We start from the raw sequence: 288,358 nt of genomic DNA on the forward strand, positions 1-288,358 counted from the left end.
ATATATATATATATATATGTAACATATATAATTTTTAAAACAAAACATATAAAAAATAATAATAATAATAACGCTGGTAATCGTTATGAAAAAGCTCAAAGCACAAAACAAAATGAAACACAACCCTAAGTTAAAAGGCCACACATAAAATGAGGTTCGAATAAAAGAATGAAACAAGGGCTAAGTGCGTAATGTAAAAAACCTGCAATTCAAGTGGCTGGTTCAATCAAGTCTCGGGCTTCGATCTCACATCTCAACCTGCAAATAAAACTTGACTGCACAACCATCCTAGCTTTGACTTAATTGTAATGATAATTGGGCAGTCGAATTGTTCGGTAGATCTGGTTTTCTTGACATAAATTTTTTTTTGATAGGTGTGATAGAATGATTAAAAACGAGTGTTTGAAAACGATGAATGTAAACAAAGTTCAGATCTAGTGTTTCTTCTCTGCTTCGAGCTTCAATAAACATGCAAATAAAACTTGAATTCTATCAAGCTTGTGCGTTTATGGTTTGACACCAATTTGTTGAATAATAGCTCGGCAAAGAGATCTGATATTTTTGGAGCAGGCATTCATTCAACACATGCTCCAGCTCCACAACATATGATGGGTGCGGTATCTTAACCTCCACGGCTCGGGGTGTCTCGGCTTGCACATCCCGCACAACATACTAGATCACCATTGCCATAAATGAATTTTATTGTCCGATCACCATTGCCAGAAACCGCACCAGTTTAGACACGTGTTTTTAAAACACTTTTTTTTAGAAAACTAGGGAAAATATGGAAAACTTGGGACATGGGTTTTTTTCTGGAATGGGATTAATTTAATAACCCCACAACCATTTCCTTGGATTCCTAACTATTTGAGAGAAAATTGCATTTCTTCAAGACCTTGTTTGGTGACTGTGTGAGGAAAATGGATTCTTTTTTTTATGCATGAGGTTTTTCTGAAAATAACACATTTAATTCACTAAGACTTCTAATCAAACAATGACTCTTTCTCGTCCACAAAATTTCAACAGATTTACCCTCCTTACATCCTTGAACACTTGGAAGAAATTTCTAACTTAATGACGCACCCATGTGTATACTTGTTTCGTCACGTGCCAATGCAGTCAGTGAATGATTCTGTTTTGAATGCTATGAACCATGAATACACAATCAATGAATTCGAAATTGTGGTTGATACATTAATGCGACTTGTGCCAAACCTACAAATAAAAAATCCAACCTCCAGAAATTGATTTTGGTTGCCGAAACATTTCTAGAAAACGTAATTGTTTTGACACACGATTTTAAAACGCGTTTTCTGAATAAAATAGGACGAATTAGCAAAATCCAAGATGTGGGTTTTTTTTCCAGAACAGAGGCAATTAGGCAACCTAGACACCATTTTCTATATTTTGCAACCAATTGAGATAACTTTGTGGTTCTTCAGAGCACTATTTTGTTGTCTGCGTGAAAAGAAAAAAAATGATTTTTATATATACACAGTGAACGGTTTTCAGCAAGGTGGAAGAATGCAACTTAAAATGAAATTCTGTTGTGGCATTTAATCCATATGATACGTGATCAACGAAGCCAAATTGATTTAAACTTCCGTCTTCTGAACATTTGGCATTAATATTGTTGCTATGTATTTTTTTTATGAAGTTTTAACTTGCAGGACACAACGAATCTTTGTGATGCCAATCGTTTTACTAAGCACAATGAACGAAGTCATCCGACAACAGGGAGTTAATTGATTTTTCATGGTTATTTCTTAAAAATGGATTGTTATCGATATCATGAATTGGATTGAATATAACACTTTTTATTTTCCTTAGTTTGTTTCATTTGACATTTTGTTTAAGAATCAGAGAGGAACTGATCATTTCTTTTTTAACACACTTATGTTCTTTATATCAAGTTTTTTACAAGTTTGGGTTGATCGAATGATCATTGAAGAAAACTAATTGTGCACACAATTGGTCTTCAAAGGACCGATTCCATGAGAAACATAAGAACAAGTTCACGTCCATATCCATCAAAACCATTACCTTTCCTCCCTTTTGAATTATAAATCCAACCAAGTAATTCAAAGCAAGCCACAGCCATTTTTCCCAGCAAGAATCAGTTGTTCATTTTCCTTTATTCACATACATTTTTCACCTGAACCACAAATAAAAGCAAGAAGCTCACTGACATGCTTATTGCCCATTGTCATTATTATTTTCCATTGTCATCTTCCATTTTCATTTTTCCTTTCCTATCCTTTTTCATTTTGCAAATAAACCCTGCTTCAATGCAAATTATTGAGTCCATAGTTCTTGGAGTCTAAAATGCTTGCAAAAACACCTTGAGGCTTACATGCCTTAATGGAAAATCCTCATGTCGACGAACAATGGGAATGCATTAATGTCCCTCGTTCATCGGATCTTCTTGGTACTCGACAACAACAAAATTATTCATACTTAGTAAGATGTGTTTAGGCATCTTGACTCTCATTGTCATCAATGGTGAGAGTTCTTGTGTTGACTAGTGGCATCCATTAATGGCCACTAAGTCAACAATTTCCTACTATGTTCGACATCAGAACATTTATTCACATAGCAGGAATTGTGCCAATAAGTTTTGAAGACATTAAAACTATCATTTTCAGCATTTTGGAGCAAATGTAGAAGATATGTAGCTACATAACCAAATGATAGCTGCAGAATCAGACAACAGTTGCAGAATCAGATGGCAGCTGCATAATCAAATAACAACTGTGGAATCAGATGGCAGCAATAGAATCAGCGTTACTCTGTTGCAGATTCAACAAGTTTTAATAAAAACAAATAAAAGGTCATCTTCACTCTTTTCTCCATGACTTGTCTAGCCATAGGAAGAAGATTACTATCAGAATTTTGCAGCCACCACACATGCAGCTCATCTATTTCTAAAGGGTAAGTTAAGGTATGTAATTTTCTAACTTTTGACCATAAAATTCCTTGAAAATCTAGAATGATAATTTAAAAAAAAAACATTTATCTTCCTCATCTCATAAAATTTCCAATATCATCAGTTGGGGGGGACACATTCATATTCATATTTTGTCATATCCATATCACATTCAAATGCCCACATACTTTCAAAAGATATTAACTATTACATTATTGTTATGAGCATACAAAGGCTTTTCAAAAGTACTTCAAAAGATAATTGGATACAAACCCAATCATGGTTGTCACACAAGAACCAACCATGATGCAATCCAATAAAGATATACTTTGCAACAATAATCAAATTATCATTATGCAAAGTTGAAAGATCAAAATAGAATGCAACAACAAAATATGGTTGTAACACAAGAACCAACCATGCTGCAATTCAACTAAAGGACTTTGCAGAAGCATGAAGTTATCAAATCATATCATGTGAAGTTAAGCCAAAGCTCAAGGATCGAAAAAAATTAATGTAATAGATTGCATGAGGACATGCAATAGCTTCAGTTGGGGGGTATGTTGGGCCTTGAAATTGTGATTCACTTCCATTACATTTTCACTTATATTTTTATATTGTCACCTTCACTCCACCTCTATTTCATTACATTTAACTCCATTTCATTACATTTACCTTATCATTATCACTATTTGGTCACATTTATGCTTTCCAAACTTTATTAATTCTTATCATTTTTAAGTGAATTTATAGTTAAAAATTAGAAAATGATGTGCATATGGTTATACCTAACAAGTGGGATTAGATTGTTGACATGTGTAGGTCAAAAGGAAGCTTCTAAAACATGAGATTGTTGACATGTGTAGGTCAAAAGAAAGCTTCTAAAAGACCCTTATGTGGCCTCCCACGGCCAAATTCGAATTTGAATGGAGAAGATCATGGGATCATGAGGATATGTGTCTTATCATTTCCTATTTGTATTAAAACTCTAAGAAGATGTGTCTTATCATTTCCTATTTTGATTGTAACTCTATAGATATAGGGAGAGATTCATGGACTCTGATTAATGAGATAGTTTCTCATCTTTTTGTATAAATAGGGGAAGTTTTCTCCTATCATTTTAGATGTGAAAAGTTGGGGAAATGCATTTGTTTTGAATATAGAATTTTGATTTAGCACCATACTCATGAGTGATGTTCACTTTGATTTGGTTATGCTTGTATTTGGAGCCTTTCAACTTTCCATCCCTTATGCTTTTGGATTGGCCATCTATAATGTGTGATATTTATTGTTTTTCATAGATTGAGATTTATTGTTTTTCATAGATTAAGATTTATTTATTTATATCTTTTCCTATGTGATAGGTTAAGAGTGATTGTTTTTATTTGCTTTCATATCTAGAGGTTAAGAATTATTGTTTTTTCTTTCATTTCATATCATGTGGTTTTGATTATTCATTTCATAGGATCCTGATTTGATTATGCACACATGATCCTTTAGAGTAGATTTCATTTCATGCAATTTCATTTTTGAAAGAGTGGTGTGCTTTTCAATTCTCGCAAGTGTGGTAGATTAAGACTTCAATTCCTGCAAGTGTGGTAGAATAAGATTTCAATTCCTACAAGTGTGATAGATTAAGATTTCAATTCCAAAGACAATACTATAATTTCCTTTGAATTGATTGTTGAATTAGAATATGTAAATTTGGTTTGTCGTTATTTGGTTTAGTAGTTAGATTGATCTAAATCGAAAGTTAATTGCTAGCATATATATTGCACGCATGCTTCACAAGTTTTACGAAACCCCCGAGTTGACAATTAAATGATAGGTAATTAATTTGCCTCAACATTTCAGCATCGTTGTCGGGAAAGTTTGCATAGGAACTAGCATTCAGTTTAGAGTGTATTTTATTTTTTTTGTTTTTATTAAGCATTTATGGACAAAGGGTCTAGAATGCAGCCCAAAGACTACATTGAGGAATGGTATCAAAAAGCAGTCATGCCACAATATTCATAAATTCTTCAAGACATCCTTGTGGCAAATCAAAAGGTCAAGTCGATTTCACATATCCTTACAAACAATCAACTACATTTTTCAAGTTTGGATATGAGCATTTCAAAAATTCTAATCCGTAAATGGCTTCAATGGAAGCATGAATATACTTAAAAAGAAATTAGATAGATAGGAAATTTTTTTTTTTTTTTTTTAGTTTTTAGGATAAATTTGATGTTTTTTGGTGCAGTAAGAACCACCCATCTACTAACCCTTGGCAAGAAAGATTTGCAATAAAATAAATGATTGAGAACAAGGAGCACAAGCGAAAATCATGAGTGATAATTTAAGGTATGAGATCAATCTTTTTCATTTTATTTTTGCAAAATTTACAGAGGAATCAATTGATAAAATCTTGACTATGCTAACAAAATAAATAAAAAACTAAAAAAATCTCTCAAGTATGCTCTCTTTCTGCACTTCGTGTGACCTAGAGGATCAGAAAAAGAAATTGTTTTGTTAGTATATCATAAAAATTATTTAGCTACAGAATGCAATTCTGCAGCTAATTTCCGTTTTCATGATTTGATTTAATTCAATTTGATTTTTCAATAAACTTAAAAAAAATAAAAAATCCAAATGCATTTTCTTTATTAATAAATTGTTTTGTTTAAATGAAATATATATGTATATATTTTCTAAAAATTCAAAAAAAAAATGTAACATATGTAATTTTTAAAATAGAAAATTTAAAAATAATAATAATAATAATAATGCTGGTCAATGTTACGAAAAAGCTCAAAGCATAAAACAAAATGAGACACGACCCAGAGTTAAAAGGCCATGCACAAAATGAGGTTCAAATAAAACAATGAAACGAGGTTAAGTGCGTAATGTAAAACCCTACAATTCGAGTGGCTGGTTCAATCAAGTCTCGGGCTTTGATCTCACATCTCAACCTGCAAATAAAACATGAATGCACAAACATCCTAGCTTTGACTTAATTGTAATGATAATTGGGTGGTCGAATTGTTCTGTAGATCTAGTTTTCTTGACATAAAAAAATGTTTGACAGGTGTGACAGAATGATTAAAAACGAGCGTTTGAAAACGATCAATGCAAACAAAGTTCAGATCCGGTGTTTCTTTCTATGCTTCAAGCTTCAATAAACTTCAAAATATAACTTGAATTCTGTCAAGCTTATGCGTTTGTGGTTTGACACCAATTTGTTGAATAATAGGTCGATAGAGAGATCTGATATTTTTGGAGCAGGCATTCATTCAACACATGCTCCAGCTCCACAACATATGATGGGTGCGGTATATTAACCTCCATGGCTCGGGGTGTCTCGGCCTTCACATCCCGCACATCATATTGGATCACCATTTCCAGAAATCGCACCAGTTTAGACATGCGTTTTTAAAACACATTTTTTGAGAAAACTAGGGAAAATCTGAAAAACGGGGGACATGGGTTTTTTCTGGAACGAGGTTAATTTAATAACCCAACAATTGTTTCCTCGGATTCCTAATTGTTTGGGAGAAAATCGCATTTCTTCGGGGCCCTGTTTGGTGACTACGTGAGGAAAACAATTTCTTTTCTTTTTTTATGCACGAGGTTTTGCTGGTAATAACACATTTAATTCACTAAGACTTCTAATCAAACAATGACTCTTGCTTCTCCGCAAAATTTCAACAGATTTAGCCTCCTTACATCCTTGAACACTTGGAAGAAATTGCTAACTTAATGACACACCCATGTGTATGCTCGTTTCGTCATGTGCCACTGCAGTCAGGGATTGATTATGTTTTGAATGCTATGAAGCATGAATACACAATCAGTGAATTCATATTGTGGTTGATACATTAATGCGACTTGTGCCAAACCTGTAGTTCAAAAATCCAACCACCAGAAATTGATTTTGGTTGTTGAAACATTTCTAGAAAACATAATTGTTTTGACAGGGGATTTTAAAATGTGTTTTTTGAATAAAACATGGAAAATTAGCAAAATCCAAGATGTGGGTTTTTTCCGGAACAGGGGCAGTTAGGTAACCTAGAAACCATTTTCTAGATTTTACAAACAATTGAGAGAATTTTGTGGTTCTTCAAAGAACTATTTTGCTATCTACATGAGAAGAAAAAAACGATTTTTATATATACACAGTGAATGGTTTTCAGCAAGGTGGAAGAATGCAACTCAAAATGAAATTTGGTTGTGGAATTTAATCCATACGATACATGATCAAAGAAGCCAAATTGATTTAAACTTCCGTCTTTTGAACATTTGGCATTACTATTGTTGCTATGCATTTTTTTTTATGAAGTTTTAACTTGCAGGACACAGCAAATCTTTGTGATGCCAATCGTTTTACTAAGCATAGTGCATGAAGTCATCTGACAACAGGGAGTTAATTTAATTTTCATGGTTATTTCATAAAAATGGATTCTTATCAATATCATGAATTGGACTAAATATAACACTTTTGATTTTCCTTAGTTTGTTTCATTTGACATTTTGTGTAAGAACCAGAGAGGAACTAATCATTTCTTTTTGAACACACTTATGTTCTTTATGTCAAGTTTTTTGCAAGTTTTGGTTGATCGAATGATCATTGAAGAAAACTAATTGTGCACACAATTGGTCTTCAAAGGACCAATTCCATGAGAAACATAAGAACAAGTCCATGTCCATATCCATCAAAACCATTACCTTTCCTCCCTTTTGAATTATAAATCCAACCAAGCAATTCAAAGCAAGCCACAATCATTTTTCCCATCAAGAGTCAGTTGTTCATTTTCCTCTATTCACATACACTTTCCGCCTGACCCACAAATAAAAGCATGCTTATTGCCTATTGTCATTATTATTTTCCATTCTCATCTTCCATTTTCATTTTTCCTTTCGTATCATTTTTCATTTCCCAAATAAACCCTGCTTCAATGCAAATTATTGAATCCATAGTCCTTTGAGTCTAAAATCCTTGCAAAAACACTTTGAGACTTGCATGCCTTAATAGCAAGTCCTCATGTCGACGAACAATGGGAATAGATCAATGTACCTTGTTCATAGGATCTTCTAGGTATGCGACAACAACAAAATTATTTGTACTTAGCAAGATGTGTTTGGGCATCTTGACTCTTATTGTCATCAATGTTGAGAGTTCTCGTGTTGGCTAGTGGCATCCATTAATGGTCACTAAGTCAATAATTTCCTGCTATGCTCGACACCAGAACATTTATTCACATAGCAGGAATTGTGCTAATAAGTTTTGAAGACATTAAGATTATCATTTTCAGCATTTTGGAGAAAATGTAGAAGATATGCAGCTACAAAACCAGATGACAGCTGCGAAATCAGATAGCAGTTGCAGAATTAGATGACAGTTGTGGAATCAAATAACAGCTGCGGAATCAGATGGTAGTAGCAGAATTAGCACTATTCTACAACAGATTCAACAAGTTTTAATAAAAACAAATAAAAAGTCACTTTGACTCTTTTCTCCATGACTTATCAAGCCACTTGAAGAAGATTATGATCAGAATTTTGCAGCCACCACACATACAACTCATCCATTTCTAAAGCGTAAGTTAAGGTGTGTCATTTTTTAACTTTTTACCATAAAATTCCTTAAAAATCTAGAATAATAATTTTTGGAAAAAACATTTCTCTTCCTCACCTTATAAAATTGCCAATATCATCAGTTGGGGGGGATACATTCGTATTCATATTTTTCCATATTCATAGCACATTCAAAAGCCCACATACTTTCAAAAGATATTAACTATTACATTATTGTTATGAGCATAGAAAGGCTTTTCAAAAGTACTTCAAAAGATAATTGAATACAAACACAATCATGGTTGTCACACAAGAATCAATCATGATGCAATCCAATAAAGATATACTTTGCAACAATAATCAAATTATCATTATGCAAAGTTCAAAGATCAAAATAGAATGCAACAACAAAATATGGTTGTAACACAAGAACCAATGTTATAGACATATTTGGGCACTGCAACCCCAATCTTATATGTCAATAAACTAAGGGCTCTTTAACCCCTAAAAGTGTTGTTTCATACCCTAAAGGAGCAGGGTTACCTGATTACATCATTCCCCAAAAGTTCCACCTGAAAAACCATTCAAAACTAGCCAAAACAGGACCATACTAACTGCTTCAATATTAGGGTGCAATGCATACTGACTCCTACACTAGCTAGGTGTAATGCATACTGATAAGGCCTTCTGAAGGGTGCAATGAGCGAGGATGGACAAATGTCCGAGACAATTTGCTAAGTGGATGCTCATGGAATCTTCTAGAAACTTCTCCTATGACACTTGCCTCTCTGAATTCGCCCAAGGATGAGTAAGAGATCCAAGAAATCTCCAAGTGGAACCAAAAACAACAAGTGGAATGACACTAATCAAAACCCCAGAGATGACTCACACCCTTTCACACATCTATAAATGGATCCCTCATCTGAGAGATCTGGAGGCTGGAATTTTGTAATTTGCAAGGAAGTGCTGATAGTTTGTGGTTGAGAAAGAGCATTGTATTGTTGGTGTGATCTTGCTTTTCATGAGGTGAAGAGGGCTTTGATGCTAGGAGGATGATGTTGGATCAGACAGTTGGGTTGTAATTATCCCTTCTATTTAATAAAGTTCTTTAAGTTTTCTTCCATACAACTGTGCAATTATGAATGTTATTATTTGTGAATGCCATTGTATGTTCATTGTATTTCTAATTCTGCAATGCTTACGATATAATAGATCAAGATGCTTTGACGGTGTTTTGCTACTGTGTTTCTATAGGTATTCTCTAAGCAGGATAAATAGGAGAGGAGTAGCAAGCTCTGTCAAGGAGGAGAGAGATCAAGCAAGGAGTTAAGCAAAAGATCCAGGTTGTTTCCTTTGCCTCTCCCTTATCTATCATACATAGAAGAAATCCCAAATTGCTTTGATTGTTTGTTTCTAGGTTAGCTGCCAATCCTAGAGGGCTAGTCGATCAAAAAGACACTAGTTTTCCTGGAAATAAAATGGCAACTCCACTGGGGATCGAATAGATGTTTATTTGTTATTTGTTTGCTTTATAAACTATAGATGGAGCCTGAAGTTAGCTAGATACCCTTTGAACTGCTCTTGCTCTGTAAGTGCATAGTAGATGAATGCTACTTCAGTCAATCTCCGGTTTAGTTTATGAATTGAACATTTGACTTACAAGCATTCTAGATGCCCTTTTGGTAGCTCAGTAACCTCCCAAGATCATTCATCTGTACTTTACTCTTTACTGTCCATCATAGCTCAGCTTAAATCACTGAAATCAACTGCAAATTTGAGCCAAAACCCACCTCAGTTGCGCTCCTTCGCCCATCACACTGTCTATCACTCTCAACCAGTATGCATTGCACCTCTCGAGCCTAACAAGTGTGATTCATCCCTATTTCTGTGAAGCCTAGGTGCGACGACTAACTGGACCTCTTTCCCTTCTTGAAATTTGGGGATTTTGTGCTTGTTTTCAGTTCTGTTTAGTTGATTTGCTGCTTATGAAGAGTGCCTCATTACTGAAGCCTGCTTGCATTACATAGATCAGCCTCCATTAGTTAGGATTAATAAATGTTTTAATGTATTTTTCCATCATTTACAATCCTTTGTCGAAAAGTTTCTTAAATCGATCTATTGTTTTGGTACAAAGAGTGTCGTAATTGTCGTTTTGTGTCAAAAAGAGAAGTGTCGTCAAGTCTTCCTTCTCTAAATAGTCGATTGAACTTTTTGTCATGCATCTGATTTGATTTGTTGTTATTCAAAGTGTCGAAAGCATTTTCTATTCGAAATTGAAAAGTGTCATTTAGTCTCCCTTTCTATTTTGAAAAAGAAATTGTCAAAATGTCGCTTTGAATGAAATATTTCAGATCTTTGCTATACATTTGTTTCTCCTTTTTGGCATTTCTCACATTAAGGGAATGAAAAAAAAATACATGCATTTTCATTTGCATTTAGCTTGTGTGTGAAAAACGATTTAGGAAAGTGCATTTAGAGTGTTCTCTTTGCTCTTTGTTTGAAAGAATCGTAATTTTCTTTCCCTAGTAGCTAGGATTTTCATTGATCAAAATAAACAACGATTTTTTATCATTGTAGATTGCATTTTTAGGAGTTTCAAATCAAAATCACACAGTGAACCATTGAAAGGAAAACTTTTAAATAATATCAACTCTAAAATAAATCTCAATGAACCTAACAACGCTTTGGAACCTAATGCAACACATATAGAGGTCTAAGCTAGAGATGTGTTCTGGCGTTGTAAAATCTAGTAACTATCATTTTCATCGAAGGCTGGGTGATTCCTCCTCTTTGATACGACAAGTGCTAGCACGTACTTGTGCTCCCTGTATCATTGAGTACATATTGGGAGACCATAATAGGCTTACATCCTTTATCCATAGGAAGCCGTGTCTGCCACCATATCGATCGCAATGCACTGAACACAGCATTCGGGAAGATTGGCTGCCATACATAAGTCCTTGGTAATTTCTCTTTAATTTATCACCAAGGTGTATATTGCAGTTTTGAGATTGGTTTGGTAATCGCTCTGTCTAGATTTCCAAAGTAGTCACTTTTGTTCCTTTTTGACTCTTTAAAAGAAAAAGTCCATCTAAGCACTTGTCACTTCAGGCTCATTAAAAATCGAAGGGGACTAGAGTTATCTTTAGCTTTTTCTTGACTCTTAAAAATTGAAAAAGCAAAGTTGTGTCAAAGCATCATTAAAATTTATTTAATTCAGATCTAATAATGTTCTTTGAGTTTTCTTCCATACAACTGTGCAATTGTAATAATTTCCTTTCCTTCTAGACATTCTAGAGAAATCAAATGCCAAGTACAATCAACAATATGATCAACATCGGGTGCCACACAAGTTTCAGGTGGGCGACAATGTCCGGTTGCATTTGCAAAAGGAACACCTTACTGGAGCCTTTCGGAAACTCAAACCACTCTGATATGGTCCTTACGCCACTGCCAAGGCTATGGGAGACAATGCATTTGAGCTCAGCATTCCCCCATTCCTGAGCCTGCACCCAGTGCTCAATGTGGGCCGCCTTCGACCATACTTTCCACCATTACTAGACACATCCGACATTGCAGAATAGCTCACACCCACAAAGTTAAATCTAGATGCATGGAATAAGCTGCAACTGATCAAATTATGGACACATAGATCAAGCACACTCACCAGCAAAATATCCAACTATATCTAGTTGTCAAGGCAGGCCAACTCCTTCACCAGGGAAAGTGGCTCACCAAGGACCAAGTTCAACAGAAGTTTCCTCATCTCACGGAGGAACTCAATGCAATGGGGACCATTGCTTCCTAAGGGGGGGAGGAATGATCCAGGTGGATATTGGTGGCCACCCACCAAGTCCACTTGGAACCCCACCATTATTTCTTTCAACTTTTTAGTTTCCTTAATTGTAGCACAATTTACTATTTTTAGCATTTTTTCGGGTCCTGAACTTCCGAAGGCCCTGAATGATGTTTTTTGGGAAACCTGGGAGCAGCATGGGTCTATGGACCTATGCTGCTCTTCATAAATTTGTATTTCTTGGATAGATCTTTCTAATGAGATATTGTGCGTGTCCAACGGAGATCATATGCCAAATTTACGACCCCGAGAATTTGATGTACCAATTTACCCAAACAGGGCCCACAGTTTGGCATTTCATCTTCTAGGGTTAGGTTTTTGGATGTTTAGGGTTTTCCCATGTTTCTCAACCATAAATAGGCCTTCGAGACTCATTCTAACACAGTTCAGAGGCATGTAGCCGCCACATCTCTTCTCAGAGATAAGATACCATCGCCCTAGCTAGTTTATTTCCATTGCTATTTGTAAGCATATTTCAGTATTTTACATTAATGAAATGAATTATTATTTCCGCTACATCTCTGTGTTTATGGTTATCTCTATAGTTTATTGCATTCCTGTTTAAATCTGGATCATCAACACATGAATCCTGTAATGCAATCTCTTTATTACTTGGTCCAGTCTTCTGACTTGAAAAATTGGTACAATAACCATTAGGTTTATGATCAAAATAACTCTACAAATTTATAGCAATCCACACATAATACTTCGAAGTATGAAGTATTTATACAAAAATAATTTACAAAATATCCCAAACTGTCTTGGGAATTATTCTAGGAGAAAGAAATATCTTCATGCAAGAAGATAGAGACAAATGTTCAACTGTTGTATGTTGTCCCTATTTATTAGGTGGTGTTGTCTTTAAGCTCTGATATTTTTCCTTTTATTCTCTGCCTTGTTGTTGATTTTCACGCTGGATGTTCTTTTCACTCTTATCTTTTAACTGATACACTTTTAACTAATACTCTTTTACCTTGTTGATCTATCATTATCCTTTTACTGTGTTGTTTTCACCCTTACTAGACATTTTTACATTTTGACTATGTATTTCTACAGTAAGTCATTCAATTTCACCTATGTTTTTGCATATGGGAACTGGATATTTACCATTTTCCTACATATTTCATCTGCCTCAGTGTATTTGGCAAAACTGAATTTATTCACAAAAAGGTGTTTTACCTCATGCTGGAGGTAAAAAAAGTTTTCAAAGGTCTGATACAAGACCTTGCCAGTAGGCATCCCCTTCATAGATGAAGTGTTTATCTAATCCCTTGCCATTTCTCTTATCCTTCTATTGTAGTCCTCCTGTGGCATTAATTTATCATTTATTACTAAGGCATTTGGCAGTCCTTTCTGCCTCAAAACATCAAACTTAACCATGAATATGTCTGTAGCCAGCTGCATGGTTTGGCACTTATCTTCCAAGTTCATCATCAAAATCCTCTTGGTGAGGACCCTTTTTACTTCTAGTGTTGTTCCTGTTCTGTTCGGTATCTCCAATTCCTGCAATTCGTATTTTTTTTTGGAGTTAAGGAAGTGAATGATCCTAGTGGATTCCTCTAGCATGTCTCCCAGTACTGTTTTAACTCTTTTATGACTTCTGTAGCCTCTTTTAATAAGTCAATTCGTTCAAAAATGACTTGAATGGATGACCAAATATCATTGACAGAGTCAGTGATATTGTCTCATAATTGTTCCTTGGCTTGGCCAAGTGGCTCCTTTAAAGTCAATTCCTTCTCCATGCCTTTTATTCTTTCATTCATTACAGTTTCCTTTTGTACTTCTTCCTTGTGCATAATTTGGGCAATCTTATAGTAAGTCTCTAGACTAGTTATCTTTTCCTTTAGCTTGTTCATCTGTATGGACTGAATGGACATGTCCTCCATTGATTTAACCAACTTACTTGCCTCATCACCTAGCTGAGTTGCTGTTGTTGACCCTGTTGCTGATGTAGACGCTCTGGTAGCTGGCAGTGATGTAGCCATTGGAGATATAGGAGCTAATGATGCTGCCATGGTGGATGGTACTGCAGTAGTAACTGTTGGGATAACAGTGGCAAGGGCAGTCTCAAGACTAGCTTGTTTTAATTGTATCAATTTGTCTAACTCTTTTCCATTTCCTTTAGTTGATCATTCAATTGTAAAACGAGGTCCATCATTTCCTCCTGATGTGCTTGGCTCTCAAGGACATCTTTTATCTGTGGGTGCTCTGAATGAGGAAGTTTTAGTTGTTTTTTGAGAGCTGCAATGTCCTCATTCTTCTTCTTGATCAATTTCTCAACAGCTTTGATGTCATTGGGATCATGTCCTAGCACAATTACCAAGTCCTCCAATGACTTGATCCTATTGTCTTTAGCCTATGAGGAGGCCTTTTCCAATTTGTATTGTGTTGTAATGTTGTCCAATGAACTTTGCAGCTTATGTGTAGCCATGGATTTTCCTGTTAAGGTGGAGTAGATCATCTCACCTACCTGCTTGTGGAATTCAATCTGGTCAATGGGATGAACATCCGTGGCCAAAATCTCAAAGTCTCTTTTCTTGTAGTTAGCTGATGTTTTTGGCTGCTGGACAGTAGGCTGCATGAAGGACACTTGTATTTTTCCTATTTTGATGTCAAAAGCTGACATCAACCTACCTTGATTTGTTGGTGTGTGCTTGAAGTATTGATCATAGGTTTGAGCCTTCAACTTCTCATTTCTCAATTTGATTTCCTTGTATTTGTCCTTGATATCCTTTTCTTTATCGGCTAGCTTGGTGAATAAAGAAACCTCAACGCTGAGTTGTCTCTCAATAAGATGAGTGTTTGATGTTGAGGGCTATTGTGTTTCTCCTAAAGTTATTGTGCCTTTGCTTCTTTCCACCATTGTATCAGTGTCAGTGATTCCATTGATTCAATGGTGTCTTCCTATTCAGTTACAGGATTAAGCTTGGGCGTTTTCCTATAACTAACTTCAAACTGCTCATTTTTGGTTTCCATAGCTGAACTGGAACCCTCCTTCCTGTTTATCTTTGGATTTCTCTCCTCATTTGTAGGAGTTTGTAAAACAGGAGGAATATTCATTGGTTCTCCTAGTTCTGGAACATGCAGGAAAGAACTTTCATCAATTTTACTTTCTACATTAATCAATGTATTTTCTACATCCACTACAGTACTGTCCATGTCAATTAGAGTGTTTTCCAACCATTCTGATTGGTTGGAAAACCACTCAATGTCTGGTCTGGGATGATGGATGAAAGGTCCCAATTTAACCTTGATCCTCAGTTTATTTATGACTCTATGAGGGTCATAGTGCCACATAAAACTGTTTTTGAACTTCATTTACTACAAAATCTTATCAGCCTCTTCTCCAGCTTCTTTGGTATTACAAATGAAGGGGACCAATTGATTTTTCATTTTGAATGGGGTTTTCTTCCTAGCTACTAGGAAGTTGACTTCATCAGAATTGATAATCTACCTAAAGTATTCTAGTGAAAATATTCTCATTGGGAGGTATTTGGACAGTTTGTAAGGGGCAACTTGGCATCCATAAATTATTATTTCTGTGTGATTTTGGTATAGATACTAGTCTTCCACCTTACTATCCTTGGCCAACTATAACACCCTCTTGATCTCTTGGTTGATTCTAAGCTGAGGGCTACTAGTTAGCATATTCATGACTGGATGGACAAATGAATCAATGAAATCATTATAAGTGAATGTGGTGGAGTATTTTTGGATCAGGGGTGTCCAATATATAACTGATCTTGGATTTCCTTTGGTATCCAACTTCTGGATGCAGACAGAGAATTTATCTGACTGGTAGTATAAAAACATGTGAAATAATACAGATGAGTACTTGAAGACTCTTTCAGTAGGTAATCTGGTGAATTTCTCATGCATCCTATCTGCTATGAACTAAGCATAATTGTAAATTACAATAGGAGGCTTGCCTCGTCTAAAGATTTAAAGGAAGGCCAGGACAACCTCATCCACATGCTCATCTGTGGTGTAACCTAAAATGCAATAGAGCATGGTAATAATTTGTCTGGTTCTCTCAGAAAAAATGGTGGCAACATAAGGAGGGCTATCTGTGGGAGTATGACATTCCTCTAAGATGAAAGTTTGGAAAATCTGGGCTATTCTAGGAAGGTCTAACTTGGTATAAAGGTCTAGAAATTCTCCAATAAACAGTGGGGTCTCATTAGGGCTTGGATGGACTTGTAGTATTTGGTTAATGGGTTCTGCAATGATGGTAAACAAAACTTGCTAGTCAAGGGTGACAATGGCTTTTTGGCTAGGAATGCAACAAGCATGACATAAGTGGATGTATCTCGGAATGGATGTACTTCTAGAAACAAATATTTGGGCAAATTAGACTCCAAAAGGTGAATGTCATTGTTCTGATTTAAGAATCTATCCTTACTCTAGCAGTGGAGCTTCAGAAGGTAGGCAAGGGAAGCTATGTCCTTTATTTGGAATTTTTTGTCTACTAATGCAATATTGTCGATGTGTGGGTGAGGGGTTTGCAAACGTTTCACGTCTAGAGAGGTTTGGTAAGTCATGATTGGGTTTAGATATTTGAATTAGGCTTTGAAGAGTTTCAGAAGTGAGGTGTGGAAGATTCTAGTACAGTGAGACATTAGTTATAGTCTGTAAACAGGGTTTGGGGTGTGTAATAGGCTTCTTTTCAATTTGGGAAATCTTATTTAATTAATTCAATTAATTAATTGTTTTAATAAAACTATGTGTTTTCAAATTGAAGGGTTATTCTGGTTTTTCCCAAGAATACCTGGAAATCGATGGTTTGGCCTGCAAACTGGGTTCAGTGGTGAATGTAGAGGGGATGGTGGCTTCAACTGTCAACTGGTTGCTTCAATTGGGTATCCAGAGCTTCTTCAGGCGGCAGATAGTGGTCAATTTGGTCACAGAGGTTTCAGGGTGTCGCAATGGCTAAGCAATAGTTGCAGTGAAAAATGAGCGAAAAAGAGTGAATTGGGGCTTTTTCGGCCTTTTAAAGGGTAACGATCACATTTTGGCATGGAAACTATAAATGAATAGTGGACAGTTTTCGGCTTGGATGGGGAGGTGGCTTTCTGGGACATCGCGCCACTTTTGGAGGGTAGGCAATATTTTTCGTGAGCACATGATCTAACCTAGGGCCACCACGTAGTAGAAAAGCACCCAAGCAAAACCGTGAATCTCGTGTGCTCTCGGGCTGTTATCGGTCGGATAATAAACCCGCGTGATATGGATGTGCACCATAGGATCTAGGGGTAAGAAATCAGAGGGTGATTGAGCGGTTAAGATGCATAGAGGGAACCAGGAGAGGGATTTGCGGGGCCGAGGGTTTAATTACAAAGAAATGTAATTAATTAACCAATAAAGTCAAGTGTTCAATATAAACATATGATTAATTAATGTGGGACCATGGTTTATGTGGCAGTGGGATTTTTAACTACACCAAGTGTTGGTGGGTTAAAAAGGTTTGTCGGGGAAATATGAAATGGGGAGTTAATTACACAATGCAAGGACATAAAAACTTAGGATAAGGGGGTTTTATGGGCTTTTAGGGGGAATAGGGAAATTAATAGGTTGGGAGGTAATATTTGAAATGGGGAATGGGTTTCACACTAGGGAAAAGGAGTTTTGGGTAGGGGGATGATTTTTGAAGGGTAATTAGTATGGAAATGTGTGAAACCAAGGGGTAAAGGTCAAAAAGAGGGTACGAAGGGTATTTATAAGTGATGGAGGGACAATGGGGAATTTAGCAAATAAGCATGTGGGGGTATAGTGAAATGAGGGGAAATTACTTAAACAAGCTTTTGAATATCTTTTCTTTCTCAGATTTCCTCCTGCACATGAAACATAGGATTAAGCATGATAAATGTGCTTTTGACTCAGTAACCTTTTGCAGTTGCAACCTTTCTTCTACCAACCCTTTATTTATCCAAACATTTTCTCTTCATTTATTGGGTGCATTTGAGCTTGCTGACCCTTTATTTCCTTTTCTTTTGACAATCAAACTATCTAATGCTAACCTTATAACTTCAAATGGCTCAGAATAAAATGATGAGCTCATTTTTTATTCTCTACCTAACTACTGATCTGCCAAGGTTAGATAGTTTGGCTAGATGCTTATTCTTTATCTATCAACATAAAATTTGAAGAATGAATGAGTCAAGATTGAGCTATTTGACCATCATGGATTATGGCATTTCTGACAAGCTTCACACAACCTTATTTTGCATAATAAAGTAAAAAGCAGTGGCACCTAAATTTGCACACTTTCATGATCTGTTTTATTTCTTTTTGGGGTTCACATTTTCACATTTTTTATCTTTTTTCTTTCTTTTTTTCATTTGATTATTCTTTTAGGACATACCCTCTTTACATTTTTTTATTTTTAATATGCAAAACATTTTACAAAAAGAAAAAGTATGTACAATATTACAAGACTAACCATAGCCAATTCAAAATTATGAATCCTCTTATTATATGACCCTAACACCCTCCTAGTTCCTCTTGAGTGCACAAGTGCACTGCGAAGGCTCGAAGCCAAACACCTTCGTCCCTTCAATGTGCACCCTTGTGCCCTCTTTTCTTCTTTGAGCACATGAGAACACCCTGAAACAATTAATGTTTCTCCTTCATGGTTCGATTGTGCACCCTATGCCCTCATTTTTCCTCTTAAGTGTATGAGCACACTTGTAAGTCTTGAATCCTGACCCCTTTGTCACTTCGATGTGTACCCTTGTGCCCTACTTAGATTCCTTGAGCACATGAGTGCATCTTGAACCAACAATTGATTCTCCTTAATGCTTCATACCTACGCTTTTCACCCTTGATTTCTTTCTCTCTTTCTTTAACACATGAACCCACCTTGAGGGATTGAAGGCCTGAAGCCTCACTCCTTCATCTCTTTGGAGTGTTCCCTTACGCCCTTGATTTTCTCTCTCTCCTTCTTGAGTGCATAAGCAGACCCTGAAGGCCTCTTGTAATCCTTGACCTTCACTTCCTTCAATGTAGTATAATTGAATAGTGAAGCCTTCCTAAGCATCCAATGAGTTTGATTGCGCCCTCCTAATAAATCTCTTTCAACTCTCTCACAACTCTATCATGAGCTAACAATTCCATGAGTTAGGTAGTGATAGAATAGATGTTGTAAGATTGATTTTTATTTTCCATGAATGATTTTCATTTGTATGGATACCTTCCTAACATGATAAGGTGATACTTGAAGTAGATGGAAAGGATAAAGAATAAAATAAATCTTGTGGAGAATAAGAACAAAATAAATCCATCATGGAGACATGAAACAAATCATGGACCGAGATAGAAAGAATACATTGCATGATGACTTAGAGGATTCTGATATTGATTAAAGACCCTTTCGAGGGTGAAGACAACAAAGTGGATCCTTCATGAGAATGAAGCATAGATTAGATCTATCATCAAGAACCCAAGATGAAGCAGCAAGGAAGACAACTCAAAATTGCCACCTCATCATGAATTCCATGTCATCATTTTCAAGTGGTAACTTGCATAAGTTTCATCATAATGGTCAATGTGTATCCACGTGTCATGCCATAATGATGTGGAATGCAATGTTATAATCTCAAGAAAAGGAAAAAATGTAATGTGTAGAATTCCAAGAGTCATATGTGGAATACGAAAGTCACTTAGTCATATATGGACAAAATTTCTTTATTAGAAGTCCCAAAATTATTTAGAAGTTCAAGATTTTTTTTTGAAGTCCAAAGGACACATTAGAAGTCCAATAGTCATGAGTGTAATTCAAGAATCGTGGGGATATGAAAGGTCATTCCCCTTGTTATAAAAGATTCCTCATAACTCAAGGAAAGGGATTTTGGAGGCTTAAGCTTTGGAGAGTTAGTCTCGAGTTCTCTACTTCACATAGGAGAGAAAACTATTCTTTGGAGAAGAAAGAAGTGAATTAATGTTCCACTGTTGGAACTAGTGTCTCACTATTGTAACTATGTACTTGGATATTTCATCTTATAATCAAAGCTCGATGAACCAGAAAATTTCCATGCATGTGATGTGAATGTCTCAGGACTATTCTTGGGATGTTCGATATATATGTTTCGTTCATATGTACTAAGGAAATTGAATTATTTCAGTGGCCTTGGTACTTATCTTGTTTAAGGTGTGTTGTATGTGGTTTAATGATTGTTGTGTCTATGTGAACTATTTTGCTAGATAACTTCTCATGTGTCTCTCTTAGGTTAGTACTATTACTTCCTTCTATATGCCCACTTTTGTCTCACCCCTCATGAAGGTCTCTTTTACACATTGCAATTAGTGTTTTACAATGTCAACTTACTTTATTTTTCAATGTTTATGTATATAATCTCTTATGTTATTCATTGAAACCAGGACAAACCTTTGTGGTTAGGTCGATACTCCTGATGGGGCTCCTACTGAAAACAGTGTCAGTTCTAATTGGGACTTCACATTGGGGAGATTTCTTCTATGATTGCAATATCCAAGACCATCAACATATTCTTATAGATAGGTTGAGAAAACACTTTTCCAAAAAAAATATAATATAAATGGGCATATACATAGGAGCTATTTTCACCTCCTTGTCAAGTAACACAAAAAGGATCTAGATGTGTGGGTGGTACTAGGCCCCACTATAGTTATCCATATCCTATATGTCCTTGTAATATGGGGAAGGTTATATGTGACAAACCCCATCACACTATTAGCAACATGAGATTCCCCAGTGTAGAAGATTCACCAAGGCAAGAGAAAGGGGCATCTTAGATAACATTGTATAAATAGTTCGAATGGGCATAGATTAATTCATATTGCATAGCCTTTTGAAATGCCTCTTACTTACTTGGAAATGTCAATGTGACATGCTTAGAGATGGGAGGAAGGAGGGACTTCAAAAACCAATCCATAAAGAAACAATCATCAAGTTCATGAGCTTTGTACAAGCTCCAAAATCTTTACTATTCCTAAATATGATATGTAATGTGGGTGGCAGTGGATGGGTAACAAGTGGTAAAAATATCAATTTCAATATCATGGAATATTGGTAATTGAATGCATCAAATAAAAGAATTCATTATAGTAGCAAACACTTAATGGGAGCCACAAGGATGATCAACATACCATTTCACAGTAGTACCTATGAGTGTGCATTAAAACAAATGAAAATGGAAAAAATCTTCCATAATAGAGTTAGATGAACACTACATGCGGAAAGAACATATATTCATAGGGAGATCTTCTATAGAATTCCCCTCAAACATTGGGATGTCTAAGGGAATCTTGGTTGGCATAGGAGGCTAATTCATATAATGAAGGAGAGGATCATTGATGAGATGGATCAAATCAAGTGTGAGCTAGCTATAAAGGGGAGAAATGACTAAGTAATGATGTTTCCAAGAGGCACTCCAGTATAGGATCTTCTATATAATTCCCCTCAAACTTTGGGATGTCTAAGGGAATCTTGGTTGGCATAGGAGGCTAATTCATATAATGAAGGAGAGGATCATTGATGAGATGGATCAAATCAAGTGTGAGCTAGCTATAAAGGGGAGAAATGACTAAGTAACGATGTTTCCAAGAGGCACTCCAGTATAGGATCTAGAGTTATTCCCCATGGTATTATTAATATTAGCAACAAAATTAATTGTACTGTCATCTCCTAAAGTGGGACTAATGTTACCACCAAATTTTACACCAACCATGTTACTGGGTTAGAATTCTAGGTTTTTAAAAAGTAAGGAGATACTGGAATAATCAAATGTGTTATAGTTTGAAGCTTAATTAGAGGGAGGAATCCTCACTCGTTGAGAAGTTGTAAGAGGATGTCCTCAAGGAAACTAAGGGAAAAGGTGTTCGAAGCTTTGTTAATGATTATTAATGAGAATAATGGTGTTGGGACTAGAATGGATGTAATATGATAAAAAATAAAGAAAAATGAATCAAAGTATTAGTAATGTTTTCTCTAAATAAGACCTAAACCTATTATAATTCAACTAGTGTAGTCCTACAAAATAAAAATTCCTCTAACCTAAATGATGGATGACACCTCAAACAAGTCATAAGCTATGTTTCTGAAAGGCTTCTCAAACAACCAATGCTCCTTGACGGTCAAGTCTGCAAGAAAATCTAAGTGAAGGTATGAAGAGGTGTGGCTACTTCCCACAAACACCACCTATCAGGTGTTTTCATGTACAAGGCTTGGCCACTAAGTCTGGATTTGTCCAGTGGGGGAAAGAAAATATTAACTTCTAGGTGCCAACTTTGGAACTAGATCCTTGAACAAGATTTCGAGGCCTCAAGGGGAACCACTAGTATCATCAGTCTAAGCCTTACCCTCTTCACAAGTTTCTCTAAAAATTCAATGAACTTCCAAATAACCAATTTGATCCCAAGGAAAAGAATAACTAGTTACACTGAAAGATATAGTCAAAAAAAACAAAATTACACTCACGACCTAAGTTAATTTGCAGGGTGGACTTGAGGATTTATTGAGTTGGTTTCTTTTCTACCCAATATCTCGTAAGAGAGAATTTCATTTATTGGTTTGGTTACTGTGTCTCAATGGGAGTTTTCTAGATACCTATCCCACCGACCGTAACCTAACTACAAAAATTTCTTTTGGTGTCCAACTGGATCTAATCAATGTTGGTTAACTTAATGGTTGATTTTTTGGTCTTTGCTTGGGGCCTTCAACCAATCACTATTTTCTTAATGAGATGTAGATGTGTGAAAACGAGTATTATGATATTGCTTCTAAGTAAATAAATGATTTTGAATTAAAGTAAACATGAAATAAATAGTAAAAAATATGGTTGTAAATGAATAGAAAGTACTGATTTACTAACAACAATCTATTGTTGACCTAGTTGGAGGATTTCATGAAAACAATGAGAAGCTATAAAGAAGGGTTGAGGAGGCTTATGATGGTGACAAGTGGATCAAGAATAAAGTTGAACCATACCTAATATCTAATATCCAACCTACTATAGAAATAATAATAGAGAAATAATTGTTTTAGTGTTGTAAAAACTCATAAACAAATCTACCACAAGGAGGGTTTAAAATATTTTTATGGTGAAAGAACAAAATACGGCAACAATGGGGGATCTATATTGATCTCAAACCCTATTAGGAAATAAAAATTTCATATTTGTATCAAATTGTGGTGAAACAAAAGTTTTTTAGTCAAATACAACAGAGTCTAAATTCATAATTTGAACCATTTTTTACTCAATACTTGCTCAAAACCATAGAAGAGCTTGCTTCTTCCCTCAAAAGTTAATAAAAATGAAAAGATATAAATATGTTGATAGACTGCATATATGGGTGTACCCCAAATCCTACAACTATAAAAAAAACTGTAAAAATATGAAAAACTGCATAACTGGAAAAAAAATTTGTCTATTATGAAAACTGTACCTAGATGTGTGTTCCTATTACAACTTTTGGGGTAGTTCTTAGGTTTCCTAAAATTGGTACATGGGAACAAAGTGTATTTCCCAACTCACTTTGGCCCAAAAATCTGTGATGCACTCCTATGGATTTTGGTTTGAGGGTCAGCTCAAATTCTTCCATTTGTTAGACCTGTAAGACATGAAAAGGAACAAAAACAAGAAAATTATCCAAGATAATTACCATAAAATAAAAATTTATTAAAAAAAAAATAGCTCATGAAAAAACCACCAGGGATTGAAGTGTTCATATCCTCAATTTGGTCACCATTTATTAGCTGGTAATCTACACAAAGGTTAGTAGAAACCTTTTTCTATGAGTCACTCAAATTGAACTAATAAAAAAAAATTGGATATAAACCATGAACTGTAATACTAATGTTTAATAAACAAATATGTAAAATTGTTAGGAACATAAAATAAAATAGTGTTTGATAAATAGTATTACAAAAGAAAACAAAGTTATAATGCTAATATTCCCATTGAATAAAGATTTATATATCAAATAGATATCACATGTGGAGGAAAAATGTATGAACAAGCGTTGTTCTCCTCCTCCCTAGGACACTACCTGATATCCATTTCTTGCAGAATGCAATTGTTTTCCTTCCTTTTGTAGTGTGTATAAAAAAAAGGATCTAATGAGACTCTAGTTTAGAGCTTGAATGGAAAAGAAACAATAGTTTAATGATGAAGTTGTAAAGGTAAAAATAATTGAAGAAAACCTCTCTATTTATAATAAAGTATTGGGTTAGAATTGGGATGATCAAATAATAAAACGTTTGTTGGACCAAAATGAGATCTAACCACTCATGGTGTTTATTACTAATTATATAAGGGAAAGGTCAAATAAATGGTCAATAATATTCATTTAGATAACTAACCTGAAAAATAATGAATTTTTGAGTTAGTTAATAAAAATGGGTAAATAATTAAGAAATAATTCAAAAACATATGGATTTATTAAATTACTTCTAGGTGAAATGGTCAGATAAGTTAGAAATAATTATTAAATAATGATCTAATATATTATTCTTATAAGAATGTTGTAACAGAGTCGCATCCTATTGACATTCATGCAATAACTTCAAACCATAGACTTGCAACCCATGTTCGCCAAGAAATCACAGCGACCTTATTGGTTGATCTCCTGGAGTGCATAATTGTTACACACTCCAATTGATGATTGTAGTGAACATTGGCAGACAATACTTTCTCGAGGAGCCACAATTGAAATAAAACGAAGATAGGAATACTGCAGTGAAGAGTGGTAGATAATAAATACTATAGGAGCCAGGAGAGCTGGCAGCGACCATGGCTTAAGCTCTACCTATTGGTACAAGAATGACAGTCGCATTTAGGGACCAAGAGGGGAGACTCAAGATGAAGATTGGCAGATAATACAAACTCTTAAAATAACGGATCCCTCATTATGGTGTAATGTTGTTGCTATAGATAGAACTCTGTTTTGATTTTTACAACAGTGAATATTTGTGGACAATATATTCTCAAGGAGTCGGGAGAGATGGCAACGGTAATTAATTAAGCTCTGACTATTGGTATAGGAATGGGGGGAAATTAATAAATAATAAATAATTTTACTATTTTCACTTTAATGGTTACAAATATGATAATAGCTTAAAATTCAATGAATTTATTGGTTATTCTCATGTGGGTAAAATAATTAGAAAGAAATAACTTAGGAAAAGTGGTTCTTTAAATAATTTCCAAAGGTGCAACTGGGTTTTAATGTGCGAAATCCATACTACATGGTGTATTTCAATTAACCTAGTAAATTATGGCTACGTGATTTCTTGTTAGGTCATAATATTAATATTTATTATCCCTGTAGAGACATATCCAAGTGGAACTGCAATTCAAGTTGCCTTAAGAAAGAAAGGAATACCAATATTTCAGTGAAAAACTGAATGAAAAAAGTAAAATTCCCCCTCTTATAATAAGGAGTTATATGCCATTGTTCAAGCATACAAAAAATGGGGACATTATCTCATGCCCAAGGAATTTATTTTGTATAATGAAAATCGTGCTTCGAATTTTATTATGAGTCAACATACATTAAATCAAAGACATGCTAAATGGGTGGAGTTTTTACAAAATTTCACAGTTGTTATTAAACATAAAAATGGTATCCCAAACAAATAAGTTGTTCCATTTAGTATAGTTAATTTAATTTTCCATGAATTCAAAGTCAATATTTTGGGATTTAATGAGATGAAGAAAAAGTATAAAGATGGTGTAGGTTTTAAAGATGCATTACGTCCTATAAAAATCTGGTTAACATAAAAAAACTCAATGGTTGAATCATATGATCCAAGAGGGACTTCTTTTCAGGTATTGTAAAATATTCATATCAAAATGGTTAATGAGAAAAATACTATAAAGGAAAAGCACGGTGTAGGGTTAAAAATCCATTTTAAATAAGATAAAACATTTTCTTAGCTGAATGATTTCTACTTTCATATAGGTATACAGAGTGATGGTTTATTATGGTTGATACAGGTTTATATCATCCATTTCAAATTACACGCAGACCATGTGATTCTATAAGTATAGATTTTGTGTTGGGGTTTCCTCGAACACAAATTGTTAATGATTCAATCTATTTTGTTGTGGATATATTTTCTAAAATGACACATTTCATAGTTGGTACACATTTCGTAGTGAGGAGATGTCCAGGAACTCCATCTCATCCTAGATGTACATATGTAGCCAGCCACGGTACTTGGATACCAAATTTTTCTCAGAATCCTTGATACTCAACTTCGTGCGAAGGGCATGAAAAACATTGGTAAAATCTAACACATCTTGATTCCTTCCCTTCCGCATTGTTATCCACTTTATGTATTTATCCTCATAGCTCTTGATAGGGTAGTACTTCTCCTTGATGGCATCCCAAAACAAATTCCAAGTAGGTGTGGATAAAAACAATGAGGTCGTACTTTCATCCTTCTGGTCACAGTACGTTTCCTACCAGTCCTTGACGTGGGGGGCAGCTTTGAGAAGAGAAAAGTGTTGTTTTCTCGATTGGAAAAATCATGAATAGAAAAATATCCTCCTAGTAGATTTAACCATTTATCTACGATGTCTACATCTATTTGGTCCTCAAATATGGGAATGTCAAAGTTTACTTGTACCTTAAAAGGAGTGGAGCCTCCAGAGCGGCTACTGGATGTGGATGCAATGTTGATGGGCAACTATTGAAGGATCTAGGAAAAGTTATCCATCATCGCATTCCTTTATTTCTCGAGGGCCTCCTCGAGCAATATTTTGATAGGATCTTCTACCCCCTCATCTTTCTTTTCTTCCCCCATGGGCGGTCGTCAGGGTTTGCAAGGCTGATCTTGCAAAGGTTCAACCAAATTGAGCCCTAACTCCTTATATCACAACCTCGTTGGGGACATGAAAAGAAAAACAAAGAAAGAGCAGGCCACTCTGATACCACTGATCCATATTTAACTAGGAATGCAACAAATTACAGATATAACCATAAATACAAAGATGCATTAGAAATAGCTCTTCATTTCATTAATATCAAATACTGAAATATGCTTACATACAGAATGAAAATAAGACTAGCTCGGGCAATGGTAGCTTATCTCTAAGAAGAGATGTGGAAGCTACATGCCTCTGAAATGTGTCACAATGAGGCTCAAAGGCCTATTTATTATTGAGAAATAATGGAAAACCCTAAATGTCGAAAAACCTAACCCTAGGAGATGAGGCACCAAACTATGGGTTGCGTTTGGGTAAATTTGTACATTAACTTCCCAGTGTCGTAAATTTGGCATATGATCTTTGTTTGATGTGCACAATACCTCAAAACGGCTATGGAAGTTCAGGACCTAAAAATCTCCCAAAAATAGTAAATTGTGCTACAAATAAGGAAACTTAAAAACTGAAAGAAAAAATGGTGGGGGTCCAAGTGCAATAGGTAGATAGACACCAATATCCACCTAGATCATTCCTCCCCCCTTAGGAAGAAATGGTCCCCATTGCATTGAGTTCCTCCATGAGATGAGGAAACTTCTACTGAACTTGGTCCCTGGTGAGCCACTTGCCCTGGTGAAGGAGTTGGCCTGCTTTAACAACTCGAAATAGTTGGATCCTTTGTAGTCATGTTTTCTTGTTTTGCATGTCCATGATCCAATCAGTTGTGGCTTGTTCCATGAAATCTGGATTTAACTCTATAGGTGTGAGCCATTTTGCAATGTCTGATGTGTCTAGCAATGGTGGGAAGTATGGTCAAAGGAGGTCCACATTGAACACTGGGTACAAGTCAAGGAACGGGGGAATGTTGAGTTCAAATCCATTGTCTCCCATAGCCTTGGTAATGGTGTAAGAACCATATCATAGTGGTATAAGTTTCTAATAGGCTCTGGTAAGGGATTCCTTCTACAAATGCAACTAGACTTTATCACCCACCTGAAGCTTGTGTGGCACCCGATGTTGATCATGTCGTTGCTTGTACTTTCCATTTGATTTCCCCAAAATGTTGTGTACCTGTTGGTAGATATGTTGGATGTGGTCAATGAAGTTGTTTGTCTTATCGGCTTCACACTGGACATTAGCCAAATCTACCTAAGTAGTTGCAAATGGTATGGCCACATCAATGGGACATAGTGGCTAGAATCCCAAGCCCATCTAAAAAGGGTTGTTGCTAGTTGAGTTGTGGAGAGCCCGGTTATGGCTTTTTTGGACATAGGGGAGGCTCTCATCCCATGTGCATGGATTCTTTGAGTTTTACATGCATAGGATGTGTACGATCATCCTGTTGACAACCTATGCCTGGCCATTAGTTTGGGGATGGAAAGTTGTGGACTTAGTGAGCTTGGTGTCCAGCATCGACCAAAGACTAGACCAAAATGTACTGAGGAATCTATTGTCTCGATCTAAGATGATAGACTGTGGGATCCCAAAGTGTACCCACACTAGTTCAAAGAAGAGTTTAGCAGTGGCTTCTGTTGTGATATTCTTCTTGCAAGCTATCATAATGGCCATCTTGGAGAATCTATTGATGACCACAAAAACACAGTTGTTTCCATGCTTAGTAGAAGGAAGGCCCAACATGTAATCAACTGAGATGAATTCTCAAGGTTGACTAGGGGTAGGCAGCAGAGTATATAAGCCTTGATTCTTGATGGTCAATTTGGCAATGGCGCAGGTAGTGAAGGATCTGATGTACTTCCCAACATCCTATCAAATATTCGGCCAATAGAAATGTTGCTACAGTACTACCACCATTTTCTTGACCCTAAAAATGCCTAGTGGCTCAACTGTAGTGTGCTTCCCAAATCATCTTGTCACACTCACTTGAAGGAACATAAAGGTTTCCTAGGTGGCATAACAGGGCATCCTGGAGGTGAAAATATGGAATTTATAGACCCTCCAAGAGCGTTTGGTATATGTGGCCGAATTCTTGGTTGCTTTTGTAGAGAAGTGGCCATTCAAAATTCTCATGCCCACTAGAGTTGAGCATGGTGGTTAACTCCATGATCGGTGGTCAGCTGAGGTAGTCTGCAACATTATTGGTGTTTCCCTTCTTATACTTGATATTCAAAGGGAACTGTTGCAAGTATGTGGACCCCTTTTGATGGTGATCATTCTGCAACTTCCCTTTTGTATGTATGAACTACAGGGTCAGTGGTCTATGTGGATGAACGTTTCCTTCCCCAAAATGTAATCCTTCCACTGTTGGTAGGCCTGCACAATGGAATACATCTCTTTGTCATAAGTGGGACACTTCTGGACTGTGTCTAAAAGTGTCTCACTATGATATGCCACTAGATGCCCCTGTTGAGTAAGGACTGCCCCAATAGCATAATCAGAGGCATCTGTCTCGATCTCAAATGGTTTTTGCAAGTTTGGTAAGCACTGGTGTAGGGTAGAGGTGATGTTTCAACTCTACGAATGCCTTCTATTGAGGTTCAGACTAAAATATTTTTTCTTTCGCTCCTCCTTTGGTGACTTGACTCAAGTGCCAAGTAATATGAGAGAATCCCAATATGAACCTACGGTAGAAATTGGCAAGACCCAAAAAGTTGTGGAGCTTTGTTAGAGTGGTTGGGGCTGGACAATCCCGAATGACTTGGATCTTCGCTAGATCCACATGCACCCAACGTTCATCAATAATGTATCCCAGGTACTGAACCTGGGTCATGCCAAATGTCCATTTCTCCAAATTGACACACAGTTTGTGTTGCCACAATGTTTGGAGATCCTGTCGGATGTGGTGGAGGTGCTCTTCCCGACTCTAGCTAAAGATCATGATGTCATCCAAGTATACCACTACAAATGAGTTGGTGAATGGATGAAAGATGTCATCCATCAGCCTCATGAAGGCTGTTGGAGCATTCTTCAACCCGAAAGTCATAACCAACCATTCAAAAAGGCCCTCCTTGGCTTTGAAGGCAGTCTTCCACATATCAAAGGGTTCAATTGGTACTTGGTGATATTTGGACTTCAAGTCAATCTTGCTGAAGTATTTTCCCCCTTGAGTTGGTCCAGGAGGTCATCAATCCATGGGATTGGGTACCTATTCTCGATAGTGATCTTGTTTAGAACCCGATAGTCAATATAGAGTCTCCAAGTCCCATCCTTCTTTTGTACCAACACGATCGGGCTCCCACAGGGAGATGAACTCGGCCGGATGTGATCTTTCTACAACAACTCCTGAATTTGCCTCTTGATTTTGTTTTTCTCTAGAATGGAGCATCGATATATTGGTACATTAGGCAACGACGCACTGGGTTCATATCGATGGAGTACTTGACCTGACAGTGCAGAGACACCCCTGCGTGGGAGGTGAAGATGTCCTCGCACTCCTCTACAACCTTTTCCATCTGTTGTTTTCATGTAGAGGGACCCTATCTAGAGGTCGTAGCTATCATCTTCGTCTTTCTCTTAGGGCGTATCATCAGGAAAACAAATCTCCCAATTTTGGAAATGAGGTTACTACATTGTTTTGCAGTAACCAAAGAGATGGTGGTAGGCGGTGCTACCTCCGATATCCTGTACAAGTTATTTCCCAAAGTAACACAACATGTTGCTTCCACAAGTCTGGTTGGCATAATAATGCATCACAAACATCAAGGGGAGAAACATCACATAATACCTCATCCGTGAAGGGCTTGATATTGTATGGAAGGTGACACTGTTGGCTCATGCGAAGATCCCATCCTTGGTGAAGCCACTTGATGGTGTAGGGTTGTGGGTGTGTTTTGGTCGGTAAGCCCATCCGCTTCATGACCTCTATTGAAATGATGTTCTTTTGGCTCCCGCTATCGACAATGAACTGTAGCGGGGAACCCTTTACCCACATCTTGGAGTGGAAGAGGCGGTCCTCCTCCTTTGGATCTTTGGGTTCCTCCTTATGGATCTTCGTGGTGGCAATGATGGCATTGGGATCCACATCAATAATTTTCTTCCCTTTGTCATTCCCCTTGTCGGTTTCTAACTCAGAGTTGGAACATGCACCCAATTCCGAGGCCTTCAACTCGGCCACTAGCAACCGCTTGGCCCGACACTCATTTGTGTTGTGAGTGGGGCTCTAATGGAACTCACACCACTTTCTCATGTCCTTCTTTGGCTTTGAGTTGTTGTTCTTTGCTTGCATATTTTACGGGTTGTCTTGGGCCACCCCGCCTTAGCTTTGTCCTTTCTTTTGCGGTTTGGGGGCACCTTTCCCTTGCTTCAAATTTGCAGATCCAAAGTCCTGATTCTTTTGTTTAAACTTCTGCTTGATCTTGATGGCATATCGGTACATTGTGCCAAGAAAGGAGATGTCTAGGAACTCCATATCGTCCTAGATGTACCTATGTAAGCAGTCGCAATACTTGAGTACCAAATGTTTCTCAGAATCCTTGATACCCAACTTCATGCAAAGGGTATGAAAAACATTGGTAAACTATGGCACATCTTGGTCCCTTCCCTGCTTTAGTGTTGTCCACTTTATTCATTTATCCTCATAGCTCTTGACAGGGTAGTATTTCTCATTGATGGCATCCCAGAACGAATTCGATGTGGGTGCAGTTGAAAATAGTGAGGTCATACTTTCATCCTTTTTCTCACAATAGGTTTCCCACCAGTCCTTGACATGGGGGACGGCTTTGAGAAGAGAAAAAGTAATATTTCCTCGACTGGAAAAATCATGAACACAAAAATATCCTTCTAGTAGATTTAACCATTTATCTATGAAGTCTACATCTTTTTGGCCCTCAAATATGGGAATGTCAAATTTTACTTTTACCTTCAAAGGAGCGGAGCCTCCAAAATGGCTGCTAGATGTGGATGCGCTGTCGGTGGGCAACTGTTGAAGGATCTAGGCAAAGCTATCCATCATCACGTTCCTTTCTTTCCTAAGGGCCTCCTTCAGAAATATTTTAATAGGATCTCCTTCCCCCTCGTATTTCTTTTCTTTCCCCATGGGTGGTCATCGAGGTTTGCGAGGCTAATCTTGCAAATATTCAACCAGATCAAGCCCTAACTCCTTATATCATGACCTCATTGGAGACATGCAAAGAAAAAAAGAGAAAGCGCAGACCACTCTGATATGACTGATCTAGATTTAAATACGAATGCAACAAATTACATATCTAACCATAAATACAGAGATGCAATAGAATAGCTCTTCATTTTATTAATATAAAATACTGAAATATGCATACAAACATAATGGAAATAAGACTAGCTTGGGTGATGTTAGCTTATCTCTAAGAAGAGATGTGGCAGCTAAATGTCTATGAACTATGTTACAATGAGGCCCAAAGCCCTCTTTATAATTACGAAACAATGGAAAACCCTAAACATTGAAAAAGCTAACCCTAGGAGATGAAGTGCCAAACTATGGGGCCTGTTTGGGTAAATTGGTACATCAACTTCCCGGGTCGTAACTTTGGCATATGATCTCTATTTTACGCGCACAATACATCGTTAGAAATATCTATCCGAGCACTACAACTTTTGAATGACCAACAACGGTCATAGGCACATGTTGGTCCTATTTTCCCCAAAAAAAAACATCGTTGAGGGTCTCGAAACAACTTCGAATGTTCTAGACCCGAAAAACTACCAAAAATAGTAATTTGTGCAAAAAATATGGGAAATAAAAAACTGAAATAAACAATGGTGGGCTTCCAAGTGTAATAGGTGGGTGGCCACCAATATCCACCTAGATCAGTCAACCATCCATTGAATTCTCCTAGGGCTTGTAAAGTCATTGTCAAATGTAAAAAGATTTTTACTTTTGTCAAAATGTCAAATACAAGACTAATTCTAGCCTTTGAGATTGATAAGTTGGTATACCCAAGGGACATGACCCTTCATATGGTTAAAGTATAAGTTGACATTTATTACCTACTGAAAAGATAGCAATAAATTCATCTTTTGTAGAAATTTCTGTGAGTTTCTCTAAGGATATATGTGTGAGTTTCTTGAGATGAAAAAGGTGAGAAGGATACAAGACTTCCAAAAAGAGGATACCCGAGTTCTATTCTAAATAAGGCATCAAACATTATTTTTAAATAAGGAATCCAAGTCTTGTTATAAATAAAGAACCATAGTTTATTTCTAAGGATGGTCAACCAAGTTTTTGTGAATATTATTCTACAAGTAATATAAAATTCTGATGTAAAGCATCTGAAGGTTTGACACTTAAAGCTTTGTCCTGAGAAATTCATCTTAAGTTTTGTTGCCCAATTGAGGTTCCTTTGTGAAGAAGGGAAGATGAATCATGAATCAAGGGTTGTCTTGGTTCTTGTGGTGGCATTAGAGTCTTGGATGTCTCACGGTGATCTAATTTTATAAGAAGATGAATTTCTAGCTTTTTCGCCTTTGTAAGTTTTATCCCTAGATTGGAGCCTATATATGTGTCTCTTATTTCGAGTGATTTTCACATTTTTGCATTTTGATAATTTCTTCATGACAAGAAGAACACATACATAATGATTATAATAGGCCAAGAAAATGATCACAAGTAATTATCAAATAAGATAAATCATTGTTATTGCCCTCCTATTGATTTCTCAACATGATATCAGAGCAATGTTATGGAAAGACACTCTTGCTGGAAATTTTGATGTTGTTCTATGATGGACTCTGAGGCATACATATGAATTTATCAAGCTACACTTCATGTGAACGAGTGCAAGTTTTGATGGAAGTTATACTACTTGTTTATTTTTTATAAAGTCTAAGATCTCTTTGAAAGTCTATAAAGTAATCCTAACTCCTACCCTTCTATTGTAGTTGATGTGAAAACTTCTTTGTGGATAATGTGATTTTATAGTCTTGTGATACGATGATGTGCAACTGAGCTAATGTGACATATTACTATTGAAAAATGAAGTTATATTATGATGTAATTATCTTGATAATTGAACAAATTTTTGGACTATAACAATAGATTTTCTACATAAATATACCCTATTGATACGAACAACAAAAATAACTACTATTGAAATGATTGATTTTTGCACTGGAATCCAAAATAATTACTTCTATGACTAATGCAAGATACGAGTCTCCTTTGGTCTTTAATATGAGGTTGTTTCTCCATGATACGATGAGCATTGGACTTCTATAAGAGACATTTCTTCTTGACATAATTATAATACAAAATTCCTCTTTGACAAGTCAATAAGGCGAGGTAACATTTACAGTGATGTGAGTGACCTCCAAAACATGACAGTAATTCTAAGGAATTTTCAATCAAAACATAACATTGAAGAATAAAGAAAGTTATGACAGTTATAACACTAATGTGAATTCTCCTCCTAGCAATGAATACAATGCAAACTTTTTCTACATTGATACAAGAAGTCTCTCTATTACTTTAACAGTGATGTGAGTTAATGATCCAATGACTAGTACAATCATACGTAATCTCATCCACCTGAATATGATATAAAATGATCTAAGTGATGGAATAAATATGAATTCCCTTCCAATGCATCACATTTATCTTTCTAAGTTTCCAAGTAACGTGAATATGATAGTAACACTGATGATACCTTTAACTAAATCAAGTCACTTCCTTGGCTGGTCATGATATGAATAAAATAATACATGATTCTGAGTGCTATAAGAGTAGCTCTTATATGCAATAACATTGAAGTATGGTTGATTACAGTAAGGTAGATATGTACCCTTCAAAAATGAAAGTTAGTTCTAAGTTATTTCTTATAAGGACAAGGCATCTATAAGTTCATATTTAAAGACTTTGTAAAGTAAAGCATTTATCATCTAGAAGATTACTTCATTGAATTTTCTCAACTAAGGGGGTCTCCCCGATGTGAAGTCCTAACTAGACCTCACACCTTTTGGAGTAGGATCCCCAATCAAAAATACATTTGGTTGCCATTATCTTGAGGGATTTTTCTTGTCTACAATTATTAACATAAGAGGTTATAGAAAAATTCTTTGAAAAAAACAAGAAAGTTGATAGTGTGAGGCATATAACTACAGTGTATACAATGTACTTTCATGGCAAGGAAAGAGAGAGCGGGCCTCTAGAAGAAAAGTAAGAGAACTATCCCAAAAGAGAAACACAAGAGTATAAGAGGATCATTAATTGACCTAAAAGATAGTTCAAAAGATAATAAGGATCATAACATCATAAAATACATGCATTCAACAAGATACATACTAAGGCAAACAAATTAGTTCATTAGTATTAGTGTAAATGAAAAAACATACATCACAAACATATAAAGAATACTCTCACAACATTCATGATATATGCATGAAAGTGTGTCGACTCTGATATATTCATATATTAAGTGGAAGTGCTAAGATATACAACTACAATGCTGCCACACTAGCCCCAATAGTGTAACATTATGTCACCACTTTCTCCTCCAAAGAAATATATTCTCTCCTATGCCAAGATAGAGAAGCCAAGGTGAAAGTTCAAGTCCTAAAATTCCACTTGCTTGAGTTATGAGGGTGTATTTATAACAAATAAAGTGACTGTCTACCTCCCATGTGACTCTTGACCTCCCTTGTGACTCTTGATGGGCCTCTAAATTAGACATAAATTAAGGCCCATGCCTCTAAATTAAACATAAATTAAGGCCTATGACCATCCTTCAGCACATTAAACCTCTCTTTTTACATTAGATAACGTATTTTTAACTTTAATATATTCATTAGGAAGGTTTATGAATAATTGCATATTTGTGTATAATATTATTTATTTTTGTGGAATATTATGAGAATATTGGGCAGATTATGAAGATTTGGAGGAGGAGATAATTTAGAGAATTTCTCCCTACTACATGAGGATCACTATTAAATAATAAATCAACAAGATATTATGGAATTATGGAACAGATTGTGGGACTCCAGTGATTGAGAAAATCTAGGAATGTGTTCCCTGCCATTTAATGCAGATTCTAAGTATTGGGAACCAAATCCACTAATCAAGGGGTAAAGCTTCCTCCATTCATGGGGAATGATTCCTAATCATTTTGTATAAGTACCAAGTCGAATTTTCGTCTAGGGAGAATTTTTTTTTAGTGTTCTTGTGGAGAGAACTTGTATTTCTACAACTCCATTGTATTTTCTTGCAATTATGTAATTGTACTAATGAAAATAATGAAGATTGGTGTCATGTTCAAATTCTAAATCTTGTTCTCCTCCATAGGTATTTGAGTTTCCTTAGGCTTGGCCATCCTAAGAGCCTCAGAGCCCTTTTGTATCATTTTCTTTCCTTCTTTTCACTTCTTATTCACATGCATCTCTTGTTTTTATTTCTTTCTACTTCTGCATTTAGTATTAATGATTTCTTATTGTAGGATTGGGTTAAATGGTTGACGTAAGTTCTTTTGCAAGATCAAAAGCATAATTTCATCCTTGGAAAATATTTGGAAGGTCACAGTAATCATTGAGCTACTTGGATTAGTTTTCTTATCTCCAAATCTAGATTTCTGGAACTCCATTGTGGCAAAGAACATTAAATTTATACTATTTTTCAGAGCATGATAATGAGCTTCAATTGAGTTTCTTCCACTTGCATTATATCACAAAAAAATTCTACTTCATAGCAAAAATTAGCCCATTTCATTTGCACTTGATTAGGTTAGGCATTTTATATATTTACTAACTCATTAGTTTAGAGAATAGTCTTCCTAATTAATCACATTGTAAGGATTGGATCGACGTTTCGAACCACATTAGTTGGTTTGAAACGTTGGCCCAATCCTTATTATGTGATTAATCCAGAATACTATTCTCTAAATTGATGGATCACAAAAGTCTTAGATCTAGCTCACTAGTTCTCGAATTTCTAGATTTTCAACTAGTAATTTTCTGCTATTTTTTAACATGGGGTAACATAGGTCTTTTTGAGTGATTCCACTTGGAATGGGAACCTAAGACATCCTAGTCAATAACAAAATTTGTCCCATCCAATTTGGATTTGATTTTCTTGATCATTCGATGAATTATAATTTCGTATAATAAATCTGTAACATCCTATAGTAAATTAGGGGATCCTATAGGAGAACTAGGAGATCTTGTAGGAGAACTAGTACATCCTGTAGGAAATCCTGTAGTAGCCTGTTTTGAGCCCGAATTAAGAAAAATCATCATTGAAGCTGGGATTAGGCCCCTACTTGACCTCCAAGCCATCAAAATCATTGTACCCCTCTTGCTCCACACCTATCTCCCCTCCCAAATATCAAGGAAAGATTAGCATTTGTATTTATAAAGCGCAAATATTTAAAAAATGAGTTATTTTATATTTATACATGTGCACAACAATTAGTACTCTCTAGATCATATTTCATGCTCAGTTAGTTTAAATCATCGCATGTGATAAATAAGGTTAAGCTAGGTTTCTTTTACATTTATTTCATGATCTTTATGCAATTAGAATATGTTTCTTTCCTTGTACTTTCTTTCTTGCAATAGGTTAAGGTTCCATTTTGAACATTTCATTTTCTGCAATTAGTTTAGGATTTGACTTCAGTACATGCACTCCATTACATCATGAAAGCAAAGGAAGGACACATTATATGGTGAACATATAGTGCCAATACCTCTTAAGTTTGTACGAACCCTGGGTTGATAATTAAATTTGATAGCCTTGAGAGTTGCAACATTCTTGTTGCAATACCAAGGCCCATCACTTTTTGGTACCGTTTCCAAGGAGGTGTCAAAGTATGCATTGTTTTCTTCCCTAGCTGATTCATTTCTTTTTACTTTTCGCAAAAATGAAAAAATATTTGCATTAGGCATATTTCATTTCAAAAATAGAAAAGTGCATTGCATTAGTCTTTTCATTCAATCATAAAAACAAAAAATATTCTCCAACATTAACCCATTGCCCCATTTGATCACGTGGTGCAGTAAGAGCCACATCACCATTCACTTTTGCAGGTAGAAGAATAAGATGGCAAAGAATATAGAAGATATGGATGGAGAAGATAACAATGAGGAATATCCTCTCAGAATTCCCATTCAAGATATTGATGGTAGTGTGCACATGAAGAACATCCCTCCATCTTCTCTTCCAAAATTTCATGGTTTAAGGTCAGAGGATATGGAAACTTTTCTCTTTGAATTTGAAATTGTTTGTAGATCTTATGGTTACTTATTAAAAACTCAAAAATTGAGATTGTTTCTAGCAACATTGAAGAATAGAGCTCTTAAATGGTTCATCAGTTTAGGGACTAATTCAATAAGATAATGGAATGATACGAAAAAAATATTTCTAGAAAAAAATAAAGATCATGATCTTAAAGAAGAAATCTTTAGAATGAATCAAAGAGAAGATGAGAGTCTAGAGGATCTAATAGAGAGGTTCATGTATAATGTTAAGAGGGGAAAACTACATCATTTAGGATCCGACACACTAAAAACCTTCTTACTTAGAACAATTAGGGATAATTGGATTGATCTCCTTGATCTCATGAGTAGAGGTGATGTATACCAATTATCATTTGAATAAATTTGTGAAACATGCAAACACATGTCAAGAGGAAGGGAAAGAGTAGGTAAATCAACATCAAGATTGATAAGTCAAGCTAAATGTGGAAATTTTCTTGATACCTTTAAATCAAAAATTCTTAGCAATCTAAGTGAACAAGTAGAAATGTTAAGAATACAAAATAAGCAAAAAGAAGATGTTGATATTCATGTTTTCCATGTAGAATCACATGATGTGAAATGTTGTTCCTCATTACCAAGGTTGAAGGAAGTTCACCAAGAGGACAATGGAGCACATCAATTGCCAATGAAGCTATGCCATGTAGCTCCAAGAGGACCATGGCAGCCTAGTCAACCTAGTATGATGTAAGAGCCTACTTCACAATTTCAAGGTTATGCATATACACCTCAAAGTAATTGGAACACACCCTTTCCTTGGCAACATTAGCCATCTCAACCCCAAAACCAATCTTGGCAACAAGGTTGGCAAGGAACTTATGGGAGCCATACACAACATCCTCAGTATTTTCCTTAATATCCTCCATACCCAACTCCATGTTATCCCTACCATTCATCTCCACCACAATCACAACCCCAACCACATCCATCTCAAATATCCACTCCCACTCAACTACCTATACCACCATTTCCAAATCCACACATTGAAGTAGCTCAGCCCACTTACAATGTTGAGGTACAACACTTCCAAACATCTCCTCTTGAGATCAACGGTATTCACCATATCTCAAGAAGAGTATTGCACAAAGGGGATTATCTCGATATCATTGAAGGACCACATGCAGAAGAAGAAGATTCAAATGAGAAGACCACAGAATCATGGGTTGCACTTGATGAAGAGCAGACATCAAAATCAACGATTGAGAAAGCTCCCTCATGGTTACCATCAAATCATCCATGTATTCAAGAGAACAATCAGCAAAATGAGGAAGATTTGAAGGTCATGGTAGAAGAAGACATGAAAAATGATCCAAATAAGAAATCAAACCAAGGGCATAAAAGTTATATTGAGTTTTGGTTCCAAATAGTCACTAAGTTTCAGCAACACTCTCTTCTTCAATTGTGCTTGATATCATCAAATTCAAAACATTTGATCACTCAAATCTAGGTACATGTCAAAGCATACATTTCAAGCCTCCATATCATTTTGTGAGTCATCTTGATGTGCACATGGCTCCATTGGAAGTATTCTTATACTTGAAAGTGATTTTGTTTTTCAAGTAGGGTAGGGTAGAAAAAAAAATAAATAATAATAATATATATATATATATATGAAAAATAAGAGAAAAAATAAAAATCTTAGGTGAAAACCTTTTTGGAGGTGCCTCAGACTGATTGATTGATTAAAAACCTCCATGAGGCAGTCAATGGGTTGGAAAAAGGAAAAAAAGATAAAAAAAGAAAAGATCCTAGGTGAAAACCTCATTTGAGGTGTCTAGGCAGACCTACTAGTTAAAAACCTAATTGAGGCAGCTAGTAGGCCTAGAAGAAAAAAAGAGAAAAAAAATTAACAAAATACTTGCTCCATGTATCTCTTTGATGAATGTAGGTGCTCTCCAACATCTACAAGGAATAAAAAGAAGTTGCCACCAAAGAAAAAAATAGGTCAAACCTAGTCAAAAGAAGTCAAATTTGAACTTTCTCCTCCTTCGCTCAAATGCTCCAACAAGGCCAAGTCCATGCTAATCCATCACCCTCATCTATTCCCACCATCCACCCATCATTCTCAAGCTTTTCCCTTTTAGTTTGCTCGCTGTCCTAAAAAACTATAGGAAGGCTTTGTTTTACCACAGGAAACAAAAATACATAGAGCAGAAATTTGCTTTTGCCATAACTTGAAAACCATGCATCCATTTTCCAAGATGTTTCAGGAGGAGATGAATATGGAAGATGGTAACATTCTCAAGAAATTTCAACAAATTCCAGTGCACATATTTCAAGAAATCATCCTCCATCACCTACAACCATTTTTGCATTTTCTCGATATCCATGCATCCATTGAAAACATTGTTTCATGGGGAGAAGCATATCAGTGATGGTAACACATCCAAGAAATTTCAGAAAATTCTAGTGCACAGTTTCCAAGAAATCAGCCTTCATCACATTCAACCATTGTTAGTTTTTCTCGAGATTTGTGCATCCATTGACAAGATTTCTTTTATGGGGAGGTGCATAATGATTATGGTAACATGCTCAGAAAGCTTCAAGTCAATCCATTCTACCATTTGGGGGATAAAACAAGTCTGATACAAGAGGCTATCCTAAATTACTATAGGAGTTTCCTTTAGTAGTATAGGAAGTTCTGAAAATCTACAAGAAAGGCAATCCGATGGAAAAATTATGATGCATGCCTATTTTGGAATAGGAAAAATGGACATTGACTTCACCACATATAAACCAACACCCATCATGACCATGTCACTCTATGGCCACACCTTCCACTCATTTTAATACTTATTTACCCTCCAACAGAGAGAGGACACAAACATTCAAAAAAAATGGCAGCTACAGTAGCCTATCTAGAAGTAACAGCAAGCTTCAGGCCTAACCTTCAGCACCATGATTGAAAGAGGAGAAGCATAACTACAGGCACAATGAAACTCCTCCAGAGCTCAAAAACAATAGAGGAATCCATCACTTGCAATCAAGAAGATATACCTGAGTCATGAGAAGCACAAGAACATCAACTCAGCAGTAGCATGCATGTCTCTCCAACAACCATTACGTAGGTATAGGTATGCAATATTCTTGAACTCTTCTCTTAAGCATATTATAGTTATAAATTTCTTGTCAATGCATAAGAGATGAGGTTTTATAAGCTGAGGATGGGTCAGTAGTCTCAACCGCCTTCAACTAGTTAATTGCCACTCACTCCTTCACTCATGCAATGATGCAAAGTCAAATTATGAAGAGTAATGATTTCAAGGAATGAGGAAAAAATTTAAAAGAAGAAATTTTTGCAAAGGCCAAGTCACCATAACACTCCAAGCCCTCCATCCACTTCATATTCACCATCTATCCATCATTCATCCATCCCATTTCATAATTTCAAGAGCAAACCCTATCTCACCCTGAAAATTTCTTAAAAAGCAAACAAAGCATCCTCTCCATTTTCACAAACCTACATCATTTCTCATCACTCTCATACAATTAGAAGACTTTGAAGGAAGAAGGAATGGCTACTACAGGAAGGGAGAATGCTACTACAAGAAGGAAGAAAGGAACAAATTGTGCTAAAATCCAAAATGATAGTGCCTAAGAGAGACCTAATCAAAACAAATAAATCCAAGGCCATCAGGAAATCACGTAGGCCACAAAAGAGAAGAAGGCAACAAAAAGAAATAAGACATTAACCATCAAAATAGAATTCAAACTGCAGTGATGAAAAGAAGTTTTCCAAGAGGTCTCCAAATCTCTTTTTAGCTTTTGTCCAAGGCCTAAAAATGGGAGAAAGGCATGGGAGTCAAGTTGAGGGCCTGTCCTAGGCTTAGACTATTGTTTATGCTCAAAAAGGATTTCATGTAGTTTTAATAGGGTTTCGTGTAGGCTTCCTGTAGTTCTGACGGGAACTACTACAAAATGTCCTACTTCTCATATAAAGGCATTTTGAAGGTGTTATAGGTGTCCAAATGGTGGAACAAGGTAGCAGAAAGTTGATAAGGATGTGGAAGAGATTACCAAACTGAAAAATATTCAAGAAACCATCTTGAATAAGGGGAAGAAAGAAAGCTAATGGTCTCAAGAAATAGTGATTTTTCTATGCACAAATAGAATTTTGGGCTTGTCCTTGTAGAACTTACAACCAAGATTCTTAGGAGAAAGGACTGAGGGGCGCACAAGAGAGAGGCCACGAGAGTCATGAATGAGGTCACTAAGTTTCTTAGAGGATGAGCAACACTTTCAGCGAGGGGGTATGATGGGCCTCTAAATTAGACATAAATTAAGGCCCATGCCTCTAAATTAAACATAAATTAAGGTCTATGACCATCCTTCAGCACATTAAACCTCTCTTTTTGCATTAGATAATGTATTTTTAACTTTAATATATTCATTAGGAAGGTTTATGAATAATTGCATATTTGTGCCTATTATTATTTATTTTTGTGGAATATTATGAGAATATTGGGAAGATTATGAAGATTTGGAGGAGATAATCTAGGGACTTGCTCTCTACCACAGGAGGATCACTACTAAATAATAAATCAACAATATATTATGGAATTATGGCACAAATTGTGGAACTCCAATGGTTTAGAAAATCTAGGAATGTGTTCCTTACCATTTAATGCAGATTCCTACTATTGGGAACTAGATTCCCTAATCAAGGGATTTTGGTGGTGAAAGCTTCCTCCATTCATGGGGAATGACTCCTAATCATTTTGTATAAGTACCAATTCGAATTTTCCTATAGGGAGATATTTTTTTTAGTGTTCTTGTGGAGAGAACTCGTATTTCTGCAGCTCCATTGTATTTTCTTGTAGTGACGTAATTGTATTAATGAAAATAATGAAGATTGGTGTCATGTTTAGCTTCTAAATATTGTTCTCCTCCATAGTTCTCTTAATTTCTTTGGGCTTGGCCATCCCAGGAGCCTCATATCTCCTTTGTATCATTTTCTTTTCTTCTTTTCACTACTTATTCACATGCATCTCTTGTTTTTATTTCTTTCTACTTCTACATTTAGTATTAATGATTTCTTGTTGTAGGATTGGGTTAAATGGCTGATGTAATTTCTTTTTCAGGATCACAAGCATAATTTCATCTTGGAAAAGATTTGGAAGGTCACATTAATCATTGATCTACTTGGATTAATTTTCTTATCTCCAAATCTAGATTTCTGGAACTCCTTTGTGGCAAAGAACAGTAAATTTCTGCTATTTTTTAGAGCATGATAATGAGCTTCAATCCAATTGGTTCTAGTTGCATTAGATCACAAAATAATTCTAGTTCATAAAAAAAATTATCCCATTTCATTTTCACTTGATCAGGTTAGGCATTTTATAGATTTACTAGCTCACTAGTTCTTGAATTTCTAGATTTTCGACTAGTAATTTTCTGCTATTTTTTAGCATGGGGTTACAGAGGTATTTTTGAGTGATTCCACTTTGAATGGGGACCTAAGACATCCTAATCAATAACAAAATTTTTACCATCTAATTTGGATTTGATTTTCTTGGCCATTCGATGAATTATAATTTTGTATAGTAAATGTGTAACATCCTATAGTAAATCAGGGGATAGTGTAGGAGAACTAGGAGATCCTATAGGAGAACTAGTACATCCTGTAGGAAATCCTGTAGCGGCCTGTTTTGAGCCCGAATTGAGAAAAATCATTATTTAAGTTGGGATTAAGCCCCTACTTGACTGCCAATCCATCAAAATTATTGTACCCCTCTTGCTCCACACCTGTCTCCCCTGCCAAAGGTCAAGGAAAGATTAGCATTTGCATTTATAAAGCAAAAATATTTTAAAAATGAGTACTTTTATATTTACACATGCACACAGGAGTTAGTACTATCTAGATCAGATTTCATGCTTAGTTAGTTTAGACCATCACATGTGATAAAAAGGGTTAAGCTAGGTTTCTTTTACATTTAGTTCATGATCTTTATGCAATTAGAATACGTTTCTTTCCTTATACTTTCTTTCTTGCAATAGGTTAAGGTTCCATTTCAAACATTTCATTTTCTACAATTAGTTTAGGATTTAAATTCAGTACATGCACTCCATTACATCATTAAATCAAAGGAAGGACACATTGTATGTTGCACATATAGTGTCGATACCTCTTAAGTTTGTACGAACCCCAGGTTGATAATTAAAGTCAGTAGCCTTGTGAGTTGCAGCATTCTTGTTGCAATACCAAGGCTCATCAACTCTTGAGGTTATACTATGACTTTTAAAATTCTTACATGACCTTTGAGCTTCTATATGACATTAGGAATATCTATTGACTCTTCGTATTCCATGCGGGACCCTTGATCTTCCGCATATTTACATTTTCTCATTTTTGGAAATTACACAATTACATTCCACAAATGATGTGGCAAGACACCATGACACATGTTACTCTTGAGATGACTCTTGTACAAGCCATGACTTGGCATTAGATGACTTGGATCTTCATGATGATGTGTCAATGCCAAGCTTCTCTTCTTATTGCTTCCTTGATATCTTCATGACAGAACTTGCATGTTCTGTGTCTTCATCCTCCAAGGGGATAATTGATATGGAGTCTTCATATGATCCTAATATTTGATCTATTTTCACAATCTAATTTCCCTTCATCTTCTCACTTGATGAATTCTTCATGGTTTCGTCTTCATAGGTGTCTTCACACAAGATCTCCTAAGAATCTTCCTTGAGCATCATCCTCTCATGTCGAGATATAGTACATGCAGACGAAATTCTCTCATGACAAGACCACATCGGTTGGGAAATATCCTAGTCTAACTTGCTTCATGAAAAAGACTGGTTGAGCTGGAACTAGGTATTAGATAGGGAGTAAGGCTCAGGGATTGCACAGTGCACAGTTCTAGAGGCCAAGAGTGAGGTACTAATGCTTATGACTATGTAATGCATATTAATGGTGGCTTAGGAGACAAGGCTATGTAGTTGAGTATCACAGTGAGGTAGGCTTGCCCACTATAACTGCACAATATGAAGTTCAGGAGAGAGAGAGAGGGGTAAAGAATTGCACAGTTTCACATTTCATGAAGGGAAGGAGATACACTACTGCTTGCAACTGCACAATGCACGAAAGGAGACTAGATGGGAGGTAGGATTATGTAGTACTATAAGTCACGAAGTAGTTCTTAGGCACTATTACTGCATAATGCAAAATCCTTAGAGGCAGTAATTATGCATTGTGTAGTTCCAGGAAGGAGGGATGCATGTTTGAGGCTTGCAACTACACAATGCACAGTTCAAGGGGGTAGAGTGAGCTCACGTTGGTCGGGCATTAAACTTTTGGTAATTTGACTTAGTGTGGGATTAGTGGGGCAAAGATGAAACCAAGGTTGGGCTTGAACATAAAGACACACTCAGCAAAATTGACGACACAACATTAAACACTCAATGCTCAGAATCAGCATGGTCCCCTTAAAGCAACGACAAAATAAAATTCTCCTCCAAGTGTGACACTTAACATATACTTTGCAATGATAATGATGAGACTAATACAACAGTGCATAAAACTTTGGGAATGAGTCTAATACATGTCTATATGATAGAAAGGACCCATTGGTACCAAATTTTCCTCTTGAAATGAACGATATCTTTGTGTTTACAATGTGTGACACTTCCCATGCTAAAACATGACACTTGCAACAGTAATAAGAACATGAAAATGGAATTTGCAAAAACTAAAGAAAGTGAAAGTGACACATGTTGTAGTGAAGAGGACACAAAAGTGCCGCTTGTAAAAGTGAAAGCAAGAAAAAATGGCAATCACAAAAGTGAAAGAAAAACTATTGAAAAACAAAGTGCACAAAAGCAGTAGTTGAGAAAACTCAATGGGGAGATAATACAACAAATACTATCATTGAGATATCTATCAGCTTGGGATTGTGCACTGACTATTTATAGCAACTACATAGTCTCTTTCTCTAGGGACTACGCAATCATTATCCTTAGAGAATGCGTAAGCACTATATTCAAGAATTGTGTTATGCTCGACTTTCCATAGTGCATATTGACTGTTAGGCTTGCTTGAAAGAGATGGGCTCATGAATGCATCAAAACATAAGAATGTGTAATAAAGTTACTTTGACACTTACAATCTCATAAAACATCAACTAAATATGAACCATCTATGAACAATCAAGGGAAGGAAGATCAAAGAATCACAAGTGGGCTCCAAAATTCAAGTGTAAGTAAAATTTTGGAGGGTGTTTGTCATATTGACAGTACTTGGTGACACACTAGTAGAACTCCAACTTCTTTGTTTACATTTTATCTTTAAGTGAAATGTCTCATAATTTTAGGAAGTATTTATTTTCCATGTAGACTGTCGCATATTTTCCACTTTTCCTGGTTAAATATATAGCGCCTTTTATTCCTTGCTCAGCATCAAACACATCAAAATAGGACTAGTCATACCTCAACCTTTTTGATAAGGGAGAATGATAATAAGTATGCCAAGATTTTTAAGCATTTTCCTTAGTATTTATCTGCTACCAACTAACCTATACAATACACAGAGTCACCTCAAGGAGACATAAGAATTGCTTCGCTACCAACAGGCCTATTTAGTACCCTAGTGAAGTTGCTTACTTCACCTCTCTACAAAGTAAGCCTTTCTCTTCGTCACCCTTTTATTTTATTTTCTTAAATATATGATAAAAGAATATATTGAATATTTATAGTAGAGGTGGAAGAGGGATCCCGACTTATTGAGAGTAGGAGAGGTTGTTCCTTGTTTAAGGGATTTGAAAGACAACTAAAGTTAGCATGCTCGTTTTAAAGTTTTTCTTCTTTCCTTTCTCCACTTGGTTGAGTCGGCATGTCAAACACCATTCAATAAAAGGCTGAGTCAGAATGAAGATCCTAATAAATATACAGGCTTTGTGTTTTGAACAAAGGATTTTTTCTAGAACGAATCATATTTTCCTTTCAAACATCATCAACTTTAAATAAAAGTAAACCAAGACAAAGAATAGGATTAGAGATTAGCCAAGAATTATTCATCATCGCAATTTTCCTTTTCAAGTTTTTCCATGTTGTGTTTTGATCCAAGCGAGATAATTTTCATGTAGATTCTTATTAAATAAAATAAATAAAGGCAACGCATAACAAGAAGACAAAATAAAAATCATAGCGGAAGTAAATCTTAACTTAAACGGAGAATGGGAAACAAACACAACAAACAAACTGAATGCAAGGATGAGTGCAAGGTAAAATGGAGGGTCATACAATGCACCTAGACCTACTCCAAACCTAACGAGCTAGAAGGTTAGGGATAAGTGTAATGGAATTTCCAATGTAACCACTATAACCACGCATGACTTGCAAACGCAAAGATGCAAACAATTAAAAGTAACCTAAAGCGTTGTGCAAGAGTAAATATAACAATTCATAAATCTTGCTTCATGAATTGAAGGTTTTTCTTATTAGTAGAAAGATGTGTCATAATAACGAGTTTTAACTAGTCATGAGCTTTATGTTGTTGATTGAAATGATGATCATACAAAACTTTAAGGCTAGTCATGAATGTATATTCATCCATGTTTTCAATTTTGTCATACATACATGGAATGTTAAAATAATATGAATGATAAATTAATGAATTTCATATCTTATTCACAATGATACATATTTATGATACATAGGAGTGACCCTTGGTTTCATATTCCAAGTGGTACCTTGGACTCCCTTTGGCTATTTAGCTTCACTAACCCTTAAAGGGTTAGGTGTCCAACATTCCCCCCTTAATCCGAAGGGGTATGTATGAGTCCAAGAAGAAATCTGTAATACAAAATGTGTAAAAATGCATGGCAGCACTAGGCTGAATGTGCTCTCTAAAATGTTGGTATAAAGGGAGGTGGTTTAAGGATGACCACCAACATTGGAATGTTTAGTTTAGTTCCTAGAACTCTTCCAAATCTAGCAAGAAGCTGAAGTCGTCTGTTAGAGGAAGTGATCCTAATGTTTTGAAGAGGAAAAACTTCAACCTTGAAAGGGAGGTCTCACCCTACATAAAAGGGAGAACCTCAACCTGAAAAGGGAGGTCTCAACCTGTGATGGTTTAAGGATTACCACCCACTCTGGAATGCTTAATGCAATTCTTGGAACTCTTCCAAAACTTGCAAGAAGCTTAAGTCTTCTACTAGAGGGATTGTCCCCAATTCTTTGAAGAGGAATCACCAACTGAAGGCATGCTCAAGAGCATCTTTTTCTCTGGCTACAACTCTGAATCTGGTATGGAAGGTTGTGGCTCAGGCTTAGTTGATGTGGATTTAAAGATTATAGATGACCATCACTTCCCCCGTTGTTAGATACAAGGTGATATGATGGAGAAAACTCATCTGCAAGACTGTTCAATACTCTAGAACAAGTTTTGACATATGACTGAAATATCTTCTTGGTTGTTGAAGCCCATTGCCAAGAAGCAATCCATCCAAGATGAATCTTTTTTCTTGCAGGAGGCTTGTTTTTGAAACATCTATTTGAAGAATGTCTGGTTTTATGAAAATGCTTAAATGGATGAAGATCAAAAAAGTGATCTTTCATATGGCCAACTCGGTCACAATGTTGGCATTTAACAACTTTTGACTGCGAATGTGGAGGAGAAGAATCTGGAACTGAAGGTGCAGAAGATGAATTGCCATGAAGAAACCTAACACTCTGAAATTTTATGGGCTTTGAGTAATCTGGAATATGAAAGGACACATCCTTGTCATATTGTAGACCAGTTCCATGCTCGTTATGGAAAAGCTCTTTCCAAGGTTTGATGATGGGCTTGGGAAGTGCAGACTAAATTTCGGCTTCTGCATGCAATTTTGCTACTTCATTGGGCACTGGATATGAGTCAAATTTCTTCTTATGGGAGTCTATTTCAATGTTCTAAACAGAAACAAGTTCAGATTGATGACTCCACTGTTGTAATTCTTCTTGCTGGAATTGTGATTCTAGTTGCAAAAACTCAATATTTTCTTGTGCATTATGCAGGCAAGTCTGAATGTCACAAAGATTGCCTTTGTTGATGTTTACCTTCCCATCAACAGTGGAATGTATCAAGGTATTTAATAAATCTAATACATCACTAGTTAAATCCATTTTCATTTACAACAAAAGATTACTGAAGCAGCTCTGGTTTCGTTTATGCTAGAGAAAAATGGAAATTAATAGAGTGGCTTGTTTTCTTTACAAAATTAATCACTATGAGCAAACTTGTGGCACATAAAGAAATTTGTTGGTTGTTTTCAATAATTTAAATCAGCCTACATGAAAAAATACAGATGTGCAAAATATCAAGCTACTCTTGATTAATAGTATGCTCTTGGAAATAACTAGTAAAGAAAAAGAAAACTTATGCAGCAAGCACCACTAATAGTTAGAAACTTATCAATATTCATCTTCAAGATCACGGAAACCAGCGATCAATTCTTCATATAATTTACTAAAATTTTATACGAAGGCAGGCTCTCCTTCTACAGGATCTTCAAACTTTTGAGACACTAATTTGTAAATAAGGTCTCCTAAGCATTGTTTTATTATATTGTAAGTAATCTTCTACCCATCAGGACCAACTCCTCTTTCTACAACTTGATTAGCTAATGTATTGAAATGGATAATGTTTCACATCATCCACATAGAATTGTAAAATGGGCAGAATCTATCATACGGAGTAAATGCATTTTAAGCCAGATAGTCTTCCCTTAGAAGTTTTGCAGTCTCCAAAACAATTTTATCAGTTTCTGCTAAAGCATCTTTGCCAACAAGTTGGACACTTTCATTCAGATCATCCTCCCACTATAAGACTTCATGAGCTTTGGTCCTAATAGAAATAAAATATGGGTCTAATTGCTCAGATTTTGAATCAACTTCCTTTAAAGAAGCTACTTCTCATGATGAATGGAAAGAAGTGATGCAAGAGGAGTATGATGCCTTGATAAAGAATGACACTTGGAAGCTGGTTGATCCTCCATTGGGAATCGAACCATTTGGATAAAATTGGGTATACAGGAACAAGTATAAAGCTAATTGATCACTTGACAAGCACAAGGAAAGGCTTGTGACAAAAGGTTTTGCACATAAGGAAGGGGTCGATTATGAGGATAATTTTTCCCCCACAATAAAATGGACTACCATCCGGACACTCTTTTCCTAGGCAGCTTAGAACAGTTTGAAAGTCCATCAAATGGATGTTAAAAGTGCTTTCTTGAAAGGGAGTTCTCGCCCCACATAAAAGGGAGAACCTCAACCTATGATGGCTTAAGGAGACCTTAGTGGTATGGAGGCTGAGCACTGTGCATGGAGTTGGAAAAGTCGGCTTTCTACGACCCTGTGGAAGTGGTGTCAGAGGTGGTAATAGGTATAATGTATGATGGTATCAAGTATTACACTAGACCAGACTTGTAGAGCATGATAGTCAAGGGGTTGAGTGGTATTAAACAGTCGAGGGACCTAGTGGTGGTATTAAATAACCTCGAGCCAATGGTAGTATGGGAAATCACACCATCAGAGCAGAGCCGAAAACGCTTGTAATAAAACTGGTAGGCATATTATTACATGGCAGAGAGAAGTAACGATTCGGTGAACTGATACCACTGAGCCAATGGAGGGTCGGAGGGTTGACTGTTCGGAGGGCCAACTCACCAATTTATCACCAAAATCACATTCCTCTAGGTCATTTTCACCTGCTCACTTGATTATTTCAAAACTAGGGATTGAGGACAGAGAATAATGGCAGCATTTTTTCATGGGAGAATATAAAAAGTGCATGGCTCACAAATGCTCAAGGAAACCTAAATGGTATGTCAATATTCATAGGAAATTAATGGCTCAAAACGGAGCAAGACAGCAATTGCCCACTCTAATACCATGTCAGACATACATGGAATGTGAGCAGAATATGAAAGATAAATCAATGAATTTCATATCGTATTCACAATGATACATATTTATAATACATATGAGTGACCCTTGGTTTCATATTCCAAGTGGTCCCTTGGACTCCCTTTGGCTATTAAGCTTCTGCACCAACCCTTAAAGGATTAGGTGTCCAACAAAATTTTTCAAATACCAAGAAAGATCAAAACTTATTATTTGCAACAGATCTTGCTAGATAATATTTCTCTAACCATTCAGCGATTGGATCTTGATATTCAAAACAACCAATTCCAAAACCCTGAGACTCATGCGAAAATGAATCTTCAATTAGCACATTTTAATCACCAAGAGAATATTTGAGGGGAATTTGATATTATATTATCCAAGAATATTTTCAAGATGATGAGGGCCTGACATAATGATAAGAAAAACGTGAAGTGCCTCAGTTATCTAAAAATCACTCGAACCGTGAAATGATAAACCATGAATATCACTACATTCAACAAAATCAATCAATGTAAAACAACTATCATTTTCGATGTTAATGGGAAAATGGTTAATTGAGTGATAGTTGTTAGAATGAGTATTATGATTAGATTAGTTGGTTAGCACATGTCGACTCTCTATTGGTTCCCTTCATATCTGACACATAGCACAATGGTTTTGATTCACTGAATGATGTAATAATTTTCTAGCATTCAAGAAGAGAGATTATTCCAGAAAGAATATTAACTTCATAGCATACATAAAGGGAATCAGAAGGTGATCAATCTCATAATAGTTTGATAGGGAGAAAACATCTAGCCAAAGATGGCCTATGTCTTGATAATCAGAATGATGAGATTTGAATTTGTGTACATCCATGTAAGATATGCTCTCCAACTCTAAGTGTGATGTTTGGGATTCACATGATGAAGAATTTACCAAACATGAATATTACATCTTATCAAAATCTATATTTGAGGGTTTAGAGAAATAACTTGAAAATGTTGAAAGGCCTTCAACAATGAGCTCACATCTAGTGGATGAATGTCAGGGAAATAATTTTAAGTGAAAATATGAATCCAAATTAATTCGAAGATCTCAACAAGATTGCAATAACCTAACATAAACATCAGTAGGGGATGAAGTGCCTTGACTTCCTGACAAGTCTCTGAACTTTGTGATGGTGGATCATTGAATTTGGGTAGTTTAGGACTTAAGATTAAACATATTAGATTCTTGATGGATAGAGAATTGAGATAAATCAATCAGAAAACTCCCTTAATCATTTGTTATTGCAACATCTTCCTCATGACATATGAAATATTTACAATTAAATAGATCGTGAATAGTAGATTCTAGCTTTTCATCCTCTGATTGTCAGAACACACCATCTTATACATAGTTATAATCACGACCAATCGAATAAGGATCTAAAGAATTAATAAAAGTTGTTGGTCTAACAAACTTATCCAACATATTTGGGTACAATGAATAGTGTGTTAGAGGTGACGAATGATGAAAATACTTGGGAGAAGAGATGTCAATCGTAAATGAATCAAGCTAGAGACTAATTGAATCCTCATAATATTCATCAACATAATGATCAAATAAAGTCATATCACTATGATATTTAGATTGACCTTGATTTACTTCAACATGATATATTGAAGATTCATAATCCTAACAACTTATTTCTTCAAAACTGATATATCAAGATGCGTGAGTCAAAGAAATTTCATAAGCATCCCAAATTGAAAGAGTATCCCATCCCATAAATGAATATTGCAAGATATGAGAATCAGATTCTAAATAAATACCTCACAAATGTAAGCCTTCAAAAGAAGAAAATATATCATCCAATGTACCTAGATATACATCACCACATGTGTTAATGGAAACATGGATGTCATGGTGATAATTGTCCAAGGTATCAACTTCAATGAAATATTTGGAATCATTTGACAGGTGATCAAGATTGCAAGATTGTTGATCAAACATAAATGTAAGATCATCATCTTGAAAGGGAAGAAAGATGGAACATATATTCATTGCCTTTCTCCTCTACATGTGACATGCACATACCTTGTATATGATCACTTCTTGGTACAATAGGTCAAACATTATTGAGAGTTAAAGTAGTTCAATAAATAAGACCATGAAGTAAGGAATCATCAGACATGGATGGTAGAGTTTGAATGGTGTCCCTTCAGGAAATCATACTTTCAATTAAATCAAATTTAAGACTTGAATTATGCATATTGACGTGAACATGAAAAACAACAAGATCAACCTTCACCTTAAACTCTTTATAGCTACTAAACCATTCCAAGTTCTCCCCAATAGGATCTAAATCATGAGAATGGGATGAAGGTGGAAATGCAAATCAATAAATTGTTTTTCAAATTTTGCAATCTCAGCATCATCACAAGGAGGCACCCAAATTGGTACTGAAAAAGGAGGAGGAGAAGGAACAAAAGTAATAGTAGGTTCCTCTTCACAATTTTGAGGTGTCTCATGGTTGACAGAAATTGGGAGAGCATAATCATCCAAGGGTTTAGATTCAAAATATTTCAAGCTGAGTATAATCAAACCTGTAGTTTTTTCCATATTGAAATCTGAATAAATTTCTCGCTAGGGGAATTCATAACAAAGGACGAAACTAATTAAGAAAATCCTCCACAAATACACCAAGTTTCATTCTAATTTGATCAATTTTATCAAAAAAATCATGATAATTATACATGTAAAAGGCTTGATGAAGCTCCATAATGAGTCGTTCGAATGAATGAATGGAAGAAACTGGTAAATTCTGACACCATTTCTTAACTCAGCCTTCAAAATTCAAATTTGACATCTCACCAATTAATTCCACGAGAATTAAAATATTTAATCTATTAGAAAGAAACTTCGAGATTATGATTTGGGAAAGAGCCATTTAAGATGGGATATTCAAAATAGACTCAATGGGCACAACTTGTCACCTTAGCCTCCTTCTAATGCCAATTGTTGATGATGTTGGAAATCCATCAACTAAGAAGGTCTCCATGATGTGAAGTCCCAATTATACCTCACACCATTCAGAGTAGGAGCCCCAACCTGAAATACAGTTGGTTTCCATTATCCTTAGGGATTTTCCTTGGCTACAATTATTAACATACGAGGTTTTACAAACATTATTTGAAACAAGAAAACAAGTTGACACTATGAGGAATACCATTGCAATGTATGTAAGGTACTTTCATGACAAGGAATGAGAGAGTGAGCCTCTAAAAGAAAAGTAATAGTACTATCCTAGAAGAGACACACAAGATCATAAGAGGATCATTAGTTAACCTGAAACATAGTTCACAATAGAACAACAATCATAATATCATAAAAAATGTGTATTCAACAATATACATACTAAGGAAAATGAATTATTTCATTAGCATTAGCAGAAATGAAACAACATACATCGCAAACATATAAGGATTTGTCTTACAACATTCACGATATATGCATGAAAGTGTGTTAGCTCTAATAGCTTCATATATTAATTGGAAGTGCCAAGATATAGAATTACAACAATTCCACACTAGCCCCAATAGTGGAATATTAAATCATCACTTGCTCCTCCAAATAAGATCTTCTCTCCTATGCCAAGCTAGAGAAGCCAAGGTGGAAGTTCAAGTCCCAAAAGTCCAACCCTTGAGTTATGATGGTGTATTTATAACAAATGAGGTGAATCTCCACCTCCCATGTGAATCTTGACCTCCCTCATGACTCTTGAGCTTCTACTATGACTTTTTGAATTCTTACATGACCTTTGAGCTTCTATATGACTTTAGAACTCTCTAGTGACTCTTCATATTCCATGTGGGACCCTTGGTCTTCAACATATTTACATTTTCTCATTTTGGGAAATTACACAATTACATTCCATAAATGATGTGGCAAGACACTATGACACATGTGACTCTTGAAATGACTCTTGTACAAGCCATGCATTGGCAACAAATGAATTAGATGTTCATGATGATGTGTCAATGCAAAGATTATCTTCTTTTTTCTTCCTTCATATATTCATGACAGAACTTGCATGTTCTTTGTCTTCATCCTCCAAGGTGTTGATTGATATGGATTTTTCATACGATCCTGATCTTTGATCTTCTATCGTAAGTTAGTGTCCCTTCATCTTCTCGCTTGATGACTTCTTCATGGTTCCATCTTCACAGGTGTCTTCTCATATGATCTCCTAAGCATCCTCCTTGAGAATCATCCTATCATGTCAAGATATAATACCTGTAGATGGAATTCACTCATGAAAATACTACATCAGTCTATAAATCTACTAGTCTAGCTCACTTCATGAAAACCACTAGTTGAGCTAGAACTAGGTAGAAGTCAGTGAAGAAGACTTAGGGATTGTTCAGTGCATAGTTCTAGATGCCAACTGTGAGGTACTAATGCTTACGACTATGCATTGCGTAGTACTAGAGGCTTAGGAGGCAATTTTACACAGTTGAGGATCACGGTGAGGTAGGATTTCCCACTGTAACTGCACAATCCGTAGCTCAGGAGAGAGAAAGGGGAGCAGAGGATTGAACAATTGCACAATTCAAGAATGTAGGGAGATAGACTACTTCTTGAAACTGTGCAATGTGCAGAAGGAGAATGGATGGGAGGTAGGACTACACAGTTTTGGAGGTCGAGACACAGTTCTTGGACATTGTGATCGCACAATGTGTAGTCCTTGGAGGAAATAATTGCACATTACATAGTTCCAAGAAGAAGGGATGCATGATTGAGGCTTGTAGCTACGCAATGCGCAATTCAAGGGGGCAGAGTGGGCTCAAGGCAATCATGCATGAAACTTTCTAGAATTTGAATAAGTGTGGGATCAATGAGGCAAATATGAAACCAAGGTTGGGCTTGAACATGATCACACATTCAACATAATTGATGACACAACATTAAACACTCGACACTCATAATCAACATGATCCCCTCAATGTAACAACAAAACAACATTCTCCTCCAATTGTGACACTTAAGATATACTTTGTGACGATAGTGATGACACTAGTACAATAGTGAATAAAGCTTTGGGAATGAGTCTAATACATGTCTATATGATAGATAGGACCCACTGGTACCAAGTTAGCCTCTTGAAATAAACAATAACTCCACTTTTCCAACATGTGACACTTCCCATGCCAAAATACAACACTTGCGATAGTAAGAAAAACATGAAAATGACACTTACAAAAGCTAAATAAACTGAAAGGGAAACATGCCATAACGAAGAAGACACAAAAGTGCCACTTGTAAAAGTGAAAGTAAGCAATAAATGAGAGTCGCAAAAGTAAAAGTGACACTAATGAAAACCAATGTGCACAAAAGCAGCAGTTGAGAAAACTCACTAGGGTGATATTACAACTGCAACTATCCATGAGAGATTTGTTAGCTTGGTATTGTACATTGACTATCTATATGGACTACACATTATTTGTCTCCAGGGACTGTGCAATTATTATCCTCTAAGATTTCGCAATCATTATCAGTAAGAAATGCATAGTTCTTGACTTTTTAGGGTGCATATTGACAGCCAAGCTTGCTTGAAAGAGATATGATCATGAATGCATCAAAATATAAGCATGTGTAATAAAATGACTTTGTCACTTAGAATATCAAAAAACATCAATCGGCCATGAAGCAACCATGAAAAATCAAGGGATGACAAATCATAGGATCGCAAGTAGACTCCAACATTCAAGTGTAAGCAAAATTTTGGAGGTTGTTTATCACAGTGGCAACAGAAGCACAACCATGAGAAGCATGTATACACTAAGAATCAACTATATCGATGAATCCAACCTATAAACATTAATCAAATCCAACATCTCAAGGAATCTCTATGGAAGAAGAATTGAAGCACCCTTGGTATTTGGATAACTGAAGAATCAGATCTCTACTAGAAGAAAGAAGGTAAAGCCTAAAATCATGTATGTATATTTTATTTTGTAATGTATCATGAGTAGGTCTAATATAGAGATGTTTAACATCCTCTTGCATACATTTTAAAATTTCATAGAGGTTATGTTTCTAGGTTATGCAACTAGTGCTTTGATATATATAATTTGAAAAAGTATGCATGATAGAGTTTGTAGATAGAATCTAGGGTATATGGTAAAACCTTTTGCAAGGGCTAAATAAAAATTGAAATCTAGGGCTTAAAATTCTAAACCATGTGTGTAGAAGTTTCCACTCATTGCTAAAAACCCTAATGAAGGTTATGTCATGAGATATCTAGGGTTTGAAAAAAAAACCCTAGATACACACCTTTTGTAGTAATAACCCTAGATTGATAAAATCAACTTCATGTTATTTTATTTATATATTTTTCTTGGTTGTACTTGTCAAAAAATATTACAGGACACAAGATGAGAAGGATGAAAGATCAAATCAAAGCACACTCATGCTTGTTGATTTATTGAAAAATGATGAGCTGAATCATGAAGGAAAAATTGAAAATGATTATGCTTAATTACATGAATATAACAATGTCGATCAACATCAAATATAGTCTCTCGAAGAAAAGAAGTTAACCATGACAACTCCTAGAAATATTACAGCTTGGCAATTAGGTTCGGTCCTTGAGAATTCATATATATGAAGAAAAAATTTTGTGGAGATGGATCATATGGATCTTAATGCTTTAATGAAAAGGTCATCATGACAAGGAATATATAGGAAATATCAAACTATGAAGTCAAGGTGTATTCATCGTGGGACTAAGAGATAACAATGCAAGAAGATAACATGAAGTTCAAGATCATACAACAACAAGGAGATCAATTTTTCAAGGAAGCTATGATCAACTCAAAGTTTGAAAAGAATAGATAGAATGCCTTCATTGATGATGACAAGAAAAAAGTAATGTGCAAGATTGATGACTTGAACCCTATCACAAGTAGTAAAGCATGGCTCAATGATATTCATGAAGGTTGAAGTTTTTCAATGACATGATGATGTTAAAGGAATTGACTTTGTAGCTACTACTACTATGATTTGCACTGGAAGAACAAAGTAGATGATGTTGGACACAACTCCTTATTTGAGAGGCAAATTAGATATATCCCCTTATATGTGAAGGAATATGTATATCCTCCCTCAATAAAGAGGGAAAGATGATGGAAAATATTATCTACTTCATGTTCCATGCTCTAGGCTACGACTAATAGACATACATCTAGTGAAGGACATGAGGAGAGAATGGGGACCGAAGAATTAAGTAATCATCTATGACCAGTACACCTTGAATATAAACATTCCTTGAATTTCAACCTTAATGATGACAAATATGTACTAATCCCTATACCATAAGGTTGAGGTTCCATCCAGACCATCATTATGAGTTGTTAAGGTTGGTACCTTAGCAGGTTGCCTAGATGGTATCTAGATCCTTATTCGTTTCTTAGAAGGTAGCCTAGATGACACCTGGAACCTAGTTGAGTTGGTATTTTGGCAGGTAGCTTAGATGATACCTAGAACCCTATTAGAGTTAGGGTCTTGGTAGGTAGCCTAGATGACACGGTGTATTGGCAGGTAGGCTAGATGACACCTCGATCCTATTGGGATGGTATCTTCGCAGGTAGCCCATATGTTACCCAGATGGGTTGATACCTTGGTAGTTATCCTAGATTGTATCTATATCCCTAACATTGTACATTTTGTTTATAATATTCTTATAATAACTTTTCAAAGTGAGTATTGTCTGTGTACTAGTTAAACACTTACGAATACCTCCCTAGTTAAGATGGAGTGGTGGAAAAGTAACTAGGTTTCGTCTTCATAATTATTTATGCACTTATATCAATCGTATTTTATGTAAAAGAAGAAAAAAAAAAATTGTGAAAGCATGGGTTTCATGCTCAAGGTCATTTTTCATTAGGTCAAGCATCCATTAAATCTTCTTATGGCTTGTAAAGTCTTTTTTTTTTATCAAGTAAGAGTAGGACCTTCTATTAATCTAGCCAATAATACATAATTTACAAGAAGCCGCACCAGCTCTGTGAGAGTTCAACAGGCAGCTGGGTAAGCAAAGTTCTGAACCACACACCCAAAACCATGAGAAGCCCAAACAAGAAAACTGGGGAGTTACCTCCAAACACTCTAGACAAAAGCAAGCAGTAGACCCTCTGGTCATACTGTCGAGCACCAAAAGAAACCCTGAACGCCTTGGAAGATAGGTCCACAGAACTGGGGCCCACAAAAATGCCACAAGTGACCCACTGAGGGTCCACAAGACTACCACCAAAGACCAGCTAGAAACAACAATAAGCTTCTAGAGCCACATACATTACGATTTGACCTGCCAGGATCAACGTACATGCTCTGAATACTGGTCCACAACAAACCCACACATAAACCTGTCTTATGGACCCGACGAAAACCTTAGGCCAACTCTCTAAACTTTTTTGGGTCCGAAATGCCAAACCAACATGCACGATCAAGCCTCCACCGTTGATCACCCGACGAGGATTCAATGGTCTACGCAGATATCGGGTGTACAAGTAGCTCGAGGGAAAACCACCCGATGAAAGCGGTATTCTCTCACCTCTTGCTACTATGTGTCACACGAAGAGTGGAATTGGGGCCTTCCTCAGAAAAACCAGATACCACTTGGACCCCACCCAAAAAACAACTTGTGGTTTTAGAATTGATCGCCTCGTGGAATAGCTTGCATGCTCTTTCACCAAGCTATAGTCGTTAATCAGGAACATTAGACGGTTCTTGTGCCTTCCTTCTAGATTCTTTGCCAAACCCCAAACACCATCAAAATTTCCACATAATGTTTTGGTCAATGGATGACCAAACCTGTGGTACTTCCAGAGTCGATCCTCTCACCACACATCCGATGGAATACTGCGCTTTGGATTGCGGCCAATACCCAAAAAATGCAAATCATTTAGGGTTCCCTGTCCTCCCGCCTGTCTCCTGAACCACTTCGATCCTTCCCGTGAAACCATAGCTCCATACCTTTGTCCACCTGATAGAGACAATCCCCCAACAGTTTGCCTGGAGGTAGCAAATCCCAAGCATACCGAGAATCCCTATTGATATTGGTGACTCCTTCATTTGCCAAACGGTCTACTAACATGATGGCTTTCCTTTTCACATGGACAAAGCTAACAGTTTTTAAGGTTTGCAGGTGGGAGTGGATACGGTGAAAGACCTGCAAAAGCCTCCAATGCTTCGATACTTTATCTGGAGAAGTGCCATTACAAATTTTCTTGGCCGCTCTAATAATCAGTTCCAAGTCTACTTCAATGATAGCATTATGTGAATTTGAATCCAACAGGATTTCCAAGCATTGTTCTAGTGCCATGAGCTCCGCCATGTTATTAGTGGCTTTACCCAAGTGGCCATGGAAGATCTTCTTTATTTGACCTTGTTCATCTCTTATAGCACCCCCAAAGCCAACTAACCCTGGATTGCCCTTAGATGCTCTGTCTATATTAACCTTTAGGAAACCATAAGAAGGAGGCTGCCAAATGTCACTATTTGCATTTATTTGGCTTACTCCCTTGATTATGCCCTGTGGGCTTATGGACTGGAGACCCAAATGAAGTATTATACTCACCTCTTGGGGCAGAGAAGTATCCTTAGGATGAGTCCTCAACATGTTTCTTATTGTGTCTTTGTGCTGCCTTAAAATTTGGTCAATTATGTGTTGGGGCTTGCTTTCTTTGTTTTGGAAGATCCAACTGTTGCGCTCTTTCCAAACATTCCAGATAATAAAGCCTGGAACTAGAATCCAGGCTTTATTAATAATTTCATTCCCCGAGAATTTTTTCCTCCAATTCTTCAAAGTATTGGATATGCTGAGACTATCCCTATCTGATTGTCGAAAGATTGAGGCTACCCAGTCCCACACATTGGATGTGAAAGGACAGAGGTTGAGAAGGTGATCCATCGTCTCCTATTGTGAGCCACAGAGGTAACATTTGGAATGGCCAATAAAGCCTTTTTTTAGGAGATTCTACCAAGTTAATATTTTCCTTTGATGCACTAGCCAGATGAATAGCTTTATTTTCATCTAGTGGAGGCTCTGCCATAGTTTCTTCCAAACTTGATCGGATTCAGATAGTTAAATCATGTTACTTCCTGTTTAGCTTCTTTGACGTTAAAGTTACCTTCGGTGTTCTTCCCCCATCTTAATTGGTCAGGTAAGGAGGATAATAGAATCCTTTTGTGCTCTAGATCCTGGTTGAGAGTTTTGGCTTGGGCCTTCATAGCACTCTCATCACTGTGGCCTAGATCCTTCCAATTCCTCCATTTTGCATTATTCCTTTCCTGGTCCCAGAAGTCTTTGACCATAAGAATACCTTTGTTATCTATGTCACTCTTGAGAGCTGTTAATTCATCCTTATATAGGTTGGGTTCCTGTTGCCAGTTATCCTCCCAAAATCATGCTAGGTTCCCTGCTCGAATTTCCCAAAAGCTATGTTGGTGCACAATACTTTTATTTTCCCAGGCAAGGTTTCAAATATGGGAGCCCCAGATTTGCCCTAACATTCTAATGTCATCCTTCTCCTACCAATGCTTGGCATATTTTTGTTTCCAAAGCTTAGCCCAAGGAGCTCTCGACTCCTTAATCCATCTCCACCAAAATTTGGCTCCCAAAACTCTACTGAGGTTTTCAAGGTCATACAGTCCCAAGCCACCATGGCTTTTGGGCTTGCATATCTTATCCCAGGCAACTAAAGCCCACTTATTTTTCTCTTCTCCTCTGCCCCACAGAAAATCCCTTTGTATGCTCCTGATCTTCTGTTTAATACCTTTGGCAGCAGGAAAAGCTGAGAACATGAAAATGGGAATTTCCTGCAAGACTGCCTGTGTGAGCATAAGGCACCCTGCCAAATTTAGTGACCTGCATGTCCAGTTTCTGACCTTGTCCTGTAGTTTATTTATTATTGGCTCCCACACTTTCTTGCTTAGAGGATTATCGGTAAGGGGTATGCCTAGATACTTGGAAGGTAGTTGTTCCCTCTGAAACCCAAGAATTCTAGTAATATTTCTCTGAATAGCAATGTTAGTGTTAAAGAAAAAAACTTTGGATTTGTTGAGGCTTACCTTTGTGCCTGCTGCCATAGAAAAGTCATTTAAGATGTGTTTGATCTCTTTGGCTTCCCTGACTGTGGGTATGCCCTGCAGCATAGTGTCATCCACAAATTGTTGATGAGTGTTTGTCACTCCATCTAAGGTGAGTTTGATACCTTGGATTCGTTCTTCTACATTTGCCATTTTGATCGCTCTGCCTAGCCCTTCCATCATGAGAACGAAGAGGAAAGGTGAGAGTGGATCTCCTTGTCTGAGACCTCTGGAGGGTGTGAAGGTTCTTGATGGAGCTCCATTAAGCAGTATGGAAAAACTGGTCGTGGTGATGAGTGCCATAACCCATCTTATCCAATTTTGGTTAAAGCCATAAGCTCTTAGAACTGCTCTTATATAAGACCAACTTAGCTTGTCATAGGCTTTCGCTAGGTCCAACTGGATAATCATACCAGCTTGTTTGTTGCTTTTGAGAGAGTGTACCACCTCATGAGCTTGGATGATGTTGTTTAGGATTTTTCTTCGTTCCACATAGCTCGTTTTCTCCTCCAAGATGAGAGATGGTAGAAGGGGCTTGAGTATATTGGCTATCACTTTGGAAATAATTTTGTACACCACATTACATAAAGCTATCGGTCTGAAAGCATCCGGAGTCATGGCATTTTCCTGTTTTGGGATCAAAGCTATGAAGGAATCATTGGGAGCCTTTAGAACCTTTTTGGATTTTCTTGAGTCTTCCAAAACCTCAAGGATATCCTGTTTGATTGTTTCCTAGCAGGCTTTGAAGAAGTCTACATTGAACCCATCTGGGCCTGGGGCTTTTCCATTTTGCATTTCATTAATCACTCCACTGACCTCCTCTTCCGACACTGGCCTATTAAGATTTTGGTTGTCCTCTCTAGTGACCAACTGAGGGATATACTAAGTGAATTGGTCAATGAACCTGGATCTATCTTCCAGATGTTTCTCTGCTATACTGAGGAAGTGTTGTACAAGGACCGATTCCATATCGTTGTGAGAGACAAGCTCTATCCCTTGAGAATCTTTGAGCTTTGTGATTCTGTTGTGTGCCCTTTGAGCCATGATGGATTTATGAAAGAATTTTGTATTCCTTTCTCCCTCTCTAATCCACTATATCCTTGATTTCCGTCTCCAGAAAATTTCCTCTTGCAAGCATCACTCTTCTCGTTCTTCCTGCAAAGAGTCAGTTAGCTTTTGTCGCTCCTCAGTAAAGCCATCTTTGATACTGATCTGATTGATCTCCTAGAGCTTCTACTCAACTTCTCTTTTGGCTTTGAAGATATCACCAAATTCCTTTTTGTTCCAATATTTAAGTTTGGATTTGATGTGTTTGAGTTTCTGTTGGAGCATGAACATTCTAGTGCCTTGAATGTTCAAATCCTCTCTCTACCATTTGTCAATATTACTGGTGAATTTAGGGTGAGAGAGCTAGGCATTTTCAAACCTGAAAGGTTTGTTTCTTGTTGTTCCCATAAAGGTGGCTTCTAGCTATACAGGTCAGTGATCCGATCCTCAAAAGGGTAGAATAGAAGCTGTCATGGCAGGGCCTGTGAGAAGGAGGTCCTTTGAAATAATAAATCTATCAAGTTTGGAGGCAACTTGAGAAGCCCCTCCCCTCTTGTTGTTCCAGGTGAAGGTTCCATTTATTATTTTGGTGTCCACTAGCCCCATGTTCATTATGAAGTTCTGGAAGGCGATGGAGTCTCTTCCTAGCTGTCTAATACCACATTTTTTCTCTGAGAGAGATCTTATCATATTGAAATCTCCTGCAACAATCCAGGGCATATTGGGTTGTCTTGCCCTTAGATCGTCAAGGGAGATGAGAAGCTTGAGTTTGTCTGCTAGCTTTTGAGGTCCATAAACATTTGTGATCATGTATATTTCCTTATCACCTACAGGTTGACATATCAAAGAAAGATAGTTCTTGGATGCTTCAGCATCCAGGATTCCAAATTTTTGTGGATCCCACAGTGTGAGAATCCCCCTCGCCGAGTTGCTTGCTTTAACCTCTAGATACTCATACTTGATTAGCCACTTATTAGGAATTTCTCTAATATTATCCATTGAACATTTTGTCTCCTGAATAAAAACCATATCTGGTTTTTCTTCTTTAATTCTATTACTTAGATTCCTTTGTTTCCTTCTATTTCCTATGCCTCTAATATTCCAGGTTGTGAGCTTCATTAAGAAAGGTTAGTAAAGGAATAACTGGTAAGATCTTTCATCTTACCTAAGTTAATCAGTAGTTTTCCACATTCGTTCAGCAACTCATTCTGTCTTTTTCTTCCTCTTTTCCTACCTGAGTTCTTTGGAAATTGCGCCTGTACATTCTCCATAATTTTGACCCCACTATGCTCTTGGCTTTCATGATTTATTTTGACTCCAGTTCCCTTCGATTGTGATCTCCATAGAAAGAGTTGTTGCACCTTATCATAATCTTATTTTGGCAAGGAGTCCACTCCTATGATCGTCCCTTGTTCCAGAAATTTTTCTAGATCTAGATTTTCCCTATCTAGAATTTCCTGTAGTTCATGGTCCTCCATTCCCCCTTCACTTGGAGTCATCTCATGGTCCCTACTTATCTCCATACAGCTTGGTAGGTCGTCCTTTTGCTAGTTTTTTACTGTGATATCTTCCATATCAACTTCCTTTTCCTTCTCATTGATTATGTTCTCCATACCCTGGATTGTTTCCTTGTTCCCCACTTCCTCCTCTAGGATCTTGAAACGATTGTGTCTTGAATGTCTATCCTCATTCATCTTCTTTTGTGGAAATTTACCACCTTTCCCTTTGCTCCCAACTTTGGTGAAACCCTCGTGATTTTTATCCTCAGTAGTTTTCGCATTTCCTTCCATATTGTTTGCTGGGCAGTCTCTAAATAAATTCCCATGTTCATGGCATTTGCGGCACCTAAATGGGATGTGCTCGTAGTCCAAAGTCTGCACCCATTCTTCATCATACACTTCTAAAATTATTGCTTCTAGAAGGGTTCCAGATAAGTCCATTTCCACACATATTCAGGCAAAGGAGGTATATTTTCCTTTCAGAATCACCTCTGATATCTTTAGAAAATGCCCCAGCTTGTTGCCTATTGTTTTCAGAGAAACTGGTAGCCAATAATCCATAGGAAGGGAGTATAGTCTAATCCATACCAATACCAATGTGAATGTTTCACGTTCCAGGACAAAGTTCATCATCCATGGCCGCATATAGAGTCCTGCAGCAGCGTAGAAATATGGTCCTCCCTCGAACACTCTATCTTTATCCTCTAAGCTTGTGAATACCACTGTGAAGAAGCCCTTAGAACCTAGATGTAGGTGTATTTCCCCCTTCGGTTTCCAATGGCTCCTTATCCAGGTGTGTAACACCCTCTTCGTTAGCCATAACCCCATAAATTTGCATATGATCGCATGTTCCATCATATGATCCCTATGTGCTTGAAGTGTTGGATCGCTCAATATGACTCGAGGAATACTACTCGACTTGGGTTTGCAAACCCCAGTTGTCCTTATGGAAGTAGCTTTCCCACTGCTGCCTCCATTCTCATTCTCCTTATTTGTTTCTGGTTGATCCCCTTCGTGTTCCTGAAGTCTATTTCTTCCCAATGTTCCTTTGTTTCTTGCCTCTGATACCTTCTCCACGGGTTTTTTAAAATGCTGATTTCCCATGTCCTTACTTCTATTTGTAACTACCTGACTATAGGAGGGAGTAGCACCCCCCCCCTGTGCGTCCCACCATGGTAACCAAAGTCAAAACCCTAGCGCCAACTTCAACCCTAGCTCAAGTTGCAGAGCTCCCCATCAATATTATGGAATTGTTTTACAACCTCATGCAAGTAACTCTTATGGCTTGTAAAGTCATTTTCAAATGTAAAAAGGTTTTTATTTATTAGATGATCCAAAATACATAAACTATAATTTAATTATTTAGAGTCTAATATTCAATCATCTAGAATATTTAATTAAATATTGGAGACATTTTCGAATAGTTCATTATTGTAAAAAACATGACATCTAGAAAGGTGTCTTTTCTTAGGAACTAATTTAGGAAAATAGTTAGGAGTGTTGTTATGAAAGCATTAAATGTAAATGGACACTTGTAAATGAAATAAGTGATCCATAAAAAAATTAGTTTAGGACACTAACTTATTTAAAGCTTGTTTCTCTTCTCTTGCAAGAGTGTTGAGTGATTGTGTGTAAGCTCTTGCAGATTTTATGTAATTTTATTTTCCTTATTAATAAAATTTGTGTGTCTGAGGACACTTCTACTATTATTGTGGTATTAGAGCTTTAATGATGAAAATGGTGTCAAGAGGAGATTCCATCTCTGCAGGCTCTTAGAAAGCTCCATCTAATTGTTCAGTGGTTGAATGGTATGAAAATTTCCCATTTTTATTAAGGAAAAGAAAATTGTTTTTTTTTTTAAAGATCTATTGCTTAATATAAGTTATGGATCCATAGATTATTTGACTTATAATTCTATTTGATCATCATAATCTCGCTAAAATAATGTTGGGTCACCCTATATTTATCTTGACTTCCTTTTGACCCCTACCACAAGTCGCTTAACAGTGCTAGATTGGGCTTCTTAGAGTAGAATCATGGAAAAATAACAAGCTTGTGATTGGGAGAGGAATTTCCTCTAGTCACATTACTCTCTTCTTTCCATGTGCTCAAAGGATATATAAACAAGCTAAACTATTCATTTCTCACATCTCATCTCGAATTTTCCTCTAATGCATTTCTCGAATGCAAAAACCTTCTAATCCATGAGATGTCACACTGACCCATATCTTCTTTCAGCCCAACTGGTGAGCCCTATGTTCCCATAGTGATGATAGTTTCTTCTTAGATAGTAACGTTATCTGGAAAGCTTTGTATCTCCTCTCACAGATGCATCTCTGCTAAGGCTAATATATGAATCAAAATTCTAGGTCAAGATCTCGGTCAGTAACTCTATAATTCCCAGCTCCATACCCTATGCACGAAGATTGCTATCAGAAAAGATTCATGAGTACGTCAAAATGGTGCTCATCCAATAGCCCCTCCAACGTATAGCCCTTGTTTGCCAGGAGAAGCTGTTGCGTTAATTCAATTCTCATTTTTTCAAAAGGTGATTTCATGACTTTGTTTTCTTAATGGGATTTTAAAAATATTGAAAGGAAAAGCTTATTATTGAAGAGAGAAGCTATGTTTTTTTATTTTGAAATTTGTATTTTTTGGAGAGATAGGGAGTGTTAGTAATTTATTTTTATAGTGGAGTAATAAGGTAAATTTCAATAGAGGTGTAATCTTTTTGTGTAAATTTTGAGCAATAAGGTGTAATTATATTTTAAATTTTTTTATTTTAGTGGAGAGTTAAGGTGTGAATTTTTGTATATTTGGAGTAATAAGGAAAATTTGGAGTGATAACATGTGATTTTGTAATTTTGGAGCAATAAGGTGCAATCCTTTTTTTTTTTTTTTGAGGGAAACGCAATTGAAATTTAAAGAAACTTTTACTTTAAAGGGGCGGATTTAGAGTCAAAGAAGTCAAATTGCAAGAGAATTGTAAAAAGTCAAATTTTGAAAGTTTCATTGTAAATTTCAAAGAAGTTGGCTAGAGCCAAGTGAAAAGCTCAATCACTTTTCTCTTCAAATGACTATACTAGGGTCAAGGCCAAGCCCCAATAGATTTTTTTTTTAGTGTAGTGTTTCTTATGGTGTGTTTTCCATATTCTTTCTTGTGGTGCATGATCCATATTAGTGCATACATTTACTTTTACAATGTCCAAGCTGGTAAATTTATTTTCTGAATCTAACAAGCTTGAAGGCTCAAAGAATTACAAGACATGGAAAAGGAATATAGAAAGAACTTTGATTTACAATGAAATTTGGAATGATGTATGTGATGGTGATGTTAAACCAAAACAACCTACAAATGCAGACTTACTAGCTAAATGAGATATCAAAACTGTCAAGGCATTAACGTTAATTAAATCTTCAGTTAATGATGAAATGTATGTTCACATTGAAAACGTTTTTGATGCATGGTCTTCTTGATGAAGATCTAAAGATTTACTTGATACACAACCATAATCTAAGAGATTTTATCATCAATTAAAGTTGCTTCAATAGAAATTGATAGAAGGGGGAGTTGTACTTGAATACAATTCTAGACTTATGAACATTAAGAAGGAAATAGTAAAGGATGGATTTCAAGAAGTGTATGATAGTTTCATGACTACTATTTTGATTGTTAGTTCTCCTTCTTCATATACACATTTCTCAGAAACTTTACATGTAACTAGAAAGCTAGAGAAGTTAAAACTTGATGAATTAAGTTAAATTCTAGCTCAACATGACAAAACTTTTGGAAAGAAGAAACAGGTTGGAGAAGATGCATTCTTTACAGAAGTTAGCACTATTAAATCTTCAACCAGAAGTTATGGAGGTATAGGAAAAGGACCCAAAAATAAAAATGAAGGATAATATAGAGGACAAGGTCATGGTAGAAGTCAAGGTAGAGGGAACAACTTCAGCAAAAGCAATAGTTTTGACATTTTCAACATTCAAGGCAGAGGCAACAATCAAGGTAGAGGTAAAAATCAAGGAATAGGAAAAACTCAAGGAAAATAAAAAAATCAAGGTAGAGGACAATGAAAAGGCAGAGGAAAGATTCAAGGTAGAGGAAAATATTTCAATCAAGTTGTTTGTAGAAGATGCAATAGAGTTGGTCATTATGTTGAATATTATCAAACTTCTATTGAAAAAAATTCCATAGTTTCAACAACACATGGCATAGTTTACTAATGATCAATAATATGATCTCTCAAAATATGTCTTAACTACATTTCAAAGTTCATAATCAACAACATTACAGATCTCCACATATCTTAAAAGTGATTATGAAGATGCTTGGATTTTAGATACAGGGGCAACACAACACATGAGTTTTTTTCGTGACTTCTTTTGGAATTTTCAGTAATGCCCAATCAATTCAACCTTTCTTTCACATGATACAAGACACAATCCTTGTGGAAAAGGTGTGGTGATGGGTTATCTTCCTGGCATTGGAGATAAACTAATTTCAAATGTTTTTGGTATGTACCAACTTTGAAGAAGAATTTGTTGTCATTAGTCATGATTCGACAAGTGGAACATCAGGTTGTTATGGAGGATGGCTTAGTAAAAATCAACTCAATCAAAAAGAATATAAAGACAGTCATGATGGGATATGAAGATGGAAAATTTCTAAGGATGAAAGGAACCGTCATTCCATGAGATTCTGATTTTGCACGAGAAACAAGTATAGATATTTCACCAATAAGGTTGTGGCATGTGAGATATGGGAATTTAAAATTTGAAATTCTCTCTCAAATTCAAAAGCAGGGAATGGTTAAAGGACTTCGAACTCTTAAGAAAGAAAATGCAAAATGTGAAGCTTTCATTTACAAGAAACAAAGTTGAGAGACTTTTCCAACAAGTTCATGGCGTGAAAACAAGCATTTACAATTGGTTCACATTAACATTTGTGGACCTCTGCAAACTTATTTAGGAGGTTGTAGATACTTTTTACTCTTCAATGATGATTTTAATATAATGACTTGGGTTTATTTTTTGAAACAAAAGTCAGAAACATTCAAAAAGTTTGTGGTTTTCTCCAACTTATTGAGAATGAACTTAAAGAGAAAATTGGCACTCTAAGGATAGAAAATGGATGGGAATTCACTTCCAATGAATTCCAAACTTATTGCAGGGACAATGGTATCAAAAGATAACTTACAAATTTCTACACTCCACAACAGAATGGAGTAGCAGAGAGAATGAACTGCACCTTGTTAGAGATGGCAAGATCCATGCTAACTTTCAAAAATTTAAGTCCTTTATATTGGGAAGAAGTAATACATAGAATAGTCTACTTAAGGAGTATATCTCCTACTGCTTGTTTGAATGGCATTACACCATATGAAGCATGGTTTTGTTTCAAACCTTGAGTTAAACATCTTAGAGTTTTTGGTTTAGTGTTCTATGCCTTAGTTCTAAAAGAAAAGTGAACTAAGCTTGACTCACGAAGTTTGAAGTGTACATTGATGGGGTATTTCGATGAAAAGAAGAGATATCATCTACTATCCAATGGAAAGTTTATTGTCAGTGAGGGTTTTTATAATTGATGAAACAGAAAGCAAGAGTTCCACAGAGATAGTAATTCCTCTACATAAATTGGAAACTAAGGGAGATAAAAATAAAATCATAATGAAAAATCAACCAAGTACAAAACATTGGTATGATATTGAATTTCCTTCACTAGAAAATGGTTCATCTAGCTCACCTACTTCATTTATACCATTTGGCTCTTCTGGAAGTTAATTTGAATCTCCTAGTAGCAGTTTATATGACAGTGACTCTCCACCCCCTGAACCTTCTGATGATCGAAGCACATCTATTTATATCAATCCACTTTATAATGATGTTGATTATTCAGATCCACAAATAAGGGCACATCAACTTCCAAAATAGGTCATTCAAATTTTGAAGGATGTCCAGCCAGATGAACGAAACAAAATGGAAAAAGGTCACAAAGACATGAAGAAAAATTTTCCCTAATAACAAATGATTTTACTGAGCCCTCCATATACAAAGAAGCAGTAAAACATATAGAATGGAAAAAGGAAATGGTTGAAGAATGCTAGGAAATGATGAAAAATAACACTTTGGAACTCGTTGACTGTCCTAACAATGTGAAACCTATCAGATGAAAATGGGTTTACAAAATTAAGTATAATCTAAATGGAGACATTGACAAGTACAAGGCAAGGCTTGTTGCTAAGGGTTTTGAACACCAAGAAGGAATCAACTATTACGAAACATTTGCACCTATAGAAAAATGGAACACCATCAAATTAGCACTTGCATTAGCATCTCATAAAGGATGGAAAGTACATTAGATGGGTGTTAAAAGCACCTTCCTCAACGGGGACTTGCAGGAAGAAGTATATATGGCTCAACCTCCAGGTTTTGAGATTGAAGGGCAAGAACACAAAGTATGAAAATTGATCAAGGACTTATACAGACTAAAACAAGATCCACATGCTTGGTATGCAAAAACAGATGAGTACCTTTGCAAAGTTGGTTTTAAGAGATGTGAATCTGATGATACTTTATATGTTCGCCAGCAAGGTAAAAAGTCAGTGATTCTAGTTATGTATGTGGATGACTTAATCATTACTGTGAACAATAATGATCATATTTTGTAGGTAAAGAAGGACTTGTAGGTTGGATTTAAAATTATTAATTTGGGATTACTTCACTACTGTCTTGGAGTTAAAGTATTCCAACATCCAAGTAGTATTTTCATTTTCCAAAGAAAGTATGCATATAAAATTTTTCAAAGATTTGGAATGTATCAACTCTTCGCTACTCTAATCATTTATGGAACAAAACACACTTGAATATAATGGAACCCCTTTCTCTCCAAGTGGCCCACCCTGATAGCCTACTAGTGGTTAGGTCTGACTGCTTTGAATCTTAACTAGAGTTACAATATGGACTCTTCTTCAATCTTTGTTATCATGATCATGTGACTAGCCCATTTTCCATGAATAATGAGGGTTGATATGGCATCCTCTTGAATTATGGTAGTCAATTTCAATAGGTCAACTTTCGGGTGGCATAACTTTCTCATACAAGCTTTGACTCAGGTTATTTTTCTATCATTGGAAATATATCAGCATGTAGATTATATAATATAGGTCTATAATAAGGTTTTTATGGAAAAAGTTATCCATCTAAAACCCCAAAATGGCTCTTAAAGTTTTTGAACCGAAAATTTCCAAATTAAAACTATCAATAAAAATGGTCCTATGCATTAATTCACCCACTTTTTTCACTTTTAAGACATCACGATGGATGAAAAATAAAACACTGATCTAATCAAAATTAGAAAACCAACTACTCATTATAAATAAAATAATTGAGGTGATTTTGTTTTCCACGAGTTCAAAACCTCTCGTTGTCAAAGTGTACTTCAATATACAAACTTGTTAAAGTGTGGCCATCCTTGGAAATGAGGTTATAGGGATCCACGACCTTGACCACAAGTTTCCTCTTTCTCACTCTCTATTCATTTACTCTACCCACAAACGGAATTTGAGAAGAAAAAATTATAGGGCTATCATTATCGAAAACAATATTTCCTCTCGATTTAAAGATTGGCTAGTGCACTAAAAATCCTACAGTGATCTATTGTACATTTATTTAAAGTAAAACATGAAGACCCCAATAATTTTGCCACTTTCTTCCTTGGGGTTCTTAGTGCATGTCATGCTAATTATTGTTGGAAAACCCACAAATTTGGGTTGCTTCAAACGTATGCCCGGTGAATTCCATCGTCCAATCCATGTTAAAAAACAAGTTGTGAGTAGCCTTTATCATTATTCAGCAATGGTCTCATCTTATTTGGTAGGTTTGTCTTTACACGCATTTGTTTGGAAAAGCAAAAGAATTTCATCGTGCCTACGTGTGCAATAGCCTTTCCCCCTTCCTATATTTTTGGCATAACCCATATTTACACATTAAACCAAATTAATATGTAAAAAGTTGGCTAGTAGGAACATGCCCACGCTACAGTGGCACTTATTTAAATTAAGGATTTTTTCTTTTAATTTATTTGCATATGTGATTGTAAATGATGGTGATTGTTTTTATTATTAGCAATAATTACAGTAATAATATTAATGTGTTTGAGTATTCGTATAAACATAAATTTTGCACGTTTCCTATAACATGTGCTAATTATATGTTTATGTATGCACGCATATTAATATTAATTTGGCATATTAATTCCATAATATGAATATCACTTAACGAATTAAACATGGTTAACCAAAACCAACTAAATTCAATGCATAATTACTTTTAATAAACATTAAAATACAATATAACATGATCATTAAGTTATGAAAAATGGATGTCAAAATGTGACATAACCATGTTCGAATGTCATAATCCAACTTGGTTCTTAGTTGATAGGTTATTATGGATTAAGTAGTAAATAAGTTGTTTTGGTTGTAAAGAGTGATGTTGATCATGGCAATATAACATAACCATTTGGGATCATGAATATAACAATTTGAGACAATTATTACATTTAGCATAAAATTTAGCCAATTTGAAGGTTACAATGTGACATAAGCATTGAGGAATGTCACAATACATCGTAACTCTTGATGAATGTAGAAATGAAACAAAACCCTTAATGAGTGTGGCAATATGACATGAAATTTGATGAATGCCATAATCAAACAAAACCATTAATGAATTTCATAGTGTGACACTACATTTCATGAATGCTCTAGTGTGACATAGCTATTAGTTCCATAATATGGTTAATGGTGGCTGACCATTTTATACGATGGTTTAATATAAGTTTGACATTGTTGATTATGATTGAGCATGGCTAACCATGTTTGAGGATGATTTTTTATGGTTTTGTTAATTATGTTCGATGATGATTTATTATGGTTAATGTTTAAACATGATTAACCATGTCAATGATAGTTGATTATGGTTAACCATGCTTAACCATGGTTCACTATGTTTGAATATGTATTAGCATGGTTGAGCATGTTTAAAAAAAGTTAACTATAGTTCACTATATTTGAGCATAGTTAATAACGTTTTTCTCATGGATTTTTGTGTACGAACATCATAAACCATGGTTGAATATCACTATCCATATTTGAGCATTATTGAATTCAATCGAGGAAAGGTTATTATGGTTGATTTTTCTTAACCATGTTTGATAATGGTTGACTATGTTTCATTATGATTGATTTTGTTATAGAATTGTTTGATAGAGTTGAATTTAATTGATCATTGTTGACATTAGTTGATCATGTTTCAAGTTCATCCTTAACTCAATTCACTTTCATTGGCTACTAACTTTCATTAACTAGGCTTGATTCTAGATGAATTTGGATGAGAATGTTTGACTTTGATTAATTATAATTGACATATTTTACTATGGTTGAATGTTTTTTTTCCATGTTTGAATATGGTTTACTATTGTGGATCTTGGTTGCTCATGGTTAATTATGATTGAATTTTCTTAACTGTTTATGAATGTTGCAATGCAACACAACCTGCAATGAATTTCATTAATGTCACATTACATCTCATGAACATTGCAATTCAAAAAAATCATTAATGCCACAAGTTGAATGTCAAAATTTGAAAATACATTAAGATATGTAAATCATGACTAATTAAAACAAATGAAATTGAATGCACCATTACCTTGATGAAATATAATGCAACCATGATGGTAACCAAGATGAATGCCTGAATGTTGATGAGGGTCAATTATAATTAACCATATTTAAGAATTATCTATCAAATTCATCTATATTTTAATATATTTGGCTTTGGTTGAAGTACCAAAGGAAATATAATGAACCATTGTCAACCATAATGAAATTATCTACCAAATCCATAGCAAATCAAAGTCAACCACAACCATAATCAATCATAACCATCCTTCTTCAATTGTAAGTAGACATGCTCAAACATGGCTGACCATATTCCTCAATGTCTATATGAAATTAAGATGTTCATTAAGGGTTATGTCACAACAATTTTGGTTGACTTTAATGTGTTGAGAAATCTGTCGGTGTGAAATAATAGTGTTTTCTCTTATTTGATAATTACTTGTGATCCTTTTGTTGGATTTTTAAAATTATTATATATGTGATCTTCTTGTCATCAAGAAATTATCAAAATGCAAGATATGAAAATCACAGGAAATAAGAGATAGATATAGGCTCCAAGCTAGGTCTAAAACCCCACAAAGGGGGGAAACCCAAAAAATCATCCTCTTATAAAATAATATCAATGTGAGACATCCAAGACTCTGATGCCACTACAAGAACCAAGCTAGCCCTCCATTCAAGATTCATTTTCCCTACATCGTAGAGGAAATTCAACTGGCCAACAGAACTTCAAATGACTTTCTGAGTACAAAGCTTTAAGTGTTAAACCTTCAAAAGCCTTACATCATAATTTCAAATTTCTTGTAGAATGATATTCACAAAAACTTTGCCAACCATCCTCAAAAAAAAACTATGGTTCCTTGTTCATAATATAACTTGGATGCCTTCTTTAAACAAAACTTTCAGTGCCTTCTTTAGAAAAAAACGCGGTTATCCTCATCTTGGAACTCGGCTATATTTCTCACCTTTTTCATCTCAAGAAACTTGCACATATATCCTTTGAGAAACTTGCAAAAATTGCTATAGAAAACAAATTGCTTGCTATATTTTTGGTAGATCGTAAATGCTCATTTATAATTGTTTGTCCATATGAAAGGTCACGTCCCTTGGGCAGTCTGACTTGTCAATATTAGAGGGCCGACTTGATATTGTATTTGAAATTTTGACAAAAAGAATAATAGAAGAATTTTCCTCAGAAACACAAATTTTATTAATAAGGAAAAGAAAATTATATAAAATCTGCAAGACCTTACACACGATCACTCAATACTCTTGCAAGAGAAGAGAAACAAGCTTTAAATAAGCTAGTGTCCTAAACTAATTTTGTTATGGATCACTTATTTCATTTACAAGTGTCCATTTATATTTAATGCTCTCATAACAACACTCCTAACTATTTTCCTAAATTAGTTCCTAAGAAACGAAACCTTTCTAGATGTCATATCTTTTACAACAATTAGTTATTCTAAAATATCTCCAACATTTAATTAAATATTCTAGATAATTGAATATTAGACTCTAAATAATTAAACTATAGTTTATATATTTTGGATCACCTAACATTCCCCCCTTTGATCCAAATGTACATTACAACAAATACGAAGCTCCTCCCAGAACTTAGTAAATTTGATATTGCCAAGTGGTTTTGTGAAAATATATGAGATCTAATCTTCTGAAGGTCAATATACTTGTTTGATGAGTGTCCAGATGTAATGAGTGTCCAGATGTAATGATATTTTGTGTCCACGTGATTTTTTTTTTGTAATGGAAGACTGAACTTTTGGAAAGCTTTATGGTTGACTGACTTTCGATGAATAAATTTGTGGCTTCTGCTTGAGGAATGCCTATATCTTGCAAAACTATGTGCAACCAAATAATTTCACAAGTTGCTTCCCATGCAGATATATATTATGTTTCTACCGAAGAAGTGGCCAATGTAGCTTGCTTCTTGCAACTCCAAGAAACTGCAGGTCATCCCATGTTCATCAAATAACTTGATGTTGATGCCCAATCATCAATACTTCTAGCCAAATCTGCATCTGAATATCCACCAAGTACAAATTTCTTACTCTTTTTGTAAAGAAAACCAAAATATTTCGACCCTTGCATATATCTAAGGACCCTTTTTTCTACATTACAGTGCCTTTCCCTTGGTTTACGCATAAAGCGCAATAAAATACTGACTGCATAAGTTAAGTCTAGAAAAGTGGTTGTCAGATAGATCAAGCTGTCAATCAATTGTTTATAAGTAGTACAGTTCGCCAATCCCCCTCCTCAACTTTTGAAAGTTTTAAGTTTTTTTCCATTGGGGTGAGAATGGGCTCTCAATAGGATAGAGCTAATAGAGAGGGTTTGTGTATAGTAGTAGCCCACAGGCCTTAGGTCCCACTTCATTGCACTTACATCTATTTTCCATTCACATAAAGAGAGCATAGTAGTCTCACCTTCTATGTTTTCAGCTAGAAGGATTTTCGAAGTTATATCTTGTGTTAATCATGGTTAGTAAGTTGTATTTCATTGTTCTCTATTTCCAACATATTTTATCTATTGCATGCATAACCATAACAAAGTGATTAGAGAATACAAATTTCTAAGGGGAAAATATCCCTCATAGTGTAAATTTTAGATTTTAAGTAAAATATCATCAAGCATCTTGTGATAAATTGTCCAATGGAATATCAACAACAGTTGGTAGATCATTTTCAATATAGCAAGCCCTACAACCCTCTATTATATCATTCTCTCATTATAAAAACTTCTTGGGCAAGGTGAAAATACTAGGCATTGAAATTGTTATGCAGGGTGATGGGGCTTTACAAAGGTTTTCATTAGATAAGATAACTAAAGTATTTTTTCATGCATTAAGAGTAAACTTAATTTGAATTTTTTTATATTGGAGAGAAGGGTGGCCATGATTTTAATGAGGTAGAAGGAGAGAAGGGAAGAAAAAACAACTTCTATAAGAAGAAAAAGGGATAGCAAAAGTAACAACAAAAAATCAATTATTACTGTTATTTATGCATATATATACCTTTATCATGATTCTCAAACGTAGAGTCCAAGGAATGCAAAAATTAGCTTTTCATCAACATATGTAGATTAACATCTATAGCTAGTTCATCAACATACAAAGACACGACTAGAATTGACTTTTTTAGTTATTTTGAAATTCTATATCCATTATTTAGTTCTAAATTTAATGAAATATATGTTACATCATCGTTAGTGGATGTACGAACATGCATTCATGCCTCTCACACATAGAGTCAAAAGGATGTAGTATTAATAGTTATGGCCTCTTCATCAACAGATGCAAAATTAACAGCTCGGCCCTCTTCATCGAAAAGCGAAGAATCACCATTTGATGTGGCTTCTTCATCATCACCATCATTAGCCGACGAAAGAACTTGGTTTGTTTCTTTGACAACAAGGGTAGGATACATTGTGGAGCATTGTAATGGAGAAATCATTAAGAGTGAGTTTGATAGCTTTTATAATTATGATTAAGTTGTGGCTCATACAACCTGCCATCTGTATATCAACACTAAAATCGGTCAATCACATTACCAAATCCATTAAATTTTACTTCACCATTCGTGAAAGCAACATTTAGGTATAAATAAATGCATTTATTGTAAATTTATCAGATTCTATTTGGGAAACATGGGCAGAGACACAATACATTGGTTATCCACCCGTAGCCTGTCGGCTCATCGGTTCATCCCCACACAAATCGAAAGTATGAATATAGTGCATTGATAATGAAAGCATAGGCATCTAGAATGTAATCCACCTAAGCATCTTTATTATATATATATATATAAAAGAATATTTAAGAAAGTTCACATGAGATGGAATAAGAATTTAAATCAAAAATATAAATAGAATAAAAATCTCATTGCTACGAGGAAGGAAACATCCAGACGGTGCTTCCGTCATGACGTTACGTCACTTGAATGCGAGTGATGAAGACAATTCTTGAAGTGCTGTGTATTTGGTAGTTCTGTAGAATGGGATACAAATGACCAGAATTTCAAAGGCCTTGGGCCAAAAAAGGTGGATCCAAAAATCGCACACAACGCAATATTTATTTTGTCCACATCTTGATGTAAACTTTTGACCTAAAATGTTCCTGCATAGTAATTCATGATTGTCCGATGATTGCTGGGCCCACCATAACAGCTAGATGGTAATCTCCTCATATGTCTACGTTTCATTCACTATGACTCTTGCTTTTTGTATTCATATATGGCATCGATACTAACTCGTGATGACCTTTTCACATCAGAAACTTCTGTTATATCTCATTCCAATTTCTTCAATTTACTTTAATATATCTTGCTTTTTCAATTTACGTTAAAAATTAATTAAATAAAAATGGTAGTAAATTTTTAAATTGAAAAATGGTAGTAAATTTTTAGATTAAAAATGTTAGTGTCATATTTAAAGTTTGAAATCATAAATATTAAAAACTTATATGAATATGCTTAACAAAAAAAGTCATAACTTTTATCCAAAATTAAGTAATTAAATTTATTTTTAAAAAATCAAATTATTAGCTAAATTACTTTTATTCTTTATGCACTTCAACTTTGTGAACGGGGTTTATTTGAGTGCAGTTATAGTTGAATTTAAATTAATTATAAATTTAGAGAATATTTTGAAATTAAAAAGATAGAAAGATTAGAATTAGACGAATTATTTGATATCATTTTTATTCGCCACTTTTCACAAAATATTTTTGAAATTTATAATTCAATTAATTTTGTATAAATATATTATATTTATTAGTATAACCATATTAAAAATATTAATATGATTTATATAGTGGAAAGTTTCATAAATATAACCAAATAAATTATTGCAATACAAAGAATGTCTTATTAATGCACACATTCCCCTGATTAAGCATGTATAAAAAGGTTATGGGTCAATTTTAACTTGAGGAAAAAAAGGAATTACACATTTTATTGTAAAATGAACTATATATTATATTTACTAGTATAACCACATTAAAAATATTAATGTGTATTCAAGCTTTTGTGATCCATAGAGAATTTTTTGGCCAGCACGTTTCGATCAACAAGTGTGGTTCATCATCAGGACCAAATGATGAACCACACTTTGGTTCTAAAAGTGTGAGCCAAAAAAATTCTCTCATGTGATTTCTATCGAAAGACTTTGTTTAATATTAATGTGTTTATATAGTGGAAAGCTTCATAAATATAACCAAATAAATTATTGCAACACAAAGAATGTCTTACTAATGCACACATTCCCCTGATTAAGCATGTATAAAAAGGTTATGGATCAACTTCAACTTAAGAAAAAACGTCTTATTGTAAAATGAACTACTTCACTAACTAAAATCTGCTTATATATAAATGAATGTCATAAATAATAATAAGGAACTTATCCACTAACTTATTTGAATAATCTCAAATCTCTAGAAAATTGGTGGGTAGGGAGTGAGACGAATCTAATTTTTAAATTTATTAAAAGTAGTGGATTATTTGCTAAATAAAATTTGATTGTATATAAATGAATGTTATAAGTAATAATAGGAACTTATAATGACGATGGAACTTACTAGAATTGGAATAATGTCAAATCCGTAGGAAATTGGTGGGCTCCCCCCGGGTGGGGAGCCAGGTGGCACGAATTTAATTTTTTAAATTTATTGTTGAAGGCTTCTTATTTCAAGTTAACCTAAATTTATTGTCGAAGGTTTCTCATTTCAACTTAACGTGGATGAGGATCTCTTGACTTCAACTTAAGATGAATGAGGATCTCTTCACTCTTTTTTTATGTGAGGGCCTAGATTGATTCTCAAGGGAATATGCTCAGCATATGCTTAATGTAATACATAGTTTGTTAAGTTACATTGACCAATGCAATCTAACAAACTCTGTAATACACTACAACTTTGAACATTAAGACTAAGTATATGCTGAGCATATTCCTTTAAGAACCATTCTAGATCCTCAATTAAAAAAACATCAACATGTCTCATCCACCTTAAATTAAAATAAAAAAAAACAATTGCTTCCTTATAAAATATTTTTAAATAGGTTATAAAATATATCGTAAATATTAGAGAAACACAGTTGGTTCGTTATAAATATATTGTGGTATCTATTACAAAAATCACATAAAACTTCCTTTCGGAGTGAAGGCTTGTAAATCGACTTGTCGACTCGGACAGCAAGAGGAAAGTTCTTACATGGCTTCCGGACAGCAAGAGGAAAGTTCTTACATGGCTTCAGAACCCGGAGGTGGTCGTGATACATCGGTTTCTCCGTCCACACAGCGACTGGAGATCATATCCGAATCACGAGAGTCCGGGAGTCGCAGTGACAATGCGACACTTCCAGACACAAAAATAACTTTGTTTGCCGTTAAGCTTGCCATTCTAGAGAAGGTAGCAAGCGGGCTCGGATATTTGGCCTTCGTCTGGGCCACCGTCGTCCTCCTCGGAGGCTTCGCATCATCTTTAGAAACGGCAGACTTCTGGGTCGTCACCACAATATTGTCGATAGAAGGTGCTCGCATCTTCAGCCGAAGCCAAGAGGTGAAGTGGCACCATGAGATCATGCTGAAAGCCATGGCAACTCTCATCGGCGAAGCTAAACGGCTAAGCGATGTGTTATTCAAATGCTCAAGCTCAAACAGGGGTAATGAAAATTCTGGGGCCGATGATGATGATTCACAAAACAAAGCTTGGATGTCAAAGGTCAGCGGGTTGCTTCTCTTGCTGCAATTGTTGTCCGCTTTCACATACATTGGCTTGTCTATCTATCGGTTAGTATGGCTGGACGAAAGTGGAGATTCAGGTAGCGATACCAAGAATCTGAAAGCAGCTCTCAAAATTTTCTACGGCCTGTCCTTGACCGAATCGTTTCTAATTCTTCTGGAGAAGGCCTACTGGCTGTGGAACATCTATGTAAGGAAATTGCTCAAGGAGGTGAACGATCAATATGGCTTCGGCGAATCTGAGCTGGACACCGTCGAACGTTTTCTCTATGCTACATATTCGCGGTGCGTCGATGGTAGTGTTTTCGACGGTTTGAAGATGGAATTTGTGACACACAGCATAGAATTGCTGCAGTCCGGCAGTGTCAAAGGACAGCTCGCGGGTGCGCAAGTACTGTCCGCGCTTGCAAGCAATAAGAAGTTTGCAGAAAAAACTTTGAGGGCAATCGGCACCAAGAGAGATGTGGTGGAGAGACTGATCGACATGCTAAATTTCAAGAACCAGCACGAGCAGGAGATTCGAAAAGCGGCGGCCCAGATCATCTCCAAATTGGTCGAGAATAATGTGGATAGGAGTAATTGGGATAAGATTAATCGGGATTGCATTCGGGTGACGGCCATCGATGGATTCATGGAATCCATAGCCTCTCTACTTTACCCCAAACACTCTAGTACGGGAGACTTTGTTTCGCTGGGGCTGACCATACTGCAAAAGCTGGCAAACGAGCGCTCCAACCATGATAAAATTGCAAGCAGCAGAGGGCTACTTCCTAGAATTGTTGCACTCATCGAGCCACTCGAGAGACAAACGCTCATAGACTTAGAACAACTCAAGAGACAAAAGCTCGCTCTGCAGATCGTGGAGAATCTGGCAAGCACTACAGGCTCGAGAGGGAAGGCACTGAGGAAACAGATCAGGGAGATAGTCTTCTCCATAAGCAATCTCAGAAAAGTTCTTCAGAACAAAGAAGACTCGATGCATTGTCTGCAAATCTTGGCGATCGACACTCTGACAAGTCTTGCTAGCGAACCGAAGGGCCGTAAGAACATCGGCAGTACTGGCGGAGTTTTGCATGATCTTTTGTCCCTCTTTTTCATGAAAAGAGTTAATAATGGCTCTGAAACGGAGGAACTTGTCAAGAAGGCAGGAGAAGCTCTGGGTTTTCTTTCGCTCGAGAGTAAACTCAATTGTGAAATAATGATGAGCTTTAAGCTGGACGATCACCGGAATTTAATCGCAAGTCTGATACCCGTGCTGAACTACACTGTGCAGGGTATTCATGTAGCAAGAATTCTTCGAAATCTGCTTGCATACGCAAAGGCTGATGACGTTAATTCGAGTGAAATCAGTTCACTGGCAGCGCAGGTAGACGATTTTTTTCAGTTCTTTGCCTTTCTTTGAAAATTAAAGTGTTGCGTTGCAGTCCGATCTGAAAACAATTTCATCCGGTCAGTTAACTTCTTTGTGATGTGTTCTTTGTGATGTGTTTTCAGGTTCTGAAGATTGTGACGGAGAACTATTCATGCCTGCCTCAGGAAGCAGCCATAACACAGAGGGAGGAACAATTAGGAGAGCCTCAGGAAGCAGCCATAACAGAGATGAGGGAGGAACATTCATGCGAGCATCTGGAAGCAGCCATAGGACTGGCTGCTGAGTTCTTCGTCTTTATGACCAAAACGAATCCCGATGAAAAATTAAGTGGGATCCCGAAAAAATGTTTGATTTCTAAGCTGGAGAAGGTTTTGCAGAGTCACCGAGATCCATCTAAGGAGGTTCCGAATATCAGAAGATTCAGCATCGAGCTTCTGATCGCTGTTATGAAGAGGGACAAAGTCGCATTGGAAATTAGATCAGAATTGGAGGGTGTGATGGAGAGGGACAGAGTCATATTGGAAATGAGATTGAAATTGGCGGAGGCTTTGGAGGGTGTGATGAACACGACGTCGGACTGGGAATATTACAACGCTTTCGCGGGCAGTATGGGGTTGAGCAGGCACCGCAGGTCCATCCGATCCCTCGCAAATTCTGCAATGCAATTGCTTCCGGGAATCCTTAAGCCGATTGCAGATTCCGGAAATATCCCGGAATCCAACGATTAGGAGAAACGGTCAAATTCTGGGATATTCTCAGAATCTTCAATTGTGATTACATAATTTCATCAATTCTCTGCATATTTGATTTCATATATCAATGTTTAGAAGGTGCCATACCCGAGAACCCGTTTTTAGTGCTGTGCTCCTCTCAATATATTTATAAATATCAGTGATTCCCTTACCATTAAATAACATATAATTCAATGGATTTATTTTTTGCTGTGTTCAATTCCTATTTTTTTAACATTTTTATATTGTGCCACCAACCATTAACAATGCCTTCCCATATTCCTTGTGTTCAATTCCTATACTTCTGTTTTGCTGTTCTGTGTTGTCTGCTTGGAATTCACGCAAGCGCGTGATCCTGGTTAGTATTCTTTGTTTCTTAAACCATAGAAATTGTGTAATAGAAATAAAGAAACATGTAAAATCAAAATGTTTGGTATTGTGATGAGGTTGATTAAGTTATGTTTAGGGATTTAGCCTTGAATGGTTATTTTTATGTTGGTCATGTTAATTTCAGATCTATCCAGGATATAAATGAATTATAAATGAACTTTTTGATGTGTAATTTTTTTTCAAACGAAAAAAGTGAACAAGGGTTTGCATCTAAAAAATAAATTCTCATTTTTTATAAATTCATGGATTATATATATATATATAATATTATTTTATTTGTGAATTATCTTGACTTCAAATAAAATATAAAGTTTTTTATTAATATGATTTCAATAGTGATTCATCAATTTTTTCTAGTCAATGTTCACTACTTCAATTCTTTTAATCAATTTACATTATTTTTCCTTTCACAACTTTTAATGGTTTTATCTCAATATCTTATTCATGTTGGTTCACTAACAGATTAGTCCATCTTCCTTAAGTGAGTTGCCATGTCAACATCATTTTGACTAGTGGATAAGGTAGATAAGCTATTACATGAGATGTCACTATATAGCTTCTCAAATATGAAATGACCTTTATTAATGTATAGGCTTATTTTTCCATGAGTATTTTAATTCATGTTCTTGTAAAGATTTACTCATAAATGAGATTGGATGTTTTTCTTTTGATTCTTTTATTTGAGTCAAAACTACAATTATAGTTAGTTATGACACAAAAGAGTATAAGATAAAGTCTTTCTAAAAAATGATTGAATGACCTTATGATTTGTTGGGATATTTAACTCTTTTATATCTATGACCCTTTCTGGATCTATGTATATATTTTTGCCCTCTTTACTCGCAATGTGGCTAAGTAATTTTCCTTTCGCTATTGCAAAAATGCATTTTTTAGGATTGAGAGATATATTATATAGTCTACATCTTTCAAAAACCTTTTGAAAATGTGATAAATCAAATGTTGTTAGCTTAGGGTAGACTCTTACATCATCTTGATAATTAGGAATGTTTTCCTTGCATTTTAAATACAAATGAAATTCAAACAAAAACATAAATTTCCCATAGTGTGGTGAACGTTCTCTTGCCTATCTTCATCAACAACTAGTATTTGGTTGTATCTTAATAATCCATCAAGTATAGACATTATTACAGGCCTAAAAATATCTCCACACTTGGAAAAGGATAGTTATATTGAGAGAAGTCGTATTGAGATCAGAAAAATAAATAAATAACTATATTCCATTTTTTCATAGCACAACTTCATTTGAAATCCAATCAAAATGTTTGATTTCCAAAATGATTTCTGCATTTTCCATCTTCTACCAATTTGACAACTTAGGATTAATTAATCTTGCTTTTTGTCTTACCGTCATGACCCCTTCCTTTAGAGGTATAACATGTTGTATAATATTATTAGCATGTTTCTTCAAATTTGATAAGTCCAAGCAAAATTATCTTTGGAATTTTTTGAACAATCTTATATATTCATCAATTTCCTATTGAGTACAGATGTTTCCTAAGTTTACCATCTTCAAATTTAATGGAATCACAATATAAAACTTCTTAAATTTCTAAATCTTTTTAGTTGATGGTTCTTCTAGTAATTTATTAGGTTGAACTTGATCATCTTGACTAAAAAAATACTCAAGATGCACTAATATATTTTTATGATTTTTTTTTATATCTCTTCACCTTCATCATATTATTGAACAAGAAACCTAATGGTATGTTCTTCACTATCAAATATTTACCAATATTCTTCATTATCTAGGATAGATGACCAAAATAAAACTTGAATTTCCAATGAGTTATGAGTCAAATTTGGATTAAATAAAGAAGCTTGTCAACTCTCGAAACCTTGAAATTAAAACGGCTTTACTACCAACCTTTCCCCTTTACCCTATGAAAAAACTCATTTTTTGACCAAGTGATGTCACTATCTCTTGCCATCCTTATTAAAAGTCACTAAAAAAAGAATTATAGTGTAACTTGTTCATATTATTCATTTATTCCATCATTTTAGCATGTTAAAGGGATTAATTAAATGTTTTACATTACTAATAAATGTTTATATCAAATCTTGTAACCTCCACTAGTTCTAATAACTCACCTCCAAGTTTGTAATGGTTCCACCACTATTGGATAGAAAAGGCGATATGGTTTTTCTTCTCCACACCATCAACACGCTTCATTGTTTATTAGATTGAGCCAAGGGTGGTTACATAGTGTGTTGGTCATTGTTTAGGCCTAGGTTCACCAAACCCCAAATTTATGGTTGAGGATGCAAGTCATTACCCTGCGCAAAACCAATTTGCTAAATCTTGCATAATTGAAATGGTTACCAGTTTGAGGGTTGGATCATAGTCTTGGATTGGATAGGAATCCCTCCAAATTTCCTTTCTAAGCTCTTGTTATGATTCAAAAATGTAATCAATGAGAAAGCCATGGGATCCCATGGATCCACTTGCACGCTCCCTCTATTATGTAAATTCTATATATCTCAACTCTTTGTGCATCACACAAGAAGAGGAGTTATTCAAATAGCATGTTGTAATAATGAGATCAATCTAATTGCTCAAGAATTTTTACAATGTTTAAATATAATTGTTTAGCACAAAATTAATATATTCAATGCATCAATATTATTTATAATATGCTCTATGTATAGCTCTATGTATGGTGTATATTTTTACTGTAGGAAACATAACTAGTTGGGAGGGCCAACTAACATAGCCATGTCCACATTGTATTATATTTTGTTGTTAACTTCATATGCATGTGTGGTAATATCGATCAAGCAACAATTGTAGCACAAAAAAAAAATGTTGATTAACAAATCTTATGAGAGCTTTGTCATTCACATAAATATATGTTAGCATACAAGACTCAAGAAACTCAATATATGCAGTTTACTAGGGAAGGGGGATACATATATCTCCGAGAAAAAAAATTGTATTAATAAGAAAAAATGGGGCCTACATTCACAAAATATTGCAGAATGAGGCTTTCTGAAAAGAGATATCTAGTTTGTTCAATTTTCTCACCCTTTTTCTCCCTCGCCCCTTCCCAAAGGACTTTCCTTTATATATATATACACAAAATTGAGGTTACAAAAATGGTTCTTGGCTAGTAATTCCTTAGGTGTAGTGAGTACATTCTTACTTATCTGATGCAAATCGTTGTAGATCTCTCCCCCAAGCGGTGTGAATATTTAGGATCTTGGAGATATGAGGATATTCAAAATTCTTTAACTATTGTTTAGCCCTCAATGCTTGGTATGTTAGGTTCTTTACGTTGGTCTTCATTCCAATGGTTTAACAATTAATCGGAGTCATATACCTAATGGTGTGGTAATAAACATTTCAATTACATCTTTATCCACCCTTTGATTGTGTTCAGTCTTGGGGACCATTATAGCTCAGACTCTAGTGATGTTGTGCAATATTAGTCTGATGGATGCAGAGCTAGATAAGACTCCTAGATTTCCTAATCTCGATTCTTCCAACATTTCTACGGTTGCATACCATATATTTGTGGCTAATCTAAGAGCTTTGGTTTTTTTACCTTACCTTCCTCATGTTCTATTTTTCATACATTAATCAATGACTTATATTTCCTCTTCTTCTCCTTGCTTAGTCTGGGAAGTTAATTAGGAGCATCCATGTGTTCCTTCTACCACACCAATAAGTAGCCAAAAGCGAGCCTGATTTTATTGTAATTTCAACCTTTAGCATCCCATTCCTTTAATGTCTATACAAGTTAGGTAAAGCACTATTGGATTTGTTGTAGTCCGTCTACAAAGGAGACATTTTCTCTTTGGAAGTTATTATTTACTCTTATTTCTTAATATTTTAGCACTTGAATGTGATTCGTGTTTTCTTCTCGTCATCAATCCTAGCATTGATTTCCTCCCTATTGTCTTCCTCTAATTTCTTTAGCTCATTTAAATGAGATTCACTGTGCTATTTTATATGCTTCTTGACCTAATATTTGAAGGAATAGGCTAAGATTATGTAATGTGGTTTTAATCCTTCTTGCATTTTAGCTTCAAAATATTGCTTTTCATCTTCCAATTACCACTTCAGTGATTTCACTATTTGATTTAACTATGGCACATCTGAGGAAAGGATTTGAATAGTATCTTTGTTGGCGATCACAAGGGCTTCTAGATGGATCGAGGATATATCAATAATAACTTGCTGATTTCTATGCTTGGAAATTCTCTAGATGATCCTTTTCTTAAGGCTTTTTAATACAACATCTTCTTCGCTGCTCATCACAATATTTCTCCTCTGTTAGGTCCCTATAATACTAGTATATCCCCCTTATTGTTATTATTAGTGTAGCCATATATTGTTATTGGTGTGTCCATGTATACTCCATGTTATTATTGTTGTGCCCCATAGAATCCCACTATTTTTTACTTGTGTGCTCTTACATTGTTATTGTTATGTAGACTCTAATTATATTGTGACCCCTTAGACTCCTATATATAGAAAGTAAGAAGTTGAAATTTCAACCAAATAGAGTGGAGATCATGGTAAAGATTGTGTAAAACTTTCAGAGCTTGGTTGGCTACATTTTCAGAGATATGATCTGAGGAAGTTAGGGTTTTTACAGGATCCAAAATTCAATCTCAAACATATGACCTAGGAAAAATCGTCATAACTTTCTCTCTGAGCATCAGATTTGAATTTCGTAAAATGTGACTAAAATTACACAGACTCTAGTTTCTTATGTTTCACGTTTTGTGGGGGAAAGGAGAAACAATAACACATGAAACTTCATACAATTTCTCTCTACCAGTGTGTAATCAGGTCACCATTGGAGATCAGGCATAACAATTTCTCGGATAATACAATATCGGTCGGACTCGTGGGGTTGGAAAGAAGAATTAGAAGGATACCAATGGATGAAATTTCATACCTTGAAGGTCCGAAATTATATAGATAAAACAAATTCAATATTGAGCTCCTAAGAAGTAAGAAAAAGGTGAGTATTTTATAAATTTTACATAACTTTTGTTTGAAAAAATAGTTTGAAGTGATTCTAATGACATATTGAAACATAGATATCAATATTGGGTTCTAAAATGCCTCCCAAAAAATATGTCTACACCTACTAAGCCCTTAGAAAGCTCTACTATGACGCATTAAGAGGAAGACTTGCAACATGCTATATCAAAATTACGGGACCAAGTGCAACAAATTTCACTCTCACAAAGAGAAACCAAAGATGAACTAAAATGCCACATGGATGGCTTAAAAGGGGACATGGAGGGTTTCAAATCAGACATGGAAGGCTTGAAGGATGGATTAAAAGTAGGCCTGGAAGGTTTGAAGGATGGATTAAAAGTAGACATGGAATCTAAGATGAAAGGTTTGAAGGAAGGTTTGACAAAGTTGCTACAAGAATTGCTTCCTAATGGCGAAAATGTATTCGCTGAAACTCATGATGAGAACAAAAGGAATGTGTAACAACCCTAGTGTAAATTCCATGTAATAAAAGTAAATAAAGGAAAAATAATAACCACGGTTGATGTGACACTTATTACAAGCTGAATGTTGGGCAGAATCCTAATGATGGGGATCACTTGTGATTGCTTATGGCTAAGGAAATTGGCAAAGGTAATGGCTAAGGCTTTGTAAAGGAAAAATGGATTTTTTGGCACATTTATTTATGAAAATAATGAAAATTAGAAGAACAGGGAGGCAAAAGGTCACAGGTTTCATGTGAGGAGGAAATTAAAGGAAAATCATGGAAAATGAAGAAAATACAGGCCTCATTCATAAAAACACTTTTGAGGATCAATTGGTAACCTTTTGTCAGTTCAATGTTGGAGCTCTCTTTTATTCTCTCTCTCTCATACTCTTGAAAACTTAGAGTTTTCTTGGAGCAATCTTGGAGGGTGTGGCATACTTGGATTTTTGGAGCAAGAAGACAAAGGGAGAGAAGGAAAGCACAAGAAGGCATCGGGCTCAACAACTACATAATATTTGTTTGCAGGTACTGAGTTGCATGTATGTTTCCTTCACTAGTTTTGGCATGCATGGCATATGCATGTGGGTTTTTGGTTGCGATTTATCATTGGCATGGAGGATGGACAGGATTGACAATGGATTGCCTAACCTTGCCATTTCTTGGATAGCCATGGTGATTGTGGGTTTATTTTTTTGTTGTGTTTTTGGTTGGTTCTCATGTTTCCTTAGCTTGGTTTGAGTTATTAGTCCAGTAGCCTTGTTTGCAAAAACACTCTGGAGTCTTGGAACATCTTGGGTTGAGTTACTAGTCCCATAGCATGGGTTGGACACATGCTTTAGAGCCCTTGGTGGGTTGAGTTACTAGTCCCATAGCCTTGGTTGGACAAATGCTATGGAGCTCAATAAAATATGTGGGTTGAGTTACTAGTCCCGTAGTCAAGTTGGAAAAATTCTCTAGAGCCTTGGATGGTTCGGATAGAGACCGATCTGATGATGGTTTTGTGATGTATGACCGTGAGGTGGAATCAATGTTTGATGGGTTGAGGTGGATGGCCTCTGGAATCCCTATATGAGTTTTGATTGATGTGTTCTATGAGATCCCACATTCATGCTTGGAATATGGCATGGGGTGAATGGTTGAAGAGAGATTTGGCTCAGGCATTCTACAGTTGGGTGGAATATGGAAGTCCCATCCCAGGTTTGGATTTTGCATCATTAATGAAAGGTTATTTCTCCTTGTATTTCTATGAGCATTTTGATGGATTGTATGTGGTCTATATGGTTGTACTTTCATGAGTATTTATGTCCCTATTATGTTGGTTATGTATGTGTTTTATGACTGCAGCCATGTATGGCTCCCCTCATGTTTTTACTTGTAATTCAATGATCAATGTATCTATGACCTAATGGATGGAATGAGAGTTGATGTGTTGAGGCATTAATGGTTCTTAGTGATTCTTAGCTAAGTATGATACTCCTATGCTAAGAATTGTTAATTACACCTCTAAATTACACATTTTCAATATGTTTGATGAAATACCTATCATGTCTAGTAGGGGTCAAGTCAAGGTCTTGAATAAGTATTTTCTTTCATACTATCATTTCCATGCTATTTTACTGATCTGAAGAGATGGTTCAATTATGGGAAGTGACCTAGGCTCTCGGCCTGAAAAAGTGGCTCAAATCTTAGAGTCGTTGGCATAGCACTAATAGTTTTGGTCTCTAGATGCTTTCAGGCAAGCCTGTGAGAGCGACTTTGAGTTTCTCGTCACACTCATACCTATAGCATGGGAGCAACTAAGCCTTAAATTGTCCAAAATCTCAGTGGGACCCCAAGGAAAGATGTCTAAAGTATTGGATTAGTTCCTAAGGGTCCTGTAGCTGATTATTAATCTTTGTATGGTGTGTTTCTATCAGTTCCACTTCCTTAACATGACTTAGGAGGTTGAATCATATCATAGTGGACTCCCATCGCATATTTACCCCGGATGGCCAGTTGCTTGGGTAGATGTGGGAGGAGGGTGTTACAGAGTGGCATCAGAGCATGGTTCACCCGTCGGACTAGATGAGCTATGTGTTGTTCATGCATGTATGTCAGTTTCATGTGTGTCTCTCACACTTGCATTCCCTGTTCTTGTTGCACTAGCATGATGTTGTTCATGGTTGTAGTGATGTAATCATGTGAAATTTGAGGTGTTATTTTGGAATGCATCATTGTGAGTGTATGACTAGTTACATGTCAATTTATTTCGCTTACATGTATCATTGTAGTATGTTTGGTTACATTCTTATATGCTTGGTTGCATTCATCATTCTTACAAGTTTGATTTCAAGTATTGTTCATTCATGTTTGGTCAAATGGGTTTATGCATATGTGTGTATGGTTATGCATCACTCATGCATGTGCATGTTTACATGTGGTCAAGTGTATAGTGACGTAACAATGGTGGTTGTGATGCATGAGGTCGTGGTGTGTGTTGTTGTTGAGGTCATGCCTTACTGACTGGACCCTAGCTTATGCTTATGTGTTACGTTTCTATATGTTGTCACGATTATGTTATACATGTATCACGTTTATTTGTTGATCTTATAAACAAGGTATTCTCCTAAAGCTATACTAAGGTACGTTGGTTTATTTTTATTTGGTTTAGCTTACATGATATACCTTGTAGGAAGAAATTCAAATGGCCTACAAGATGGTTGACTACAAAGACTCCCCCTATGAATCCGAAGAGTAGTATGGTATTGGAAACTCTTTCGACTTGGCAGTGACACTAAGAAGATTAAAGGAAGAGATAAGGAGCTGTAAGGAAGATAATGATAGAATCATATAGGCACAAGAAAACTTAGTAGAGGTAAATGCAATCATACTTCAGAGCTTGTCAAATTTGCGGTGACAGTGACCACTTCAGATCAGGCATGAGCAAGAGGATAGAACTAATGGGGCATATGGTAGTAGATCGCATGGTGGTCACATATTAGATAGAGATGACACAATCAGAGATGGCAGATTGTTGGACACTCCAGATAGGAGAAGGGATAGACACGAGTATGATTCTAGTTCTGATTTAGATAAGCACCATGATTGTCATCAATATCATCCTTACAGGAGGAGTGATAAGGTATATTCCTGAGATGAGTTTTAGAAATCAAAGACACCTACTTTTGATTGAGAGGTAAATAAATCGCAAGATGTAGAGGCATGGTTTCTAGGCATGAAGAAGTTCTTCAAATTGCATGGTCATTCAAAGAACATGAAGCTAGAGTGGCTACATTTAGTCTGAAAGGAAAAACAAACATTTGGTGGGAAGACGTGAAGAAAGTGAGAGGTATAAATGAGGAAGATTTGACTTGGAGTGAATTTGAGAGGTTATTCAAGAAGAAGTATTTGTTGGAAAGATACTTTGATGATAGGGAAAACTAATTCTATGAGCTAAAGATGGGATCCATGACAAATAATGAGTACACTAGCAAATTTTTGGAGTTGCTGAGGTATGTGATTTACCTGAAGGAGGAGAAGGCTAAGATTTGGAGATTTGCTTGTGGGTTACTGGTTGTATTCAAAGACAAGATTTAGTTCGACAAGCCAAGATCGTTGGAGGAGACCATCCAAAACTGAAGCATTGATATGAACAATCAAAGCATCGAACTGAGACGAAGCTAGATTGGAGAAGTAATGCAAAGAAAAAGGAAAATGGGACAAGAAGCAAGTAAGACGATAGGATTTGGGTAAAAAGGAGAATGTTACAACACTTAAGAGGTTCAATGCATCAGATAGAGGACAAGGACACAGATCTAAGGAGTAGAATAAGGAGCCCGTGCAATGTTGGACTTGTGGAGGAGATCATCGCAGGAGGGATTGTCCACAGTACAAGAGTGGTAGGCCTAAGATATATAGTGTGCAGGAGGCACAGACTGTTGGAGACGTTGGTCAAAGTATTCCACGTATCTATGTAGCATTGGATAACAAACAGGCAAAGCATTAGGCATCTATCATTGAAATGGACGGTAAGCTTTGTGATCAAGTTATTTATATTTTGATTGACCCTAGATCTAATTATAGCTATGTTAGTCCTGACTTGGTGGATAAGTGTGGTTTGAGTAAGGAATTGCATGCAGAGTCTTGGTTAGTGTAGTTGGCTATAGGTACGAAGAAACGAGTTCATCATTGGGTAAGAGCTTGTGCATTTGACTTGAATGGTATGCCTACTACAACACATTTGAATGTATTACCGTTGGGTTCATATAGTATGTTGTTTGGCATGGACTGGTTGTATCTTCATAGAACCAAGGCAGATTATTATAACAAATCCATTGAGAGTGTTGATGAAAATGGAGAACTTAGAGTCTTACAAGGAAAGAAGAAATCTACATCAGTTAGGATGGTGACAGTTATGTAAGCAAAGCCTATTCGCAAGAAAGGGTGTAAGTTATTTGTAGTGCACATTTCTAGTTATAAAGGCAAGGAAGTTGAGGATGCATATGTGTTGAGCAGGTATCCAATTTTACAGCATTTCAAGGATGTATTTCCTAGGGACATTGCAGAGTTTCCACCTCACAGGGAGGTAGAATTTTCTATTGAGTTAGTGCCAGGGGCAAATCCAACATCAAAATCACCTTACAGGATGAACACACCTGAGTTAGTTGAGTTAAAGCTACAGTTGAAGGAAATTTTGGACAACGGATAGATTAGGCCAAGTGTATCACCATGGGGCACATCAGTATTGTTTGTGAAGAAGAAAAATGGTAATCTAAGATTATGCATTGATTATAGGCATTTTGTTAGGTCCCTATACTACTAGTGTAACCCCTTATTGTTATTAGTACAACCCCCTTATTATATTGTTGTGCCCATGTAGTCCCCATATTGTTCTTATTGCACCCCATAGAAGCCCACTATTGTTATTATTGTGCCCTTACATTATTATTGTTATGTCAGCTCTAATTATTATGACCCCTTAGACTCCTATATATAGAAAGGAGGGCTTGTAATTTGTATAATATAAGAATTGTTCATTTGTGTAATTTAAAGGAGATTGTCCCCTAGAAGAGGCTAATTTCTAAAGCGTTGATCTATCTTTTCTATCTTTTTGTGAGTTGGTTTCATAACATTTGGTATCAGAGCTTTGGATTCTAGGGTTTTGCTGCTCCAAACAGGCCATCATGGAATTTTCGCTATAACTTTTTCTCTACAATGTTTCAGAAGCTAAAACAAAAACCCATTTGAGAAGAAATCGGTCTAAAACTTGGGTCATTTTTTCAGATCTTGCATCACTATACTTGCGGAGATATGATATGAGGAAATTAGGGTTTGTGCAAGCTCTAGAATTTCATCTCAAACAAGTCATCGTGGAATTTTCGTTATAATATTGTTTCTATGCAGTTTCAAACTCTAAAATTAAAACCCATTTGAGCCGAAATCCTGGTGAAGCTCGGGTCCAAATTTCAGATCTTGTCTCTCTATATTTTCGTAGATATAATTTGAGGAAGTTAGAGTTTTTGCAGACTCCCGAATTACATTCTAAATAGGTGACTTGGGGAAAATCATCATAACTTTCTCTCTGAGCATCATATTGAAATTTCGTAAGAATTACAGAAAGAGGATGGACTTTAGTTTTTTGTGTATCTTTTTCAGATCCGAAGGTCGAACAGTGATACGTGGCACTTCGTAAAATTTTTCTCTTCTGAAAAGGCCTATAATCAGGTCATTGTGGGAGATTTGACCTAACTCTTGCTTGCAGAATCCAATCTTGATCAGACTTGCAAGGTTAGAAAGAGAACTCATAGGTCTATTGCAAGACGTAATTTTCGATCTTGGAGATATGAAATTACAGAGTTACAGCCATTTTAAGATCGAGCTCCTAAAATCAAGAAAAGGAAATATGAGGAAGTTTGATGGCAAGGATCCAGTAAATTGGATACTACAGATGGAGAAATATTTTGATCTACCTGAGGTGCAACTATTACAAAAGGTACATATTGCATCTTCATATTTAGAACTAGATCAATTTTTATGATGTGAATGGCTTCGTTCTCATAAACCACTTGTTACATGATAAATTTTCACAGAGGAAATGATAACACATAATGAGAATACAAAAAGCAACACTTTCTTTATCCAATTGATAAATCTCAAACAAAAGTGTTCAATGGAAGAGCCCATTGAGGACTTTCAAAAATCAAATATACGGGAATATGATATTCCTGAGAAGCAGAGTATTGATGATTCCACAGGGATTTTAAAGGATAACATTCAACATGAGTTTCGTCTTTGGGAACCTGATTCATTGGAGAAGGCATTCATGTTGGCAAGAAAAGTGAAAAGAAAAATTATGGCAATAAGGAAGTCTACCCCTCACAACTATAAAGATGGAAGTGTTGTTTCTCCTAGCCTTACACAACCTACAAGGTTGACATGACAACAATTGGAAGAAAAAAGAGAAAAGGGGCTTTGTTACAATTGTGATAGCAAAAACACTAAAGTTCATAAGTGTGTTGAGAAGAAATTATTTTACATAGATTATGAAGAGGAGGAAGAAAAGGATCAAGAAACATCAAAATAAGAGGATATACACCAAGAACCAACCCTCGAGAAAGAAGAAATGAATCTGATCATATCTTGTAATGCATTGGCCGGAATTACCACTCATCAAACTATCAAGATAGAAGGACATATCAAGAAGACAAATGTTCAAGAAGTGAAAGATCACATTGAGCATCAAGAAATGAGTCCAACCATATCTTGTAATGCATTGGAAGAAATTACAACTCCTCAAACTCTCAAGATAGAAGGAAATATCAAGAAGAAAAAGATTCAAGCAGTGAAAGATCACATCGAGCATCAACAACAAGTTCTCCAACTTTTAAAGGATAACGCCACTTTGGTGCAGAATCGAATGAAACAACATGCAGATCAACATCGCAGTGAAAGAAGTTTTGATGTAGGCGATTGGGTATTTTTATGGCTACATCTCAAGCAAGCTATTTATGAGAAGGAAATGTTGGCAATATTACATGCACTTAAGAAATGGCGACCTTACCTAATGCGAAGACACTTCAAGGCATAAATGGATCATGATAGTCTTAAATACTTTTTAGAAAAAAGATTATCTTTAGAAGAACAAAAAAAATGGGTCACAAATATGTTGGGTTATGACTTTGAAATCATCTACAAAAAAGGGAAGCAAAATGTTGTTGCAGATGCACTCTCAAGAGAGGATGAGGATGTGGAAGCGTTGTTTTGTGCTATTTCTATTATCCAACCAGATTGGATAAATGAAGAAAGGGATGAATGGAAGAAGGATGAAGAAGTGTGGCCACTAATTCAAAAGTTGTTAGAAGATCCGAGTTCAAACAATATTGTCAGAACTTGAAAAGGAAGGAAAAATCATATTGGAGCCTGGAGTAGTCACAGAAACAAGAACCCGATAGCTATGAAATCGATCAATTTTAGAGTATCTCATCAAGTGGAAGAACTTACCCACTGAAGATTCCAAAGGGAGGAAAAGAATTTTATACAGAAGCATCAAGAACTACTCAAGCGTTGAGGACAACACTTTTTGAAGGAGAGGGGCATGTTAGGTCCCTATACTACCAGTGTAACCCCTTATTGTTATTAGTACAACCCCCTTATTATATTTTTGTGTCAATGCAGTCCCCATATTGTTATTATTGCGCCCCATAGAAGCCCACTATTGTTATTATTGTGCCCTTACATTATTATTGTTATTTCAGGTCTGATTATATTATGACCCCTAGACTCCTATATATAGAAAGGAGGTATTGTCATTTGTATCATCCAAGAAGGTTATCTTGAGGGAGTTTCATGTGAAACCTTATTCGGGTCACCTAGGTTATGAGAAGACATTAATTGCATTGAATAAATTTTATTATTTTTTGAATCTGAGGAGAGATGTAGCAGAGTTCATGGCTAGATGTTTTGATTGTCAATGAGTGAAAGCACAATTTAAGCATCCAGGTGGAATGCTAGAACCGATCGTGATTCTAGAGTGGAAATGGGCGGTCATTTACATGGACTGCATCATAGGGTTGCCAAAGATAGTGAGATAGCATGATTTCATTATGGTCATTGTGGACAGATCGACAAAGGTTGCACACTTCATTCCGGTTAAGTCTACATTCTCTGTTATTGATGTAGCACATGTATCCATTAAGGGAGTATTGAGGTCTAAAATTGGCCTCCTAAGGAAATTGTAAAATAATAGTGGAAATAATAAAATAATATTAGATTACATCATCAAATTTTAGAGGGAAAAAATAAAAAAACTATTTTTTCAACTCGTATTTTCAACTTATCTCCCTATGGGTTTACTCAAATTTCAAGCAGAATCACTTTTTGGATGCATAATTTGATTCCTCATCCAAGGAGTACCCATGTTGCATACGTTTGATGGACCCTGCTACAAGAAAATGAGAAATACATGAAAAACGTGATTGTAATCACGTTTTTCATGCATTTCTCATTTTTCTTGTAGCAAGGTCCATCAAACGTATGAAACATGGGTACTCCTTGGATGAGGAATCAATTTATGCATATAAAAAGTGTCTCTGCTTGAAATTTGAGTAAACCCATAGGGAGATAAGTTGAAAATACGAGTTGAAAAAGTAGTTTTATTATTTTATTATTTTTTAATCTTTTTACTTTTTTAATCCAAAAATGGTGAATCATCCCCCATGGTTGAAATCATCATTTTGAATCCTATTGGTTCTTATAAAGTTTATTTTGGTTGTACATTTTTCATAGGAGGCTCATTTTAGACCTGAAAAATTCCTTAATGCAATAAAGATGTGGTCACATTTCATGGTGTTCCAAAGAAGATTGTGTCAGACATGGATGTGAAGTTAACTTCCATGTTTTGGAAGGAGTTATTTGTAGATTTGGGCATAGAGTTGGCCTTCAACACAGCTTATCATCCAGAAACAGGTGGACAGACAAAGAGGGTCAACAGGATATTAGAGGACAAGTTGAGGATGTATGTGATGCATCAGAAATGGAAGTGGGAAGAGTATGTCCCTTTGGTAAAGTTTTCATACAACAATGGTTGTTAAGAGTCATTGAGGATGAGTCCTTTTGAGGCATTGTATAGGCAGAGTTTTCACATACTATCAGTTGGAGTGATTCGGTTAACAGGGCGTTGATTGGACCGGATATGTTGGCAGACATGGAATAGGAAATGCAGGTAATCAAGAAGAATCTAAAGGCAACACAGGATAGGCAGAAGAGTTATGCAGATAGGAACAGGTTGTTCAAGGAGTTCCAGGTTGGGGAACAGGTGTACTTGCGCATCAAACCAAAGAAGATCTCCTTGTAGATTGGATCATGTGCCAAGATGGAACCATGGTTTTGTGGACCCTTCAGTATCATTGAAAGGATTGGGCCAGTAGCCTATCGACTTGCACTGCCTCCGATAGTGAAAGTCCATGATGTTTTCCATGTATCATTGCTTAAGAAGTATGTTAAGGATGATGATCATGTGATTAACTGGTCTGTATTACAGGTGGAACCAAATAAATAATTCCAGCTAGAGCCTCATTATATATTGCAGAAAAAGGTGGTCATGCTCCAAAACCGGTCAATTGAGCAAGTTAAGGTGTAGTGGAAGCACTTTGGGCTCGATGAAGCTACATGGGAGATGGCGGATCAAATGTGGGCTATGTATCCTTCCTTATTTTCCGATTGAGGCAAAGCAACTTCGATATGGCAGTTTGGTATATGCTTTATGGTGGTCAATATATGCTTTATGGTGGTTTTGTATATTCTTTATGGAGGTCGGTATATGTTTTATGGTAGTTTGATATGTGCTTTATGGTGGTCTGGTATATGCTATATAATGTTTTGACATATGCTTAGATATGATGTTCAATATATGTTTTGATGTATGCTTTGGTATATGTTTTGGTATATATGGTTGGTGATGTTGCTATATGTACACATGTATATGGATGTAAATACCACCATGATCTATGTTATAAAGCTCCACTATGTGGTATGGGTGTCATCTTATTATGATTATGTTGTCATGTTACTATGAGATCATGTGGTTATGTTATCATGATGTTATGATGTCATGTGGATTGACACTCAGCGAGATGATCATTTTAAATAGCATAATGAGCTGTGTTATAAAGCTCCACTATGCAATATGTTGTTATGATATCATGTTATTATGTTGTTATGTTGGTTGCTACTCAGCAGGTTGATTATTGTAAATACTGCATCGAGCTAAGTTATAAAGCTCCATCGGCAATATATTTTTCTTACAACAATTTTGTGGTTATAGGTGTTGTTGAACATCGAGGACGGTGTTCCCCCAAGGGGGAGGGTTTTGTAACAGCCTTGTTGAAAATTCCATGCAATAAAATTAAATAAAGGAAAAATAAAAACCACACTTAATGGGACACCTATTCCGAGCTTAATGTTGGGAATAATCTTATTGATGGGGATCACTTATGATTGTTTATGGCCAAGGAAATTGGCAAAGCAAATGGCTAAGGCTTAGGAAAGGAAAAATGGAATTTTTGGTACATTTATTTATGAAAATAATGGAAACTAGGAGAAAAGGGAAGTGAAAGGTCACAGGTTGCATGTGAGGAGGAAATTGAATGAGAATAATGGAAAATGAAGAAAATAGAGGCCTTATTCATAAAAAGGCTTATGAGGATCAGTTGGTAACCCTTTTCCAATTCAGTGTTGGAGCTCTCTTCTATTATCTCTCTCTCATACTCTTGGAGACTTAGAGTTTTCTTGGAAAAGTCTTGGAGGGTGTGGCATACTTAGATTTTTGGAGCAAGAAAGCAAAGGGAGAGAAGGAAATCACAAGAAGGTATCAATATTAGCAACTACATCAGAGTTTTTTGTAGGTTCCGAGTTGCATGTATGTTTCCTTCACTAGTTTTGGCATGCATGGCATATGCATGTGGGTTGTTGGTTGTGATCTATCATTGGCATGGAGGTTGGTTAGGATTGAATGTGGATTGCCTAGCCTTACCATTTCTTGGATAGCCATGCTGATTTTGGTTTTATTTCCTTATTGTGTTTTTTGTTGGTTCTCATGTTTCTTTAGCTTTGGTTGAGTTATTAGTCCCGTATCCTTGTTTGGACGAATGGTTTCGAGCCCTGGAACAACTAGGGTTGAGTTACTAGTCTCATAGCCTGGGTTGGACAAATTCTTCGGAGCCCTTGGTGGGTTGAGTTACTAGTCCCATAGCTTTGGTTGGAAAAATGCTCTGGAGCCTGGTAAAAGTTGTGGGTTGAGATACTAGTCTCATAGCCAGGTTGGACAAATGATCTGGAGCCCTAGATGGCTGGGATATAGACTGATCTGATGATGGTTTTGTGATGTCTGACCGTGAGCTGGAATCAGTGTTTTATGGGTTGAGGTGGATGACCTATAGAATCCATTTATGAGTTTTGATTGATGTGTTCTATGAGTTCCCACATTCATGCTTGGAATATGGCACGGGGATGAATGGATGAAGAGAGATTTGGCTCAACCATTCTAGGGTCATGTGGGATGTGGAAGTCCCATCCCGGGTTTGGATTTTGCATCATTAATGAAAGGTTATTTCTCCTTGTATTTTTATCATCATTTTGATGGATTATATGTGGTCTATATGGTTGTACTTTCATGAGTATTTCTCTCCCTATTATGATGGTTATGTATGTGTTTTATGACAACAACAATGTATGGCTCCCCTCATCTTTTTACTTGTAATTGAATGATCAATGTATCTATGACCTAATGGATGGAATGGCAGTTGATGTGTTGAGGCATCAATGGTTCTTAGCGATTCTCAACTAAGTATGAGACCCCTATGCTCAGAACTGTTAATTACACCTGTAGATTACACATTTGAAATATGTTTGACGAAATTCCTGTCATGGCTAGTAGGGGTCCAGTCAAGGTCTTGAACAATTATTTGCTTTAGTAACGTAATTTCCATGTTATTTTACTGATCTAAAGAGATGGTTCAACACTGGGCAGTGACCTGGGCTTTGGGCGTGAAAAAGTGGCTCAAATCCTGGAGTCGCTAGCATAGAACTGGTAGTTTTGGTCTCTAGTCGCTAGTAGGAAATGCTGTGAGAGTGAATTTAAGTTTTTGGTCTCAGTCATGCCTATAGCATGGGAGCGACTAAGCCTTAAATTGTCAAAAATATCAGTGGGACCCCAAGGAAAGTTTTCTAAAGTACTAGATTGGTTCTTGAGGGTCATGTAGCTGGTGATTATTGTCTGTATGGTGTGTTTTTGTTGGTTCCACTTCCTTAACGTGACTTATGAAGTTGAATCATATCACAGTGGCCTCTTGTCGCATGTTTACCCTAGTTGGCCAGTTACTTGGGTAGATGTGGGAGGAGGGTGTTACATAATATTAATCATGCTTTCAGAGACTATAACTTTGAATTGAAGACCAACCATATTCCAAAGATCGATATGAGGAGGTTTGATGGGAGGGATCTAGTAACATGGATACTACAAATGGAGCAATATTTTGATCTCCATAATGTGCAACACACACAAAAGTTACATATTGCATCATTATATTTAGAACCTAGTCAATTTGCATGGTATCGATGGCTTTGTTCTCTTAAACCACTTGTCAGTTGGTCAAATTTTGAGTTACCTTCGTAGGAAGAAATTTTTGAAGCCATGAGTTTTACTTACCAAAGGAGTCCTTGGCATGAATCTTGCAAGGGGCTTGCCTTGAATAACTATTATACGTAAGTCGCAAGGTTGCGTGATTCCTTGTACCATACTGTATATATAAGAACTTTGAATACTTCTCCTTTGGGTATTTTCATGGTTGATTCGCTCTCACAGTTATTGGTTCTCGAAACTAGCATATAGGTTAGGTTCTCCACTTGCATTATGAATTTATCATTTTCCTTTTCCATTTTTGCCTTAGGATCTATTAGGCACGAGATCCCCCCAAGGAAAGTTTTAGGGCTTAAAGCCCAATTTTTGACTAAGTCCGATGTAAAGAATCCGCGATTTGTGGGCGCGGAGCATGAAGTGTAATTAAGTCATAGGGTTGTCCACCCTTACTTTTGTAATGTAGTTTCAAATTCAAAGTTCTACCCATGGTCCGCAGACCATGGGATTGTATAAATAGAGCGAGGCTCTAAGTGTAAAGAGAAAAAAGGAATCGAAGATGGAAGCTATAATGATGAAGCATTGAGTCAAAAGTGTAAAGTCGTGTTTTTGGGTTGTAGAGTAGGAGAAGGCTCTGCAGCTGAGTGCGTAGAGGCCTAGTAGTCTGCAGTTGAGTGCGCAGACCCCTGCAGCTGAGTGCGCAGGGTAGGTTGAGTCTGTAACCGATTGAAGCATTAATAAAGAGAAGTTTTACATTATTTTTGTGTATCTTTTCCTGTTTTATGCATTGAAGTATATTGGGTATGAATTGCAAGTTTACTGTTTATTTGTTGCGCGAACTTATATGAATGTGTTGAATAAGTGAATATAAGATAAAGTATCTGTTTACACGAAGATAACTAACTATTATAAGAAGATAAGTAAGATTCGTGGTGTAACTTAGGGAAATAGCATAGATCGCTGCTTTAGCAACCTGAAAGTTCCTGAGCCCCTACTTAGGGCTTTACGAAGTTGATTATAATAGGGCGTGAAGGCCTTGCCAGTCAGGAAAGTGTGCAAAGTGACCTGCGCAAAGGTATTAACAGTTGGACTAAATCAAACTCTCAAACATCTCAAGGGTGCGGAAAATTGGTTCGAGCATCCCCCCATACTGCTTTGGGTGAGATCTCAGTCCGCGCTCCACCGGCTGTTGCCGAAAGGGCTAGTAGTACAAGGATTTGTTTGGCTAAATAACTCCAAACTTGAGTCAAGCCCCATTAAGCCAACAAATGGTTTCGTTGTTGGGACTGGAATTTGCATAGAGATGTCTAATGTTGTATCATTGGAATCCAACTAAGAAGGAAATTGAAGGTTGGTTGGACAACAGGATTCACGAGTTCGCGGCGCAGGAAAATAGGAATCTACGACTATCAAAGGAAGAGTGGTTAGACTGCTACATGTACACAAAGATCCACGAATTTTTTTTCACATCTTTCCTTACTAAGTTGTACGAGTGGATCGCGAAGCTAGAAGATAGCCAAGGAAGGTGGAAGATTGACAATCCTATTGTGTGGACCCTATAGTTGGTGCACAGATTGGAAGCATCGGAGGATAAGATCACGTGCGTTGTTAATCACTGGCTCGATCGAATTATAGGAGGACTCATTACTGAGTTTGCGGTAGATAATTCAGTTAGCTATAACGAGGTTGAGAGACGCTTTCTCAAAGGACCACGAGGTAAGTACGTAAATTCTCTAAATACTTGGATTAAAATTTTATTGTGTGAAAAGAGGGTTATGCAATTACCTTGATGTCTGGAGCCATGCGAAGTGGAAAAACCTACAGAAACAAAGGAAGTAAGGGACCAGAGAATAGCCCTTTGATTTCACCTCCACGAGGGGACAAGGAAGAGCTCACAAAGGTCTCGCCACAAAGTGCGATAAATCTGATAAGGCAAAGGATTCCATGCATACCACCCCCACCCACACCACCACCAGCTTCATCGTCTTCACCTCCATCTTCACCTGTACCACCTATACCACCACCGCGAGTCAATATGGAAAGCGCGATAAAGTTTCATGTGTTCAAGGGAGTAGGAAATGAAGATCCGGACCAGTTTTGGTTCGTGATAAGAGCCGTATGGGAAGGGCAAGGGGTTACAGGTGATAATATGAAGAAAGTGACGCTGGTCAGCGCTCTGCTAGATTATGTGCTCACCTAGTATATTAAGAATTCTAATGACAATCTGAATGCGGGGATTGCAGATATCCAAATTGCGCTGAACAAATAATTTAGCAGGCCGAAGTCAAAGGCGCAGTCAATAATTGGATTCAAAGGGCATAATGCTACTAGGCAATACTCCTTGGGAGTTGGATCAAAGACTGAAGTGCACAATTCGCGAAGCTAACATGACTTTGATGGATGGACAACATCGCGAATGGTTTGTCACCTCGCTAATGCCGCATTTGAGGAATGCATTGTCACAACAGAGGTTAACGACTCAGGTAGGGGCCTTGGACATCGCGATGAGGCTGCATGAGACCCCGACATATGATCCTAACTTGGGAGTTTAGCAGATCCACGCGTAGTTGAAAAACTTATGCCTTGAGATGTAGAGTCTGAAACATGACAGAACAGCCCGACCAGAAATGCACGAAGAGGTATGGTGCGTTAAATGTAAGGGTCAGGGACATGATAACGACCACTACCCAGTGTTCATGAATTACCTCACGGAAGGAGGACTGATGCTGTTAAGACCAGAGACACAGGCAAGACCTAGAACTATGCCTACTTTGTGGTGTGAAATTTGTCAAATAGGAGGAAAGCATGCTATGGACAACTGCCATTAGTTACAGAAGTACACACAAAATTCGCAATAGTTGCTCTGAAATTTTTGTAGATTGGTTGGACAGGATGAGTGCACTTGTAGAAGCTATGAGCTAATGATGGATAGAACTCCCACCTATAGGGTTTAGACTGAAACGCAGCCCCTTGACCAAAATGCAGTAGTGGCGCAACTTGGATTTCAGGGGTGTAGATGAGGCCAAGGTGGAGGAGGACCTGGATGAGGTTGCGGACAGCTGGTATGCTAGAATTGCAGAGGGCCAGGACATTATGCCCGTGATGTACGAATCCAACGTGTCCATCATGTCTGTATTGTACCTTTTTTTATCACGAGATGGAGGATTGTCCTACGCTGATAGCTAACTTGCGTGACAAGGGAGCACTACAACCTCCCCCAACTTAGAACCTGTAGATGGTGATTTCTGAGTCACGCGAGGAAGATCCAAATGTGAACATTGTGCTCCGAAGTGGAATTACGATGGGAGATGATAAAGGCAAACAACCCGAAGATAGTACTTGGGTTCACAAGGTTGTGATGGAAGAAACAGAGTTTGATTTGGACCGTGCTAAGGAAACCTTCATGGAAGCTAAGAACGGCTTCGCTGATGCCTCCACTTCAGGAAGCAAAGATAGATCAGATCTAGAAATGGACCCATCTATGCTTACGACATTCTTAGAAACATGTATGAAGCTACTGCACGACAATAAGGCTGTAAAGGGATTGCAGGAACTCATTAACAGATGTGCTGGGACCACCCTGGGAGAGTCGCACATAGTCTGAATGATTGGAAAGCATGCGACATGGACGGTAAGAGAAATGAGGTTGACCATGCAGATTGGAGAATATGAGATGGACTAGTAATTCTGGATTTAGGATCAGACTTGAACGTTCTACCGAATCAGACATGGGAGCACATGGGAAGGCCTACACTACAATAGTCTCCTACCCAGCTGCGAATGGCGAACCGGCAAAAGATAATACCTATGGGGAGATTGCAAGGGATCATCGTGGATATTGAAGGAGCGAGTGCGCCAGTAGACTTTGAAGTGATAGATATTTTTTATGACAATAATCCCTACCCCGCGCTCTTAGGAATCGATTGGGCCACTGAAATGAACGAGGCAATTAATCTGAAGAAGCGCAATATCATTTTTGAGAAAACATCTCTGCGCGTAGGCGTACCTTTGGACCCTATGGAAGGATCATGCTACACAGAGCCGGTGCACAACTATGAAAGCAAAGACGATTTGGACTGCATCTACAAGATAACCGCACAAGAGCAAGACTGGATAAATCCCATCGCGGATGGATGAATCTCATGGGAGTGTGAAAACTCATGTACATCAGATTCAGATGAAGAGATAGAGCGATGACAGAATCGGTTACACGAGGTAACCACACTGAACTGTAACATGATGACAAGATCATTGCGCTGCATATCAATGGAAGTGAGGGATTTGCCTACTTATAATGGATTAGGTGCGATAGATGCTTTCTTGGATAGATTTGAAAGGGAGTGTTGGGCCTTAGTTTTGGTCTTATTTTTGCTCTAAGAAACTTACTAATCCATCTATTTGCCATCCATTTTCCCTTCATTCATCCCATTTTGATGTATATTTTATATCCATTCAGGTATTTAATTTTAATTTTTCAATTTCTAAAGTTTTTATGAAAGTTTGGTTTTAAGTGCAAAATTGGCAGATTCAGAAATTCCCGTAATAGCTCTATGGTTGATGTGGTTGTAGGACACTTGGGCACGAATTGAATGCATGGATGGACAACTTGGGAACTAGGACTAAGCCAGCTATGCTTAGTTCGAACAGAACAAGCTTTATTAGGCCCATTTGGTGCTAGTCAATCATGACTAGTCACTCAGAAATCCCATAGAAATAGGGCAGTTTTGAGATTCTATGGGATTGGTCATATTTCTTGGGATGGGAGTAATGAATTCGACTTAGATAGATGGATGAGAGTAAATGGGTTTGTTTGAGTGAATATAGATCAGTTTGTTTCATGAGACTTCTTATTTAAGAGCCAAAACTTTGATGGCTTATGTATTGACATATTATACTTTTATGTTGTGACACTTTTGGATTGAAGAGTTAATTTGAAGACTTGTGCTATTATTATTTTGCTGTTCAATGCTATGGATGTGTGACTGAATTTGAGCTTCTGATATCACTTCTCAAGTGTGCAAGGCAAGGGTGGAGGGCTCCCATTCCAAGCTAAGTACACTTCCTTGTTAACTAGTTTTATTTCTTGTAATCTGGTTATTGTAGAACTGGTTTTTCAAAGCTTTATTTCAGATTGCTTTATGGTTCATGCATGGTGATTGATTTCATTAGTTCTTAGCCTATTCATCACTTTATTAAGTTGGAAAAACAAGTGTTCAAGTTGAGCATCCCTTCTACTAAAATGATGAATTAAAACTAGTTTCCTTTGATTGCATGCAAGTAGTTTCTTTATGTGATTTTGGTATTGAGATGAATGAATGATGATGAAATACCTTATGTGTCTCTTAAGTTAAGAGCTTCTTTCATTAATAATTTATCCATCTTAAGTTCTTTGTTTTAACCTCTGATTCATTAAGTGGTAATTGAGGCAAAAGTGGACTTCTTGAGTCAAGAACCATTTCAATATTTTTCCTCTTTTTAAACTAATTGAATTAGAGTTGTAGGATGTATTTCTTTAAGCTTTTGAATAACTTATCTTTCAAGGTTTGATTACATCTGATCTTCACATATAGTGAACTTTCCTCAAAGCATAAACAACTCGGATTGATAAAGAAATAATTGTGTTAATTTTGGTAAACAAATTAGCCCAACATTTTGGCGCCGTTGCTGGGGAGGCAAATATCGGCATAGTCAATAGAAGGATAAATTTCAAAACAAACAAAAACATTAGTTACATCCCTTTTTAGTTATGTTTCTTTATGCCTAGATATAGAGATCCTCAAGGTAGATTTATTAAAAACCCCCCACAAATAGAGATAGGATCATCAAACACCCCAGTTACTGGTAATCCAATAATTGAGGAATTGGCAGAAAAGCAAAGAACTGGACAAAGATTAACTTTGATTGAGAGGCAAACTTTGTTAGCTTGGGAAGCAAAACAAAAACAATCTTCAATTTCTGCAAAACAAAAAGAAATTATCAAAGGAAAACAACCTGTCTTTCCATCCATAAATCCACCTATCTTTCAACAACCTGAATCTCCACTCAAAATTGAAACAAATCAACCAATGGCAGAAGAGGGACATGGATCTGTTATTTTCACTCCTGAACAACGAGATGAATATGAAAGACAACAAAGGGAATGGAGAAGAAAGAGAGAGGAGGAGGCAAAACAAGAAAATGATCAGAAAAGACAAGAAGATGGTAATGATCAAGAGGCTACCTTTGTCTTTCCAATAGTAGACACAAGTGCAATATTAGGAGAAGAAGTGAAAATGAAAAATATTCCACCTTCTGTATTGCCAAATTTTTATGGAATGTCCACGGAAGATCCTGATGCTTTTATGTTTGAATTTGATATTCTATGTAGAACATATGGATACACTGATGACATTCATAAACTTCGTCTTTTCCCTGCAACATTAAAAGCAGCCGCTTTAAAATGGTTCATGGGTTTAGGAGAACAAACAATAGCTTCTTGGGATGATATGAGATCGGTCTTCCTTAAAAAATATCAAGCTTATTGTAGATCTAGATATTCAAAGGAAGATGTTTTCAGAATGACACAACAAGAAGATGAAAGTTTAGAAGAATATTTGGAAAGATTTGCATATAATCTACAAAAATATAAACAACACTCTCTAAATCAAGAAACCATTCGAACAATCTTTCTCAAGGGTTTAAGGGATGAATACCTTGAAATTTTGAATGCGATGGGTAAATGAGACATTTCAAACCTACCATTCGAAGAAATTGTTGAGTTATGTCAAAAATATTCTAGAGGAAGATCAAAAACATGGAAGAGAGAAGCAAGTTCAAAAGCAGCAAAGTCAGTTGTAGGAGGGATAATAAGAGCTGAAATAGGAAGCTTATTGGAAAACTTCAAAACATACCTCTTAAGTACATTAGGGACACAAGTAGATATTCTAAAGGAAAACAAGAAGAAAGAAGAACAAGAACAAGCTCTAGCAATCTTTTGTTCCAAATGTAGAAAGAAACATCCATTGAGAGAATGTCCTTTGGATAGTATCCAGGTTTGTGGTCTTTGTACATAAAATCATTCCACAAAAAGTTGTCTAAGATTGAAAGAATTACAAATGAACTCAATGGAAGAAGTGCCAGGAATAGAAGGTTTTTATTATGTAGCACCACGAAGACCATGGCAACCTAGGATGTCTCAACAAAATCAACAACAATTCCCTCAACAAAATTACCTCTATCCACCTCAAAATCCTTGGACCCCTCCAATGCAATGGCAAGCTTGGCCTCCACAACGATATCCACAAAAACCTGCACAAGGTTGGAGAGGATATGGTTATGGAAACCAGCCACATCAACAGTATCAACAACAATACCAGCAACAATACCAATAGCAATTTGCATATCCACAATATTCACAGTCCATACCATTTCAACAACAACATTCTAAATATCCACAATCCATGCCATTTCCACAGCAGAATCCACCACCGTTGTTGACCCAACCACAACAGTTACAGCTACCCACAAATCAACCCAGACCAACTCAATTACCAGCCCAACCAATGGCAAATCCAAATAATAAGGTGGACAAATCTGCATATACTGTAGAGGAAGCAGCATGTTTTCCCACATATTTGATTCTTCCTCTTAATGATGTCCATATAAGGTCTGGAAAAGAACTTAAAAAGGATTCTCCTCCAATCATAGAAGAACCAACTGAACAAGGAGAATCACCTGAAACATCACAAACTGAGATACAAATTCAGAAAGGAAAAACCATTACAACTCAAACACCACCTTATCCTGAAAGGTTAGTGGAACAACAAAAAGAAATAACCCTTCCTGAATTTGATATTTTAGATGAGTTAAAAAATTCTTATGTAAAAATTCCTTTGTTGAAGGCAATTAAAGAAATACCAATATATGCTAAAACAATAAAGGAATTGTGCATTAAGAAATCAGGGAAAAAGAAGAAGGATCCTACTACAATCCAAGTCATTGGTAAACTAGCAAGCCTCATGTCTACACAAACCATTGTAGAGAAATATATTGATCCTGGTATCCCTATGGTTACTATATCAATAAATAATTTCTCAGTACCAAACACATTAATAGACTTGGGAGTAGCTATAAATGTAATGACAATGGAGACAATGAAAACTCTGCATTTAAACAACATTAGATCAACTTCTACAATTTTAGAACTAGCAGACAGATCTAAAGTTGTTCCGGAAGGAATATTAGAAGATATCATAGTCTCTTTGGATTCATGGGAGTATCCTGTTGACTTCCTTATCTTGCAACCAAAAAAAAATTGGGAGGACATCCTCTAATCTTAAGCAGACCATGGCTAGCTACCACTGATGCCTTCATAGGATGCAGATCAGGAAGCATGACTATTTCACATGGAGATGAAAGGAAACACATTGCTCTTTATTCACCTGCACAATCAACTTCTTTAGAATCAGTACTTGAAACTCAAGAAAAATAGCAAACTAAATCAGTTTTAAGTATAAATCAATTCTTTGACTTTAGAGAAGAAGAAGAGAATGAAGACTTAATGGATCTTTTCATTTCAGAACCAAGTATTTCAGAGTAGCTTAGAGAAGTCCAATATGAAGCTGCAAGTAACCTTTTGAATCAATGCTTTCAGGAAACTTGTACTATTCAAACTTTGCGGAATTCTTTTATAGACATCTTTCCTGTAAACACAATCTCCAATCCAACAATAAAAACAATTGAGGTATATCCTGGAAAACATTTAAACATTGGAAACCAGTTGCAATCAGCACAAGAACAAGAGGTAATTGCATTATTACAGAAATATTCAAAAGCTTTTGCCTGGGATTATACTGACATGCAAGGAATCCATCCCAGCACATGTATCCACCACATCTATACAGATGATCAACTCAAACCTGTAAGGCAACCTCAAAGACAAATGAATCCCATGATGAAAGAAATAGTGAAAGAGGAACTGCAAAAATTGTTAAATGTTGGATTCATCTATCCTATTTCAGATAGTCAATGGGTTTCTCCATTGGTTATAGTACCAAAGAAAAATGGAAAGTGGAGGGTATGTGTGGACTATTGGGAACTAAACAAAGCTACACTAAAAGATCATTTTCCTCTACCATTCATTGACTAGGTGTTAGACTCATTAGCTAGAAAGAAATTTTTCTCCCCCAGCCATCTTCCAGTCTTGTAGTTGAATAAAAAAAAAAAACAAAACAAACAAAAACAAACAAACAAAACAAAACAAAACAAACAAACAAAACAAAACAAACAAACAAAACAAAATAAAACAAAACAAACAAACAAAACAAAACAAAACAAAACAAAAAAACAAAACAAAATTAAAAAAACATATAAAAAAATAAATAATTTGTTTGCTAGTGAAAACCAGGAAACTGGCACTAAGCAAACACGAATTCATAGGGGAAAACCAGGGCCACTTGGACTCTATGAATTCCTTATTCTTGTTCTATTGTTCTCACATAATTTCAATGCAGGAAACTCTCCACAGACAACTGACTTGAGGACAAGTCAAATCTTAAGCAAGGGGGAGAATTGCATAAGACCTTTAGCTGGAAAGCTGAAGTATAGATGGAACTTGTATTGTCAATAGAGGGACCTGAAATAAGAAATCATTGCAGAGGGACCTGAAAGACCTGCCAATGTCAAAACAACATGTACATATTCCATAAGCATTGCAGAGGGACCTGAAACAAGAAATCATTACAGAGGGACCTGAACAACAATTCAAGAACCAAAGCATGAAGAACAAGGAGCAGCAATAAAGTTTACTTTTCAATCCATCTACAACATTTGATCAATTGATTTCATCCCACTTGTACAGACATCATCCAGGGGAGTATATGTATAGTCATTTTGTGCTTGAAAATTCAAATTTTTCTTAGAAATTTTTAGTCTTTGTTAAGTTGAAATTAGTACCTGAGGATATTCATTATCATTTCATATCCTATATTCCCTATACATACCCTATAACCCTTATACATCATATTCCATTTCATATCCATACATATCCCATATTTATTTCATGATCATTAACCCCTAAGTATTTTTCTTTAGAAGCATAAAAAGACCAAACTGGGACAACTTTTCAACCTGCACATACAACTCAAGAATTAGTAATGGTGATAATTTTAAATATGACCCAAGATGGTCATTTTAAAATTATAAAGATGTGCATATAATCAAAGAAATCATGCACTATATGAAAATCCATATATGCCATATGCAAATATACGTGCTATAGTCCAAATGGTTATAATATGCATGCGCTATAGTCAAAATGGTGAAGTAAAGATTATATACATATATCATAAACCAAAGTGCATGTATATGATATAAACTAAAGCGCATATATATATGATATAAGGTAAAGCGCATATATATGATATAAGGTAAGGTGTATAAGGAGAAGGCCACGTGAAAACCATATGGCAAGACCGCGTACAAAGACAAAACTGTGATTGCATATGTGGCAGCGGGATATTGTATATGGCTTAAATGATAATTGCACATCGCTCAAACTCATTACATACGAACGAATTGTTTAAAATCATTGCATATGAGAATGAGTGAGGAGCACGGTTATAAACACACGACGGCAGCAATCATATTGTATGCAGCCAAGGGTAAGCAACTAAATCAAACGACATCAACAAAACGACAATCCCGGCCAGCACACAGGTACGGGGTAAACACCGTGGCATGGCGACTATTTTCCATTGGACTGTGTGCTGTGCAGGAGTTATGTGCATACGTTCAACTTAAAACTATGATTCGGCCATCCTCATGACACAGTCGGGCGACTGGTCAACAGGACACCCATGCCAACCATACATTGTAGCACCAATGAACAAAGTGCACAGTACACCCATGAAACGGTCATGAACTGACCGACGGTTCTTGCACTGTTCAAACTCGTTCTTCATTGCCGAATAGCTCAGAACGATGGTGTTTGGAGCTGCAAGCTAGTGAAAAGGAAACTGAAGCGGGTTTGAGAGGATTTAAGAAGGAAAATTGCCCGAACTTAACGCTGAGTGATCACTGAATTTTCGAGATCCATTCAGGTAACGGAGTAGTTTGTTTAAGCTCAGCAACTGTGGAATATAGTTGTAAACTGCCTGTAATTAATGGTTAATGATTTTTCCCTTGCCACCAGTCAGTTGAACGAAGCAACAGGGATTTGGAGTGCCGTTTAACACTCCTCAGCGCTCGTTGACAACCAGGTAACACTGAAACCACGCATTAACTCCAGCAGTAAGTCGGTTGACAACAGTTAATAAATATGGCGATAAGATTCACTGTGTAAATCATGGCATAGAACACTAGTAAATAGCGTAGAATTTAACTTTAAACTTGTTGCGTGGATAACACGTTGGGGCTATGGGAATCGCATGTGAAGTCTTGTGAACCAAAATGGAGTGCAGTGTTGCAAATCACAACAAAGTCCATAAAACAGAGGAGGCAGAGTCTACCTCATAGCGCCGAAGATATGATATGTTTGTTTTGATTGTGTGCTGTTGGTTGATTGCGCATTGTTTTGATTACGCATTGTTTTGATTGCGCATTGATACACATCCTTTGTTTTGTTGCGCGCTGTCATTATTTATATAATTGATATATCATATGCCTGTGTATGGAAACTGCCCGTATGGTGAACAAACATAATAGATGTGTCTCTGTTATGGACCTTTTTGCCACTGTGCGTCTTTGTTTTGACTAAAACAATGGATTGAAGTCTGTTTGGGCCGAAAGAGTTGTGTCATGTTAAAAGAAGAGTTGTGTAATGTCTAAGACCGAGCGCTGTTGATTGCCAAAGAGAGTAAAGGCCGAGCCATTTAAAATTCATTTTAAATGCGCTATTTGTTTTTTTTTTCAATTTGTTTTGAGGCCGAAGCGTTCTTTTTCAAGCTTTTAGATAAGCAGGCCGAGAGCATTTTGTCAATTTTCAAATTTTTATGTTGAGGCCAAGAGCCATTTGAATGCACTGCTAGTTTTAAGAGCTTGTATGTACACAGTCGAAACACTGTTTGTTTTTAATGATTGTATATACACAGTGAACATATGGCTTGATTTTGGTGACAGTATACACAGTGTAGGGTGATGGGCATACATGGAACAGTATGAGAAAAATGCCTAAACAAATACATTAGAAAACTAAGGACCCTTTATGAAAAAATTGTTTTCATATGTATTTTGTTTACCAGAACAGAGTTTAGCATATTGACAGGGATATACAGGTGTTTGATTGCTTGAACAGGGATTTAAAACAGTGCTGCTGCAGAGAAAGGGTAAACAGAGGCTGAAGAAATCAAAGTTAAATTGTTGTGAAGAGGAAGGTAAGCTTCTCTACTTTCAGAATTTCATTTTGAAAAGAACAATAGTCATAAAAATTTTATTTTCAAGATGAAATTAGTAACAGCAGAAGCATACATTCACTGGTTTTCAGAAACAATGTCAGCCAGAGTAGAGCCAAAATTTCAGATAGAGAGCTGGGGGAAGGAAGCTATAGAAAAACTTTACCAAGCGGGGATGATAGGCTTTTTACAAAAATTTGATGGCCACTCTGAAGAGATAACCAGGGACTTTATAAAAAAATTTAGTCAAGACCAGACACGGGTAGGAGATGTTATTATTCTTGTGACTCGGGAATACCTTTCCCAAGCTTTAGATCTACCAATGATAGGTGAGAAATATTACAAAGGCCTGCACTTCAAGGAAAAAGCATGGACTTTCTTTCTTGAGATGAACCGGAAAGGGACTTTTGATAGAATAAAGGGGATACCAAGGGAATGGTTCAATGAACCATGGGGTGAGTTGGTTTTGGTCATCCAGAAATTTTTGACTTGTGATAGAGGATATAGTGTTGCCCACTTGTATCATGTCAGGATTCTACAGCATATTAAGGGAGATGATAGGATTAACTTGCCATATTTCCTATATATGAGCCTCTTGAGAATGATTGAAACAGTGAGACATGAACACAGGCCTAAAGCAGGATAGATTTACCACCAAGGATTGATCAAAATCCTAGTTGAGTATCAGGTGAGGTCACAAGGCATAGTATGGAGAGAGTTCATGTCTAAAAATCAATTCATTGAACAGATTAATGAAGTACAGGATAAAATAGAGCAGGAAAACAGAGGATTGATAAATTCACCCTTGTATCCCAGAACAAGAGCTAAACAGCAAAATAACATGGCCATGCAGGAAAATGAAACATATGTTATGTCTATTCCTAGAAGATTTAGGAATTAAAGTCCCATTGACTTAGACAAGGAAGTAGAAACATATTCTCCAAGAAAACAAGAAGAAAATGACATTGCATAAGAAGTATTTGAGAGGGATTCTTCATATGATGATGCAGCAGCAACAGCATTAATGAAAACAACACAAGATTTTGAAAAAGAAATCAATTTGGGAAGAATCAGGGACTTAACTGACCAATTGGAAATTAGCAAAATCCTGGAAAAACAATTAAAAGAGGAAAACAAGGCAAATAAGAAGGATAATGCTAAGTTGGTCAAGGCAAATGAAAAGTTAAATGAAGAGTTAGGGAGACTAAAACGGAAAAATGATCTACTTTCTAAGCAAGCATTTAAATGGCTAAAGGAAAAGAATATGTGGCAGGCAAAGTATGAAAAACAGAAGGTAAAAGAAGCTTTGTTCAGGGAAAGACATGACTCAGGTTTGGATTGTTTGGTCAGGGCAGCACAACAGGAAGCATCTATAGGTACAACATCTACTACAGAGAGAAGAAGATCAAAGAGGAGTAAGCAAGCATGGGGACATGCTTGATGATAAGCAAGGGAGAGATGTCGGGCCTTAGTTTTGGTCTTATTTTTTCTCTAAGAAACTTACTAATCCATCTATTTGCCATCCATTTTCCCTTCATTCATCCCATTTTGATGTATATTTGATATCCATTCAGGTATTTAATTTTAATTTTTCAATTTCTAAAGTTTTTATGAAAGTTTGGTTTTAAGTGCAAAATTGGCAAATTCAGAAATTCCTGTAATAGCTCTATGGTTGATGTGGTTGCAGGACACTTGGGCACGAATTGAATGCATGGATGGACAACTTGGAAACTAGGACTAAGCCAGCTATGCTTAGTTCAAACAGAACAAGCTTTATTAGGCCCATTTGGTGCTAGTCAATCATGACTAGTCATTCAGAAATCCCATAGAAATAGGGCAGTTTTGAGATTCTATGGGATTGGTCATATTTCTTGGGATGGGAGTATTGAATTCAACTTAGATAGATGGATGAGAGTAGATGGGTTTGTTTGAGTGAATATAGATCAGTTTGTTTCATGAGACTTCTTATTTAAGAGCCAAAACTTTTATGGCTTATGTATTGACATATTATACTTTTATGCTATGACACTTTTGGATTGAAGAGTTAATTTGAAGACTTGTTCTATTATTATTTTGCTGTTCAATGCTATGGATGTGTGACTGAATTTGAGCTTCTGATATTACTTCTCAAGTGTGCAAGGCAAGGGTGGAGGGCCCCCATTCCAAGCTAAGTACACTTCCTTGTTAACGAGCTTTATTTCTTGTAATCTGGTTATTGTAGAACTGGATTTTCAAAGCTTTATTTCAGATTTCTTTATGGTTCATGCATGGTGATTGATTTCATTAGTTCTTAGCCTATTCATCACTTTATTAAGTTGGAAAAACAAGTGTTCAAATTGAGCATCCCTTCTACTAAAATGATGAATTAAAACTAGTTTCCTTTGATTGCATGTAAGTAGTTTCTTTATGTGATTTTGGTATTGAGATGAATGAATGATGATGAAATACCTTATGTGTCTCTTAAGTTAAGAGCTTCTTTCATTAATAATTTATCCATCTTAAGTTCTTGGTTTTAACCTCTGATTCATTAAGTGGTAATTGAGGCAAAAGTGGACTTCTTGAGTCAAGAACCATTTCAATATTTTTCCTCTTTTTAAACTAATTGAATTAGAGTTATAGGATGTATTGCTTTAAGCTTTTGAATAACTTATCTCTCAAGGTTTGATTACATCTGATCTTCACATATAGTGAACTTTCCTCAAAGCATAAACAACCCGGATTGATAAGAAATAATTGTGTTAATTTTGGTAAACAAATTAGCCCAACAGGGAGGTGCCAGAAAAGCAACGTTCCCTGGCTTTGAGGTGGGTACTGCACACTACACCCGCGAGGTGGTGGGGTACGCACCAAGGAAGCTTTGAGGATTGGCGCGAATTCAGGAGAACGATGCGCATGCATTTTGGGAAGCCTAAGATGCGACTAATAGATAAATGCAATGTATGGGATGGTCTGCGCGCACGTCTGTCCAGGTGGTTACAGGCTTATGGTAAACAACCTGCACAGAAGCACATGGACTTTGCGTTGGTGAACATGGTCAATATGCATGTGTTGGGGAGGGAATTGCACAAACGGTCCCTCCAGTTGGAATGACAGAGTGTGGAAAGAACGAGTGTGCAGAAGGTTACCCACGCAGAAGCATTTAACGAACTGTGTGAAGCACTGAACAAGGTATATAATGCATAGCAGCGTGATTGGGACATGCACATACCAACAATTTTATGGGCTTATAGGACAACGTGCAAGAAACGGATGAGATAGACCCCTTCTAGGCTGGTCTATGGAGCAAACGTTGTATTTCAAATGGAGTATATTATGCCTAGTCCGCACATAGTAGCGCCCATGGATATGACAGTTCGCGGAGCCTAGGAAGAAGGGATCATGTAGCTGAACGAAGAAGAACGTTTGGGACCTGATGAAGAGATCCAACAGGGTGATCTTAGGCTCCAAGAACTCATGAAATAAAGAGTGTGATTAAGGGAGAAAAACACTCTGGTGGAAGCAGAAGTCAAGAAGCTTGAAGAAGGAATAAAGAAGGATTTTCTCAATACGAAAACTGTGGTGATAAAATAGGATGCGCACGATTACATTGACAAATTTGGGGACTACCGTCGAGAGTTGATCAGCTTGATGCCTTGGATTGGACCGTATATTACTAGAGGGATCACCGATGATGGCGTGATGCAGATGGTGAAGTGTGCGATGTAGAAGGTGTTGGCCGGATAAATCATTCTTGCGGACAAGACCGATCTCCCTAGTATCAACTGATATCTAGCAACAAGCAGGACAAGAAAATATATCTTTCTCTAAACATATTGTGATTCATTAATAAAAACTAAAGAGGTGTTTTAGACCCTACCTTAAGTCCAACGCTAGTTTGTGGTAGCCATGCTCCAATAGCTCCAAAAGAGTTTCCTTTTAAGAACCTGCAATCACAAACAAGCACACATCAAATAACACCTACATAGCTAATATAATAAATCATGTTCATCATGGTGATCAAGGAATCCATGAAATAAACCATAAAACACAGCTTATTGAGAAAAATAAACTTGATTGTATTAACTTTGAAATAGAATAACTTTACAACCTTGGTGCCTTGATGTTGTACAAGCTCTTCCCAGGGTCCAAACAGGAATCTCCTCTACTTTGACAAGCCTCACTCTCTTCCAAATGAGATCAAAAGGTATTTAATCTCTCCTCTCAAAAGCTCAATTAGGAAGACTAAGTTCCAGCAGCATTTACCCTAAAAAATATTCAGCTTTCAACCTTCCAAGTAACCAGCCCAATGCTTCATTTTATAGTGCAAAGGAAGGAGGTTACAAGTCCACCATTGAAGGGATAGAGTCCTCCTTGAAGGGGATAAGCTCCTCACATCAAGGGGTTAGCTCCTTAAGGTATGGGATGCATGAACCCTTAAAGAGCGAACTTGCCACTGCAAGATTCCCTCTAGAAGCTTCCAGAAATGACTCAAAGTGAGTTTTTAAGAATGTAATTGCGCCTTTTTAACTTTTACAAGGGTTCGCACCTATAACACAGATACATAGCGGTTAGGTGCGCAGGGGACATGACCAATAGGTGCAGAACCGCAGGTAATGCTAAGAGAGTGCGAAACCAGAGTTTTAGAGATTTTTAAGGTCTTTCTCTTATTTTCAAGGCTTGACATGAAGAACTGAGGTTTAAGACTTGCAAAGGAGGAAGATATGAGTGGTGATAGGCTCATGTTGATTGCAGAATGTCAAAGTGACAATTTTTGTGCAACAGAAGGTGAAGTTAAAAAACGGACTTTTCCCTGGAAAAGTGCTTGATGGTCCGTTGAAGCCATATACAGGTGGCCCGGCCACCTAACTAGCCGACACAAGCACAGTCGTAACGCTCTAGGTAGCGGAAAAGAGGTGCGGGACTATAAATAGATGCAGGGAATGCAGGAGCAGATACAGGGAAGTAGTTCAGATACCATGGTCTTTGAATAACGCATCCATGAGATATAGCAGGCAACCGCTCAATGCATTGTCGACCTTGCAGCAATCCAAGTAGAACTGGGAGGTCTCTATGCAAAGATCTCCGCACCAACCGAGTGACTCGAAGGCGAGTCACGATGTTTGTGTTGGGGGCCTGTTGGGCACGGGATCCCCCCAAGGCAAGTTTTGGGGATTAAAGCCAATTTTTTTACTAAGTCCGATGTAAAGACTCCGCAATTAGTGGGCATGGAGCGCGAAGTTGTAATTAAGTCATAGGGTTGTCCGCCCTTACTTTTGTAATGTAGTGTCAACTTGAGAGTTCTACCCATGGTCCACGAACCATGGGATTGTATGAATAGAGTGAGGCTTTAAGTGTAAAGAGAAAAAAGGAATCGAATATGGAAGATCTAATGATGAAGCATTGAGTCAAAAGTGTAAAGTCATATTTTTGGGTCGTAGAGTAGGAGGAGGCTTTGCAGCTAAGTGCATAGATGCCTAGTAGTTCGATGCTGAGTGTGCGGACCCTTGCAGCTGATTGCGCATGGTAGGTTGAGTCTCTAACCAATTGAAGCATTCATAAAGAGAAGTTTTACATTATTTTTTTGTATCTTTACCTATTTTATGCATTGAAGTATATTGGGTATGAATTGTAAGTTTACTAGTTGTTTGTTGCGCGAACTTATATGAATGCATTTAATAAGTGAATATAAGATAAAGTATCTATTTACACGAAGATAACTAACTGTTATAATAAGATAAGTAATATCCGTGGTGTAACTTGGGGAAATACCGTAGATCGTGCTTTAGCAGAACGAAATATCCTCAGCCCCTCGTTAGGGCTACGCGAAGTCGAGTATAATAGGGTGTGAAGACCTCATGGGTTAGGAAAGTGCGTGAAGTGACATGTGCAAAGGTATTCATAGTTAGACTAAATCGACCCCTCAGACATCTCAAGGGTGCAGAAACTTGGTTCAGCATCCCCCATACTACTTTGAGTGAGACCTGAGACCGTGTTGCGCAAGCTATTGCTGAAAGGGCCAATCGTACAAGGATTTGTTTGGCTAAATAACTCTAAACCTGGGTCAAGCCTCATCAAGCCAATAGGATCGACCCCACCAAGATGTGACATGGAACGTTCTTATTTGTTAGAAGTGTCATAATGTGTGTGGTAGAGCCTACCTTATCATGGGTGCCCTAGATAGTACCTTGTTGTCACTTGGCACCCATGCTGAAATTTTGTTCTCAAGCTCGAGAGTCCTCTTTAGTCCTGCCATGAATTTGCATTGAATCCTCATTCTTCTTCTTCTTCGCTATTTTGTGTCTTTATACCTTAGAGTCTCCCATGTGTTATGTTATACTATTGCATTGCATTTTAACTACTTTTACCTCTTTTAGCCTTAAGCCGGCTTCACTTGGACTCGTATATAATCCACTTTTGACCATGACGTTTTGCAAGTTTAAAACATGAATTCATTAACCTTTGTGACTTGACACCTATTTTTCCGTGGAAATAACATTCTCCCGAGTGTTGATGACCAACATCCACCACCTTGCATTGAGCATAGGATTGTTCCAGTCCCAGGAACTAGTGCACTTTCCCTTGAAACTCATTCTTTCCACTATATTATATGCATCAATTTATTCCTTTTCAAACTTTAAATATGAAAAACACAAAAAATAAATAAAATATTCCAAAATAGTGGGAACGGGAAAGTTTCTTCATCATTTGATGGTAGCTAGAGTTTGTGTCACCCTTGAACAAAGCACTTAAAATGAGTCTTTCCTCCATAAGGATGGGACTTAGTATGGATTTAAGGAAGCCATAACCTTGTCTATGAGTCATTCCTCCTCTGGTTGGTTATCCCTTCCAATAATATGGAGTGTTTGTTAATGCCTTCTGCATTGCAAACTCATACAAATTTATTTTATGCTGCCATAAATTCACATTGACTCGTGTTTTTGTTCAAGGGAAGTAAAAATGTTTTTAGCAATTGTGTGGTGTCTCTTGACTCATTTCTGTCGGCCATAGCCAGTTTGTCAGGTTATCATCAGTATCACATTAGCTATTTGGTCCTTTACTCATGTTAGTTAAGGAGGTCCCCTCTAACTTCTTACTGGCAGGTTTTCTCTTATCGACTTCAACAAATTTCTCTAAGAGTAAACCTAGAGCCACACCCTAGCCCTACTTACATCATTTATAGGTGACCCTGTGCTCAACATCGATCAATATCATGGGTCTCTGACTGAGTGGTTTCCCTTTTGTCGATGTCAACTTACATTATCACACATTGGGATTGGTGCAATACCTTGGTTTCGATTTGACCCTATTGGTGGATTCCTCACCTCTGTGTCAGATTTCATTATTGGTTGATTTAGAGTATTTATGTCGTATGCTAGCCACATCTTGTGTACATCGGAAATGTACTTCAGAGTGGTTACTTCATCTCTCTTCATCCGTTTTCTTCCAAATTATTCGACTATGGGTTACACTCATGCTGGTTGATGTGGGATGCCTTAATGCCTTCCTTCCAATGGACCTTTTCTCATCAACTCCAACTCATTTCTCTGTGAATAAGGTCTACATTCATTTTTTCAGTACCTTAGGGTTTGCATTCATTAGTGGTAGACTCCTTCGCTATCGACAATGAGAATACATCAACATCTCCTGATTGATAGATTCTTTCAAGTGTTATACTTCAACACATTTATTTCATACTTGTTAGATTGTACTCGGGTACCTTGACACTCATTATCATTATTGGTGATTTGTCTCGCATTTGTTAATGATATACAGCAATGACTGGTAATCAAACGATTTCTCACATGGTCAACTTCAGCTAATTTATTCCCATAGTGTAGAAATGCACCATCTGTGGTTGATGAAGAACTCGGGTTGTGTCATCATCATGGCTCACTTGACAACTCCTTCAATTTTTTGCTAGTGACACCTTCCACATTATATGTTGTATTTCTTCACAGTAGCATCCTATATGTTGGCACCTAAGTTTATGCAGTACCACTATTCCACCTTTATGACTTGGTACTTTCATGAGGATCAGTTATGCAACATCATTGATCAGACAATATTCTTGCATCATTAATCAGATTCTCTTCTATCTGTGATATTGAGACATAGTTCTGTTGTGTTCTTTGGTGGTTATGATATGATGATCCATTATGTATTTTACAGCTCCTTCTTTTCACTTATGTATACATTCTGGATCTGCTTTATACTTGATCAACATACATGCTTTATTACTTCTGAGCATGGGTATGCCTGCCTCACACATGAGTTTTATTTATGACTCCTTTCCATAGGTATTCGATGAGTTGAAATCTGGTGATCTCCTCTCGGGCTTTTGTGAGACTCCTCTCTCTATACTTAATATATTTCAGCCATCATGTACCCCTTTGGACCTCATATATTAGCAAGATTTTGTTATAGCATCATTTAGCACTCGTGTAGATTTTGATGCTCTTGTATCATGGCCTTAGGCAGCCTTTTCCCATACATATTTGATTCTTTAGTTAAAAAACAATAATTCAAATTCTATACGTGACTCTTCCCATTCAAAAGCGTGTACATACGCGGGTTCTATAACTGCATACATGTGTATACCTTTTTAAATAAGAAAAAATAGAATATTATGTTACTTTTCGAGTAGGGTTCACGGGTTTTACCTAGAGCCCACCTATAGAATCCTATAGCACAATTGAATTAACTAATTTCAGGTGGTATATATACACACCTTGGGTAGGCCTAAAACACATAAGAGAAGGGATATCAACATTATACCCATTTTTCTCCCAGATCAAGTCTGATTTTCCCATGCCTCTTGCACTCCCAATCTCTATGGAAACCCTTGTTTCCGTTTTAGATATGTTCATCATATATACAAAATCTCCTTGCATTTTTAAAAGAGGTTGTCTTCATGGCTTAGGCTGGACGAATCCGAATGAAGGCTTCTTCGGTGCTTTGGATTGGATCAGGTTGTACCTTTCATGTACCTATTGTTGATTATCAATAAATAAGCTCATGTATTATTCCTGATATGTTATTGTCTCATGAATAAAAATTTATATGTTTATATATGATGATCTAACATATCTTTTATGTATGCACATTGAATTATATATCATTTATATGCTTCTCTGAATTTATTTGCAGGCCTGCTCGATTCTGGAAGAAGTAGAGGGTTTGGACCCTATGGGAACATCATCAAATGTAGGACCTCCGAGTAAGTTTCCAAGTCCACATTTAATAATTCACATATTTGGCATGCTTGCTTAACTACTTCTTGTTGATATTCTTATTATGCTCTGTTGATTTTGTTAACCCTTACCTTAGGGAACTTTTCCCACAAAAACCATGGTGAGCTATATGTTGATTTTTCCTTCCCTTACCTTCTGACTCATCTCCATGGTTGACTGCATAAGAAAATGAGGGACACTAAGTCTTTGAGTAAGGGGTAGGTCTCCCTTGAATCACACCTCTTGGAGAAACCTGAAGTGGTAGGCATAAACTACAATTCATCTCCCTTCAAAAGATATGTATTTAAGGATATGGTAGGCTACCTCGTCCCAAGGGTAAGGAAGACTTTCTCTCCTCACTACATTCTTTTATTCTACAAACTTTTCTTTTGAAAGGAAGAAGTTCTTCCTAGTTGTGACACTTTCTTGTCTTCTTTGCTCTATCTCATTCGTAGAGGCAAGGTGGTTACTCTACTGATAGTTTCTGGACTGAGAGAAATGGCCTACCCTCTGATAATAGTTGTGGCATTGTCTTCTACTTGAGAGTGTGATGTTGTTGAAAAATCATGGGAAAGGTCATCATCACACCCCTTTAATAGCTTAAATAAGCCCAGCATCTGGTGGTTTTGGAAGATGTCAACTACTGGAGGTTGTTGGAAAATTTTCCTAGTATATGAAGGTTCCCTTATGTTAAATCCTCCCCCCATTTTTTTTGTATTACTCCTTAATGCTATGTAGGTGTGGTATTTAAGAAAATTAGGTAGTCTCAGTGGTGAAACAGTGGCAGAAAAAATAGTGAAACAGTGGCACAGTGCTTGGTGATAATGAGGAAGAAGGCTGCTCAAATTTATATTCACCGGACTATTTATTTTATCTTAACAACAACAACCTCCAAAGGATCTCCTATTGATCAATTTATTGCTATGTGCTCTTAATTTCAAGTAGACTATTCTTGAAATTGGGTTTAGAAACAAGAAGGGAGAGTATCACTTACTTTTTATTAGACCAATTTTGGGTGTGCATGAAGTTTTTGAGAGAGTATCGAGGCACTGTGGCTCTTTTTTTCTCATCTTAATTCCTCCTCTAGCTCCTCTCGTCCCTTCTCTAACAATTGTAGGCTTGCCTATAGCTTTCTCCTATAGCACTGTGCAGGTAGGGTGTTAGCCGGATAAGTCGTTCTTGCGGACAAGACCTACCTCCCTAGTATCTAATGATATCTAGCGACAAGCAAACCAAACAAATTCTATCTTTCTCTAAATATGCAATTTATAGATAAATGCAAACAAGTGTTTTAGGCCTACCTTGGGTCTAGTGCAAGTTTGTGGAAGCCACGCTCTGTTGATCCAAATGAGCTCCCTTGTAAAGGATCTGAAAACACAAACAAGCACACACGTTAAATAACACTTGAAAAGCCAATATAATAAAGCATACTTATCATGATGATCAAGGAATTCATGAAACAAATCACCTAAGACAATTTGTTGAGAAAAATGAATCTGATTGTATTAACTTTAATCAAAGAAGAACTTTACAACCTTGGTGCCTTGATGTTGTACAAGCTCCTCCCAGGTCCAGCAAGAATCTCCTCTACTTTGACAAGTTTCACTCTCTTCCCAATTAAGGCAAAAGGTATGTAATCTCTCCTCTCAAGATTAACTAGGAAGTCTTAATTCCAACAGCATTTACCCTCAAAAAATGTTCAGCTTATAACCGCCCTAGCAACCAGCCCAATGCTTTAATTTATAGTGCAATGGAGGGAAGTTACTAGGTCCACCTTCAAAGGGATAAAGCCCTCCTTCAAAGGGATAAGCTCCTCTCATCAAGGGATTAGCTCCTTTAGTTTTGGGATGCATGAACCACCTAGGAGCGAACCATCCACGTCAAGATTCCTTCTAGAATAATCCAGAATTAACCACAAGTGAGTTTTTAAGAATAAACTTGTGCCTTTTTGAATTTCACAGGGGTCCGCACCCACTCCTTTAGAGACAGAGCGGGCAGGTCCGCAGGTAACATGAACAAGGGGTGCGGGACCGCAGGCAACAATAAGAGAAAGTGCGGAACAAGAGCTTTATTAACTTTTAAGGTCTTTCTCTCATTTTCAAAGCTTGACATGAAGAGCTGAGGTTTGAGACTTGCTAAGGAGGATAGTATGAATGATGATAGACCCATACTTACTGCAAATAGTCATGGTGACAATATTTTGTGTAATAGATTGCCCCCTAAAGTGCGAAGTCTGTAGTAGATGAGGATTTCATTTATCATCTAAGAAGAGTGAAGTACTTTATCATTTCGAGGATCATATTGTGGAGAGCCCGGTTGGAGCCTATAAAAACATTTAAATGCAAAATATATATATGAGATCATATCATCACTAAGGTAGGCATCCCATACTCAGATCAAAACTGACTAGAAAACTAACTACTGCTCTGATATAGGAATGATCTTGTAATACATCACAAGTATAGACACATGTAGACACAGTATGGGCGCAACCATCTGTTTATGAATAGTCCACTGTATAATGAATACAAAATTCCTCGCAGCCTGGATGGTGGAAACTAGATCCAGGGTCTTGATTTCTACTTCCCGAAATAGTACGATTCTATCCATGTGAATGAATGTGTCGAAGTCGAACATGGTAGAAACCACTTGATTACCAGTCAATGATGTAAACTGTTAACAAGTGTGAGAGAAACCACCAATAATTTCAATGGCTCTCAAAGTACTCAGTACAATCCATGAGATGTCAATAGATGTGTTGATGTCAAACATGTCACGGAATCCTTTGATCGAAGGTCAATGATGTAACCTATCGTCGAAGGCGAGAAACCTGCCATTGAGGCATGCAGATCCCAAGGTACTGAAGATTTCTAGATCATCTTTCTAGATAATGAGCTGAAGTCAATAGAAAGCGATCCGTTGTAGGCAAGCCCACAACACGAAATCATAGATCAAGTTTGAAGAAATTTAGTTGCAAGGACTGACTCAGGGATGGTCAAGATGGATGACAGATATTTTGCAGATGAATGGTTTATTTGCAATAACCTCTTGAACACATAACGACACAGCAGATGGTTTGGTGACAAGTGACCCAAAGTTAATACCCAAAAACTGGTTGAAGTCTTTCAATATGGTTTGATCAACTGTTAGGCAAAGGATTTCCCAACCCAGGTGAATAAAAGTGTCATGTTCAAGAGTGGTTACAAAGTATGAAAAACAGGCTCATTTTTCTCTCTTTTCCCCCACCATTTCTGGCAAGTACCTCTTTATTTTTTACAAGCTTGAGGAGGATAACATTTGCTTGATTATAAGCTCATCTTTCGGATGAGTCCAACTTAGTTTAAATTCGAACCCTAAGAAGGATTGGTCCGTTCCTGTTTGTAATTGAACATGTCATTTACTGTTAAATTCTAACGAGTCCAGTATAGGAGAAACTCGACGTTTTTCAGTTTTAGAGAGTCTGAAAAAACTTAAGAAAACTCCATGGTTGTCCTTTTTCGTAAATTTGTGTCTCCCAAGCCCGAAAAGGTATAAAATAATACTTGAGAGAACTGCTTGATCATTAGGACCAAGGAGTACTTTTCATAATTAGTGCCTCTGATCCAAAAAAGTAAAAAAGCGACCAATGACACGTCGTTTTATAACCAATATCGAATTTGAAACGACAAAAATCCAGCAATCTTTTCATGTTTTTACGGTCAGAAAAGGGCTGTAAGTGGACCGTCCTTTTAGTTCCGTTTTAACAAGCTTAGAAAGAAAAACTCGGAAATCTTTTCATGTTTTAGGAGTCAGAAAAGAGCTTAAAGGTGACTCTAATGTTTTTTGTCGAAAATGACCAATTTTGCCTGAAAAATTCGTTATCCTGCACAAAAACTCAAACATTACTCATACCTGTTTAAAATAGATAAAAATGCTTCAAAAGTTACCTCTTTAAAGTGAAAAATAAGCAAATTAAAAACTCATTTATTCAAAAAAACTTATAAAAAGGGCTTTTGTAAATTCATTTTTACTGTTTGACTTCAAAGTGAGAAAAGAGAGCTTTTGGTCATAAAACTTCCCGTGAAGATTGCGGAAAATCCGTCCATTGGAATCGAATGTCGTCTCCTCCAGGTAATCCACATCATCCTACTCTTTCATTTCATCCGTTTGAAAATTGTTTTTAGGGCTTTATTTTGTTTTTTAGGAAATTTTTTAGGTTAAAACCCGTGTGCGGGGGTCCGCAGGCATAGCACAAGTAACTTGCGGACCCCGACTTTTTTGTAAAAGGAAAAAAGTCAGGGGTCCGCACCTGCCGTGAAGGCAAAGTGCGGACCCACACACTGTCTCTAACAGAGAGGGTGCGGTCCCCGCAGCAAAGGTTTTTAAACCTAAATTTTTCAAATTCCACCCAAAAATTTTGATTTTAGATATTCTAATCCGCCTTTTTATTGAATGTAGGGTATACATAATGCTTGATTAGTGGGAACGGGAGCACGAGGATGTAGATATCGCCGCGATTAATCATCAACCTTCGATTGATGCATTGAAGGCATGCGGTTTATACAAATTCTGGGCCATACCTGGCATGAGGTCCCAGGTGGACTTTTTGCAGTGGTTGGTAGACAGATGGAATATACAAGACCAGTGCTTCTTTATTGGTGACCACTAGCTCGAAATGGAGCCAGAAGACATTTACTTTTTGACTAGTTTGCCTAAGAGAGGTGAACATTTGACTCTATTCGGGACTAGGCCAGGTGGCCAGTCTGTCGATAGCCTCCAGCTAGAGTTTTGTAACGACCAAACTAGAGACAAAGGGATAGATATCAAAACCATATCCCTTCCTGAGCTCAAAGTGATTGTGTTTACTGTTACCAGGCTCTGCGGAAGCGTAGCACTACATATAGCCACTGGATCCCAAATGCGGATGGCAGTAGACTGCTTTCGAGGCACCATCTTCAACTGGTGCGAGGCTGTGTTGGCTAATATAAAAGGCCAACTGACTAGAGCAAAGAACGGACAACTAAAGACCTTTGGATATGGTGCTTTAGTTGTGAGCTTTGGTCTGGAGAGGGTCCCAATGTTGGTCCCACAGCATCTTATCGTTGGAGCTGGACTTCCCCGAGAGCCCAAACTGATGCGTTGGGTTGCAGTTATGGCCCGTCATCCTGAGGAGGGAACAGAAGTTGTTCGATTCACTCCTGAGTATTTTCATTTGTTGGAGAACCAAGTTTTTGCTATTCAGGACTTTCCTTATGCTGGGGTAGATTATCATGGTGACCCAGACATGGCTCTTCGACCAGGAGAGCAACGGGATGACTCAGGTAAAATCATTTTCAACATTTTCTAATTTATTTATTTTTTTCATCCCAAAATTGATAGTGAAAGTTTCAAATGCAGATGTAGGTCCACGGTGACCAACCACTCTCTGACCCTATGAGAAGAAACAACCAGCTGCAGTAGCACCAGCCCCACAAGATGAATCTACAGAGACCTTGGCCAAATTGGAGAGGTCATCTAGAGCATTTGACAGCAGACATTCTGGAGACCAGCATAGATGACATTCCTCTTAGGCTACAGCGCTATGTGATTGGGGTCCCAGGACCTTTCAAGAGGTTCCTTTGTAGGGTGGCCCGTACAGTGGTTTCTTATTGTGATCATCACCAGTGATAGGATGATCGCTTGTTGTAGACTCATATGAAATTTTTTGCTTTTTGTACTATCATTTCTGCCGATCATAAGGTGTTTTTCAACCTATGATCGAAGACGATGTATATTTGACACAATTCTATGCTATACTATATCACTATTACCGGCTTATCTTGTAAAACATGTTATGGAATGTTTTTAAATTTACTTGTATGATTATTGCAAATGTCTACTTAACATTCAAGAAGCAATTGCATCTGCTAATGTATTTAAATATCTTGAAATATGCTGATATTCAATATAGTTAAATTCACGTCCCAAGAGACGAACTCTCAAAAATAATCTCAATAATACTCGATTTCTAATGGCATATACTCTATTAAGCTGTAATACAACGAGTTCAGAATCTAACCTCACTATCAAACTCTGAATCCCAAATGAGATAGATTTAGATAATAACTCAATCACTGCACTATATTCGGCAATGTTTTTCGTTGTTTGACCGAGGCTTACCCCATGCATAGATACCAACTCGTTAGAGGGTGAATAGATGACCCAAGCTGCGGAAGAAATGTTTTGTGTATTACGACAAGAACCATCGGCAAACCTAATTTATGTTTGGAGAGGCGTCGACATCTGCAATATCAAGAGTAAAATCAAGATAAGCAGGAATAATGACAAAAAACACTCTCTAAGCTAAGCACATTTTTTAATCTAAAACACACCAGCTAGAAAGAAAACTAACCTAACTAAAAAAAAAATCCACACCTAGATTTAAGCATAATACCTCTTCCGGTAAAGACGATTTCTAGGTTTACCTAAAGAGACCCCATCAAAGTCTACCAATTCATAGGCCCCTTTTTCCAGCCTTCGCTTAACAACATAAGGACCATGCCACATGGGTACGAATTTTCCAACCCCTAATTTATCATTTGCTTGATCGTACAATACGACTAGGTCTCCTTTCGAAAAATTACGAGGGGTAACATTTTGATCATACTGAGCTTTAATACGTTTGGCATGAGCTTCGATTGTTAATGCAGAATCACGTCGATTCTCATCTAGCTGAGCCAAGTATAACAAATTTTTTTCTTCTTTGGAAGTGGCTAGAAGTAATTTGATGGCCATTTGCAATGACGGGATTTCGCATTCAATGGGTAACACAGCTTCCAGACCATAAACTAGTTGGAAAGGAGTGAAACCGGTTGATGTTTTTACTGAGGTTTGATATGCCCAAAGCGCTGAAAATAGCGTGTTGTGCCAATTCGACCTATGAATCCCAATGATTCGTCGGATCATGATGACTAGAACTTTGTTGATGGCTTCAACCAGACCATTAACCTGTGGATAATAAGGAGTTGAACTATCGTGACGCAGGCCAAGTTGGTCTGTAAGTTCAGTCATCATAATATTTCGAAAATGATGCCCATGATCAGTGATAATCACTTGTGGAAAACCAAACCTAGCAATTATATGATTTGAACACGAAAATCGCAGTAGTTTTGCCATCTGCCTCAAATGTAGGCATCACCTCGGCCCACTTGGTAAAATAATCTACCGCAAGGATAATATACGCATGCTCCCCAGCCGAGTGAGGGTTACATGTAATAAAACCGATACCCCGTTTCGCAAAAGGACCGACGACAATTATAGGGTGGAGAAGAGCAGGTGGAGCGCGCATCTTTCGATCAAAAATTTGGTAGTTGTGGCATTTTCGGACCGCGTTAATTCAATCTTTAAACAAAGATGGCCAGAAATAGCCAGCGCGCAATATCTTTTGGGCTGTGGCAAACCCAGACATATGACCGCCACACGCTCCAAAGTGACAATCATTTAGAACCCTTTCAGCTTCCTCATGAGTTAAACAACGTCAGAAAACAGAGTCCGCCCCACGACAATAAAGTGTATCTCCAATAATTTTGAATTGTTGGGACTGGAATCGTATTTTTCGACGCTCTGATATTGAAATTTCTGGCCGAAAGGATTCAGTCTGGAGATAAACGATGATATCTCCATACCATGGATCTAAAGTGCTGATTAGAAACAAGGATTCATCCGCAATGGGCTCCTCCGCCACAGTTTCCGTGTCAGCACGTGGGAAGTCACACATCAACTCCGCAAAAACTAAAGATTTCTTCGACTTAGACTTTTCAAATTCCAAGTCGAACTCCTGCAGGATCACAATCCATTTGGAGTACTTGCCCCCTAGCAATTGTTTGGTCAAAATATAGATCATAGGGTTGCAATCGGAAATTACTGTAGTTTTGCGTAGTAAAATGTAATGACAAAAATGTTGGACAGCTTGAACAGCTGCCAATGCCAATTTCTCCACATGTGAATATTTTAGCTCAGTTGGATTTAAAGTTCGACTAAGGTAATATATCACATGTTCACTACCGAATTCATCTTCCTGAACTAACACCATTCCAATGGTGGAATGCGAGGCGGCGAGATATAAGAAGTAGTCCTGGTTGTAGTTGGGAGGATGCAGTAACGGTGCATGGGTCAATGTGTGTTTTAGTGCATCAAAAGATTTGTTAGCTATCTCATCCCAAAAGAATGGAGTATTCTGTTTCAATAACCGGGTGAAACCCTTTGTTATCTCGACGTAGTTAGGAATGAATCGACGTAAAATGTTTGCTTTCCCTTGCAAACTTTGGAGTTGGCGAAGACTCGAAGGAGGAGGCAATTTGGCAATAGCTTCAACCTTCGAGGGATCGACGTGAACACCGGCTTTCGAAACAACGAACCCCAGTAAACGACCCATTTCTATATAGAAAACACACTTGTGTGGATTCAACCTAATTCGATAATGCCTACACCTCATAAAGATTGATCGTAAATGGATGAGATGATCAACTCGATGTAATGAATGAGCAGGTAAATCATCAAGATAGGGTTGCACAATGTGCTTGATGTCATGAAACACATAAGACATGGCTCTTTGAAAAGTTTCCCCGGCGTTCTTGAGCCCAAAAGGTAATTTGCAATAAGCAAATGTCCCCCATGGACAAATGAAATCCGTTTTTGGTTGATCAGCAGGTAGAATATTTATTTGATTGTATCCGAAAAAACCATCCATGAAGGAGAATATTTCACTGCCGGCACAATCATCAATGATTTGATCGATATAGGGAGTTGGGTAATTGTCTTTTGGACAGGCTCGATTAATATCCCTATAATCGATACATATTCTTATTGTTCCTTGCTTTTTGTTAACAGGAACAATATTTGATACCCAATCCGTTAACGGAATTGGATAAATGAAACCTGCTTTAAGTAATTTTTCAACTTCTGCTTTAATGGCAGCAGCTTTTCGCGGGTGGATCTGACGCAAACGTTGCCGGACAGGTTTAGCATCCAGGTAAGTTTTGATTTCATGAACAACAATTGCTGGGTCAATTCCTGGCATTTCCTCATATGACCAGGCAAACACGTCGCGAAATTCTTGAAATAGGGCCTTATATGTTTGAATTTCATTTTCCGTACAAGAGGCACCTATATGAATGTTTTCAACAATTCCAGGCTTAACCGAAATGTCAATAGGAATAGTTCGAGAAATGTTTCCCAAATTTAACTCAGAATCAGGATTTTTCATTGGATTCTGAGGTTCCTTGACATATTCAGTCGTAAAAATAGATGAAAAATCATTTTCAAAGCGATCAATCTCAGGTAAAAACGAAGATCTATGATGAAGATCTTCCCATGGTAAATCATCAACACACAGGATTTCACAAATTTGCTCATCAGTGTGAACAAGTTCGAAAAACATTGTTGAATCTGAGTTTGATGTTGAAAGTGATTCTTCATGGACGACATTCATTAAGTCAATTTCTGTTGAAGAAGGGTCGGAAAATGACTGCACGGCCTGATACGCAATTTCATATGGACTCAAAGGCATAACATCACTAAATGAATCTATCTCAGATTCGGAAGGTACGATCCAAGGATCATCATAAACAATAGTGTCTAACGAAATCATATGAATGGTTGCAGTAGAAGATAATGCGTTGATAGGAGGAAAAGGAAAAGTTCCTAGTAAACCAGAATCTTTAACTAGTCTTTTCCAACATCCTTAATCGGGATAGTTGTTTTGCCGACATGTTGAATACTTTCAGAAGAGGCTAGGTCGGATGAAAAGTAATTTAGTTGGTCTATAGTTACGATCTTTCCATTATGAGGGAACTTTATAAGCCGAAAGACCGATGAAACAACGGCTGTCACAGCGTAAGACCAACTACGACCCAAGAGAAGGTTGTAATCTAGAGGGGCATCAACCACCTCCACATCTAGATTAACAATTTTGCCTTCAACCCCTATAGGTAAATCCTCTAGAATGCCAAAAGGATGGAACCCATGACCATCAAAGGCCTTTAGAATCGTCGGGGATTGATTAAGTGTAGGAGAACCAAGCGATCTCCAATACTGGATCGACATCATACACGTTGAGGCTCCCTCATCAATCACAGTCCTATAAAAAGGTATGTTTTTTACTAACACTAGAATCTGGAAATCCATTTGATGAGGTAAGTGAGGTGCACTATTTTCTAGATCGAAAATTATAAGGTTCGAGTCCTGAACGTCAACAGCTCCTATAGCCGACAATAGCAATTTATGTTGTGTTGGGCATGATTGTAGCACTTCCAAAGCCGACATTACTGAAGGGGAAATAGCCAAATCTTCAACAATGTTATAGTTTTGAGCCGCTCTCGCATGTGGATTGAAAGTTGACTTTCGAAGTATACCCTTGGCGGGCAGTTTGATTACTAAGTCTGGGTTAGGTTTCTCGATCTGTAGTGGATCGGAACCGGGAGTTGAAGTTGATGGGTTCGAATTAGAAGATTCTGCTTCCTTACCACAAACACGACTTTTACTTCCATAATCTTGCGATCGAGTCACAATCCTAACATGGGACATCATCATTATGGGTTCTTCGGAGGCATTTGAGGAAGAACCTATCATCTTACTGTCTTGACTAGGAAAAGGATCCTTCAAAACAGCAGGCGTTTGGGAACCTTTGATGATTTTCGCAACCTCTGCACGATGAGGGAAGTCTCTTGTAAAATGCTCTTCATCAGAAATGAGACAAGGATAAAGAGGTTTGTGTTTCTCATCAGTAGATTCCATTTTTTCTGGTTTCTCTTTCGAATTTTTATCTGTTTTATTTTTCTTCTTCCCTTTCTTTTTACTGCCAGATTTTGATTTGGCTATTGATGACTCTACAACATGAATATCGGCAGAAATTTCCGCGGAAGAATCTCCTGTCGGGGAATCTGGTAAAGTTATGATAGGAGAAGAATTCTTGGAAGACTTCTTATTACTTTTGGTATTAACCGTACCAATCATACCATCAATGGCATGAGACCCTGAAGGAGCTGCAGTTATTTGATTTTGTTTAGGAAGGTCGGGGATTTTCTCGTGTAACGTACCTGACTGCGTATAAACTAAGTCAAGGTACTAAGCTTGAGCAATTACTTGCTCTTCAGTAACGACTCCTGCCTTAGCTACATCCTCAGTGATTTTTGGTAATAAAGATTTTACAAACCATTCATCTAAGATCTGATCCGGAATAAAAACTTTCACTAAACGTTGTCGACTTCTCCATTCATGAATATGATCTGAAATGTAAGTGGACGTTGACTGTTTTAATGAAGTTAATAATTCCGTGCCATTGTCATATATGACTGGCAACTGAAAATGAGTTAAAATCGAAGTAGCTAACTGACTAAAGTTATAGAAACTGGCTCACGGTAACTCAATGTACCACTTGGCCGCAAGACCAATTAGAGTGCGTTGAAAAATCCTTAAACGGATTGAATCATCTGAAATGGAATTAGACGCACACCAGAGGTGATAAGTCATCACATGGTTCGACGGGTCCTCTCCTGATTTTCCTTCAAACTTAGGAATATCACTAGGCAACTTATTCAGTATTGGCGGCCAAAATGGAAGATAGTTAATTGGATCATTCGTAAGGCACGACAAGTCAGGCAAGTCCAAAGTTGCAATGAACGGTAACTAATGATTAGGGTCCCTGAAACCCTGTGTCATGAGACCAGCCCCAGGAGGAGGATATCCAGGATAACTAGGAATTGGAATTGCATTTGGGATATTATATCCTCCCGGAAAACCAAGATTAACCGAACCGTACTGGGGTTGTTGAGGTTGCTGATATGTATATCCAGGGTACGGTTGATACTGATAGACTAGCTGCTGCACAGCAGGACCGAATTGGTACTGTCCCTGGTACGGTTGATAAGTAAATTGAGGTTGACTTGTGACAACCATACTTGGACCAGGTTGTACTACCGGCATTTGAACCGAAGTCTGAATTGTGGATCCAGAATGAGGTAAAGATGCTTGAGGAATTGATGCAGGGACAATAGAAACCGGAGCTGTCGATACTCCAGAAGTAGGTGGGTTAGATTGAATAGATGTTGTAGCAGTTGCAGCAGTCGTTTGAGGCGGAGTACGAGGCGTACTAGGCCCAGGCTGAGAAACTACAGAAGGTGCAGAATTTTGGATAATAGACTGGACAGGTTGCTGGGGTGAACCAGAAACCAAAGGTTGTCCAGTTTGATATGACAACTCCACATTCGGTTGCAAGATCTGTTGAGATTGAGATGGATTCCACACTAAATTCATTCTGGGGTATGGACCCATAGCAGGTTGAGAATATTGAGGACCATAACCGGGTTGAGGGTAGGGTTGATAATTCAAAGGTACATTTCCAGCTCCTTGGACAAATGATTGAACGGAAGGTGGTTGGAAACCTTGGGTTGAGTACTGACCTTGAGGTACATATTGATACTGGGGTTGACCTTGAGGTACATACTGAGTCTGGGGTTGACCTTGAGGAATGTACTGTCCCGTAGGTATGTACTGTCCTTGAGGTTGCTCCCTAGGCGGAAATTGGGTACCTTGAGGTTGCCCCCCAGGCGATAATTGAGGACCTTGAGGCTGCCCCCTAGGCGGTAACTAGCCACCTTGGGGTTGCGGATTAGGAATAGTACCTGACATCATAAGAATATCTTCTACACTCAACGGCTTAGTTCCGTTATTACCAGTTAATAACCCTTGTTCAATAGTTTGAGGAGATGCTCTCGAAAAAGTACCAGTAAGTGACCGATACCCAGAGGGAATAGAAGGACCGCCATATAAAAAGGTTTCTGGAGATTGAGAAAACATGGACGACTGTCTTGACATATTTAACGGAGGATAATAACCCCTAGGTGTTGGGTGAAAAGGAATGCGAGGTGGTGAAAAACTTAGTCCCGAGTTTTCCAAAAAATTGGTCAATGAAAGATACCAAGCGTCGCTCCTAGGTGGACTGTAAAAGATCAATTCATGCTCCCTAATTTCTATAGCTGGTTGATTTTCAGGGATAGGGGTACTTTCTTCTAGAGTAACAAGTTCTTCAATAGCAATAAGTCCAGAAGTAAGATTTTGGGTAATTACTCTTTCTACGCTGGGTAAACCAGGACCACTGGAAGTTGGAGAGGCAAATCCTAATGTTGGGGTAGCAGCAAATTCAGTTTCAGGTTCAGATATTTCAGGTTCCTCAGCTAAATCACTAGTAGACGAAAAATACCAGTAACTTCGGAAAATGAAATAGGTTGTGGATTATAATCCGTTACTAGAGCTTAATAATCAAGATGTACAACCAATGAAGACTCTCCTTCTTCAGGTGACCCAACTCTACTGTCTCTAGGAGTTACAAGGGCTCGGTGCCCTTCAGGCTAGCTCGGTGAAAACTCAGGAGGTTGGCCCTGAATTCTACGGGACTTCCTCAGTAATTTAGCCACGATTAAATATTTTAACTACTTCACACGCAAACAAATAAAAATCTCAATGAAAACTACCTAAAGCCTCTAAAGAACCAAACAATTTTGAATCACACGCCTAAAGAATCTAGGAGATCAAACCATACACAAACAGTAACTTTCCGTACCGAAAACACTAGTCGGTGATGAAATCCAATGTCGTAGAATTAAATACAGAAATGGCGGTTGGAACAGTTACCCCGGCAACCTGCTTAATGAATAGATTAGCACAAGTTTCTCCACTAAACCATCTCGAGTGAAGAGAACCCCCCAGAAAATCCAAGTGAGTCTAGCCAACGTCTGCTCCAGGTACAGTGGGATCTTCCCTCCACTGTCACCTTAGGAAAGAATCCTATAGAATATGGTCACTATGGTTACCAACGAAAACAAATATACCTCGGGGAACAATCTACGATCCGATACCCATGCAAGGGCAAAGTAACAAGCTCAATCCCCTTGAAGGCTCCTTGACATAATCCAAGGTTTACCAACAAGTGACCCCAGGCTCCTCGACAATGGTTAATCCGAGGTTTACCATTTTTAATACGTGAATATCTTCTATCGTTCCCAATGAGGAAGGATTGATTCCCACACTGGTTCAGATATGATCTCATGCTTCTCCTTTAAGAGGAGCTTTCCCAGAGCATAGATGTAACAATTGGAATTTATCTCCTACCGCAAGATACAGCTACTTGTTTGTTTTACTATCTTGGAGAGTAAATTACTCCCTACTCAAGATACTAGCCTAAGCTATGTTGGTGATAAAGAGCCCTAGAAATAAAAAAATTACTAGATAGATTTTACTTTAAGCGTTATTTTTATTGTTTTTTTCTTAAGTAAAAAGGTGCGGAGATGAAACTTATGGTGTGAAGACTTGACTCCAAATCACTAAAAAATGCACTTAAGATGATAAGCAATCTTTTCCCTTCAATGAATTTCTAGCTAGGAAAGAGTTGAGAATGCAAATGCTTGTAAAAACAAATCTTTCCTTAACAAACAAATCAAAAGAAGAGCTTTTTGTCTTTTCCAATACACTCAAAAACGAGACAACTAGTTATGCTCACGAAAATTTCCCTTTTCTTTCAAACACTCAAATACTACAAAAACAAACTTTTTCCAAAAGAGATTTTTTTTTATTTTTATAAAACACTCAAAACTATGGAAAAATCTAATCTTGAGATCTATAAATTTTTAAAAAACTATTTGAAGTAAAAGCTTACAAGATTTCTTTTCAAGGATGTTTTACTTAGCTATAAGCAAACTAAGGACTAATTTGTCCAGAATCACAAATCAGTCAAAAAACAACCAATTTTTGTTTTCTTTTCTAAAAATGAAATCCAAAACTTTCACCACAAGTCATTTCGAAGTTTCGCAAAGAGAAACATAAGATGGATTCCTCAACAAAGGCATATTTTACAAAATGGTCAGACTCATAAGAAGGCCAGTAAAAACCAAGGTGATCTGAGGCTTCTAAAGCTTCTAGCTCTGAGCTACTACAAGACCAAAATGAAAATCAAGCTCGGCAACCAAAACTTCTAGGAATTTCACCTAAAACCCTAATGCCAATGGAATTAACCTAAGAAAAGTTCCTAACAAGTCACGTGCAGATCTAGCAGAGGCTAAAAACACATTAACAAATCCTAAGCTGACTGAAAGAGAAAATCTTAAGTTTTTCAAAATTTTGACAGGGTCCGCAGGCCCGCAGTCCACACAGGTGCGGTACCGCTCTGTGTGTAAAGCAAAAGTGCGGATCGGTTCGCACTGTGTTACAAGCAGAGGGTGCGGTCCTCTCCCAAAAGTATGAAAAACAAAAAATAATTCAAGATCTACTAAACCTACCCAATCCCACACACATCAAGCCAAAAACAAAAACAAAAACACAGTTTCTCAAGTCAAAGTTAAAACAAAGGAAAAATAAAAAATTCAAGTCCCCAGCGGAGTCACCATTTTGTCAGCCAGATAAGTCGTTCTTGCGGACAAGACCGACCTCCCTAGTATCTAATGATATCTAGCGACAAGCAAACCAAAAAAATTCTATCTTTCTCTAAATATGCAATTTATAGATAAAGGCAAACAAGTGTTTTAGGCCTACCTCGGGTCTAGTGCAAGTTTGTGGAAGCCACGCTCCGTTGATCCAAATGAGCTCCCTTGTAAAGGATCTGCAAACACAAACAAGCACACACATTAAATATCACCTAAAAAGCCAATATAATAAAGCATACTTATCATGATTATCAAGGAATTCATGAAGCAAATCACCTAAGACAATTTGTTGAGAAAAATGAATATGATTGTATTAACTTTAATCAAAGAATAACTTTACAACCTTGGTGCCTTGATGTTGTAAAAGCTCCTCCCAGGGTCTAGCAAGAATCTCCTCTACTTTGACAAGTTTCACTCTCTTCCCAATTAAGGCAAAAGGTATGTAATCTCTCCTCTCAAGCTTAACTAGGAAGTCTTAATTCCAACAGCATTTACCCTAAAAAAATGTTCAGCTTCTAACCTCCCTAGCAACCAGCCCAATGCTTTAATTTATAGTGCAATGGAGGGAAGTTACTAGGTCCACCTTCAAAGGGATAAAGCCCTCCTTCAAAGGGATAAGCTCCTCTCATCAAGGGATTAGCTCCTTTAGTTTTGGGATGCATGAACCACCTAGGAGCGAACCATCCACGTCAAGATTACTTCTAGAATCATCCAAAATTAACCACAAGTGAGTTTTTAAGAATAAACTTGCGCCTTTTTGACTTTCACAGGGGTCCGCACCCACTCCTTTAGAGATAGAGCCGGCAGGTCTGCAGGTAACATGAACAAGGGGTGCGGGACCACAGGCAACAGTGAGAGAAAGTGTGGAACCAGAGCTTTATTGATTTTTAAGGTCTTTCTCTCATCTTCAAAGCTTGACATGAAGAGCTGAGGTTTGAGACTTGCTAAGGAGGATAGTATGAATGATGATAGACCCATACTGACTGCAAATAATCATGGTGGCAATATTTTGTGTAACATAGGTTTTGAAACTCCTCAATGGAATTCTAGTTGCTCGATGCACTAGCTCATCCTTCCTCCACTGATTTTTGGAATGAGTGATGGTGACAAGTTGAGCCAACACATAATATCCTTTTTTGGTTAAAATATTAGAGCGTTGTGATCGCTTGGCATGAACACGAGTTTCTTATTTTGCATCATTGTCCCCACTAACTATCATCATTTCCCCATCCTTGTGATTATCACCCCACTCTACGAGGATACCAGTTTGTTTTGAGTTGACATTTCCACGTTGCATGGGTAACTTAACTCACACTTGAGTTGACTAGTCGAGTGCGGCCAAACTCACTAGCCATCTCTAGCCTATTAAAACACATTTTTGTAATATTTATGCAAAGGGCAGAGGTTAGGGTTGCCATACCTAAGCCTGCATGTGGATCAATCTGCCACAGAGGCTAACATGTTGGAGTTGGACCATACATCATTATGAAAATGGGAGTTGACTTCTTTGACTTATTTCATGTGCGTGTCTTCATTTTTTTTTGCTACCTTGACTTTTGTTGTTGTTGTTTGTTTGCAGATGATTCTTCTAATATTCAATCTATTGTCGTTGGTGGAAAGCCTCCTTGAGAATGAGGTGTCTCTTCATGGCTACAAATTGAGCTTCATCATCCCTTCTGTTTGTGAGAAAACATAGTATTAGTGTTTGTTGTGTGGTTGGACAGGCTGCTACAGGAGGCGTTTCTTCCTGTAACAACCCCTTGTTCTCCCATTTAAGTCTTTAGTTGGCATGAGGGAGATGAGGGAGATGATGATGAAGATAGGGTTAGAATCATGGAGGAGTCGTGTAGGTACTGTATATATAGAAATTAATTGCTTCTATGTTTTTTAAAGGAAGTACAGAGTGGAGAAGTTTGAGCAAAATTTTGGTGAAATGAGTGGATGGATGATGGATGAGTGATGGAAAAGTCATTAGAGGACCCTCTTTACCCTTTCTCAGAGTCAAGATGGTATTTTGGATCACTTTCCTCCTCAGATCTCCCTCCTGTAGCTCCACAGATGCCTCCTGTAGCATTACAAGACCTTCCTGTAGCAACACAGGTCCTTCTTATAGCAACACAGAGAGGAGGTGAATTTTAGATTTCTTGATGATAGGATGGTGGAGAGAGATAGTAATGTGAATGGAGAGGATGGATATGGGTTGTATGGATAGAGGAATGGATGGAATCCTATAGGTCTTGGCCTGTAACCATGAAATATTCCACTCTTTAAAATTCTACAAAACAAAAGAAACGTTAGTAAATAGGATATAATCTTCTTCCTTTTCCTCTTTTCTTTTCTCTCATATATTTTTTTTCTTTTTCTTAAGACACACAAGCTGTCTCAGAGGAGGTTTTCAACCTACATCCCTACCCTAGGTGCCTCAAGAGAGGTTTTCACCTAGGTATCTTTATTAATATTTTTTTTTGGCTCCTAGGCTGCCTTAGAGAGGTTTACAACCCAGGAGATGGCCTTAGATGCCTCATAGAGGTTTTCATCCACGCATTTTATCTTTCTCTCTTTTATTTTTTATCTTATATTTTTTTAAACAAAATTAAAAAAGTGTTGTGGACTGGAAGCTATGAAAGTCCCAGTCACATTCAGTTCCTTGCTGACTAAATTGATAAATTCCTCCTTGGAGAGAGGTATTCTATATAACTTCAACCTGTAGCCATTTACAATCAAGTGGATTCCTTCCTCATCAATGGTTCTTATCTGGACAAATCCATTTTCAGGACATTTTCCCACTAGGTATGTGCCCAACCATATTTTCATTAGCTTCCCTTTAAAAACTTTGAACCTAGAATCATATAACAGGGCCAAATCACCTTCTTCAAAAGTATTTTCCTTGATATGCTTGTCATGTTAGACCTTCCTTTGCAGTTGTATGACTTCAGTGTGTAAGATATCTTGCATTTTGAACTCATCTAAGCCATTTAGTTGGAGTAGCCTTTCTTGTTTTGATGTTGTGACATTTAATTCCAACTGAGATGTCATTCTCAAAGTGTTATAGTCCAACTCAATCTAAAGCGAATCTTTCTTCCCATAAACCAAATGATATGGAGTGAATCTAGTGATGGTTTTCTAAGTGTTATTAAATGCCCAAGTGGCCTCTACTAGTCTCTCTGCCCAATCTTTCCTATTTTTGTTAACAACTTTGGTGAGGATACTCTCCAGTGCTCTATTTGTGACCTCTACTTGCCCATTTTATTGAGGATGATAGGCAGTGGATGTCTTGTGCTTGATATGGTGTTTCCTCATGAGATCCTCAATCAAATTGCATGTGAATTGTGCTCCTTGATTAGTGACTACCTCCCTTGGATACCCAAACTTATAGAATATGTTCTCTCTTAAAAATTATGCCACTTTCTTCTCAGTTGTTTCTTTGACTGCCTTTGTCTCAACCCACTTTTTCAAGTAATTAGTGCACACAATGATGTACTTTTTATGCCCTAATGGTGGATCAATTTGCCCAATGAAATCCATGCCCCACTTTTCAAATGGCTCTAAGGCCACTTGAGTTTGTAGGGTCATTTCATCCCTGGGTGTGGGTTTTCCCATTCTTTGGCACTGATCACATCTAGTAGTATATCTCCTTTCATCTTGATGTAAGGTGGGCCAATAGTAACCAACATGTAAAACTTTAAAGGTTGTCATTTTTGCAGCAAAATTACCTCCACAAGGACCATCATGACATGCTGAGAGTATTTCAAATGCCTCCTCCTCTCTTACACATCTTCTTAAGATTTGATCTGGTCCCAATCTAAAAATATTGCCCCCAATCTGAGTGGAAGGGGATATTTTCCTTACAATCTTGCTTTTATTCATGGGTGATAGATTAGGAGGGAACCTCCTAGTAACCAAGTATTTTGCTATATTACCAAGCTAGGGAGAAATCACCGAGATAGAAAAGAGATGCTCATATAGTAGTTGATCATCCACCATCTCTTCATTACCTATAGGCAATGTTAACCTAGAAAAAAAAATATGCAGCCACATTTTCATTTCCTGGTTTGTTAATGATAGTCAAATCAAATGGTTGTAGCAATAACAACCACCTAATTATCCTATCATTAGCATCAGGATTTTTTGTCAAATATTTAATAGCTGAATGATCACTATGAACAAAATTTTGGTAACCAGTGATATAGTGCCTAAATTTGTTTAAAGAATGTATTACAACTAAGAGCCTTTTTTCAACGACAGTGTAATTCATCTCAACTTTATAGAAATTATTACTAATGAAGTAAATGGCATAAGGAAATTTATCCTCTACTTGTACCAAGGCCACCCCCACATCTTTGTCTAATGCATCAGTATGGATATGGAAAGGAAATTCCCAAATGGGATCTCTTAGGATGGGTGTAGTAGTCAAATTTTCTTTCAACACTTCAAGGGCCTATTGACAATTGCTAGTCCAACAAAAATCTGCATATTTGGCTAGTAAACCAAACAAAGGTGAAGCCAATTTACTAAAGTCTTGTATGAATCTCTTATAATACCCTACTAGTCCCAAGAAGCTCTTGACATCCCTTTTCTTCTGAGGGGTAGGGACCCTTTTGATGATAGCAATTTTGTATCGATCCACGTGTAAACCTTGGAGATGGAATGGCTAAGGACAGTCTTCTCATTCGTCAAGAATTCACATTTCTCAGGGCTTAGAGAGAGATTCATTTCAATGCATTTTTTCAAAACCTTCCATAGATTAGAGAGAGATTAATGGAATTCACATCCATAAGGAGTAAAATCATCCATGTAGATTTCCATAGAGTCATGAACCAATTCAACAAAAATACTCAAAGCTGCCCTCTAGAAAGTAGTAAGGGCATTGTACAAACCAAATGGAAGGACTCTATAATCAAAATTACCCAAAGGACACGTGAATGTGGTCTTGTCTTGGTCTTCGGGGCTAATCTAGATTTGATTATATCCACTAAATCCATCGAGGAAGGAGAATAATTTATTCTCTGCAAGGACATCTAGGACTTCATCAATGAAGGGTAAGGGAAAATGGTCCTTCTTTGTGTCCTTGTTGAGCTCCCTATAATCCACACAGATCCTCCACTTCCCATTCTTCTTGGGAACTAACATAAGAGGTGATACCTACTCACTATCTAAAATAGGGCATATGAACCCTACATCTAGTACCTTTTGTAGATCTTCCTTCACAATATCATTAAGATATGGGTCCATCCTCCTCTTGGGTTGGCACACATGTTTCATCCCTCTTTGATGTAAATATGGTGGGTACATACCGATGGATGCACACCTTTCATTTCCTTATAGTCCCAAGCAAAAGCATCTAGGTGTTGCCTCAGTACTTTGCACAATTGCTCTTCCTGTTTGGCTGAGAGAGCGTTAGCACCTAAATCTGCCTTAGGCTGAAGAAGGCAAAAATTAGGGTAACCACAAACCACGCTCAGTCTGGTAGCTAGCCCTACCAGAGCAGGAGAGGGCTCTCTCTGAGTCACACTCAGCGAATGGATAGGAAAAATGGTCTGAGATGACTTGCAATGCGATATTTACCTTAGGCTAGTAAGTGAAAAAGGATTTTGGAAAAGATTTTTGAAAGTGACCGAGCTTCTGGGATGTATATGGGACTGGCGCTTAGCAAAGAACAGAGAATTGAGAATGAAGGCACAGATTATTCCGTGAGGCAAGGTAGGCGGGAAGCGCAGCAATTTCAACTTAAGGTGACGCAGAATGGAAAGATCGCCGAAGTTAGTGAAAAGGGCATGGTCTCATGAATCCTTTTCGACAGAAGAATAACACTGCCCATGAAATTTTCCCACAGGCAGAGCAATATAAATTGAATTCTACCTAATCTCACTTAGAAAATTTCACTGAAATGAAACATGAAATGAATTATGAAATGTAACAAGATACATATGGAACATAAGAACACATTTGCTACACTCACAACCACAAGAATCGCATGAAACAAAGACGCTTCCTTTCATTAACTCTTTGTCAAAAATACACAGTGCAGAAACATAGTTTCTTTCCCACAGTCTCCCAGAAGTTACAAGCTAGCCAACCCTTTGCAAATAACTTTATTACAATATATAGAAAGTGTATAGAAGATATGGAACACCCAGGGGTTGGGAAGTTACTCAAATCATTCCGAAAAGGAGATGGAGAGCCAACCATCAGCTACAGTTGCAGCGCTCTCAAGCATGACATTTGGCTGTGGTGACCCTTTGCATTCTTTTGCCACTTGGATAGATGCCCACCTAGAGAGAAAATTCTTTAAAAGGCACACTTGGTGCCAAAAAACCGAAGAGAAAATGATTGGGCCCACTTGGAGAAGCCGTGACCCGAAATTTCGCGAAACGGGAGCAATTTGGCCGTTTTTTCCTTGTGCGCCGCACCAAATTCTGTGTGCATCGCGCCACTTTGGAGCCTGTTTTGGGGCACTTGTAGGTGTCCAAATGTGCCCAAGTAGGCTTGTTGGAAAGCCTATCCTGTCTACTTTCCAACCCAACTAGAATTTCTGAATTTGAAGCTCATTTACCCCTCCAAAACTTCATTCTCCAAAGATTTCTTTCTGTGTGTCTAAAAAGTGGCAGAGAGGCAATTTTTGGGTGTTTTTTGACCTTTAGGAGACCCAAAACTTGTCAAAATTTCTAGCTCGGACACCAGTAGACGTATTTTTCGATGATGAATCCAAATATGCAAGCCATTCCTCGATCTGCGTTCTATATTTTTAGCGTCGCGCCATTGGCGCGACGCACATGGAGAAATTTGCATGTGACCAAAATTTTCCCAAATTCCTTGAAATTTGGGCTGGAGGTTCCCTATGAAGTGCTTTGCTGGGCCAAGGAAGCCTCAGCCAAGATTCGAAGCTAATCTTGCTCCTTTGCCTCCTTTGCCTCTTTTCTTGCTTTGCTCAATTTTGCCTTTAGGCTCCTGATTCTCGCTTTGGAACTCATGTTGCGTGCCTGGTAGTGATGAGTCATGCACCTCAGCATGTCTTTCTCCCTGTTTGCTTTGTCCAACCGCTGCTCCAAGTGAACGTTCACTTTCTCTAGCACATACTCACGGTCTTCGTCTCTTTGCTCCATAGGTCTGCCTTGCGCTGCTAGGATGTGTCGTCGGTTTTCCCTGATCATTTGCAACTCTATCTCGGCTAGCCGATCCTCAAGTTGCTTGTTCCTCTGCTCTAGATACTGCATATTCCACTTGGCCCTATCCAAGTCTAGGGATAGTTTCTCAATCACGGATTACTGCTCCTGAATGATCTCTCCCAGCTCAGCATTTGTAGGTTCTGCATCCGTCTCATAATCCTGGAGGAGAACAAACTTAGTCTCTTGCTCACCTGAAGGCCCCTCCTCGTGCTTGGGCTTCTTGCCCTTGTCCTGTACCTGTGTCGTCGATGTAGGAAGCGAGGCCCCTTCCACCCCGGGTGGAGATAACGCTCGCTTTGCTGCTGCAAACAAAGGTCTGGTGCCTTTCGGATAGCCTCTCTGATATGTGATGTATACTGGCATGGTGGCAGTCTCATGGCTCTCAAACTGATGTGCAGGACTTCCCATCTCAGGCTCAAACTGATGTGAAGGACCTCTTGTATCATGCTCAAACTGATGTGAAGGACCTCCCATCTCAAGCTCAAACTGATGTGAAGGAGCTCCTGTATCATGCTCAAACTGATGTGAAGGACCTCCCATCTCATGTTCTGCCTCTGATATCACCGGTGGATCGCTGAAAAAATCATGGGAGATGAAGTCCTCCCAAGCAATACCCTGCAATCCCAATTGATGGTCCACCAAAATTTGGATGAGAGCAAAATGATAGACACTATTTAGCTGTTGTCATGGGGTCTTCCGCTGCATGAAGTTCTTCATCTTCTCAATGTTGTTGCAGATGAAAAATGGGAGGCTCATCATCTTCACCCTGGTGAAGTGCATGAGCAAGCGGATGTGATAGGCATAAAGGCAAGAAAACCTCCCCTCGCAACTGAAATATTTCATGATCAATCTCATGAGTGGGGCATACTCCTCCCTCAAAAATCTGAAAGGAAAGACTCTAGTGAGCTGGCTCAAGTAGCTGTTCTTGATGTAGGGCTCATAGTGATGCCTCTCCACTTTCTTCTTCTTATGCCACCGCTCTCCAATGTTAGGTATCCCTGTTTCCACTGATATAGCCTCCGGTGTCAAGGTGAAAGTGACCCCAGCCAGGACAGATTGGCCTCCCTATAGATGAAGTGCAAAAAGGCGGGCCAACTCATGATGTACTCTGACATTTGCCACCCTTTGGAAAAATTCATAACATGCCAAGTGCTGGAAACAAGACATGGCAAGTGGGCATGCCTGTAGCTCTGTGAGGGTGTTGGGCTCGTCTCTGAGATGTCTGCCACTCCGGTGATGTCTCCTATGGGCCCTCTCTCCTGAAGATGTGTCACTGTGTGTATCCCCCTCATAATCTGATGAATTTTCTGATGCCATCACTGCTGCTTGTACCCTGAGTTTAGTGCTGCCCTTTGGATTCAATGACACTGATGAATGCTCTGAAAATCTGTTACCAAGGGGACAATAAAATAGGGGAGTGTTAGAAGGGGAATGATGAAAAGGGGAATGGGGGTTTAAAGGGGAAATTTATCAGGGATTTGGGAGTGTTTGGGTATGTTTGAATAGGGTAGGGTTAAGGAACTTTTGAGCTATATGAGTAAAGGGGACAAAGGGATTTGATTGCAATGTAGCTAGGGTAATTATCATGGGAAAATGCTCTAGGGAAATCAGCTGATCAAGGTAAGGTAGGAGCTCATTTAGCAATTGTGTTATTGTAGCAAAAACCCTAGCTTTTTTACCCTTTTGTGTCATTTTTGTGTGCTTAAAAAAATTTGTTTTTGGTCTCATGGTCACCAACATCATATTTTTCTTTAAGCTTAGGATCAGCGGTGAAAAGATTTATGGGCACTTTTGCAATTTTAAGATCCAATTCCAAAATTTTTGGGCGATTCGGTGCATTCTTAGGCTCACAGGCCTGTGCGCCGCGCGCTTTACCCAGTGCGCCACGCGCCGGGTATGCGATGTGCTAATGTAAAGTTAACACTGTGGTCGGGTTCCCAGTGCACCGCGCCACGTTTTGTGTGCACCGCGTGCGGTCAAACGACACAGTTTTTGTTTGAAAAATAGGGGAGGGAGTTTTAGGGGGATTTTAGGGGGTTTTCTTCGGAGATATGGGGGATACGGAGGTGAAAACGATGAGGAGTGAGGGGAAAAGGAGAGGGGAGCAAAACCTTGGTGGCAATTTTACAAATTGGAAACCCCGTTTATCATTTTCGGTTGATGATTATTTCATGGATGGCCGTTATGCTTTTGGGCGCCATTAGACTTCTTAAAAACTCCAAATTAATGACACAAGTGATGGAGAAGAGGTGTCAATCATGGCCTACCTCTTGATTCGCTGAATTCACTGAGATCCAAATCGAATTGCAATGTTTTTTAGGCCCCTGTCTGTGTGTGTCGCGCGCCAGGCCCAGTGCGCCGCGCGCCCTGAGTGCGTCGCGCCCTTGTGGATTTTGCACTGCGGGATGGCTGCCAATGCGTCGCGCCCTTCGTGTGCATCGCACGCCCTCCGTGTGCGTCGCACGCCCTGGTGTGTGCGCCGTGCCACCTAGCAATCTGCCCTCCTTTCTCGAATTCCTCCTCCTTAGCCCTCTTTTCTTCAACAATGCCTCTCTCAAGCTTTTTCATAACACAATGACTTAGTCTTGGGCCAAAACAAATATATATAGGCTTTGAGAGAGTTGGGTTTAATTTTTTCCTCTTTGAAGACCCACTTTCTAATGTTTGAGTTTTGCACTTTTCATTGACCTTTAAAACACTCTATTTTTCCTTTTTCTTTGAAATTTTGGCTCTCATGATAAAATTTTCGGCATTTCTTTGTGGGGACTGTGTGATTGGGCCTCTGGCTTTGAAATCCATGACTGCATCTGAAAATGTCAACTGTCGATTTTTGAAAAATTTTGTCATAGTTGACCTTGTTTGACTTTTCTTCAAAATAGAGTTTTGAAGAAGAGTCGATGTCTCTTGCGGTGATGATGAAGCTTTCTGAACTGTAGGTGTATAAGATCTCCTTCTGGCCTGCATGGCTTGTTCTGGACATGTTTTTTCAAGGACCAAACTGATGAATTTCTAGACCCTAACAATAAAAAATGACTCTGTCCTACAATATGACCAGTCCTTGACTATCATGAATTTCATTGATTACGGACCACTTCACGAACCAGTAGAGGCCAGACATGAGGGGAATGAGTAGCATGACTTTCTCCGTCAGATCATGGCATGTTCCTAGCAAAATGCAACTTCATGGATGGAACGGGACACCTAAAATTGAAATGCACAAAGAGCTTTGATCTCTGATGGAGGGCTGACCAGACCGACTCTAACAGAGAGAAGGGTTGATCTTTAAGGTTTTGATTGGGCCAAACTGTATGGTATTGACATGGTCTAGACTTGATTCAATAGGGCATAAGTCAGCTCAAGGATTACTCCTGGATCCTTCCATCAACTCATCAATGGGTATGGGAGTGGGAGGTTGTTTCTAAAGGATGTGGTTAATGATATCATCTTCATCAGGTTTCCCCCCTCTTGTAATGATGTTCAAAATGCATATTGGGTGGGGGGTGGTGTGATATAGTCCGTATTATTCCTCCTCTTCTAGCCACAAGGGTAAATCATGCTCAATGGATCTCTGAGCAGCAGGATAAAATACCAATTGTTTAGAACAATGTCCATTCTTAATGTTCATGTTCTGAGCTCTACAACTAATTTAAACATCAACAGTAGCTAACCATGACCTTCCCAAGATGAGAGGATATCCAACGAACTTGGTTTTGGTCTAGAGAACTAGGAAGTCAGTAGGATACTCCCAAGAGTCAATGGAGACCATAACATCTTCAAAAACTCCCTTAGGAGCTACTGTGGATCTTTCTTCAAGAAGCAACATTGTGGTCGTCTTTCTCAAAGCTCCTTTGAGGTCTAGCTTTAGCATGGTTTCCTTAGTCATCACATTGATGGCATCCCCAAGGTCAATCAGGGTGTTAGGGACTATAAGGCCATCGATGTGCACATCTACTACATGGATTACAGGGTCTAGATATTTCAGGAAGATCACTCTCCCAAGCATCAAATTAGATAATTTCCAATCAAAATTTATGGTGGGGGTGTCTTTTTTTACTCTCCTTGATGAGATTATTATAGATGGAAACATCTTTAATAGCTTGGAGAAGGGGTATTTTAACACATAAATTCTTTAATTCTCCCAAAATTTAAACCTCTTATGGGGTATGTTTGCTATAGTGGATCAACCTCTTAGGAAAAGGAGGTAGATTGACTTGAGGAACACTCCTAATTCTCTCCTTCAAGCTCTTTAGGTGGAGAAGGTGGGTGCTTATCTAGAAGCACTCTCCCGGACCAGAGGTTGATATCCTAGATTTCCACTACATAAGTAGGGTAAGATGCCTCTCCACTGTAGAACTTCTTGGATTGCTTGTTGTTCAGGTTCAGACTTGGTTGAGTAGGAATTTGAGGTTGCTTAGGTGGAGTAGGATGAGTGATTTGTGGCTGAGGTTGGGGTTGAGGGATTAAAGCAGGAGGTTGGATAACTTGAGGCCTCCACCCTTATGATGGGTTGCCCCATTAAGAATATTGGGGTGGATATGGCTGAAAAGGATGGTTGAGAGGTTGAGGAGGATATGGAGGAGCATAAGGAAAAGAAGGGGTTGTGGACCAATATGCGTGAGTGGAAGAGTACCAAGGTTGCAATGGTGTAGTATGACTTGGATTATAAAAAGAGTAGTGTGCATTTTGCATGCCTTATTGATATGTCTTAGGTCCTTCAAGTCTTCTTTAATTGATGAAACAAATTTTCTCTGACACTCCTTCTACTCCCTTATATACAACGTTTAGTCCTGGAAAACAAGGGAAATTTTCTGTTGCATGATTTTCTTCATAGACTAGGCAGACCTCCATGAAATTTATGGGGCACTCATTCTTAAGATGTCTTTTGGTGCATCTTGGGCAGAAAATAGCTAGTGCCCTTTTTGCTTCCTCCTGTTTTCACTTGATTTACATGGAATCCATTTGCAGTGCAAAGGTCTACAACATTTCAGTCTTGAAATCCTCCAACATGTTGCCTATCTCATTCTTAGTGGAAATTGTGGAGCGAGAGGAACTGGCCAAGCCTTGACTAGCCCTACCCTTTTTTCCAGCAGCCCTAGAGTGATTCTTGAACACATTTTTAATGTCATCATAGGATAATTGATATATATATCCCTCAGGCAGCATGTTGAGGGTCTCCAACATGTCTTCCCTGATCCCTTGGAGAAGAACTAGTTTGAGTGATTCAAGATCAAGGGTGTAGTTGGCCCTCCTATAACTGAGTTGAAATCTCTCCTCATAGTCTTCTAGGGATTCATCAAGTCTAAGAGTCATCCTAAATATTTATTCCTTGGTTTATTTGGACCTACAGTAGTCCCTGCACTTGTTATTAAAGGCTTGTTGCATTTGGGCCCAAGTAGTGATGTTACCCCTAAGCAGACCCATAAACCAGTGCAAGGCTGCATCCTTAAGGGTAGAGGGGAATAAATTCAACTTCTTTTCATTAGAGGCATAGTCATAGGTCCTACAGACAACAAAAAATTCAAACATGAAGGTATCAGGATCCTCAAGGATTAAACCATGGAAGTGTGGAATGGAAGTAGGGCTTACATTCTTCATTCTAGCCTCTCCATTAGTATCTGTGATAGGGAAATCTTCAATGTCCCTGTTTTCAACCATAGTTTGGGTAGGTGAAGTGGGTTCTTCTTCTTCCCAAATAGGTTCTTAAAAAGATTTAGGTTACTCACCTAGAGGGTCTTCTAACTCCCTTGTAGTCAGAGAGGGAAGATGACACTCACCGAAGAAGAGTGAAGGTTGACTGCTTCCGGGTGTGGGGGATTTTGGTAAGAATTTTCCTTCAATATCTCTACTCCTACGAGGCATGAAATAAATTTTTTTATCTTTTATCTTTTATATTACTTCTATAAAGTTGTATGGAAAACATATAACAATGATTAAGAAGACACCTCCCCAACAATGACGCCAAAAGGTGGTGAGCCCTAGTATTCAACAAGAATGTTGCAACTCCCAAGGGCTTCTCAACTCAAATTATCAACCCAGGGTTTGTACAAACTTCAAGGTGACAGTGCTATATGCACAACAGATAGGGTTCCACTCATGCCACCCTCAATTATGACATTAGATCAAAAAGTGCTCAAAGACCCTTCCTTCTACTGAATTAGAATGAAATATTGATAAAAGGACAAATTGGAAATTGCTTCTAAGTATGAAAATATAAATTCCATTGACTCAACTTGTAAAACCCTAATTACTCAATTCATGAAAAGATAAAAGCTAACCTACTTGCAGAAATGAAGCTATGTTATCTTGCAGAATTCATCACACTACCTCATATACTTGCATAAAATAAACTAATATATCTTGCATAATTCATTAAACTACCAATCAGAATCACAGGTACTATCTACCTAGTTAATACTTGCTCATAAATCACTAACCTATTTTCATGATAAAGAAACTAACTCTACTCTATTTTTGCAATGAACACAAGGAAGGTTGGGAGTGGCTGTGATCCAAATTGGATCCTAGAACACTCTCTAAGTTTTCATGAACTCTTTAAAAATAATGCCAAAGATTCAAAGTCTTATAAAGATCAAGCTATCGGAAGGAATCCTCAGACAATTGCGAATTGCGGTCAGTGCGGATCAACGAGGGCCGTCAATCTAGCGCGTAGAGCGACGAACCATGGTAATGCATGTTGACACCAACCAGAAAATGCAGGGACAAAATGAAGTAGCGAAGGTAATTTATGATATGTGATTAGTGACAAGTCGCTAATTCCATATCACCGGGCAAACCTCTCAGTGAAGGAAAGCCCCGAGCGTCTGGACCCGAAATAATTGTAAAATGCGGAAAAATATCATTTCGGTTCCGTCAAAGCGGGATTCCACAAAACCGGAAGAATATCGAAGGGGCTTCAAGTGGTAAGTGGTTTCGGACGAGTTTCGCCCGATGCCATACAACGATCGCCACACGTCCCGGTGGGGAGAGAGAAAACCACTCACATCGGACGGGTAAACATCATGCTACTTAGCCACCCGATATGAATGATGACCGTAGGATCTGGGGCCCCCAGATCAACGGCAGAGATGTGTTCCGATGGATGACCGGATTTGACAAGATTATAAAGCAAGGTCACATAGGATTTGAAGTCCGATATGGACGATGCATTGGCAGAAGGTCGTGTTTCGTGGGCATTCTTGGAGTTAACAGAAAAAAGGCCATTTCAAATATGTCCAAGAGAACTAACACTCATCCATTAGGAAATAGGTGGCCACCTCCCTATGAGGCATTATACATTGACTGATGACGTAGGACAGAGGGATTCAAACGGACAGAGGCAGGGGAACCGGAAAGCCGGGAATCGGAAATGAGCAGTCAGGAAGCAGATTGGCTTTAAAGCCACAAACTGACAGAAAGTAGAGGCAGTTAAGGGAAGTAAGCCAAAAGCAGAGAGAGGAAGCTGAGCTGACCTACAGAGGCAAAGGCAGCATCGAGCTAGAGTTAAGACAGAGATAGAGAGAGTCAAAGAGTCTGTGTACTCTAGAGAAGGCTTGAGAGGTTCAAGCGCATTCCTCTCTAATGCCTGTCATGTATGAGTCTGAGATTGGGCTCATGCTACTGTGACCAATAGAGGTCAAAAGTCAGTAAGGAGAGTCTGTGTACTCTAGAGACTTGGGAGATCCAAGCACAGTCTTTCTGATTTGTATCTGCTGAGTGAGGCTCAAATTGAGCTCACTGTTGTAAAAACTCTGCTTGAAAACATAATAGAGAGGCCACCACTGAAGGCTAGACTAGGAGACGTAGCCCAGGAGTATTGGGTGAACTTATTAAACTTGTTGTGTTTATATGTTTTGCTTATTATGTTTTCCTTAACTGCTTCATTTCCTGTGTATTTCACAATCTTATCGATCCGTTGCATAAAATAAAATAGGCACATCTATGCACATGAGTCTGTAATATCTTATTGTTTTGTCTTAGATCAATTTCAGATCAAGTGGTATCAGAGCTTTAGGTTGCCAAGGTTAGACAAGCTTGTGCTGGACTTTTTTGTTGAATGCTAACTAGGACAAAACTCAAATTAGGAGAAGGAGAATTGGTTGAAGCTAACCCAGAGTTTGGAAGAGTCTATCCTAAGAGGAAAATGGCAGAAGAAAGTCCCTTGGAATTAGACTCCCAGTTCATGGATAGTTTCATGACCATGAGAGCCATGGTAGAAGAAATGTATAGAGAGTTTAAGAAAGGTAGAGATGAAGACTCATCAAACTCCAAACAAGATAAAGGAGCAGAAGAATCTCTCCTCAATGACCATTCTAAAGGCAAAGAGAAAGAACAAAATCTTCCCACACCTCCTAATAGCCTTGAAAATAAAAAGAAAACATCTTTGATCAAATTAGATGTTAAATTTGCTTTTCCGATATATCATGGAGAGTTGAATGCAGAGAAGTTGGATAATTGGATTAGACAGATCGATGTGTATTGCAGGGTGCAAAGAATTGATTCAGACAGAAGTAAGATTCAACTAGCCAGCCTACACCTTGGAGGCACTACCTTGGTATGGTGGGAAGGCGGAACACAAGCTGACATGAAGAAGCATGGTAAAATCCTTTCTGTCTCGAGTGAATTTGTTTCTGCAATTAAAAAACAATTCTATCCACTAGCTTATATGCAGCAAGCTATGATGAGTTGGCAAACTCTTCTCCAATTAAAGGGGAAAAGTGTACAAGGCTACACCCAAGAATTTAGAAAAAGAGATTTGATTCTAGGCATTTCTTTAGACTCACCTGAAACTCTGCTGAACTATATAGGTGGTCTACACAACTATTTAAAGCACACCATTCTCATGTTTAATCCCACTAGCATAGATGAGGTATCTATTCAGGCTACACATATAGAGGCTAGAGGCAAGAATGTGAACCCAGAAGTTGGGGGATCATCAAAACCCACTGCAAGCAAGAACAAGGAAAAGAGAAAGCAGAAATGGAAAGAGAGGAAGACAAATGTTGTACAAAAGACCAAACCTTCGTGCACTTACTGCAAGAATGATTGGCGTGATGATGAACACTACTGGATTTTGCATCCGGAGCTGAGACCCAAGAAGTTTGATGGCAAAAGGAAGAAGACTATTGCAGCTGTTCAAAAAGATTTGGCGTCAGATTCAGGGGATGAAACAACAATCATAGCCACAAGTATAAAAGGTTGTCCACTTTAGAGAATTCAAAAATCAAGAAGCAGGTACAGGAGCTGCTCGAGAAAGGGTTCATAAGACCTAGCACATGACCATGTGGGTCTCCAATTGTCTTGGTGAGAAAGAAATATGGCTGATGGAGAATGTGCATTGATTATCGAGCATTGAATAAGATAATGATCAAAAACCGTTATCCCCTTCCTCGCATAGATTATCTATTAGATCAGTTGAAAGAAGGTGTTTACTTTTACAAGTTGGACTTGCATAGTGGCTACCATCAGGTCAGAGTTGCAGAGCAAGATGCATGGAAGACTGCTTTCAAAACAAAGTAGGGATTGTATGAGTGGTTAGTTATGCCTTTTGGCTTAACTAATGCTCCTGCTACTTTCATGAGAGTAATGAATGATGAACTCAAGCCTTTTGTTGATGATTTTGTCATTGTATATCTAGATGACATTCTTATATTTAGTAAAACATGGGAAGAACATTTAAAGCATGTAAAGCAGACTCTAGATGTTTTGAAAAAAGAAAATCTTCATGTCAAGTTATCAAAATGTGAATTTGGCAAAACATCTTTGAATTATTTTGGTCATATTGTAGGGGGTGGTGAATTGAAGATAAATCCCTCTAAGGTTGCAGTCATTGTAAACTGGCCTAAACCCAAATCTGCTACAGAAGCTAGAAGCTTCCTAGGAGCAGCACAGTATTGGAGAAAGTTTATTTCTAACTTTTCCTTGATTGCAGTTCCCAAACATGCTTTAACAGGATTGAACAAGGTGTTTCAGTGGGGAGGAAAGCAGCAGAAAGCCTTCAACACCTTGAAAGAAAAGATTAGTACAACACCAGTACTAGCACTGCCGGATCTTCAAAGAACCTTTGAGATTGAAACGAATGCCGGTGACTATGCCATGGGAGTAGTGTTGATGCAGCACGGTAAACCCATATCTTATCATTCTGAGACATTTAATTATGCAGTAGTTAATTATCCCACATATGATAAAGAATTGTGTGCATTAGTACAGAGTGTGAAAAAGTGGAAACATTATCTAATGGGAAAAGAGACAGTTATGCATACTGATCATCAACCACTTCAATATTTACACTCACAAACTAAGCTGCAGCAATCAAGACGCTCTAGGTGGATTGGTTTTCTATAACAGTTTCATCTTGTCATCAGATATAAAAAGGGCAAATACAATAAAGTTGCAGATATGTTGTCCAGACCAATCATAAATTCATCTACTATACTTAAGCATAACTCAGTATTGCATGAAAGCTACATTGAACAGTATGCTCAAGATATAGATTTTAAAGATGTATATGGAACCTTAAGTCATGGAAAACAAGTAGAAGAATTGGATTATCATGCTAAGGACCGATTCTTGTATCATTTTGGAAATTTATGCGTTCCTCAAACTGAAAGTGTAAAGATAATTCGAGAAGCACACACTTCTCTAATATCAGGTCACTTTGGTGTACGTAAAACAGTTGCACAGTTGCAAAGATTTTGTTATTGGCCAAAAATGAATGAAACAGTTTCTAGATATGTAAGAGGGTGTACCATGTGTGCTAAAATCAAGCCCAACAATAAGAAACTAGGCTTGTACACTCCACTACCAGTTCCTTCTCATCCTTGGGAAAGTGTTTCTATGGACTTTGTTGGGGGACAGTGTAAATCTAGAAAAGGTCATGACTATTTATATGTTATTGTGGATAGGTTCAGCAAAATGTTTATTTTAATATCCTGTAACAAACAAATTACAGCTGAGCAAACAACAAAGTTGTTCTTTCAGCATGTATGGTTTCATTTTGGATTACCCACTTCCATTGTATCTTATCGAGACTCTCGATTTGTTGGGAAATTTTGGTCGATTTTGTGGGAATTGATGGACACCAGATGAAGAAGAGCACAACCTTTCATCCACAAACAGATGGCCAAACAGAAGTGGTCAACCGGACAGTGATCCAGTTGCTCAGAGGCTATTGCAACAAGCATCCCAAGCTTTGGGATGAACATTTATGTTGTGTACAACATGCTTACAATCGTGCTAAACATTCCTCTACACAGATATCTCCTTTTGAGACCTGTTTTGGTTTCACACCAAGGTCTCCCTTGGATTTTGTCTTTGGTAAAGACATAGTGGTTGATGGACACAGCGATGTGGACAAAGCAACCAAGTTCATCGAACAAATCCAAGAGATTCACCAGGCAGTACAGGAATAGCTGGAAAAGAGCCAAGCCAAGTACAAGGCAAGGCATGATAAGCATCGGATTGAGCATAGTTTCCAAGTTGGTGATCAAGTCTGGTTGTATATCAGCAAAGATAGATTGCAAGGGGAAGGTAAGAAGCTGAAGCCAATAAGGTATGGACCTTTCAAGATACTTGAGAAAATCGGTGAATATGCTTTTCACCTTGATTTTCCAGCTTATGCACATCTATTCAGTAGTTAATGCTGAAAGCTTGAGACTATTTGAATCTTCATTAATTGAAGATCCTGAAGAGCAGAGTCAATTGCCTTCTATTGATGATATATTGCATGAATATCTCAATGAATTGCAGGAAGATACAGTTCTGGATAGGAAGGTGAGAACCATGTGTAGAGGGGATCTCGAGTACCTCAAGATTGGACTCAAAGGTTTGAAACCAAGCAGTGCAAGATGGATAGAAATTGGGCAAGCAAGCAATCTATATCCTCACTTGATTGATGCTTAAAAACCAACTTTTGGTGGTCCAAAAGATTTTTTAGTGGGAAGGTCGTGATCCAAATTGGATCCTAGAACACTCTCTAAGTTTTCATGAACTCTTTAAAAATCATGCCAAAGATTCAAAGTCTTATAAAGATCAAGCTATTGGAAGGAATCCTCAGACAGTTGCGAATTGCGGTCAGTGCGGATCAATGAGGGTCGTCGATCTAGCGTACAGAACGACGGACCAAGGTAACGTGCGCTGACACCAACCAGCAAATGCAGGGAAAAAATGAAGCAGTAGAGGTAGTTTATGATATGCTATTAGTGATAGAAAGTCGCTAATCGCATATCGCAAGGCAAACCTCTCAGTGAAGGAAAGCCCCGAGCTTCCGGACCCAAATAATTGTAAAATGTGGAAAAATATCGTTTCGGTTCTGTCAGAGCGGGATTCCACAAAACCAACAGAATATCGGAGGGGCTTTGAGTGGTAAGCAGTTTCGGTCAAGTTCCGTCTGATGCCATACAGCGATCGCCACACATCCCGGCGAGGAGAGAGAAAATCGCTTGCATCAGACGGGTAAACGTCATGCTACTTAGCTGCCTGATATGAACGATGACTATAGGATCTAAGGCCCCCAGATCAATGGTGGAGATGCATTCCGATGGATGACCGGATTTGACAAGATTATAAAGTAAGGTCACATAGGATTTCAAGTCCGATATGGACGATGCAATGGCAAAAGATCATGTTTCGCGGGAATTCTTGGAGTTAATGGAAAAAATGGTCGGTTCAAATATGTCCAAGAGAAATGACACTCATTCGTTAGGAAATAGGTGGCCACCTCTCTGTGAGGTGTTATACAGTGACTGATGACGTAGGACAGAGGGATTCAAATGGACAGAGGCAGGGGAACTGAAAAGCCGAGAAGTGGAAATGAACAGTCAGGAAGCAGATTGGATTTAAAGCCACAAACTGACAGAAAGCAGAGGTAGTTAAGGGCAGTAAGCTAAAAGTAGAGAGAAGAAGTCGAGCTCACCTATAGAGGTAAAGGCAGCATCGAGCTAGAGTTAAGACAGAGACAGAGAGAGTCAGAGAGTCTGTGTACTCCAGAGAAGGCTTGAGAGGTTCAAGCGCACTCCTCTGTAATGCCTGTCATGTATGAGTTTGAGACTGGGATCATGCTACTATGACCAATAGAGGTCAAGAGTCAATAAGGAGAGTCTGTGTACTCCAGATACTTGGGAGATCCAAGTACAGTCTTGCTGATTTGTGTCTGTTGAGTGAGACTCAAATTGAGCTCACTGTTATAAAAACTCTGCTTGAAAACATAATAGAGAGGCCACCACTGAAGGCTGGACTAGGAGACGCAGCCCAGGAGTGTTGTGTGAACTCCTTATTAAACTTGATGTGTTTACATGTGTTGCTTATTATGTTTTCTTTAACTGCTTCATTTCCTGTGTATTTCGCAATCTTATCTATCCGTTGCATAAAATAACATAGGCACATCTATGCACATGAGTCTGTAATACCTTATTGTTTTGTCTTAGATAAATTTCAGATAAGGCCTAGGAGTTTTTATTGATCATATTATCATAGTTGGATGTCATTATACATCTATGATAGGTCAAATTTGTAGTGTGGGTCGAAACTCATGAAGAAAAATGCTGCTACAAATTTTCTACAGGCGATTGCTACAAGCATGCATGTAATGCTGCAGGCAGGCCTGTAATGCTACATGAGGGAATCCATGTGGTTTTTCAAGGTCAAAACATTGGTTTGATGGTATAGATAGGTGAATAGTAGTTGAAGCAAATGAAAGTAGGTTGGTTTGAGCCCCTATCTAGCTCAGGACCTCTCAGAGGCATGTCTTGCACTAGGATGAGTGCTCTCGGTGACCTAGACAGAATAGCTTATAAAACAGGGTTTTTGGGACAAAGCTTGGAGGTGGAAGGAGAAGGTGAAAGAGATCAAGATGGAGGTGATGAAGGTGCCCTTCCCTGTAGATCAATCGGCTCTACAATCAATCACATGCATTCATCCATTTATCATTTGCAAAATAAGATAACTTGTGATGGAAAATATGAATTGAATTTAAATGACATATAATTCATGCAAACCACTGATCTAATCATTGAACTAACTTCTAAACTACAGAAAGAAAATGTAAAATAGGACAACCAATACTAATCTATTTCCAAGAAATCATAAACACAATCTTTTTGGGTTGTGGTTGTGAATCCTTCCACTCATTCTCCCATAAGAAAGGTGATGTAGAGGCTGCAACCACATGATTTTATAGGTTAACTTACAACGAAATGCAAGAAAATATGAACTACATTAAATTAATAAGAAACATAAGTACAAGAAGAGGGACCAAAGCCTCTGGGTTGGGCCCAACCCCAAGGGTATCACCTCTCTGAAACTAACTCATATGCAACCTAAAGTCCAACTTCTCATTATCAAAAAGTGCAAGTTTAATACATCACATAACAGTTGAAAATGACAATTTCAACGCTTGGAGCTCAATAGCTACACCTACCTTAACAAAAAATTTGAATCCTAATGATCTCTTCCTCTAGTTTATTTATACAAAAGGGAAGTTGAAGCAACTCCCTTGAATATAGGAATGGTTCTCTCCTTGATCTCGAAAATGGTGGGCCTTGTCCTCCCTGATCTTCACTTGGACTAGGAGTCACTCTACTTTCAATGAACTCGAATTGATGAGAGAGGATATGGTGATCCCAATCTGAGTTTAGGGAGTTAAAGAGGTGGACAAACTCCCTATATTCTCTCCTAGTTGTCTCCATTGAGCACCTGCATAATAATAGCCTCAAAAATGCTCATTTTCCTGCAATTTAACCACATTAGGCCACATACTATGACAAACACATTCTACTCCTGTTACTAAGCATAATATAACAAAAAATCTGAATTAATACAAGAGAATGGTAGTTTTAAGGCTGCATGATGGCATATTAATCTTCAAAATGTACCTATTGATGGCAAATGTCACACTGCACAACCTCAGTAACCAACTAGGGTTCACCACACATACGGTCCATTTATGATCATGTCGATATGCACTCATCGACCATGGATCTGCCTAAGAGGTTTCGCAGACCCTCCAAATGAACATTGTTGCTTCGTACCAACAACTTTGGCTATTTGAGACGTTCTCCAATACTACCCCTCCTAAGCTTGGTTGCTAGGTTCCTTAATGTGTTCAAACCACTCTTCGTTTCCCTAAACTTGGATTATGACTCCCAGGTATGGCGGCTTCGATGCTCCAACGACCATTATTCCCCACGAGTTTTGCATGAATTCCTAAAGGGGTTACACTTCTCCTGGAATATGTCATTAGTGTTTAGACCCTTCTAAAGTCTGAGAGAAACTCCATGTTACTCTGCAGAAGCACGATTCATGATTCAACATTAGTGTGTGCAATAATTTGTTTGTTCTTTGTGGTTCTACGTCATAGTTGTGTAAATAAAAACATAATAACTTTTCACTCCTCTAAATATCAAACCCACACAAATATATTAGAGTTGAATAAAATATGAGAATTGAATAAAATCAATATCTAAACACCATGATCATCTCCTCCACGGATCTGTCTAGAAAAGTAGGCCCATTGTGATTGGTCTCGGGTAGCAATAGAGGTAGTGAAAGTAATGGAGGAATGGCTACTCCTCGGATAATTCCGAGTCGAATGAATCCACGGTAGCCATAATTTTCTTCCCATAAGACGATTCAATGACAAATCTATAGATCTACACACAAGAAAATAGAAATATCACACACTTAACTAATCTATATATAGAGGATTAAAATTACTAAAATTGCATGATCACAGCCTCTCTCTTGAGAGAGTCAAGGTTGAACTTGCTCTGATACCAAGTTAGAAATTGAGAGAGAATATTGTTACACACAAATCACACTTCATTACTTTATTAATCATAATTGTTACATATATAGGATATATATCACTTACTTCGACAAATCTAGATCCTAGTAAAGTGGATCTATGACTCAGACATGACACAACTACAACTCATACACATAGGAAATAATAAATTCTAAAATAACTCCTTGAAACCCTAAATAACAACATGTACTACACATGACATACACATGACACACATGGAAGCATTACTTCCAATAAATTGATTACCTTTCACAATTATCCATCACCCAAAACATCTACATAAAATAAATAAAATAAAGCAATTGAAAAAAAAAATCAAATTGTAAACCCCAACCTACTGATTAAGGTGAAGGTGAAATCTCATCCCTTCGGAACCCTATATTACCAAGAATATTTGGCCCAAATCAAATCTGGTTCATTCATTTAAAAAAGATAAAAAATATGCAAGAATGTTATGAAATAAATATGCCTATCGGCCTAATTATTTAAAATAATATTATAATTTAAAACAATTCTTAACAAGCTGAAATTGGTTGATTAATTGAAATGATTCTTAATTCAAACGGATTGATTCCGGTGAATTGAAACAACTCATCTTGCCATTTGAATATCTGAGAAGGAGAAAAACTCAAAAGTCATTGTCTAGTACGTTTTCGATGGTTTTTATTTTTATTTTTTTAAATCTAAATGATTAAGAATTTGGTAAAGTTTACTTAAATTTATAAATTTAATAAAAAACCCATTTTAAACCATAAAAATCAAAATTTTAAAAAAAATAAAAAAAAATAACTATATTCCAAAACTTATAATGTTTAAATAACACCAAACATAAAACTCTATCGTTTAGTTTTCAAACTACCAACTTCATCAATACGATTTTGTTGATGAGAAAGAATATTGACTAAATTTTAAATCGTGTCCACCTACCTATAATTTTGTTATTTAAATAACAGAAATATATATCTTGTCCATCCAATAACAGAAATTATTAAAGGGCAGTTACAATATAGGGACACCTATCGGCCAGTCAGAAATCTCAAATGGAAACATAAATCTCAGCATGATTAATAAAGCTGGAATTAAGAACAGACTAAGATGATAATCTGGAAACCTTGCATCACAGAGTGAAGGGAGAATGGTGAAAAAACATCACAAAGCTGCTCACTGTAAATCAGTACATCTGTCATATAAACATCACAAAGCTGCCCTTATCCACTGTGCATGAGACAATTATATCTCGTTTCGTAACAAAATTTTGTTGTCACAAAATCTAATGGAATTGAAATCGATGGAATGCTAAATCCAAAATCACAACATGATCGACTGAGTGACTGCATCGTTTTGTTTTCACGAATTGGAAAGGAGAGGGAGGGGATTATTCAAAAGCCGAGCTTAACCCGATGGTAAATTCAAATTATAAGAGGGCTTAGCTGCAAAGTCAACTATAAAGTGGGTGTTCTCGCTGATGTCCATACGCAGACTATTCAGGATCCTATTCCCTTATATCAATTGCTCAAATTGACATCCACAAGCGACGAATATATATATCATCCCCAGTCTGCTGTTTTCTCTTCCAATATCGACTTTGTAATGGGCACAATATTTCAAATGCAGTTGTCTATAATGCGATTTTTTGGAAGTTTTTTCAGTGGGTTTTTCCTGTCAAATTCCGGTCGCAATTTATTGGAATCGCAAGTTTGATAGCTAGTTTCTGCACAATCAAAGTGTCTCACGGATTTTCCAGGGTGCTGAATCCAAATATCCAGTTAAAAAACTATTTTAACTGCAACAAATCAAGATTTAACCTCAATTTCTTCCACAAGATTCTGTCACAGGAATCTCCAAAAAATCCCATTATAGACAACTCCATTTCAAATAGGTAATTGTCTTTTCATGTTCATTTATTATATTTGCGGTTTAAGTTATATTGTTTTTATTTTTAAGTAAAAAAAAACTTTATTATACTCTTTGTTTAGGGAGTTGTCTATAATGCGACTTTTTGGAGATTCAGGTGACGGAATCCGGCGGAAGAAATTGAGGTTAAATCTAGATTTGTTGCAGTTAAAATGGTTTTTTAACTGCATATTTGGATTCAGCACCCTCGAAAACCCCTAGGCCGCTTTCATTGTGCAGAAACTAGCTATCAAACTTGCGATTCCAATAAATTCCTGCCGGATTTCGACCGGAAAAACTCGCCGGAAAAGCTTTCAAAAAGTCGCGTTATAGACAACTGCTTTGTGGTAGTTCATCTGGTTTTGTTTTTTATTTATAAGGAAAAAAGAATTGAAAATCACTAATTTTATGGTGTTTAAAATTGAATTGTTTGGAAAAACATTATTTAAAAAAATAAAAAAATCTTCTATAAACCCAAGTTTCATAATAAAAAGTACACTATCTAATCTATTTTATTATTTATTTTTACTATATAATTTAATAATAAAAATATACAAAACAATATTCATATATTATAATAAATTATTTTTAATTTCATAGTTTTTAATTTTCTAATTAATAATTAAATAATGAATTTACTATAAAAGAAATAACAACATATTTTTTAGTTACAGTATTCATTTAAATTAATTTATTTAAACAATTTTAATTTATTTATTTTTTATATTTTTTATATGAAAAATATTAATATTACATTTCAAAATTTATATATTTATAACGTTTAATACAATTTTTTGCAAGATTAATAATAATAATAATTTAACTTTAAGATATATAAATATAATATTATATATAAAACAATCTTCAATTAAAATTTATAATTACTAATAGAATTTTAATTTTATAAACATTTAAATTAGTATAGAATAATTATCAATTATTTTTTACCTAAAAAATAGACTCTGCATATTACACCGGTTTAAATTTCATCTCACTTCAACCCTATTGCATATTACACTTGGTTTAAATTTCAACTCACGTCAACAATGTCGTTGTGTATCCTATCCTATTTTAGCGACTGCGTTCCTATTATTTGTTTGGTTTCCTGCCCTTGTTTCCGCTGGATAACGAATTTGTTGACTATAGGTTTTTCGCTTCCCAATGAATCCGAGCACATCATTATCTTTCCAATGAATATATTAGGGTAGGGTTCAACCATGGCAAGGTGGTTTAAGAAACGTGGGAAACACATTTAATGTTATTTTAGTTAAGTGCGTTCCGGGGTGTTAAGAATTGTATCGAAACCCCAAATCAAGTGAAAAAAGATCCGTGCCTTGTCAAACATTATTATTAAATTTTTGTGAGGAAGTTCTCAACGTGCTAAGAGAGGCCTCCTATCCTCTTGGCTTTGTGACGAGCACAATACAGAATTATTGAATTCCAATCTTCGAAATGTGTATTTGACTTTTTGGCACTATGCATCATTACTATTTTATTTTTATGTAACGCTTCCTCAACGTGCTAAGAGAGGCCTCCTATCCTCTTGGCTTTGTGACGAGCACAATACAGAATTATTGAATTCCAATCTTCGAAATGTGTATTTGACTTTTTGGCACTATGCATCATTACTTTATGTAACGTTTTTTAACGCCATTATCTTTTAAACTACCTCAAAAGATAACTGGGAACGGGAAGAATACCTGTTTTATTCAGAGAACTTCGGACAAAGAAATATAAGAAAATAATTTTTATATGGAAAATCTGTTTCATAATACATCATCTTCAATGATTAACTTTACAAAAATAGAGTTAATAGAAAGTCAGCCATCAGCTCGATAGACTCTCCCTTCCATAAGCCCATCAAAAGTTTATGGTAATGTATCTGTGTTTCATTTGAAAGATATAACTAGAGTCACTGTTCAAGAATGTGTCTCTCAGATCCAAGAAAATGCTGAATCCATTCAAACCATTTCTATTTTAGATCCTAAAAAATTGAGGAAGACGCTCGAAGACATGGTACTTCTTATCTACATCTTGGCTGTATCCAGGTGGGCATAAATTCTTTAACCCATAGAGGGGCTTAGTATATATGTGTTGGCTACTATCATAGATCTCACACGTAATAGATATATTGATTCATTAATTGGTGATATCCTGGCTCCTTTATCAAATGGTCCTGTGTGGTTTGATTGCCACCTAAATTTCTCAATATATGTGTATGATGAACACATTAAATACATCCTCCAATTGCAAATCAATACTAGTGGCTTTGATATGAAAAGAAAAAGGAAAAACATTGCAGTTCATACTAGAGGGTGTTTCAGCCACACCAACACATTACATCCAGCCATTCTGCATACACCTAGTCAAGAGTCAAAATCCAGCAACCTGGTAATCACTTATGCTCACAATAAAAAAATTGAGCATCAAACCATCTAATGGGAAGATCTCAGCTTTCCTGAAAAATGGGTAGTAGATCTACTTTAGTCACCCAAAGTTCAAAGTATCACGACTGTTGAGATACAAGGACCAGCTAAAGCTACTTTGTCCTTTCCTAGAAGATCTACTTTGGATTGCAAAATAATACAAGAAGCTTGTCAAGCCACAAATTACCATATAAACTCGTATCATATTTCATGTGAGTCATCTACTTCCACATCTGTAAATACTCCATCTGTAAGCTGCTCACATGTTGATTTATTTGAACTCGCTTAGCTATTACATTTTTCCACTCTCGAAGTAAAATGTCTTGTCTGCCAAATAGTAATTTGCTTACAATCTCTCGCAGACCTTGTTCTCCACAAAAATCATAATCCCAGGACTAGAGAAGCCCCTTCTACTGTTACTACCAATTCATGTCCAAATCCAAAATGCTCTGACATTCCATTTGCTCATGACATTGTCCTAATGATCCATGAATTACCCACTCTGGAGAATGAAGACCCCCGTCTCACTGAAATGTTTAGCAAGATGATACCACCTGGGTCAAAATATGGATTGGGATATCTTTGAAGACTAGACAGTCTCATTCCATCTTCAAGATTTCAAAATCCTATTCCACCATACTACAAAAGGCCATCAACCCCAGAAATGTACAAATTCTTCTCCCTCACGGATGAGTGTCCCAAACATAAGATTAATAGAGACTACATGAAGAACATGCTAAATTTGGATCTCTATACGCATCCTGGATCCAAAGAATTTAGTCTTAGCACATCTGTTGATGAAAAATATGCTCTCTCTAGAATGGAAAAAGTACATGGAAGAAACAAACTCATGCATTATTTTTATGTCTGGATGAAATTAAAGGAACAACCAAAAGTACATATGGTAGATGCAGAAACTTCATCTGCACAAAAACATTTGTGGATAGCTTGTGATGGATGCAAGCTAGAAACAATTGTCACATTCCCTCCATACAAGGGAATCATGCTAGGAGAAGCTAGAAATTCAGCCAAGGCAATTCCTTTAGTATTAAATGATGATTCAGCCCTAGGAATATATGGAGGGATCCAGAAGGCCAATGAACAAATAAACTAGACAAATACATCAATTAAAGGGCTAGAGATGAATATGGTAAAAACTTCTGAACAAAAGGAATGTTTTGACTCACTATCAGTCGTTGTACATAGTGTGAATAAAACTTTGAATGATGTCAACTTTTCAGTTTCTGTATTAAAAGGTTTTGTCAGAGAATCAACAACACAAATTGAAAGCATGGAGAGAAAGGTAGATTATGAGTTCGAATCTACTCAAACTCTTATGGGTAAACTATCTGAAAAATTTGAGCAACTTGCAATATCTCCCAAAGATAAGGATATCCCTACCTCCATGTTGTTTAGCCACCATGTACCCATTCATCATGCCACAAAACCTGTAGAAAGGTTTCCATTTCTATTTCCTCAAGAAAAACCAAAGCAACACACTCGCACCAAAGAATCTTTAAGTGAATCCTATTCTCTTTTCACAAGGAACATCACCAAAGAAGAAGATTCAAGATCCTCATGACAACATCTTTGATTATTTTACCTATATATGAACCTTTGTCTAGCCAATTCATTAGATATCTAGCTCCTGACCTTAATGGCAAGGGAAAGATGCCAGAAAATCATACCTTTCAGTCTAGATGTTATAAAGAATGGAATATTGATGGCTTTAGTGCTAGTCAAATAAGGCAAATGATTGACTAGATGTGCACCAAATATAAGCTTATGTGTATGAGAGGAAATCTGAAATTGAATCCTGCAAAACTCTCATCCAGTGCTTTACAGGTACCCTACAATGATGGTGGGAAGTAGAATCTTCCCCAAAATTACTTGCAAAATGGAAGCAAAATTTGTTAAGGATGAAGCAGGAGATGTTATCCACAATGAAAATGGTGATCCACAAAATAATATGATTGGAGCATTAACCTCCTTCATCCTAGAACATTGGTGTGGAGCAACAATAGAAATTGCAAATAAACATGAGATGATCATGATGAATCTCAAATGTAAGAAAATGTCCCAACATGATCATTTCCACAAAGATTGGACACAAATAATTTATGAAGTAAAAGAAAGTTAGAATGACTTGTGGAAAAAAGTATATTTAGCAGCATTACCCTCCAAATTTGTTGAATACTTCCAACAACAAGAAGTGTTCCAAACTTCTTTTGAAAATTATACACGGGGAGAGATATATTGCAACATAACAAAAGCCTTGGTAGGGCTTTGCACCAACATGAAAATCAATAAGTCCTTACAAAATATGTCTAGACTACGTGACAGCAAATCCATCTATAGTAAATATGGATTGATTATTGATGATCCAATTGTGCAAAGAAGAAAATACAGAAAAGCCCAGAAGAAGTTCTTGTGAACTTGAGTCTTTTGATTTTTTTGCTTTCATTCGTTTACTCATACACTTCATTTGATATGCATGTCAATTTTCCAATGACATTCAAAAAATGATGTCAAAGTCTATTATTCACAAAATAAATTAATGAATTAATTAAGGCTTTATGAACCCATATATATATATATATATATATAATCTAATTCCTAAATTTAAACAAGGACATAATATAATTGTGGACATAATCTAATTTAGTGTTTCATTTAATGCCATTGTCAAAATCAACCATGAACATTATTTTTTTACTTTTCTCTTTTATTTGGCTTCACACTTAACGAAGACTTATTTTGTACAAGACAATCATGGGTTGCATGAATCATCTTGTGGAAAGAAACATAAACACAATCTACAGGTTTCTTTCATGAATACTTTAAATTTAAAAGTCACAAAAATGAAAAAAAAAAGTTGGAAAGACAAAAAAAAAGAAAAAAAAAAGGAAGTAATAAGGGAGGGAGGCAACCATCTTATGTGCACCCACTATTGAGAGATAACCAGCATTGGAAATAGCCTGTAGATTGGCTGTATGTTTCTTTCTGGCATAATCGATGCCCACGTCTAGCATAATCCTATGGATATTAGCAAGCATATGCCCCCCAATTGATTGGAAATGAAAAAAACTATAATCAACAATAAACATGACACTAAAAACAAGTACATAGTAGAGAGTACATGACTTATTTTGTACAAGACAATCATGGGTTGCATGAATCATCTTGTGGAAAGAAACATAAACACAATCTACAGGTTTCTTTCATGAATACTTTAAATTTAAAAGTCACAAAAATGAAAAAAAAAGTTGGAAAGACAAAAAAAAAAAAAAAAAAAAAGTAATAAGGGAGGGAGACAACCATCTTATGTGCACCCACTATTGAGAGATAACCAGCATTGGAAATAGCCTGTAGATTGGCTGTATGTTTCTTTCTGGCATAATCGATGCCCACGTCTAGCATAATCCTATGGATATTAGCAAGCATATGCCCCCCAATTGATTGGAAATCAAAAAAACTATAATCAACAATAAACATGACACTAAAAACAAGTACATAGTAGCGAGTACATGTAACTGAATTTAAATAAAAGAGAAATATAATTAATATATTAATAATTTTGTTATTAAAATTGTTTTAAATAATTATAATGATATAAATTTAATAGTGTGAATAAAATTTTAACAAAATAATGATGAATAAAGATTTAAAGCATAAAAAAAAAATTAAAATAACTTTTGTGAGTTCTTTAAATAATTTTAATTATTTTTACTTTAAAAAATCAAAACATTAATAATGTTAATTGAAAAAATATTATACACTTAATGCTTTAATTTATTATTTTAAATTAGAACATTATAATAAATATATTAAATCAAGATTATAAATAAATTATTTTAGTAATCTTTTAATTATATAAAAATTGAAAGAGTTATTAACTATAAAATTGCATTGCAAATTAATTACAAATGTTATAATTAAAGTGGTGCTCTTCCATTGAAATTATTTTTTTAAGTCATTTCATGTTATAGACATGAGATATCTATTTTATGAAACCGCGATACCAAATTAAGAAAAATATCATATGATCCATGGGAAAGACAAATCTTAGATGGTTAGGTAACATGAATTCACTCACATAAATATATACTTTCCAGTAAAATAAAAATAACAATCTATTTTATATGGTTATCATAAATATGGAAATGGATCTATTAACAAATACTCTCAAATTTTATAATATATTATTTTAAAATGTTATAAAGATTGTTATAAAGAAATATTAACCACAACAAAAATAAAATAATGAAAATAATGAATATACATTCACTCAAACCCCCCACTACCAACCAAGCAATTTTAGGGCATGAAGAAAATCATATTCCAAAAGTAAATGAACTAAATGCTACAAGCACAATAATAATTTTCATGTTACAAGAACAAATCATAAAAGAAGATATCTTAATCAGTTAGTGTAGAAATATCACCAAGGACAAAAACAACTAACTTATCTTCCAAAAAATATTGATGCCAATTCAAAGAATTCTATGATAACAACTCATTATGGAAGTGCAACATTCTCTAAATTATTGAATTATGATGGTTCTCTTTCTCTAAATTATTGAAATATAATAGTTCTCTTTCTCTAAATTATTGAATTATGATGGTTCTCTTTCTATTCGATATTTTTGCTGAATACTTCAAGGTTCATATCATAGTGTTACCCACTATGACAAAATTAACAATAGAAAATGATGCAAAGAAATAACAAGCCCTAGAAGCATTTTCATAAATTGTTAATGAAAGGATACTCTAGTCTAATCCTTATAATTATATCAAATCATTTCTACTCATACTTTTATATATTAATTATTTATGTTAATGGATATCCTTATATATCAAAATTTTAAATACCTTATTGTGAACCAAATTTGGTTATTATAAAGTTTATTATTAAAAATCTGCCATCGGAAAAAAAGACTTTTCTACTTGTTTCAAATGATGGAATGTTTAACCAAAAAATGAAATTTACTTACTTAACAAATGGGCATTAAACTAAGTATTTGACTTTCACATATTAATACATATAAGTTACATAATAGATAATAAAAAATTCACAATATATACAAAACAACTCTTGTTAAAAAAAATAAAAAAGAATTATTCCAAACTTACCAGCATTATATTTTTAAAAATATTTGATTACCATTATAATAATTAATATTATATTTCAACAATATTTATATTATAAAATATTTTTTTAACTATAATTATAATAATTAATATTATACTTTAACCATATTTATATTATAAAATATTTTTTTAAATTAAAATATAAAATTATTATAATTAATTTTATATTTTAATTATATTTATATTATAAAATATTATTTTAATTAAATTACAATATTTAAATAATCAAATTTAAATTTAAAAACATTTTCTATATATTAATATTCCATTATAATAAATTAAAATATATAATAAAATCCAAACTATCATAATTTTCGTGGAGGGCAATTTTTAATTAATTTTTTTTGCTAAAATAAAATGTATAATAAAATCCAAACTTTTGAATTTGTTATGTACGTTTCTTGAGTACAAAGTCATGATTGCACACAATTCCTCGCCAAACTATCATAATTGCATAATCTTTAGTTTAGTGCAATTTTTAAACCATTCGTTTGGCTATACGTGTCCTATGCCCATTCAAAGCACTCTATGAGGCTCAACCTTTCCATCAATAATGATGGTACAAGTAACTTTCATGGATTGAAACTAAAGACGACCATATGATTTTAGGCTTAATCAATATAATATGGTGTGTTTCTGCAGGTACATATGACATGTAAAGTACACAATTTTACGAAGGGTATAGAGGTACCATCTCTGCAGAGATGCAAAGTGGAGGTTGATTAATATATTATAAAGCAGTAATTAATAATTTAGTACATTGAAATTAATTTTTGTTAATAAAAAGTTAAGTATTTGAATTAATAATAATTAAGATAAATAAATTTAAATTTTATTTAAAAATAATAAATTTTATTTTATGGAAAGGAAAAAACTAATAACAAGACGTAAATGAAAAACTCAGCCTTACACGACGATGACATGACGCAATAAATCAAATTTAATAAATGGCCTTTGGAAAGTCAAATATCCAATTGGAAAGCCACTACCATAGGAGGCATCGTCGCAGAGGCCCTAACATAGGAGGCCTCTCTGGCACATCGAGACCCTACTCAGCAAAAAATATAAAAATAAGGTTTGGAAGGCCATGGACCTTTTTCACTTATTTGGGTTTTCAATAAAATTCTTGTCACCCTTCGATTCTTAGAACGCACTTAACTAAACTAACATTAACCACGCTTTCTATTTTCCATGTAACATGGTTGGACCTCAGTAGATTTTTTGGACAATGCCAAGCATGTTCTCCGATTCATTCGAACACAATGACAAGGTGGATACCAAACAACTTTTTGAACTTGATTTGAATTTTAAATTTTAGAATATAATTTGAACTTGATTTGAATTTTAAATTTTAGAATTTTTTGGGAATATAATGATAAGTGGATACCACACCACTTGAATTTAAATTTAATTTGATTATAGACTTTAGACTGTTTTTGAAATTCATGGAAGTCAAACAACTTCGTTCATATTCCAATGAAATTCATGGAAGTCAAACAACTGCGTTCATATTCCAAAACAGAGATGGAATTTAAGGGTAATTTGCTCGTCAAATATAGTTAATTTTTTTTTCATAAAATTACTAGAACCAGTGCTAAAATTGTCTAAACCGTGATTCAAATTTGAAATTCCCACCTTGTTTCAGAGCCTGCACAAACAAAATTTAAATATATGAACTTGACAAAGTAAAATACACCATAGAAAAGTTGGATCTCAATTTCCTCCACCATGGGCCCATCACGAAGCCAGTACAAGAGTTTACATGTCTTGCAAGTTTCAGCAGACAGACTGAAAGTACACCGAGGATGTCACATATTCGTGTCTCTTAGATGTCAAGTGAAGCAGATGGGCCTAAACCCGTAGCGGATCCTGGATACTTTCAGTTTTCTCAGACAAGATTTTGGATAATTTTCCATTGCCTGAATACAAGTCCGGCAGCCCATCGTTGACTCAAGAAAATGTCCTCAGGAGGCACAAACGTCCATCAAATAATGTTCCATCGATCAGGAGATTCAGCATGGAGCTTTTGATCTCTACTGTGAAATGGACAGATCTAAAATAGAAATAAGATCAGCATTGCGGTTGACTTTGTAAGAAATAATGCGGAAGAGGTCGATCTCCGGGTTAAGCAGCCACTGCATAGGGATTGGATCCCTCGCACTGCATGTTTGTCCAAATTCATCTCTCCTCAGCCATTTGGCTTTCTTAAGCACAGATAAGGAATGTATACATTCCATCTGGTCGAAACACCTTGGTGCTGCTCGGGATACCTGAGGCTGGTTCTCCACAAGATCAGTATTCAAGCTCAAGCAATAAATTGGATCACGGTCTGTGTCACTTCTGTTCAGTTTGCTATTAACATAAATGGATACCCGACCACTATTTTTCGAGCAGGCAGGGGCTCAGTCAGGGCTGTTCATTATCGTCCCTTTTATTCATCCCTGCCATGGATGGTCTTAGCCTACATATTTCTGATGCTGTGGCCATGGGGCTCTTCTCTCCTCTGAAGCTTGGCAAAAATATTCAGATTTCACATAGTTTTTTTGTGGATGATGTTCTCATTCTGGGGCTACTAATAGTTTTTTTTGTGGATGATGTTTTCATTCTGGGGCTACTAAACAGGGTTGGTTGGATTCACTTATTTCAAATTTTTCATAGATTTGGAATTTCTTCGAGCCTCAAAATAATCAATCCAAATCAGTTATAATGTATAATCTCGAAATTTCTGATACTATCGCTTATATTACTAACTTATTTGGTATTTCTTCTAAATGATTTTTATCTGGTCTGAAATATTTTGGCTTTCACTTAAAACCATGCAAGTACAGAAATATGGATTGGAATTGGTTAGTTGACAGATATTTTTTGAAAATATCTGCGTGGGAGAATAAATTCCTTTCTTTGGGTGGACGTTTCACTCTGGTCCAAGCAGTGACAACACAACTCAGCGTATACTAAGCGCACTTGTACCATCTTCCAGCTGCCATCATTAAAAAACTAGACAGAATCACAGCTATCTTTATTTGGTCCGGCATGAAGCAACGAAAGAAGTTCCACTTAACTAAGGTGCAACACATCACCCTTCCAAAAATTATGGATGGATGGAGCATCCTCGATCTACACCGTTTTGGAGAAGCACTCCTTAAATCCAAAAATTATGGATGGATGGAGCATCCTCGATCTACACCGTTTTGGAGAAGCACTCCTTAAATCCATATGGCGGGGGATTTTTGGGATCTCTATCTGAAGTGCGGGGGATTTTTGGGATTTGTATCTGAAGTGATATCATTAATAGTAAATATCTTAGCAACATTGACTTTAAAGTTTGGATGAGAAATAGTCAGGGAAAGCTGCTGGCTCTGCTATCTGGCGAAGTTTCACTAAAATTCAAAATATATTTATTAATATGCTGGCTTGGAACCTGGGCTCTGGTCACCATATAATTATGGGTCGCGACCACATTAAAGGACTGTCTGACTTCGTCCTTCTCCCGGACCACTTCGTTGAAACTCTACATCGCAGTGGTATCTTCTTCTGGTACCAAGTGATTTCTACTTGGGAAAACGACAAACCCTTCTCCCGGACCACTTCGTTGAAACTCTTCATCGCAGTGGTATCTTCTTCTGGCACCAAGTGATTTCTACTTGGGAAAACGACAAACCGGTATGGAAAGAGATTGTTCAGGTAAATCTCTTTGGTGCTGCTGCTGCCGATTGGAAGCACATATGTTCTCATTTGAATCTGGCAGGTCTTTAAGAGATGATTATGTTGATTCTATTACCTGGATCGGTAAATTATCAAAAAAATAACTAAATTCCAAAACTTTAATGTTTAAATAGCACCAAACATAAAACTCTATCGTTTAGTTTTCAAACTACCAACTTCATCAATACGATTTTGTTGATGAAAAAGAATATTGACTAAATTTTAAATCATGTCCACCTACCTATAATTTTGTTATTTAAATAACAGAAATATATATCTTGTCCATCCAATAACAGAAATTATTAAAGGGCAGTTACAACATAGGGACACCTATCGGCCAGTCAGAAATCTCAAATGGAAACATAAATCTCAGCATGATTAATAAAGCTGGAATTAAGAACAGACTAAGATGATAATATGGAAACCTTGCATCACAGAGTGAAGGGGAGAATGGTGAAAAAACATCACAAAGCTACTTTTTTTTTCAGCAAGAAAAAAACACTGTAAATCAGTACATCTGCCATATAAACATCACAAAGCTGCCCTTATCCACTGTGCATGAGACAATCATATCTCGTTTCGTAACAAAATTTTGTTGTCACAAAATCTAATGGAATTGAAATCGATGGAATGCTAAATCCAAAATCACAACATGATCGACTGAGTCGTTTTGTTTTCACGAATTGGAAAAGAGAGGGAGGGGATTATTCAAAAGCCGAGCTTAACCCGATGGTAAATTCAAATTATAGGAGGGTTTAGCTGCAAAGTCAACTATAAAGTGGGTGTTCTCGCTGATGTCCATACTGTTGGAATTTTTAAATGGAGAAATACCAAAACCAGCAAAATATTCACCACAGAGACAATGCTCTGTTTCCTCTGTCCAAGATCTTTTGACAGGGATCCTCTTAAAACCAAAATGACTCACAAGACAGCATTACACAGTCACAAAGCATTTCTATTAATTAAAACAAACATTCTGTTACATATTTCTTCCTTTGTGCAAAGAGGGAATCATAAAAAAAACTCTGCTGCTCTCACAGATTTTCCACTGCTGTGGATATTACATAAACATCACAGTTTTTTTAAACTCTATTCGCACTGCTGTGCATTTACAAAAGAAAAATCGCACGCTCGTGCGTAGCCACCACTCACAATACAAAAGGAACTACAGCCCGTAGACATTTTTTTAACGTATGACAACGTGTATATCAAAAAAAACATATAAAAAGAAACGTATGTCATATGGGACATATGCCCATAACAAAAATTAAATGCCTCCACCAAAAAACTACGAAAAACATTAAAATCATAAATTCCACTACGGCGGTCAACGGGAAAAACTTCCACTCCACTCAAAAATTGATTTGATGCGGGCGGAGGGCAACTTCGGAAATCGACGGCTGAGATCGAGCGCCCTGATCACTTGGCTGATCCAACGAGGTTCGCACACCAACCTCGGGAAAAACAAACGGACTTTAGCGTCCAAGGAAAGTGGTTTTGGGCGTCGTACAAGAGACGCGTGGCGGCATGTGAATGTGTTCGGAGCCTCAGCGACGGATACCACCTTTGGTGAATGGCGGTGCGGGGAGACCGGGGTTGTTTTCAAAAACCGCCGCGCGCTGTTTTAAAATTAGAATTTAACAAATACACAGACTATTCAGGATCCTATTCCCTTATATCAATTGCTCAAATTGACATCCACAAGCGACGAATATATATACCATCCCCAGTCTGTTGTCTTCTCCTCCAATATCGACTTTGTGACGGGCACAATATTTCAAATGCAGTTGTCTTTAATGCGATTTTTTGGAAGTTTTTCCAGTCGGTTTTTCTTTTTCAAATCTGGCAGCAATTTATTGGAATCGCAAGTTTGATAGCTAGTTTCTGCACAATCAAAGTGTCCCACGGGTTTTCCAGGGTGCTGAATCTAAATATGCAGTTAAAAAATCATTTTAACTGCAACAAATCAAGATTTAACCTCAATTTCTTCCACCGGAATCTCCAAAAAATCGCATTACAGACAACTCCATTTCAAATAGGTAATTGTCTTTTCATGTTCATTTATTATATTTGCGGTTTAAGTTATATTGTTTTTATTTTTAAGTAAAAAAAAGCTTTATTATACTCGTTGTTTAGTTCATATGGTTTTGTTTTTTATTTTTAAGGAAAAAGGAATTGAATTTTAATTTCTTCTGAAATTTTTAAATAAATTTTATAAAGTTTTGAAAAAAATAAATATTAAACTAAATATTTTGAAAATTAAAAATAAATTTTGATTTTTTAAAAATTTGAATTCACTCATTTATATGAAATCACTAATTTTATGGTGTTTAAAATTGAATTGTTTGGAAAAACATTATTTAAAAAAACAAAAAATAAAAAAATCTTCTATAAACCCAAGTTTCATAATAAAGAGTACACTATCTAATCTATTTTAATATTTATTTTTAGTATATAATTTAATAATAAAAATGTACAAAACAATATTCATATATTATAATAAATTATTTTTAATTTTATAGTTTTTAATTTTTTAATTAATAATTAGATAATAAATTTATTATAAAAGAAATAACAACATATTTTTTTAGTTACAGTATTTATTTAAATTAATTTATTTAAACAATTTTAATTTATTTATTTTTTATATGAATTAATTTATTTAAACAATTTTAATTTATTTATTTTTTATATGAAAAATATTGATATTACATTTTAAAATTTTATATTTATAATTTTTAATATGATTTCTTGCAAAATTATTAATAATAATAATTTAATTTTAAGATATATAAATATAATATTATATGTAAAACAATCTTCAATTAAAATTTATAATTACTATAATTATATATAATTTTCAAGAATTTTAATTTTATAAACATTTAAATTAGTATAGAATAATTATCAATTATTTTTTACCTAAAAAATAGACTCTGCATATTACACCGGTTTAAATTTCATCTCACTTCAAACCTATTGCATATTACACTTGGTTGAAATTTCAACTCACGTCAACAATGTCGTTGTGTATCCTATCCTAATTTAGCAACTGCGTTCCTATTATTTGTTTGGTTTCCTGCCCTTGTTTCCGCTCGATAACGAATTTGTTGACTATAGGTTTTTCGCTTCCCAATGAATCCGAGCACATCATTATCTTTCCAATGAATATATAAGGGTAGGGTTCAACCATGGCAGGGTGGTTTAAGAAACGTGGGAAACACATTTAATGTTATTTTATTTTAGTTGAGTGCGTTCCGGGGTGTTAAGAATTGTATCGAAACCCCAAATCAAGTGAAAAAAGATCCGTGCCTTGTCAAACATTATTATTAAATTTTTGTGTTGTGAGGAAGTTCTCAACGTGCTAAGAGAGGCCTCCTATCCTCTTGGCTTTGTGACGAGCACAATACAGAATTATTGAATTCCAATCTTCGAAATGTGTATTTGACATTTTGGCACTATGCATCATTACTATTTTATTTTTTATGTAACGTTTTTTAACGCCATTATCTTTTAAACTCCCTGAAAAGATAACTGGGAACATAACTTGGAACACGAAGAATATCTGTTTTATTCAGAGAACTTCAGAAAGAAGAAATATAAGAAAATAATTTTCATATGGAAAATCTGTTTTATAGTGCATCATTTTTAATGATTAACTTTACAAAAATAGAGTTAATAGAAAGTCAGCCATTAGCCCGATAGACTCTCCCTTCCATAAGCCTATTAGAAGTTTATGGTAATGTATCTGTGTTTCATTTGAAAGCTATAACTAGAGTCACTGTTTAAGAATGTGTCTCTCCGATCCAAGAAAATGTTGAATCCTTTCAAACCATTTCTCTTTTAGATCCTAAAAACTTGAGGAAGAAGCTCGAAGACATGGTACTTCTTATCTACATCTTGGCTGTAGCCGGGTGGGCATAAATTCTTTAACCCATAGAGGGGCTTAGTATATATGTGTTGGCTACTATCATAGATCTCACACGTAATAGATATATTGATTCATTAATTGGTGATATCCTGGCTCCTTTATCAAATGGTCCTGTGTGGTTTGATTGCCACCTAAATTTCTCAATATATGTGTATGATGAACACATTAAATACATCCTCCAATTGCAAATCAATACTAGTGGCTTTGATATGAAAAGAAAAAGGAAAAACATTGCAGTTCATACTAGAGGGTGTTTCAGCCACACCAACACATTACATCCAGCCATTCTGCATACACCCAGTCAAGAGTCAAAATCTAGCACCCTGGTAATCACTTATGCTCACAATAAAAAAAATTGAGCATCAAACCATCAAATGGGAAGATCTCAGCTTTCCTGAAAAATGGGTAGTAGATCTACCTCAGTCACCCAAAGTTCAAAGTATCACGACTGTTGAGATACAAGGACCAACTAAAGCTACTTTGTCCTTCCCTAGAAGATCTACTTTGGATTGCAAAATAATACAAGAAGCTTGTCAAGCCACAAAATACCATATAAACTCATATCATATTTCATGTCAGTCATCTACTTCCACATCTGTAAATACTCCATCTGTAAGCTGCTCACATGTTGATTTATTTGAACTCGCTTAGTTATTACATTTTTCCACTCTCGAAGTAAAATGTCTTGTCTGCCAAATAGTAGTTTGCTTACAATCTCTCGCAGATCTTGTTCTCCACAAAAATCATAATCCCAGGACTAGAGAGGCCCCTTCTACTGTTACTACAAATTCATGTCCAAATCCAAAATGCTCTGACATTCCATTTCCTCATGACATTGTCCTAATGATTCATGAATTACCCACTCTAGAGAATGAAGACCCCCGTCTCACTGAAATGTTTAGCAAGATGAGACCACCTAGGATGCCAAAATATGGCTTGGGATATCTTGAAAGACTAGACAATCTCATTCCATCTTCAAGATTTCAAAATCCTATTCCACCAGACTGCAAAAAGCCATCAATCCCAGAAATGTACAAATTCTTCTCCCTCATGGATGGGTGTCCCAAACATAAGATTAATAGAGACTAGATGAAGAACATGCTAAATTGGGATCTCTATACACATCTTGAATCCAAAGAATTTAGTCTTAGCACATCTGTTGATGAAAAATATGCTCTCTCTAAAATGGAAAAAGTACATGGAAGAAACAAACTCATGGATTATTTTTATGTCTGGATGAAAATAAAGGAACAACCAGAAGTACATATGGCAGATGCAGAAACTTCATCTGCACAAAAACATTTGTGGATAGATTGTGATGGATGCAAGTTAGAAACAATTGCCACATTCCCTCCATACAAGGGAATCATGCTAGGAGAAGCTAGAAACTCAGCCAAGGCCATTCCTTTAGTATTAAAAGATGATTCAGCCCTAGGAATAGATGGAAGGATCCAGAAGGCCAGTGAACAAATAAACTAGACAAATACATCAATTAAAGGGATAGAGATGAATATGGTAAAACTTCTTAACAAAAGGAATGTTTTGACTCACTATCAGTCGTTGTACATAGTGTGAATAAAACTTTGAATGATGTCAACTTTTTAGTTTCTGTATTAAAAGGTTTTGTCAAAGAATCAACAACACAAATTGAAAGCATGGAGAGAAAGGTAGATTATGAGTTCGAATCTACTCAGACTCTTATGGGTAAACTATCTGAAAAATTTGAGCAACTTGCAATATCTCCCAAAGATAAGGATATCCCTACCTCCATGTTGTTTAGCCACCATGTACCCATTCATCATGCCACAAAACCTGTAGAAAGGTTTCCATTTCTATTTCCTCAAGAAAAACCAAAGCAACACACTGGCACCAAAGAATCTTTTAGTGAATCCTATTCTCTTTTCACAAGGACCATGACTAAAGAAGAAGAGTCAAGATCCTCATGGCAACATCTTTGATTATTTTACCTATATATGAACCTTTGTCTAGCCAATTCATTAGACATCCAGCTCCTGACCTCAATGGCAAGGGAAAGATGCCAGAAAATCATACCTTTCAGTCTAGATCTTATAAAGAATGGAATATTGATGGCTTTAGTGCTGGTCAAATAAGGCAAATGATTGACTAGATGTGCACCAAATATAAGCTTATGTGTATGAGAGGAAATCTGAAATTGAATCCTGCAAAACTCTCATCCAGTGCTTTACATGTACCCTACAATGATGGTGGGAAGTAGAATCCTCCCCAAAATTACTTGCAAAATGGAAGAAAAATTTGTTAAGGATGAAGCGGGAGATGTTATCCACAATGAAAATGGTGATCCACAAAATAATATAATTGGAGCATTAACCTGCTTCATCCTAGAACATTGGTGTGAAGCAACAATAGAAATTGCAAATAAACATGAGATGATCATGATGAATCTCAAATGTAAGAAAATGTCCCAATATGAGCATTTCCACAGAGATTGGATACAAAGAATTTACGAAGTAAAAGAAAGTTAGAATGACTTGTGGAACAAAGTATATTTAGCAGCATTACCCTCCAAATTTGTTGAATACTTCCAACAACAAGAAGTGTTCCAAACTTCTTTTGAAAATTATACATGGGGAGAGATATATTGCAACATAACAAAAGCCTTGGTAGGACTTTGCACCAACATGAAAATAAATAAGTCCTTACAAAATATGTCCAAACTACGTGACAGCAAATCCATCTATAGTAAATATGGATTGATTATTGATGATCCAATTGTGCAAAGAAGAAAACACAGAAAAGCCCAGAAGAAGTTCTTGTGAACTTGAGTCTTTTGATTTTTTTGCTTTCATTCGTTTACTCATGCACTTCATTTGATATGCATGTCAATTTTCCAATGACATTCAAAAAATGATGTCAAAGTCTATTATTCACAAAATTAATTAATTAATTATTTAAGGCTTTATAAACCCATATATATATATATATATATATATATATATACTCTCTTAAATTTAAGCAAATACATAATCTAATTCCTAAATTTAAGCAAGGACATAATCTAATTATGGACATAATCTAATTTAGTGCTTCATTTAATGCCATTGTCAAAATCAACCATGAACATTATTTTTTTACTTTCCTCTTTTATTTGGCTTCACACTTAACGAAGACTTATTTTGTACAAGACAATCATGGGTTGCATGAATCATCTTGTGGAAAGAAACATAAACACAATCTACAGATTTCTTCCCTGAATACTTTAAATTTAAAAGTCACAAAAATGAAAGAAAAAGTTGGAAAGACAAAAAAAAAAAAAAAAAACAAACTAGTAATAAGGGAGGCAACCATCTTATATGCAGCCACTACTGAGAGATAACCAGCATTGGAAATAGCCTGTAGATTCGCTATATGTTTCTTTCTGGCATAATCGATGCCCACATCTAGCATAATCCTATGGATATTAGCAAGCATATTGATGCAGGAGCATCTGGTCGACAGGGAGAAGACCGAGAGAAGATGGACACAGTTTCGGAAGAATATTGGGAAAGTTGAAAATTTCATTAAACTGGACAGCAAGCCTGTCAGAGTTCTTAGTTTTTTTTTTCCTTTCTGTTGTTTAATTTCTTTCAGGGTCAACTACAGCATTGAACTCTGTTGTCCTAATTTATGTTTATTTTACCTTAATTACTGTAACAGGTTTTAGTTAGAAGTGTTAAAGATAGATTAGTGTTAATAAGTATGTAACAGCAAACCCTTATGGCATAAAAGGGGCAAGTGAGCCAACAAATAGCAAAAGGAAACGTATGCATGTATCAACTGTACAAAACTGAAATAGCATAACTACCAGGCAGTTAATCAACTGCTCAAACTATTGTACAAAAGGGCAAACGAAACAACCCAGAGGGGTTCAGTTCAGGAGCGGAACATGTAAAAGAAAAATACCAGAAGTACATACATTATTTTCCTTCATCAAATACAGTGCACCATTAAAAATACAAGTCTATGATTTATGTCCTCTGTAATAATCTGTACATGCATATCATCGTAATTTCAATTCATTTCAGGCAACCCAAAATAACAGAGTTCTTTACAATTCCAAAGAGCCCTTCGACTAGCTAAGAAGAGAGTGAGTACAAGACGGGAGGGCGCAACCCAACACAGCAGAACGAACAGACCACAGTCTAAACCGGTAAGCCACAAAACCATTACAAATAGTTCATATGCCATAAAAATATTACATAGTATGCCTGTGTAAAACAATATATACAAAAATGTGTCACGAGGGTTCATAGAACCGAGCTATCAAGAGCTCACAGAAAAACCCCAAATTACGGTTACGGGTTGGAGGTAACCCTGACATACACAGGTCCGACAAATACACAGAATGCACACAGCAGACAAGAGTAAATGCGGCCAAGACCAAGAAACACCGTGAGAAAGTAAAGCAAAGACAGAGCTACCCGGTAAAGAGCGATTGTAGCCTTGGTGAATCCGCGGAATCCGGCCACACCTGCCAACACAAAGCAAGGTGAAGAGTTAGGGTCTAAACACCGATAATAGCCCTGCAAACAAAGTTGTGAAATGAAACTGCAATCAAAACAAACAAATCCGTGTAGGAGGGTGACGGAGGAGCCATACCTGTAGTGAGCCGAGACCCAGGCCAGCGGAAACGAAGTGCTAACCCTGAACACAAAGGGGCTGCGGAACGTTAGTTCCAGGACAAACTGTGGACACAAATATTTAGCATGGAACGAGGCCATACCTATTCTATAAAGCCGAGCGTTGGAGAAAAGCCAAGCTGGAGAGTCTTCAAACTGTGAGTTTGACAGCGGAACAGAGTAGCAACCACTCATCACCAACATTCACCACAGAATTGCCAAAAAGACCATAACAAACAGTAATCACCAGAACAGAAACAGTAAAGCTCACACAGTCGAGGAACAAGTTGAACGCGCAGAGAAGGACCGTAACTTACCAAGAAACCCTGAAGTAAGCCCTTTGACTCCCATAGCACCGGTTTGACGGAGTGGAAGAGCATTGTTACACCATAAGAAACCAGCGGAGCTCAACAGGGTTTCTCCCACAAACAGAAAAACCAGAGGCGGAGCGAGACCAGAACGACAGAGCAAGTCACAGAGTGAAAATGACTGAACAGGCGCGAAATGGCGGAGGAAAAGCGCGTTAAGGGGATTAGGGTTTGTCAACCCCGAGGAGGGCAGGTGTCGTGAAGAGAGGCCGAGTAAGGTACCATGTATTGAATGCCAATCAACCACCACAAAAATCATTTACAATCACTTTATTATCAACCAAGGATTAGTGTGAGTCCGCGTAGACTGAGTTGGCGGGGGGACCACGTGGGCTGGCCCCATCACATATGCCCCCCAATTGATTGGAAATGAAAAAAACTATAATCAACCTATTGTTTTCCATAGGGAAACATGATATTAAAAACAAGCTACATAGTAGCGGGTACATGTAACTGAATTTAAATAAAAGAAAAATATAATTAATATATTAATAATTTTGTTATTAAAATTGTTTTAAATAATTATAATGATATAAATTTAATAGTGTGAATAAAATCTTAACAAAATAATGATGAATAAATATTTAAAGCATAAAAAAAATTTAAAATCCCAAGCTCACTTGCCTATGCCTAATTGATAGCCTTGTTCCTTTATTGATGTATCCTTAAAAGATTATTTCTTCTAGGTGTTATATGTCATTGTATGCAACATCATTGAATATCTTTCAAACCCTAACTTATCACAGATTGCTAATTTGTCTAAGAGGTCTAAGTAAAAAAAATTAAAATAACTTTTATGAGTTCTTTAAATAATTTTAATTATTTTTACTTTAAAAAATCAAAACAATAATAATGTTAATTGAAAAAATATAATACACTTAATGCTTTAATTTATTATTTTAAATTAGAAAATTATAATAAATATATTAAATCAAGATTATAAATAAATTATTTTAGTAATCTTTTAATTATATAAAAATTGAAAGACTTATTAATTATAAAATTGCATTGCAAATTAATTACAAATGTTATAATTAAAGTGGTGCTCTTCCATTGAAATTAATTTTTGAAGTCATTTCATGTTATAGCCATGAGATATCTATTTTATGAAACTGAGATACCAAATTAAGAAAAATATCATATGATCCATGGGAAAGACAAATCTTAGATGGTTAGGTAACATGAATTCACTCACATAAATATATACTTTCCAGTAAAATAAAAATATAGATCTATTTTATATCGTTATCATAAATATGAAAATGGATTTATTAACAAATACTCCCAAATTTTATAATATATTACTTTAAAAGTTATAAAGATTGTTATAAAGAAATATTAACCACAACAAAAATAAAATAATGAAAATAATGAACATACATTCACTCAAACGCCCCACTACTTACCAAGCAATTTTAGGGCATGAAAAAAATCATATTCCAAAAGTAAATGAACTAAATGTTACAAGCACAATAATAATTTTCATGTTACAAGAACAAATCATAAAAGAAGATATCTTAATCAGTTAGTGTAGCAATGTCACCAAGGACAAAAACAAGTAACTTATCTTCCAAAAAATATTGATGCCAATGCAAAGAATTCTCATGATAACAACTCATTATGGAAGTGCAACATTCTCTAAATTATTGAATTATGATGGTTCTCTTTCTATTCGACATTTTTGCTGAATACTTCAAGGTTCATATCGTAGTGTTACCCACTATGACAAAGTTAAGAATAGAAAATGATGCAAAGAAATTACAAGCCCTCGAAGCCTTTTCATAAATTGTTAATGAAAGGACACTCTAGTCTAATCTTTATAATTATATCAAATCATTCTACTCATACTTTTATATATTAATTATTTATGTTAATGGATATCTTTATATATCAAAATTTTAAATACCTTATTGTGAACCAAATTTGGTTATTATAAAATTTATTATTAAAAATCTGCCATTGAAAAAAATGACTTTTCTACTTGTTTTAAATGATAGAATGTTTAACCAAAAAATGAAATTTACTTACTTAACAAATTGGCATTAAACTAAGTATTTGACTTTCACATATTAATTCATATAAGTTACATAATAGATAATAAAAAATTCACAATATATACAAAACAACACTTGTTTAAAAAAATAAAAAAAATTATTCCAAACTTAGCAGCATTATATTTTTAAAAATTATTTCATTACCATTATAATAATTAATATTATATTTCAACAATATTTATAATATAAAATATTTAATTTTATTAACTATAATTATAATAATTAATATTATATTTCAACCATATTTATATTATAAAATATTCTTTTTTAAATTAAAATGCAAAATTATTAGATTTAATTTTATATTTCAATTATATTTATATTATAAAATATTATTTTAAGTAAATTATAATATTTAAATAATTAAATTTAAATTCAAAAACATTTTCTATATATTAATCTTCCATTATACTAAAATAAAATATATAATAAAATCCAAACTATCATAATTGCATAATCTTTCGTTTAGTGCAATTTTTAATTTTTTTTGGCTGAAATAAAATGTATAATAAAATCCAAACTTTTGAATTTGTTCTCTACGTTTCTTGAGTACAAAGTCATGATTGCACACAACTCCTTGCCGAACTATCATAATTGCATAATCTTTAGTTTAGTGCAATTTTTAAACAATTCTTTTGGTTACACCTGTCCTATGCCCATTCAAACCACTCTATGAGGCTCAACCTTTCAACCTTTCCATCATCACAAGTAACTTTCATGGATTGAAATTTTAAAAGACGACTTTTAGGCAACTTTTATTTCAGATCTTATAGCATTTTAAATGTGACCTGACATGGCCACTCGATACCCAGAGCATATTGATTTCCGTTTTTTTTCAATGGCAGTGGCATGGCGGCTTGTTATATCGAGGTATCGAATGGCCATGTCAAGCCACATTTAAAATGCTATAGAGTCTGAAATAAGAGTAGCCATGATTTTAGACTTAATCAATATAATATGGTGTGCTTCTGCAGGTACATATGACATCTAAAGTACACAATTTTACTAAGAGTATAGAGGTACCATCTCTGCCGGGGATGCAAAGTGGAGGTTGATCACTAGATTATAAAATGGTGATTAATAATTTAGTACATTGAAATTAATTTTTGTTAATAAAGAATTAAATATTTAAATAATAATAATTAAGATAAATAAATTTAAATTTTATTTAAAAATAATAATTTTATTTCATAATATTAAAATGGAAAGAAAGAAACTAATAACAAGAAGTAAATGAAAAACTCAACCTTACACGACGATGACATGACGCCATAAATCAAATTTAAATAAATGGCCTTTAGAAAGTCAAATACCCAATTCGGAAATTGGAATTCAATTATTCCGCATTGTGATCGTCGCATAGCCACTAGCATAGGAGGCATCGTTGCAGAGGCACTAACATAGGAGGTCTCTCTGGCACATCGAGACCTTACTCAGGAACAAATATAAAAATAAGGTTTGGAAGGCCATGGACCTTTTTCATTTGATTTGGGTTTTCAATAAAATTCTCGTCACCCTTCGCTTCTTAGAACACACTTAACTAAACTAACATTAACCACGCTTTCAATCTTCCATGTAGCTTAGACAACTGTAAGATGGTTGGACCTCAGTGGACTTATTGGACACTGCCAAGCATTTCTCTGATTCATTGGAACACAATGACAAGGTGGATACCAAACAACTTGAATTTGAACTTGATTTGAATTTTAAATTTTAGAATATTTTTGGGAATATAATAATGAGTAGATACCAAACCACTTGAATTTAAATTTAATTTGATTTTAGACTATTTTTAAATTTGATGGAAGTCAAACAACTTCGTTCATATTCCAAAACAGAGATAGAACTTAATGGTAATTTGCTGGTCAAATACAGTTAATTTTTCCATAATTATAAATATAGTTAATTTTTTCCATAACTATTAATATTTTTTTGTTAAAGTAACTGGACCGAGAGCTAGAATTGTCTAAATCATGATTCAGATTTGAATAACTATTAATATTTTTTTGTTAAAGTAACTGGACCGAGAGCTAGAATTGTCTAAATCATGATTCAGATTTGAAATTCCTACCCTATTTCAAAGTGTGAAACAAAATTTAAATATATGAACTTGACAAACTAAAATACACCATAAAAAAGTTGGATCTCAATTTCCTCCACCATGGGCCCATCACGAAGCCAGTACAAGAGTTTACTTGTCTTGCAAGTTTCAGCAGACAGACTGTAAGTACACCGAGGATGTCATATATTCGTGACTCATAGATGTCAAGTGAAGCAGATGGGCCTAACTGCGTAGCGGATCCTGGATACTTTCAGTTTTCTCAGACAAGATTTTGGATAATTTTCCATTGCCTGAATACAAGTCCGGCAGCCCATCGTTGACTCAAGAAAATGTCCTCCGGAGGCACAAACGTCCATCAAATAATGTTCCATGGATCAGGAGATTCAGCATGGAGCTTTTGATCTCTAATGTGAAATGGACAGATCTAAAATAGAAATAAGATCAGCATTGTGGTTGACTTTGTAAGAAATAATGCGGAAGAGGTCGATCTCCGGATTGCTCAACGAGGGAAATATGTTAAAGCCACGTGGTTGGTATTGTTTCATGTAGTTAATAATGTTAGAGAATATAATTCCTATTTGTATTTGTGTGCTCATTAATTACAGAACGAGTTTGTTGTTATGGGCGTTGTTGTTTTTGTGTGCTAATTAATTACAAAACGAGTTTGTTGTTATTGGAGTAGTTGTTTTTGTGTTTTCATTGATTATAGAAAGAGTTTGTTGTTATGGGTTTAGTTTAATTATATTGTTTTTTATTTTGAAAATTATGGAAATTTTAGTAATATTTTGATAAAATTTGGTAGAAATTTTTGTAAATGTAAATTATTATTGTCAAATTTTAAGATTTTGGATGGAGTTTTTAATGATGTTGAATCTATTTCCACTATCAAAAACATAATTCAAACACTGGAATAATTTTTGAAATTTTTTAACCTGAATTCCAGCGACTACTTTCCTTAACCACTAAAACTTAGTTCTTATTATATCATTGCCATTGACATCAATAGATGGCATGGTTCAGATAAAACCATATTAGCATAAAAAATACAGAAATTCACCAAACTTAGTTCTTATTATATCATTGCCATTGACATCAATAGATGGCATGGTTCAGATAAAACCATATTAGCATAAAAAATACAGAAATTCACCAATTCGCTTAGGTACGATAGATAATTCAGCAAATTCGAATTTGGTTACGAACACCAAAAATTATATTAAAAAAAACAAACTATTTCTATTTTGAAAAAAATATATATAAAATATTTTTCTTGAAGTGTGTGTTCCATGTCCATGACAACATTATTAACCATAGCCCGGTCTATTGCTATTCCTAGCAAAGTAAGGAAATGTGCCGAAGTAACGGAATCTGGAACATTATATTGACTAGGTTAGTTTTCATCACTCAAAGCGTACACTTTCCAAAATACTGTAAAGTGTCATGAGCTGATTTATTCTGGAACTATCCCTGTCTGGGAGCTTATGGTTAAAACGTATAACACCGAGTGACACTTAAAAATGGTAACTTCTGTTTATATACTTCTTTCTGCAGTTGTAAATTGTAAAGATTATAAGTTTGTATTTGTGAATAGAATAGTATAAAAACGGTAATTTCTGTAATGAAAAAAATTAGTAAAATAACAAATCACGGTGGCAAATAAATAAATTTATATGTTATTTCAATATTGAAAATATTGAAAAATATTGAAAATATTGAAAAATAGTATATTGTTAGGGCAAATCACAAGGATGAATTTGCATTTGTAAATAAAATAGTAATTAAATTTATATTTTACTTCTGTATTGAAAACAAACTAGAAAATAACAACCTGCAACTACATATTGCATATGGTAAAGAAGATTTGTGAATGGAATAGTAAGAATATTTACATATTAAATATCATATATAATTTTTTTTTAATATTAAGTATGTGAGATATTTCTTTTCCAACTTTTCTCATATTAAATTTTAGAGACGAAAATTTTCAATATGATTCAAATTCAAATTTGAATTTGAATTTAAATTCAATAATTATGCTAAACAATATTGGACATATTATTTTGTTATCATTTTTTTGTAATGTACTAGACATATTATTTTGTTGTCACTACTTAATATATTTTCTTGTTACCACTTCATATATTATTTTGTTTTAAGGTTAGTCTCGGAGTATCCATCATATTTCTGCCAATGTTTCAAATCCCAACAGGGATCCATCATCAACACAATCTGAATGATGATAGAAGAAGAGCTTTATGAAATGATAAATAGTTAAATAAATATTTATATTGAAAATGGACTAATAGCTTTATTTTAATTTTTAATTTTAATTACTAATAATTAATATTCTAAATAGTAAATAAATTATTATTATTATTAGTATTATTATTATTTATTATTTATAATTTATGATTATCATAATTAAATTATTAATTATTAATTATTTTTTATTTATTTTTTATTTTTACAATTAATAATAATAATTATTAATTTATTAAGAATAATAATTATTTTATTCTATTCTATTTTATTTTAATTTAATTTTATTATATTTTTATATCATAATAAAATAACATAAGTAAATTTTATTCTTAGTTAGAAACTAATTATTATTATGATTGATTTGTTAATATTATTATTACTATTATTATAGGTATAAATAAAATAACTCTAAATTTTAATGATAATAATTATTATAAAACCTAATCCTAATATCTATTTTAATTCATATGAATATCTAAAAAAAACCTACCTCATTACTTGGGAAGTTTTTGGTGGTTCTAACCTTTTGATTAAGGGGAGCCAACTACCACTGATCTCAATACCATTGTCCCGATTGAGATTTTGTGGGTGTTTTATAATCTCAAGAGCCTCCCTGATCTTCCTTCTTTGATGCTGCTCTTCCCTTGCGATGATTGAGGCATTTTCCAAACAAACCTGATGTTTTGTTTTTGAGGAATGCTCTACAAGTGTTGAAGTACGAGATCTTCCGTTCTTGATATCAGCTCCATGTTCTTTCAGTCTTTTCTGCAAAGAACGACCTATTTCACCAATGTAACTTTTGCCACAAGAACAATCAATTTTGTAAACTCCCTTGAGCTGTTGTCTATCAATATCATCTTTGACAGACCTCATACCCTGCTTAATTGTTCCAGGTGCTGAGAACTGAGTGACTATGTCTTTCCTTCTTAGGATTTTTGCAATCTTATCTGTTACTCCTTGGATATATGGTAGGAAAACTCTACCACATTAGTTAAGGTCTTGGGCCTTGGGAATTTTAGATAACACCCTCCTTTCCGCTCTCTCTAAGGCTATCTTAATTTCCTTATCTTTGTAGCCTATACTCTTAAACACGGAAGATAAATGTTCTTTCTCTTCCTTAGTATTATTTTGTTGTCACCACTTAATATATTTTATTGATACCACTTAATATATGGTTCTATAGTCCAATTTTGGTGTTCAACTGAGAGTTAATGCGTTAGTACAAGTTTTTTCTTGATTACATAATACCCAGCACCAGCACCAGGGATACGGAAAGAGCTATTTCCACCTCTATAGCTCCATTAATGCACCTTCTAAGTACATCGATACATGGGAACTCTGACATCTATTTACCAGCCAATCGATATACTTAATTTCCACGCGAACACTTTCTGGTTAATAGTTATGGAGATGTTCATGATATGATCATCCATCCATCTGGTTGTCTGGCTGTTTGTATTGATGGTCATGAAACGCGGAAGCATGCATAAGATAGGCCCATCCATTCCTCTGATATTGATAGCCATGAAATGGCCTCATACGAAACACAAGACCCGCCCCGCCCAAATTCGAAATTTGAAATGGTCTTATATGAAACACAAGACCCGCCCCGCCCAAATTTGAAATTTGAACTTGTACCGATGTATTAATGGGGTCGGAAATATTGGTTGCCCTCTACTAGTGTTCTTCTAAAACTGAAACCTGTGTTTGTAGCCATAAATCAATCATGGGTGAATGCTTAATTATAGCCAAACCTCTCTCTGTTCTGCCAGCTGAATCTAGTTCCGAGAGTGACAATGATAGATCGATGTTGCGGCAATCGCTATCGAGAATGGATCAGCGAGGAAGAATGGACTATCACTATTCAACAGAATTGCAATGTTGATTGCCTGCGATCGACATTCCCGACGTTTTAATTATGTAGCCATTACCATATGAACCTTCATAATCCCAAAGGTACGCAAAAAGTTATTACACTCAATGATACGTATAATCATTGGTTTATTATCTTGCCATGAACCTTATGAATTGGTGAAAATTTAATAATAGTAGTTAAGGTAGTGTTTTAAAGTATAATTTTTTTTAGTGAGCGTAGATAGGTGTCGAGAGATGTCACAGATTGAGCCAGAGGCGATCTGGGATGAGTGACCTCCCGGGAAGTCCTGGTTACTGGGTGCAAGCCCTGGAAGTGATGATTGATGCTATGTGATTCATTTCACTAGTTTTAATCCCATTTCTTCACCCCTGTGAGCATCACCTGATGCAATGAGTGCTAAGTGAACTATTCAAAAATCATGAGCCCGATGCAATGAGTGCTAAGTGAACTATTCAAAAATCATGAGAAATTAGTCAGTTAGGACTACCTCTCATGGAAATGGTCATACATGAATGACTTACTTAACGCAGTTGAATCCCAAAATGATATCTAACTTAATTAAAGATTATTTACTATTCTAAAGTAATAAAATTTAGTTACAAAAGAGTATTTTCAAATTTAGTTACAAAAGAGTATCTTCTTTCTTGGAAACATTTTCTCTTGTTTAGCTACCTACATCAGATGAGTTGCCTATGATCTAAGAAGGTGTAATGGCTTCACTTAGAATATTTACTATAATGGCATGTACAATATTAAATAATTACCAAAGAGTTATGGGTGTGAAGACACTTCAAAAATTAAGTGTTTATGTTGTCCAATAAAAAATATAGAAAGTAGAGAAAACGTTGTTGTTAAAATGGTGGCAATGTTTATTGTAGGAAGAAATTACAAAGAGATATTCTCAATTGTGGAATAAAAAGGAAAATTGGCTTTATCGTGAATTTTTTAGTAACTAGCTCTTTCTTTTCTTAAGAAAATTTAATACCATTATATAATTTATGTTTGGCAATTACCATTATTTATTATCAAATTTTTGAAAAAAAATTTGACATCACTGAGATAATGTTAATAACTATTTCACAATTTTTTAGATTTTTATAACAACTTCAATTTCTTTATCTCTAATCTTAAAAAAATATTATGAAAAAAAAGGTTCAGTTATATATTTTGGATCGTCCCAAATTACTTTCATGAAATATGTGAATAATAAATTGTTATAATGATCTGAGTTGTATATTAACTTACCATGAAATATATTAAGTGTTCTAAAACAAATAAATATATATACAACCTTAATATATATGGATCAAGTAATGATATTATATAAATTTTGGTGAAACACATTTTCTTTTTCAAGAAAATTTACTAAGTTTACATATAATTTAATGTTTTTTATGGTTATATATTATAAGATTTATAAAAGTAATTTAAATATTACTAATATTTAATAAAAGTTAATAAGAATCTTTTAATTAATTTATAGTTTAGTAAATATTTTTAAATTAGTTTTTTTATTATAATTTTGTTTTCATTAATTAATTATAAATAATATTTTAGATCAAAGAAATTATACTAGACATTTTACATTTAAATATATAGCATATAACTAGTAATCAAATATTTACATTCATTTTACCATATGACTTAAAATACATATTCCATAACATAATTTTAATTAATAAGCACATAAAAAATTAATATTTACAATATAACAAAATTCTTAACCTTGAATATTCATCCTCATTTTACTTTATTTTACCATGGACATTATTAACTTCTAAATAAACTTTCTTACAATATAACTAGTAATCATACATTTACATCCATTTTACCATATGACTTAAAATACAGATTCCATAACATAATTTTAATTAATAAGCACATAAAAAAATAATATTTACAATATAACAAAATTCTTAACCTTGAATATTCACCCTCATTTGACCTTATTTTACCATGGACATTATTAACTTCTAAATAGGCTTTCTTACAATAGCATGGGCCAATACCATGGCTTATCATTACCACATACCCAAAAACTATAACTCATTTAAAAAAAACTATAATATTTTATTTTTATTTTATTTTAAATTAAATCTTAGTACTTTTAATAAACATACAATATGACAAGATTCTTAACCATGCATATTCACTGCATTTTACTATGAATATTATTAACTTGTAAATAGGATTTGTTACAATACTATGGGCCAATACCATGATTTATCAATACCACTTTCCCAAAAACCATAACGCACTTCAAAATCAAAATATTTACAAATAATTTATTTTATGACATTTTTTAAATTATTGTAGTGGTGTAAATGTTTTTAAACATTTACATGTGGGCTCAATTAAAAAATAATAAGAGGTTCAAATTTAATTGACTAGAAAGTCACCCTCCAACCAAGTATGTAGTGATGTTGTAATGTCTTGTAATCATTTTGATTTGGTCAAAATAAAATAAAAATTAAATTAAATTAAAAAATAAAATAAGCCTAGATCCGTTTTAACACCGAATATGCTAATTTCGAATATGCTAAGTGCCAATATGTTGAGATGAAAACCTCTTTTTAAAGTGAAAAGAGATTTGATGGATCAAATATGTTGAAACCTCTTTTTAAAGTGAAAAGAAATTTGATCCGAAATTAAAATAAATCTAGACAATTTATATGATTTCCATAATCTAACAAAATTTTGTAAAATGCTAAAATTATACTTAAAACTAAAAAATATCTTAAACATTATAAATACAAATTATGAATTTTTTTACAATAAGAAAATATTATTACGACATAATACCTCTTAAAATAAAATAAAAAATAAAGATATACTTATAATTATCCTATCTTTTTAAGTATGACATTAAAAAAATAAAATGTATTTAATAAAAATGTTAGTTTTGTTTCGCATTGCGAATAGGCGTGGTTTCACTGCAGGTTGAATCTAAATTTATTATTTGTTTGAAAATTTTGTAAAATTATATCGTTATTATTTTAATATTTAAAAAAAATATTAAATATAAAATTGTTTTCTAAATTTTAATAAAAAATTAAAAATGTGTTTAATAAAAATATCCTTTACCCATATCAATATTTCAAAAAATTAACATGATATTATTAGGAAATGTTCTCGTTTTTTATTCTATATTATCACATATTTCTCTTTATATATACTTTTAAAAAATATTTGAAAAAATTTCTCAAAATTTTGAGTTTTTTTACTACTAAATTTAAAGACGGGTAGTATAAAGAGGTTACAATTTTGCCTTGAAAATAATGGAAATCTTTGAAGGATTTTGAAAAAATTAGCAAGAGCTGTAAGAAATCCTTGTTACACCTGTCAAACTAGATTTTATGATGTCCTAGGGGTTTTGATGGTGCTAAATTCATTTTCACCATAAAAAACAATTCAAACACTCTCATAATTGAATTTCTTGAAGAAAAAAAATCACTAGATTCCGATGAAAATTTAGCGGTCCACGAAAAATTGTAGCCTTTGTAGACAAGGCCTCTGAAAACACATCAAATTGCTTTTCAAATTGCTTTTTCCACTTATTTCTATAACCCTATATGAAATCTCTCTATGAAATTATTGTGAGGTTTTAAGGGAAAAGGTCGAATACAAGAACCAAATGGAGAAGCAATTTGTCCCATTGTGAAGTTTTACAGGAAAAAGGTAATTGAGAAGCAATTTGTCCCATAGGCTATCCTTAGCCTCGTGGATGTTAGAGTAATTTGTTCTTCTTCTTCTTTAAAAATGGAGAAGCAATTTGTCCCATAGGCTAGCTTTAGCCTAGTGGATGTTAAATTAATTTCTTCTTCTTTTTCAAATATGTGTCATCATTCAAGTAATTTCTTCTTCTTCTTCTTTAAATATGTGTCATCATTCAAGTAATTTCTTCTTCTTCTTCTTTAAATATGTGTCATCATTAAGAAGGTGTTAACCAAACATTTCTTAAAAATATTCTTAGATATAAGTCTTCAAGTAATTTCTTCTTATTATTATTAAAAAATGGAGAAGCAATTTGTCCCATAAGCTATCTTTATCCTAGTGGATGCTAAAGTAATTTCTTCTTCTTCTTCTTTAAATATGTGTCATCATTAAGAAGGTGTTAACCAAACATTTCTTAAAAATATTCTTAGATATAAGTCTTCAAGTAATTTCTTCTTATTATTATTAAAAAATGGAGAAGCAATTTGTCCCATAAGCTATCTTTATCCTAGTGGATGCTAAAGTAATTTCTTCTTCTTCTTCTTTAAATATGTGTCATCATTAAGAAGGTGTTAACCAAACATTTCTTAAAAATATTCTTAGATATAAGTCTTCGAGTGGTTTTATTTTACGTTGAAACAGTAGGTGAATAATCCTATCCCGTGCCATAAGTAGGCTTTCAGAGAAATCGTGAATCCTTTTAGAGAAATTGTGAATTGATATATGAAATAGAAAAAATAATTGTTGATTATGGGACAAGGACTTGCATTAAATTTGGTGGTTAGTAACCATTAGTAATTGGAGTGGTTTTATTTTACGTTGAAATAGTGGGTGAATAAGGGTATTATGTGCCATAAGTAGGCTTTTAGAGAAATTGTGAAGTGATTGTAACACCTTCCAGATAGCAGTCAAAACTATTTTATTTTGTTGGTAAACGAGACTCTGAAAGTCTAATGACATTTTGGATGGATAATTAAAATGGTAATAATATTGCTTTCCTTTATATATATATATATATATATATATATATATATATATATATATATATATTATGAAATTTCAGAATTCAAGAAGGGAGACCGAAAACGAATTCCAACCTCCATGCATTTGGGAATAATTAAAATAGTTATACCTTTCTTTCCTCGAGATAAAAGGAGATCTCGCTGGAAAGAAAGGGGTCCGGTCTATTTTGGAAAAGAAGTGGAAATGAAGTAACAAAAGGAGAGTCCAGAGCTCGACTTGATCCAGTTGATCACCTCGTTACGAAAAGGAATCAAAGGCTGGAGGAATGGATTGTAGTCTTGAGGTCTGTAGCTTGATTCAAGAATAACTAGAACTGTTGCCTACTGTTCTGGAGTGGAAGTTCAGGGGTAGAAGAGGACGTTATTTCCCTTCTTATAGTTGGGTGGAGAAGGTCTCACCTTGTTCAATTCGACGAAATTTCAAAGAATAGATAAGTATCTAGGATTGGTCTTTAACCTATACTTTTGCATGGATGAGTACTTACTAAATTTAAGGTTGAAACTGTGTCAATAAATTCTAAAATTTATATCTTGCTAGTGTTTATATACTGAAAGTGATTGGTAAAGGTTTTAAGTTTTTGTTTTTACATTCTGCAGTTGCAGACTGGTAGGAAAATGGAGTAATATTTAGTGTTGATGTAAACTTCCATAGGAAGTAAAGCAGATAAATGAGGCAATGGAAATTAATTGATCTGAATCTCTTCAACTACTTGAATTATCCAGGATCTTTAAATTTTGTGATTTTGTTAGAATTACATTTAAAAGGGCATAAAGTAACCACATGTGTATTCTTAAACAAGAGGAAACATGACAACAATCAACAATTCAAAACACGAGACATTTGATAACAGAGTTCACCCAGTGTGGGTTGTCTCCGAGCTCGGTGTCAAGATGGTGGAGGTCACTTCATATAATGATGGAAATGATGATGATTTACATGGAAGACTCTTTGTCACAACAAGGTCATATGCCCCCAAACAAGAGTGGCTTGTCTCTCCATGAAACGTTCAGCTTCCAGGAATTATCACTCAAGAAGGCTTCCTCTTAGCATGACAAACTAACAAGATCTCACAAAATGTGGCAATGAGTATCCCTTCAACATAGTTACACAAGGAACTTAACAACAATGCATAGCATGAAAATCTAATGACATCTCAGATAATGTGGCAATAATGATCCCTTTACATAGTATGATATAGGGATATCAAGAATAATACATCATCTCAACAATAATGAAAGGAAACATAACATGACTGCTTCATGTACCTTCACTTCTAAAGATGGCCAAAAAAATGAAAAGGTTCAGTTGCAAAAACTGACTGCACCACTAAATTTATGGTGTTCAGTAGTGTAAAACTGATTACCAATCCGTCCAATTCTAACACTGTCAAATTCTGGGCCTTGGGGAATCTTTTAGATTCCCCATGATTCTCCAAAGATTTTGTTGTATGGGCTGACTAGAGATCTACTACTCATATCACAACCCTGATCATGTCATCATGATCCTTGTTAAATTCTAAGACTTTTGAGTATACAGTTGGTTGCATTCTGACTATGGCGAATTCTAGCCTCAAGGGAATCTAAAGATTCCTAAAGATTATTCAAAGATTATATTGTGCTAAGTGCCTGAAATTATGCTGCTCAAATGACGAATCCAACTTCACCATCGTGTTCCCTGTGAAAATCTGAGAAAAATGACTGTAAACATGATAACATTTTGACAATCTAAAGTTTTACCTCCTAACGAATATCCAATATTCCTTAAAAAATCTGCATGAGAATATTCTTGGAACTCGCCTCGATTTTCATGCCTAGGGCGAACCCCTCTACATTGCGACATGTTGCTCGCGTGCCCACCAGTCTGCTCCGTTTGTCGTTCGGACGCTTCCCTCCTTTCCGTGCTAAGGACTGGCAAGGTGTTAAATACTTAGGCGCCGACGAACTTAACAAAGCCATGGCCATTGGCCTAGCGGCCAAGTCTAGAATATGGGTAACAAGGGGTCGGAGGATCAGATCCCGCCTCTTCAAAAATCAACCTATATATCTTTTGGTTTTGGCGTTAAAATAATTTTAGAGTTTGGTTAACATATCTTTTAACCAACCTTATGTTAATAACCTTCGACGGTTTGTAATATGATGGCGACTTTTAATACCATACCTTATAAAAATATACCCCATTCATTCGTTTTGTCCTTTTTGGTGTTATAACCATAGAGGAATCTACCATAGAAACAGGTTTTAAAAATATGGTCATTTTGTCCTCCAAAAACCGACAGTCCCAATTCCACGGATGAGATTTATGATTCTCCACCAATTGTTAACCAAAGATTCCTCCCACATTTTCTTAGTTCACTCGCATTTGATGGATATGGTGTATAACATACATGAATTACATTATTTTCTCACCTCATATTGAGTTTTAATGCCTTATGTACTTGTCATTAAGTGTTGATGATTCTTTGAGTTAGATAATGGATCGTGATGCTCTAAATTTGTGCCTTTTGCCTTGTTTTACCTTGGTGATGATCAACATCTTCTAGATAAGTGTTGTCACTATTAGTTTGAGTTATACTATTAAGGGGATTTCAAAGGGGTAGCATGCCCATATCACAATCCATACTTAACACTTTCCATATTTCCCATTGTCGCTTTCATGGTTGTTGTCACCTGTCACAAAAAGGTTCAGGCATCATAATCCCATGAGAAGGAATTATAAGGTGAAGGTCAATTTAACTAAATAAAAAAAAGGGGGGGAGGAAGAGAAAGATGCAAAGTAAAACGAAAATAAAATAAAATAAAAAATAAAAAGCCAAGGCAAAGCTTGAGTAATTTCCCCCTCATAATGAGGCCATTACCCTAAGTCCTATGCGAGGAAATGCATCACTTATGAAAGGACTAAATGAAATTATTTGAAGTTTTATCTAATGAAACTCATATGGATAGAAAATGACTCAATGAAATGAAGTTTGAAAAAAAACCAAATAAAGTGGTTGTAAGAAGTAGTGCCAAGGAAAGTGTATATCAAAGCATATGTGCTCCTCCATTTTCAAACGTGCTCATGTTAATGAATATCTTAAATAACCTCGCTTGATTGTGTAATGCAACTTATGAAGTCACATGCCAAACCATACTATATATCACTACACCTACTCTTTAATGGCCTTTCTTGGTAACCACTTATCTTCTTGGGCATTGACACATGTAATATGTACTAATAATGACCCTCCCATACCTAAAGGTGGCAAATAGCATGAATTATATGAGTTATTTTGAAGTTTGAAGATAATGTAAGTAGTGGCTTCTACATATGACATGACCCAATTTTTTATGTTGCATTGGACTTGTGTGCATGCTTCTAAATAAATGACTATGTTGGGTCACTTCACCTCACATTAGAGAAATTTTGAGGTCTAAAATGAGCCTCCTAATGAATATTATAATATAATAGTAGAAATAATAAAATTAAATTAAATTACATCATCAAATTTTAGAGTGAAAAAAGAAAAACTATTTTTTCAACTCATATTTTCAACTTATTTCCATATGTTTTTGCTCAAATTTCAAGTGGGGACACTCTTTGTATGCGGAATTTAATTCCTCATCCAAGAAGTACCCTTGTTGTGTACTTTCAATGTACTCTGCTACACGAAAAATGAGAAGTATATGAGAAAATGTCATTGTAATCACATTTTTCCATGTATTTCTCGTTTTTCATATAGGAGGGTCCCTAACTTTCTTATATGTGCATATCTTCTATGCGCATATACGGAAATTGTGCATATACGGAAGATATGCACATATCTTCCGTATATCCCTAACTTTCTTATATGTGTATATCTTTCGTATATGCACGTCGTTTATGTATCTGCATCGTATATGCGCAAATTCCATATACAGAAATTGCGCATATATGGAAATTGTGCATATACGGAAGATATGCGCATATCTTCCGTATATGCACAATTTCCATATATGCGCAATTTCTGTATATGGAATTTGTGCATATACGATGCAGATACATAAACGACGTGCATATACGGAAGATATGCACATATAAGAAAGTTAAGGATATATGCACATATACGGAATATATGCCCATATCTTCCGTATATGCACAATTTCCCTATATGCGCAATTTCTGTATATGGAATTTGCGCATATACGATGCAGATACATAAACAATGTCCATATACGGAAGATATGCACATATAAGAAAGTTAGGGATATACGGAAGATATACGCATATCTTCCCTATATGCACAATTTCTGTGTATGCGCATAAAATATATGCACATATAAGAAAGTTAGGGATATACGGAAGATATGCGCATATCTTCTTCCGTGTATACACAATTTTCGTATATGCGCATATACAAAAATTATGTATATACGAAAGATATCCGCATATCTTCTGTATATGAGTAAATTTCTTATTTGTGCATATCCTCCGCATATCTCTAACCTTCTTATATGTGCATATCTTCTATACGCATATATGGAAATTGTGCATGATATGTGCATATCTTCCGTATATCCCTAACTTTATTATATGTGCATATCTTCCGTATATGCACTTCGTTTATGTATCTGCATCGTATATGCGCAAATTTCATATACAGAAATTGCGCATATATGGAAATTGTACATATATGCGCATATCTTCCGTATATCCACAATTTCCGTATATGCGCAATTTTTGTATATGAAATTTGCGCATATACGATACAGATACATAAATGACGTGCATATATGGAAGATATGCATATATAATAAAGTTAAGGATATACAAAAGATATGTGCATATCTTTCGTATCTTCACAATTTTCGTATATGTGCCAGTATTCTGTATATGCGCATAGAAGATATACACATATAAGAAGGTTAGAGATATATGGAAGATATGCGCATATATTCCGTATATGCATACACGGAAGATATGCGCATATAAAAAATTTACGTATATTTTCCGTATATGCATACACAGAAGATATGCGCATATAAGAAATTTACGCATATCTTCCGTATATGCACAATTTTTGTATATGCGTATAAAATATATGCAAATACAATAAAGTTAGAGATATATGAAAGATATGCGTATATCTTCTGTATATGCATAAACGGAAGATATGCAGATATAAGAAATTTATGCATATACGGAGGATATGCAAATATACAGAAATTGCGCATATATGGTAGATGCATATATACAATATATGGAAGTTGCGCATATACGAACAATATGCGCATATATTTCGTATATGCACAATTTTTTTATATGGAAATTGCGCATATACGAAAACTATGTATATACAGAAAATATGCGCGAATATCTTCCGTATATCCCTAACTTTTTTATATGTGCATATATTCCATATATACACGTTGTTTATGTCTCTATATCGTATATGTGTAAATTCCATATACAGAAATTGCGCATATATGGAAATTGTAAAATTATGCATATACGTAAATTGTGCGTATACGGAAAATATGCGCATATCTTTCGTATATTCCTAACTTTATTGTATATGCATATCTTTCGTATATGCACGTTGTTTATGTATCTGCATCATATATGCACAAATTCCATATATAGAAATTGTGCATATACAGAAAATATTCACATATCTTCTGTATATGCGCAATTTTTGTATATGGATTTACGCATATACGATGCAGATACATAAACAACGTGCATATATAGAAAATATGCACATATAATAAAGTTAAAGATATACGGAAGATATGGGCATATCTTCCGTATACGCACAATTTCTCTATATGTGCATATCTTCCATATATGCATAATTTCCGTATTTGCGCATAAAAGATATGCACATATAAGAAGGTTAAAGATATGCGGAAGATATGTGCATATCTTCCGCATATGCGTACGCAGAAGATATGCACATATAAGAAATTTACGCATATACAAAATATATATGGATATCTTCCATATATGCACAATTTCTGTATATGCGCATATACGGAAATTGCGCATATATGGAAGATATGCGCATATCTTCAATATATCTCTAACTTTCTTATATGTGCATATCTTTTATGCGCATATACGAAAATTGTACATATACGGAAGATATGCGTATATGCCTAACTTTCTTATATGTGCATATCTTCCGTATACGCACGTCGCTTATGTATTTGCATCGTATATGCACAAATTCCATATATAGAAATTGCATATATACAGAAATTGTGCATATACAGAAGATATGCACAAATTTATCTTCCGTATATGCACAATTTCTGTATATACGTAATTTTTGTATATGAAATTTGCGCATATACGATGCAGATACATAAACGACGTGCATATACGGAAGATATGTACATATAAGTAAGTTAGGGATATACATAAGATATGCACATATCTTCCTATATAAACAATTTTCATATATGCGCATATTTTCTATATATGCACAATTTTCGTATATGCGCATAGAAGATATGCACATATATGGAAATTAGGGATATACGGAATATATGCGCATATCTTACGTATATGCATACACATAAAATATGTATATATAAGAAATCTATCTTCCGTATATGCACAATTTCTGTATATGCGCAATTTCTGTATATGGAATTTGTGCATATACGACGTGAATATACGGAAAATATGCACATATAAGAAAGTTAGGAATATACAGAAGATATGTGCATATCTTCTGTATATGCACAACTTCCGTATATGCACATATCTTCCATATATGCACAATTTCCGTATATGCGCATAGAAAATATGGACATATAAGAAAATTAAGGATATACAGAAGATATGCACATATCTTCCGTATATGCATACACGGAAAATATGCACATATAAGAAATTTACATATATACGAAAGATATGCGAATATCTTTGGTATATGCACAATTTCTGTATATGCTCATATACAGATATTGTGCATATATGGAAGATATACGGAAAATATCCACATATCTTCCGTATATGCGTAAATTTATTATATGTACATATCTTCTATGCGCATATACAGAAATTGTAAATATACAGAAGATATGCGCATGTCTTCTGTATAACCCTAACTTTCTTATATGTCCATATCTTTTATGCGCATATACCAAAATTGTGCATATACGTAAGATATGCGTATATACGGAGATTGTGCATATATGGAAGATATGCACATATCTTTCGTATATCTCTAACTTTTTTATATGCATATCTTCCGTATATGCACGTCGTTTATGTGTTTACATCGTATATGCACAAATTCCATATATAGAAATTTCGCATATACGAAAATTGTGAATATTCGGAAGATATATTTCCGTATATGCGCAATTTCTGTATATGAAATTTACACATATATGATGCAGATACATAAACATGTATATCTTCCGTATATGCGCAAATTCCGTATATTCGCATATCTTCCGTATATAAGTAAATTTCTTATATGTGCATATCTTCTGTGTATGCATATATGGAAGATATGCACATATAAGAAATTTACGTATATTCGCATATCTTCCGTATATACGTAAATTTCTTATATGTGCATATCTTCCGTGTATGCATATACGGAAGATATGCGCATATTTTTCATATATCCTTAACTTTCTTATATGTGCATATTTTTTATGCACATATACGGAAGATATGTGCATATAAAGAAATTGCGATATCTTCTATATATCCATAACTTTCTTATATGTGCATATCTTCCGTATACGCATGTCGCTTATGTATCTACATCGTATATGCGCAAATTCCATATACAGAAATTGTGCATATACGGAAGATATGCGTATATATTTCGTATATGCACAATTTCTGTGCATATCTTCCGTATATGTACAATTTCTGTGTATGGTATTTGCGCATATACGATACAGATACATGAACGAAGATATGTGCATATACGGAAGACATGCGCATATACGGAAATTGCGTATATACGGAAGATATGTGCATATTTTTCGTATATCCCTAATTTTCTTATATTTGCATATCTTACGTATATGCACGTCGCTCATATATCTGCATCGTATATGCGCAAATTCCATATACACAAATTGCGCATATACGGAAGCTTTTATATGTGCATATCTTCCGTATATGAACATCGCTCATGTATCTGCATCGTATATGCGCAAATTCCATATACACAAATTGCGCATCTTATATGTGCATATCTTCCGTATATGCACGTCGCTCATGTATCTACATCGTATATGCGCAAATTTCATATACACAAATTGCGCATCTTATATGTGCATATCTTCCGTATATGCACGTCGCTCATGTATCTGCACAATATATGCACAAATTCCATATACACAAATTGTGCATATACGAAATAGCATAATTTCCGTATATGCGCAATTTGTGTATATGGAATTTGCATATATACGATGCAGATACATGAACGACATGCATATACGGAAGATATGCACATATAAGAGCTTCCGTATATGCATAATTTCCGTATATGCACAATTTGTGTATATGGAATTTGCGCATATACGATGCAGATACATGAGCGACATGCATATACGGAAGATATGCACATATAAGAAAATTAGTGATATGTGGAAGATATGCACATATAAGAGCTTCCGTATATGCATAATTTTCGTATATGCACAATTTGTGTATATGGAATTTGCGCATATACGATGCAGATACATGAGCGACGTACATATACGGAAGATATGCACATATAAGAAAGTTAGGGATATGCAGAAGATATGCACATATCTTCAGTATATGCCCAATTTCTTTATATGCGCATAGAAGATATGCACATATAAGAAAATTAGGAATATACGGAAGATATGCGCGAACAATTTCCATATATGCGCATAGAAGATATGCACATATAAGAAAATTAGGGATATACGGAAGATATGCGCATATCTTCCGTATATGCATACATGGAAGATATGCACATATAAGAAATTTACGCATATACAGAAGATATGCGAATATACGGAAGTTATGCAAATACGAAAGATATGCGCATATATAGAAATTGTGCATATATTCTGTATATGCGCATATACGGAAATTGTACATATATGGAAGATATGTGCATATCTTCCGTATATCCCTAACTTTCTTATATGTGCATATCTTCCGTGTATGTATATATGGAAGATATGGGCATATCTTCCGTATATCCCTAACTTTCTTATATGTGCATATCTTCTATGCGCATATACGGAAAATATGCGCATATACGAAAATTGTGCATATATGGAAGATATGCGTATATCCCTAACTTCTTTATATGTGCATATCTTCCGTATATGCACGCTATAGAACTCAATACCAAAACCAGAAAATAAGAATGAAACTCAGATAACAACACATAACACTTGGCCAGAGCAATTCTTCATTAATTTTTGAATGATCTTTACAATGCAAGGCTCAGCAATATATAGCCTTAGAACTGGTTATCCGGTCATAACTTTTACTGGAAACTGGAAACCAAAAGACTCCCCTTTCGGCTAGATTATCATGCAAGATATCATAGTCCAAATGTAGGAGTACAATAATGAGATGTACATGAATCAAGAACTGACTAAAGAAATGTACTAAAAGTAAAGATTCGGGCAAGTGGGGACAACCACTTGTTATCTCATCCCTTAGAGGCTAGGCCAGAAATAGAAGTTGATAACCTTTATAAGATTCTTGTTTTCCAATTTCGCGCTGCTCAAATTTTTAGATTTACTTCTGTAAATATTCCTATTTTTACTGGTCAGTCAATTTACCAGATTCCTTTGATCAAGAAAGATGGCATAGAATGGGGGTTAGAAAATGGTTATAAATATGTTCATATAGGAATAATTCAGTTCGGCATCAATCCTCTAGTCCGACCTGCCTTGAATACTTCATGTCTGACTTGTCTATTAGATACCAAGATGAATAACTTTCATGATGCTTTATTAGGAGGATTCCAGAGCCCTCTCAATAATGGCCCTATATGGTTTTCTGTCATTCCTCGTTATCAAGTTTTTCTAACTGACCCATATATCAATGAATTCCTTAATACTTATATACAGCTTTATGGTTTTGATGTTGCTCCCCAATCTAAAATTGCTCAGATGCATGCATCTATTTGCCTACGATTTGTCTCTACATCTATGCCTGCACCCAATCCTAAGTTGAAAGACAGAGCTTTGAAAAAAATAGTAATTGTTAGCCCTGGAAATACTGCTCCACTACAAATTGGCTTCTGTGAACGTACTTTCCCTGATGAGTGGAATAGTACTTATGTTCCATTATCACAGAAATACCCTCAGCTTAATACTCTAAAGACACCTCAACGCTTGTCTTTGATTCAACATCCTGATGGTACGTCTAGATTAAAGCTTAGTTCTCCCACACTTACTCGCTCCATGTCTACTGTCAATGCATCTCCACTCTTAAGAGGTAGGGATGCTACATCCTCTTCCTACCTCTCTGTGCCCAGACACATGCCAGCTATCCCAAGAAGGATGACCCAAAGGTCTCAATCTCATAAATATGCTGATTACCAGTTTTGTGTTCCATCTACTTCCTTTCAGACTGAAGAACCTCATTCTCCTAAAAATGATTCTCAAGTCTTCATTCCTGATATTAAAATATTTTCTCTTGCAAGAGCTCAATCTGAGATAACTGTAAAAATAAGTGAGAGACATTTAGAACCTGGAAATACTAGAAGGACATTCAGCAGTGGAACAAATAAAGCAGATTTACAATGGTCATATATGAAAGATATGTCTGATCCAGATAAAAAAAAATCAGCAAAGTTACACAACTATACAAACTATCAAATTGTTTGTATGTTGTAAAATATTTATGATATAGCCAGAGATGTTTTAGAAGTCAAAGATCATATTAAGAAATTGCATTCTAGCTACAATGAAATTTTGGGCACACAGAATGAACATACCCAACAATTGAATGATATTAATTCTAATATGGGTATTATTTCCAAATCTCTTGGTCATTTACGAGATGCTCTTCCGGCCCTTATTTCTCCTCCACATTACAGAGAAGTAGACCCGACAAGTTCCAAATTAACATTCACTTCTTTTGAATTTGAGTCCTCCCATAAAAGTATTCTTTTTAAGGGTGTAGAGAATATCGGTAAACTTCAGATTGAAAGAATTCGGAAAGGAATAGATTTAGACAAGGAGAAAACAGAATTAATGAGAAATCGACTAAACAAATTTCCTTCTCTTGATAGTCTGAGACTACCAAAACAATATGTTAGTCTCAAAATTTTGATTGAAAATGGTTAACCATCTGCTCCAAAAGAAATATTAGCCATGTCTGGAGTAACTGCTAACCAAGGTGAGTGTTTTGGTTTCCAGTTTCCAGTGAAAGTTATGACCTGATAATTGGTTCTAAGGCTATATATTGCTGAGCCTTGCATTGTAAAGATCATCTAAAAATTAATGAAGAATTGAAATAGCCAAGTGTTATGTGTTGTTATCTAAGTTTCATTCTTATTTTTTGGCTTTGGTATTGAGTTCTATAGCTCCCTGCTCTGCATCTGAGAGATTTATTCTTGATTTGCTTGCATCACGAAGACATTGACTCAATATTTAGAAATGGTATCAGAGCCATCTGGTTCTTTGTCCAATCTATTTGATATTTTCTGGTTTTCCCTATGAGTTGTATTTGTCTGAGCTACTGTTTATGAGTCGAAGTTAGCGGTAAGGCGTTGGTAGAGAGCTGTGAAGGCGAAGGATTGCGTATATCCCTAACTTTCTTATATGTGCATTTCTTCCGTATATCCCTAACTTTCTTATATGTGCATATCTTTCGTATTGGCACGTCGTTTATGTATCTGCATCTTATATGCATAAATTCCATATACAGAAATTGCACATATACGGAAGATATATGCATTATAGGAAATTGTGCATATACGGAAGATATGCACATATCTTCCATATATGCACAATTTCCGTATATGTGCAGTTTCTGTATATAGAATTTGTGCATATACGATGCAGATACATAAACGACGTGCATATATAGAAGATATGCACATAGAATAAAGTTAGGAATATACGGAAGATATGCGCATATCTCTCGTATATGCACGATTTCCGTATATGTCCATATCTTCCGTATATGCACAATTTCAGTATATGAGTATGGAAGATATGCACATATAAAAAAGTTAGGGATATACGGAAGATATGTGCATATCTTCCGTATATATATACACGGAAGATATGCACATATAAAAAATTTACGTATGTACGGAAGATATGTGCATATACAAAAGTTATGTCTATATATGGAAGTTATGTGTATAGACTACATTTTATATACACATAACTTTCTTATATACACATAACTTCCGTATGTGCATATACGGAAGTTATGTGTAGATTCACATATATAAAAGACATATATATATAGAAGATATACACATATAAGAAAGTTATGCATATACAGAAGATATGTGCATATACGGAAGTTACGCCTATATATGTGCATAAACTGCGTTTTATATACACATAACTTCATATCTTCCGTATATACACATAACTTTCATATATGCGCATATCTTCTATATATGTGTAACTTTCTTATATGTGTATATCTTCTGTATATGCATGTCTTTTATATATGTGAATCTACAGTATATGCACAACTTCCATATACAGAAATTGCACGTATACGAAAATGTGCACATATAAGAAAGTTGTGTATATACAGAAGATATGCATATATCTTCTGTATATGCACAATTTTTATATATAAAAATTGCGCATATACGAAAATTATGCATATACAAAATATATGCACATATCTTTGGTATATCCATAGCGTTCTTATATGTGCATATATTCCGTATATGCATGTCGTTTATGTATCTTCATCGTATATGTGCAAATTTCATATACATAAATTGCACATATACGGAAATTGTGCATATACGGAAGATATGTGCATATCTTTGTTGTTGCAAACCTCTATATGAGGCCGTGGATTATGAACTTTGTTCCGGAACGTGAAACTTTCACCTCAATCCCAGTCTGGGTAAGACTCTACTCTCTACCCCTTGATTACTGGCAAACGGAATCTCTATCAGCCATAGGAAACAAGTTAGGGTGTTTTGTCAAAGTTTCTGAGGCCACTAGAAGGGGAAAGTATACTTCCTTCACTAGAATATGTGTGGAGATGGATCTCTCTAGAGCGTTTCCGGATGAGGTTATTCTGGAAGTTTTTGATGAGGAATGGACACAAACAATAGATTACGAACACATTCCTTTCAGATGTCGCAAATGTCACGAGCATGGACATCTGGTCAGAGACTGCCCTCTCAATAAGATAGAGGATAAAAGTAAAGCTAATATAACGAAGGATCCAGAAAGCTTCTTCAAGGTGGTACACAAAGAAAAGGGAGAAAAAGAGGACTAAGAACAAGCAAAGCCAAAGAGCAGCATGTTAACCAGAACAGGTTCTAAACCCTTGAAGCAGACGCAGATCCTACAGATACTGATAAAGCAGAAGAAGGAAACACAGTGGAGGAGGAGAAAGAAAAAGAAAAGGAGCAAATACAAGAGAATGACAGTATGAAAGAACTAATGATGAGTAACACGGAACAAGCGATGGATCATGACATGACCCAAAGTGAGACAGATATGGAGGACCATGATCTCCAGGAAATTCTTGAGAAAGAAAACCTAGATTTAGAAAGTTTTTTGAATCAAGGAACCAAAGAAGGGCTAGACTCATTACCTGCAGAGGAATTCAATAGGGTTCAGTAGCTATTTTTATGGAGGACCCAAACTAAAGGATTGGATAGACTCAATCACAAAGAAAGACAAGGCAACGAAGGAGTGAAGACGATGAAAAATAAGGCAGGACTAGCACCCAGAATCCCAGGAAAGAAGAGGGGTAGAAAAAAGCAGAATGAGTTGTTGATGGAATGCAGAAAACTAATGATAGATTCAGGTAAGATGAAAGACCTATCCAGTTACTCCTTTACTAATCTTTAATTATGAAGTTCACTTCTTGGAATATCAGAGGTCTAGGTAGTAAAAGAAAACAAAGGTTACTGAGTAATAGAATGAAACAAGCATCTCCGGATGTGATTTTCATACAGGAGACCAAGTGTTCCATTCAAAAGATAAGAGATATTCATAGTAAATGGCTCAATAAATTTGAGTTTTTGGAAGTTAAGGCAGAAAATACAGCAGGAGGTATTCTCACTCTGTGGAATCCACAAAAGATTGACTTAATAGATGTGGAGGCATCTAGAGATTATTTATCTGCAATTTTTCGACTAGTAGGAGATAAAGAAACCTATCTGGTTACAAATGTCTATGGCCCACAGAGAATGGAGGCTAAATTAAGGCTTCTAAATTCTTTGGAGACTCTTAGAAATAGACATGCAGGAATACCCTGGATCTTAGGGGGTGATTTCAACATGATTAAGTCACTCACCGAAAAAATAGGGGGAACCAGAGTTCTAGGCAAAGACTTTGTGGCTTTTCAAACCTTTATTGATGAAATGAAGCTGGTGGACATTGAAATGCACAATGGCATCTTCACATGGAACAATAAAAGAGGAGGAGAGTCTCAAGTAGCTTCCAAATTAGATAGATTCATAATCTCAGAGGATCTTATGCTCAATGACAAGGAAATGGTAGCTGGAGTGCTACCCTTTGGGGGTTCATATCACTGGCCGATACCACTGGAGGTGCAGGGCATTGGTAAACTCAGGAACAGACCTTTTAGATTTGAAAATATCTGGCTCTCCCACTGAGATATCTTCTATGCATATATACGCAAATTCCATATATAGAAATTGCGCATATATGGAAATTGTTTATATACGCAATATATGCACATATTTTTCGTATATGTCCATCTTTTGTATATTTGTATCTACCGTATATGCGCAACTTCCGTTTATGCGCATATATTCCGTATATGCGTAAATTTCTTATATGTGCATATCTTATGTATATGCACGCCTTTTATATATATGCATCTACCGTATATACCATACTTCCATATACAAAAATTGTGCATATATAAAAGATATTCGCATATCTTCCGTATATGCATAACTTTCTTATATGTGAATATCTTTCATATATGTACGTCTTTTATATATGTGCATCCACCGTACATGTGCAACTTCCATATATGGAAATTTTGCATATACGAAAATTATGCATATACGAAAGATATGTGCATATCTTCTGTATATGCGAAACTTTTCTATATGCACATATCTTCTAGGTATATGTGCAACTTCCGTGTATACACATAACCTCCATGTATGTGAAACTTTAGTATATATAACTTAGATTGTCAATGCTCCATTCTTTATGTGCATCATTGAAAAATGTTTGAGATTCTGGCAGCTTACCCTTACCACTCAAATCAAGAGCAGGATATCTTGAGTACTGGCTAGGCAATGGATTATAAACTGGCAGTAGATGAGAGTCAAATGAGGTTTCTGATTTTTCTTTAGGAAAAAAACTGGGAAATCTATCTACTGATTTCTGGATAGAATGTACATGGACAAGATGGCTAAACAATGGTGAAGAAGGAATGTCTTTATCTTTGGACGTAGAAGACAATTTTCCCAATTGTGAGGAAATATCTTCAATCTTTGTATGGGTCAACACAAAATCTTTGTGGATTTCATTTTTGATTTCCTCAAATTGTCCATCTATTTTCGCAGAAAATATTCTTGCTTCATTATGACCTTCTCCTACAAATCCTTCTATTGTAGAAACATAAAACTGGAAATCATTCAAACTTTTATTTATATTATTTACAGAGACTACCATAGAATCTACTTGTTCTTTTTGTGCATTTGATGATGATGCATGCATATCTAAACCTTTCAAAGCAGTATTGGTCCAATTTACGTGTTCACTGACTCTTTGTATTTTTCCTTCTATTCCTATGGCTAAGTCATCTTTGAGGACTAAAGGTACTGATTTAACCACCTTTCTTGTTTCTTAAAGGATTATTCCTTTATATGGAGGAAAAGTAGAGGTGGATTCTATCTTACTACCATCACAAGTTGTCCAATGGTGTTTAGAAGAAGATTCTACTGATAACATCTGTAAATCCATGTTTTCTTCTTGCTTATTCCATTCATAAAAGGAAATCCATGAATCTATATAATCTATATACTCCTTCTATCTTAATGAAAGATTTGTTTTTTCTGCTAGGGATGTAGTCAAATTGAATTTCTTGGCATCTGGATGAATAAATAAATCCCAATTTATCATTATTTTCATCCAATTTGAATTTACTTTATACTTAGGACAACCTTCCATGAGAGAGAAGAACTTAAACATCTCAAGCTTAGATGGCCTTTTGCAATCAATTGGGACAAAGTTCTGAAATTGGCTTGATGGGATGAGATGGTCCTTTTATTCCAAATACCCTAATCCATATCTAGGCATACTTGGCGCCCTCATTTTGATAAACATTTATGTTGGCCTTGGATCTTCATTTTCAAGGGATGGAAGTTCATGTATCATCATGACAATATCATGTGGAAATGAGATGTCATTGCATTTTGGATTTGGACAAGAATAGTTTAACATAGTAGATGGAGCTTCTCCTGTCATAGGATTATGATTTATATGGGAGGTAATATGTACAAGAGACTTTATATTTACTAATGTCTAATGGGCAGGACACTTGATTACAAAATCTGAAAATTTTAAAATTTGTGCAAGCTCAAATAACTCAATGTGGGAACATTATGTACAAGCGAATAGATGATGTGACGTAGATGCTTCAAAAGGAATAGGATGTGAAGCTTTATATTCATGGCATTCTCTTTCAATTTTTTCAGTAGGGATGGAGGATCTCCTTAGAAATCATAGAATGGTAGAGGAGGGATTCTCTTGAATTTGTGCATAGGTGATGTTTTTTTATTTTTGGAGATATGGGCATGTCAACTACCCAACTTTCTAGAAAACTTAATTCTTTCCATTTTATGACCTTGTTTTCAATCTTCTAATTTTGAGCATCTGTAATGACTACAACACTTGACTTTGAATCTTGGATGGGAGAATGTAACACAACAGGATACGAGGTATTTGTATGTCGAAAACAAGCCCTTTTATGGATTGAAATATTTGTTATATTTTTCTTCATATCAAATCTAGAAGTTTTGATCTGTAGTTGTAGAATGAATTTAATACATTCATCAAAGACATAGACTGATAAATTTGGATAATAATCAAACCATACTGGCCCATTGGATAGGGGAGCAACAATCCCACCAAGAAGGGAGTTAGTGTACTTGTTATGAGTGAGGTCTCTTATAGTTGCTAAGACGAATGTGTTTAATCCTCTGTGAGTATAAAAAGAATAATAGAACTTTCAACCCTTAGTGTGATAATGATTGTAAAATTGCTAGGAAAGTGATTAGTGATTGTAAAATTGCTAGGAGAGGATTTTGGCCTCTAGGAGACCATTGTAATCAAAGTAGTGAATCATGGAGTAGAGGTCTTGGTTAATCATTTTGGTTCAATAGGTCAATTTTTTTTTTAATTCAAAAAGATACTTTTTTTTTTATTCTATAGAATCAAAAAAAGAACATGTATGTTGTAGCAACATTGAGACTAATTTTCAAAATTTTTACATTGTAAACAACTTTTTATCTTCAAAGAAAAACATTGATTGACATAGAACATCTACCGACATGTCTTTTTGTTATATTTCTGCATTATTGATTGTCAAATAAGACATATATCTAATATTTGTCATAAAACTATAAGCTTTGAGATAGAAACAACAAAATTGCCAAAAAATCTAATCATAGAAGATATGACCTATAACTCATAGAAAGGAGAAAGATTGAGGGTACATGATTGTCAAAGAAAAATTGTCTTAAAGTGCTAAAAATATATCTTCTTAATACTCTTTGGATCTAAAATGTAAACATGTAAGGAGATAGAAGATTAAAACATATGTGCTAAATGGAGGGAGTGAGTTCTTAGGATAAAGTTACCCTCCCATTCTTCATATGATATATATCGTGGCTCCACAATTAAGGCACTCTTTGGTAATCTATCTGTTTCTTTGTTAAATTCGTGTAGATGTGCCCAAAACTGATGTCGTGAAAGTGTTCTTTCATTTCCACAATTTTGCTTTTACAAGACGTTAAATTTAGGACATCCAGTTGTCCCTGACTTGTTAGCCAGTGAATGACACATTTAGAATAGCCAAAAAATTTAATGCTTTTAATGTTTTTGAGTTTAGAGGATAGCAGGGCCCAAACTATGATCAGTTCGTCTTTCGTATTCGTCCTAGATCCGATTCCAATCTTGAAGCAAATAGATTTTGTTTCTAACAGCTTCATCAGTCCTCCACCCCCACATGAATTATATTGAGTAGCTTCATCAAAGAAGCATACATGATGAGCATGAGGGATATTTGGGAGATGAGCAAGTCTCTAAGATTTGGATTTTGGAGAGGAAAATAATCCTTGTAAAGAGATATGATCTTTTAGGCTTGTGGAATGATGGGTAACATTTCTATTTCTGAAGATAACTCTGTTTCTAAGCAGCTAGATGCCCCATGCCATAAAGATAGGGAGTGCTCGGATATATTGATATTTCTTCACTCATAAATGGAGCATATATGCAAAGGTGTTCTCAATCATATTTTCTCTAATGTTCATGACTCAAAGAACAATAGTCCATATTTCCTAACCAAAAATACATTTCACAAAAATATTATTTATAGACTGTTCGTTATATTTGCAGAGGCATCAACCATTTTGCCCCATGAAACCTCTTTTTTTAAAGCTATCCCAAGTTAAAATTTTATTATGGAGGATCAACCAAGTGAAACACCTTAAATTGTTGGGAATGTGCCACTTCCATATGAGATTGTTCCACCATCTAAAGATTGGAATGACCTTTGTGTGTGATATTTCTTCATAAGCAAGCCGACTGTTTACCTTGCCGAATTTGGCATCCAAGCTCTAGACCAACTTTTTCTTTTGTATTACTAAGTCTCACTCCATTAAGATTCATCACATTTATGAAAGAGCTCCATTCCAAAGCTAAAGGACCCACCAATCCAAGCTCTATTTAGGTCATCCAATAACTTGAGGAGGTCTGGTGAGGATGCACTCTTTTAATATTTGACAGGTAGAAAATCCCTTTGGAGTGTAAGATTTGAATCAAATTGGGGGATAGTTTGTAGACACCAGCTCCCCCTATGAAGGGATATTTTTTAAGAACAATTTGTTTTCCATCCCCTACATTCCATGCTAATGAGTTGAAGAGAGTGGGAAAGGAATCCATGAGAGCTTTCCCAACAATAAAGCCTCTTTTAATAAATTTCCCTGCCTGTTTTCTGAGCCAATCAACCATTCACTGCCTATTTAAATATTTTTCTTTTAAAACCAAACTTCAAAGAACTTCACCAAATAGGCCTCTCCACATATTTTTCAGTGCTAAGACTTTTGCAAACCAGTTCAAATTTTTGAACCCCCAACCTCCAAGAATTTTTGAGATTGATAAAGAGGTCCAACTTGCCAAATGAAAACTTTCTTTGCTATTTTTCCTGGTCCACAGAATTCTAAACATTAACTGTCTAATGGATGTAAGGATGGCAATGGGAATCTTTGCTAACGATAACTAATAAAGTGGAATATTTTCCAACACATATTTGACCATAATTTTTTTGTCTCCCAAGGAAAATCAGTTGTGGCACCATAAGTTTATTTGTTGCTCCACTCTTCTTATCATCCACTTCCAATCCTCTTTATGGTAGTCATTCAACTTTAGAATGAGGAAGTATGTAGGGGGAAAAAATAATGTATATCCGAGAGGATGTCCAAGCTGACAGAGAATTGGTGGAAAGAAGATTTGTTCAGGTTGATTTCCATTCCATTTGCACTGCAGAAAGGATTTATGGCTCTATGAAATGCATGTCATTCCTTTACAGTTCTCATTCCTAGAAGCAAAACGTCGTCCACAAATAGAAGGTGCATGATGAAAAGCTTATATGTTATTTTTACACCTTTTAAACTACCAGTTTATTTCTCTATCAATAATAATAGACTTAATCCTTCCATCACTAGCAAAAATAATAGAGGTGACAATGGACATCCATGTCTAAGACCTCTAGTGCTAGTGAAATTTTTTGAGGGGGGGCATTAATTAAAAGATAAATTGGCTAAAGTCACACAATCGATGATCTAGTTTCTAACATCCAAGCCCAACCCAATTTGGAGAAGAACGAGTATAAGAAAGGACCAATTAATTATGTCAAATGCTTTATTGAGGTCCATCTTTAGCACAAGGGAATTTTGATTTATTGTTTTAATAGAATTAATGGCTTCATGTGCAATGCCTATGGCATCATGGATTTGGGTATCTGCAAGAAACCCAATTTGAATTGGAGACATCTTCTCAACTAGTGGATGCTTGATCAGTTAGCAATGATCTTTGTAATTAATTTATACACCAGATTAGCCAAGGAGGGTTTTTGGCTTTGAACATTTTGGAATCAGAAAAATAATAGTAGCATTTATGGCTGTTGAGACTTTCCCTGTTTCTCTAGATTCCTCCACCATTAAGAGAATATTAGACCCATAACATTAAAGAAAGAAAGGAATAGTTCAATTGTCTAGCCATCAGGGCCATGACTTTTATCTTTGCCGAATTGTTTTAAAAACTCTTTAATCTCCTCAAGAGTGACAAGGCCTCCAATACAATTGGCAGTTCAAGCACTCAACAATGAAAGTTAACTCACATCAGTGCTCAACATTTTTTTGGGATTTTCCTATCGGGAAAGATCAGTTATATACCTTTCTTCAAAACCAATGGGTGCAAAGTTGTCAACATTATGCCATGACCCTCCAATGTGGAATTTAAACAGTTAATGGAGAAATTAATCAGCTTTAGGAAGAAATTGTCTTGTTGCGCCATAATCAATTGGTGTCCAATCTGACCATTGTTGTGGATGATCCAGGTGGATATTGGTGGCCACCTGCCTATTCCACCTAGACCTCTAGAGAGACCTTTCCAACAAGGTATCATACGTGCCAAACAGAGATAATATGACCAAGTTATGATCGTGAGAAGTTGGCTGCCCAACTAACCCCAACGAGGCCCACAAACTCTTGGCGTTACATCCCTAGGGTTAGGGTTTTGGTTGTTTAGGGTTTTATCTTGTTGCTCAATAATAAATAGGCCTTTGAGCCTCATTATAACACAGTTCAGAGGCATGTAGCTACTGCATCTCTTCTTAGAGATAAGCTACCATCGCCCGAGCTAGTTTATTTCCATTCTGTTTGTAAGCATAGTTCAATATTTTTCTATTAATGAGATGAAGTGTTTTTAACCTTAATACACATAAATGATGATGAGCTCTCTAGTCTCCGCTAACGAATTGAAGGTATTCAGATTCTTATTGAGATGTGAACCTCAAATCCATCTTCCTCCAATGATGAAATTAGTATAGCTACACAAAATTTACCTTATCTTGATGTAACAATGTTCCCAATAAAGGTTGGGTGATGACATTCCTCTTTGAGATACCTAACATGTTAGTCTACTCATGTTGTCGAATTCCGTATGTTTTTTTGGTTTGTACATGCATATAGGAATAGTAGCTTGGACATAAAAGAACTCAAAACATTTGGCATAGTGGGCATTCCAAAGGTAGATAGGGGATATAAATCAACAAATGGAATTTACCCATCTTTTGATGTATTTGTTGCATCCACACACATTTTTAAATCCAATTTTGTATAGACAAAATGAGACTTAAATTACTCTTATCTCAAAACTCTTTTATGAGATATAAATATCACAATATTTTAGTTCAAAAATATCTTCATCCATTGTATTTTTATGATATAGGTTTTTATCTAAATGTTTGTAGAATGTCAATATATCAATAATGTTAAGTTGAAGCATAATAGTAAGCTTTTGTTTCCAGGGCTATTGAGAAAGCATTCGTGTACAACATATTTTCACATTTTCCCATCTCGCTTTTCTCTCATAGATCGCTATGAAGGAAAATCCTACAAATTCATGCTCAATTTCCAAACCACTACAAAGGTTAATTAAGAAACAATCATCAAATATCTGCAAGTCCCTTATGGCATCTCTATCAGGAAGACCAAACAATGTCATCTTCTTTTCTAACGAGGAAAAGGTCAAGTACATATTAACATGCAAGATTCCTTAGTTTAAAATTATAGAATTTGAAATAGTAAAAATCAAAATTTTATGTGCTCCATGATTATCATTTGAAACACTTAATTTCATATATCCAATTTTGTATGATAAGATGATATATATATTATTCTATCTCAAAAAAGGATATTATTTTTAATTTCATATGCCTAATGTATAGACAAGATGAGACATATATTGACTTATATATATATATATATATATATATATATATATATATATATATATATATATATAATATTTCATTTCATATTTTTAATTTAGTATATACAAAATTAAACCTCTATTATTTTATTTAGAAAAAACAACATTATTTTTATATTCTCTGGAATTTCAATTCTTATTTCTTAAAACTTTACAAAATCAATAATCAATTTATCTTAAACTAACATAAAAATATACAAGTTTCAAAATTACTATTTTCAATTAATTTAATATTTCAAAATTATTATTTTCAATTGATTTAATATTTCAAAAATATATGTTATTTTTCCATTAAAAAAACATATCAAACCAAAAACATAAAATTGAGAATTTACAATCTCCTAAAAAATCATTTAAATACTAAATCCTCTGAACAATAATTTAAAGACTAAATCTAATTGATTAGTATTAAGTCTTCTCACGTATAATATCTATACATAATATAATTTATTTCACAATTAGTAAGTTAAATCTTTATACATAATATAATTTATTAATAATTATTTCACAATTAGTAAACTAAATCTCTATACATAATATAATTTATTTCACAATTAATAAGCTGAATCTTTTCAAATATATTATGTATACATAATATAATTAATTTCACATAGGTAAAGTATTTTTATTTATTCCATCAAAAAAAAAAGAAAAAATCTACATATATTTTCATATATATTATTTATGTGAATTTCTTCAACTAGTAGCATAAAAATATTTCCATAATAAAAAACATTTAAAGAAAACCCAGTTATATGAATTTCCATATTAAAAAACTATAGAAAAACTAAATTTTACTCTATTTTCTTAAAAAAATAAAATTACAAAGTGAAATTTTCTTCTAAAATATTTTTGATGAAGTTTAAAATCATATTCATTTCCTCGTACAACCATAAATTTATAAATTTATATTTCTTTTATAAAATATATTTCATAAAGTAATAATAAATCCTAATTTAGGTAAACAATAATAAAGTGTCAATCATCCTTTATAGGTAACCATCCAAAGTTTCCAAATCTTAAATCACATTCAAAACTCTGTTTAATTTAGTAACAAGTTCATTTCATTATAAATCAACGATAACTCTGTTTAATTTATTAACCAGTTCATTTCATTATAAATCCACGATAAATAAAATTACAACTGGCTGACTCTCCCTTCCAACACGAATGTGTTACACAACTTCCATCTGAAATTTAATTGAAAAAACCTAAACGAAGCTTAATGCTCCGCTTACCATTTGAACAAGTACAGATGATTGCATACATGTTTTTATGATTCATATTACAAATAAGAAAAATAATGGAATGCCATAACATCAATATGGTTTTATGATTCATATTATAATAAAATTAATGGAATGCCATAATTCCAATCATTTTTAGAATCTGGTCACTGCCCATGATTGGCAATGACCACAAATAATATATAGCTTCTGCAAAATTGTGTGTACCAGTCAAAGTATATGGAGTCTGCAATGTTTACGTGTGTTATGGAGTCTGCATTGGCATGAATCATTATTTGTGAAAAGCAAAACCAGAATATAAAACCTTTGAATATCATATGTATGGCATTGAATGATGCAGAGCAAATGTTTTTTTTTTAAATGTTATAATGAAAGAACCATGCAAATGTTTTTTCAAAATGTGACAACAAAAGTAATTTATTTTGAAATTTGAGACAAAATAATCACCGGGGTAATTCCCACAAATCTCTGGGAAATAATTTCCTACACACTCTTGCACATTTCTTTCAACAAACACGTGTCATAGTTGTTCCCAGTTACAGAGAAACCCAATGAAGCAATCAACTTCTCTGGACTTCCAGTGTCCCCAAACGGAGCATTTGGTTTGTATGTAAGGTGGATTAAAGGAAAGGTAATTTACCTCAAAGATTCCTTGCTTTTCATCTTCGGAACTTTCCCATTACTTGTTAGTATGTTAGGAACTAGTACTTCTTTCAGACAGGAGGAAGAAACAGGAAAATGGCTAGCCTGCCAAAGAAGTTCGAACAAGCAGGAAGAAGAGCGTTTTATAGTTAGCCAGCCAAAGATCAAATGGTGAGTTAATGGAATCGATCCCTAAAACACATACAGCAGAGGAAAACCGCAACATTGCCAGAGTTATGTATACCTGTATTCAGCTTTATAGGTCATAACAAGCACTTTTATGAACAAAAATTGCAAGAATTTTGCATTTTATTGAAAATTTGTAGCTAAATATAAATTCCTTCATGGAAAATAACCTTATAAGCTTATGGAGAATCAAGGTCCAAGTCACACAGTTCTTCCCTTGGAGTCTGTAATCTCCATTTCAATGCATTTACATGCTTTCTTCTTGTCTCTGTTGGGACTTCAAAAAAAACTGACCGTAATATGCAAATAAGCAGTTCAAAATATAAATCTGCACAATTTTGCATTTTATTGAAAATTTGCAGCTAAATATAAATTCCTGCACGGAAAATATACTTATAAGCTTATGGAGAATCAAGGTCCAAGTCACGCAGTTCTTCCCTTAGATTCTGTAATCTACATTTCAATGCATCTACATGCTTTCTTCTTGTCTCTGTTGGGACTTCAAAAAACACTGATCATAATATGCAAATAAGCAGTTCAAAATATACCAACAAACTTCAACAGAAAGGGAAAAGAGAAGCCATACCTGAAAACTTGAATGAATGCAAGTTGCAGAGATTATAGGTGTCTTCGCTGAACTGGATCTTGGTGCTCCTGTAGCTGTTCGGCTGCACAAGAAAAGATCTTGGTGCTCCTGTAGCTGTTCGGCTTCACAAGGAAAGAGTTGTTCTGCTTCACGATCTCCCATAATACCTACCCTGGTGCGGCTTTCATACTCTGTGCAGCTATACAAGGTAAAACCCTATCTATATCACTCAACAAATAGGAAAAAAAATGGAAACGGGGAAAATATAAAATGTATTGAATGAAAATGGAGAAAACACGATGCGGTGCTCTGCTATGCCTCAGCGTCGTGCCAATGAATCCTTGTTGGTGCTCCTCGGCAGGACTTGTGAGTATCAATTGCGGAGGGAAAACAAAACATGGTGTCACTGAAGTCTTGATCATTGAATTTCTCAGCAGGAGCGCGATTTGTTTTGCCTCGCAACCGATACCGAAATCCTCTGCCCAAAGCTTTAATTGACAAGAAAATAATAATATGAACACGGGCACAAAATCAGCAATGAGGGTCTAGCTATCAGTAGAAAATCAATGATATGAAATACAGGCTGTCAAGTTCCTTGAATGAATTTATACCCAAATTTGAGAGATGTTGCGACCCCATCGGATGAGTAAGGTAGTTAAAGAATTTTGCTCGAAAACTCAGCAGAAGCGATTGGTGTATTTAACCAAATAATAGTCCCGTTTTCATCCAGACAAATACAAAGCAATACTAATTTATAAGGAAAATTACATTTCTACCCAAAAAAAACACCCTCATATCAGCACTCGCTGCTCAATCGGCAGCAGAGGGCTTATTCAATTTCTTGGCCGAAGCCCTTATCTCTACGATCCATTTTCCACAAAACCTCATATCACCACTCTGTTCAATCGGCAGCAGAGGGCTTGTTCAATTTCTTGGCCTAATCCCTTGTCTCTCCAATCCATTTTCATCACCTGCGACCTTATTTCTGCAATCCCTTTTCAGATCAGACCACCCTTTTGGGGAGGGGGGATTTGGTCTTAACAGAGGATTAACCGAAGAAATTGTGCTCTACATCATCGATCCCGTACCACTTAGCTTTCCAAGCAAACTACCATAATAAATCTTGCTTACCTCTGTGAGTTTATTGGATGGAGTCTCCCTTTGAACTCGATCCGAGCATTCGACCATTCATCTTCCATCGCTGGCAACGCCATTTCAAATTTGAATTGTATTCGCCGGCACACAACCTCATGTATGCTCCATGCCATAACCTCCAAACGCATGGCGTACTGTCAACCCAATTTCTGGGATCTATCATGCGCATGGTGGATCATGTGGCATCGACATAATCATGTGCATGGTGGATCATGTGGCATTGACATAAGCCATAGGGCAAGTGCTATTTCATGGACTATAGCATAGTAAATGCTCTCTTAACAGAGTCTAAGGACAGTCTTGGGAGACGGGTTCTGACATCGCCTCCGTTCTCCGGCTAACAGATTCCGATTGCATAGTGATGGAGATATGCATGATGCCATCGTTGTTTGTATTCATGCCCATCGAAACGAGCGGCATATGTATCATGGCATGTGGTGTATCGTCGATAATGGGCATGGTTCGCATAGAGGTTTGGGTTTGTGAAGGTAATGGGCATGGTTCGCATAGAGGTTTGGGTTTGTGAAGGAAATGAGGGCGGGGTTGATTTTCCAGAATGAATTCAAATTTGAATTTCATTAGCCCGCGCAAATTTGAATTCATTTTGGAAAATCAACCCCGCCCTCATTTCCTTCACAAACCCAAACCTCTATGCGAACCATGCCCATTATCGACGATAGAAGAACTCTGGAATTGGTCGTTCTGATGATAATGGTAAGCACAGCAGAAGCCGCAGAGGTGAAGGTAGCATCACCGAGTCCACAATGGAGGCAGGCGCTGCTTCATTGCCCTTCCTCCCTTCTCTATTTGCCACTCTCGTCGCCGCCTTCATCCCCTTCCTGGCCTCTCGATTTTACTAAGATCTATTGCAGGCAGCTACTATTTAGTTCTTATATATATATATATATATATATATATATATATATATATATAGATATATATTCGGATATGTAACATATTCTTTATGTATACGCCGTTGTAGGTTAGGGGTTTGTTTCAAGTTATTCTTTATGTATATGACATTATAGGTGTGGGTTCTGTGGATGCTATTCTCTTCTGGACGAAAGAGCATTTTGTAATTTTTCTTGCTTCATTGTTTAGCCATTTAGGAAATAAAGGATCTTTTAACAATTCTTGTATATTCTTTGAATGAGTTAATAAGATTCTTGCAGGCATGATTGGATTTCAAATATTTATACGGTGGCGACATCATCCAGAGTTAGGGTTTGTTGTCTTAGGGTTATTAATGAATCTATTTGAGCAGGATCATCGTGGAGACTATTATAATATGGATGTGTGCAAACCTGCTATATCTTTTATTTACAGGGTTGCCTAATGATAATAGATTAGGGATAATCCATAGCCTTTTATTTACAGGGTTGCTTAATGATCAAAGATTAGGGATAATCCATCCATAGCCGTGTTAATTTTGATGTACTAAATATCTCCAACATAATGAGGGCTTTTTAGATTTCGCGTTTTACATTTCTGGGAGTCACCGTGCGAGAAATGGGAAAGATGTGTGTGATTTACCCAATTAAAACTAATAACGTTTGAGTTGAGTGAAGTTAACTGTTAATTCAGAGCCCGAGCCGGCGATGCGTTGGCATTTTGTTTGCATCTGCTGCGGCGGAGATACCATTGTGTTAAAACTTGTGCAATAAAATTGAGGCATGCACGATATTTGGTATCATTTTGTTAGAGGCGGGCATAATGAAAATGAAGATGGAGAATGTCAAAGTTCATATCTATAATTATGTTATGTTATTGAAGTTTTTAATTTAGTTTTAAAATTGTTATACTTATTAATTTTATCACTTCAACACTTAAAATTCTTTAAGTTTTCATGGATTTTTGTTATTTTATTGAAATTATATATTATTTTATTGAAATTTTTAATTTAGTTTTAAAATGGTTATACTTATTCATTTTATCACTTCAGCACTTTAAATTCTTTGAAATTTCATGGATTTTTATTATTTTATTGAAATTTTAATTTGAATTTTCTATGTAATAAAAATATTTTACAATTTTCTTTTCATGTATCATGCAACTATTTGTTGTCTCATTGGTCATCAAGCAATGACACTAATACGTATTTCGATACTTTGTATTTGTATATTGATGTCTTCAAATTTTGTTACCACCAACCATATTTTAAATTTAATTTAGTCATTAATCATTTATGAAAAGAAGTAAGTAGAAGTTATGATAATCATTTATGAAAGGAGAAGTAGAACTTCTTAATATATTCTCTACACTAACCAATGAGAAAATATTTATAAAAACTTTAAACAAATTTACTATAAGAAAAAATAAATCAAAGAAATAACAATATATTACAAAGATGTTGTGATCTCAACAAAGAGTGTTCAAAAGCAACATAAAGATTCCATAGAAATTTTGCAAACATAATAGTAAACAAGTTTACTATAAGCAAAAATAAATCAAAGAAATAACAAACCATTACATATAAATTTCTTGGAAAAACACCTTTTGGTTAAAAACCCCACACTCTAAAGCATGCTCTATGTACCATTTAACAACTAAATTGTTATAATATATTACAAAGATGTTGTGATCTCAACAAGAGTGTTCAAAAGCAACATAAAGATTCCATAGAAATTTTCAAAACATAATAGTAATTTAAACTTAGGCACATAGTTTTCCACCAATCCTAGCACTCAATAAATAAACATAACAAAAAACCTTGTAGGGTTTTCCAATCCACATGCAACAAATCACTAGATTAATTGGTCATTTCCTATTGCTTAGGATTCGTTGACTACTATTGACATGCATTTATTCACTACCACTACTCAATATTTCTTCTTGGTATTTGAGGATTTATTCGCCTATAGTGATCAATGCCTACTCCACTAAAGGGTGCAAGGCGTATGGCACACCTATCACAATGTTTTGCAACTTATACCTTGCAAGACTATAAGGGAAACTGTGGTCACAATGTTTTGCAACTTATACCTCTACAAGGGAAACTATGGTCACAATGTTTTGCAACTTATACCTCGCAAGACTATAAGGGAAACTGTGGGCTAAATTCTAAGTACTATAAGGCCCATAGCCTCACAATACCTTGAAATTTTATGTGCTCACTAGTTTCATCAATGCATCCACAACATTATGAAAAGTGTCACATTTCCTATTTATACACATGCTTTATCTTTGAATGAAAGGTCAAGTTCTTTGCTAAAAAAATGGCATTGTTATTATCATATTGGACTATAAAAGTTCTTTGAGTCAGCCTTATGTTTGAACACAATTTCATTAACATATACTTCTACCCATATAGTGAACAAAGAAACCACTACTTGTTGCTTTTTCATCCAACTTATTGTTGTGCCAAAAAATGGAAATGCACAAATGCTTATAAATCTCTTTTTCTACTTACTTTCCCTACCCAATAAGAATCCACATAACCATGTATTTATGTTAAGTGTGGATTCCTTGAAACATCACTATGATAGAAAATGGAATATCTAAAAGTACTTGCAAATACTTGAAGGTCCTCTTCATTGTGACCTAATGTGATTGTTCAAGAATAGCCATGATTGTACTGAAATCTTGCACTACTTGGACAATGTCTAGTCTAGTACAAACCGCAATGTATGTCAAACTACCAATTGCTCTAGCACAAGATATAGAATCTATATCCTCCATATTTATAGTTGTTGAAGAACAATGTTGAACTGAAAGTTCAGTTCCTATAGAAATAAAAACATTTAATAGTCTGCAATGTGACATGTGAAATTGTTGCATCCTACATAAATAAAAACATTTAATAGTCTACAATGTGACATGTGAAATTGTTGAATCCTACAGAAATAAAAACATTTAATAGTCTACAATGTGACATGTGAAATTGTTGAATCCTACAGAAATAAAAACATTTAATAGTCTGCAATGTGACATGTGAAATTGTTGCGGCGCATAGTTTAAATACTTATTTTGGCTCAACCAAAGCATTCTATTTTCTCTGTCTCTTGATCTCAATTCTTAAAATATATTTTGTATCCCCCAAGTCATTTAAATCAAATTGTGCTACAAGCTAAGACTTCAAATCATAGAGCACATTCTTATATTTCTGGGTCACCGTGATAAAAATATTTGTGAAGTTGATTGGTCTCGTGTGATTTACCTAATTAAAATTAATAATATTTGTGAAGTCAATTGGTCTCGTGTGATTTACCCAATTAAAATTAATAATGTTTGAGGATTTCACTGAAATTCACTGTTAATTCAGATTTTGAGAAGAGGATGCATTGGCCATGATAAGTATGTGTGTGCATGTGCATTTTGTTTGCATCTATGCAACGGAGATATTGTAGTTAAAGTTTATGCAAGAAAGTTCATGTTAATTAACCAGGGGTGCATGATATTTGATATTCAAATGTGGGAAAAATGAAAATGAATGATAAGTATGTGTGTGCATGTGCATTTTGTTTGCATCTATGCAACGAAGATATTGTAATTAAAATTTATGCAAGAAAGTTCATGTTAGCTAACAAGGGGTCCATGATATTTGATATTTAAAGGTGGGCATGAAGACGGTTAGAGTTAGAATAGAGGAGATGCCAAAGTTCATAATTTTTTAGGGAATGGATCATGGTGCTATTGCATTTAAAATGTTTATTCTAATACAATTTGCAAATTCTTTGGTGCATAAAAATTGTTTTAGATTCTTTAATATAAAGTGGAATTTACAATGTTTATTCTAATACAATTTGCAAATTCTTTGGTGCATAAAAATTGTTTTAGATTCTTTAATATAAAGTGGAATTTAAGATAATTATATAAGAGTAGCCAGAGAATTGAACGTGTACCCTCTCAACAGAAAAGGTATTTTAACAATGGGGACTTGAAATTTTCTTCTTTTAATAAAATTATTAAACTAATTTTTAATATAATCATATATAATAAGAGTATCCTCTTTTTCATTTTTTATAGTTATACCCCTTGGCATCTCTTTTATTTTCACTCTAACCACCTCTATTTTGTCTATATTTAACGAAAATGATAACAAATATATTTAAGCTATGACTTTTAATTTGAATTTCCTATGAATACAAAATATTTCTCAATCTTCCTTTCACCTGTCTTGGAACTATTTGTCTCAATAATCAATAATGACACTATCCAATATAATTAATCTTGAATATATATATATATATATATATATATATATATATATATATATATATATATATATATATATATATATATATATATATATATATATATATATATATATATATATATCCAATGGGTTTTCTAAACTATAATGGTTATAACAATGACATAAACTATTAGTAGTTATTTGGATGTGATATATACATCCTCTTTATATTTCATATTTGGATAGTGATGTCCTCAATTTTTGTTGGCCGCCAATTATATTCTAAATTTAATTCATCCTTAATCGTCTAAGAAAGGAAGTAAAATTTCTTAATATATTTCTTACACTAATCAATGAATAGCAAACCATTACATAACATTTTCTTGGGAACACACTTTTTGGTTTTAAAAACCCACACTCTAAAGCATGCCCAATGTATCATTTAACAACTAAATTGTTACAATACATTACAAAGTCATGATCTCAACAAGACTGTTCAAAAACAACATAAGGATTCCACAAATTTTTTGAAAACACAATATAGATTAAAACTCATACACATTGTTTTCCACCAATCCTAGCACACAATAAATAAGCATAACAGAAACCTTGTAGGGTTTTCCAATCTACATGCAATAAACCACTAGCAATTAACTGGTCATTTGTTATTGCTTAAGATTCATTGCCTCCTATTGACATGCATTTATTCCCTACCGCTACTTGATATTTATTCTTTGTAATTGAGGATTTATCCCCTATCGGTAATCAATGCTTACTCCACTTAAGGATTGCAAGGTGTATAGCGCACCTACCCCAACGTTCTAACACTTATATCTTACAAGAATATAAGGGAAATTGTGAGCTAAACGCTAAGGACTATAAGGCCTATAGACTCACAACACCCCTTGAACTTGTGCTCACTGGTTTCATCAATGCATCTACAACATTATGCAAAGTGTCACATTTCTCTAGTGTCTATATATACACATACATGCTTTATCCTTGAATGAAAGGTCAAGTTCTTTTCCAGACAAATGACATTGTTGTTATCATTGAGCTACATAGTTATCTGATTTACCCTACTTTTGAACACCATTTCATAAGATAAATGGTGTCCTTACATGCATGCGTAGTTATCATATACTCTATCCATATAGTGGAAAAAGAAACCATTTCTTGTTTCTTGTTCATCGAACTTATTGTTGCACCAAATAATGAAAATGCATAAATGCTTATAGATCTACATCCCCTACCCAATACGAATCCACATAACCATGTATATAAGCTAAGTGTGGTTTCCTTGAAACATCACTATGATTAAAAATGGAATATCTAAAAGTATCTTGCAAATACTTGAAGACCCTTTTCGTTGCGGCTTAATGTTAGTATCTAATAATAGTCATGAATGGAATCAAAGCTTCCACTACACAGACAATGTGTAGTCTATTACAAACCACAATGTATGACAAACTACCATTTTCACTAACACAAGGTATAGAATGCATATCCTCCGCATCTATAGGTGTTGAAGGACATTGCTCTACTGAAAGTTTAGTTCCTACAAAAATAGGAGCATTTAATGGTATGCATTATGCCATGTGAAAATGTTGTAGCACATAGTTTACATACTTATATTTATATTTATAAATTATATATCTATTCAACATTAAAATAGAAATATATATAAATCAACCATTGAAATGGCTCGATAAAAACTATATTCTTTATTGTGTATAATATTCCCCACAAAAATGATACGTAATCGAATTTCATATATAGCTATTAGTCTCTGCATTCTGGACCATGATGCATTTCCAACTCGAATTCATCATTGTTGCTACTGCTCATCATACGAAAGATAAAAGACCCTCTCCATGGATACCTACGCAGCATGCCTTTCCGCCACATCGACAGTTACTCCGTTCTACACGCCTAATGCACCTATTTCGCCTGATTTCATTGACTTGTGGATCATATATTTCCATCTCTGTCTGGTATTCTTTAGGAGGCTGTGAAACCGAATCAACCAAAATGAGAGACTTAATGGAGATTGCAACGTGCAAACTGGGTGGCGGCTGGGAACCTCCACTGATAATAGTATTAAAGGGTATCAAGGGAAACCAATCGTTGATTGATATGCCCAGTTTCTGTATATGCGCAATTTCTGTATATGGAAACTGTGCATATACGGAAGATGTGCGCATATCTTCCGTATATGCACAGTTTCCATATACAGAAATTGCGCGTATACAGAATAGGCGTAGCCCATAAATGTTAGCATTGTTAAAAAGAAAGCGTTCGGTGGTGCCGCACCTCGCTACAAGCGATTGGAAGATCACCGCAGGTGTAGGGGCGTGACAGTTGGTATCAGAGCTCGGTCAGAGCTGATGAGCTAGGGTGCTCATGACAGTGGACAGCAAGGCATGGCAAGTTTGGTTGAAGGAAAAAAGAAGCTCTTGCTTACCTTGGACGAGTTGAAGAAGTTGAAGGAAGAGAGGCCCCGAATCCGTGAAGAAATTAAAGCCTTGAGAAAGAATATCGAAGGACTTCTCCAACTTAGTTGGACAATGAAGCAAGTTGTATTTGATGCCAACAAGGGAGAGGAAGTCTGACATGGTGATCTTGGTCTTCAAGAGCTCTTTGATAAAAGAGCCCGATTGAGGAAGGAAAGTGACCAAGTGGAAGCCAAAATCAAGAGGAAACTTCTCAGTAAAGAGGTTGTTGTAATTGAACAAGAAGAGCTTAACTACATTGACAGGTTGGGAACTCACTACCGAGAACATCCAGAGGACTTTCGGAAGTTTAGTTCTATGAACTTGGTCAATGGACACTTGGTTGGTGCACTTGAGCTTAACATAGAGAAAGATGTTGCAGACATGACTACGATAGAGGATGAACTTGAAGGTGACCAAGTTGAACCAGGATCGTGCAGTTTGCCAACATGGTTGAATGAGGAGGAGCCTCATGATGATAAACAAGGATTGTCAACCGTTGCAGGGCTTGTTGGGGTTACTTGTGACCTTGTGATGGAAGGTGCAAGGACCCAGGACAAGGGTGGAACTTGATGATCGTTGTGGTAGAATGAGTCATGCTTAGCCATATGGAGAATTGGCTAAGTGCCCGGCATGACTCATGGACAGGTTGAGGAGGGCACACACTTGTGATGTTTTGGGTGGACTTCTCATGGCCGAGACCAAGAGCAAGTCTTGGTGGACACTTTGGTGGAGGAGCTATGGTGAAGGGACTCATGACATGATGATGAGATGGTTGGGTGACCGAGTTCACTAAACCGAAGATAGCAGCTTGAGTGAGGATGACCGATTGTTGTGGTAGGTCTACTTGGTTGGACAACCTAGAAAAAAAATAACATTTTGTTAAAGTTGAATTCTGTTTGTGCTACTTCAAGATTTCACATATCACCACTATTGCATGAGGAACACCATTCTCAAAAATATCAAACATGGTCAATGGGGTCTAGCATGGGTGGTTAAAGTAGTGTGTGATTTTCCTTTGTATCTAAGTTTGATTACCTATGAAGTACATGCTTGTTTCTCATGGCTAATTTGCCTCCACAAGGAACCACTTCATATGGATTGAGATCAATGCACTTTCTGGTAAATTTGGAAAAATATATCATCCCTAGCCATGATCAATTAGATTTCTTTTCTCATTTACAAGTTACATGTTAAATTTACATTCTTGGAGAAGAAATTTCAAACAAATAAAATATTAGGAAACTTTGGGGTGGAGAAGAATACCATATTATAAATATATTTCTTATTTTCATAGATGACACAAATGGTAACCACGTTTTTCAAATATTGTTTTCTCCGAATAACATTTAATTCAATAATTTAAAAATTGCGAAAATTTCTTGGAGTTTTATTAATGAGAAAACCATGGGAATTAATTTTAATATATTTATTTGGATGTTTGTTGACCACTAATAGGGATAACGACTATCTTATCTTAGTTGTGGATCACTTCAATGAAATTATCATGATGATACCATGTAAAAAAAATACTTTTAGTCCATTATGTATAAAAATATACTTTTAATGCATTACGTCAAATAATTATTCTTTGATAAGGTGTGGATGTATTTTTGTTTACCATTAATAACTGTAACATGATTATGAGAGTAGATGACACAACTGGACTTCACCAACATTGTTGTCATTAAATAACACCAATAAGAAGAAGTGTATCACATGTGAGAAATACCACTACACCAAAACATGCGCATATGTTCCGTATGTGCACAGATTCCATATACGGAAATTGCGCATATACGGAAACTGGGCATATACGGAAATTGGGCATATACGGAAGACATGCGCATATCTTCCGTATATGCACAGATTCCATATACCGAAATTGCACATATACGGAAACTGGGCATATACGGAAGATGTGCGCATATACTGAAACTGTGCATATATGGAAGACATGCGCATGTCTTCCGTATATGCCCAGTTTCCGTATATGCCCAATTTCCGTATATGCGCATATCTTTCGTATATGCACAGTTTCAGTATATGCGCACATCTTCCGTATATGCCCAGTTTCCGTATATGCGCAATTTCTGTATATGGAAACTGTGCATATACGGAAGATATGCGCATGTCTTCCGTATATGCCCAGTTTCCGTATACGCGCAATTTCTGTATACAGGAAAACTTCAATAACATAACATAACATAACATAACTTCATATCTATAATTATGTTATGTTATTGAAGTTTTCCTGTATACAGAAATTGCGCATATGCGGAAACTGGGCATATACGGAAGACATGCGCATATCTTCCGTATATGCACAGTTTCCATATACAGAAATTGCGCATATACGGAAACTGGGCATATACGGAAGATGTGCGCATATACTGAAACTGTGCATATACGAAAGATATGCGCATATACGGAAATTGGGCATATACGGAAACTGGGCATATACGGAAGACATGCGCATGTCTTCCATATATGCACAGTTTCAGTATATGCGCACATCTTCCGTATATGCCCAGTTTCCGTATATGCGCAATTTCTGTATATGGAATCTGTGCATATACGGAAGATATGCGCATGTCTTCCGTATATGCCCAATTTCCGTATATGCCCAGTTTCCGTATATGCGCAATTTCCGTATATGGAATCTGTGCACATACGGAACATATGCGCATGTTTTGGTGTAGTGGTATTTCTCACATGTGATACACTTCTTCTTATTGGTGTTATTTAATGACAACAATGTTGGTGAAGTCTAGTTGTGTCATCTACTCTCATAATCATGTTACAGTTATTAATGGTAAACAAAAATACATCCACACCTTATCAAAGAATAATTATTTGACGTAATGCATTAAAAGTATATTTTTATACATAATGGACTAAAAGTATTTTTTTTACATGGTATCATCATGATAATTTCATTGAAGTGATCCACAACTAAGATAAGATAGTCGTTATCCCTATTAGTGGTCAACAAACATCCAAATAAATATATTAAAATTAATTCCCATGGTTTTCTCATTAATAAAACTCCAAGAAATTTTCGCAATTTTTAAATTATTGAATTAAATGTTATTCGGAGAAAACAATATTTGAAAAACGTGGTTACCATTTGTGTCATCTATGAAAATAAGAAATATATTTATAATATGGTATTCTTCTCCACCCCAAAGTTTCCTAATATTTTATTTGTTTGAAATTTCTTCTCCAAGAATGTAAATTTAACATGTAACTTGTAAATGAGAAAAGAAATCTAATTGATCATGGCTAGGGATGATATATTTTTCCAAATTTACCAGAAAGTGCATTGATCTCAATCCATATGAAGTGGTTCCTTGTGGAGGCAAATTAGCCATGAGAAACAAGCATGTACTTCATAGGTAATCAAACTTAGATACAAAGGAAAATCACACACTACTTTAACCACCCATGCTAGACCCCATTGACCATGTTTGATATTTTTGAGAATGGTGTTCCTCATGCAATAGTGGTGATATGTGAAATCTTGAAGTAGCACAAACAGAATTCAACTTTAACAAAATGTTATTTTTTTTCTAGGTTGTCCAACCAAGTAGACCTACCACAACAATCGGTCATCCTCACTCAAGCTGCTATCTTCGGTTTAGTGAACTCGGTCACCCAACCATCTCATCATCATGTCATGATTCCCTTCACCATAGCTCCTCCACCAAAGTGTCCACCAAGACTTGCTCTTGGTCTCGGCCATGAGAAGTCCACCCAAAACATCACAAGTGTGTGCCCTCCTCAACCTGTCCATGAGTCATGCCGGGCACTTAGCCAATTCTCCATATGGCTAAGCATGACTCATTCTACCACAACGATCATCAAGTTCCACCCTTGTCCTGGGTCCTTGCACCTTCCATCACAAGGTCACAAGTAACCCCAACAAGCCCTGCAACGGTTGACAATCCTTGTTTATCATCATGAGGCTCCTCCTCATTCAACCATGTTGGCAAACTGCACGATCCTGGTTCAACTTGATCACCTTCAAGTTCATCCTCTATCGTAGTCATGTCTGCAACATCTTTCTCTATGTTAAGCTCAAGTGCACCAACCAAGTGTCCATTGACCAAGTTCATAGAACTAAACTTCCGAAAGTCCTCTGGATGTTCTCGGTAGTGAGTTCCCAACCTGTCAATGTAGTTAAGCTCTTCTTGTTCAATTACAACAACCTCTTTACTGAGAAGTTTCCTCTTGATTTTGGCTTCCACTTGGTCACTTTCCTTCCTCAATCGGGCTCTTTTATCAAAGAGCTCTTGAAGACCAAGATCACCATGTCAGACTTCCTCTCCCTTGTTGGCATCAAATACAACTTGCTTCATTGTCCAACTAAGTTGGAGAAGTCCTTCAATATTCTTTCTCAAGGCTTTAATTTCTTCACGGATTCGGGGCCTCTCTTCCTTCAACTTCTTCAACTCGTCCAAGGTAAGCAAGAGCTTCTTTTTTCCTTCAACCAAACTCGCCATGCCTTGCTGTCCACTGTCATGAGCACCCTAGCTCATCAGCTCTGACCGAGCTCTGATACCAACTGTCACGCCCCTACACCTGCGGTGATCTTCCAATCGCTTGTAGCGAGGTGCAGCACCACCGAATGCTTTCTTTTTAACAATGCTAACGTTTATGGGCTACGCCTATTCTGTATACGCGCAATTTCTGTATATGGAAACTGTGCATATACGGAAGATATGCGCACATCTTCCCTATATGCACAGTTTCCATATACAGAAATTGCGCATATACAGAAACTGGGCATATCAATCAACGATTGGTTTCCCTTGATACCCTTTAATACTATTATCAGTGGAGGTTCCCAGCTGCCACCCAGTTTGCACGTTGCAATCTCCATTAAGTCTCTCATTTTGGTTGATTTGGTTTCACAGCCTCCTAAAGAATACCGGACAGAGATGGAAATATATGATCCACAAGTCAATGAAATCAGGCGAAATAGGTGCATTAGGCGTGTAGAACGGAGTAACTGTCGATGTGGCGGAAAGGCATGCTGCGTAGGTATCCATGGAGAGGGTCTTTTATCTTTCGTATGATGAGCAGTAGCAACAATGATGAATTCGAGTTGGAAATGCATCATGGTCCAGAATGCAGAGACTAATAGCTATATATGAAATTCGATTACGTATCATTTTTGTGGGGAATATTATACACAATAAAGAATATAGTTTTTATCGAGCCATTTCAATGGTTGATTTATATATATTTCTATTTTAGTGTTGAATAGATATATAATTTATAAATATAAATATAAGTATGTAAACTATGTGCTACAACATTTTCACATGGCATAATGCATACCATTAAATGCTCCTATTTTTGTAGGAACTAAACTTTCAGTAGAGCAATGTCCTTCAACACCTATAGATGCGGAGGATATGCATTCTATACCTTGTGTTAGTGAAAATGGTAGTTTGTCATACATTGTGGTTTGTAATAGACTACACATTGTCTGTGTAGTGGAAGCTTTGATTCCATTCATGACTATTATTAGATACTAACATTAAGCCGCAACGAAAAGGGTCTTCAAGTATTTGCAAGATACTTTTAGATATTCCATTTTTAATCATAGTGATGTTTCAAGGAAACCACACTTAGCTTATATACATGGTTATGTGGATTCGTATTGGGTAGGGGATGTAGATCTATAAGCATTTATGCATTTTCATTATTTGGTGCAACAATAAGTTCGATGAACAAGAAACAAGAAATGGTTTCTTTTTCCACTATATGGATAGAGTATATGATAACTACGCATGCATGTAAGGACACCATTTATCTTATGAAATGGTATTCAAAAGTAGGGTAAATCAGATAACTATGTAGCTCAATGATAACAACAATGTCATTTGTCTGGAAAAGAACTTGACCTTTCATTCAAGGATAAAGCATGTATGTGTATATATAGACACTAGAGAAATGTGACACTTTGCATAATGTTGTAGATGCATTGATGAAACCAGTGAGCACAAGTTCAAGGGGTGTTGTGAGTCTATAGGCCTTATAGTCCTTAGCATTTAGCTCACAATTTCCCTTATATTCTTGTAAGATATAAGTGTTAGAACGTTGGGGTAGGTGCGCTATACACCTTGCAATCCTTAAGTGGAGTAAGCATTGATTACCGATAGGGGATAAATCCTCAATTACAAAGAATAAATATCAAGTAGCGGTAGGGAATAAATGCATGTCAATAGGAGGCAATGAATCTTAAGCAATAACAAATGACCAGTTAATTGCTAGTGGTTTATTGCATGTAGATTGGAAAACCCTACAAGGTTTCTGTTATGCTTATTTATTGTGTGCTAGGATTGGTGGAAAACAATGTGTATGAGTTTTAATCTATATTGTGTTTTCAAAAAATTTGTGGAATCCTTATGTTGTTTTTGAACAGTCTTGTTGAGATCATGACTTTGTAATGTATTGTAACAATTTAGTTGTTAAATGATACATTGGGCATGCTTTAGAGTGTGGGTTTTTTAAACCAAAAAGTGTGTTCCCAAGAAAATGTTATGTAATGGTTTGCTATTCATTGATTAGTGTAAGAAATATATTAAGAAATTTTACTTCCTTTCTTAGACGATTAAGGATGAATTAAATTTAGAATATAATTGGCGGCCAACAAAAATTGAGGACATCACTATCCAAATATGAAATATAAAGAGGATGTATATATCACATCCAAATAACTACTAATAGTTTATGTCATTGTTATAACCATTATAGTTTAGAAAACCCATTGGATATATATATATATATATATATATATATATATATATATATATATATATATATATATATATATATATATATTCAAGATTAATTATATTGGATAGTGTCATTATTGATTATTGAGACAAATAGTTCCAAGACAGGTGAAAGGAAGATTGAGAAATATTTTGTATTCATAGGAAATTCAAATTAAAAGTCATAGCTTAAATATATTTGTTATCATTTTCGTTAAATATAGACAAAATAGAGGTGGTTAGAGTGAAAATAAAAGAGATGCCAAGGGGTATAACTATAAAAAATGAAAAAGAGGATACTCTTATTATATATGATTATATTAAAAATTAGTTTAATAATTTTATTAAAAGAAGAAAATTTCAAGTCCCCATTGTTAAAATACCTTTTCTGTTGAGAGGGTACACGTTCAATTCTCTGGCTACTCTTATATAATTATCTTAAATTCCACTTTATATTAAAGAATCTAAAACAATTTTTATGCACCAAAGAATTTGCAAATTGTATTAGAATAAACATTGTAAATTCCACTTTATATTAAAGAATCTAAAACAATTTTTATGCACCAAAGAATTTGCAAATTGTATTAGAATAAACATTTTAAATGCAATAGCACCATGATCCATTCCCTAAAAAAATATGAACTTTGGCATCTCCTCTATTCTAACTCTAACCGTCTTCATGCCCACCTTTAAATATCAAATATCATGGACCCCTTGTTAGCTAACATGAACTTTCTTGCATAAATTTTAATTACAATATCTTCGTTGCATAGATGCAAACAAAATGCACATGCACACACATACTTATCATTCATTTTCATTTTTCCCACATTTAAATATCAAATATCATGCACCCCTGGTTAATTAACATGAACTTTCTTGCATAAACTTTAACTACAATATCTCCGTTGCATAGATGCAAACAAAATGCACATGCACACACATACTTATCATGGCCAATGCATCCTCTTCTCAAAATCTGAATTAACAGTGAATTTCAGTGAAATCCTCAAACATTATTAATTTTAATTGGGTAAATCACACGAGACCAATTGACTTCACAAATATTATTAATTTTAATTAGGTAAATCACACGAGACCAATCAACTTCACAAATATTTTTATCACGGTGACCCAGAAATATAAGAATGTGCTCTATGATTTGAAGTCTTAGCTTGTAGCACAATTTGATTTAAATGACTTGGGGGATACAAAATATATTTTAAGAATTGAGATCAAGAGACAGAGAAAATAGAATGCTTTGGTTGAGCCAAAATAAGTATTTAAACTATGCGCCGCAACAATTTCACATGTCACATTGCAGACTATTAAATGTTTCTATTTCTGTAGGATTCAACAATTTCACATGTCACATTGTAGACTATTAAATGTTTTTATTTCTGTAGGATTCAACAATTTCACATGTCACATTGTAGACTATTAAATGTTTTTATTTATGTAGGATGCAACAATTTCACATGTCACATTGCAGACTATTAAATGTTTTTATTTCTATAGGAACTGAACTTTCAGTTCAACATTGTTCTTCAACAACTATAAATATGGAGGATATAGATTCTATATCTTGTGCTAGAGCAATTGGTAGTTTGACATACATTGCGGTTTGTACTAGACTAGACATTGTCCAAGTAGTGCAAGATTTCAGTACAATCATGGCTATTCTTGAACAATCACATTAGGTCACAATGAAGAGGACCTTCAAGTATTTGCAAGTACTTTTAGATATTCCATTTTCTATCATAGTGATGTTTCAAGGAATCCACACTTAACATAAATACATGGTTATGTGGATTCTTATTGGGTAGGGAAAGTAAGTAGAAAAAGGGATTTATAAGCATTTGTGCATTTCCATTTTTTGGCACAACAATAAGTTGGATGAAAAAGCAACAAGTAGTGGTTTCTTTGTTCACTATATGGGTAGAAGTATATGTCAATGAAATTGTGTTCAAACATAAGGCTGACTCAAAGAACTTTTATAGTCCAATATGATAATAACAATGCCATTTTTTTAGCAAAGAACTTGACCTTTCATTCAAAGATAAAGCATGTGTATAAATAGGAAATGTGACACTTTTCATAATGTTGTGGATGCATTGATGAAACTAGTGAGCACATAAAATTTCAAGGTATTGTGAGTCTATGGGCCTTATAGTACTTAGAATTTAGCCCACAGTTTCCCTTATAGTCTTGCGAGGTATAAGTTGCAAAACATTGTGACCATAGTTTCCCTTGTAGAGGTATAAGTTGCAAAACATTGTGACCACAGTTTCCCTTATAGTCTTGCAAGGTATAAGTTGCAAAACATTGTGATAGGTGTGCCATACGCCTTGCACCCTTTAGTGGAGTAGGCATTGATCACTATAGGCGAATAAATCCTCAAATACCAAGAAGAAATATTGAGTAGTGGTAGCGAATAAATGCATGTCAATAGTAGTCAACGAATCCTAAGCAATAGGAAATGACCAATTAATCTAGTGATTTGTTGCATGTGGATTGGAAAACCCTACAAGGTTTTTTGTTATGTTTATTTATTGAGTGCTAGGATTGGTGGAAAACTATGTGCCTAAGTTTAAATTACTATTATGTTTTGAAAATTTCTATCGAATCTTTATGTTGCTTTTGAACACTCTTGTTGAGATCACAACATCTTTGTAATATATTATAACAATTTAGTTGTTAAACGGTACATAGAGCATGCTTTAGAGTGTGGGGTTTTTAACCAAAAGGTGTTTTTCCAAGAAATTTATATGTAATGGTTTGTTATTTCTTTGATTTATTTTTGCTTATAGTAAACTTGTTTACTATTATGTTTGCAAAATTTCTATGGAATCTTTATGTTGCTTTTGAACACTCTTTGTTAAGATCACAACATCTTTGTAATATATTGTTATTTCTTTGATTTATTTTTTCTTATAGTAAATTTGTTTAAAGTTTTTATAAATATTTTCTCATTGGTTAGTGTAGAGAATATATTAAGAAGTTCTACTTCTCCTTTCATAAATGATTATCATAACTTCTACTTACTTCTTTTCATAAATGATTAATGACTAAATTAAATTTAAAATATGGTTGGTGGTAACAAAATTTGAAGACATCAATATACAAATACAAAGTATCGAAATACGTATTAGTGTCATTGCTTGATGACCAATGAGACAACAAATAGTTGCATGATACATGAAAAGAAAATTGTAAAATATTTTTATTACATAGAAAATTCAAATTAAAATTTCAATAAAATAATAAAAATCCATGAAATTTCAAAGAATTTAAAGTGCTGAAGTGATAAAATGAATAAGTATAACCATTTTAAAACTAAATTACAAATTTCAATAAAATAATATATAATTTCAATAAAATAACAAAAATCCATGAAAACTTAAAGAATTTTAAGTGTTGAAGTGATAAAATTAATAAGTATAACAATTTTAAAACTAAATTAAAAACTTCAATAACATAACATAATTATAGATATGAACTTTGACATTCTCCATCTTCATTTTCATTATGCCCACCTCTAACAAAATGATACCAAATATCGTGCATGCCTCAATTTTATTGCACAAGTTTTAACACAATGGTATCTCCGCCACAGCAGATGCAAACAAAATGCCAACGCATCACCGGCTCGGGCTCTGAATTAACAGTTAACTTCACTCAACTCAAACGTTATTAGTTTTAATTGGGTAAATCACACACATCTTTCCCATTTCTCGCACGGTGACTCCCAGAAATGTAAAACGCGAAATCTAAAAAGCCCTCATTATGTTGGAGATATTTAGTACATCAAAATTAACACGGCTATGGATGGATTATCCCTAATCTTTGATCATTAAGCAACCCTGTAAATAAAAGGCTATGGATTATCCCTAATCTATTATCATTAGGCAACCCTGTAAATAAAAGATATAGCAGGTTTGCACACATCCATATTATAATAGTCTCCACGATGATCCCGCTCAAAGAGATTCATTAATAACCCTAAGACAGCAAACCCTAACTCTGGATGATGTCGCCACCGTATAAATATTTGAAATCCAATCATGCCTGCAAGAATCTTATTAACTCATTCAAAGAATATACAAGAACTGTTAAAAGATCCTTTATTTCCTAAATGGCTAAACAATGAAGCAAGAAAAATTACAAAATGCTCTTTCGTCCAGAAGAGAATAGCATCCACAGAACCCACACCTATAATGTCATATACATAAAGAATAACCTGAAACAAACCCCTAACCTACAACGGCGTATACATAAAGAATATGTTACATATCCGAAAATATATATATAAGAACTAAATAGTAGCTGCCTGCAATAGATCTCAGTAAAATCGAGAGGCCAGGAAGGGGATGAAGGCGGCGACGAGAGTGGCAAATAGAGAAGGGAGGAAGGGCAATGAAGCAGCGCCTGCCTCCATTGTGGACTCGGTGCTGCTGCCTTCACCTCTGCGGCTTCTGCTGCGCTTACCATTATCATCAGAATGACCAATTCCAGAGTTCTTCTATCGTCGATAATGGGCATGGTTCGCATAGAGGTTTGGGTTTGTGAAAGAAATGAGGGCGGGGTTGATTTTCCAGAATGAATTCAAATTTGCGCGGGCTAATGAAATTCAAATTTGAATTCATTCTGGAAAATCAACCCCGCCCTCATTTCCTTCACAAACCCAAACCTCTATGTGAACCATGCCCATTACCTTCACAAACCCGAACCTCTATGCGAACCATGCCCATTATCGACGATACACCACATGCCATGATACATATGCCGCTCGTTTCGATGGGCATGAATACAAACAACGATGGCATCATGCATATCTCCATCACTATGCAATCGGAATCTGTTAGCCGGAGAACGGAGGCGATGTTAGAACCCGTCTCCCAAGACTGTCCTTAGACTCTGTTAAGAGAGCATTTACTATGCTATAGTCCATGAAATAGCACTTGCCTAAGCCATAGGCCATGGTTAGCCGGAGAAATGATGCACACGGGTTTACAGCGAAAGCCGATGTCAGAACCCGTTTCCCAACACTGTTTTTAGAGTTTCTTAATGGAGTTATAGAGGTGGAAATAGCTCTTGCTCGACAGGAGACAATACCAAATGTTGCATGGTTTAAGTGTCACTTGTCCACCTCTCCCAAATGTTGCATGGTTTAAGTGTCACTTGGTCCACCTTGCTTCGTTTAGGGTTAATTTGAAATTTTGGGCATTTCTATGGGCGTCCTTTACCCAGTCCAGTTTTTGAAATTTGGCAGATTAACAAAAATGTTGATGTTGTAATTTGGAAAAAAAAAACTAATTTTTTTAAATAAAAATATCTCAATAAAATTTAAATTAAATATCATCAAAAACTCCAAAATACTTAAAATTTTAATTTAATACCATCAAAATCTCCAAAACTCCCCCGATAAAATTTAAAAGATAAATAAACTAAGGCAACACTATCAAACACGCACTACAGTTCAAGAATTGTCTTTATCACTTGCATTCAATTCAAGTGACCTAACGTCATGATGGAAGCACCGTATGAATGATTCCTTCCTAATAATTAATTCAAGTTGGAGTTTATCCAAATAATTAAAAGCACATCAATTATTAGTCCATGTAGATATGTGAAGACAATATCAATGAGTTTTTTATTCACTAGCTGTATGTTTGATTTTTAAAAAGATATCCATTTTTAAAGTGGAATTTTATAAAATATTTATATTAAAACATATTTCAATTAAAAAATGATTTTACTTTTTATTTTTCTCATATATAATTAGTTTTTACTTTCAAAATTTTGTTTTTAGGTTTTAATTTCAAAATGTTGTTTTTAGGGTGGATTTATATTCTCAATGCTCATGCTTTCATTATACATGCACTATATTCATAGAAGGTTATATTCATACTCTAAGATTTATATAGAGGCGAATTGATGAGCCAACATGTCATGGGTGCATAACCAATGTATTGTTTTTCTTTTTTGAGTGGACTTAATGGTTAAGAGCAGGTGTTTTCTACTAAGAGGTCATAGGTTCAAAACCATAGGGGATAGAGTATGTATGCCTTTGTAGATGTAGCAGTCAAATCGTTGTGTGGAGGTGGGTCTCTTGTCCCACAAACAAGGGGGTCTCATACACCAATTTGGTGTCTGACTTGCTTGTGACCTTAAAATTGGATAATAATTGTTTCTCTTCCTATGTTTCCCAAATATAACATGATAGATTTACAAAAAAATGCATTTATTCCTACTTTCCTACTTAAATATCACCAAGGAAAATTTTAAGGATGAAAGTTTGTCTTAAAGTGTAATAACCTTCGCAAATCATACCAGTCCCTAATATCCAAATTTTAAAATGTTTGATGATAATTTTGTAAAAATGTTTAGATTTCTAATTATTTTATACTAGACAATATATAATATTGGCGATTTTTAAGGTAAAATAGTTTTATACTATAAAATTTGGGCGAATACATTTTTATAAAAATGGAAATTAGCGAATCTTTTTTTTGGAAAAAACATGGAATATTAACCCACCTGCGAATATTAGCCCCTAAAATTTTCCCTAAATATCACCAATTTGGTGTCTGACTTGGCTGTGACCTTAAAATTGGATAATCATTGTTTCTTTTCCTATGTTTCCCGATTATAACATGATAGATTTACAAAAAAATGCATTTATTCCTACTTTCCTACTTAAATATTGTGTTTTTCTATTTAAATTTTATTTTTATTTATGTTTTCCCTCTTTCTTCTTAGATGAAGTTTTTTCTTCCTTTCACTTCTTCTCCCCATTATAAACATTGTGAGCCTTCGCTCTAATAAATAAATCTTCAAATCAAGTTCACCCTTAATGTATGAAAAAATAATTTTTTTATTTAACAAAAACCTTTGTAAGGCTTTATCCCCTTGCATAACAATGTTAGTGCCTAATATTTTCAAGTTACTTGAGAAATTCCTATGATGATACATCATAGAATGACTTCTCATTGTAAGAACTTATGTCCACACTCAAGTTATAACATATGGTTGTGGGGCTTATTATATTGAAAATGATTCATAAATTGTCATGGATATTCTATTAGACAATTCACCATAATAAGCCTGATGAAACTATAATTAAAATCTAAAATATACACTATGAGGGTTAATTTCTCCTTAGATTTCTAGATTCGTTAATTATCGTGTTATGCTTATACATCCAATAGATAAAATGCACAAAAAATAGAGAACGTTGAAATAAAACTCCCAAACTATAATTGCCACAAGATATAACCTACAAAACCCATTCAGGAGAAAATCTTGAAGGTGGGGCTACTCTGCTCTGTTTCTCTGAATGGAGAATAGATGCAAGTATAAAGAAGTGGGAGTTGTAGTCCATCGGCTACTAAAATACACAAACCTTCTAGGTTTCCTCTCTCTCTCTATCCACTCTTAGCTACTCTACTCATATATGGAACAAAATGAACTCGAATATAATGGAACCCCTTTTCCTCCTAGTGGCCTGATTATACCAAAGCCCAATAGCCTACCAGTGGTTAGGTTTGGCTCTTTCAACTCTTAACTAGAGTTATAATATAGAATCTTCTAGAGCATTTTTCATCATGATCACATGACTAGCCCTTTTTCCATGAATAATGGGGCCCGATCTGGCATCTTCTCAAATTATGGTGGTCAATTTTGATACACCAAATTTTAGGAGGAGTAACTTTCTCATACGAGCTCAAACTGAGGTGATTCTTGCATTGTTGGAAACATAGCAACTTGTATATTATGGAATCTAGGTCCATAGTAAGGCTAGGGCCACAAAAAGTGTTCATATAAGGGGCCTCAAAATGGCCCATAAAGTTTTTAACCTGAAATTTTCGAAACTGGGATTGCTGGTAAAAATGATCCTCTGGACTGTTTCCACCACTTTTTCCACTTTTAAAACATTAATATAAGTGACAAATAAGATAATGATCTAATCCATATCAGAAAAACAACTACCCATTCTAAACAAAATTTGAAGGACTTCTTTTTTCCATGAGTTCATGTAACGCTCCCTCTTACCCCTTGCATAAATCAAGCGAGATAAAAACTGTTACTTTTATTTAACCCAATTTTAAAGACTTTTCATGGAAATGGGTCACAAAATTCCTCTTTTCTAAACTTCTTTAAAAATCAAATTAGACACCACCTTTTCGTTTTGCTTGTTAAGAGTTTTTTGGAAATATAAATTTGATCAGAAATCAACTTCTAATTTAAGTCATGGAGATTTGAAATTTAGCCATTTTTAAACCCAACATGTCCGTAGAACAATTCCATGGGGCAACGATGTGGCCCTCACATGGCAACCTACTTCATCCGGAATGCCTTGTGTGGCAAGCCATGTCTTTTGGACCCTACCACGTCATCTCACCCTCGACACTACTACGCAAAAACAAGTACTCTTGAGGTCGTGAGGGCCGAATGGTTGAGATGAAGTCATGTTGATGTCTCTTGCCCCTCTCGAGCCTACTCCTTATTGCGCATTCCACCTCAGGTTCAACCCCGTGAAGAGCTGCGGTGAGACAAAAAAATAAAAAATGTCCACCACTCAATGAGAACTTCCTTCGTCTATTGAGGGATTGTGATTAGGTAATACTTCAGTTCAGGGAGTGTGATTAGGTAATACTTCAGTTCACCAACATGAGACATAAATACCTCCTTTAACAAACAAGAATTTCATACAATAGACTAAGAAAAACTTTAAATCATTTTAAAAATTTATTCCATACACAAATCTAAAATATTATAAATTTCAAATAAATTAGTTTAAAGTATAGTACTTTTGAAAATTCTTAAATTTAAATATTCATGGAACAGAGCCTTACCTATTTTACAAAGTATTGAAAATGAATCTAAAATGTTGCACAATAGCAGTTCGTACTTTTCGTACTTCCTACCCTCCCCTGCAATTTTGCACCAATATTCTATAGAACACGAGTCTTATTGATTAGTCCATGTGGAAGGAAACACAATTGTTCGATCGTTGACCTATTGTTTATCGCTTATTAGTTTAGGCATGATCCTTTTTAAATTAAGGTTTCAATAAATATTAATTAAATTTAGAATTTAAATATTATTTATTTATGAGATTATTGGCTAAAGAAATTTGAAGCTTTATTGTGGATATGTTTTTGCAAGAGTTTGAAAAACCATACCTTAGTCAATCTGGTGATTTATCTTAGCTTGGGTTCTGAGGACCAACATTCTTTGAGACTAGGATTTGGGATAAATGTTTTGTTGTAGTTGTATTAAGAAATAGGCTTGTGATATAGCCATAACTATTATCTCCATATAGGACCATTTCTCGCAAAAATATACATCTACAGATGCTAATTTATGAGCATAGGATGACAAATATCCTAATGACACTTAAATGCAAGCCCTGCAATTCGCTTATTTCATAAGAAACTATGACAAACATAGCCATTAGATAAATTTTGAGGTCTAAAATGGGCCTGCTAAGGAATATCATAAAATAATAGTGGAAAGAATAAAATAATATTAGATTACAGCATCAAATTGTAGATAGAAAAAAGAAGAAAATTATTTTATCAACTTGTATTTTCAACTTGTCTACATTGTTACTCAAATTTTGAGTGGGAGCACTCATTGGATGTGGAATTTAATTCATCATCCAAGGAGTACCTATGTTGCCTACTTTTGATGGGCTCTACTACACGAAAAATGATAAATATATGAAAAAACATGATTGCAATAATGTTTTTTCATGTATTTCTCATTTTTCACGTAGCGGGTCCATCGAAAATGTGCAATATGGGTGCTCCTTGGATGAGGAATTAAATTTTGTATCCAACGAGTGCTCTTGCTTGAAATTGGAGTAAACTGTAAGGAGATAAGTTGAAAATACGAATTGAATATATATATATATATATATATATATATATATATATATATATTCTTTTACTTCTTTACACCAAAAATGGTAAATCATCCCCATGTTTGACATCATTATCTTGAATCCTATTGAATCTTATAAACTTGATTTTGGTTGTACATTTTTGTTTTGAGGCCCATTTTAAGCCTCAAAATTTATCTAATGCAATGTCCATTAGGGTGGGATTCTACATAGAATTAGTATACATAACATTGAAAGTATAAATAACACAAGAATTACCACAAGGTTGGAACTTTGCTCATATCAAATCACTCCTCATTTCTACCATGAAATTAATGGAACAAGTGATCCTATCGCAACCTGTATTAAAAAAAGTTTAGGAACTTTGTTCATATCATATCGTTGCTCATGTCCACCATGAAATTAATGGAACACGTGCTTGTATCACAACTTGCATAAAATATTATTTCCCTAGAACAGTAACTCAACTGTAATGACTATGACTCATGGAGCACCAAAGACCAACACTTCGAGTGATGAAATATTGAAACTTGTGAAGTTTGTGGTTGCTTGACACGGTGAAAGATTTGAACTTGGGAAGATTGTTGTGGCTTCTTTTCAATAGCTTACACACTTGGCATGCATGCAAGGTCAATGTGACAAGCCTTTCTTTTTATTTTTATTTTACTTTATTTATTATTTATTCTATTTGTTATTAAATATTTTAATTTTTAATTTTAACTATTATTAAATTCAAAATAAACCAACCTTGCATCCTTAGTGGCATGCTTAGGCCTTGCATGTAGCCCAATTGTGCACCCCATGCAGACATGCCAACCATATTAATTTATGCTAAAAAGCCTTTCCATATAAGGTTTATTGGTTGAGTCATGAATCCTTTTCTTCACCCAAGGGAAAGATAGCTAACAAGTTTGAGGGTGTATGAATTTTTCCAATTTATCTCTCTACTTCTACGCTAGGGAACTATTCCATGGCTTTTCATTAATTTTCTTTCTTTCCTCTTGTTGCTTCTAACACTTGTCTTGAGTGTTTCTCGTATGAATTTTGTTGGAATAGGTGAATTTTATGGCCCTACATCAATGCCACATGAATCACCCATTGATCATTCCTTTCCTTTCCTACCGTCCCTAGATGAGGTATGCATTTCAGTGTTGTCATCTTCTAAAAGTCTATGTTATGTTTTTTAGTGTGCTGAATCTTTTAATTATTAAACAATGTTATTTTTTTTTGTCTATTGCTTTTTAGGATATAGCAGTGACAATTATTTTCCTATCTCTGTTATCACAAACTCAAGTTCTGGAAACCAATAGAACTAAGGAACTATCAAATTCATGTGCACATGTTGTATTTTATGGATTCCAATACTTTCAATCAACCATGGCACTCACCTCACTCACCACCGGATGAAAGCACTGAGCTTGTGTAAGTGTCGTGGTGGTTCTTTCTATGTTTATTGTGTATATTTGTTGAATTTACGATGTTGTGGTAATTCTTTCTATGTTTATTGTGTATTTTTTAAATTTATGGATCCTTGTAGCTAATGAGTTTAGTTATCAAATTTAAAAAACCACAAATTACTAGACTTGACTATTAAAAGTAAGTGATATAATACTATATAATATATACAAGTTCAGTGGTTGGTTTATATTTGTATACCCATTCTTTTACATCTTGAAAGTACTCAAATTCTTTTAACAAATTTATTTACTAATTTAAAATTTGGTGGAAAGATAGTTTAATGGGACTGGATTGGGTGGGTGGTATTGCAAATAGAATAACATGGGGAATAAGAGTAGATGTAAAATGAGAGTAGCTAAATAGTGTAGTTAATAATAATATCTAAAAGTGTCACTCCCAATAAACCAAATAATGCACCAGATGGACCAAGAGATACACCATTCTGGTTCAAATGTGTTGACAAGACACTACCACCAAAAGTAGAGGCTAGGTAGACTGCAATTGTCCCAAAAGGTACAAAGAGAGGTTGATAGACTTATGAAGTTGGAATTGTTGAATTTCTATAAAAGATTAAAAAGTACAAGTATTTTTCAAAAAATTATTAAAAATTGAAAATAATGAATATTGGAAACCAAATAACATCTACAATCTAAATTATTTTAGTAATTATATATATATATATATATATATATATATATATATATTAAAATCTCAATTGTATTGTCAATTTGGGTATTGGTTAACTTTTACACAAACATATGCTTCCACAATTGTAACTCTTCTCCAACATTGATTCATATTATTCGGGAAACCTACCACACTAGTGCAGTGCAATAAGATATATTGTAAAGAAAGGTTGAGAAATATTTCTTTATATATAAATATATATTTTTAATATGTTTTGAATTTATTTAAAAATGAGCAGTTTGTATCAAATCTACTATGCTTGTCCCAAGTAAGATACAATTTTGATATTTCATTTACTTAATTATTCATAAATCTTTTTAATATTTCTACTCATTATTTGTTCACAATGGACAGTGCAGACCATTATCATTATGAAGCTTTGACAAACCATATAATTCATACAGCTAGGCAGTACTTCTTAAGAAAATGTTGTGAACTTTGCATCGTCTTTCCATAAAATTTACTGCACCAAAAATGGGATCCATAGATTTAGAGAAGCCTACACCATTGATTGAGAAAATCAAATCATGAAACTCTTGAAGAAACTCCATTTCTAATTTTTCATTTTTCAATTCCGGTAGTGACATGTAGCATATTTCCTTCAGGTTGGCATCTCATCACATATCACCTTAAGAGGGGATTGAGAGAGTCTGAAGTTCAACTATTGTTTTTGTGGAATTCTAAATTAGGCTCTTAAATATATTAAAGTAATTTTTATAAACCACTGCCATTGTACATAATTAAATTAAATGTAAACTTTATAAACCACATACATGTTATTAGTAAGTAATATTAAAAGTAACTTGTTAAGAGTGATATGGTTCATAAAATGACTTAATGTAATGTAATAACAAATTATTAATGTTTAAAATACTGGTGGATCCATATCCAAATTTAAATCTGAAATCTGTAACTTATACACACACACATCAACTGGATTTAGCTCAAGTGGTTGGCATAAATGTTGTTAACTTGTTATCACCCCCAAACAGGTTCAATCCCTGCATGTGATGTATTGAGTTCATAATGAGTGTTTCTTGTAATGGCTTCGAGCCTTAATGTTTGAGCAGTCCCTCAAGGACCGAAACATTTATATTCCTCATATGGAATATAAAGATATTTCTTATGGAAAAAAATATTTTCCTGATCACTCTTCAACTAGCAAAAAAGAAATTCAAAATTAGAGATGAAAGGAATATCTTCTTTTTTATTTTTACATCATCATTAACCAAATAAGAATAGCATGAGTAAAGGAATATCTATTACAAAATAAATTCAACAACAGAATTGAAAGAAACCTTATTGCAGGAAGTCCTTTTTCATCTAGCAGTCCAACATCTTCCAGCTTTCATAATAGCAACTCCTATTCCAAGCAAATGTGGGGAACAGGAGGACTATGCTATTGGCCTAATTCCCCTTACACCTTCATTTAAAAAAATTACATCTTCATTTATATATATATAAAACTACATCTTCATACATTTAATTCTTAAAAATATATAATAAATTTAACAAAATTAACTCATCCAAAAACATAAAATAACTACTAAATTAATTAATCCAAAAATGTAAAATAACTACAAATTAAGAATGGAATTTTCTCATTGATGTTGGAAATTGGTGAAATCATGTTCACAATGTTTGGTACAAACCAAAGAGATAGTTGAGTTGGTGTTAGTTATCTTGCACAATGCAGTCACTCATTTGAATCCGAATGTTATAAACCTATTTGTTAAATATTTTGAAAGTTTCATGATATCGTTGTTGTAATACTTATACTTACCGAGTATTGGTCTTATACAAAAAGAAATTTCACTTATACTTACCAAGTGGAAATAGGATTATCTTTCAGGGTTCACTGAATCGAAACGAAAAGGTGGGTAGATGGAAAAAGTTTCATGATATCGTTGTTATAATACTTATACTTACCAAGTATTGGCCTTATACAAAAAGAAATTTCACTTATGCTTACACTTATACTTACCAAGTGGAAATAGGATTATCTTTCAGGGTTCAGTGAATCGAAACGAAAAGGTGGGTAGATGGAAACAAAAGGAAATATAGCAAAATAAAATGCAAAAGTTAAAATCTGACTATGAGAAGTAAAAAATGTTGAGGGGCTTTCACAGAGGAAAGCAATGAGAAATTGGATTTTACTTTCAGAGTTTGTAATACATTGATGGGATATTTATGAAGTAACATTTTTTTATAGAGCTGTAATGTGTATCATTTACATAGTTTAAGGTTGTTATAACTAGCAATTGCCCCAAAACGTACAAAGAGAAGCCAATAAAAGTGTTAAATTGGAATTGTTGAATTGGAAAATTTGTACTTTGTTTTGAAATAATAATTGTTGTATTTGTGTTAAGTTGGTAATACACAATAAAAATAATAATTAAATATTAAGATGATGAAAGTTGATTGAGATATAATTTATCAATTATTTTATCAATGACAGATTTAAAACCGTTATGAAGAAATATTGATTTTGTAGAATGGGCAATTTCTACTAAGAGGAAACCCTAGGTAAATATTACTTTTGAGTCATTTTGGGTTATTCATTTTTTTTGTAGATGTCTGATATGGTAGCATTCAAAATGTATGTTGTATTCTTATTCTCATTTATATTTTCTATTATTTATGATTATCTCATTTAGGAAATTATCTATATTTCTTGTAAATCAAGATAGTGTATAACTACCCTACATCAAGTTGAACTCGGCCAAGAGGGTGACAAATTAGAAGAATCCTATTATTGTGGTATATTGGTTGCTTCAATAGTAGTTTTTGGATGATATCGTTTGCTTAAAGAGAGCTTTGCTTAATGTACCACAATTAGTTGCCATAGGTTCTATCATAGTGTATAACATTCTACAAATGCATTTTTGGAGTAACTAAAAAGGTCGAAGAAAATGAGATGAATTGATTCAAAAGAAACATGTAGACTAAAAGGGTAGAAGAAAAATTGAGATGAATTGATTCAAAAGAAACATGTAGACTAAAAATGTAGAAGAAAATGAGATGAACTGATTTAAAAGAAAGGCCTATCAACCTAACTAAAAATATTAATTTTATTATTATCGGCCTAAAAATATCTTATTATTATTATTATTATTATTATTATTATTATTATTAAATTATGAATTTCTATTATTGACTTTATTCATAAAATGTAAATAAATTAGTTGAAATGTGATTTACAACAAAAAGTAAGGTTGGCCTGATGAAAAAGTCAATATTAACATCCAAAAATCAATATTTTCTATCGCATACATAAAAAATGATTTTTTGTTGAGAATATAATGTACAAATTTTGCTTTAACCAATATTCAAAATCTTTGCAAGTTTGAGTCATCTGCCATGGACTGCCATTGTGGAGTTCCATAATGAGATTACTGGGGCAATCATCCTAGATTGTGGAGTTCCATAATGATATTTTTGGCATTAAAATGTGAGGTCAGTCATAAAATGTGATTTCATATGGTGCAGAGATGTGAGGTCAGTCATAAAATGTGATTTCATATGGTGCACAAAGATGTGAGGTTATATGGTGCACAAATGACTAATTTATTATTATTATTATTAAGAAAAAAAGAGTAACTAATTTTATAAAAAAATTATTGTAAATTGTAAAAATAAAAAATAAATTACCACACACTAAAATAATTGGCTTCCTCTCACATGTCAATCTCTTATTACCTTTCAACATGTGTTCAAGTTGACTAATTTTTCCAAGTTTCACAATTGTAATTGGACAAAGCAAACTTCATAGTTCCTTCCTTGAAAAACAACAATCTGTGAACCAAGATAAAAAGCTCAACAATCTCACAATACCTTTATTTTATTCATAGACAAATTTCAACCTCATTTTCTATATTCAAATATTCAATCAAAATATGTATATAAAGTGTATAAATACTTTCCAAAATCTCTCTAAATATTCAATTATAATAATACTTTAATAAATTAACTAAATTTTTAATTTATATAACTCAGCTTATTTTAAAAAATATTTTGAAACAATAATCTATTATTATTATTTTATAGTTTTAAGTAAATAATATATTCATTAAAATTTGATTTAATTTTAAAATTATAATTTATTCTAAAATATTTAGAAACTCGCCCTTCAAAAAAATTTATTATAATTTTTAAACTTTCATACCAAAACCGAAAACTGAAAAACTACCTCTACCCAAAATAAATCAATTCTCATACAAATATAAAACAATTTAAAAGTATAAATCATATAAGATGCATTCTTACTCCAACCTTTTTATTTAATAAAAATTTCTAACATCAAGACACTCAAGGACACGAAGAGCTTCCTCTTCTGTTACTGGTAGAACTTGCCGATCTTTAATCCACCTTCCAGAGAATTCGGGTGTAAGTTGAATTTTTTTTGTGCGCCATCATTCTGTATGTCATAACGGTGGCCACCTCGACAACCTGCAAGCTTCATTAGTTGTTTCCCACTGCTGTTAGGTAAAAGATGTCTCGTTATAAATATGTGTAATGTGTTTAATCATAAATGAGAAATCAGATTTTACTTTGAGAGTTGGCAACACATTGATGGAATATTTTCGGAGTAGGATTTTTCATTATAAGCTACCTTCACATGCTTTATTTTCCTTTTGCAAATGTGTATCATTTATATAGTCCTCGGTTGTTATAAATATGTACAATGTGTTTTATAGATAGATGTGAACCGGGAAAACATGACAATCAGTTTGAACCAAACAAATAGAAGTGGATATCCTTTTCACATTCAAATACTAATATGCAATTGTTTGAAAAGCGTGCAACAAGTTATATAAAACTCACCAAATCCAAATTCATGCTCCAAGAGAATCCTTATAGATATGAGACTCGCATATTGACAAGCAGATGAATGACCCTAGTATGCAGCTAGATACATGTGATACAATTTGACAAATTCAATCTGGTATATTTTATCAATCATTTTCAGACCGGGCAAAGGACTATGGATGTAGCTCTTGTTGTACATAGTTTTGAAAATGAATCTTAATTTTATAGGTTAGTACTTTGTACTTTTTTTTTTTTCTACTAAATATTTAAATAAAAATTTTAAATAAAAATTTTAAAATTTTATACTAAGAAATTTATTTATTTTACTAATATACATCCATCTTAATTATGAATTTAACAAATTAAAAAAAGAAATTTATTACACTACAAATCTCTTTTAAATATAAATCTCTAGATATTCGTAGTATATATATATATATATATATATATATATATATATATATATAGATAGATATATATAATCTCTTTTAAATATAAATCTCTAGATATTCGTAGTGTTTATATATATATATTAAAATTGCATTGTGAATGGATATGTGGGATTCAACCATTTGAGTAGATTATACAATTTAATCTTATAATTTAGCAAATTTTTGTTCACAAAATTTACTAAAAAATATACTTGAGAACAAGTTAAATAGTAAAATTATTTGAAATGTTTTAACCATAACAGATTTTTTTTTTCTTAAATTTTTTAAAATCATATCTAATATATACATAATTAAAATTGAAACATTTTACATTGAAATATTTCTTAATATAGACATTGAAAGATTTTATTTATAAACCTACTCCAAAATAGTTATTTGTTTGTTATTAATACATTTCTAAGTACACCTTAATATTAGTGAACTCTATATTGAAATATATTTTTTTATAATGCCTACTGAATTTTTTTATTATTTTTAAATGCCACATATTAATTTTATATTAAAAATTGAATGAATTACACAACTTTGTCAATTACTTCTCCTCCTTCGGCATTAAAATATTTTTATTATTATTGTTAACGCACACATAAATTTTGTGTTTCTAGATATACAATTATATGAAGTTAGATATTGAAATAAATTATGTCTTAGGCAAGTCTATTTAGAAATATGGCTTGTAAAATTTTAATTTAATTATAAAAAATTATTAGGTGAATGGTAAGGATTTAACCTCCATTAAATATTTAGAATATTTTTAATAGTATACACAAATCAAAGAAAAATATATATTTACAAAGTAGTTATGTCATTTTCTCTTTTAATTAGATTCATTAATTAAAAAAAAATGTTATATGACAAATGTCATATGACAAGTGTCATGTATGAAATGATTTATAGTTTTTTGGGCATGTGGCAATGATAAGACATGAAATTGGTCCATAGTATTGTAACAAAGCCTATTTACATATTAAGAATCTCCATGAGAAAGTGGAGGTGAATCTTCATGATTAATAATTTTTTGCATGTTTTTTTCATGTAAATATGCTTAACTTATGTATTAATTATTCTTATCAATAGTAATAGTTATTTTTTATTTTAAATAAAGGTATAATTTAGTTAATTGTTAAGATTTTTTTTTATTTAGCTTATTTACAAATTACGAATCTCCATGAGAAAGTGAGGGTGAATCTTTATGGTTAGTAATTTGTTACATGTTGTTTTTTAATGTATATATTAATTATTCATATCATTAATAATTTTTGAATTAATAATAATGAATAATAATGTCCACAGGGTCTCGGATAGACAGTGATCGGGTGCTCTATTAAAGCACTCCTTGATGGGAAGTCACTGGTTCAAATCCTGTAATATCCCTATCATAAATAACCCTATGTAAAAGTAATTTTAAAATTACGAATCAGTTATAAAACTAATTCTTGATATTCATTAAACGGATCAAGGATGAGAATAAAGGGAATGAAGGTTTTAGTTATATACACATTTGTGTAATTGAATAGGGGAAGCGATCATGGCGTTCGTGGAAAAATTAGGAATATCAATTGAGCTCGGCTTTTTCTTGAGCTTCTTGTCGCCCTGTTATACTAATAAGTTCTATGAAAGTTCACTTTCGGCTTTACGCATAGGATGTATTATCTGTAATTATTTTAACGTGTTCAATCGTTTCTTTGGCTCTGCGGTATGTTACTTTCGTAGAATTTATTCAATGGAAACCTTCGACTGAAGAATTTTGTAGCTATTTCGTTTCTTTGCTTTCACAATGAATTTCATTGTTGTTTGAAGGGTATTTGCTTCACTGCTATATGCGCGTACACGTTAAGGTCGTGGTTAGGGTTTTAATTTTTAATAGCATAGTTTTCCCAGTCCTCCTGTTATCCGCTTTTAGCACGCGGATTTGGTTTATGTCTTCCTCGGGTTGATTCTTTACGAGGGTTTTCAATCCTGGCCCTGTTTCTGCTTAACCTGGTAGTTCTTTTTCGGAAGACAAAGCCGCTGGCTAACCCTATTAGGAATACTGCCAGCTTTCCTGAGTTTGGTTTCCTTTCCGGGTTCATCAGCGCAGTGGCTTGACTCTTCATACTATGACATTTTGTTTCGCACATATTTTTCATAAGAATCCCATCTTGGGTCGAGCGTAAGCACTGTTTGGTAAATTTTTTATAACCAGGTAAAACTACTCAGCTCCCTACAAGTCTGTAATGTTTGAGTCGATATTCAAAATAATACTACTCTTTCTGTCGCATCTACCGTATGTAAGTTCCAATGTAGTCTTAGATATCACTTATCAAACAAACAATCTGTTTTCTCTTAGAAAGATGACATGTGAATCTTGTTTGTTAAATGCTTTGTAATAATAGCTAATTTCGAAGTTTCTTGGGGAATAATTATGCATAGCATGCATGAAAGAAGTTGTTGGTGATGTGCTTCTAGGCACATAGATAATCATTACTAGTTTTCCTAAGGAAAACATATGTTTTATATACACATAAATATAGTTTCATTTTAGGAAAAGTGTGCATACTTCATGTATGAAAATGATGGCTTTTGTGAGAGATCTCTTGAAACATAAACAAAGTTTCCTATTCTTAAAAGACACATATGAATAGTGTTCATATCATATCAAGAATCCATACTTGTTTCATGAAAAGATTATGTGCATTGAAATAAAAGTAGTTGTGTTAGGAAAAACACAGGTTGCATGCACATAAGGGTAGCTATTGTGATTTTGGAAATATGAGTTTGTGTGCACATAGAGAAAGTGATCATGTTAACTTTCTTGAAAAATATAATGTCTTGAAAAGATTGGCTTGTTAGATGAGTTGTGTTGACTTTTTGATTTTGATGCATAAAGGGTAAGTTAACCTTGTTATTGCTTCTTGGTTTTTATGCATAAAGATGGGTATTCCCAATAATTTTCTTGAAAGAGAAAGCATGATGATCCTATTTATAGGAAGATAAAGAAATGGGGTTATAAAGACTTGCTTTAAGAAAGAAGTATGAGATTTGTTACATGAAATAATGGTAGTAATCTAGTGAAGGGAATATGTGTTGCATATATTAAGAAGGGATGTACATTAGTAAGCTAATTTATGCATTAGTGTGAATAAACATTGAGGAGGTAAAACAATATTTACTTGAGTATATGTACTAGTTGTATAGTATGTCACGCTTGCTCATGCATATGAGTAGATGTTAAAAGATCTCTTTTAGAGGTGCCTATTGATTGATTAATATGGTATCTAATCTTGTTGCCAAGCTTGTTGACGGCTACATGACAGGAAACAATGGCGGATGGTGCCAAAGGAAAGTGATGTTTAACCTTGTGGCAGGAAAAGGTTTAATTGTCCATGCAGATGAGTTTGAGTTGCAGGGTCGCACATTGCTAGAACAATCATGCCACAAGGAATGTTGCATTGTGGTGGTATGTTACCGAGGTACATTACAAGTGGTATCAGAGCCAGGTTGCAGCACTGGCGCCTTTGGGAATTGGTAAGCGGAAAAGAAATTGAGGTATGCCACCAGTGGCATTAACTCAAGTATGAGTTTAACCATTCACATATTTATTTATGTAGTACACTACTTTCAGCATGAAATCTGTGATTCATGTTTATAACTTCTTTGCGTAGTAAGTAATAAAGTTTGTTGCATAACTATGTTTATGACATTGGATTCTTAATGAGGGTAAAAGACAATAAAACTCATGTCACACTTATGAACAATATTGAACACTCATTACAATATGGAACACTCATTAAGGAAAGAGACAATCAACTACCAACTTTTTCTTTGCAAATATGGCAATAATAATGATGTATTTAATGAACATGATTGAAGTTACAATGAACGAAATTTAATGAGTCAATGCATGAATATAAATTATGGGGAACATCTTTGAATAGGATGACAAATTGTTTTAAAAGGACACTAGAAGAACCCCTTTAGATATTGAAAATATACAATGAGTCAAGTAGTGAGACTTGATTGTAATAACTAATTTTTGATTCAGTCTTGTCATAGATGCATGAAGATGATTGGTAGTTGAGATTGGTTAGTGTTGTATGACTAACCAATAGAACTTATATGCATTAGTTGCAATGGATTTAAGATTATTACAATCCGTAAACAATTGATGGTTTGATTGGTATCACATGCGTGGAATGTGTGTATGATGATTCTTACTCTCTCTATGCTATAGTTCCAGTTGTTTATAAGAAGATTTCTTAATTTTATTCACCATGAATGCTTGATGCATAGTATATGCTTATGTATTAATAGATTTAATGATGTTTCCCTCTAATTCTTTGAGATTCACTAGCATGGTATGTGTTTTATGTTAATCATTACTTGTTGTGAGATTAAAACCATTGGAGCCTCGATTTAATGATGGTTGAATTTATCTCTACTATGGGTATGACGGATTTCTTATGCATGTTGCATTCCAGTGTGAAGTTAATTGTAGAGGCATGTTCAGTGGGTAACATTTCCAGTGGGTAACATTTCTAGGACCCATTCATGGTAGAATTACATGTGACAATCATTCATAAATAGACTACCTGTGTTAATGCAGTTGTCAGTAAACCCTAACTACCTTCCCCAACTGTAGATGCTTCCAAAGGAAAAGGAAGCAAGGGGAAGGAAGAAAACCGTGCTGTAGGGACAGACGGAGAAGGGAAAAAGAATCGCTAAGTTTGGTGATGACCAGATAGTGCAGGCTTTGAGTGCCAGAATCTTGCAGAAGACGCTAAGTCTGGTGATGACCAGATAGCGCTTGATGTGCATGTGAGTATTCCTTTGACCATGCTTAAGGAGTTGGAAAATGATAACTATAGTGTGTTGATGTTAATGATTTTCGTCATGTCTCCTTGAAGTCATTATTCTGAAATGGTCACATAGTAAGATAGTTGTTGCATCTAACATCAAGTGGTAACTCTGGTGCATGTGTGACACTTAAGAGATCATGCTTCTAATTGCATAAGTAGAGGAATTGCTTCCGATAAGGGTAGTTTAATTAGTTAGTTATGCATGTTGAACCAAGGGTTGGTCAGAACACCTTGATTATGCTTAATTATATTAATGATGCATGGCCAATGTTGGCCATTGTAAACGTAAGATAATACTCCATTAATGACGGTGTGGATTAAGACAATAGACTATGGGAAATTGGAAATGTTTAGATTGTTAACTCAACTATTGTTGACATTTATACATTAATGAATATTTGCATAAGCTTTTATACATGACAATAATGTATGCATGAAAATTATTGGAAATTGAATACTTGTTAACTGATGCATATTTATAACTAACGTTGCTAATGGGATTAAGTAGTGGTAGCTTAATGGCAACAAGAAAAATCGTCACGTAAATTGTTGCAATGTGAATTGCAATCATAAATGAGAAATTATAATGTTATATGATATGAATGATTATGTTATTTGGAAAATCAAAATGCATACAATATGTATGATAGATATGTTTCCCATCGATCTAGATGTTGTGGACCCATGATGAGGGTTAAGTGTAAATGCATGGTGTACATGCAAGTTTGTTTTGTTAATGATAATGTTCATATGGTTCATTATGTTAATTACTTTGGGAAAGAGTAATAAAAGAGAAATTTAACATGCCAGACAGTTGTAGATAGTTGGGAAAGGCTAGAATGCCTTGGGTTGATGGCAGTTACCTACCCAGAGGGGTTGATGGTACTTGTCTACCTGGATTGAATGCCTTGGGTTGATGGCAGTTACCTGCCCGGAAGGGTTGACGGTACTTGTCTGCTCGGATTGAATGCCTTGGGTTGATGGCAGTTACCTACCCGGAGGGGTTGATGGTACTTGTCTACCTAGATTCAATGCCTTGGGTTGATGGCAGTTACCTGCCCGGAGGGGTTGATGTACTTGTTTGCCCGGATTTCCTCTCCCTAGAGATCAATGATCTTAGTAAGGGAAAAGAGTTTTCCAAGATGCTGAAGAGGGTAAAAAGCCTAAGGCAACTCTGTTGATTTGGAGCCTGTTGGAGGAGGCCCAAAATTCCTCATAGACGGGACATTGTCAGAGGAATAGGCAGGACGCTACCAAGAGGAATCCTATATTGGACCGTATGTGGTCATTGGAATTCTTGAGCTGGTTGGCCAGTGGAATTCCATGTTAGACCCGGTAAGGTCTCTATCCAAGAAACTGTTTGGATGTGGAAATGACTCGATCTTGTTGTGGAAAACAGTTCCCATGGGCTCGGAATTATTTAGCCTATTGTGGTTCTCATAGCTAAAGAAATTAACTAATCAGTTATATGTTATGTTAAAAATTAATTCTATATATAGTTGTGTAAAATATGTTATGCACATTTAACAGAAAATGAGCTTAGTGCTCAATAAGGAGTTATTGGAAATTTTAATTCCTTTATTGTATTACTAATCTTGTGAAAGTCTTAGTAGGGGCTAAGAAAATTTTCAAATAATGCAGTGATTGACTGTTTTGATGATTAGGGAGCTAGGTGCTCTTTTGGTACTTTTAGAAGTACTTTGTGGACGTCTTTAGTGAGAATTAATTCAGTGTGCACGTGGAGCAGTGATTTACCATTTGATGATTAGTGTTGGTTCTCTTTAAGTACTTGTAAAAGTACTGTGATTTAAAAATCATCTAACATTGCATAATTGACTGACAGTTAACAATATTTCATTTGACTTAGAATATTGTGACTAATGCGATTTAATTTGTTAGTCATACATTACAAGATTACTTACCATGGAGGGTTGATGGGTTGTCCAACCACTATTAAAATTCTTACGTGAAAGTACTCATGGTTTTCAAGAGTAATTGGTAAGTAATGGTAAGTTCATATAGAGATTTGTCTTTATATATTATGAATTTGAATATGGATCAAGTAATGGAAATTATAACTTGCATATTTTTGCAATTATAAATGCTTATAACTATTGATCTTTCTTATGTTTTAACATTACTATTTTGTTTATTATCATTCCTTGGAATGAAATCATGGATTTGAAAGAGGAAGGATCACTTTTTTTGCAGTTTAGATGGTTATATCGTGAGTAAAATCTAAAGTTCCAACAAGAGATGAACACCGAGGACGTTGTTCTTGTTAAGGGGGGGAGTATGTAATATCCCTATCATAAATAACTCTGCGTAAAAGTAATTTTAAAATTACGAATCAATTATAAAACTAATTCTTGATATTCGTTAAATGGATCGAGGATGAGAATCAAGGGAATGAAGGTTTTAGTTATATACACATTTGTGTAATTGAATAGGGGAAGCGATCATGGAGTTCGTGGAAAAACCAAGAATATCAATTGAGTTCGGCTTTTTCTTGAGCTTCTTTTCGCCCTGTTATACTGATAAGTTCTATGAAAGTTCACTTTCGGCTTTACGCATAGGATGTATTATCTGTAATTATTTTAACAGGTTCAATAGTTTCTTTGGCTCCGCGGTATGTTACTTTCCTAGAATTTATTCAATGGAGACCTTCGACTGAAGAATTTTGTGTACAGCTAGTCGCTATTTCGTTTCTTTGCTTTTACAATGAATTTCATTGTTGTTTGAAGGGTATTTGCTTCACTGCTATATGCGCATACACGTTAAGGTCGTGGTTAGGGTTTTAATGTTTAATAGAAGAGTTTTCCCAGTCCTCCTGTTATCCACTTTTAGCACGCGGATTTGGTTTATGTCTTCCTCGAGTTGATTCTTTACGAGGGTTTTCCATCCTGGCCCTGTTTCTGCTTAACCTGGTAGTTCTTTTTTGGAAGACAAGGCCGTTGGCTAACCCTATTAGGAATACTGCCAGCTTGCCTGAGTTTGGTTTCCTTTCCGGGTTCATCAGCACAATGGCTTTACTCTTCATACTATGACATTTTGTTGCACACAGATTTTTCATAAGAATCCCATCTTGGGTCGAGCGTAAGCACTGTGTGGTAAATTTTGTATAACCCGGTAAAACTACTCAGCTCCCTACAGGTCCGTAATGTTTGAGTCGATATTCAAAATAATACTACTCTCTCTGTCGCATCTACCGTATGTAAGTTCCAGTGTAGTCTTAGATATCACATATCAAACAAACAATCTGTTTTCTCTTAGAAAGATGACATGTGAATCTTGTTTGTTAAATGCTTTGTAATATTAGCTAATTTCGAAGTTGCTTGGGAAATAATTATGCATAGCATGCATGAAAGAAGTTGCTGGTGATGTGCTTCTAGGCACATAGATAATCATTACTAATTTTCCTAAGGAAAACGTATGTTTTATATACACATAAATATAGTTTCATTTTAGGAAAAGTGTGCATACTTCATGTATGAAAATGATGGCTTTTGCGAGAGATCTCTTGAAACAGAAACAAAGTTTCCTATTCTTAAAAGACACATATGAATAGTGTTCATATCATATCAAGAATCCATACTTGTTTCATGAAAGGATTATGTGCATTGAAATAAAAGTAGTTGTGTTAGGAAAAACACAGGTTTCATGCACATAAGGGTAGCTATTGTGATTTTGGAAATATGAGTTTGTGTGCACATAGAGAAAGTGATCATGTTAACTTTCTTGAAAAATATAATGTCTTGAAAAGATTGGCTTGTTAGATGAGTTGTGTTGACTTTTTGATTTTGATGCATAAAGGGTAAGTTAACCTTGTTATTGCTTCTTGGTTTTTATGCATAAAGATGGGTATTCCCAATAATTTTCTTGAAAGAGAAAGCATGATGATCCTATTTATAGGAAGATAAAGAAATGGGGTTATAAATACTTCCTTTAAGAAAGAAGTATGAGATTTTTTACATGAAATAATGGTAGTAATCTAGTGAAGGGAATATGTGTTGCATATATTAAGAAGGGCTATACATTAGTAAGCTAATTTATGCATTAGTGTGAATAAAAATTGAGGAGGTAAAACAATATTTACTTGAGTATATGTACTAGTTATATAGTATGTCATGCTTGCTCATGCATATTAGTAGATGTTAAAAGATCTCTTTTAGAGGTGCCTATTGATTGATTAATATGGTATCTAATCTTGTTGCCAAGCTTGTTGATGACTACATGACAGGAAACGATGGCGGATGGTGCCAAAGGAAAGTGATGTTTAACCTTGTGGCAGGAAAAGGTTTAATGGTCCATGCAGATGTGTTTGAGTTGCAGGGTCGTACATTGCTAGAACAATCATGCCACAAGGAATGTTGTGTTGTGACGGTATGTTACCGAGGTACATTACAAATCCCCTGAACAGATAGGGTAATATATTGGACATGATGAAGATGTAGTCCTGCCAAGATTACATAGTCATGCCAAGCTTACAAAAGAAAACCATTATTAATAATCATTATTATTTTAAATAAAATTATAACTGATTTAATTCTTCTTATTATTATGTTTTTATTTTATTTTAGGAACTTGAGATGTATATAAATTAGTTAATATCGATATTAAATTCATATCGAGTGATACATTCAAATATTTTCAAAAAACATAAGAATTTTGCATCTTCCTTATATTCAAAAGTAAAAATATAAATTTTAAGTTTTTCTTTTAATAATTATTTATCATTTTTTAAGGTTGATATAAAATTACGTTGTCTTGAAATATTTTATTTTATGGTATTGAATGAGACTGAAATAATTTTATCATATCAAGATTGAAATATTTTTACTACATCTCCTTCATACTAAGTTTATAAAACTTTTAATTAAAACCATATATATATATAGATATAGATATATATGAAGCCATGTGTCTCCATAACTTTTTTAAGAGTGCTTTGGGACTGGCATGATTTCACTTGAAAATATATATATATATATATATATATATATATATATGAAAACTTTAAACTATAAAGATTATTTGTCTCGATGCTTTAAGTCTTGCATGACTTTACCTAGAAATATATATATATATGTTAGTTTTTTATTTAAAAATATTTTATTTTTATCTTAAGAATATTTGTTAACTTAAAATTGAAAAAAAAATAAAAAATTACCCATATATTTTATATTTGACATATATTAGATTGTCAAATCAACCAACCCAATAAAATCTTGAAAATAAATTTAAAATACTATATGAAAATTCTGATCACCTAGTTCTTTCGTCTCAACTTTTATTCTTCAATTTGTGTAGTAGACGACTCCAATTTCCATGATTGCCGAAGTTAATTCTTCTTACTCAAGCTGGATGCAGATAAATGTATATTGTTAAATGAAAACTAAAAAACATATACTAACCATTTCACAATGGTACGTGTATCAGGCTCTAGTTCCAAACTAAGGACAATTCAAAAGGGTCCATAATATCGTGCAGACCTTGAGTTCAAAACGGAGTAAGGACAATATTTCAAAATTAAGAAACGAAATAATAAGTTTCAGGTTTACTTTCAAAATCAAATAAACAAATAATGAGTTTTACTAAAAACAAATAATAAGTTTTACTAATAACCTTTACCAATAAAGTTTATATGTCTACTTTTAAAATTCATACCGAAAAAGTCTTAAAAATAAAACATCCATATAATAATTTGGAGTAGCATTATCAATTAATATGATTTACAATCCCGGATGCGGGTGTTTAAATGGTATGATGGTACGAAGGTGGCGCTTCACATGGGCAGGTGTCAGCCCATGCACGCCACGAGGTACCTTGCAGAACAAGTGAGCTGGTCTCACGCAAGGTTTTTAATGCGATTCTTTTACTCCTCCATCCGCCTCTTAGTAAATTGTGTAATGACGCTTCAAAATCTTCGTGCTCCCGCGGCCTCCTCGCATTCCTCTGTGGTCTCTTGGCATTCCTCTGCGGCCTCTTCGCATTCCTCTGTAGCCTCTTCGCACTCCTCTGCGGTGTTGTTGGTAACTCAGGGTCAATCACTTTCAGTGCCCAATTCCGTCTCTGTTTCAGGCACGAGAGTGTTTCATAGGCATTGCGCTCAAGTTCAAAGGGCTCACGTTCTGGTTAGTCATTCCCCTCCGTGTATTTGCACACTTGTTAATCCTCTGCACATTGCAATGCCGAGAGAGCGTCCTAGAATGGGAAGCAAACGTGGAGGCTCCCGTGGACGTGCCACCTCTCAGAGGTCTGCCCCCATCTCCCCCTCTTCCTCAGTCGAGTTGGCACCTGAGCAAAACCGTCCTCATGTTACCAGAGCCGGAAGAGGCAGAGGTCACGGGCGTGGTAGGATGGCTGAATGTGAGCATGCGGCGCATCCAACAGTCCATTATCGTATCCCCTGCACTCTGGCCAGTTCCACTTTCTTAGTTTCTGTTACTATTGAAAATTGTGAAAATCTCAGCGGCCAGGCAGCAGCACATCCGACAATTCCGCCAGAACAAGGGATGGCGCCTCCAATTGATACTCAACGCCCAATCATGGGAAGCTCCTCCTTGGCGACTCAAGCTGCCCCTGCAGGTCCAAGCGAGCCTGCTCAGGGAGACCCAACCGGTTCGGTGGTCCTTCGCTCAGACTCGGAAGACTCTTTGCAATACGGGTGCAAGGTAGTGGAGGAACCCTACACTATGGATGATGACTGATCTTGTATGGCATTCTGCTCTCGGCAGCCTAAGAAGTAGGCGCATTACTCTGTTTTTGAAACTCGCAATTTTGCCTGTGTCAGGTCATAGTATGTGTCTATATGTCTCTGTGTCGACTGTATGGGTCTGTATGTCTGAAAGTCCTTGTTTAGCGCTGCACAACAGCGCAATGGTTGTTTGTCTCAGCTTGTCCCTGTTTCGCAATGTTTCGGGTCTTAGGAGAAGACGCAACAGAAGGAAGTCCACCAATTTTTGGAATGTGTTCATCTGGGCTAATTGTCAACCTCATGGCAAGATTTTCAAGGCTACGACCTTGCTGTAACTTTTTGAATCTTTTTGTATAATAATAGAAGTAGACAGATTGAGAAAAAAAAATTAATACAGTTTACAAATTATATTTTTCAAATAATTTTTTTAACATATAATTATTTATTTAGTCACTCATTAGGAATATATTTTAACATTTAACATACTCTTAAATTTTTATTTGTATGATTTTTTAACATATTCTAAAATTTATAGCAGTGTACATATTATTATTTTTTATTTAAATTTGTAATTTCTTACGAAAAAGAACATATTCTTAATTTTTAAAACTATTTTAATTATCACATAATATCAATATATATTTTTTTTCCTTTTTAGATTTATAAATATTTAGAGAATCAAATTTTTCATGATACAAACTTGTTTTTATTTAAAACTTGAAAAAAAATTTACATCTCTATATATTTGATTCTGAACACTTGCTAAATCTAAAATTAAAATAAATCTATACTATTTTTTTATAATTTTATTTATATTCTATATAAATTTAACATTTTTATATTTAATTCTATTAAAATCTAGATTTTAACACATATAATACATATATAAACATATAGTTCTTCTTTAATAATTTTATAATTTAATTAATGTGATATGCATAGCAAGACTATATATCCATATATAAAAATAAAATATCTATGAGATTGTTAACTAAATTTAAGCACGAAGTTTTGAAATATCATAATTATGAATATGGCTCATTTATTTTGATGTAATATGCCGATTCTATTTTTTTGAAAAAAATATTTGTGATTTTATTAATAAAAAAACATTTAATATTAGATATAACACTTTATTTATGTAACATTACACTACAACATCTACTCCATATAAGACAACATAAGTCTTTCTAAGAAATAAATAAAAAACGACCATAACTCCGGATCAATGTTAACTTAGAATCTATCCTAGAGGGATCAAATCTCTTGAGGTCCAAATATTTCTTAAGTTTTGGATCAATGTTAACTTAGAATCTATCCGAAAGGGATCAAATCTCTTGAGGTGCAAATATTTCTTAAGTTTCATCAAATCTCTTGAGTCCAAATATTTCTTAAGCTTCTAAAGTTTTGCAAAGTTTGCACTTTGAGAGATTTGATCCTTCTGGGCACTTGATAGATCCTAATTTAAGATGGATCTAGGTTGGTTATTATTACCCTTAGACGAGGGAGATGTTCTCTCTTAACATTAGATTTAAATATGATAAAATAATACTTACATTCACAAATTAAAAAAATAGTAATAATAAAAAAATCAATGTGTGCCATAAATAAAATACTTCAATTTTCACCTTAGTTTTACATCAATTTTTTATAGAGAGATTACACTTTTTGATATGAAGTTAAAGGATGTCACAACCTTGATGCTTAGCTCAATTAGTGGAGTACCTGTTACTAAAGCACCTTGCCATAGGGAAGTAATGGAGGCTCTCATCGTTTTGGTTGCTTGGTGGTGTGTGTGTATTCCATTAACATATTCTTCCAATGTTTAATATGAAGGTTGATATGTAACATTTAAAAAATATTAATAACAAAAATAATTGTGTATGTATAGATATACATGTAACATGTTAAAAATTCCTTATAATACTTAAAACATCTTATTAGTGCTTTGCTGAAGACAAAAATAGGTCTCAGTTGGTGATAGCACTAGAGATCAAATGTTAAATTCCCCCTGTGGTATCCCAAGCTGAAGAGGAGGGAAGAGGTAGTAGGTCCATGAGGTTCTATTGGTAGCAACTGATAGCACTAGAGATCAAATGTTAAATTCCCCTTGTGGTATCCCAAGCCGAAGAGGAGGGAAGAGGTAGTAGGTCCATGAGGTTCTAGTGGTAGCAACTAAAATCAACACTACAACATTGACATAGTTTCCTATTCCTTTGAATACAAAAAAAAAAAAAATAGGTCTACCTAATTGTCCATCTACCAAGAGCTAAAAACAACTAAATCTTTAGAGATGTAAACCTTTTCTCAAATTTTATAAGACATATAAGTTTGTATATTAAGAAATTTGATCAATCCATCTTTAAAATAAATATTTACTAATTTTTTTATTTAATGTATTTTTTCCATACTAAATTCTAAAATTAAATAAAATTTAAATTTAAATTCTATATAATAATTTAAAAAAATAAGTAAATAAAATTAGAGTAAATATCATTTGAAGCAAATGTTAGGAACATCATTAAATGAAAATTTGGAAAAATAGCTCTCCGAAACACACACTTCATTTAAATTCATTATAATAATTTAAAAGTTAAGTAAACGTTATACGTTGGAGCGTTTGATTTTTTTGGAGTGTATAATTTTTTGACGCCATTTTAAAATCAATTTTTTTTTTTAAGGAATATCATTAAATGAAAATTTGGAAAAATAGCTCTCCGAAACACACACTTAATTTAAATTCATTATGATAATTTAAAAGTTAAGTAAACGTTTTTTGAGAAAAAAAGCATAATGTATTATATTAAGACAATATAAAAACCGACATAGGATACAAAAAAGTGGCAAGAGAAGCCACGATCCAGGACATATGAGACATAGCAGAAAACAGATGTCCGAATAAGCCCCATATACGGAAGAACAGATACCTACATCATGGAGAAGCAGGAGCATAAAACATATACAAACACATTTACAGCAGGTTCAGGAATATGGAAAAGATGCACAAAAAATATAACCGGGATAATCATTTCCAAGAGCGGCCGGAATACCACATCCACCGATGATTCCAAAAACAATAGCCATAGGCATGAAGCAGTCCCATGCTAATTGGCCAGCTGTGTTGGAGAAGAGTTGAAAATAGCGATGATGTGGTGCAAAATGGATCTATAGGGATCTTTGGAGTCTCGGAAGATTTTGTGATTCCTCCACAGATTTGTTGAGAGGAGTTGCATTGGAAAAACATGTGGAGATTTGACTCTTTGTCTGATTCACACATCGAGCACCTGCTTGGGCCATGCCAACCTCGTTCCCTTAGGTTGTCCCATGTCAGGTTCTTGTTGTTAAACACCAACCATGCAAAAAATATCATCTTTGGGGGGCACCCCGATTTCCAGAGAGCCATTGGAAATATAGAGCTTTGATGCGGAACCCTTCAAGAAATAAAGTCAAAGTAAATATCTTTTACTCTGGTAGTCACCTGTGCATTTGACATGGACCAAGTTAACTGATCAGTGGATCCATCACGCTAAATCCCACTACCCTTTAGAGCATATTTGACAGCTTTCCATGAAGAGCTCAGATCGCCTGGCAGACGAAGATCAGTGGCATCCTTCCATAAAGGAACAAGACCGCACCATTCAGAGATAAGTTTATCCCATGTAAAAATACCATTTCTGTGAAGGTAAAATAAGAGGATTTCAGGAAATGAAGTGGATCCGCGACTGCAGGCAATAGAATCAAGACCAATTAAGATACTATTTCCAGTGTGAATCCTCCACCTTAGATTCTTTAAAAAGTATTTCTCAACCTTTCGAAAACTGTGCCAAATGGTTGATCCATGTTTGATTCCAATTGCTCCAGTTCTGTACCAATGTTCTAGATTTTTGCCTTTCATATATTTTAGTTTAACAGTGGTACTCCATGGACCATCCCCAAAGATCCCTCTCCAGAGCGATTTGCATAAAAGAGCCTTTCCAAAAGCCCTCAAGTCCATTAAGCCCCATCCCCCAAGGCGCTTAGGCAGTGAAATTTTATCCATTTTGGAGAGATGGAACTTTGTCTGTTCAGATTTTCCACCCCAAATAAAATTTGTCTTAACCTTGGTCAACTTGAGGATAGTGCTTGCCGGGAGGAAGAATAAATGAGCCCAATAAACGGCCATCTGCATTAAAACAGATTGAGAGAGAATGACTCTACCTGCCAAGGATAGACTCCGATGTTCCCATGCAGATATCTTTCTATAATATCTTTCTGTCAGCCATTGCCAGTCATACTTGGAATAACCCTTAGCTTTGAGATGAAAGCCTAAATATTTGAGGCCCTCCTTGAGCGAACTTGACTCAATACCGAATAACTCAGAAATCCAATTCACCATCTCCATGTTGGCCTCGTTGTGATATAAAGAGGATTTCCCTTTGTTGATAAAAATCCCGCAGGCTCTTTGGAATCTTTCAAGAATATCTTTTAAACATAACCATGATATTCTACATAGCATTGCAAATAAGAGCACATCATCTACGAAAAGGTTGTGAGAGATGAAGATTTGCCTGTAAATATTTATAGGTTTGCATTTGTTTTCAGCCACTGCCATGTTGATGTGTATGCGTAGAGAGTTCATGGCCAGAATGAATAAAAGAGCGAAAGGGGGCATCCTTGAGGTAAACCTCTCTCAGCTTGAAAATAATGAGAGAGAATACGTTGGAGCGTTTGATTTTTTTGAGTGTATAATTTTTTGACGGCATTTTAAAATCAATTTTATTTTGAATTTCTTGAAGATGGTAAATTTTACAAAATTTGTATAATTTAATATGTATTTAAAAATATATTTTAAATAAGAGAAAATTATAATTTTATTTGGTTGTTAGTAATAATTTTATTTGTCATATTTAAATTAATATTAAAAAAATATATCAAAATTATGATTAAATCTATATTATATCTTAATCAAAATTGTTAAAAAAATCAATATTATGATTAAATTTACATTATATTTTAATCAAATTGTCGCAAAAAAAAAAAAAAACCCAAAAAATTACTTTTAAAATAGCTTATGTTAAGATATCAACTCATTCTCATCAAAAATTTTATTACCATATTCCAAGTAAAAAAATTTAAACATAAAATTATTACTATATTCAAACTAAAATAAATAAATAAATAAAAATATCAAAATTATAGCTAAATTTATTCCATATTCGAGCTAAAATTATCGGTCCAACTAAATGGTAAAGAATGCACTCTTGCTGACCTGGAGATTTTAAAAGTGACACTTAGTTTAAAAAAATTGATAAATACCAGCGGCTGACTTTTCTGGAAGGTTGTGACTAGATTCAACACACCTAGACGGCGCTGGCTTCGACGAAAGCTTGTTGGAGGATACGAGATTAAACTGTTTTCCATTGGTTAATTATAATCACTGATGTAGCTAACTCACGGCCAACGCTAATATCACCAATTTACTCCACACATAGTTCTGGATTTATATCTAATTCAACAATATTTTATCCAACATTTAGCATATGCATTTAATATAAGAATATGAATTTATTATCATGAAAAGATTTCTCTCTAATTCAACAATATTTTATCCAACATTTAACATAGGCATTTAATATAGAATATGAATTTATTATCATAAAATTCATGAGAGATTCTTTTATAACTTTCCACTTTTTATTTCACCTTACTTCATAAATCCAATTACATATGTTTCAATTGAACAAATGGTGTAACGGTGAAGTCAAAATGGGATTTAAAAACCGAACACGCGGTCTTGAATTTTTTTCGCAGTGGCTACGAAATGGTTTGCTAGCATTTGTTCTCCAATTTACTGTTCCGTAGCTATCAAATGATTTCGTAGCATCCGTTAAAATTTATGTATTGCGGTTTCGGGGAAGATAAAACGCCTCTCCTGATTTCCTAATTGACTGTCCACGTCTCATTCTTGGTTCTTAACGCAGTGGACAATTTACTTTGCCTCTTTTCATTAGGTTTGCAATGTTGGTTCAAATTTGACAGTAAGAAAACCAATCACAAAGGAGTTTGGACCTTATTAAAAATAAACAAGGTGCTTTGTTTTTGTTGATGATACTCATATCGTAAAAGACCACCCATTCACTACTCCAGAACGGAGTTGGCACGTTCCTTTATGCGCTTTAACACTGATACAACAAGAACCCCAAAAGGCAAATGGACAAATAACACAACGATTGAAGCCACAAGATTCAAATTCTTAGTATAAATCGGTCAAACAAGCTCCAAGTTTTCATAAACATGCCAATATCAGCAAGCAAGAATAATTCATAAGTAGAAACCAATTTTGTTTAAACAGAGGGATTTGATTCAATCTCAAGTCACGTAACAATCACACAATTTGCAGTTCAAATTATTGTTCATTTAGGCTAATTACACAAAAATATATTTCAGTTCACACAGATTGTATCTGAAAACTTTAGAATTGTAATACAGAAAGAAACAATGAGTTCTTCTCTTCTTCCCTTCTCTTCTCCTTCCGGCTTCTTCTCCTCACTTCAGGAACTTCCCAAACATTCTTTTCTTATTGTTTCCCTAAAAAAATTGACCATGATAACCAAAAGTCACAAAAATGTGAATAGTTTCCCTTCTCCACAAAATAAGGGAAGTTGTAAACTATTTTTTTCTCTTATAATAAAAATAACTTCTCAATGATTAAAATAAAAATTGATCTTAAATTAAATATTCAAACTTTCTAAATGTTTAATTTTTTTCCCATCATTACCATGTGACCATCCCATCACATTGGTAAGCTCTTGTTCAGTCTTCATCAATTTTTTTTTTTTTATGCTTGGCCTATACATCTGCATCAGACTCCCAACGTGAAAAAGATTCATGGTATCCTCACCATTTACTGATGAAGTGAATCTTCCTCAATCCAAAAATTTATGTTGTAGTTGATCCTTCTCCTTGTCATGTCATTATTCTACTATTTTCACCTGTTGTAGTCTTCCTCCTCCTTTGCCGATGAAAAATTGCTCTACCATTCGCAAAAAGTTGTCATTTATTCTCCTATTCCCTACATAGCTCCTCTGTTGAGGCTTCGTCAACATCATCTTTCTTATTTTCTCTATTTCCACATCCAACCTAATATACCATTATTTCTTGGCTGAAATTCATTGTTGATTTTTTCAAAATTCTCCTCTTTGCATTTTCTGCTAGAATTTCCCATCATTGTTGTCTATTTATTTATGCATCTCATTCATGAAAAAATATATCTTGGCCTTACTTGGGCTGCTGCAGTTCACTGTTCTCAAATTCTCCAACCAGTCTTCTAAAAAATTCAATTTTGTTGCAACATTTTATGTGCTTATCCTGCAATCCTGCAGGTCCTCTCCCCATGGTTCTTATACTTCATTATTTGAAGTATTTCCAAGCCATTTTGTTTTTTCCTTGGCATCTTCATTTTCCACATACACAAACCAATTTTATTTTTTTTAAATACAAGAATTTGAAGTCTCCTATGTTGCTTGCAACATCTCTCCCTCATGTAGCTCTAAAAATTTCAAACTTCCCATCAAATCTTTGTTGTTGTCTTTACAAATGTTTCCCTGTTGTAATTGGATCTTTCCTTGTATAATAACTTCAGTATTATTATCTTCTTCCTCTTCAGCACACATCTCTCCATAGATGTTTAAGAAACTTGGATGTCTTCTTCCTTGCTTTCTCACAACAAAAACATTGTTTTCTTCTTCAGAATTTTCCACTCTAACTTCATCCTTCATCTAAGGAATACTATGTTGCATGAGATCTTCTTCATATTGCTGAAAATTTTTGTTGTTGTTGCCCACTATTTGTTGCATTCCTTCCTCTTTTGTACCACTTTTGTGTGGTACTTTTTAAATAATTTACTCCTCCTCTTCAACTAAGTCTACAAACTTCATGTGGTTTTCAACACTAGTGTCCTTGTGTAGCCAACTTTCCAAAAATTCCATTTCTTCCTCGATATCTTTGAACATTAAGTTTGAATTTTCAGTCTGTGGTCCTATCAATAACTTAGACGCATATTTTTGTAGCAAATTTTCTAGCAACAAGATTTCTTCATCAAAATTATTAAGCATTACATGTGAATGCTTCTCTTAATTTCTCCTTCAGTTGTTTTCACTATTCAATTCCACTTTGTTCTCTATTAAAGAAGACTGATGCAAATATCTCCTAGAAATTACCTTTTGTACATTATGATGAGGACACATAGTGTTTCGAGCATAAATCAAATTATGTTCATCCTCGTTCATCCTTGTGATAGTCTCCAATAGTTGTCTTTCTTTCTTACTTGTGCCACCTGCAAACACACATAATTTGTCAGTTTCAAAATCATAAGGCCTTGTAGCCTCATTTGATGCTAATTGCACCATTTATTGATGTTGATATTCATTCTCCAAATTATCTGTGAGACTCTTGGTGATTCCCTCATCAACATCTTCTTCATCAATCTCTTGAAGAATTCATCTTTGTTCTGGCTCACAAATAATCTTTTCAAAAAGAAAAAATTGTTGATGCTCCATTTCTCTTACCAAATGAGCATTTACCCTTTGATCAAACTCCTTGAGTTTCTCCATCAACTGAGCATTTGATCTCTATCTTAACTTCACCTGGAATAAATTCCATTTTCCTTTATTCCAGAGAGTCCATCTCTAACCCTAGTCTTCCTCATTTCTTTGTAGCAATCCTTTCATCATCTCTATCTATAATTTATTTTCATTTACTTCTCTATCAAATTTGTCCTAGCTTGATACACTATGGCTTATCTTTGAACCTTTACTATGACTCTCAGTAGTCACAAGTCTCCTCCTTATATTAACTTCTCCCTCCTCACTGTAAGCTGCAAACAAGCCATTGCAGCAAGCTGACTTCATCAACATGTTTCTAAATACCATGCTAAGCTCTTCCATGCCTAGTCTTCTCCTAACATTTTTGGTGTCTCCTTCCTTTGGAATCCTCATCTAAGCACTCTCTTCTCTTCTTGCTTCTACATTCAACTGCTCACCATTATCCTTTGAGAACTTTTATGGTCCTCCATCTTTGCTACAAGGTTCTTTGCCATCGTCATCAAGAAGTCTTTTTGTTCTTGGTTCATCCCCTAAATCTTTGTTTGAACATATGTTACTATTGTAACTTCTCTCAATGTATTTACCTTTAATTTTGTTGTCTTCAATATCCCTTACACTCATAACACTTATTTTCAGATCTGTTTTAAAAAAAAATCTAATCTACTTTTCCTAAAGTAGATTTCATTTCATCGACTTTCATTGTTTCGTTCAAACTTCAAAACTTCAACCATGCAATTTTCAGTTTAAAAATTCACCACAAATTAAAAATAAATCGAAATTTACCTCAATCATATTTCTAATTCTGATTCTGCTTCATGCTTCTGATGCGAACTCTGAACTTTATTGGCTTCCTTTCTTTTAGATTCCCATTCTCTACTCTGTTGTGATCTATTTCATAGAAATCCATTGCAATTTTTACACACAAACAACCTCATACGAAAATCATATTCTTATTCACATCCTCTGCTTCAAGATTAGAATCATGCCACACCTATTTTTGTGTAGACTCGTCTTCTCTAAAAGATTTTCATTCCTCATCTGGGAGCTGTCAATCTAAACAGATTTTTAGGCTCTGATATGACTTGATGGTAGACAACTCACATTCTGTCACCAATATCCCCAATCTACTCCACACACAACTCTGAATTTACTTCCAATTCAATAATATTTCATGTAACATTTAACGTATGCAGTCAATATAAGAATATGAATTTATTATGATGAATTCCATGAGAGATTTTTCTCTTACCTTCCACTCTTTATTTCACTTCATTTCATAAATCCAATTACATACATTTCAAACTTAACAAATGGTGTAACGAGAAGGCCAAAAGGCAATTTAAAAACAGAACACACCATTTTGGAATTTTTTTTTGTAGTCACTACAAAATGATTTGGTATCACTTGTTCTCCAATTTACTATTCCGTCACTACAAAATGATTTCATATCGCCCATTAAAATTTTGTATTGTGGTTTTTTGGAGATGAAACAGCTCGACTCATTTCCCAACTGACTCTCCACATCCCAGACTTGCTTCTTAATGGTGTAAACGATTTACTTTGCCTCTCTTCACTAGGTTTGCAATGTTGGTTCGAATTTTACTGTTAGAAAACCAATCACAAAGGAGTTTGGACCATATTAAAAAAATAGGGTGCTCTGTTTTTGTTGATGGTACTCAAATCGCAGAAGACCACACATTCACTACTCTAAAATGTAGTTGGCACATTTCTTCGTGTGATTTTAAACTATTAGACACCGAACCCCAAAAGGAAAATGGACAAATAACACAATGATTGAAGCCACAAGATTCAAATTATTAATATAAATCGGTTCAACAAGCTACAAGTTTTCATAAAGTTACCAATATCAGCGTAAAAAAATAAAATTTGCAAGGAATAACAAGTTCATAAGCAAAAACCAATTTGGTTTCAACACAGGGATTCGATTCAATCTCAACTCATATCACAATCACACAATTTACAGTCCATATTGTTGTTCATTTATGTCATTCACACAAAAAAACCTTTTAGTTCACACAAATTGAAGGTATAGGCGAGTCTGGAAACTTCATAATTGTAATACACAGAGAAACAATAGGTTCCTCTCTTCTCCTTCATGCTTCTTCTCCTCACCTTAGGAACAAAAGAAATTGACCATGACAACCAAGAGTCACAAAAATGCGAATCGTTACCCCTTCTCCACAAGATAAGGGATACTAAAAACTAATTAAAAAAATATTACAATGGAAAACAACTTCTCAAGATGAATAAAATCAAAAACTACTCCTAAATTAAATATTCAACAACTTCTCAAGATGAATAAAATCAAAAACTACTCCTAAATTAAATATTCAAACTTTCTAAACGTTTAAAAAATTTTCTAGCATTACCATGTGACCATCTCATTACATTAGTAAGCTCTTCTCCAACCTTCGTCAATTTTTTTCATACTCGGTCTATACACCTGCATCAATTACATTTTTATGTTAAGCGTTTTTTCTAGCATTACCATGTGACCATCTCATTACATTAGTAAGTTCTTCTCCAATCTTCGTCATTTTTTTCCGTACTCGGCCTATGCACCTGGACAACCAATAAATCCCATGCTATTGGGCCATTAATGCATAAGATTTATTGGTTGACAACACCTTATGGCTACCATGAGCCATGAAAGCCATACCATGAGCCATGAAAGCCATACATATTTCCGGCGACGTTCAGCGTCAACTTCGACGGCACAGGCCTCTCGCTCCAACTCACGAAAGTCCATCATTCGTACTTCATCATTAATACAACTTGTACAAGCATTGAATGCCACCTGCCCTTTACCATTTCAAACCTCCTCGGTTTTCGATTTCAAACTGGCATTGGCGCGCATACTACCATTTCAAACCTCCTTGCTTTCGATTTCAAACTGGCATGGGCACGCATATTTTATTTTCAAATGAATTGAGATCTTAAACGATTTCAATCTGGGCAATAGCACTCAATTCTTTTTGTTATGCTGCGCTATTGTATCCACTCTCGGAGAACAGCAACCGACGAAGCATAAACAACCTCAACAGAACCAGAAACTATCCACAGCTCAAGTCACTGTTTTTCAAGGTTTCTTGTTCTGTATGCAGATATGGAAATAGCGAAGAAACTAGCTTTGAAACGCTTCCTCCAAAAGCGAAAGGAGAGGTAATCAAACTCTACATCTTCTATAATATTTTCTCTGTATAAATTGAGATGATTGAATCGGCAAATGTGTATTAATGCGATGTTTTTTTGGAGTGCAGATTCAACAGCGTTGCTCCTTACACCAGCGTGGAGAGGGCAACATTGCCTTGGAAAGTAGGAAAGGATTCAGATGACCAGATCATACTGTCGTTGGGTTGTGTATGACAACAATTGTAAAATGTTGGGGAATGCCACTGACTTTTAATTGCATCACGCAGCATGTTTTACCCTTAACCGATCTGTTTTTTAATCAAATTTTTAGATCGAGGGAACCAACGCGTTTTCTGTATTTCTCCACTGTGAGTACACGGTGGCAGGCAAAACTGATGGCCCGGATAAGAAAGTGGCACTCGAAACGGCAATGTAGCATGAAAGTGCAGAGGAATTTCTTAATCCGGAAGTATTCAATCTTGAAACATTCAGATTAACATTAATGTTGTAACATTTTTTTTAAGTATATTATAGATTTTTGTAATATATCTTATTTGTGTGGATGTTTGTTTATTTCCTCAAAAAAAAATGAATTTAATTATTAAATAATTTTTAGAATAATTATTAATTAAATTAAATTATAGATATTTAATTTTTTAATAATATTTTAAAATATTCTTAATAATATTTATAAATAAATTAAATGTTTAAATTTACCATTTCATTTTTTAAAATAAATTGTTTAACTAAAAATGATATTATATAAAAAAGTTTTATATAAATCATGATATTAGTTTATGGTTTTGTAATAAAATAAGTTTATAAATTAACAATCTCAATATGAGTTTCTATAATTAAATAATTATATTTATATATTTTATTTATATATTAATATTTTATAATAATAAAATTATAATTTAATTTGATTTTATATTTATTTTGCTATTTAATATATCATATATATTATGGAGTAATTATTTTAATATTTGTATTAGACTAATGAAATATTCTCATTTAGAATTTTCAAGATTGTTAAAAGAAATATTTAATGAGTTGTTAGTGGAACCATTTTTTATTTATGGATATTTCTTTTAAGTCATTTATCTTTTTAGTTTTGTGTTTGGGAAATATTATTAAATTATAAAATATTTTAAAATCTATTTTTTTTTATAGTTAGGCTAACAATTTTTGTGGAAGTAAATTTAGTAATAAAATGATTTAGTCACTAAAGCTTTCTTTCACGATTTATTGTTTCAAAATTTATTTGATCATAACATTTTAATGAGATTATATTTATTAAATTTATTAAGGGTTATATTTAATTAATTAATACAATCTTTTCTACAATTTATTTAACTTAATTTACAATATATCAAAACACAAATACATTTAGAGACTAACAATATTTAGGTGCCTAATAATTTTTAGCATTTTCCATTTATAACTTTTATTCATGGAAAAACCACGAACATTTGTTCCTCACAAACTCATAGTCCACCTCTCTCATATTTCAAACTTTGAATAGAGACTTAACTTAAATTAGTTTGGACTTTGAATAGGGACCCAAACCTTATATTAGGATAGATAGATGGACATTAAATGGTAATTAATCCAAAATCTTTAGTTTAGATCTTGCTTAAAAATTCAACCGATGTCATTAAATATTTTTTCGGAAAGTAAAATTTAAATTAATTTAAAAAAAAAACATCATAGCAAGTTTTGGTTTGCCATAGTTTACCTTGGTTTAGCAATAAGAAAACCAAAAAAATAGAAAAACCATAATTATTTTAGCATCCAAACATAGTGTCTTTGACAATTCACACAATTCATATATACAAATAAACAGTGATACCACCACACCACATAACTCATTTTGTAATAAACTAAATTCACACAATTCATATATACAAATAAACAGTGATACCACCACACCACATAACTCTTGACTTGTTCTATTAGATGGCTTTCAATATCTATATAGGTTGAGATCTTGCACGGATTCCATTTTTCTCAAAATAAAGCTTAAATGAATTTTGAAACTCAAATGAATTTTGGATTACACACTTGATAGCATGTTGAAGTTGAACTTTTCAAAGCAACTTCCAAGATTTGGAATTTTTTTGACATGAGAAATGTTTAATAAATAATTTTTTTTTAGAATAAGTTAGATTCATATAGTATTTCTTGTTATTATATTTGTGTAGATTGAACGATATTGGATTTAATTTGAAGTTTGATTTAAATTTTAAATAATTTTTTATATAATTCCTTTAGAAAGGAAAGCCATCTAATAGAACAAGTCAAGAAAAAATAAATAGAATGAGCGACAAAATTCAAAAACAAGAATGTCAAGAACAAGACCATTAGTAAAACAACTAAACCAAAGGAAAAACCCTAGGAGGGTGGAACATACAAGGCTCAAAAGAGAAGGATTCGGGAAATCTCAAAAGCAAGAAAAGGTTAAAGGGGGGGCGAGGGGTGGAAGGGGGGAAAGGAAGGCAAGACTAAGAAGAAAGGGCAAGGATCCAACAACTACTGATCTTCCAGCCGTCATCTCTATTGAGATTGTTAGGCCTTCTTTCAATTTCAATAGCTTCCCTGAATTTTCGGTGATGGAACTGCGCAGTTCCATCACCGAAAATTCAGGGAAGCTATTGAAATTGAAAGAAGGCCTAACAATCTCAATAGAGATGACGGCTGGAAGATCAGTAGTTGCTGGATCCCTGCCCTTTCTTCTTAGTCTTGCCTTCCTTTCCCCCCTTCTCCCTCCCCCCTGCCCCCCCTCTTTTGAGCCTTGTCTGTTCCATCCTCCAAAGGTTTTTCCTTTGGTTTAGTTGTTTTACTAATGATCTTGTTCTTGACATTCTTGTTTTTAAATTCTGTCGCTCATTCTATTTATTTTTTCCTGACTTGTTCTATTAGATGGCTTTCCTTTTTTTTTCTCTTTTTAAGCTTTTACCTTTACCTTAAGATCAATATAAATTAAATATATTCCAACAAATATTATTAAATCAATATCAATAGTATTGAATTAATTCCACTAAATCAATATTTTTGAAAAAAACCCCTTTCACTTTCCCTGGTGATAATAAGTTGATTTAACAACCTAAGATTAATATATAAATAAAATGAAATTTAATAACATTCTTGTCCCTAGTAATTTAAGTGATTAAATTAATTAAAAAGGAATTGAATAAATTAATTTAATAACAAAGAAATTTTTTCTAAAAACCCCCCTTCACCATAAAATCTATGTTCCAAATCAATATCAATATTATTAAATTGATATTAATAATTTTAATTCCACTAAATCAATATTATTAAAAATAACCCCTTTTACCTATCCCTAATGATAATAAATTAATTTAATAATCTAAGAATAATATATAAATAAAATAAAATAAAATAACAATCCATAGTAATTTTAAATGATTAACTAAATTAAAAAGGAATTAAATAAATTTCTAAAACCCCTTTACTTATCTCTAATGATTTAAATAAATAAATTAAAAAAGAATTAAATATATTTATAATATATATAAATAAAATAAAATGGAATTACATTCTAATATATAATTATTTATTATATTTATAATATTATTTTGACATTAAAATATTATCTAGCCGTTTTTCTATATAGTCGTTGATGGTCAACCTAGTCAACCTTGCTGTTGGGAAGGTCTGCTCTCCTTATTTAATGTGCGGCCATGATCTGACTCCTCAAATTGTCGTGACAATGAACCACACTAGTTGGTTCGATACGCGTGGACAAAAGTTTTCTACATGTAATTTATGGGGAAACTCTTCTCATAATTGTTATGAAAAGCCTCAATTCTACAAATAATTTTGACCTTTAAAAATAGTAATTTTAATTTTAACCTTTCAAAATAGTAATTTTAACATTGTAACGAGACATAAAAATTTATTCGAAATATTCAATGGCCAATGAAAATATATATTCTGTTATTTTTTTACTATATCTAAATTTAAAAATACTAATACAAACACACATTCCTTGATAATATCAACTGAAATACTAATACAAACACACATTCCTTGATAATATCAACTGAGAAACGATAAATCATAGAACCAATTGATAAAAGACACGGATTTGATACCAGAGTATTTTTTCACATATTTTATAACATGTAATGCATTTTGGCCAAATTTTCAAAAATGATCAGACTCTTCAAACTAGACAAGTATTCCACTTTGATGGTTACTGCACTGTACTTATACACCTTTCCTTCTTGTTGCAACTGTAAAACTCCCAAACATACTCATAATTTCAACATCATCTGTCAGGCAAGAGCTCCAAGACCTGTGTTGTTGCTCCAGGCAGGATGAGAACTGCCATCAATGTCTGCATGGCGATTTCCATCTGCTGGACGGCGAGAGAGTCCTCCCACTGTGACCCTGCAATCTGGGCATTGAGATGTCTACTTTGGTCCTCTGCATCCCCCTACCACGTAGTAATGGCCATTCAGACATTGATACCAATGCCCTCTTCCTCCCACACCTTTAGTAATAACTTCAATAACCTCTAGTTTCACTCAATTTTCCAGCCCCACTCTTATTTCAGCGGTTTTTGCATGATCATGGTTTTTCTACATAATGATGTCGCAAATCGCCAAACCAGACGCAAAGTCGTTCGAGCGGAACAAACTAGTGCCCACTGTAAGTAGTGCATCAATGGCCAACTCATTATCTGCTAATATGGAATTAACATTATTGTTGCTGAAACTATATTTCAGTCTCAGCGTTGGAAGCTTTCCAAGCATGAGCACCTTGTAGGAGTTGTGCTCTATGATAAAAGAGAGACGGTGTATTGCTTGATCATGGTCTTGCAATCCACAGAGCGCACAGGCTTGGCAACTCTTGACATCTCCTCCCCGTGATGAACATGTCCCCTTTGTTATTCCCTCAGGGGGCTGGTTCTGTTGAGGTTGTTTATGCTTCGTCGGTTGCTGTTCTCCGAGAGTGGATACAATAGCGCAGCATAACAAAAAAAATTGAGTGTTATTGCCCAGATTGAAATCGTTTAAGATCTCAATTCATTTGAAAATAAAATATGCGTGCCCATGCCAGTTTGAAATCGAAAGCAAGGAGGTTTGAAATGGTAGTATGCGTGCCAATGCCAGTTTGAAATCGAAAACCGAGGAGGTTTGAAATGGTAAAGGGGGAGGTGGCATTGAATTCTTGTACAAGTTGTATTAATGATGAAGTACGAATGATGGACTTTCGTGAGTTGGAGCGAGAGGCCTGCGCCGTCGAAGTTGACGCTGAACGTCGCCGGAAATATGTATGGCTTTCATGGCTCATGGTATGGCTTTCATGGCTCATGGTAGCCATAAGGTACTGGCAACCAATAAATCTTATGCATTAATGGCCCAATAGCATGGGATTTATTGGTTGCCATGAGGGCTCATATTAGCTCAATCCATATATAAGGATCTTCCACCTCTAATCTCTGCAAGTATGCTTCCTGGCTCTCCGTCTGATCATCCGGTCTAGCATCCTCATCCTTCTCCATTTCCTCTAGTCTGCTTGATAGATCCAAGATACTATAATACAACGATCTAATCACCTATGACTGCTCCATAAGTTTTTCCTCTGTAGAAGACAACCTCTTATAGACTTCCTCATCTCGCTTGACTTCCTCCACATTCATCATTGTTAGCTTGCATTCGACTGTTGTAGCCCCTTTGGTTGGTATACCAATGGGTACTTCCTTACGCTCGTCATAAATATACAACTTCTTCATGTGTGGAACTATCATAGCTTCAAATTGCTTCATAAATTCCATGCCCAGTACAACTTCATAGTCATCTATCTGCACAACTGTGAAATTGAGCTTCCCTGTCCATTCACCTAGTGTCACATCAACCTTCTCAACCACACCAATCACAGAATCAGATGGAGAATTCACCGCTTTCAATTGTGCTTGAATTGGTATAAATTTCAGCCCAATCTTCCTCGTAGTATCTTCACTCATGAAGTTATGAGTTGCACCAATATCCACCATAGTGAGAATAGTGCCTTTCCCAATCTTCATCTCCACATATTCCAACTGGTTCCTTTCGGGATCTCTTCGTGAGATCGCTTTCGTAGCCACTTCAACTCCCAAAATATGCATAACTCCAACGAAAGTTTCTTTTTTCTTCTTCTTCGCATCGAATTGTGCCATCACTGCCACTTTTGATAGAAGGAAAATTCTTCACCGTATGTGGTTCTTCACATATCCAACACTTCAAGGGCTTCTTCGTCTTCGTCTTATCATACGATCTCGAAGGCTCTTCTTTCGTAGACTTCTCTTTCGGCTTATCAATCTTCTTCTTTCTCTCTTCGGTTCCTTCATAATAATGTTCTACCAAGTTATCAACTGCTGCAAAATATTCTTCATGTGTCTTAATCTTTTGCCTGTTCACCTCATTGCATGCCCAAGGTTTCAATCCTATAATGAAATTGAACACCTTGTCCCTTTCTGCCATATTAGGTAACTCCAAAACTGCACTTGAGAACTCTCGTTGATATGCTTGTAGACTCCTTGTTTGATTTATGTATTTTATCTTCATCCTTTCATCCCATGTCTCGTCTCGTGGACTAAAATGAGCTTGCAAAGCTTTCTTCATGTCATCCCACGAAGTGATTTCCACAACATTTCCATTAGCAATCTGTTCCATCTTTCTTTGCCACCACATCTTAGAATCCTTCGTCAAGAATTGAGCAACTACCTTCACTTTGGCCTCATCATCAGACATACCCAAACGCTCCAAGTATTGCTCCATATCCCATAGAAAGTTACCAAGAGTTTTCGCACTTCTTGTCTCGTCATAAGAATCAGGTTCTTTGACCTTCACATGAGAAACTCCTCCACCAGAACTTTGTCCAATTTCCTTCTTCAGAACCGTTATCTCATTTTGAGCATCTCCAAGATTTTTCTGCAACTTCAAGATATCTGCCAAACCTTGGTCCCTTGCAGCTCCAATCTCTTTGACTTCTTTCTTTGTTTGTGTATACAACCATTATGTATACTCGTATAGGCTTTTGAGGTCTTCAAAATCTTCCTTCAACTTTGTGTAGCTATCTCGAAATTCAGCATTCTCGGCCTTCATCGAAGCTACTTCAGAAGTTAATTCCTCCATTCGATCCAATACCTTATCCATGAAAACTGTCTCAGCATCCTTGCTAGATTCCCCTGTCATAACTTGAGGTTCCTCCGCTTGACTTGCCATCATCTTTCTCTGTGATCTATTAGCGACCATATACTTCTTGTAAATCTGGTTCAACTGAATCAACCTCTGATATCACCTGTCATGCCCCTATCCTAGCGGTAGTCTTTCAACTGCACATAGGCAGGTGCGGCACTGCTACCCAGTTTCTTTTTAACAATACTCTCGAGTACGGACTACGCCTAACATTCAATACTTAGAATATTTTTCAACTTCACTAAGCATTCATCATTCTCTTACACAGCGGAAACATTCATCATCATCATAAAAGTACAACAATACAATATTTCTTCAAAGGGAGGGGAAACTCCCTCATTAGATCTTGCCCAACAATATATAAATATATAATTTTTACAAGTGTTTATACAACATCAACCTTTACAAGGCAACCCCAAATTTACCTTGGGAAAAATTGCCAAACTTCACTTCCAATTCAGCCTTCGTTCAGCCTCACCCAAGCTTCGTTCAGCCCTGCCCAATTTCTCGTTCAGCCTCGCCCAGGCTATCGTTCAGCCTCGCCCAAGTTTGTCATTCAACCCTTCCCAGATCGTCGTGTCACCTCGCCCAGCTCATTGTGCCTAACTCTCTGTGTCAACTTGCCCAGCTGGTCGTTCGACCCCACCCGACTTGTCGTGCACACTCGCTCTGACTCGTCATTTCTCCTCGCCCAACGCCTTTATGTTACACTGCCCAGCTCGTGGGCAAGGGCGCCCGCACCTTCGTGCAACCTACCTGCACCTCGGGTTTGGCTAGCCCAACCTTGCCGCGCCTAACTCTTCACTCGCTTGACTGTTCACCCATACGTTCAAACTTCGGGCAGGCGTGCCCGCAGCAACTCACCCTGTGACTGTCACCTGACTCGTCCAGGCAGCCTCGCCCTTCGGTTCACCCGCCACACTGAAGTTTGGTTTTTATGCAATTTCGGCCTAGTGCTTCGGGCCAACCTATTCGCTTGCACCGTATGCTCACACTTCCTTTGCTCGCCAAGTTTTCTTGATTTGCTTGGAATGACTTGTGTTCTTGCTTGTATTCTCCTCCATGTGTCCTCCATCCTTTTATATGGTTCCTCCGTGGATGTCGATGGGTCGGCTTTCCCAGGACAACCATATTACTCGGCCACCAAACATGTCAGTTCGTCCATCCTCAAGTCGGCTTTCCCAACTATGGGTCGACTCCACCCAACCGTTCAATTTTTCTCCTATCATATAAACTCGTCGCAACTCGTCCCACACTTAGTCATTTTTCGACCCCCATGCTAGCTCGTCGCAACTTGCCCTCTTGTCATAATTCGTCGCACATGACTCGTACCTTCGTCGCATTTCTTCACATGTGACTTGGGCGCGTTTAACCGATCGCCCGACTCATCACACCACGACTCATCGCCTTTAACCGAGAGTCATGTCACCTGACTCATTGCACATCGCCAACTCGTAGGTGTGATAGTGATGGTAGAGTCAAAGGTGATATTATGCTTGCAGTTTGGATGGGAACACAAGTAGACGAAACATTCCCAGAGGCTTGATAATATGATACAGGAGGTATGATGAATACAAGATCAAAAATATATTTGTCCCCAAAATTATGGTATCTAAGGGTCAATGTGATTGAAGCCCAAGACTTGTAGATTCCTGAAAAGATAATTTTTCTGATCTCATAGTGAGGGTGCAACTGGGTATATAGGTTTTGAGGACTAGAACATGTAATTCTAGAACCTTGTCAAGCCCATTTTGGAATGAAGATTTGATCTTTGTAGAAGCTGAACCATTTGAGGAACAACTTGTGTTATTGGTTGAGGATCGACCTAGTAGCAGTGGTAACAAGGATGTGGAGGACTTAGGCCAAACCATAATTGCACTAAATACAGTTGAAAGGAGACTAGATTACATTATGGTAAGCTCAAGGTGGTTCAATTTAGAAAAAGTAAATGGAGAACCAGATGTTAAGTATCATGGAAGAATTCATCTACGCTTGTGTTTTGATGGGGGTGTAGAAAGTTTGAATTTAGTTTATTACAAAATGAGTTATGTGGTGTGGTGGTATCACTGTTTATTTGTATATATGAATTGTGTGAATTGTCAAAGACACTATGTTTGGATGCTAAAATAATTATGGTTTTTCTATTTTTTTGGTTTTCTTATTGCTAAACCAAGGTAAACTATGGCAAACCAAAACTTGCTATGATGTTTTTTTTTAAATTAATTTAAATTTTACTTTCCGAAAAAATATTTAATGACATCGGTTGAATTTTTAAGCAAGATCTAAACTAAAGATTTTGGATTAATTACCATTTAATGTCCATCTATCTATCCTAATATAAGGTTTGGGTCCCTATTCAAAGTCCAAACTAATTTAAGTTAAGTCTCTATTCAAAGTTTGAAATATGAGAGAGGTGGACTATGAGTTTGTGAGGAACAAATGTTCGTGGTTTTTCCATGAATAAAAGTTATAAATGGAAAATGCTAAAAATTATTAGGCACCTAAATATTGTTAGTCTCTAAATGTATTTGTGTTTTGATATATTGTAAATTAAGTTAAATAAATTGTAGAAAAGATTGTATTAATTAATTAAATATAACCCTTAATAAATTTAATAAATATAATCTCATTAAAATGTTATGATCAAATAAATTTTGAAACAATAAATCGTGAAAGAAAGCTTTAGTGACTAAATCATTTTATTACTAAATTTACTTCCACAAAAATTGTTAGCCTAACTATAAAAAAAAATAGATTTTAAAATATTTTATAATTTAATAATATTTCCCAAACACAAAACTAAAAAGATAAATGACTTAAAAGAAATATCCATAAATAAAAAATGGTTCCA

The 288,358-nt window shown here is 35.3% G+C and overlaps 1 protein-coding gene across 1 annotated transcript; it reads left to right on the top strand.

Moving 5' to 3' along the window:
- Positions 1 to 80,877: 80,877 nt before the first annotated feature.
- Positions 80,878 to 83,507, top strand: LOC149230943 (uncharacterized). The gene is made up of 2 exons (XM_089381481.1): positions 80,878 to 82,773; positions 82,902 to 83,507. Exons 1-2 carry the CDS (start codon positions 80,878 to 80,880, stop codon positions 83,505 to 83,507), a joined length of 2,502 nt encoding a protein of 833 aa, XP_089237607.1.
- The last annotated feature ends 204,851 nt before the right edge of the window (positions 83,508 to 288,358 follow it).

The sequence above is a fragment of the Pinus tabuliformis genome, chromosome J, assembly GCF_031772625.1.
Source record: "Pinus tabuliformis cultivar Carrire ecotype Pingquan chromosome J, CPIR1, whole genome shotgun sequence".
Taxonomy (NCBI): Eukaryota; Viridiplantae; Streptophyta; class Pinopsida; order Pinales; family Pinaceae; genus Pinus; species Pinus tabuliformis.

Coding starts and splice junctions, on each gene's coding strand:
- LOC149230943 (XM_089381481.1), top strand. CDS start 80,878: ATGGCTTCCGGACAGCAAGAGGAAAGTTCTTACATGGCTTCAGAACCC. Junction 82,774..82,901: donor TCAGTTCACTGGCAGCGCAG/GTAGACGATTTT, acceptor ATGTGTTTTCAG/GTTCTGAAGATTGTGACGGA.